The sequence below is a fragment of the Strigops habroptila genome, chromosome 1 (genome assembly GCF_004027225.2).
Source record: "Strigops habroptila isolate Jane chromosome 1, bStrHab1.2.pri, whole genome shotgun sequence".
Classification (NCBI taxonomy): Eukaryota; Metazoa; Chordata; class Aves; order Psittaciformes; family Psittacidae; genus Strigops; species Strigops habroptila.
In genome coordinates, this window is record NC_044277.2 from 96,562,313 (window position 1) to 96,818,720 (window position 256,408).

The 256,408-nt window shown below is 43.1% G+C and overlaps 9 protein-coding genes and 1 long non-coding RNA gene across 17 annotated transcripts; 7 read left to right on the forward strand and 3 right to left on the reverse strand.

Annotated features, from left to right (window-relative positions):
• Window positions 1-18,495: 18,495 nt before the first annotated feature.
• On the forward strand, window positions 18,496-63,535 carry SLC9A3 (solute carrier family 9 member A3). The gene is made up of 16 exons (XM_030507843.1): window positions 18,496-18,691; window positions 40,846-41,148; window positions 45,624-45,784; window positions 47,549-47,627; window positions 48,417-48,594; window positions 49,436-49,656; window positions 50,777-50,979; window positions 51,779-51,868; window positions 53,756-53,826; window positions 56,076-56,205; window positions 58,536-58,651; window positions 59,271-59,400; window positions 59,908-60,084; window positions 60,616-60,691; window positions 61,905-62,015; window positions 63,288-63,535. The coding sequence occupies exons 1-16, from the start codon at window positions 18,496-18,498 to the stop codon at window positions 63,533-63,535; spliced, it is 2,490 nt and encodes an 829-aa protein (XP_030363703.1).
• A 21,947-nt stretch (window positions 63,536-85,482) lies between these two features.
• Window positions 85,483-90,783, reverse strand: LOC115617821. Its single transcript, XR_003994684.1, has 2 exons — window positions 89,160-90,783; window positions 85,483-87,386 (listed from the first exon to the last, which is right to left on the reverse strand). It is a non-coding gene; the product is annotated as an uncharacterized LOC115617821 (long non-coding RNA).
• On the forward strand, window positions 86,426-89,393 carry LRRC14B (leucine rich repeat containing 14B). The gene is made up of 2 exons (XM_030508774.1): window positions 86,426-87,330; window positions 88,751-89,393. Exons 1-2 carry the CDS (start codon window positions 86,426-86,428, stop codon window positions 89,391-89,393), a joined length of 1,548 nt encoding a protein of 515 aa, XP_030364634.1.
• A 3,122-nt stretch (window positions 90,784-93,905) lies between the features above and the next one.
• On the reverse strand, window positions 93,906-183,864 carry SMARCD3 (SWI/SNF related, matrix associated, actin dependent regulator of chromatin, subfamily d, member 3). Of its 6 annotated transcripts, none has more exons than XM_030491406.1 (14): window positions 183,821-183,864; window positions 180,105-180,298; window positions 141,991-142,208; window positions 138,870-138,912; window positions 122,618-122,740; window positions 110,636-110,758; window positions 108,710-108,805; window positions 108,096-108,197; window positions 105,941-106,102; window positions 105,315-105,412; window positions 103,805-103,940; window positions 101,514-101,636; window positions 99,032-99,133; window positions 93,906-98,933 (listed from the first exon to the last, which is right to left on the reverse strand). In XM_030491406.1, exons 3-14 carry the CDS (start codon window positions 142,197-142,199, stop codon window positions 98,880-98,882), a joined length of 1,371 nt encoding a protein of 456 aa, XP_030347266.1. In that variant the 5' UTR covers window positions 142,200-142,208; window positions 180,105-180,298; window positions 183,821-183,864; the 3' UTR covers window positions 93,906-98,879. The 6 variants fall into 6 exon arrangements, with proteins under 6 accessions (XP_030347266.1, XP_030347245.1, XP_032776257.1 ...); XM_030491385.1 differs by lacking the exon at window positions 183,821-183,864 and adding an exon at window positions 183,583-183,701; XM_032920366.1 differs by lacking the exon at window positions 183,821-183,864 and adding an exon at window positions 183,510-183,599.
• Window positions 182,525-183,652, forward strand: LOC115605743 (nascent polypeptide-associated complex subunit alpha, muscle-specific form-like). The gene has a single exon (XM_030480649.1). The coding sequence runs from the start codon at window positions 182,525-182,527 to the stop codon at window positions 183,650-183,652; it is 1,128 nt and encodes a 375-aa protein (XP_030336509.1).
• Window positions 183,865-192,060: 8,196 nt separating the features above from the next.
• CHPF2 (chondroitin polymerizing factor 2) lies at window positions 192,061-197,123 on the reverse strand. The gene is made up of 4 exons (XM_030490604.1): window positions 196,488-197,123; window positions 194,504-195,068; window positions 193,874-194,056; window positions 192,061-193,588 (listed from the first exon to the last, which is right to left on the reverse strand). Exons 1-4 carry the CDS (start codon window positions 196,760-196,762, stop codon window positions 192,326-192,328), a joined length of 2,286 nt encoding a protein of 761 aa, XP_030346464.1. The 5' UTR covers window positions 196,763-197,123; the 3' UTR covers window positions 192,061-192,325.
• Window positions 197,124-197,209: 86 nt separating this feature from the next.
• On the forward strand, window positions 197,210-207,501 carry ABCF2 (ATP binding cassette subfamily F member 2). Of its 3 annotated transcripts, none has more exons than XM_030490808.1 (15): window positions 197,210-197,290; window positions 197,645-197,813; window positions 199,920-200,132; window positions 201,055-201,237; window positions 201,563-201,734; window positions 201,882-201,977; window positions 202,593-202,695; window positions 202,780-202,875; window positions 202,983-203,102; window positions 203,768-203,857; window positions 204,097-204,207; window positions 204,456-204,518; window positions 204,951-205,079; window positions 205,902-206,105; window positions 206,878-207,501. In XM_030490808.1, exons 2-15 carry the CDS (start codon window positions 197,660-197,662, stop codon window positions 207,013-207,015), a joined length of 1,872 nt encoding a protein of 623 aa, XP_030346668.1. In that variant the 5' UTR covers window positions 197,210-197,290; window positions 197,645-197,659; the 3' UTR covers window positions 207,016-207,501. The 3 variants fall into 3 exon arrangements, with proteins under 3 accessions (XP_030346668.1, XP_030346588.1, XP_030346750.1); XM_030490728.1 differs by lacking the exon at window positions 197,210-197,290 and adding an exon at window positions 197,324-197,394; XM_030490890.1 differs by lacking the exons at window positions 197,210-197,290; window positions 204,456-204,518 and adding an exon at window positions 197,325-197,394.
• A 2,384-nt stretch (window positions 207,502-209,885) lies between these two features.
• Window positions 209,886-212,763, forward strand: LOC115610034 (late histone H2B.L4). Its single transcript, XM_030491024.1, has 2 exons — window positions 209,886-211,674; window positions 212,340-212,763. Exons 1-2 carry the CDS (start codon window positions 211,555-211,557, stop codon window positions 212,574-212,576), a joined length of 357 nt encoding a protein of 118 aa, XP_030346884.1. The 5' UTR covers window positions 209,886-211,554; the 3' UTR covers window positions 212,577-212,763.
• Window positions 212,764-223,735: 10,972 nt separating this feature from the next.
• Window positions 223,736-232,708, forward strand: ASB10 (ankyrin repeat and SOCS box containing 10). Its single transcript, XM_030491151.1, has 5 exons — window positions 223,736-224,450; window positions 228,641-228,908; window positions 229,459-229,963; window positions 231,301-231,414; window positions 232,246-232,708. The coding sequence occupies exons 1-5, from the start codon at window positions 224,141-224,143 to the stop codon at window positions 232,429-232,431; spliced, it is 1,383 nt and encodes a 460-aa protein (XP_030347011.1). The 5' UTR covers window positions 223,736-224,140; the 3' UTR covers window positions 232,432-232,708.
• Window positions 232,709-243,434: 10,726 nt separating this feature from the next.
• GBX1 (gastrulation brain homeobox 1) lies at window positions 243,435-250,660 on the forward strand. The gene is made up of 2 exons (XM_030491260.1): window positions 243,435-244,082; window positions 249,843-250,660. The coding sequence occupies exons 1-2, from the start codon at window positions 243,623-243,625 to the stop codon at window positions 250,361-250,363; spliced, it is 981 nt and encodes a 326-aa protein (XP_030347120.1). The 5' UTR covers window positions 243,435-243,622; the 3' UTR covers window positions 250,364-250,660.
• The last annotated feature ends 5,748 nt before the right edge of the window (window positions 250,661-256,408 follow it).

Sequence of the window (256,408 nt, forward strand, 5' to 3'; positions counted from 1 at the left end):
GACCTCATAGCAGCCTCCCAGTACCTAAAGAGGGCCTACAAGAATGCTTGAGAGCGACTTTTTACAAGGGCATGTAGTGATGGGACAAGAGCGAATGGCTTTAAACTGAAAGAGGGTGGATTTAGAATAGATATAAGGATGAAGTTCTTCCCTGTGAGGGTGGTGAGGCCCTGGCACAGGTTGCCCAGAGAAGCTGTGGCTGCTCCACCCCTGGCAGTGTTCAAGGCCAGGTTGGATGGGGCTTTGACCAACCTGGTCTAGTGGAATGTATCCTTGCCCTTGGCTGAGGTGGTTGGAACTGGATGATCTTTAAGGTCCCTTACAACACTAACCATTCTATGATTCTGTACTGCACATGAATAACAATGGTAATGTATTACGTACATTTTGCATTCAGAAAAGGATGACGTCCCTGAGTTTTACTTTAGAAATTCAGAAGTTTCAGAACTGGTTTGACTGAAGGTACATTTGAATGGTCCCACCCAGGAATGCCCAAGCTTATAAATTCTCCTACTTCAGCTGAGTTGGTAAATTCTTGAAAATAAGTAACAAAAGGTGTTATTCCTCAGTTTTTGTTAATGGAGATCAATAGTCTACAGAAAAATATAACAATATTTGAATGTTCTAAATTACCTGATTACAAAGCCTGGCCACACCTTTGGCTGTTCACTTTCTTAATTATCTCAAAGCCATAATAATACTAGTTATCCAGTTGCCATGAAGGCTGTATAATAGATAAGACAGCAGTTTCAATCAGTCTAAAATATATTTTGTATTGGTACAATATATACATATGTACATATATAAAACAAAACACTGTCTGCTTTTATTCATACCAGTTAGTTTCTTTTGCTATTCCTTTTACAGATTTGGAAGGAAATTAAAATATCAGGCCACGTATTTTTCTATGTATTGTTAGGTTAAAACTTTAACACATCCTGCCACATTGTACTACATATTTCATGCCCACACTTCGTAATTCAGCTCATCAGCTATTTTCAAGTATCAAAGGACAGTGTAAGGTAAAAAGAAGAACAAAAAGGATCAGTAAAAAGAACAAGGAGGACCTAAAGCTGTATGTACAACTGTAATAATGAATCAACATCTTGCATCTTGAAAGGAACTACACCTGGATGGGACAAGATTAGTATTCAAAGATTTCAGAAACTAGTTGTGATTTAAACTTGTTCCTTACATATAATCAGTGCTGGGGCAAATCCTAATAACAATGAGAATTTTGGATCCCATTTTATTTGGATCAAATTTTTCTCAGGAACACATTCTGCAAGTCCATGAAGGAATTGAGATCAGAATTAGTATAGATTGAATTAGTATAGATATAGATTAGTATATGATTGACCCTGTCAATCAGCAATAATGTGATAGAGAGGGAGCTTAAAGTCAGATTTTTCTTCAAAGAAATAGGAAATAGTTGTTTACCTGTAAGGCTTATGGCCCTAAAACTTTACCCTGTTTGATCCTAAAGCACAGTATAGAAATCACAGTTCTGTTTTCACTCCTTCAAATGAGTTTAATCCTTTACCTTGAAGATAGCAGTGCATGTGGACTATTGCAAATTAAAAAATACAATGAAGGCAAAGTACTTTAAGTTTGATAGAAAAAGAAAGTGAACCCCATATACTGTCTTGGTAAAACTGAAGCAATTTTTTCTTCATTGCATTCTTTGTTCAGGAGAACTTTTACTTGTTGGTTGCTTTCGAAGTGGAAACCAAGCAAGGAAGGGAACAAACATAAAATATAGGGAAAGCAAATTTCTAGATGCTATGTCTGCCTAAGCTTGGAAAAAAAAATAAACCTCAATTAAAGCAAGACTTCTAGTGGAACCTGCAACCTTTTATACTATTTGTTTGTTATTTTTCAATAATTACATTTTCCTAGGATTTTACAAACTATTTAAACTATTTTTATCTATAATTAAATCAAAGTCCAGCATATAAAATCTTGCTTTTAAGGTTATTTGTACGAAATAATTGAAATGAGCAGAAAAAATGAATATGTATGCTTTTCTTCCCTCCAGACCTTATTTACTCACCCTTTTCCATCAGTAAATACTGCCTTCAATTCATTTGCCTACAACTGCATAAAAAAATACTTAGCAAGAAGCAATAAATCTAATTCATATACAAAATATGAACCAAGCACAAAAAGGAAAGTGGCAGATCTTGCAGAGGCCAGAATTTCTACATAAATTCAACCTAAGATTCAGTTCTCCAGTGACTTATCTGGACTAGGCGCTTACAAGAGGAATTGTGGAAGAAAGACCCTCTCATAGACACTTTCTTCCCTTTCTCTGTGCAGGCTACCTACCATGTCAACATCCACAACCATCTCAGGGCATGGATGCAGACAGAAACATGGAGGAGAAGCAGTCTAAGCCTTGCATCAGATATGCCCCAAGATGATGGCCAACACTGCTGATTGAGTAGTAAATTATTACCCCCTTGAAGCAATGAGGAAATTATGTATATATTTTGCCCCTGAGGTGTGTCTCTGCAACATAGTGCTTCCCACTCCCATATTGAAGGTTAAATGCCAACCTTTGCTTAGGGCTGTGTCCAAAGGTATATTCTACCTTTCAGAAGCAGATTCAGGCTTTTATTTCTGGCTTTAACTGTACACAGTCAGCCAAGATATTGAGTGGGGAAGAGTGTATCAACAGATGCTTTGTTCTCTGTTGTGTTCGTATTAGGGAACGGCTGACCAGTATTCAGATACAAAATAAGTTTTTCATTATTGTACTCAGTTGTGAGTGAAATGTTGAGGCTTCTGGGGCTCTAGTTTCATGAAGATGCAGAAGACATTTAGTTTCACTGCATATTTTTGTTGCTGCTTTTGATTTCACAGAGGTGGGCTGAGCTTTGAATCTCAGTGAGGTACATAACCAATGCAAAATGATAGTGAGAAAAATGGGCTGCTGAAAACTTCCAGTTTGTATGACTTATTCTCTAAGGGATTGTATATTCATTAAAGCATTCATGATTTGGGCAATGGTCTTTCTATCCTGCTCTGCTTCCTGCAGGTATGTGGTTGTGGAGGCTAAATGTATTTTTTTATCTAGACTTTTCCTATATTCTCTCATATCTAGACTTTTCCAATATTCTCTCAGTTTTCAACTTGGCTGCTAATGTGCATGTAGTATGTGCATGTAATAGTATATCTCAGGGCCATTATAAAGTGCTGTTACTACATCAGTATGTGAGGAATGCTTCTAGGAGTGTTTGATTAACTCTATATGTGGCCAAATGAAGCTGTAAAATAATGTGAATACATTCTACCAGTACTATTTGTTTCTTAGGGTATTCAGTGATTATTACTTGTTTGACATAATTTTCTACAATACTTCTGTGCTGTATTTCTACACTATATGTATTTTACAGTGCAAAATATGTTTGCCTTACACTAGGAAGCATGTATAGGCTTCTCACTTGCTTCAGCACTCATTTCATCCTGATAATTCTGTATTTCAAAGCTGCTGCATGGCTTGGGGCAATCATTTGAAAGTCCTGCATCTGATTATCTGCAGTATCACTAGCAATTTGCTGGATGTCTTGAGTTGGCGGTCTCCGAGGCCAACACCTGATGGAATACCTTGTATTTTCAGTTTGCATATCTCCAGCAGGCTAAGTTGTTAAACTCTGGGACACGTTGTAAATCTTTTTCTTAAGGAAGTAGGATGGAGAGGATTTCAGATAACATCATAGTTTCCTGTATTAATAGTTAAGGAACTTACGGGATACAAATAGATGTGATTAACACTGAAATGAACAGCACAGAGCTTCCTGAAAACGGTTATTAAGTTATAAATGGTTATTAGTGCTCTTCAATTTCTGTTGCAGCAGACTACGTATGCACCCCTCTTTCTTCAGTGGCAGTAATTTCTTTATCTACTTTTATGGTTCAAAATTCTGGCTTAATTATGCCCTGAGATGAGTAGGAGGATATCAGTTTCAGGAGCAACAAAGCTTGCCTCGAGAAAAGCAAAAACATAGTACAAGCTTTGCCTCAGGAAATTTAAGCTAGTTTTAAATTGAAAAGCCACTAGACTGAAATGTACTAAAGTGACTAACATGTATCTGTACTCAGTATTGTTTATTCTGTGAGACCCCTTTTTATTTGATCAACGAGTAATATAAGGAATGATAATAATAATTGTATAATGTTATTGTTTTCATTGCAATTTTCAGTTTTAAAATTTTAACGATCATGTAAAATTCTTCCTTTTGTTGCCTTGATCCTTTTATTATTGATGGTGTCCTTTTCAAGAAAACAGGAACGTTCTTGTCTAGAAATGCCGTACTCATGTTATTTTTTTTTTTTTTCCCAAAAATGTCTACCTGACAAGATGAGGTTGTTGGACTGCTCAGGTATGCAATTCGAAATATTCTGGGAGTGGCAGCTAAAGAAGTTTGAACAACGAAGTATATTAAAGACTTCATGGCTATGACTAAAGACCTCATGGCTATGACTAAACCAGCTGAGAAATCCAAAATAAAAGTAAACTCTTCATAAAATTCAAGAAGTGTGCTAATGGGACAGCTGATTTATATTGTTTCATTAATGGCTGCTTTTAACGGATGCCTGAGCCACTCTATATGTGAACAACAGCTGTAGAAGACTTAGTCAGCAGAGCCTAATTGCCTAATACAAACAAAAGCAATTCAATTCCAGTTTCTGACACAGATGCAAATTCCTTTTCAGTGTATATCAGGGGGGAAGTAGAAGTTTTGCAGTGTCACTCCAGAACTTTGGGAGAATGTAAAATAGAGGAGAAAGGCACAATAGCAATGGTATAATAGCTGATAAGAAATCAAGGGTTGGAAAATTCAGAAAGAAGCCATTTTCCTATGCTTCCACTCACACTGTTTACACTGTGGCTTCCCTTACTACCTAAGAAGTATCTGATTTTCCCTCATTTATATCTTCTCTCATTATTAGAAGACCCGTAAATTAACATCCTGTGGTTACAGCTCGACAGAGAAAGCTGGGGCCATTCATTCTAAGAACTTACCCTAAAACTTGGGGAGTGAGAAAGTAAGAATAATTATATTCAGCCAGTCACATATATGCAGGCCGACAAAACCTGAAATGCCAGCAGGACTTTAGGATGGCTCACCAGCTCTTATTATACATACTGCGTAATTATTTTGTTGTTAAATAATGATATTATGATCATTTCTGCATCCATATCTCAGAGAGACGGACCGTTCATAGGTGATGCCCTATGGTTGTTCAGTGTTTGAGGAAATGCAAACAAATAAGCTTATCCCCACTATCCTTAGTAGAGAGGACCGTGCAGTGTTCTCTTTTCCGTAGCAGCAGAGAAGCACGCTCTCATAGCATGCATTTGCTGGGATCTCTCGTGGAAATTTCACAGGCATTTCTCACTTCCTGGTACACCCTCTTCACACTATGGTTAGTAAAAAACCTTTCAGCAAAACAAAAATTTGACAGAAAATATTGATTTCTTGATCCAGAACATCAATACATTTTTGTTTCTCTGCCACTGAAAGTCCTTGGAGTCTAATCTCCCTCTCCACACTGGGGATCCCGAAGCATTAGTGTAGCTTCCATGAGCCTGTGGCTTCTGGGCAGCCTGGGTCTATCCCAGGACAGGAGTTGATTCCCACTCAGATTGCTGCAGTTGCCCTGAGAAATTGTCATTCCTGTCAATTTTGATTGATAATTTCTTAGAAGAATACTGATAGCCACACGAACTTTAAATTCCCCGAGCAGCTGCAAGGCACCTGGGGCACTTTCCTTGGAATTTCAGGTTCTGAAAATACAACTAACTAAATAAAATGTCAGACCTTTCCAGGCCAAATGTAAACAAGAGTAAGCAAACCCTGCTTTTCACCAAATTTGACAACTCCTTATACTTCACACCTCCTTCAGCACAGACTACATTTTGATAGACACAGTCTAGACACCACTATTTTGAAATTAAGTCAGTCTTTGATATTCTAAACCTTTGGTCACTTCTTTCTTCATATGTTACCGTACCAGAACAACAAGTTGTACTTGAACAGAGATGTATTGTGAATTGGAAGAATTACTGGATGTGTGATAGGGGATTAACAGTCTGAATTAATACAGTGTAAGTTTGTTCTCCAAATATTTCTGTTCCTATTGATCAGTGTTATTTCATTTATTGTCCTGTGTATTACAATTAATAATCGGAAAACACTGTTTTCTACTATACCTAGTGGAACAATGCTGCAACATTTCAATATTAAATCAATTATGATTGACAAACATGAATGCAGTACAGAGCAACCAGCATCAGACCAATTTATCCCACTCACTCAGTGTTTACAAAAAATTTAGTGAAAACAGAAAAGGAATCTGGGTCCCATTCAGGTATTACTTTGTATCAGAACCACCTTTTAATAGATCAGTACTGAAAAGCCAACACTCACAACAAGAAAAAGAAAAAATTAAGAAAACAATTAGTTGTGCTTTCAAATTCTTTTTGGGGGGCAAATTATTTCATCTTAAATAATACATAAACTCAGTAAAGACTGATTACTTTGCATATTATGAGCAAATTCTTATTTTGCTCATAATATTTCTTTCTTATTCACAGTTAAATACAACATGAATAATTTTTAAAGCAAATTCAATTATAACCATAATTCCAAGAGGACTTGACTGCTTACTAGAAAATGTTTTGTTTGAAAAAAATTGGTGAGTGATAAAATATTAAAATGACTGAACTACTGATTTTAAACAATTCAGAACTAAATTATTTGTTCTGAACAGTAATTTTCATTTTACGACTGTATGCTAAAAGGTGAGGCTAAGTAACTTGGAAAATAAATTTTTAAGGTAATTTTTTTTTTCCTAGATTGAAGGATTTCAGGTTAATAGGAAATTACTGTGGTTTTCTTTTTAAAAATTTCATATGATCTTTTATTTTATTTTACCCAAACCAATATTTTTTCTTTTTTCTTTTTTCTTTTTTTCTTCAATTCTGGTGATGTAGCCACTGAATAAAAATAAATAATTTCACTGGCCTCCTTATACTTGAGATCTTGTATACAAATTATTTGCCATGAACAAGCCAAAGTGCAGATACATAAACAACTATAAAACACTGCTCAATTATGTGTATCCTATGCTAATAATGGCATTTTGTTTCATCAAATGACACAATATTTTTACCGTAATGTCTAGTTCATATTTATAAAATAGGGTATCTTTCCTTAAAAACTCTCATTTTGGCTAAGCTTTCAAGGTTATTTCCTTAACTATGCTGAATCAACAGATTTCACGTAGCCCACTTGGTGATTTCAAAGAATTCCTGTAACTTACACTCATTCCTTCATGTATGAACTAAAAATTTTGGATATTTCCCTTTTTTGTTGTTCTGTATGGGTTTTTTATTTGGGGTTTTTTGGTTTTGTTTTCTTTAGTTTGGTTTTGTGTTTTTTTTGTTTGTTTGGTTGGTTGTTTATTTAGCTATTGGAGCTAAATAACTGAAAGCAAAAGTAAACATTTCTTAAGAGATGGATTAAAAAAATTCTTTTTTTCCAGTTTTCTATTTCTTGTATGTCAGTATTTCATTTGTTCTGTAGTCCTTATAGAATCTTTCCATTTAAAGCTATACTTGATGTTAAAGAAATAGAAGCACAGAAAAGCCCTCTCAAGTGTATTCAATGTCAACTGAAAAAAAGAAAAAAAGCCCTAATTTCTAGATACCTTTATGATCCCAGGCAAAATATTACCTAATTCCACAAGCAAAAATACTGCTGTCTGTCTTTCCAGAATCCCAGGTGTAGAATAACTATTTGCTTTTCTGCCATGAGCTATCAATCTGCTTTAAAAACATATTTTCTATAGAAAGTATTTTAATGGTCATGTTGGAATGTACATATATTTTTAATACAAAATCACGTGCAATACAGCAAGTTTTCTGGCGGAGAAGATGTAACAGTAAAGTCAAGGTTTGTAGTAGTTTTTTCTTTTGAATGGAATCTTGTGGTTTCTGCTAAAATATTTCAAATATGCCAGGTAACAATATGACTTCTAAATGATAACATGCAGGAGGGAAAAAAAAAAAAAAAAGAAAAGGGAAAAAAAAAAAGAAAAAATCTACAAGGAAACAGATCTTTTTGCTAAGTCTAACATCTTCAGTGGGGCATTCAGTGTATTCGATTTCCTAAAGCAATACACTTTACAAAGACCCCCAAGAGGGGGAAGAATGACCAAGATTATATTAAGCTCTGTGTTTGATATATAGGAAGTTACTCATAGCTGTGAGGAAGAACAACATGTAGAAGTGGCTTTGTTGTTGTTTCATTTGTTACATTGCCAAGATTAGACTTTACTGAGGATTATAGTTCGGTTTGAAAACTAAAGCAATGTCTTATTTGATCTAAAATAAGATCATACTCTAATCAGTTCAAAAGAAAATACAAGTCATTTTTATGTAACTGTGAAATTGCAAAGAGATTTTAGCCTTTGCAAAGAGTGCTTCTGAAAATAAGTTTTCTGCTGATACTGTTTTCTTGGTAGCAATTGAATGAAAGCTTTTGAATCAGTAGAAATGAAGCCTTAATCTCTCTCCTTAAGAAAAGTAAGTTTGTATACTACTCCCTGGTTAAAGATGCTTGAATTTCAACTGTACTTAAATTGTAATAACTTCCAAATTAATACACCTAAAATATGCAAATGGTACTATGTTACAGAAACTAGTCATTGAAAGATAAAACTGCAAAGAACTTCAGAGGAACTGACTTAGCAATGATGAAAGTAGTGTTGATTGAAGTAAAGTATTTGACTGGGGAGAGATACGAACTGCCACTCATAAAATTCTAAAAGTAAGTCCTATCATCTTCAGGACTGGTTGTTTGTAAATAATTTTTATTAACTCGTAACCAATCAACCAACAAACGAAACAACTCTGGCAAGTACGTAGAAGTAATAAGAATGTTAGATTTTTAAAAAATATAAATAAATAAATAAGAAAAGTAAAAAGATATGATGTACGGAAAAGAATGAGAAAATTACACAAGTTGAAATTACAGTCTTATTTAGAATATTTTACTCACTGTAACTTCAATCCATACTCTTCTCGCTTAGTTGTAAAAGTATCATTGAGACGGCTAAATTATGAAAGTAGGCCCCCTTGACTCTACAAAGCATAAACAGGCACCTGCAGAAGGCAATTGATTTTTATTTTGAAATATTCTGAGTTTCCCTATGGGCAGCCCGTGTCTTTCCATTGAATACAGAATGCTAAAGTGAATATGGTCCTAAGGTTAGTGAGGTACATAATGTAAAGTTATATTAACCTGTATCAAAATCTGAAATACCAAAGTGGTAGCTCAGAATGAGCCAACTTCATGAGGAAGCTGGGAAGCATGGGGAAAAATCTTGCATCTAAAGAACAAGTGAAAATAATTATATGGTTAAAGAGGAAAGTGAGTAAGAGGGTATATAGGAGGTATAAGAGGGTAGCTGTACAAGGTAAAATAACACAGGAAATAAGGCAGAACCTTTTGTTCTTCCTATCGCATAACAGGAACAGGGAAATATTCTGTGTAATTGTAGGATAATAAATTCAAAACTCATTAACAGAAAAAAAAAAAATCACTAAATCCATAATTACAGTCCTAGAAATTAGAGGTGGGAACAAAAAAGAGCTTATACTCAATGCTCCTGGATGCCACATTGTTTTGAGTAAATATTAATAGCACTGAATGTTCTGTTCTGTAAATCTAAATCCTGTCTTTTTACATTTTAAGAACTCTCCAGGCTTAAATGCTTACTTAATTTAAGAAAATATCTATTGCTCATATAGAGCCTAATCATTCCAAATATATGTAACTCAACCCCTGCTGATTATTTCAGATTTTTTTTTTTAAACTGTATTGTTCACACACTACTGCATTCTACTTCAGAAATTTTCTGACCTTTCAGAAACTTCCCCTACAATGACAAACTGACACTGTCTAGCTTCTGGATCATGAATTTTCACATTAAATGTTACTGATGGGCACCACTGCTAGAGCTAAATATGGTATGATCATAAGAATATAAGAAAGGCCACTTTGATTCAAACCAATCAGCTAGTTCCATGACGGTGATGCCTAGTAAGGAGTTCAAGAACAGGATAAGTATGCCTCTGGTATTTTTTCCTGGAGACAAACTGTGTATTTATTTCTGGAATTTTATTTGAATTTTGGTTTCCAATTCCCATTACAATTTTGAGCAGCCTGCAGATTTTGAAGGTGCCCTAGAAGTAGCTAACTGGGATTGATAATTTCTCCCTAGGTTATAGTCTAGAGAATATCAAAACCATTTCAGTACTTACTTCCACTGAAATACATTTGGGTCTCTTCTTCTTTCTTCTCTCTCACAGCCTACAAACCATTATAAACACACTCCCACTGATATAACTGAAAATCAAATACGATTTTATGAATATCTCATATTAATAACATCAGCTAAATTATTATACATCTGTTTACATGTAAAGAATAAATCTAATCTGCCGTAATTTATTATGGGAGAGAAAGAATTATCCAGCAGCTCCCAAAGATGTGGTGCACCCCTGTGCCATTGTGTTGAAGAGTAGCTACAGCAGTTAAAACTTAGAAAGGTTTTCCAAATTACTTGTTTACTGTGTGGATTCTTATTCTCATGTAGCAGATAAAATTAATAAACCTTTTCTGCAACTGTGTAGCTCATTTTTCTGTGTTTCCAAAAGTATGACTTTATAAGAAACAGGAGTTTAAAATAATTAGTCTGACAAAACCTGGATCCACTTCATAATTTTATTTGTACAGCTTCATGACAGTAATATTCTAACCAGTTTCTTTCTTGCTTTCACTTTAAAGTTCTCATGAAGTTACTTTTTTCAATATATAATTTGATTCTAAAAAAAAATCTTGAAAATTCAGTAATAACTCTGAGAAATTCGTCAAACTCAGTTGATGCAGTTAATTCTTATATATGATAGTGTCAAATTATTTTGCATGTTTAGAAAATATCACTCTTGCTGTTTACACATTCATTTACCAATCTTAGTTTATGGCTGCAGTTTTGTGCAATGTGGAAGTGCATGCCAGGTATATGCTGCACCTCATGGCCTTTGAAACTTCACTAAGGTAAGAAGCAATTCAGTTCAGATTCTCTCAATACAAAGTAGAACCCTTCTATTTCGAAGAATCTCTAACTATTTCAAAGAATCTTTACGCTAGGAGCAAAGGACCATCTTTTCCCATTCCACTAGATTCCCATTCCCATTTTACTACTGTCCAATGGACTACAAAACATGTATTGCATTCCTTTTAAATTGACATTTGAAATACCACATGCAGGCTTCTTAAATTCATTGTGACATCTAGCACAGTTAGTGCAAAGATTTGTTTACTAATCTAATAGATATTTTTTAAACCAGTTTTCAATTTTTTTCTCAAGAATAGAAGTTTCAACAATCGTTTTTGCTTCAAGTGCAGAACAAAACTAAATCAAGACCATCTTCATTTCTTCTGAGTCATGATCAGGGCATTCATCTGAAATATATGAGATTAAAGATTATGTCTTTGCACTGAATTAGGCAGATTATTGATATTATCATCAGCTCTGAAGTTTTTCTTTTCTCTGTGGCTTTGACCACGAATATCATTTTGATCATGTGAAAATTTTCTAAAGAAAGATTCACAAAATATGTATGTTTTGGTTAAAAGTTTTGTTTTTAATAAACTGGAATTATCCAATAAAACTCCCCTTTAATGCACCATTCTTAAACATGTGCAGGTTTTAAAGTGTGCATCAACAAAAAATAAACACTGACTGTTATTTATGTCTTTTTTGTTGATCAAATTGCCATAATCAATACCTTAAGCCATAAATTGTGTTGGCAGATTTTGTTTGTATCATAATTTAATTACCCGACTCTTTGGTTTATCTGCTTTAAGTTCAAAGCAATTCCTAATTAGTACATGATTATTGTTGTACATCAACCAAGGTTCACTGTTTTCTTTATCACAATCTAAATTTATTAAAAAAAAAAAAAGGTAAAATTTTGCTCTCACAAAATCTCACTGCCTTCGAAAAATATTTCAGAGGAAAGCTTCTTTATGTGCAATGACAGAGGAGAGGCTTAGATTGGGCATTTTGACATTAGGAGACATCCTGAAGGTGGGAGCTGCTTTAGACAAATATCAGATTGAAGAAGCTCTCGGAAGCTTAGTCCCCAGAGATTACTGGGTGCTCTCAAACCCGGGCAGACTGAAGGGTTACACCCTCTGCTGGAAGAAATTTCGGATTGCAACAGGTAAGTAAATGTAGTCGCATGGCTGAATTTTCACATAAAGGTTAAAGCATCCACGTCCACCCCATGGCCTACCAACAGAAACAAGTGTTGAATCAATTCATGACAGTGGCTGCTGCCATCTATGAGAACAGGAGCCACTCTTGTTCAGTTTGTTTTGCTTTCCCTCTCAGGTTAAGCTACAGAAAGTTGAAATACATGGAAAAAAATGAAAGTGATATACTTCTCTTTCCTTTTTTTTTTTTTCTTTCTTGATCTCTGAAATCTGTAGTTGTGGTTTCTAGCACAGTCTTCCCCAAACTTCTTTGACACAGAACAAAATGACAATTTTTTTTTTTCCTAAATATCAGCAAATACCATTTCCCTTGTCACCAGGAAAACTAATAATGACTTGTGTCTTGAGTCACACAATTTGTGTTGGTCAGGCTGGTGTGAATACCTGGGAGAAGGATATGTGGTTAAAAATGAAATAGCTGAATTTGAAGGGATAGAGAGTCATGTGGGAGCTTAAGTACTGGGATGAAACATCATACACAAATCTCATTTTGAGTGTTCTTTGTGTCTCAGCATTTGTGATATTTGGTGCATATTGACAGAAGACACACATGAAAAAGAAGGAAGGCAGAGACCAGGAGAACAGAGAAATAGAGTAGGAGTGGGATGCCAAAGCATGGAAATGTGAACACTAGGAGAGGAAAAGTGTGAAAGATGCAGGCTGTCACAGATTAAAATCTCTGAGGTCATCTTTGTCCAGTAGCAAGCCCGGAAGAGTCCTAATACACAGTAGAAAAGTTTTCCTTGAAATTGAAACTTAAAGAAGGAGGACTTTTCATACACATGGCATTTTATAAAAGTACATTGTTTTCTGAACATAATATGAAAAAACGTACTAGGTATCTGGTGTTACCTAAGAACTTTCCCTGGCCCATTCCCTTTTCACTGCTCATTACACTGAAAGTTCACACTGATATAATCCCTTATGGAAGGAGTCATCCTTAACTGAAGTCATTGGTAGGGCTAATGTTTGTCACTTGTACCCTCCCACTCCTACTAGATCAGCTGCTAATCTAATATAAATGGAGGGAGCCACTAAAAATGACAGTAGCAACAACAACGAAACAGAAAAATCTCACAATCTGAAATGTCTGCAATTTTCAAAAAGATGTGAGCCAAAAATGAGAAAAAAAAACCTCCACTTACTGTCCTTAAATTCAGACACGTATTGAAATGAGTAATGAAAAATACAGCTGATTTCCTCTGCCACCTTACTTCCCAGCCAAACCCATTTTCACCTACCTCTCTGGTTCATTTATCTTCACCCTAGTCTTCATTTTGTTCACTTAAACTGGTAGTAATGTGTGTGAGCTGAATAATAGAATCACAGAATCAACTAGGTTGGAAAAGACCATCAAGCCCAACCATTACCCCAGGACTGCCAAGACCACCACTAAACCATGTGACTGAGGGCCTCACCTGCATGGTTTTTGAATGCTTCCAGGGATGGTGATTCCACCACTTCCCTGGGCAGCCTGTTCCAATACCTGATTACCCTTTCTGTGAAGAAATTTTTCCTAATATCCACTTAAACCTCCCCTGGCACAGCTTGAGGCCATTACTTCTTGTCCTATTGCTTGTTACTTGGGAGAAGAGACCAACTCCCACCTCACTACAACCTCCTTTCAGTAGTACAGAGCAATAAGGTCCCCCCTGAGAGTTCTCTTCTCTAGCCTAAACAACCCTAGTTACCTCAGCTACTCCTCCTAAGACTCACTCTCCAGACCCTTCACCAGCTTTGTTGCCCTTTTCTGGACCCGCTCCAGCACTTTGATGTCTTTCTTGTCATGAGGGGCCTAGAACTGAACACAGTATTTGAGGTGCGGACTCACCTGTGCAAAGTACAGGGGATGATCACTTCCCTGGCCCTACTGGCCACATTATTTCTGATACAGGCTAGGATGCCGTTGGCTGCCTTGGCACAAACTGGCTCATGTTCAGTGGTCAACCAGCACCCCCAGGTCCTTTTCTGCTGAGCAAAATTCCAGCCACTCTTTCTCAAAGCCTGTAGCTTTGCCTGGGGTTTTTGTGGCCCAAATGCAGGACCCGGCACTTTGCCTTGTTTAACCTAAATTAATTAATTACATTGAATTAATACATTGTCAACACTCTCAGAGGTTCATATTCATCAAGCTGTAACATAATGCTCTGCCACATTACTCAGTCCAGCAATACTTGTCCAACTCGTTGCAGCATAAACTTTAAAAGCTGCACTGATTTCACCTGTAGAAAAGTTGGCAAAAGGCCAGCTGTTGAATCAATTAACTGTAAATTCATGTGTTTCTGCATTCATCTGCATATAAAACACACTAATTTTCACCAAATCATAGTTATATTGGTACAATGCTATTCACAACAATTACTGTTCTATGTAATTATGCATAGACTTGGAATTATGGCATGAAAATGAAAATAAATGCTGAAAGTATATTCCTTTCAAAATCTTATCTTAACCTGCTTATGCATTTAATAGACATGAATATAAAAAGAGTGCACTTCCCTGAGGACAGACAGGAATGGTAATAAGTGATTCACTATGGCTTATTTTACATCAGGAGATTTTTCACAGTACATTTGCCATTTCTTCACTTTTTTTTTATTATTATTTATTTTCTTTATGAAAGTTCTGGGCTCCACAGGAATGCGCTTCTTACTTTCACCTCAGCTTAAGCACATTTGTTGTAAATGCAAATATTGAAAGGTAATTGTAACTTCTGCCTCTAAGTTAGTACAACTGAACTACTGTGTGTGCTTTCCAGAGAACACTAATATAATTTTGAAGACGTCAGTTTATCTATCAGGGGTTTTTTTAAACTGAAATTGTCTTTTACCTCAGATTTCAAAAAATCCCCAAGAAGTAATCTTTACAGGAAACAGATAATGATGTGAAGGGTGTGTTAGATACTACTAATTCTCTTCTCTAAGCAATTATTTACACAACATTTCCAGAAATGACAATGTTTGAGTTTTTTCAGTTAAGGAAAAAAAAAAAAAACAAACAAAACACTCAGGGCACTTATTTTACAATAAGTAGAAATCTTCCTTGTGTGATCTTTTTGAAGAGTCAGGAAATATCAGCTGTTGTGTGATATGATATCTTTATTGCAAACATAGAACTCAAGCTAATGCTTTTGTTACTCACAGAGAATGAGGTCATAGGAAACTACATAAGGGCTTCCATAAAGAACCTTGAAGAAAATAGAATCTGCTAATAAACACATAAATGCAAATGTATTCTTACAACTAAATACTCTCTACATGAGCTCTCGCATATTTAGTGGGCTGCTGGTTTAGCATGTATTCATGTACCTACAGGAGATTTATGAGCGCCAGTTCCTTCCTCAGTCCTCTCTGTGTCATGCTAACATGTTAAAGAATTGCACAAGAATTCCCGGATATGTACTGTCATTTGATATCCAGCCTACTTCAAAAAATTCATAAGCAGTCAGAAGATAGGACAAATGCCACAGATACAGCTTGAACCATTAACTTGTTACTGTTAAACAAAAACACAGTGTTGGCATTGTAAGAGTGTTGTAAACCTTACTTTGAGAAGATTTTTTTGACAAGCAAAATTATGTACTTTTGTAGCAGTTTGGACCAAGGCCTTAAAAAAATCCTTACAAATTCTAAAATTCTCACATCCCTTTCAGATAGGTTGTGGTCATTATACCTTCAACTGAGGACCATATTAACATTATCTTTTCTGCGCTAAGATGTTACTTTCAACATTTTTAGTTTGCTAATACTGGTTTATCTCTACCACCAAACTCAGAATTGTCATGCAACTTGGTTGCTGATGTCACTATTGTCATGAGTAGAACACTACCTAAAGGTAATCAGAGGCATGATCTTGGCTGCAGCTCCTCCAAGTGAAGCGTAAGCCTTTGCTTATCTGAGAAAAGATCCACTGGAGAAGGCTTTCTCATTTTTCTAGCACAGTTGCTGGTATTCTTGATCTAGGATATATTTGTCCTAACAACATGGTTACCTTCAACACTTTCAATAGTAAGGTTTATTTGTAACCCAGTTATCATTTTGTGGAATTAGTTTTGAGAAGAATCACATATATAAGATGAGACGCTATGGCACTTGTGGAGCCCTTTTATCAGCTGCACCTGAAATATTTAATTGTGATGTGATGGTACTTGGAATAAGTTGTGAAAAAGGGTTGTGATAAGTTGTGATAAAACTAGTGCTGACAGTTTGTCTCTCTAAAAGTTAATTGTTCTCCTAATATCAGCAAATGGAACATTAGCAGCTAGAAGCTACTACTATCCAAAGAGCTTAGCAACAGATTACACAGATAATCAGCAGGTACTTCATTCCAAAAAAAGATAAAAATAATATAGATAGGATTTCTCGTTCTTAGACACTGAAATATTCTTCAGGTCTTTGTCCACAACATTTACCATATGTAATTATACCAAAGAAAATATTTCACTGAGTTGCCAATTCCATCTTCAAATTAGCTTCAAGTTTAAAAATTCCTGTATAATTTCTTTGCCCTTAAGTAATGAGGAAGTGGAGGGGGGGAGCGGGGGAATTAAAAAACCTGTTTGATTGTTTGTGTCCAACACAAGGCCTGAACTTGCTTTGAGGTGATGATAACTGAGTCTTTAGTGCATTAACTCCAGAGAACTTTGCTCCTTGAGTTCCTTAGCTAAATAAGATTATTATGTGATAATGACAGCCACCCTTTGTAACAATGATATTTCCTGCAAATTCATTGCTTTAATTAACCAGTTAATTGATTTATAGAGTGTCCGTGCAGGTCACTTAAACTTTGAAAAACTATTTAGCTTTTCTCCTAAGTGATTGAAATAATCAAAATAATTTCATAATCTTCCAAACCTTTGAAAGGAGAGCTGTATCATTTTTGACCTCTTCATAGAACTATCGTGTTAGTAGAACAAAAAGGTGGGATTTTTCCCCAGAAAGTCACAGAAACAGTGGACTGCACATGTGGCCAGCTGGATTGCTTCAGAGCACACAACAGAGGATAGAAGTTGCTACTAACTGTGGTGTGTGTAAAGGTGCACTCAGGTCGGTTTGCCGGGAACATGCTGCTTTCCTGCCTTTTTACTGCACGGTGTTGATTACCCTGGGTCCACCTGCCTACAACACACAACATGGACCATCCAGGATATCAGGCAAATGTTATTAGCACGAAGGAAGGCTTTACGGGGAAAGTGAGAATCTTCTAAAAGATTTCACCTTGTAACAGTAAAAAGAAGGCAGGGAGCGTTTTTAACATAGCACGTCTTAACAAACAGCTGCAAGAAAACCTAAGTGGAAAGCTAAACCTTGCCTTGTGGTGTCATTTCCCCGAGCAGCGTGGGAAGAGGTGCTCTCTGGTGGACGGAAGAAAAAGCTGGCTTGCGAAATCTGCTGTTTCTTCGGTGTGCTAGATCCTAAAGTGATTTGAAGTTGAAAAGCAGAAAAGAGTGCATTTCCTCCGTGCTAATCGGCTAGGATAGTGGGTCTGAGAGAAAGAGGCTGACCCACTGGGCTGCGCATCCAAAGCGCCCAAACGGAAACTCGTGGATCTGCTCATCTGGCTCTGATCTAAGCACATACCGCGGGCGTATGTGCTTGGACGTGCCCGCTGGAGCACCCCAGCTTTGGCCCCGAGCATCAAAAGCTCAAAGCCACTTCTTTCCAACCCCCATGTGCGCACAGCCGAGCCGGGACGATAGACACAACCCACAGCCTGCTGTCATGCCCTCGGCAGAACGGAGCTCCCCTGCTGATCCCGAAAGGTGCTCTGTTAGGGCATCGCTGTCTCCGCACTGCAGGCTCCGAGGGAGCGGCGGAAAGCTCCGCCTCCGGCCGTTCGGGAACAGCCTGATAAAGGCAGGTGCGGGCAAGCAGCAGGACCCTAGCTAGAAGCATCTGCCTATGCCGAGATCCCCTGACCCGTCCTTGGCCACCCCATGCAAAGCAGCACCTGAGCCAGCCGGTGCGGCCGTGTCGACGGTGGCGGGATAGGACCCTCTCTGCCTCCTGCACCCGTGTCCCGCGGTCCATAGTCTTCGGTCGCGTCTCTGCGAAGGGACAAGGACCTCGCCCCCAAGGACCTCCGAAGAGGCGGGATTTCTCCGGGAAGGGGAAGCAGGATTTTGTTGTGTGTCTTGGAGATGAGGCAGCTATCTGGAGTGGGGTTCCTCCTGGGGCTGATGGCTCTCCCAGTGGCGCTGGGACAGAGAAGCTCGGAAAGCCCTATAAATAGCAATCAGTCTCAAAGCTTTGCCATTGTCTCTTTCGAATGGGATCACGTCAAGGACCCTTATGTCATTACACTCTGGATACTTGTGGCCAGCTTGGCCAAAATCGGTGAGTCCAGAGATTATAATATATGTCCTCTCCCTTACCCTTCCCTCTTTCCCCTTCCCCTTCTCCCACTCAACGTAAATGAAGAAAGCTTATCATAAGTCCACTGACGCTTTTTCAGGGGGTTTACTGTACTCTGTTCTGATTTCATAATACTGCCCTACACAGTACTCAGCAGTGTGATCATCTTCTGCCCCGATGGGTTATTTAGCTCACTTTCAGTGCCTACGACTGTGGTTGTGGCTTCCACACCTGACTCCTTGAAACCTTGCATTACTGTTGCTCCTAGAAAAAACTTCTTACAGCAGCGAAACAGAAATTATTGCTTATACACTGCCTATTCCAATTTATGATATACTAGTGTCTTGATTCTGACTGGTTGCTATATTAGCTAGCACCATCAAAAATGGACCCTGTAAACTACACATATGAACTTAGCCTTCTCTCCTTTGCAGTGCATTGCTGAATTAGTGAAAGAGCATAGTTTATAGAGAAAGGTGATGTGTATTATTAGACCACCTGATGCAGCTGAAAAAATGCAAGCGTTAGAGCACATAGAATTTTCTTCAAGAAATTAGAATCGGTGAAAAACAGGGACTTTGTCCAATTTCAGTGTAGTGTAAGTGCATTTATATGAATGCTCTAACTCTTTTGTTCTGACCTTTGTGGTTTTTCTAAAATCAGTCTTGTATTAATAACGCTGCTGAACTAGAAGAGTCACTGTTTAATATGAATGTATTTATTAGTTTGATGCTATAGTTTTTAGTCCTTTTACATTTGGATCTAAAAACAGACCTCCAGTTTGGCTGACACTCAAAATGTCATTTTCAATTTTCAATAAATCATGTCTAAAATCAATCTCAACTCAGAAAGTATGATCACCTGAAAATCCTAACAATACTTTTCTGTACTTGTACCATTAACACTCCTTTAGGAGGCCGGAATCACATTTCATGGATTTTTCATGTCACAGGAAGATGTAAAAAGGTGTGTTTAGGTATATTCTGCCTAACATATAAACATGGTAAAGCTTAGGTGGAAAAATGCTGTCTCCAAATAAAATATTTTAAAAATAAGGAATAGTTATGTAGAGGTGATACTGTAAAGCATTTTTCAGAGATACTTGCATCTTGGGTTTCACTTGCTTAACCATAAATATATAAATAAGTATCTGAATCACTGTTGGACTACACCTTTCAAATAGTTTGTGTTCAGATGGTTGCTGCATTACCTAGATTACATAAAAACATAGTTTTGTTTCAATTGACTTTTATTGGGGGGCTATATCAAGTAGAAAGCTGGGGAAACCACATACAGGAAAAAACAGTGACAACACTGAGTCTCTATAAAATTGTGCTAACTAAACTAATACACAGGTGGCTCATTTGAATCTCCTTCTTGAAATACTCTTCTAAATAAGTATTTGCCCTTTGTGTTATTATAAGGCTTTGCTGCTTTATACATGTGCCACAGTTGTACAGAGTAATATTATTGCTACACAACCATATCAGCGCTGTTTTAGAAACCCTGTGAAGCTATCAGGACAGTTAGATTGTCCAATACTTAAATTTCAATGGCCTGGATTAAGATTAGCTTGCATAAAGATGAGCCAATCTACCGTGAAGTCCTCATCATAAACTCTTGATAAAACACTTATTGCCCCTGGAGTTCAGGAGCTGAATGTTGCTGGTTCTGCACTTCTTCCACAGCTCCACAGAACATGTCACTTACTAGTAGATATTCTCTATCAACTCCCTAATTTTTCTTCCTCAAAGCTGTCAAGCTTTGTTTTTTTCTCTCTTCACATTTGTAATTGCAATCCTATACTACTCTGGACATTGTCTCTGAAGAAGCAACGGACAACTGCTTTATTCCACTTAGAGACAATGAATGCTCCTGCTTTCCCCACCAGTCAGAAATAAAGTACAGAAAAGCAGAAATGTATACCCACTGTTCATCAGCCTATTAATGAAGAAAACGTGAAGGTGTTCATATAAGTCAATGAAAGGGGCTGGGAGGGGGGGAGAAGCCCAGCTTGTCAGCCTTCTATCTGTCTTGGTATGTCAATGGTTATGGAAAGTAGATCAGAAATCTATCAGATTTGGAATGGCAAAAATCCTATGCTGGTTCAAAGGTGTTTTATACAGTAAAAAAGTGGTCAGAAGAGAACGGAGGAAGAAAATCTAGGACATCTGCCATTATGTCTCTTGCTTTACTACCTGAAGGAGGCCAAAGGTAGCAGAGTCAAAATACTGGTGTGTTTTTTTGCTGGGGGAGCAGTGTTCTCAGACGTGAAAGCTTACTTCACCATGGCTACAGAGGTGGAGAGAGCTATTTTACTGGTGGATGATAGGCAATGGGTTAGCAAAGAGTGTTCTGGGAATTACAATTGGTAACTGGGGGTGAAAGGTGTATGAGAATACTTTGCCTTCTCTTGCATTAGAATAACTTTAGGGTTTTGTGGGGTTTTTGTTTTGGTTGGTTGGCTTTTGTTGTTTGTTTCTGTTTTGGTTTGAGGTTGTTTTGTCTGTTTGTTGTTGTTGCTGTTACCTGTTTTTTTAAGAAAAGTTTCAGTTTATGATGTATATGGCTTGTGGAAACTATATATAATAGGAGATTCTCGTGGATTTTTTGGGACTTGGTGTTCATGTTGCGTACATTCAGAATGGAAGTTGGTGATGACAAGGCATTCTGCAACATGAACTATTGTATGTGAAATTTCATAAGCATCCCAAATACATGAAAAAGTGCCTAATGTTTTGGGGTTTGTGGGTAAAAAAAGCTGCTTTTTTATTGTGTGTGTGAAGATACTCGCATTTCTGGGGCAAGTCTAGGTATTGCTGCAAATGAAACTGGAAGAAGAGTCTGTACAGTTTGCTTTCATACGCTATAGGAAATAAATCAACATGTCTGTCTACTACGAAACTTCAATGCATGCCAGGGTACTGTTTTACACACTATAGTTGATTTGACCCTCTTCATTTGAAATGTTCCAACTCTTCGTTCTAAGGTACGCAGTGTTCCACTTCGGCTAATGATCATTATTTCCTCTATTGATAGGCTCTCTTATCACTACAAATGAGTATCCTTATGGGATAAGGCCAATAAACTACTTACATGTGTAAAGCTAAGCCACAAAAACATCTTATCTACATGAAAAAGGTACATGAGGTACAGCTGAGAACCCTCCTTGTGGGCTTCAGGTGTCCACTTTCTGGCACCTCAGTTCTCCAGATGAAGAGAGTAATACCAATGAAGAAAAAAACCCTAAAGAAAGATACACGTGTGTATATATATATAGTTACAGACTAGGGTATTGGTAAAGAATGTAACATTTTTAAACAACGTACTTGCAGAATAGAGTTCTGATTTAAGATTAAAGACACATGCACATTCTCCAGCCCTGCACATGCTTTCTAAGTTCATTTCATCAAGTGTTCTCCTCCTTTCTACATCTTTAAAAGATCACATCTTGATAATAACCTTTTAATAAACAGACATGTAGAAGACACAAACAGTAGCAGGAAAGTCTGATAAAGGAAAAAAAAAAGCACAAGAAAAACCAAACAAGTAGGAGGGAGATCAGAAAACAACTTCAGAAACAAGTAGAAAGAAGGGAATAATCAGCTCAGGAGCTAAAAATGGGCAAGAGAAGAAATAGTTTAAACTGAATATTGTATGCAATTTTTTTTTTCTGAGGATATTTCTGAGGCCATGTCAATTTAAAAAAAAAACAAAAACCAAAACCAAAACACAACAAGTATGCTTTTTACTTAGGCTATATGCACTGCATGCATCTATACTTGTTCATAATCCTAGGAATTGGAGAAAGATTGTATTTCTATTTTCATTGGAGGTTATGTTATGGAACTTGTAAAATTCCTGCTTGTGGTTTAAATCCTTTTGTGGATTTCTTCATTCTTCAGAAGGATAGTTAATTTTTGTCCCAAAATAAAAAACAAAACAAAAAACCTTCAAAGCAGTCTTTCTGTCTGTTTAACCCCCTGAACTTGCTCAGTGTGGAACAGATAAGCAACTGTAAGAAACAGTGGGAGAGTGAGTGACTAGGAACAGGAATGAGGAACAGTACACAACCTTTTCATTATCTGTGATAAAACCTCATGCCAACTGTTTTGGTATAGTTTATCTGAGTCTCCTAATGCCACAAAAGCTCTTTTTTTTTTTTTTTTTTTTTTAATCTAAAGGCTTTTATATAAGAAATTTGAAAGTGGGAGTGAAATTTTAATCCAGGGCAGCTGGTAAATCTCTCTTCAGGAATGCCACAATACTTTGCAGGAGGGGGAATAAGTGATTCAATAAGAACGAACAAACACTTGGGAGAACGCTGGCCTAGTGATACCTCAAAAAGATACTGTGTCAGATGGACTTGTTGAATCCTTCAGCTCTTGAGACCCCAGGAGGACGTGAGCACTCTGTAACTCTGTAACACTGGGGTGTAAACCACTCTGTATCTCTAAGCTTACAGAGATATAGGTTCCTGCAAATGCTCTACTTTGTGTATGTTCAGGCCCCTTCATATTGTCCCAAAGCACTCTGAGAAAGGACCTCTTCAGAGAAATTTGTTAACATGAACAATTGATGTGGAGAATTTTAAGCATGTTAGGGATGGGCTAGGGAAGGAACTGTGAAATGCAGGTCTAGCAACCCATCCAATTTAGACTCCTGGGGCAATATTTTCTTTGAAGAAATCAATACCCCACCCTCCAAAGCAAACTGTCAAAACAAAAGCCCATTTGACTTCCAAGTTTCTCCTGCTGGCATTTTAGCACTAGTGAAAAGTGTCAATTACTTAGCGGATTGTTTTAACAAAAAGGGGGGAAAAAGTGAGAATAGCTCTTCGGTAAATAACATCTTTAGGAAGAAATGTTGAAGGATGCTTAGCAGAACTTTATTGGAAGTATTTAACTGAAAATGGAGCCAGAGACTCAAATGGTGAGGACACCACCAGACCCTGCAAAGCTTAAACTATCAGCTTTGTCATGATTGTAGTGCTTGTTAAAAGCTGCTTTCATTAGCAGGTGATAATATGAAAAAGGACTTTGTATTGTGACTAGGAAGTCTGGACTTGGTTATCTTCCCCCCATATCCTCCTAAACAAGATAACAAGGAAAAAAGAATGTACATATTTTACTTTTATTGTGAACTTAGTAGAAGCTGAGACAGTTTGACATAGTTACAATAGAGGCATACGAATTTCCTTCATGAATATAGCGTTTTATTATCTATCTTAAAAAAATATCACAGAAATGCTATAAATCTGTGCTGGCAACCATGTTGTGTAACTGGGGTGTCTTCATTTTAGTAAGATGCTGTATTTCCTCTTGCAAAGTCCTGTTTATAATACCTGTGAGCTAGGAATGTTTAGTACTGTAAAATCTCTGTCTTCCTAGGAATTACCATTTGTATGCCACATTTTAGGGAGCTGAAAAGAACATTTCCAACATGGAATAATAGCTTTGCATTTACAGTCCCAGGAACAACTGTGTAACCCATGTCTTTCTGAAATGGATCCCTATTTCCACGTTTTATTGCCATTTTACTCTTGTACCTTACTCATCCTTTTCCTGTCCTTCCTGCCCCCCCTGAAACATACATTTCTTTCCTTCCCCCTCCCCCTCCAAGTCTTGCAAGTCTCAAGTCTTAATTATTTAGAGTAGGGAAGAAGATACCAGGACAGTATAATTTGACAAGATTCAGATTACATCCCCTGACGAATAGCAAATGTACAATGGTAACTTGTGTGAATTACATAAGAAAACAATGGCATGTTGAGAATGGCCCTGAATTGAATACAGTTCAGGCATGCATACCTAAGAAAGGATCTCTGCCATCAATTACTTTCAGGCACCTGTGTGCAAAGTGCTTGGTGTTCTCTGTAGAACAATGGAATCCTTTTAATACCGCAGTCTTAGGATTGTTGAAACCATTGATTTACTGTCTTCAGAGCTAAAGCCACTTATTACTAAGAGTGATCTACAAACCCTCCAAGTGACTGTAAATCTCTCGTCGTAAAGCAGCAGACCACAGGTCTGCAAGTAATGACTGCAGCAGCAAACCCTTTCAGGTGTACACAGGTTCTTCAAGTGAAAGGCTTTGTGAGGTCCTCTTTCTTTGTTTTTGTGAAGCTTTGTGTGTTAGAGATGCTTAGCAGGGACGCTGGTATGAGAAATACTGAATTATTACTTTGACCTGGCAGTAAGAAAATTGCTTTTCCAGTTGTTTTGACTCATACCACTAGAAGTTTATCAAAAGTCAGTGAGTTTCACCACCAGTTTGCTTAAATAAATGTTTTGAATTCTAATACAAACCTTCTTTTCCCCCTACTTACCATTTCTAATTGCTCTGAAGTAATGGGGTAATGGATTACTGAGGTTTTCTGTACCTTCTGTGTTGCTCATTCTATTCAAAGATAAAGTGTTGAGTCCAAAGTCATAGAAGAGTATTTCTTATCTTTTTGCTCTTTGAGGAATTTGTCTCTGATTTTTCTCATCTCTCTGCAGTAGTGCAGTTAAACTAATGTCTTGAACAACTAGGGGCTCTAATTAATCTTCAACTTGCTAATAAGTGGCACCCATCTAAAATTACATACAATTAAAACAATCTTGATCAGCTGCAGAGCATGGCCTGTTGACTGTGTTGTAATATTTTGATTCCTTTTGTAAAACAGCTTACAGAGTATTCACCCCTATGGAAGGAGATACTTGATACCCAATTGGCTGCTAAATAAAGCACTGTAAAGTCATAAATACTGAAACTACTGGCTGACAAGGAAGAGCCAACCGAGATGGAATACAAGACCTCAAGTGGAAACACTTTTAATTAAGGCACAAATATTTAATGTTTATTCATGGAAGAAGAAAATTGAAAGATATTCTTAAAGGCCTTTGCAAAAACAGGGTTTTGAAGTAGATAGATATGGAGAATTTTCTCCTTCCTCAATAGCTGATAGTAGAAATAAGTCTGGATTCACTAATGTGTGCCTAGGTGAGTTCTTCTGCATTTATTTTTTGAAAGAAAAGATGCCTCAGCCTTTTGTCAATCCCAAATGTTAAAGTAGCAGTAGTTAGACACCAAGAAGGAAAATCTCGAAGTAGATTGTATACCAGTTTTCAAAAATATTTGGTTATTATTTTCTCTGCCTCAATTACAGTTTCTTGAAAGTGGAAAAAATGTGGAAAGTGGAAGCTTTATGGATTCATTCACTTCCAAAAGTTGGGCTTTGAAGAAAATGCTAAATATTCAAAAACTGGCTCAATATAAGTCTTGAGCCAGTAAGAATTCATAATGAAAATCTCTCAGGTACAAACAGATTGTAAACTGATGGAGGGACTTGTCTAAATACAAAACTGATTTTCTATTAACTATTTTGTCATAGTTAAAACATTCTAACTCATTTACTAAAATGAATATTTTTACATTGGTTTGGTGGTATAATAGTATTTCAGGGAATAGATGACATAGATTGATATAAGATGGCTTTATGTTACTGTATCAGTAGTAATAGTTGTACTGGAGGTAGAGTTGTTACGTGATTATACATAAAACTAAATATAGTTGTAGTATGGAGTTATTACAATGCTCCTACTCCAGAAGAATAGCAGTACTGATAACTATAAGGATGTAGATTTTTCAGGCCTTGACAGTTTAGACATATGTTTAACAAATTCATTTGATAAATGTTATTTAGTGGTTTAAATGCAGTATTCATGCCACAGTGAATAAACAGTGTTTGAATACTTGCTGTTCTGTTCTAATGCATAGTTTAGAGTTTGAACTGCTATAGGATTTGGGTTGAATTAAGTTGCTAGATTTTCCACTGAAATAGCTCTAGTCCTTGGCTATTCCACCCTACTTAATTCTGGGGATGTCTTTGGGATGGTAGTGAACTGGGAAAAGTAATCTTTCAGATTGGGTAAGTCAGTGATAAGTAGCTGCGTTTAAGGCTTAAGTCAGTGATACACTGTTCCTGTGATGTAACTGTCTCTGAAGCTGATGGCTGGGGAGAAAGAACACAGGAATACATGCATAGTGTCCTGTAACACAGGCATCATTTTGGTATTTTGCTGGACACGAGGCCTCCTATAGAGTTGACGGAATCATAGAATCACAGAATGGTTGAGGTTGCAAGGTACCTCTGAAGATAATCTGGTATAACTCAATCAGGGCAACCTACAGCTGGTTGCCCAGGATCACGTCCTGACACTTTTGAGTATCTCCAAGGATAGAGACTCCACAACCCTTCTGGGCAACCTGTGCCAATGCTTGGCACCCTCAAAGTGAGAAAATGTTACCTGATGTTCAGAGGAAACCTCATGTGTTTCAGTTCGTGGCCTGTTACTGTGCACCACAGAAAAGAACCTGGCTCTGTCACCTTTGCGTCTTCCCTTCAGGTATTTACATATGTGGATGAAATCCCCTCTTGGGCCTTCTCTTCTACAGGTTAAACAGCCTCAGCTCTTTCAGCCTTTTTTTGTATGTGAGGTGCTCCAGTCTCTCATTTGTCTTCCTGGCCCTTCACTAGATACTGTCCAGTATGTCCATGTCTCTCTGGTTCTGAGGAGCCCATAACTCAACACAGACCTCACCAGTGCTGAGCAGAGGGGAAGGAGCACCTTCTTTAGGCTGCTGGGCAATACTTTGCCTAATGCAGCCCAGGATACCAGCAGCCACCTTTGCTGCAAGTGCACATCACTGGTTCTGTCTACTTGGTGGGTACCGGGACACTCAAGACCTTTTCTGCCAACCAGCTTTCCAGCTGGGTGTCCCCCAGCATATCTCTGGTGCATGGGCTTGTTCCTTGTTGGGTGTGGGACTTTGCACTTCTCATTGCTGAACTCCCCAAGGTTCCTGTCAGCTCATTTCTCTAACCTGTTTGGGTTCCTCTGGTTAGCAGCACAACCCTCTGGCCTATCAGCCACTCATCCCAACCTTGCACCATCATCAAATTTGCTGAGGGTACACTCTGCCTCAACATCCAGATCATTAATGAAGATGCTGAACAGGACTGGACCCAGTCCTGGCCTCTGGGGTAGATCACTAGTTACAAGCCTCCAATTAGACTTTTGATCGCTACCCTCAGGGACCAGCCATTCAGATAGTTTTCAATCCACCTCACTGTCTTCTCATCCAGCCCCTACAGAAACAGCCTGGGGGACTATGAGGCCCCTATGGGAGACACTGTCAAAGGCCTTACTGAAGGCCCAGTAGACACTAGCCATTTCTCTGTCCTCATCTACCAGGCCTGTCATTTAATCATGCAAGTTAACCAGGTGGGTCAAGCATGACTTCCTTTTTGTGGAGCCATGCTGTCTACTTCTGAGGAATTTCTTGTCCTTGATGTGCCTGGAAATTTTTTACAGAATTAGTTGTTCTATCAGCTAGACAGGCAGATCCTGGTGTTTGGATTAGCAGTGTTCACATGTGGATGGACCTTTATCCACATCCTACCTGGTCAAAGAAAGCAACACTTCTGCATGCTGTTTTGATGGAATTGATTAACTGCAGCATAACTGCATGCTAATACAGAAAAGAGGGGAATATATGGTGGCCATATGAATCATAGAATGGTTTGGGTTTCAAGAGGTCTTAAAGCTCATCTAGTTCCAACCCCACTGCCATGGACAGGGACACCTTACGCTACACCAGGTTGCTCAAAGCCCCGTCAACCCGGCCTTGAACAGTTCTAGGAATGGGGCAGCCACAGCTTCTCTGGGCAACCTGTACCAGGGCACAAGAAGTTTCTTGTAGATCAGTGACTGATCACTAAGAAAAAAAAGTCAGATAGAAAGTACTATCAGAAAGGGCAGGATAGAAGCTACAGATGAGAATACTATTATGCAGAGTGCATAAAATGTTGTGATTAGATTGTGAAGGAAAAATAAAAAGAGCACAAAATATGTACATATTTTTCATTGTGTCTAACAACTAGGTTATTAACTCCTTAAATTCTGTTGTTTTGTTATAAAGAAGATGAACATTTGACCAGCATCCGAGGTTTTCTGTTAACATACCTTCCATTCATTGAAAGCATTTTGCCATAAACTATTGCCTGACAGATTCTATCACTGTGTCCATTAGTCATAATCTCTTATCATGAATTAGCAAGATAAGATTTTTTAGACTTTGCGCTATAGAGCTTCAAGAGGATACTAATTTCTTTTGGGCAATCTGTCCTCAGGGAGACTCATCCAGTGGTTCTATATCTTGCCCTGTGGAGTACAGTGTATCCTAGAGGATGCTATCTTTTAGAGGTGTAAAAAGAACATGCATAGCAATGCTTAGTTTTCTTCCCACTAAGGTGGCATTTCCTAGGCAAGATTAATAGTCAGCATCACTTTGTTCTCTTCAATGTTACGCTAAATATTCCTTCAAATCAGGGAGCCATCTGCTCCAAATAATCCTATAAATCTTCATTTTACCTGTACAGGATTATACCTAACAGGTTTTTAAAAGAACAGGATGGTGTAGCTATCCACAGTTGCAGAGTTTTCTGGTTTAGTATTTGCTTTTTTTTTTTTTTACTTCTGTGTTCCACAATCTCATGCAGCAGTCTTATGATTCAAGATAAGAATGAAAGATAGGTTGTAAAACAAGGAAGGTGATAGTTCCATCAGGCCAGTTATATAAGTTGTTCTGTAGCATCCATAACAAAGCCTGAAACATGTTTCCTGTAGTGGTGAAAACTTACACTGCTTTTACAGTAAGTGGCTGGAAAGAGAAGACTAGTTTTATTACTTTCTTATTACTATTTAGAAAAAATGTGTGTACTCTTTCAAAAGTTTTGTTAGAAATAAAGAACAGAGCAAGCTGGGAAACTACACACTTTTACTTCACAATGTGATAGATATGGGATTGAAGTTGGTGGAAGAGAAATGCTTTGTAATTTGCCTTCCCCCTCTCCCCTGCTCAAGTTAATTCAATTGATTTTCAGACATTCTCTGATCTGAGGATGAGGTTATTACACTTCATATGAGTCTATAAAAAGGGCTGCCACATTTATCACAGAGTTAAGGGGAGCAGCAATTCATTAGTACATAACATATTAATTTCATTTGCAACCTTATGTTCCCTAGCATTTCGGTAAATGGAAGTACGTCTTGTTTTCATGTCTTGAATACTTGTACTGAAGAAAATGGTAGTAAGTGAAAAGCTACAGCTGTTTACTTTTAGACAAAACTATTCGTTTTGAGCACTCGATAAAGCATCTTAATTCTTCAGCCTTTCCTAATGTATAGAACATAGTTTTCAAGGCATGTTCACTTGAATAATGCTGTTTGGTGTTTGAAAGTATGAGGATGTAAGAACAGCAGGAGGAAGTATGAAGTTTCCTGCTGTTTATTGTGATTTAGAAGTAAAGATTAAAACTAGTCCAAGATAAATCTGCTACTGTAGGTGGAAACTCAGCTCGTGTATAAATACGGAAGCTCTTATATCAGGAAAGACCTACCCAAAAGTAAGGATGACTAGTCTATATCTGTATTTCCTCTTACTGCCTGGTATCATCTGTGATCTTTATCACATGATGGAGGATCCCAATGTGTTAATAGTCAGTAAAATCTTGTCCGTATGCCCTCATCTGATAAAGGTTTTATGATCATAGTCAAGTGAAATACTACTACAGCCAACAGTAGTGTTTGTGCTGTTGTGCCTAAAACACAGTATCTGTACCTGGTGTTGAAAGAAGCCTGTTAAAGAGTCCATACTTTGGGAACAGTTTATCAGTTAAGAATATGATGGAAGTATAGATAACTCATCAAGCAGATTCAGATGCTGACAAACTAAACAGTCATAACTGAAATGAAAATAGAAAAATACATCCTGCATTTTATCCTAATATCCTAAGTATACTACTTAGATGCTAGTGAGCATGGCAGGTAGTGGAGAATCCATAAACTTAAGGAAAATATAGCTGAAACTTGGCTGCTGTCTTGACATTTGTTCATCTCTTTTTAACTTCCTATCAAGAGTAGAAGTCTATTTTGGTAGAGGAGTTCAAGAGATTAATGAAAAAAACCAGTATTAGCAGAAAACTATTAAGTTTGGCTGTTCACAACACTTTCTGTTTTCCAATAAAAGTGGGATTAACCTACCTGTATTTTTTATTTTCTAACTGGTATAAAGCAGTGTCAGTTCAGGTAGGTGTTCTGTCTGGTTGATGCTTTTCCACACCAGCAGTCTTTTTCCAGAACCTATCCTGGCATTTACATGTATTTGAAGATGTTACATTAATCCTTTTAGAACTAAGTACACACACACACACGTATATATATTTCACTTACAAGCTTTCTCTCTCTTATGATTTATCTGTATGTAAGTGATTCAAGTCCCTTTACTGGATATTAGCTGGCAATGTGTGCTCACAGCCCAGAAAGCCAACCATCTCCTGGGCTACATCAAAAGCTTGACCAGCAGGTCGAGGTAGGTGATTCTGCCCCTCTGCTCTGCTCTCATGAGACCCCGCACAGAGAACTGCATTCAGATCTGGGGCCCCCAACTAAGAAAGGCTGAGAGAGTTGGGATTGTTCAGCCTGAAGAAAAGAGGGCTCTGGGAAGACCTTATTGTGGCCTTTCAGTAATTAAAGGGGAATTATAAGAAAGATGGTGACAGACTTTTTAGTAGGACTTGTTGCAATAGGAAAAAGGGTAATGGTTTTAAACTAAAAGAGGGTAGATCTAGACTAGATATAAGGAAGACATTTTTTACAATGAGGGTGGGGAGGCACTGGCACAGGTTGCCCAGATAGGTGGTAGATGCCTTATCTCTGGAAATATTCAAGGTCAGGTTGGACAGGGCTCTGAGCAACCTGATCTGGTTCAATGTCCCTACTTGCAGGGGCATGGACTAGATGACCAACATAAGGCTTTGGCAAAATTTTGAAGCCTTACAGGGGCAACAGTAGAAACTAGCCAGGTATGTTTTCTCAACTTCTCTGAAATTAAGTTTGGTTTCAGTTTTAAGCAAGAGCTACTTGACATTTGTGATTTTACTTCTTTTGTTTGTGGGCATCACTGCTAAATTTGAATACCTTAATGCTAATTTAATTTACTGCTGTAATCAGGAATATTTCCACTGTAATACCATGCTATTCCAATTGTACTAATTAAAATCTTGCCAGGGTGGAATACAGGGTGCAGGAGGAAGCAAGGCAGTCTACCAAGGAAAAAAAAAATGCTTTCCTACCCCATGACTTGGAGTAGCCTGCATAGCTATTCCCCCCAGCCCTTAGGCATTATGTCCTTCATGCCCTTCCTAACAGGCAGCAATCCTTACCATGCCCTGCAAGAAGCAGTACTAAGGAAGAAATGGAAGTCCCTATAGAATTTTTCAGAGTTTCAATCTACTATTGGGATTCATAAAATTATTTCTTACTCATCTTCTTTTTCTTCTCTGTACAGTGAACCTGAACCAAGGAGGAGAACTGGTTCTTGTTTGTGTTCAGGCTTTGGTAATCCTTTATATATATATCCTTTATACCAAAGGATATATAATCCTTTGGTAATCCTGTATTCTTTATCTGTATGAGCAGAAGCCAAAACATTCCCAAAGGGAGACCTTTATTTTAACGCATTTATCATATTAAAATGAAGGTCAAAAGGAAAAAAAAATTCTAAAATTCATAGTGTGAAATGAGTTAACTCAGCATTTTTTGACATTTCTTTATTTAACTCAGTTCTCCCCGTGTTTAAAAATAAAAAAAATGCTTTCACTATCTGTCAATAAACTTCAGCGAATTTTTGAAGATAACTTAGAAGCTGGAGCAGTTGCAATGTATACCACTAGCAGAAAGTAAATCCTTGTGTTCATGCCCAAAAATGCCTTTTTATTTATACTGTAAAATCAGCTGGACTTTAGACCTCTGGCAATTATTTTAGTCAAAACTACCTTAGTGATCAGAAAATTACTGCTAATTCTGCTTACAGTTATCGCTGACCCTTTAACATTTAATTGGAAGAGGTTATGACAGAAATATAGCGGTTTTATTCTTCTGCATACCGAGTAGGTCTAGAATGTAATAACCTTCAGCTGTGATTCTTTATATTCCTATTCAGTATGTAATATCATGCACTGACAGCATCTAAATGCAGAAAACTCATAGTAACCTTTGATTCAAGAATTAAGGAATATTAACTTGAGCAAGAAGATTGTTTTTCAAACTTAAATCTAATACCTTTGCAAAGGAAATTAAACAGTTTTATGAGACTTTTGCTGTCCTGTTTTATACCCTCTACTATACTTCAAGGTGTTTCTAATGTGTACTTTGCTCTCATTTTGAAATATTATTTTTGACTGTTCCCATTTTTGTTTCAGTGCCATTCAGTTCCATAAGGGCCAAATGCTACCACACTTGCACTGCAGTGGGACTGCTCCTTCAAAAAAGAACTATTTGGCATAATTATGACAAACTGTACCTGATTGTTTATACTTCATTATGTTCTAAGTGCTTATAGAAGTAATAGTTGCTTACTCACACACTTCTTTGAACTTGACTTGGGGCTATCTTGTTATGTTATGACCTATCAACTGGGAACCTTGACCTGTATGTTGGTTGCATTTTTAATTGCTAACATATTTTGTTAATTGTTCACCTACAAAGAACAGCGACCTAACATCTCCTGTTTAATGAGCTCATTGCAATGCTGTACACTTCGTAAATTGTGATCATTACATATGTGACAAAGTAAGCTTGCTTGAGCTGGATAAAACCAAACTCAAACCAGTTCATCTAAACAAGTTAAATATGAAGGACTTTGTGCTTTGCTTAGGAAAAATATGTCCAAGATTAACTATGAATAGTATTAATAGTCATGTTCATACATTATATTTTAAGACAGTACCCAAGGACCTATAAAAAAGGTTTTTACTGCTTGTTACACAATACACCTATATTATTTCTCTGAGTTTCTTCAGATGTAAAATAACTCCGAGACATAAAATATTTCTGAGTTTGATTTTTTTTTTAATAAATCTTTAACTTTTTGCTATATTTGGTAAAAGCATAAGGTACTGATCAACAAAATAAGATTTGTCTAAGTAATATTGTTTAGAATAAATCAGTAAAAACCTTTTCTTTAAGGGTTTTGTACCACTTGTACATAAGCAATTCAAAATGGCAAAACCAATTCGTAAGACTTGCAGAATACCATTGTCGCAAGGTCCACAGAACAGTATCTAGAGTACTATAAAATATGCTATCCGTCTCTTGACCAGGAAAAAAACCAGAGCACACTTTGTTGATAAAGATTAGAAAGGCAATAACGATCAGCTTCAGCCATGTTCTGTCTGCTCAAACACTTCCTGTACAGACTAGAAAGGCAGCTCCCTTATGATTTGAATCCTTGCTTCAACCAAACCACTTTTAGAACATAACGGACCTTTTCTTTTTTTCCTTCTTGATTTAGGCCTAAATTCATCTATTAGTATCTAACTATGTCATGAGGGCTGCTGGTGTGTCTTCGCATAGGCTTAGCTGGAGCAAAAATCTTCCCAAAAGAGGATCATTAAATGTGGTGACGTGATAATGGAGGGCCTGGCTACACAACTAAATAGGTCTTCTAGTTCTTATGGTGATAATTAAAATTCCTAGAGCCCCTGTGCAGGCTACATAAGCAACTGTAATTAGTTGGAAGGTATGCCTACGGCTATGCAGGCAAAAAATGCTGTGTTTGGTAATGTGGCAGGGGTAGAAAACTAATGTAGTCAAGTCATGAAGGAGATCTTATAAAAGAGATCCAGTACAACTGAGGTCAGTGCACAGGGATGCGAAACTGGTATGTCATGTGAAAATAATAAGTTACAAGGATTGAATGGAAAATGAAAGACACATGAGTACAGAGAAAAGAAGTATAGCAAGTACAGGAACTTTATTAGAGAACTAGTAGGTGGGCAGGACTAATGAGAAGTAAAGGGAGACATAACAGAAGATTAAAAAAATATACATATGGGAAACTTCATTACATAAGAAATTTTTTTCAAAACTCTTCTCTTAGTAGAAAAGTAAGTAGAAAGTAGACCTATGAGAAGAACGTGGTCTTGAACAAATATATGAAATAGATGGCAATTAATACCAAATACTTGAAAACAAGTAACAAAACCTCTGGAGAAATTTGAGATTAAAGCTTTAGAAGTATAGAATCCTGGAATGGTTTGGGTTGGAAGTGACCTTCAACCCTATCTATTGCCAATCCCCCTGCCATGGGCAAGGACACCTTCCCCTGTCCAACCTGGCCTTGAACACTTCCAGGAATGGGGCAGCCACAGCTTCTCTGGGAAACTCATGCCAGCACCTCACCACCCTCACAGGGATGATTTTTTTCCTAATATCTAATCTAAACCTCCCCTCTGCCAACTTAAAGCCATTCCCCTTTATCCTGTCACTACAAGCTCTTGTAAAAAGTCCCTCTCCCGATTTCTTGTACGAGTGCCCCCTTTAGGTACTGGAAGACTGTTGTAAGGCTCTCCAGAGCCTTCTCTTCTCCAGGCTGAACAAGCCTGGTATAAGTATATAGAAAGTTGCCCAGCAAATGGAAGACAAGGTGACTGAAGAGTGGAAGAGAGCTACCCTTCCTAAAAAAGTGAAAAATAAGATAAACACTAATGGTCATTACTGTTAACTAATCTTCCAATCAAATGCAACAGTGAAGTTTCCTAAGGAGTTTGTACTGTCAGTTGTTTAAGAAACATTCACTATTAGTCTTGAATAGGTGATGTGCAGAATGAAACTTACATACGTTGTCTTCATACCATGAGAGCAAACGCTAAGGACAGCCAATAAAGATGAGTGAGAGATTAGGAGACTGCTAGTAAACCAAGAGTTAGAAGTTATTTTGAAACAGTTCAGCTTCATTTTAGATGTTGGGAGGTCAGGGTATCTGGATCTCCTACAAACACGGCTTACTGAGAAAAAAAATCTAAAATAACTTCTTAAACGAGTTTTAAAGATTAAAAAAAAGGGGCGGGGGGGGGGGGGGAAGGATAGAAAATACACAGTTCTCTCTGCCCCAGCATCTAAACACAGTTCCTAACCATGAATACTGCAACCCAGGGGCTTGTATAGGCTATATCAAGCATTTCTACAGCACTGCTGCTTCTTTCTTGGTATGGCAGATGCAGCTGATTAGTCTGAGCTATATTCCACTAACTGGCTGCAACTAATGCATGGAGATACGGAGGAAGAGTGTGGCCAGTGATGCATACCTTTTAGGGATGGTGGAAGGAAAATGATCTAGTTTTGAAAATCTATGCTTCATATTACAGACAGTGGGGCCATTCCTTGGTCAGGCAGACCAACATAATAGGAATAGACTGGGACTTCCCAGAGGCTTTCGGTCTGTATTACTGCCCAGCTACTGCTGAAAATAACTGCAGAAATGATAGAAATAAACAGTTTTTGAATAGAATTAGCCTTCTAAATGCTAAGGAGAACATAAACAGGTAGATAACATAAGAAACACAAATTTCATGTCTGCCAGTCAGAGTCCAACTGCTGGAAGATGTTTAGAAGAAAGATTTCCCTTTGGGCAGAGTATTTTTGGAAATAAATTCCACAGAATACTCTGTGGAATTTATTCATGCCTTTTCTTAAGTAGATTCTATGTTGTGCCATTACAGGAACCTGATTATATGCTGCCTTGGAGATACTATTATTTACATCTATGTATAATAAATGTAAAAACCATGAAGAAATTTGTAGCATTTTGCTCTCGCTTTAGTCAATGGCAAGAGTTCTCACCAGTTACAGAGAATCAAGTCTTAGATCTCAAATTAGAAGCATTCATGGTTTGATTTAATATAACTTCATCTTTATAAGTGAAAATACAAAGTCAAACCTGAAAGACTAATAGCATACTATCAGTGCATATTTGACCCACTAGCAAAAATGTATATGGTAGACAGAATCAAAGAATCACAGAATCATTACGGTTGGAAGGGACCTTTGGAGATCATCTAGTCCAATCTCCACTGCCAAGGCAGAGCCACCTAGAGCAGGTTACACAGGAATGCGTCCAGGCAGGTTTTGAATGTCTCCAGAGAGGGAGACTCCATGACCTCCCTGGGCAGCCTGTTCCAGTGTTTTGTCACCCTCAATGTACAGAAGTACTTCCTCATGTTGAGGCGAAACTTCTTGTGTTTCAGTTTATGGCCATTGCTCCTTGTGCTGTCACTGGGTACCACTGAAAAGCGTCTGGAACCATCCTCCTGGGCCCACACCTGTGGGGGAGCAGTGGTAGACGGAGCTGAGAAATGTTTGCAAATTCATATCTATGCTTTCAGGGGAACTGTGGAAATTCTAAGTCTGAAAAAAGAGGTTGAAAATCTTAATAATCTAAATTATTTTGTGATTCTTTGGCATTAGAAAGCAGCTAAGTTCACTGAATGCTATAAATTCCACTGAAAGATTTCATCTAAGTTACTGCGCTTTTAAAAAGTGATAAAAAATAACTTACCTCTTAAAGTATATTTCTTTCTCGGAGTCAAAAAAAGCTGGTTCCACTCCTTAAATCAAAGATTGCTAATTTGTTTTGTCTTTCTCATCAGATACATTAACTGTCACAGTCCTTTTTCTTGGATCTCAAAGGAAGTGTCAAAAAAATTTAACAGGAATTTTATACCCTTGTTTCTTAACTTTGTAGAAAGCTTCTAATTCAGGGATGCTCAGCTTGAATTTAAACACAGTTTACCCAGTAGCCAGTTCACTGTTAAGCCAGGTTTCCATGTGCTGGATGGAAGACATGCGTTTAACCTTTTTTGCTAATACTGCGCCTAGACTTATGTAGATGAATTCTAAATGATAAATGTTAAAATTTATAGATTAAAAGATTGCCCTTTGTGCTGTTATTTCTTTTATGCAATCTACTGGCAAAAATTTTTCTTTTTTTTGCTCTTTCCTTCTCCTCATTAAAATACATTCATGTACCTTTCATTATTAACAGCAGTGAAAATAGGCTTGATTTCATCTCCAGGTCCCTCACAGAGTGATTTATCTGAGCAGCACTGCACATTATCCTTCCTGATAGTTGTAATTTTTTTCATAACAGAATCAAACTAAACTCCTTGACCGTTATTTCTGCATTGTATTTTACTCCTTACTTAGGTGAAATAACTAGTCATTCTAGATATATAGATGTAATTAAAGCTTTTATTTTGTCATGGAAACATAATTCATTTTGTGGGACTATTTCTCCCAGGCAAGTAAAATCAGACTTTATGAAATGAATGTACTATCATTATATCAGTGTGTAACACACTCAGGGAGTATTAGGGACATAACTTCAGGACAACAAAGTGTTAAAAAAACCATCAAGGAATGAATTTGAAGTTAATATCTATCAATTTCTATAAATGTAATAACTACTCATAATGCACAGTCTTGATTGAATATATGTTATGCACATAGCCAGGAAGAAATATCACTCACTGTAAGTACAAATATAAACTCAAATATTGATCTAAGTTCTAAATTAGTCTCAAGCTATTTTATTGAGTTTCATCAGTCGCGGTATTTTTCTGTTACACATTTCTATGTTTATATACGCTGGGATTCCACCAATCATATTGCATGCTATCTGCCTGCAAAACTAGCTAAGCAGTTCCCTTAAAACAAATACGGTTCAGTGTTCAGATTTTGCTTAGGCCAAATGCAAAAAATTAAAAATAGAAGAGACTTCTCTAGAGCCTTGTTCATGCAATAACTTTCCTGTTCACAGCCTGCATTTGTAACCTACCAGAGTAGAAGAATTTATTGCTGATAGTATTAAAATCCTACACAGATAATCAGTTGATTGGAGTTAAAGAGAGATATGATGTGGCTGAATCACTTGGAACATAGGACTTCTGGAAGTAGACAGTAATAAAACCAAAAGCAGGTTGGCTTCCTAGCACTCATTGGGAGAAACTGGTTTTGGTTGGAAAGTTGAGAATTCTACAGAACATGAATTTTTAGCTGGACATCTGTTTTTTTTCCCAAATGTTTATTTCTGAAAAGTCTTCACAGGTTTATTTTAAATTCTGAACTTTAACTTCTTGTAGTCATGGCTTATCTACAAAGAGTAGGTAAAACAGACTTGGGTTAGTAAGGCTAGCTCAGCAACACTCATTTCCATGGATAAGGAGATAATCCCTACTCTGTGAGGTGATAAATTAGTTGATAATTCACTGACTGGAAATTCTAGGAATCAAGATGACCAGTAGGAAAGACTTTTGAGAAATTAAATGCTACAATTTATACACATGGAATAGTAGCTAGTTTGTTTTTCTTTCTTTAATTTCTTTCAATTTTTTTTTTTTATTTTTTAAATGCAAGGCCAAGGGAAGAGAAGGAAATTAACTGGGAAAAACATATGATATAGAAAATTGGCATGGTTTATCCAACTTCACTGAAAGCAGTTTGCTTTCATGTGTGATTGCTGTTGTATTAATCCCACTCTGAAGCTATGTTCTAACATAGCTTAGTTTTGAAGGTTTGCCTACAAACACTTAGGAACATCTACATTCATGCTCATTGTTGGTGTAGGGCAGGCAATCATAATTTTTCCTTTTGTGTTTTCTATTCTGATGAGGCCATGGAGGTTATACAACTAGTAGGACCTATCTTACTGTGCATCTACTATAACGACAGTGATGCTTCTAAGGTTGCTTGTGTAGATACAGCCAAGACGAAGACAGAGAGTTAAGGAATGGGGCCCTTTAAACACTCTAAAAGGTAACTAGTAAATATTTGACTAGGGCAAATACTTGTCTGGGAGGAGAAATAATGGTCTTTGAGTAAAGTAACCTGGTGTAAGATTGCTACGTAGTCATAGGAAAGATTCTTCCACTATACCTTAAAAAGCTAGAATTCTTAATGATGTCTTCTTGTCCAAACTAGTTTTGAGCTAACTTGCATCAACATTGTAAAAGCTTCAACACAGTTCTAGGCTGATGCTCAAACCAGAAACTCCGTGGCTTTTACTAGAATTTTCTTCCTAAAGTGAAACTCGCATTTTCAACACAAAGCTATATAAGTAAAATCCCAATTATTGGGTCAATATCACAAAGTTCCAGGGCTCAGATCATCTGGGACACATCAATACTTCAGATAAACTGAAGGAAAAGCTTGCAAAAATCCCAAGAAAGTCAATTAGCAGTCCTGTACTTCCTTATTATCAAACATTTTTGCCACTTCCTTTTTCATGTTCCATCTTTCTTTGTAGACCGAACTTCTCTGTTCTTCTCTCTGCTGTCCATTTTTTTTTTTTTTTTTAATCTGATCTGTAATTTTCTCACCTTCTAATTATTGGCTAATAGTTTAATAGTCTTACCACACCATACAATTACATATTTTTGTATAATAGGTTTCATATATTGTTCATCTTTATTAACAAATTTGACATACTACTGTAAGATACAGATTTTATGACACTTTATACAAAAGACAGTAGTCTGTTGCAGAACTGTTTCTCACAGATATACCTATATATGAAGAAGGCACCACTAAAGCCCCCATTCCTCTAGAAAGCCTCTGAATTAACTGAAATCCTTACTAGAAAAATTTTGATGAAAAGGCCCAAAAGGGATCTGCCATGATATCAGCTCCATTCTGCTCCTTCTGCAGGCTACATTATCATATTCTTCCTAAATTTCAGAAGAGACATCTTGAAACTAGTTCTTCTTTCAGCATTCTTCTCCCATCCTCCAATAAACCTGTTAATACACCGATCATTTTTAAAGAAAAATGTTGGGAGTTAGATGTGTATTTTTTTTTACATACAGAAATAAACCATAAAATCATACATTTCCAGTACTTCCACCATTTCTTTTCAGTTTTGCACTTACTGCATTGCACAGAACACCATCTTTCCCTAAACAGATCTTGAATGGGGAAGTTAATTCAATAAAGGAAATAAACATAATGGAATACTGGTTTCATATAAGTTGAAATATGCTGGATAAAATCTGAAAACCAACCTTTATATTTTATTTCATAAGCGGCTAGGTTCTCACACTGTCTGTATCCTATGCATTCTGTGCATGCTTTTGGGTCTAATAGCAATGAAAGAGGGATATTTCTGTGAAGTCAGAATTGACAGTTAACAACAGTTGTTGCTCAAATTGTTTCTCCATTCCAATACTGACAAACTGTTTTCTTCTTTCCTTACAGTTTTCCAGTTGTCCCACAAAGTCACTCGGGTGGTTCCAGAGAGCGCTCTTCTGATTGTTCTTGGTCTCTTCCTTGGTGGCATTGTATGGGCAGCAGATCACATTGCCTCCTTTGCCCTTACACCAACTGTATTTTTCTTCTATCTGCTGCCCCCCATTGTTTTGGATGCTGGATATTTTATGCCAAATAGACTGTTTTTTGGAAATCTTGGTTCCATCCTTCTGTATGCTGTCATTGGGACAGTCTGGAATGCTGCCACAACCGGTTTATCTCTCTATGGCGTCTATCAGACAGGAATAATGGGTAAGTTTGATCTGCAAAGGCACAATTGTGAATGCTACTGTATGCCAGATGTTAGATGGGTGATACTTTACAACTTAACAACTCTTTTTAGCAGAAACCCCCCCCCCAAACAATTGTAATGGGAGCAATCTGTAATATTTTTTACCAGATTTAAGAATGATCTGAGAAATCTTCTCTGAAGCAAGCACAAAAGGGGCTCAAACCTGTGTCTCTTATATTTCCCTGCTCTAAATGTGTGCATACACTATCAGGATAAAGATCAGGATTCATCCCGCTAATGGATATCTGGACAAAAATACCCTCTGAAGGGCTTATTTGTTTCTGCTGTGATAGAAACCTTCAAAGTTACTGTGAAATGGAACTGTCATCCTTCAGTCAGCTTTAATATTAAGTAAGCAATAGTTGTTGAGTGAGTATGTATGCATGACATCTCTATTTTGTCTTCTGAGGCTGAAAATTGTAACTGAAGACTTACAGAGCCAAATAGCACATGTAAGACACACTGTCTTAATTATACTAAAATATAAGGGTATGGGGCTGCTAAAAGAGGCATAGAACAGTAATTCTTCATCTCCTCAGCAGTTGTGGCATGCACATCAGCTATGTACTACCACCTGAAGAACAATGATTCACATTGTATGTGGATTGCATGTATTTTGAAACAGACATCCTATCTATGCTTTTTACTGTCTGTAGTGAAGAGCCCTTCTAGGACAAAATTCTGTTAGGTTATAGAGTTTGAGAAAGTACTTACAGGGCACATCTGAGTGCTGCTGAGAGCAGTACAGATTTAGTGTGCTGCTGTGCCTGTGCACTCTGCCCATCTGTTCTTGGCAATCAGTGCGGAGATCCTGGACTGAGTGCATGGCTCCAAGACCGTGAGGGGTATATTGCGTTGTATAAAAAGCTCAACAGCGAGTCATGGGGCTGTTCTTTAACCACAGTGGTTCAAAATCAACTCAGAGCAATTCACCACAGACTTCCTTTTCAGTCCAGATAATAATGTCAGAATGCTGCAGAGACATTCTTGTGATGAAGAATTAAGCTATTAGCCAATTATCACAGAAGATAACATAATAGAGATTTTTGGCCTCAAAACCAGATCTCATTATTCAACATGGGGAAGTAGCAAAATTTAGTTCTGGAAGAACTAGACCACAGATGTGTTCATATGAGACTCATTTTATACAATGGCAGATGTTTGAAATACAGACATCTATGACAGATTTAGCTTACATTTTAGATATTTACCTATAACACACAACTATAATACATTTTGTAAGCAAGAATTTTTCTTTAGAAGATACAAAGATGACAGCCCAGCTGCAGACACTATTGACTTTAATAGGTAGGTAAGACATTTTATGTGCTTGCAGCCTGTAAACACAGTATATTGCATCCGCAATTCCACAGTTAAATACAGGTTTTCAGGAACAAAAAAGATGGCAAAGGGATACTACTACTGCAACAGATTGGACAAGGATTTATTTCTTCAAATATCCAAGCTGTTTGGAACAATTTAAAAAATACAACCAAAAATATTTTATTAACATCTGGTTCTGGGAAATATAATGAATGACACTTTTAAAATATGTTGATAAAAATCATTAAAGGAAAAGCATGGACCTCTTTATGATGTGTGAAATGGGAAAGTCAAGTATTTTCAAAAAAAAAAAAAATTATTTTAAATGAAAAATCCATTTACCTCTTGCTCTCATTCCAATCCATAAACAATTCTCAACTGACTGTAAAAGCTGGATTCAATCGCTACATATTCAGCTTCATCATTACGCAAATCTTTCAGTGTCAGTATATACTAGAACTCTGAACTTGCAGTTAAATGGGAGAAGCAGCCCTTACCACAGGTAACAGCTATAGCTCTACAAGCTAAAAATAGGGATGTTAACAAAAGCAAACAATAAACTGACATGCCTGGTGAATTTAAATGTTTAGAATGAGCATTAATTGATATACTGTGGCGACCTGTCTTTACCACCAAGGCATATTATAACCTGCTGGAGTTCTAATTTCAGATATGGAAAAGGCCAGACAAGCCTGTCCCTGATTCAAACTATGTCATTCTCCAGCAAAGCTAAGTAGGACTTTAAAATACTTTCTTGACACATACTTACTAATCCACTAAATACATTGTGTTGACCCTTAAGATGTTAGCAAGATCCGAGTACCACACTTAGTGAAAAGCCTTCCTGTTGTTACTTACTTGCTGGAGATAGGAGAATGCTGAGTTAATTTATAGAAGAGTTCATAGCAGCCTCTGGCTAAAGTTCTATGGCATATTTTTGTTTTGTTTTTTCTAAGATCGGATTGAATGCTAACAGTAATATCACTAAAATATAGGAATGTATATCCACTACAAAAATTAACTAAAACCAGATTACTTCCATTGAAGTAATAGTCCATTATCCATTGAATGGGCCTGTAGTATTGTCCATCAATATGCGATTGAATGATCCACATTGGATTACATAGTTTTACTACATAAACATAAAAGTAGCTTTGTTCACATTCAATATCCTTACAGATATTATACTTTGCAGAAGAAAAAGAGAGAAGCTGATAATAACAAAGAAATCCTTCTTCAGAAGTGAACTTAAAAATCAGCACCTTAACTATACTCCTACTACAGCCGTACCAGTCTCTTTTCACAGAATAGATAGAAGTATCTAATCCTAAATCTTCCTGGCTGATTGCACCTGACTGTTCACCATCTGCTGAAGAACACATGCAGTACTTATCTGTGGAATAACTGTGGTTGTGACTAATACTTAGAAAAGTTTTCTTCCCATACAATCTAGGTCATAGCAACAACACGCTGAGTATGTGCAGAAGTCTTAAAATGGGCCCAGTGAATTTAGCTTGCTCAGGTGTCACCGCTGGCAGCTAGTCACTCCAGACTCCAGACTCTTGAGCTGGAGGAAGCAGCACTCATGTATCACTTGGAAATAACTTGCATTATTAGTCTAAATAGAAGCCTGATTTAGAAACCTCATGCCTCTCAACACTGCTTTGTAGGAACTATAGTTGTGTCCTAACCTTTCCATAAATATTTGCTCACTAGCTTTGCAAGTCTTCAAAGAATGTGCCAATGACTATAATTGGTAACATATAAAAAGATAAGCAATCTCAGTGAGCCAATTTATTTTAAAAGCTTACATTCTATTGTACCCTGATATCTGACAGTTATTGTCAATGGGTTTGTTACTTCCTTAAGCATGGTAGAGAACAACGGGTGATGGAACCATTACTTTGATTCAGGTTCAAGGCTGTTCTCAGAATTTTTGGCACAGATTTCAGCTCACTGCTTCAACCCCTCTCTCACACTAAAATGGATAGATTCAGTCCTCATTCACAGCCCAACACGTCCAAGAATGAACAATATTATTACTCTTTTTGAAAATATAAAGCAGTTACGTGTCTGTGCAAACTATGATTTTTTGATTTCAGGGCCTTACCAAGGTCCCTATAAACTATATGGAAAACTATAGATGTTCTCATCGGCAGACAGAATACGTACTGCAGCTCCCCTGGGGTTTTGGCCATTGTTGTCTACTCCTGGCTCTGGCTGCCCATATAAGTGTCCTTCTCTAGAGTAAATATGCCCATGCCATTTGTATCAAAGCTATTTGGAATCTTCAATTACCTTCTAAGCACTAAACATTCTGAATTTGAAAAATTATCTAGTAAGAGTTCTTGCTAGAGGAGTGGCCATGTTGTTCTGGAAGTACCTTACAGGCAACATTGATCCTTTTGCTATGGCTACTGACTGTCATTGTAAATCATTAAATCAGATGGATTTCTCTCTCACGTGTAGAAATCACGCCTGATAGAATTGTCTATTAATTTTGGGCGTGGGCCTCTGCACTGTGTTCTAATGAATGAATTCTCAACATATTCCTTCTTTGAACCTCAAATAATTTTGGGCTTCATCATCTCTTCATAACCCTCCATCCATTACATTAATGAACACAAAAGGAATTTTCCTGTTCTCTATGCTTTAAAAAATCAGTTCCCTAGAAAAAATTATTGGGATACCACTCTTGATTGCATAAAGAGGGTAAATTTAGCAAGATATCTAGAAAGGTAAGCAAAGCAATCTTTGTGGCTCTTCCTTTTCTGTCACTTTTAAAAGAAAGTTGATGCTTCTCTTAGTCTTTGCATAACTAACCAAAATAAGCTTAATAAATAAAAGAAGATTTTAAAAAAATTAAATAAATTACTGAGTTACTTTATCACCAGAGTTTTGTAGTTCCAAAATTTTTGAAATCATTGCCAAAATTTCTAAGGGGCTACAACAAACATTGCAGAACTTGTTAAGTAGTTTCTGTGCAATGCTTTCCAGTCGATGCCTTAGGATCCCTATTTTCAAGGATTTTGCATTATCTGTAGTATCACAGTATGTCATTACTATCGATAACACAGAAGTAACTCTGCTTATACTTGGCTTTGTTTTGAAGGCCACCTGAATTCCGGACTGCTGGACTTCCTCCTGTTTGGCAGCTTAATTGCCGCTGTGGATCCTGTAGCTGTTCTGGCAGTGTTTGAAGAAGTCCATGTCAATGAAGTTCTATTCATCATTGTTTTTGGAGAATCACTTCTGAATGATGCTGTAACTGTGGTAAATAAATTACATATCCCAAATTCCTTGGATTACATATCCAAAATATCAGCCAAATTCTAGATGGTTTCTTCTGAAGTGTATTTTCCCCTTAAATGAAACACACTATCACTTTTGTGATCACCTCAGATATATAAACAGAAAGAGAACACTCACCAAAGTGCTTATGTCTGTTCTCTCTCTTCTACTTCAATCAGATGTTTATCAAACCGATATATAACAAAGAGCCAATTCAAGAAAAATTACGGGACATTTTAGAAAGTTTCTGGTTTGGTTTGTGGGGTTTTTCTGGGTAATGTTAATTTCTGAGTTTGTTGGGGGGGGGGCGGATGTTTTTTGTTTGACTTTTTTCATTTAAAAGGAAAGGAAAAAAGCTTAATAGACTTTAATGGACTTAATTGCAATTTTCTATTGATGTTTTTATTTTGATTGAAACACCTTTTTTTTTAACCCCACACAAAATTTTTATCAGAATAAAATAGTCATCAGTTTCATTGTCCAGTGTGAGCGGGCAGGGACTAGGAAGGCCTATGGCACAAAGATGCTACACAACTGAGTTGCTATACAGCTTCAATTGGCTTCTTGGATCATCTCCTATTCTCCTACCTCCAAAGGAGGGTAAGACATGTCCACCAGTCTCAGTAACAACTTTTTTGCAACCAAGGCAGCAAGGCACTGCAAGGTTACTGGCAGCAGCCTAACTGTTCACATGAATTTGAAAATGCCATTTTTCAAATTGAGAAATCTAATTGCTTTTAGATATCAGTCTCATTAGTATTTTGGGGGTATTGTCAGAAACAAATATTAAAATAAACTCTCGATGAACTCAAGTAACACCATCACTGGCTTTCAGAAAGGTGTTTTTGTTACTGTGAAATGAATACATTCACTCTACAAACGAAAGAAAGTTTGATCATTTGTTGAAGAAAGCCAGAAGAGAAGAATAAGTAAGATCTAAAGTCAGAAAGTTTGAAATAAATGGAGTTCTTACTTTGAAAAAGGAAAGGCTGGATGAGAGAAGAAAGTGGATGATGTAGCATGCTTTAAATGTAAATACGTAAAAGACTACTGTTACAGAACAAAGTCGCCTATGGGCCATGATTGGTGTTAAATATGATAGGAATTAACAAGCTTAGCTGGAACAACGATAGTTGAGAAAGCCATAGTAAAGTTCTCCTCCAACACTGGAGGAATTAGGTATAGATTAGACAGGAGGGTGTCAAGAATCAGGTTTATACACACTTCCTTAGGCAGGAGTATGGATAAGATGAATTCTTTACTTTCAGCACTATCATTGTTAGTCAATTATTTTAAAAGTTTTAGTACAATTATTATAGTTTATTCTCTTTTATGTTCAATTTATTTTACATATATTTAACCTATTTCAATCCAGTATCTTATTATTAGCATTGTACTATTATCTTATTTATTTTATACAGGTGATCGATTAAATCTGCCAAATAACTGGATTTTAGAATGAGAAGTGCTTTAGAAAGCACATCTAGATGTAACAATGCTTCTTACAGATAGAAATTATATTGAAATTAGAAATGGGAAGTTGTGGGGATTTTAAATTTTGTTTCTTCTTGTTCCCTGCATTTTTTCTATTTTGAAAAACTAAAAAAATCTGCGAAATCTTTGCTCTCCACACAGAATTTCCCCGTCATACATAATTTCAGCTTTCAAAATGTTGGAATCTATAATGACATTATTTAAATACAGTTAATTCAGGAGCAAATAATGTTAGTCTACTTTTCTTTTCAGGTGCTGTACAATGTGTTTGAATCTTTTGTTACAATAGGTCCAGAGAATGTGACAGGGACTGAATGTGTCAAAGGCATAGGTGCGTAGAATTGAATTCCGTATCAAGTCATTGATGTACATATGCACACTTTTAAACAAAACATTGTTATTATACTATCAGTAACTGTTATTTTTCAGCCTTTTCCCTTGTCACTCATATTCCCACGTTACTGTGGCATAGATGAATGCCCTAAGAAAATAAATAAGTGAATATTCCTGAATATTTGGGAAACGTAATCAGATTTATGTTCTTCTGAGGAGGCTCAACAGATGTGGAGTTCAGTTGTTAAGACCACAAAACTTGACAGCTGTGCATGTTTTCTTTCCATTTTATAACATCTTTAGTTTCAACCTATGCTCCCATTGCATTCCAGGAAAATTGAGATTGCATAGGGGCATTCTCACTCCTTATCACTGATTGCCATCAAGTAATGTTTGCCAGTGACTATAAAAATTTACTCACTATTTCTCATTTCAAGCATGACATGATACTACGTTATCTTGTGAATCAATGTTTTAACAATGGCTATGGCATATTCTATAACATGTTTTTGGAAAAGCATTTGTTTACAGAACATGGGGAAAAAATGGTTCAAAGGAATGTAGTGGGTTTTGAATAAACCTGAAATGGTGAGGCTTAACACCAAGCAACCTTGTTTTTTCTCCAGAATGCTGCATTCACATATAAAGTGCTAAAAGGCAATTCCTTTCAGAAATAATTGATGTGTCCTCCAAAATTTTCTCTGATGTGCTAGCCATAAAATAGAAGAGAGTTAGTTTAAACCATTATATTTCTACTGTTTAAGCTGCGTTTGATTTTGTTTTTCAGTGTCGTTCTTTGTGGTGAGCCTGGGTGGGACACTGGTTGGCATTTTCTTTGCATTCCTGCTCTCATTTGTCAGTCGTTTCACCAAGCATGTGAGAATCATTGAACCTGGATTTGTGTTTATCATTTCCTACCTGTCCTACCTCACAGCAGAGATGCTTTCTCTTTCCGCTATCCTCGCGTAAGTCTCTTTAATTACTGCTTGTGAAGGGGTTGGGAAAAGAATATAATTTTTAAAAGCACTAAAAAGGAAGACCTAAATTACATAGGACAGCTACAGAATATGACACTCATGAAGCTTATGCTGAATATCTTCACACTGCAGTAGATTATAGTTTGCAAATATTGTCATTCAGGCTTGAAAAGGAATGCAAGTTTTCGAGTGCAACATGAGAACTTCCTTTGCAAAACACAGACTAGACTCTTTCCTCTTTGTGTTTAATAATACTTCAATAACTACAAGTTGTTCATTTGGATTGACATCTTTCCCTATAATTTGTAATTAAAACAATATTTTTCTAAGGCATGATGTGAATGTCCATTATTTGCTGCTCTCACTGTCATGACTGGCTTGTTAAGGTTTGCTTAAATCTTGCCTGGTTTAGCTTGAATACCTCTGTGGACTTTCGTCTTTTAGTATCCATTGATTCCTGGCACCTTCTCAGTTTTGCTTGTCATATTTGTAGATGCTACAGTGAGTATATTCAAGATCTGAAAATCTTACTGAAAAAACCCAGATCATTAGTTTATGTCTAATGTAAACAAGATTTAAAATTATCCATGTAAAGCAGTGTGGTACTCTGAAGAGAAGTAAGGTCTGTTATGATGTAATGAAATGCTGTCTTCAGACCTCTTGGGGTCACCTTAGGGTGATTGTTCGAGATACACGTTTTACCTAAACTCAACAGTGTCTCCTTAGGAATTAATAGTGGGGTTTTGTCACTACGTGACAGACAGATAGAAATACTATTAAATGTTACAACAAATATTTTCTGAACATTTGTTTCTTTTTTTTTCCCTAGGATAACTTTCTGTGGCATCTGCTGTCAGAAGTATGTCAAGGCTAACATATCCGAACAGTCTTCTACAACTGTAAGATATACCATGAAAATGATGGCCAGTGGAGCAGAAACTATTATCTTCATGTTCCTGGGAATTTCAGCTGTAAATCCAGACATCTGGACTTGGAATACAGCTTTTATTCTGTTGACTCTGGTCTTCATCTCAGTATATAGAGTTATTGGTAAGGGGTTGATCTTCCTGTCCTTGCATGGTACTGTTGATGCAATCACATATTCTTCTGCCAAGAAAAAAAAAAAAAAAAGAGTTCTAGATGTGTTCCTTTTAAAATATTCCATTTATTTTAGTTGAATTTATGGTTGGGTTTGGGTTAGGAGGATAGATCTCTACAGTAAGCTTCATCATATGCTGAAAAATTAGTAGGATTTCACTTTTGATGACTTGTGAGGATATGACTAGCCCAGCAGTTAACATCAATCAAGCTGTGGCTGACCTTTGTTGACCCAGCACATTGTCTTGGCAAAATCTTGCAGTGAAATGGACTTTGTTCTTTATTTTGCAGCTTAACAAAAGATGTGAGTCTGTCAGCCATCTCTTTCCTTCAGCTCTTTCAATTTCATAATAAAGAGATTGTTTTCAGCTAATTTTATGGTTAACTTCAGGTTTGAGATACACAGTGATATCAGGTCATACATAATTACACCGCAGAGTTTTTGGCTTAAGAAATAATTAAGAAACAAGAAGCTGTCTTCCTTGTGTATGGTGGGAACTCTGGGAAACATGAATTCTAGAGCTTTAGGTCTCCTATAGCAGGCAGCATCTCACCTGTAGGCCTGAAGACAGTATTAGCATAACTACACACCCCTCCATATTACAATGCCATCAATACTATTTTTAGTGATTTGTAAAGACACTGGCACATGTTTTTACACATTTGTAAAAACACTGACTCTCTAAATAAACACTGTTTCAACTCAATTCTCCTTCTGTTAAAAGACCCTGTGCATATCACTGACTATGACACTAGAAATTCTATTCTTTCTCAGCTGTGAATTTCAAAGGTTAGCACATAACAGAACCTCACCTGTAGTGCCTATACCAGACAGCAGCACTCTCAGAAGTGCTGCTGGCTCACAGAACAAGCTTCATCTAACTCCTTTGGCCGAGTGTTGGTAGCAGGCAGGCCTGCCCTCCTTGGCAATGTAGCAATATGGGTGACAAGTAGATGGTGTAGAGAATTTGTTATGAAAGCAGACTGGTGATACCGTTTCTTTTACACACAGTTGGGATATTACCATTTCATAAGGGTATTTGTAGACATGCTGGCATTTTTCTTTTTATAGGTGTAGTTTTACAGACATGGATTCTTAACCACTACAGAATGGTCCAGTTGGAAATAATAGACCAGGTGGTGATGTCATATGGTGGACTACGTGGAGCGGTTGCTTTTGCTCTGGTTGTACTTCTGGATGGGGACAAAGTGAAAGACAAAAACCTGTTTGTCAGCACAACTATCATTGTTGTGTTTTTTACTGTTATTTTCCAGGTAATTCAACTTCCTAAGTATGCTTCTTGCAAGGAGAAGGAGTGCCCCAAAAGTACTGAATGCTTAAAGCAGTTATCAGCTGAAGGTTGCATATTGTTTCACTGAACTGAAAGCATAATTGAATTTGTAATTTTAGTAACAAAGATCCTATTTTATGTTTTCATATGGCACCACAAGGGACAAAACACAATTTCCTCTGTGCTAAAAAATGTTCAGTCTTAGCTGCTTGGTATTAATAGTGCTCAAGTTAATATCTGATTAAACATCCTTCACCTCATGTGAATAACTACAGGGAACAGTCCTTTTTATGGGCAAATACAGTCATTAAGCTGATACACCTGAGCCTAAGTCCTTGTTTTAAAATATAACAGTAAGTGGTGGGACAAGAAAGTATCAAAACAAAATAGCACTTTCTGGATGAAAAAGCCAACATTAATTTAAATGGAAATATGTCAGTATAACCAGTTTAGAATTTTTTCTCAAGTTTATTATAGCCACAAACTCCTGATACGTGTAGAAAATAACACAGTCAATGGTATAGGAAACACTTTAACCCTTCCACTACCACATTTTTCTTATAGAAGATAAGATAGATTTTTCCACTGGTTGGTGTCCTTTCAAACTTTTGTAACAGGAGCTGAGGGTATTGCATTATTTTATCTTCTAAAGAGGACAGAGATCAACTGAAGAAGTACCACCATATAACATACAAAAATTATCTATCTCTCTTTAACAACAACCAGCTGGAGGAAAATCTAAGATAATTCCAAAGTATTCATTATAATTTTTTGATCCTTAGGGACTGACTATCAAGCCTTTGGTACAGTGGCTGAAAGTGAAGAAAACTGAACACAGAGAACCAAAACTGAATGAGAAACTTCATGGCAGAGTAAGATTTTTAAACAAAACTGTGGTATCTTTTGGATTTTATGGAGTGCCCTAAGAGAATTAAAAAAAAAAAATTAGAAAAGATTTCTTTTTGGAAGGGAGGGAAGAATCAAATTTCAAGCGCAAAATCGTTCAAACATTTCAAAAGTTATCTGTAGGTTGTAATTTGGCTTTGGGCTGGGTCTTGTGAGGGCATACACAACTGAAGGTTCTGGTCTTTCACTTCACAATTCAGTGGGGCTGACAGTACTGGGGAAACAGCATGGCTGGAATATGCTTCATCTAAAAGAGGGGGATGTTCAATTGAAGATCTCTAAGGCAAAGCATGTGGAATAAGTTTACATTTTCTTCTTAAATACTGGTTTCTTATGGAAAAGATATGAAAGCAGGCTTTGTAGCTTACCTAATACATAGAAAGGTAGTCTGCTGCCCAGTGCAGATGTTAATTATGTAGTGAAATTCCAGATTAATGGTAATAGTTCAGTGTGAAAGCTGTGTGCCTCCATTTCTTTAACCTTTTGAAACATTTTGAAACATCATCTCTTCCAATTCACTTTTACACCATACTGCAAAGATTTTATTCAGTAAAAGAAAAACATACATTTTCAATACAAATATAGGTTAAAAGATGGAAGACTATAAGACATCTTTCATGGCCTTCTTTAATTAATAAACTTTTCAGATTTACACAGCTATCCTGCATTAAGAATTTTAACACATTCTTGTATGATCTTCTAATCTTGTCTATTTTCATGTTGGACGTTACCTGAAGTGAATTAACAACTTAGTGATGGACAGGGTTTGTTTCTGATTAATTCTCTTACAGACTACTGAATAAATACATTCTGCTTTTGTTATCCAGCAATTCAAATTTCCATTTCTGTTCAAATATTTTACTATTTGAAAATCAGGATTCTTCCCCAGGTGAAGATCTACAGTCTCTCCACATTCATGGGATATACCTGTACATGACACTTAGTAGTGCAGGCTGAGTAGCAATGTTAATCCTAACACTTTGCAAAGTTGTATGTACTGATTCACCACTTCCTAGAATATTCTAGCAGACACTGTGTCAGGAGGCACAGTGGTCCTAGAACTGTATAAACTGCAGTCTTCAGAGAGAAGGGAGCACTCTCTGTTTCAGGAAGGAGGAGGGAGATGACTTATTATAATATCGTTTTCTCCATTTCCATGTCAGGTATCTCCTGAGGCAATGGTTGGTATTATTTTCAGGAAAAATCCATATCACCCACGTTGTTCTAAACCTAGCATGCTGTATATTCTGCAGTGAGCGCTCCAATGTTGAGAGTGAAATGTAAACAACATATGTAGAAAAAGACTAAATTCTACTGGCAGCTGCCTTGGTTTGAATCAAGAGTTATAAACTCAGGATTTCTGTCAGCCATCTAATATACCCAGTATGGAATTTTGCCCTAGATATCAGAAGAATGGTGCCTACTTCTATTCCAAGGGATGTATGGATTCCTCAAACATCTAAAAAGAAACACTAGGGAGTATTTTCAACTGATTTAATCACCAACACAAACAGTGGCTGATGTACTTCGTAGGGCAGAAAAGGAGATAGCAAAATGAGTCAATAAAGAGAGTTTTAAAATTTAATGTTAAGATGGGGGCTTACGTAGCTTCTTGCTGAGACCCTTGTAATTAAAAAAATTGTGAATTTCTAAAGAACTGGTTAGAAAGTTCAGGACATTTGAAGACAAGCATATAGTAGTTGGTATTTCAGTAAATGGGAAAAAAAAAATCTGCTTAGCAGCAATAAAATTATTTTGCATAGTCACCTGGTCTAACCTGACATAAATTGAGCTGTTTTCTAATTATGCCTTTTATTTCTGTAAAGATATTAATGCCATTTTCACTGTCCTAGGCCTTTGATCACATTCTTTCTGCGATAGAAGACATTTCTGGACAAATAGGACATAATTATCTGAGAGACAAGTAAGTAGTAACTAACTTGGAATGCTGAAATATTGCTAAGAAATCTTATCTGTAAATTATGACTTTTTAAGTCTCTAAGTTTAGAGACAGCAAGGATATCAAATGTAGTTGAAAAGGTTATATATTGAAAATACTGGAAATATAGCAAATGTGAAAATAGGGGGGGGAGTGTTCCCTACAATTGGAATCTTTTCCTTTTTTCCCACAGTTAAGATTAGGCCTTTGCTAATGCCTCAGTTCACATCCAGGGATCAGTTACTCTCAAGATTTGAGAACTGGTCATTTGCACAAGATTTAAACTAAAATGTTAATGTTGGTCCTTCTCTGTAGTACTCCATTTCATGAACATTATTTGTGTGGAGACACTAAAAAACATCAGCTACAACTGTCCTGGTTGTTTGTCCTATTCCTACAAAGAATGTGTTCAATGCTTCTGAAAGTGATGGCCGTGAGTGCTTGAAAATTACTCTAATAGTTTAAGCCTATTAGTTTGAAACCAATAATAAAAATTACAGATCATTTCCATCCCCCTGTTTATAGCTGATTCATCTTGAGAGAAGCAAAATTACTCAGCTGAAAGATACAGACACCATTTTCTTTAAATTACACATAAAGAGTTACCATTGTGATGGGCAGACTTCCACAATCTGGATGAACAAGTGTGAAAGAAGGACATTAGAGCTGGACATCTTTAAGAATGTTATTTAAGATTAGGCAGTTCTCCCCTTGGAGTTAGGTCATTTCATAGGTACAGACAGTCACAGTTCTGACCTGCCAATGTCCTGCTGACTCAACATGTCCGTTCCAATCCAAAAGCCATGTGGTTGTGCTAGCTTTCTGCAGAGCATTCCTCTAACCCTTGCTGAGAAGCCTGAATATATTAGCTTAGGTTTAGCATTATGTTCACACAACTATAAAACTCCTAGGCTGGAGCTAGATTGTACCACAGCTCAAGCAGAATTGCTCACCAGTTATAGGAACAATCTCCTTCATTTTCTTTTGCTCTTTGTTCATTTATGCGTCGAAGAATTTTCATGAGATATCCCAAATAGAACATCCCCTTTCTTTTGCTCTAAATTTTTAGTTTACTTTTTGGGAATGTATTTCAGCAGGCTATAATGCAGGAAAATACATCCCCAGATTTAAAATACTGTCTTGAAGATGGAGCTAAATATTTTTTAAATGGCAGATTAGAGTTTGACTTCTTAGATGTCAGAAAGTAATCTCCCTGAGTAACAAGGGAAGGAGTAGCTTAATGTGGATCCATGGTTGAGTGTGTTCTTTGATGACTAATGTATTCTGAATGAGACCACCTTAAATCTGCTTCTTTTGGACTATATGTACATGAAAGTGATGCTTCCCCAAAGAAACAGCAGCCCCTAGCATCCTTACTGATGTGCTTAGGTGCAGCAACTTGAATTAGAGACTGCTTGTCAGATATTCTTCCTAGAGAAGGGGAATAGTTATCGATTCTATGAATAATATTTAGCAACAAAAAGGTTTCAACAATCTGAATAAGAAGTCATAAACTCAAAATAGGCATTGGGCAAGATGGGCAGAATCACTTTGAATAGTAGTCTCAAAAGTTGCCTCATTGCCCTTTAGAGAAAATCTTGAGGAAGGTCGATGAGGTCAATCTTCTGGAGCCTAAATATGAAATGGCAGATATGCTGCTATCAGACAAGCTTGGAAGTGTAAATCACAGAAAACAACCACCACTTCTATCCCCCAGAGTACATAAATGGCATGAATAAGGCCCTCTGTAAATCCTTCTGGAAGGACAATGTTGTTGTCAACTGATTTTCTGCACTGGCTGTCCTACAATACAGCTGGGGAAAAGCAGATTCCCTTCCAAAGGAGGAAAGAAAATTAAACTTTTAGAATGAAGCTATTAGATATAACTGCATAATCAGAAGTAGAAAACAAGCTAGCATAATCTCCCAGAGTATAAAATGTCCCAGTGACTCTGAAATAGGATACTGTAATCATAGTACTCTTGCTGTTGTAGTAGTGTTTAGTAAGTGAACCTATTAAATGCTTTGTGACAGCCGCATAACTCTGTAGCAGGCTTTTCCTCAACTTTCTTTAAATGTTAATGGAAAAGATTCAAAACACAAATCTCTCACATTGCTAAGTTTACCATTTTTTAAAAAGTGCTTAGCTCACAGAAATACCATTTATGCTAAACTGAAAATGATGTAAAACTAAAATTGCTTGTTGCCATTAACACAGTTTGTTTAAATCATTAGGTGGTCCAATTTTGATAGGAAATTCCTCAGTAAAGTACTGATGAGAAGGTCTGTTCAAAAATCAAGAGACCAGATCCTAAATGTTTTCCACGAACTCAACTTGAAGGATGCAATTAGCTATGTGGCTGAGGTACTCATGAATACTTGCTGACATGTTATAGCATCATTTGAGTTCTTTGTGGTTTGTGGGGGTTTTTTTTGTTTGGTTGGTTTGGTTTGGTTTTGAGTATTTTTGTGGTTTTTTTTTTTTTATTTATAATATAAAGTTGCTATATTGCAGGAGACATCTAAAAAAAATAATTTTTATTTCTGCTCTGCTTTCTTTCCCTATATGTGTTATGAGTCTCAATATCACCCGGCTTCAGTGGTGTAGTTCTCAGTATTATGCCTGATCCTCAAGAATGAGTATATTGTAATTACGATTGTACTTACGTCAGTGTACATTTCTGTTGGATTTTACTGATTAACTTTGTTTCTATATTCATTGCATGAAAAAAATACTGTAATTCCAAAGGGATCAGGCAAGCTACTGTCTGTTTAAATGTGTCAGCAGCCTGACTCCTGCCAAACAGTGGTTCTATGTTGACGACAAATCAGAATTGAAGAAGCTTACTTCCAAATGGTGTGGATACATGACTAAAGTAGTAGACTGCTATAGTACCTTTCTGCCAGATCACAGTAACACCCACAAAAAAAGAAAATTGGGAAGGGTAATTTTAATTCAATGAAATCATAACACCCACAGTTCAAAAATTAGGGTTAAAGTTATATACTACAGATAGCAAACATGATCACAGAATTGTGGAGTTAGAGAAACTTAAGACTTGCAACAGGAGACATTTTTAAAGTTACAGAACAGAAGAAAATTACTGGCCTTCTGCAGGAGTACTATTCTCAGACTGGAGCAATGTTAACAGATTGTGTAAGAATTCCTAATCTTCCTCAGTATGAAACTGGCCATTTACTTCAAATCACCACAAATATGCAGTGTTCATACAGTGTAGAGGATAGTTTTAAACAGAGTATTTTAGACAGTAATCTTTGAAGTGATCATCTACTTCTGCCCAATAATCTCCAACTGAACTCATTATCACAGCTAGGTGAAATATCAGTTAATTTCTTCAATTAAAATAAACACTATTATTGTGACTGAATCTGCTACTAATAATAATCTCTTTTTTTAAAAAATAAGCTACAGCCAGGGCAGACTTCTTCCATGAAACATGGAATTTCAAAAATCAAATTCAGAAAATAAGATTAAATTCAGAAATTATGTTAGTGTGAAAAATGGGGAGTAGTTCACAAAATAAGTAAATACTTCTTTTTGAGATTTTGCAAATTGCCCCTCCAGTTTTCATACCATTTGAGCTCAAAAACTAATTTTCTTTCTCATGGTGCTTTCTGGGTCACACCTTAGAAGAAGAAAGTTACATAATGACTTTGATGTTGATGACCATGAGACCTATGTTCTGATTCACTGCTGAATCTGTTCAGAGCCTACTTCTTCATGTCACTGACCTGATCCAACACATAATACTGTAACATGTATGTGGGCTATCACAGTAAAAGGAAACATTTGTTTGATCTACTCTATGAATGTAAACATGTAAAGGGAACACAATACAGTTAAAGTTGGAGAAATGTAGATAAAATCTCTTCCAATATTCTGCAAGGGAATTGTTTTTTCTTGGTGTATTCTTCATTACAGTTTAAAATATAGAGACCTGCTATGTGATATCTCTCTGTGATGCAAAACCCTAGATGGGTTCAACCTATGTAACCATAATGTCACTCAACAGCTTTCACACCTAAACAAAAAATTGTGCAAGCAGTAGGGAAAACTGGGAAAACATTAATCTGAGCTTTTCCAGCAATTCAATTCTGACGTGTTTCAGAACTGAAAGCAAATCTCATCTCTTCAGCATCTCATCTCCTCATGCCATAACCTCTTTCAAATAGTCTCGTAGACTTCCACCTACACTTAAACATTGCTGCTTCCAGCCTGGTAGAGAACAGAAAGCTTAGTATTGTATCTTCAAAAATGGTACTGTTGATGCAGTGATGTGTTGAGTCATAAAAATCTGCATAGATATCCCTATATATTTAGTCTGCAATGTGGTACAAAGTAAAAGGGCCATCCCTGAAAGGGTCTGTGAAGAGGAAAGAGACTGCAAAAGTGCAAGGGTATAATTTGTAAACAGATTGAAGCCTAAGAAATCATTCACATCCTCAGAATCAATTTACAATAGTGGAATAGCTTTCTCTTTGCTTTGTTCACTAGCATAACATCACTTAGTGTAAAGAAACCTTACCACCAAAAAATGGTTTGTGTTCATTAACCAAACACAATTTCTCTCCTGCTTCTTGTGCTATTTGCGTACAGCAGCCTCACAAATTATCTACATTTTCTGATATGCATTTTGCCCTAAGTGTTTACAGCTTCTTTCTTTCTGTGGCCAGGGAGAACGTAGAGGTTCCTTGGCATTTATACGCTCTCCAAGTACTGACAACATGGTGAATGTGGATTTCAGCACCCCACGCCCAAGTACTGTGGAAAGCTCTGTCTCTTATTTGCTGTACGTAATACAGAATGATTCCGGTGAGGTGGGGGGTACGTTATATATGAGGAAATGGAAACTGTTACAAATTTTGAAAAACGCATATTACAGAGGCTTCATTCACTACTTTTTTGAACTTCTATTCATCTTTTCTCCCACATAAAATGGATATTCATACAGTTATATTGTATACAGCATTTCACACAAAATTTTTTGCAGTAAAGGCTGGTAAGATGAAGCAGACATCCACATTAGAGTTGTTTCATTTTGTTCACCAACTGCTAATGGCAGGCCTAGATGACATTTCTGTGTCTCCTACAGAAAAAGTCAGGAGAGAGGCAAGAAAAAACCTTGCTCTTTCCTTAACTCTTTCATGATTCTTTCACCAAACAGACTATGTGTCATGTAAACTGAGAAATTAATGCTACACCCATCTGAAAGACAAAAAAATACAATCTTTTCACATTTCCCTTCATTTGCTCACTCATTTTCATTTAGCTGATTTTGACCTTCCCTTTATTTTCTTTTCCCTTTCATCTTCATTTCTCCCTCTCATTCCACATTCTCCTGTTTTTATTTCCTCTCCAGCAATTACAGATTTTTAAAACTGCTGTCTGTGTATTGTATTCTTCTTCAGGAGAGAAAAAGCTGGACCAGTGTGCCTTGACATGCAAGCTTTAGAGCAGAGGAGGAAAAGTATCCGGGACACAGAAGACACAGTTGCTCATCACACCCTACAACAGTACCTGTATAAACCCAGGCAGGAGGTGAGAGCAGATTGGACTGTTTTCCAGTCTAAAAGTAGGAGACATTAGGAACCAAAACTTGTGAGTGAAACTCAAAAGGAAAGAACCTGTCTGCAAAATCTGCACCTTCAAGGAAGATAGGCTCTTTGTCTATATTTCTTCTCATTTATGAATATGCCTCTTGAACAGAACTGTATCCTTGATTTTGCTGAGGCAAATGAAATGTAGAACTGGATCCAACATAGGTTCTGAAGCAGGATTAAATGGAGTGTATCAATTGAAGTGATTCAGATGCTTACGGGGGAGGCTTATTTGAATGACAGTCACTCTTACATATCTAAAATTCTGGGATTTATACCTGTTTCATGGTGAAGAAAGAAAAATAGGAGTTTCATTAATGCCTTCAGACTAGTCTTTGGTTCATCCTTTTTACGGAGTTGTTTATATTTGCATGACACTGATTAAATGCATTGATTCAGGGCTTCCAGCTGTATTTCTAAATAAATTGTCTTCCCTTCCTGGCCACAGCATAAACACCTGTACAGTCGACATGAGATCATGCACAGTGAAGATGAGAAACAAGACAAGGAAATTTTCCATAGGACAATGAGGAAGCGCTTAGAATCTTTCAAGAGTACCAAACTAGGAATAAACCATTCCAAGAAGCTCAATAAAATTCACAAGCGAGACCGAGGACAAAAAAGGGTAAAATACCTTCATAAGGACCCAGATGTAGGCATGGGATGGAAAGGGAGGACTCTGAAGGGTCCTATGTTCTGCATTTATCTCTGTCCTATATAACTTCATGAACTTGAGGGGCCTAAGCAAGAAGAGATTAAACCATGAGATAACTCAAGGGACATCTTCTCACATGCTGCTTTTCTCTGTGCTTTAGGACACTTCTGGGTGAGAGATTTTTGATCACTTGAAAAACAACAGACTTTGAGCCACGCTACAACACTGTGGGGAGATGTTGCAGGGTAGATGTAGCAGGGTAGCACTATAGTATAGAGCATTCCACATAATTTGCATGAAAGAGGTAACATACAGCATACATTCTTTTCCTGTAGTGAGTACAAGTGTTGGGGGAAACTAATGACATCCCTATTGAATCTCAAGCAAATATTACAACAGATTTCAGGGTTATGATGCTGAACTCATGATTTCAAAGGATGTCACCACCATTGCTGTCTGATGATGGTAACATTTTTGGTAACTTTTTTTGTTTTCTTTCAGCGAAACAGCGGTGTCATACCAAATGGAAAAATACCTTCAGAAAATCCAGTACAAGATTTTACTTTGAAGGAAAAAGGTAAAAAGACTCTTAGACCAGTTTCATTAACTGCATTTCACCAGCTACATTGTCAATGAAATATCGCTGAAAAAAACTGTGATATGCAACAGTGAAGCTGGCACTAAGCAGGGGCTCCTAACCATAATTCAGAACTAAGAGTGGGGATCTGCCCCATGCTGAAGTGCTGTGTCTTGACAATATAGAAGTTATTTTTCTAGGCAGCTGGATGACAAACCAAATTTTAATTGGCCTTTTAACTCATATTAAAAATAACACATTTAAATTTTGAAAACAAAACATTGCAGTAATTATAATGTGTCACTTTAAAATGTGGTTTAAAAGCCACCAAACTCTTACTGTGTTCTTTCCTCTGTTTGTGCATGCAACTCCTTTATCTCAAAGAGAATTGAAATAGAGAGGGATTCATCTTTTCTTAATGCTTCAAGCAAAGATGTTTTTCTTTATTATGTACTTTGAATCATTTTCTGAGCATTATCTTTCTTTGACTGACAGAGGCAATACAGGCTGACTGAATAAGTGTAATATCCTAGAACCTTTTTGAATGGGAAAAGCTTTCCAAATACTTTTAAGTAGGTCATTCAATGCTGTCTTGTTAAAGACACTGTATATAGATGTTACCCCCTACTTAAAAAAAAAAAGCTTCATCGGAAGACAGTCTTAAGCTGTTTAGTAGCTGTTGTAAAACGATTCTACTGCAGTAGAAGTAGTAATGATCTCACCAGGTTTGAAATCAGTCAGGATACTAATGCTGGCCTCTTTCAAACGATGAAAATGCAGTGAATGGTCATTGTAACAGAATGACATTTGTCAAAAAATGAGCATTTAAGACACAAAGTGCAGTAGCAGTGGTGCCACATCATAGATTGATTTGTTTCAGTCCTAGGAAAGCAGACAATTCCGTAGGCCAAAAGCTTACCCAGCATGTGAGATCTCTTTATCATAGCACCAGATAATAACACAAGCCAGAAACCTGTGTTGATTTTCATGATGTAATTGGTATCTAAGTTGCAAACTCTACATATATGCACATTCTCATTTCAGTGCTACAACTGGTGATTAATCTTTGCCCTTATCTAGATCCTTGTTAAGATAAATCTTTGATAACTATGGCAGCAACAAAACAGCATGAAGTAGATTTTCTATGATAACTGATACAGATCTCTAATCTGTATCTCTAATCTAATCAAACTGGACTTTATTCTTTTTCCAGATTTGGAGTTTTCTGAATCAGAAGAAAATGATTATGAAACTTTGCATCTAGGCAAAGGAGTTGACTTCCTGGCTAATGTGACAAAGCAAAATTTCACAGATACTCCTACTGGTAAAAATATTAATTACCTACAAAGTTGGTTTTTTTCCTCTCAAATGTTAAAAAAAATTAAAAAAATACAAAAATACTAGAAATGCTGCTGATTTAGCTGTAAATTTTGTTTTGATGTGTTCTATTAGAAAATATATTTGCTTAATACTAATATTAACAGATAAAAAGTTTTGGATATCCAGAGGCATGGAGCACATCAAATTTGGTAGTGACAGAAGTTGTGAGCATGACTACCTAGACCAGTCCTAAAACCACTAATTATTTCTAGCAACAGAAATGTTAGTTTAGAGTTGTCCTACCTCACAAGACCAGTCAATACTAGTCCTTTGGAATTGCTTTCTACTTGCATTTGAAGCACTTTGTTGTGACAAATTTCATGCTGTTTCTTTCAGGCCAGATCTCTTCTCTTAAATTCACAACTCACTTCCTTACAGGCTCATAGAAGTCACTGAAAAGGGCAGATTTGCAGCATTCCTGGAGAATTCATTGGACTTGATTTCCAGCCCAGAAAAGCTCCAAAATATCGGATAGCGTATCACTATATATAATAGAAATTATGTGATTTATAAAGTTTTAATATTTATTATTTCTCTTTAGCACTTTGCTATTTGAATTTTCAGCATGCCACTATATGCTTCATTTGTAACATGGTGCATATGGTGAAGAAAAATACTTGTGTCTGTACTTTTTTGGTAGATACAGCCTTTTCACTGTTCCATGACAAATTTCATGTTTGAGAATGTACAAAGACATCCAGAAATCAATCCAGAAATAAGTGGGTGACAAGATGCAGACCTAGACTAATTTTTTAAATTTCTGTTTCTTTTCAAACACTACAAACTCAATATCTATATTACAAGGCCCCTGTAACTTACTTTTGATTGTTATGCGGCCTGCTCGAGCTCTCACACACGTCTGAGTCCTTTATGGAGTTGTACAGTTTATGTTTTTCCATTTTTTTTTTATCCGACCTTTTGTTTCTTTTTTTATGGCTTCGATTTGAATTTTCTGCAGTTATTTTATATTGCGCTTTATTTTGCATATTGGATATAATATCCAGATTTTCTCTTTAACAGAAATCCAAAATTAATAGCAATAATTGAGGTAGAAAGAGCAACCTATGCGTGTATAATGATCTGTCACACATATACTGGCATGTATCGGCCTATTTTTTCCCCATTACAGCTATTCTCCTTTTACAAAGCATCTTGCTGTATTACCAAGAAATCATTTTAATTAATTGTATTTGTCATTTGTGAACTTTTTTTTTAGGAATTGATAACCCAGTATTTTCAGCTGATGATGATCAAAGCATCTACATGAAGTTCTCACCATGGTTATCTAGTGAAGATACGGTGGTACCATCACAAAGAGCTCGAGTGCAGATCCCATATTCTCCAAACAACTTCAGACGGCTCACACCATTTCGGCTCAGCAATAAATCAATAGATTCCTTCCTGCTAGCAGATGGACCAGAGGACCGACCCAGATCTTTTCTCCCAGAATCAACACATATGTAATATTGTAAAAGATACTATCACTTTTGTTTTTAATCAATCAGCCTTCTTATCAGTAGTGATTACTGATACGTGAACTTACTTACTTTTCTAATTTTTCTTCTCACAGAGCACCTCTTTCCTTTCTGATTTCTTCATACAACTAAATATCTTCTATTTTCCTCCAGCTCGAATAACAAAACATCTTTCTATTTTCTTTCTGCAGAAGATCTGTCAGACTATTTGGGGTCCAATGTCTTGCTGTTTTTATAAGGGTCCTGTTCTTTGTTTTGGCTTGAATGCCAAGAAAATAGCATTCCAAATACCAGAATATTGTGCAATCATTTTCAAGAGGTTCCAGGTTTCTTCATTAGTGAGTTCTAGATGATAAAATTTGTACCTGAATTCCCTCACAGGAATCAGGTACCGTTTAAACGGTGTTCAGTCTTTTTGAGTAACACTATCACTACTGTCTGCAAATGTAAGCAAAGTAGTCTGAAGCCCCAGAAAGGCAATACAGTTGCTGATGCCAAAGGATATGGTTTGCCCATAAGAGGTCAGATGAGTCATTTAACCATTGGACTCTATTGCATTTGGATGTACAATAGGAGCAGCAGGGCTCGACCAGCAATGGGCTGGGCTAAGTTTCTCATTCTTAGCACGATTAGAATATGATTTTTGACTCTATTGCTAAGAAGCCTTGAGGCAGTTCTGAACATTTGTCCTGGTTATTTATCCAGTGCCCAGGAAGGGAAAATGGTCTCACTGCTACAATGCAAGTATTTAATGACAGTGCTGATGTCATCATTAAATTACATAAAAAAGAGTTTAAAAATTAAGCCTGTTTACTAGAATGCATCAGAGTTCCCTTGCACAGGTAGAGATAATTACACAACAGCCAGACTGTGGAGAAGCAGAATTCCATTTTTTGTTAGAGCTTTACCTTTAAACTGTGAGTTTATCTTAATCCATATCCTATTTTGAAACCAGACAAATGCTTAGCTTTCTGATGCAGTAAATAACTTATTGCTTCTAGTATGTTGGAGGCTTAAAATTAAATTGACTCTGAGTTTAAATGAATATCCTAGGTGCCCTTGAATTCTTGCTCTATGGCAATTTTTCACACCATAAAAAGAGCCTCTGCTTCTATAATCAACACAGTCAGTGCTGTAAATTAGGTGGGTCAGGTCGCAGTTCAGACATCATAACTGAATAGAACATAGGGCACTGAGGGGATTATGCAATGAAATGCTACAGTTAGTTTCATCATTAATTTGCTTTTGTGGAATCCATGACCACAAATGTGTGATCTAGTGTCCTTTATGCATCAACAAATAAAGGAATGTGGTAAGTTGAAAGTACTTCTGTAGTTAATTGATGAAAGTTTGTTCAGACAAAGACCTCAGGATTAAGAGTGAATGCTGGTAATTTTTATTTGAGAAGAGCTTCATAACCTTTTGAAAAGAAATAGAAAAGGAAGTTACATTTTTCTTCTATTCTGGCTTCTGTCCCTACAAGAAGATGTGCTAGTTCAAGTGTAATTACAAAAAGCACATCACTTTCTTTACTGGAGCAACCTGTAGGTCTGTGGTTGCTTCTAGTACTCAGTTCCTTATTAATGTATATTTGCTTATTTTTTAAATGATGTTTAAAAATGAACATTGGATTAATTAAAGAACTGTGAATTAAATTCCAACATCCTGATTAAAAACTTGAACAATGACCAGCATTCCAAAAGGAAAATTTCTCCTTGACACTTATCCACATTGAAATTCTCTTCACTCTTTTTCCCCCTGCGAACATTGTCATAAAACATTGTTATATGACTTGCTGAACATTTTCTTGCTAACCTTTGTTCTTTTCCTCTACTCTACTGCCTTATTTATAATTGACTTTATTATTAGGAACCAGTATATGTAAGGTCTTGAGCAGGTATCTTTGATACATCAAAATCACTTGGTTTTGACTGCTGTGTTTCCTAAGAAGTATTTTGGGAAGTTAGATTTCCCAAGCTAATAAGCTTAGACCTTGAATACTCTCTGAAACAGTCCTCTGAATTATCTCCTTAATAAAAATCTCCAGGAAACAGGAGAATGATACTGAAACTTCAATTAAAAGGTTTTGAAAAACAATGTAAGCTGGAAGCCAAGGGTGGAAATCTGAAGTTTCTCTACATAGCCTAAAGTATACAGAAAAATGATCATAGGTTCTGGTCAGTAAGAAATTGACTCCCTGGTGATATACTCTGCTACTTGATTGAAAGAGCACTTTTCTTTTTGGGGTTTTTTTTTTTTTTTTTTACCAAAAAGTTTCTGAAAGATTTCCTTGCTGAGCATCAGGACTAAATGTTTCAAGATATACACCTTAATGACCAAATGATGGCTCCATGTCCCAAATGTCTGAAACAGGCAGTTGTTCATCACAAACACTGAAGTTTCACCTGATACTTAGCAAGGATAAGAAGTTTAATAAACTTATTTTAAGTTGTCAAAGGTAGAAATCGGGACAGGGTACAGTTCCCCAGAAAAAAAAGAAAAAAAAAGGGGGGGGGGGAAATAAAATTAAACCACTCACTTTCATAAGAATTTCATAAAAATAGCAAAAAGCAAAGCAAAAATAGTCAGCATCCTAGAAACAGAGAGTGTGTATTACAAATGTTTCTATTTAATTGTGCTCTCTAGGTGATATCGACCATGATGTTGAAATGACAGAATACTCCTCTTCAGATGATCAACTAAACCAAACTGAAGGTGTTTCAGTGACTCCCCTCCATTTCTTCCCATCATGTCTTGAGATGCCTTGGACACAAAACTATTCTTCACTGGAAAACCGAGGGAATGTATCTCTTTCTACTGTCTCTGAGTATATAGCTTCTTGTGACCCAAATGTACCTGATCTCTTCTGGGAATCAGGTACAGATACGAATAACAAAGAGACAGTAAACTCAGGTTATTGTTCTGAAGTTAACTACAAATCAGAGAATTCACAAGAAGATAATTCCTTACTTATGTTTGAAGGGCTGGAAGACTCTTATATGAAGGAGCCCCAAGAGAAGAAAATGTTGCTTGACATACAAGGAAACTACAGATCTGCTGCCAGACGTGTACAAAGCCGACGTTCTTTTCACAGGCCAAAACCTCTGCAACACCCTAAGCTTCAGAAGCTAGCATCTCTTCCAGCATCTTGCCATGTCCCTCCACATTCTTTGGAACAAGAGGAAACACAGTTGTGAGCCAACTTTCTCCTTGAAAGGAGAAGATGAGAAAGAACAACATAAACAAGGGGCTTCTGTAAAAATAGAAAGCAACCTATTGGTTCATGAGGTCTGCTCTAGAATGGTTTCAGATGGAAAGGGAGTCTTATGATGTCAGAAACATTGGAGCTTTTCTGCTGCACTTACATTTTTAAGTTCTCATTCATAATGAAAGGGAAATATGCCTCCTTGTTATTTTTTTCATGTAGACTGTTACAAAAGATCAATATTATTTTTGGAAGCCTAAATCAAGAATCTTTTCAAATGGTAAATCCTTAGGTTTTTATATGGAAATGGTTTCTTATGCCATTATGCCATAAATACATTTAAAGAAATGGGCTGCACTTGATGCTTCAGTAATGGAATTAGTTATGATGTATGAAATCAGTGTAGGAGAAGCCAACGGTTAGCCTCTTGCCTGCTTTTAAATGATGTTTTAAAGTCTACTGTGATTGAAATGGATCAGTGCCTTTTATAAGTGCAAGCTAAAGAAAAATATTTCCTTGCTCTTGAATATTTGTGTCACTGAGTAATTGTGGGATATTGACTCTGGTGGAAAATTTTCCAGGGAGAGGAAAGTCCTGGTGTCTTGAAAAGACTCCAGGAAGGCTATTTCCTTCCTTCACCTTCATTTCCTCTACTCAGTAGCACTGGAATGAAAGAACATCCAAAATTAGCTCAGAATTTTAGTTTGTGTGGTCACAAGCAACTCATTTCATATTCTTAATTATGCTGCTGTATTTTAAATAGCCTTACTCAGACAGAAGTGTAAATATTTGTCATTTTTACTGCTGCTTTGGAAGACACCTTCCAAATACTCTTTTGGATTTTATTGTTAATTTATGTATCACTTTCAATAGCTGACCAGGATACCGGTCTCTCAGATCCTATCCTGCGTTTTGCCACATGGTTTAAGTGCCACAGTGACTCAGGATGTTGATGGTACAGAGGTAGTTTGGCTACTGTGTATATATATCTCTGTTTGTTAGGAAATTGCTTTATTTTTTTGTCCCAAATTTTCTATTAAATGGTAGTAGTTAAAATTGCACTAGACATCTACTGCATATGGATCTGAATATACACCGCCTTGAAGACAGCGGAGACGTCAGTGAAAGCCAACTCAGATGAAGACTAAATAAAAGTGAAAACTGAGCCCTCTCGTGGGTGTACACCACTACATGACAGTGTATAGTCCTTGGGCATATCTGTATTTTGCCTTGTATGATTCCAGTCCTGAATTTTTGGCTTGAAGTCTTCCATGGTATTAAGTTGCAAAGATTCAGTGAAATGAATAGAAGATGAGTGCTTAGCTGCTTCTGTGATCCTAATGTGCACCTTATTTCTATCTGACATCAGTGTAAACCACTGGTAAATGAGCTGAGTCACCTTCAGGGAATCTGAATTGCTTAAGACTGAATTGCTAAAGCCTCTGGATCCAACAGAGGCTTTATTTGGTAAATTTTACTTTATCATAGGAATTAGTGGTTGTTTACCTACCCAGATTTTGAACGTGTTTTAAGCGATTCTGTGTCAGATGTCAAATTGAAGATTTACCCAGGCACCCAAAAAGAGTGAAGCAATGTGTGAAAATTCATGCCCACGTATTTTTCCTATCTTTGTCCTCTTTGCTAAAACTGCCTGTTAGGCTATTGCAAATTGCAGATATGTGATGGAAAATGTCATGTACAAACCTATATAGATACATAACGTATGCCTTTAGGGACTAGATTCAGAGTCCTGGTTCTTTTGATATCAACACGCAAGCAGCTGCCTGTTTGCAGGCAAATCAGTGTCAAATCAGTGTCCCTAATTGGAAAGTTTCATCACACAGTTCTAGTCTTGTTAATGAGGGTCATAAGACATAAGGCTGTCACTGGTAGGGATGCTAATTTTGTAAATAAATACTGTAAATACAATTTTTGTGAACTGAGTACATATGAACAAACTATTTTGGTGAAGTAGACCATATTAATGCTGTTCCAGACATTACAATTGGAACAAGTATTTCAGTCATTTGCATAGATATATAACAGAACCATGACTGATCCCACTTATTAGCATAGGTGAAGTGCAGTGCGCCAAAATCTAACCTCCAGTCTCATAGCAAAATGCTGAAGTACCAACACCAAAGTTGGCAAGATGGTCATCAGGTATAGGCTTTGAAATAAAAGTTTAATCTCTTATTGCTGCTATACAGAGGTCATTGCTGTGTTGCAGCTAGAAGAAGAACCGCATTGTGGACTGCGTTTTCTGCGTGATTGTTAAAGCATTCCTGATCTATTTGTGTACAGGCTACCTCAAGAAAACATTTGTAAATCATCATCATCACCATACAGGAATTTTTACCAGACAAGTGTTGAACACACACACGAGAGTAAGCAATTTTGAAAATCACAGATTTTAATGTTCTTGTATGCTTTTATGCTAAACAAGAGAGGACCAATTGACACGACAGTGTTTACAAATACAGCAGTCTCTGTGAAAAGTCAGCAGGATTTTGTATGGTTTTGAGAGGGCTTTGGACTGCAGGAGTTTTACAAAACAGAGGAACATTATGCCATTTTTAGCAACAGAGGAAATGGAAAGACACTATATACAAAGGGCTTAACTCTCCATTTACTTTCAAAGGCCTTAGACACTGTATGTTATGTCACCATAGTTGAACAGATGAAGGATAAAATGAACAATTCTGATAGCAAAGAGACGTCTCCCTGGAATAGCCTGCATCATTTCTGAGGCTCGTACGCCCCAGGAAGATGTTTCTAGTATAATTGTCTCTACAGCAGGGGTTTGTTTGGCATAGTTTCTCAAATTGAAATGTGATGGGAAAAAAAAAAAAGCCTCATGTCCCCAATTTCTATATTGAGAACATATTCTTAGCTAGAATACAGTGAATTATAATTCCTTATTTTTTCCAAGGCAATTGCTCCCAATGTCTACCAGGTACATACAAAAAGCAGGTTATAAGAGTTCATCATGTCTCTCACCTTTTTTTTTTTTTCCTATACTCTTTCTATACGCTTTCACGTTTCAATACGCGTCCTGTGGGTGCAAATGTTTAGTTGCTTCTTCACACTTTAATCAGTCAAGCACCACTTATTTCCATTAAAGCAACATAAATTTAGAGCTGCTGAGGATCTGGCTATATGTTTCAGCTTCCTTTTTACCATGTGAATTGGACTGGAATGACCAGTTGGGAAATTAGTTCACCTCTGCTGAGGCCAGTTTAGTTCTTCCCTCCCTCGCCAAAAACTCTATCTCTAAATTATTTTGTCAGATGCTTTGTCAAAGAAAGACAAGTTGAGAATTCCACAGTAGCTATTTATTGAATAAGTAACTATGGTCTACCTTCTTGTAAAAAGATGAGATGCAGAAATATTTTATATCTCTTCTATACGTTTTAGTCCATGGATAAGATTCATTTTGACAATGTTTATTATGCTGCACTATGACCTAGCAATGTTAAAAGAAAGAAGTGTTACCTGCATTCAGATGAATTCTGAAATGTCTGAGCTGTGAAGCTAGTTATTGAACTATATGAAATTATGTTTTATAAATGTATGGTCTAGCCAGAGATTTATGTAACAAATGTTGCAAAATAATCACGTGCCTTAAATTGTTACTCTTTGGAGTGCTGTCGTTTAGAGATTTTTGTGTGTACTTTCCAAAATTTGTCAACTTATTCCATACATTTTTTAACAAGTCAGGTTGTTCTGCTAATGTGTCTTTATAGAAATGTTTTAATAGTATATCATACTGAGAAGTTTGGCAATAAATTGTATCACTTTGGTGGAATCACACTGCTTTGGCAAGTGATTTAGAGAATAATTTATTTTGTACATTTAGAGAAGACTCTCCATTCAGGCCTTCTAAGAAGTTTGTATTTCTGCTCCCAAATCAAAGTTAAAGAGACAATAGTGTACTGCTGATAACTCATGTCATTTATAAAATGCCAATCATTAAAAGCAGCAACAGAAGTTGTAGAAGATCTCCTGAGTCTCTCTCTGAAAACTACAGTTCTAGCTGCATTCGAGTCAGTGACAGAATTCCTACTGACTTCATAAGCCAATAGTTCCATTCTTAAAACAGAAGGGTTCATATTTTGTCAAGATATATAATTTAAACTTTACGTATATAATGATATATAGCATCTAATTCTAATATCATTCTTTCCATGTGAAAAATCAAGAGATTATAAAATCATAGAATGGTTAGGGTTGGAAAGGACCTGAAGACCACCTAGGTCCAACCCCCCTGTCATGGGCAGGGACACCTTCCACTAGACCAGGTTGCTCAAAGCCCCGTCCAACCCGGCCTTGAACACTTCCAGGGATGGAGCAGCCACAACTTCCTTGGGCAGCCTGTTCCACTGCCTCACCACTCTCACAGTAAAGAATTTCTTCCTTATATCTAACCTAAATCTCCTCTGCTTAAGTTTGAATCCATTGCCCCTTGTCCTATTGCTACAACCCCTGATGAAGAGTTTCTCTCTGGTATCCTTGTAGGTCCTCTTCAGATACTGGAATGCTGCTATGAGGTCTCCACGCAGCCTTCTCCAGGCTGAACAGCCCCAGTTTTCTCAGCCTGTCTTTGTACTGGTTTTGTTTTACTGTGCCATGCTTTTTGAAGACATGGTAGTCACTAATGCCAGCCAGCCTGATTTCCTACACAGAAACCAAGGAAACTTAATCCAAGCTATTTCGTATTGGATTAATCAATTTTCCCTGAAAGTTCCGTGATCCCAGTGAAAATTACCATTTCTCCTGAAATCCTGCTGCTGCCATCCTGTTTCCATACCTGATATTGCTTTCTACAGTAGATAGGAGACATGGGGTGAAAAAATAACTTCTAAATTTATTTCTACAGTAATGGAGTTAAATACTTATTGGAGTTAAATAAACATTAGTTTCTAAGTATGACCAAACCACATGCTAGCAAATAAGGTGCTGCAATGGCAAAACTGGATAGAACCGGCTTTGTGGTATGTCCATGCAATAACTAATTAGCTAATAGATCATTAAATCAATCAGGGGGAAGTGTCATCCCTTGCGACCTTTGTTGATACACAAAACATACAAAAGCCATAATTTTTCCAGTGGAAAAATTAAACTCTGAAATGAGCATTGAAAGCTATTGGCAAGGATTCTGATAGGTCAGATTTAATGTTTCTCAGTTTAGTGAGCCAAAAGGTTCATCACACTGAAACAGATCGCAGCCTTTTGCAAAATGATGTGCAAACACAGCTGGCACGCAGAAGATGAGAGAATTCAGTGCTGTTCATTACTTAGAAACACAAACAAATACAAAGTTGTGGTCAGCACAGTAGACCCATACAACGTAACGAGCGAACAATCCAAGAGATTTTAGGTTATACTCCAGATAAACTCTAATCTCTGATAAAAACAGTGAGATTATAACTATATCTCAAATCCGAACTGTGTTTTCAATTTTCTGAAACAGTGTCTGTGGACTGAACACACCAAAAAAAACTTTATATCCTTTCCCTTTCACATCTGCTTCAGGATCTCTTCACATTCTCAGGGGCATCCCAAAGCTTTGTATCTCATGGATCTGGAGGTAGAGAAAGGCTCAATGCTAGTTATTAGCAATTTCAGCAAAACAAAGATGTATGCCTATGGAGTTTTCAACATTCTAACTCACTCTGAAATGCTAACCACACCTGAGGTTCAAGTTTCCTTACCAATATTACACCCCACTATGCCCAACAGTTATGGAAAGGGAAGACTGGAAGAGAGCATGCTTTCAGTGAATTTCATTCGATACTATTATGGATCTGAGTGATCACCTCTGCCTCACAAAAAAAGGTCCTTCTGATTGGTTAGCTAGGTGATGTGCCACACAGGACCTGTACTTCCATCCACTAGAGATCAGTTGGTTGGCATGCAATGCCTCTGTCAAGAACAGTCTGGAACACATAACTATCCAACATTGCTCTTGTTAGAGCTACTGCATTCTGTTATTTGCAAAACCTGATCCTTCTCATTTGTGTGCAGTTAACATTTAATTACTTGCTGTTCTGAAACATTGATGCATTCATCTTGAATCCTGAAAGTGTCAGTATTACACCCAACACGTAATTCAAAGAAAACAAATTTGACTCTGTGTAACTGGGCTGTGAACTGTGGGGCTATGGGTGAGTGAACATTTCACTGATACTGCATCAGACAGAGAATCAGAGAAACACTGAAGAAGTTAAGTTGAAAGGGACTTCTGGAGGTCATCTAATCCAATCTCTAAGGAGCCAGCTGAGTTCTAACTAACTTGGAGTTAACTGACCAAACTCAAATCAGGCTAGAACCTGGAATGATAGTGGAATGGCAGGATTCACTTCTTTTCATGTACACACTTTCAGCTCTCAAGGCTACTTTCTCAACTCACCAAAAGCAAACCTACCTTCCTGGCAGAAGGCCACCAGGGTATCCCCAAGAAAACATTCCAAGTGCCTGTCACCGCTGGTATCTAGAGGTTTGTACAGGAGCCAAGAGTCGAGACTGCAGAGGACATGGTATGTTATGCTCAGGAAAGAGTGGGTTAGGACCAGCCAAATAAAGCCTTCTGCATATGCTGATCTTCCTAACATGTGCTAGAGGGGTGTTTATTATGCTGATGTGTGTGGTGCCCTTTTCCTTATAAGTGTTGACTTAATTTTGCTATATGAAAGACACTGCTCCTCTGCTTCCCCGAGGTGGTTACTACAAGTATGACCCTGATCACAGGATTAAAAACGGGGAGTCTTCATTTTCCTTAGCTTTTTAACCAGCACTGCAGGATGCTGTGTTGGCAGTGCTCTGCAACAATCTTGTATGTGGCCAAGATTCTGCATGTGGTAGTGAAATCTGCTTTCCAGTAGTTTTCACCACATAAAAACAACTATCATTTAAACTTTGCAATTCCTCTGGAGCCTTCTTCATTCTTTAAACATAAAAAGACCCCACTAACATATGTGCCCCTTTTTTTTCTAGTCATCTTCCTGTGAGAGACTCCCATCTGGGGGAGAATGGATTGACAGCATCCCTGAGGAGGTCTTGGTGGTGCTGGTTGACGAGAAGCTCAACACGACCCGAGAGTGTGCACTTGCAGCCCCGAAAGCCAACCTCAGATTTTAGCCTATATTTTTATCTCCTGACAAAATTTTAGTAGATGTTAAAACCTCTTGTGCTGGATTTGCAGTACATGTGCTTTTGCTGCTTTCTGACTTATGTAAGCTACCAAAAAGAATAATTGCCTTGAAAGACTTCTAAGTGGTACCAATGCTTTTTGGTCTTTAGGTGTAAGTAAAGCTTCTCCTGTACTTGTACATTGTGGTACTAAAAGCAGAAAAAGACTAAAAATGAAGAAAAGCTCTCAGTTTTGAGTGTTTGTGCAATTTTTGTTCCTCCTGTATCCTTGTCCCCCTTATTTTTCCTTTATCTTTTCCTGACACAAATCACATCAGGAACCAATATTCTTAAGACTTCCTACCCTTCCCAAACCCCCCTCCCCCCTGCAAGATTTAGATTTAGATTAACCTAAATGTTTTGAAGAAGCCGAGGAATTGCCGAGGTGAGTATCTCCAGAGAGGACGCCTTCAACACCGGAGCGAGGAGAAGCACAGAGCCCAGGAGCCTCAGTTCTGAGCAGCAAGTGCCACCGAGAAAGCCTCAAGCCCTCGACAGGACTTGCGCAGGAGTCGGCAGCTCAGGTGACGCGAGCAGCTGACTCACAGGGGGCGGCGCCAGGAGCGAAGGCACCAGCCCTCAGTGGCTAAAAAACCCATCGCTGGGAGTGCGGGCGACCAGTAGCGCCGCGAACAGGGCGTGGCGCGGCAGTTGGCGCAGGCAGGGCGAGCGGGGTGGTGAGCACTCGCCTCAGGACCAGGGACTGCTCTGGGAGCGCTGCTCCGGCGGTGGCCAGCGTAGGCACCCAGACAGAGCCGATGAGAGGGGAGGCTGCAGCGCAGACCTCGGAGTGTAGAAAGTGCCTCGACTGGTCGCTTGAGGCGAGGGTGCACAATGGACAGGACTGCACTTGGTGCGCCCTGGTGGAGGTCCTCCTGCAGGAGGGGCTGAGCTGCGGGAGGCTGTTTTTAAGCTAAAAGATGCCAGGGAAGCTGAGAGGAAGCTGGGCTGCTTGCTCCAGGCCCAAACCGTGCAGGCGCCACGAGCGTCTATCATTGCTCATACAGGAAAGAAGGAGGGCATTAACCAAGGAAGCTGGGAACTAGCAACAACAACAACAACAAAAAAAAAAAAAAAAACCCAACAAAAAAAGGAGGAAGAGGACAAATAGCAGCAAGGGGCTTCCTCCTAAATCCGATGTCCCCACCCAGAACCACTTTGCAGTTCTGCAGGGGGCTAATGAGGAAACACCCACAACACCAAAAGAACAACCAGCTGATGCACCAGTAAAGAGGATCACTACTGGTGCCTCCAGGAAAAAGCAGCGGGTCATAGCAGTAGGGGACTCTGCTTTGAAAGGCGCAGAGGCACCCATCTGTTGGCCTCACCCAGTCACGAGGGAGGTGTGTTGCCTGCCAGGGGCTCGGATCAGGGATGTTGCTGAGAGGCTGCGTGCTCTAGTAAGTCCTGCCGACTATTACCGCCTTCTAGTGGTCCTTGTGAGTGCTAGTGATATGTATAGCAGTAGCCTGAAGAATAAGAAGGACTACAGAGCCCTGGGAGAGGTGGTTAGGGGCTCTGGAGCTCAGATAGTTTTTTAATCGATTCTCCAGGATAAAGGGGAGGACCTTAAAAAGGCCAGGTGCATTTGACAGGTTAATAAATGGTTAGAACAGTGGTGCCATAGTCAGGGGTTTGGCTATTTAGAACATGGAACTCAATTTGGGAGGCCAGGTCTACGGGAGTCTGATGGAGCTGGTCTGACAAGGGGAAGAGCTGCTTTGATAGGAGACTTTGACGGAGCTGGTCAAGAAAGCTTTAAACTAGATGTGTTGGGAGAGGGGAGCGTCGATCCATCCCAACACTCTCAGTCAGTTGCCAGCACCTATAATAAGTGCTTGGAGCGATGCAGAGAGATTTCAGCTGCTCCAGCCATTGAGTCGGCTTCATTTGGAGCTCAGCTCAGATGCCTCTATACAAATGTCCGTAGTATGGGGACCAAACAAGAGGAATTAGAGATGTGTGCAAGGCTACAGGGATATGATGTCATCACAGAAACATGGTGGAATGGCTCCTATGACTGGAGTGTTGGAATGGAAGGTTATAGGCTCTTCACAAAAGACAGGACCGGCAAATGGGGAGGGAGAGTTGCTATTTATGTCAGTGATAGACTGGAGAGTATGGAACTCTGTCTGGGGACAGGTGGTGAATCAACAGAGAGTTTGTGGGTCAGGGTCAAAGGGACAACAGCGATAGGGGACATTACTGTGGGGATCTGTTACAGGCCGCCTGATCAAGAGGACTCTGTGGATGAAGCACTCGATAGACAGATAGGAGCAGCCTCACGCTCACAGTCCCTTGTCCTCATGGGGGACTTCAACCATCCTGACATCTGTTGGAGGGATGGTACAGCCCGGAACAAGCAATCCAGGAGGTTCCTTGATTGTGTGGAAGACAACTTCCTCTTTCAAGTAATAGAGGAGCCGACAAGGAGAGGTGCCATGCTGGACCTCGTGCTCACCAACAAGGGGGACTGGTTGGAAATGTGATGCTTCAGGGCAGCCTTGGCTGTAGCGTGGTTGAGTTCGAGATCCTCATGACAGTGAGAAGAGCATGCAGCAAGCTCACTGCCCTGGACTTCAAGAAAGCAGACTTTGGCCTCTTCAGGAACCTGCTCAGTAAGGTTCCATGAGATATAGTCCTAGAGGGCAGGAGGGCCCAAGACTGCTGGTCGATACTCAAGGATCACCTGCTACATGCTCAGGAGTGTTGCTTCCCGACTAGAAGGAAGTGTGGCAGGAGGGGCAGGAGACCTCCATGGATGGATAAGGAGCTGCTGAGGAAACTTAGAGGGGAAAAAAGAAGTTTATAGAAGGTGGAAGCAAGGACAGGTGGCCTGGGAAGAATACAGGAGCATTGTCTGGGAAGCTTGGGACCAGATTAGGAAAGCTAAGGCCCAGTTAGAATTAAATCTGGCAAGGGATGTGAAAGATAACAAGAAAGGCTTCTATAGGTATGTAGCAAATAAAAGACAGACTAGGGACAATGAGGGTCCTCTCCGGAAGCTATCGGGAGAACTGGCTACCCTGGATTTGGAGAATGCTGAAGTTCTTAATGACTTCTTTGCCTCAGTCTTCACCAGCAAATGCTCTGACCATACCACCCAAGTCTTGGAAGGCAGATGCAGGGACTGTGAGAATGAAGACCTTAGGCCCACTGTAGGAGAGGATCAGGTTCGAGACCATCTTAAGAACCTGAACGTGCATATAACCCCCATTTTCAAGAAGGGGAAGGTGGAAGACCCGGGGAACTACAGACCAGTCAGTCTCACTTCTGTGCCTGGCAAAATCTTGGAGCAGATTCTCCTGGAAAGCATGCTAAGGCACATGAAAAACAATGACGTGGCTGGTGACAGCCAACATGGTTTTACTAAGGGGAAATCCTGCCTGACCAATTTGGTGGCCTTCTATGATGGAGCCACAGAACTGATGGACAGGGGCAGAGCAGTTGACGTCATCTACCTGGACTTGTGCAAAGCGTTTGACGCTGTCCCGCATGACATCCTTGTCTCTAAATTGGAGAGACAGCAATTTGATAGATGGACCACTCAGTGGATAAAGAACTGGCTGGATGGCTGCACGCAAAAAGTTGTGGTAAACGGCTCCATGTCCAGTTGGAAAACAGTAATGAGTGGTGTCCCTCAGGGATCGGTGTTTGGACCTGTCTTGTTCAACATCTTTGTCAGCGACATGGACAGTGGGATTGAGTGCACCCTCAGCAAATTTGCCGACGACACCAAGCTGTGTGGTTCAGTTGATACGCTGGAGGGAAGGGATGCCATCCAGAGGGACCTTGACACGCTTGTGAGGTGGGCCGATGCCAGCCTCATGAAGTTTAACCAAGCCAAGTGCAAGGTCCTACACTTGGGTCGGGGCAATCCCAGGCACAGCTACAGCTTGGGCAGAGAAGAGATTCACAGCAGCCCTGCAGAGAAGGACTTGGGGGTGTTGGTTGATGAGAAGCTTAAGATGAGCCGGCTTCAGTGTGCGCTCGCAGCCCAGAAAGCCAACCGTATCCTGGACTGCATCAAAAGAAGCATGACCAGGAGGTCGAAGGAGGTGATCGTGCCCCTCTACTCTACTCTGTGTGTGAGACCACACTTGGAGTATTGTGTACAGTTCTGGTGTCCTCAACATAAAAAGGACATGGATCTGTTGCAGCAAGTCCAGAGGGGGGCCACGAGGACGATCAGAGGGCTGGAGCACCTCCTGTATGAAGACAGGCTGAGAAAGCTGGGGCTGTTCAGCCTGGAGAAGAGAAGCTGCGTGGAGACCTCATATCAGCCTTCCACTATCTGAAGGGGGCCCATAAGGATGCTGAGGAGGGACTCTTCATTAGGGACTGTAGTGGTAGGACGAGGGGTAATGGCTTCAAACTCAAACAGGGGAAGTTTAGATTAGATATAAGGAAGAAGTTCTTTACTGTGAGGGTGGTGAGGCACTGGAACAGACTGCCCAAGGAAGTTGTGAATGCTCCATCCCTGACGGTGTTAAAGGCCAGGTTGGACAGAGCCTAGAGCGACATGCTTTAGTGCAAGGTGTCCCTGCCCATGGCAGGGGGGTTAGAACTAGATGATCTTCAGGTCCTTTCCAACCCTAACTATTCTATGATTTTATGATTAAGCCTATGGAAGGAGTGGAGATAGGGTTGTCTGCCATTTCAGAATACGCAAATATGGGAGGTCTACTTACTTTATTAACCTCCAAGGACAAAAATTGCTTGTATGGAGGCTTCTGGTTTATTCTACAGTTCGTTTCTGTGATTGTATGTTGTTCCTATCTAGTCTCAAGACCTGCATTGAATAACCAAACAAGAATAGTTGAGGGACTATACAAAAAAAAGACAATGCTGATTTATGTCGGCCTTATGCAAATCAATTCAACCAGACTATAATCATACCAATGGATATTTTTGCAGTATGTTACTGTTTCATATGTTATTTTTTTAGGATAAAAAGAAAACTTTTGGGGGGCAGCAGATACATCTTGTTTATCTATTTCTGTGCGTCATCTCTATGATGTTGGAGTATTTTGATTCTTTCTTGTTTCATTTCTTAAACAAATTAAGTATGCAGACTTCAAATATGTGTGAATTGTTTTAAAATTTCCTCTCCCTTTTCTTTCCTGTGTTGCTATCAGCTTTTCTGCAGTGGTGCTGCAGAACACTGTATGATGCCATACAGATTACAGGTTGAGGAACACTGGCCTAGACTGGAGCGATGGTACATAAAAACAGTTTCTTAGAGTACCATCTTTCTCCCAAATTGCAGAAAAAAATCTGGTGCTCTTTTGCAACTCGCATTCAGACCATTTGATCCAAAATTATATGTTTAAAAATGCAAACTCATATTTCAGGGTCTGTCTGTAAGTTTTATCTTCTGTTGAGATACATTTCAGAACCTTAGCATTTTTTTCCAGCAAGGTAGAATCAAATGGATAATTCTTGTAGGGTTTTTTCCTTCCTTTCTTCTTAATCCAAGTTAGGATTTGTGACCATTAACAAGCCTAAGGTATTGGAAAAGAGATTTGTAGTATGCTTGGCTCCTTCTGGAGCCTACATCAGTCTCAGTGGGACCAAAACTTACAATCTGTCACCAGAATGCAGAGATACACTATGCCATGACACAATATGGTATGATGTTGTTCTCAGTCTATGCTGTATTATCTACTCTGTTTCTTAGCAGTCTCAAAAAAGATTGTTTGTGGACATCCAACACCATGGACTCAGAATGCTGGATGTGCTTGAAAAAACATTTGTATCACCTTCTGTATGTTTTGGAGAACTTCATGATTTTCTTTTTGAGGACTAATTAAAAAGAAAAAAATTGTTGTCTTAATAGAATACTTACCTCCACAATATGTCCTTCGGAATGGGCCCAGAGCTTCAGAAACTGATTTACAATCCTTCCACATTAAAGATGTATTTAAAGACCCATCTCACTTCAATGTAAAGAGCATTAGGAGGTATAAACTTGCAGTGTGTCAAACAAACTTTTAAACTATCTTGATAGTGTATAATGTCAATTGGATTTACTTAAGATTAATTTTCCAGTAGGATGAAGCAATGAAGTCCTTGCAAATAGTTGTTAAAATCACACATATCTCAAATGAGAGGGAAAATAATAGATATGTTAATAAATTAAGGAGGAGAAGCTTTGAGCAAACCAGTCTAGTGGAATGTGTCCCTACCCATATGTGTCTGGAGACACAATAGTTAATGGTCCATGATGGCCCATCCCAAGCCCTTCTGACTTGTAAGTGTAACTTTGTAGCTAAGAAGAAGGAACGACCTGTGCTGACTTCATCATTTTCATCAGAAGGGGCTGTTGTAACCAGTTGCCTTAGCCAAATGCTGCCCATAAAAGGCAGCCAAGGACACTTAGAGGTGACGAAGACGCTGGAATGGGATGAAGATAGCGATGAAGAAGAGGGAAGGGGAGAAAGTAAACGGAAATTACTGACCCCTAAAAGACCCTCTGCGCTCTAGAACGCAGGCTCAAACTAGTGCCAAATAGGCCACTCCTCTTGGCGCAGGCTTGTCCCCTGAGCCAAGCCAAGTCAGCACTTTTTGACTAATAAAAAGCCCAGGGGTCGGAAGAGGAGGGAGGCAGATCTCACTACCACCGACGTCCACGTTGCCTCCACGGGGACGCCCGCCAAGGTAGTACCTGCCACCTCTCCTGCTACAATGCATCTCGGAGCTGGTCTCTTGATCATTGGGTCCTTGACGGGGTCGGTAAGCATATAACCTAATAAGTAACCTAAACACTCTTTAACCATTCTCCTAATTTAACCATTGCAATAAAATCAGGAAAAGCTCATTCTTGTTGGTTCCATTATTTCCTCACCGGAATCCTTCGATTCCCCGAAACACCATGGCAGGGGGGTTGGAACTGGATGAGCTTTAAGGTCCCTTCCAACCCAAACTATTCTATGATTCTATGATAAATGGTATCAGGAAAGTTGTGTGCAACTGTTCAAAGTGTATATTGTTTATCATGCAGAACAAAGCCATGTCCAGGTGTTTCCTTTAAAAGCAGAATCTGGTTGAAGTGAACTTTTTTAACTTGACATCTCATTGGACTACTTCTTTGCTGACAGTGTAACATAACTGCAACCATGTCTTTCATTCCCTTTTTGAGTGGGAATATAGCTTTTTTAGGAAATTGGTGGCAAGAGCTGGTGCCCATAAACATAAACAGTGCTTTTGAACAAACCTCAAAACATGGATGATAATCTGAACGTTTTAAAGTTGTCTTTTTCTCTTGCAAAAGTTTTCAGCATTTGTTTTTGGACTTGCCACCAGCTCTGAACCTGGGAAACTCATGAGTTTGCACAACCCATCTGCTGATTCTCTCTTTGATCACTGAAACATGAAATGAACTAAGTTTTCCTGACCAAATCAGTACAAGGGAATCATCTAATATAGCAGATTGTTCAATATCTGTCTCACTGCCTAGATCAGAATACACAGTTCATTCTGCAGGTTCCCAAACAAAAAAACAGAGGTGGAAAACTCTGAAATCAGGAAAACACTGTGTTGTATGTTGTCAGTGCAGGCTGAAGTATTTATTGCCTTACACTGAGATACTGACCTTAGAACTGCAGAGCTGCAGGCAGCTTTCATTTTCTTCCTTCTTCTGTAAAATAATGGGCTAACTTTGTATCCTTGTGTTCAGAGATCAAAAAAAGCCTTCTCCTGGTGGTGGAAGGTAACTTTTTTTACAGAATTTCTGCTCACCCTTATTCAAGGATTTGTAAACTTATTTTAGTTTACAAACATCTTTGTGTCATCAAAGCTTGCTTGGAGTAGCCAGTATTATCTACAATTATGCTACATGTAGCTGTCACCCTCTAGCGTTCGTATGTGTTGCAACAGGACCACTGAGACAGGATTTTTTGTGTTTTTAGGAAGAGAGTGAGTATTCTTTCCTTACCTCAAACGGAATTTGCCTGGTTTAGTGCCATTCCATAAGCATAGGTTATATTTTAATATTCTAATGCATAAATTAGCTCTAAAAGAACAAATAAGAGTTATTGAATATGTAACTATATATTAGATGAAGAGGTAAATAAGATCCTTAAGATACCCATCAAATTCTCAGTATAAAAATCTTGATTTTAAATTTTGCATTTTAGTAACATACTTATTTTTGAAACTCTAGACTGGGTTTCTAAAGAAGCTTGTGAATACTGGTGATTGCAAATATTCAGTATAGCTTTTCATATCACAGTATAAGAGTATATGACATACAAAAAAACCAGACAGCATATACCCAAAGAGGAACTGGTGCATATTTTGTTGATTAATATTTTTAATATCCCTTGTGTTATTAATTGCATTACATTGCATCCCTACGTTATGAAATGCATGTAGTGAAAGTGTTGGTTATGGGTATGTTATTTCAAGAAAGGGAAAGTATTACAAAGGTGTCATTAAAAGTAGTATTAGTAATGATAAATAAGATTAATCTTCAAAAGTATCTGCAGTTCTTAATATGACATTTTTTTTCTTGATGTTAACTGGTATTGAAATTCAGCTAAAAAGTGCATGAAGACAAGTAATTATTCTTCTTTTGCTCCAGCAATAGCTAAGTGTGTGAATATTACATTAATTATTTTCAGGTGATATTCTAATGTTCAAGTTCTACGGTTTGTCAGTTTCCTGGTTTTAATTAATTGAGTTGATTAATTCAGTTTCATGGGATAAAAATCCTGGTTAAAAAGAATGGGTGTTTATTAGCTTAGTAACACAATAAATAATCTGAAAAATAACATACCCCTACTCGGTAAACTAGGTGTTTTACTTAGCAACAGGATGTAGGGCAGTTTGTGCCCCTTCTCCCTGAGATAGACGAGTTGAAAGCATTCAGATATTCTTCAGTATTTATTGGGAGGGGAACGTTGTTTGTTTTGTGGCTTTTTGTGTGTGCTTGGGTTTTTTTCTCTGTGAAAGGTGGAAAAATAACAATTAGTATTTGCATATGTGAATGACCTGCAAGGGTAAAGGGAGTAACTAAATGACTTAGTGGTAGATGAGCTAAGCAATTCTACATTAAACAAGATTGACGGCCTTTAAGTTAAGAAGCCTTAAGATCTGCAGTTAGCTGGCTAGTTTATTGGAACATAAACCTTCCTGCCTTCTTCTAGCTTCTCCCTGGTAATTTCCAATGAGGAAATTTTTAAGTAGCAGTAATTTGTTAAACAAGAAAATAAAATGCGTAATGTTGTGAGCCAAATCATCCTCCTTATTGTGGCAGTAGTTACCAGCTGTGACTGTTGCATTACCACCTTCCTGATGCTTTAAGCCTTGACAGCAAGGCCTCCTTTACTGACTGGAAGCTTCAGGAACCCTAAAGAATCCAGACATCATGTCATTAATGCTATCCATATATCTTTGTTTTCTGAGAATAACCATGTGAAGTTGTTTGTCCACCATGAGCCATATTAAGAAGTAGGGAATTCAGTTGTACAGATTTGTAGGACAAGACTGTTATTCCCTAACCCAGCGAATGTGCAATATGAATAATTTCCGTTTCCTCAAATAAGAGGCTGTACTTAGCTATCTTGATACTGTACCCTTGTAAAATTCAAGGGTATGACTTGGTGAGTGGTAGTGAGCTCATTTAACAGCTCACTGCTGCTGAAAGGAAGCTCCTGCTCTTGTATGCTCTTGTCATTTACTGTGTCTAGTCCCTTACTCAATTTAACTCTCAAAGGCAGTGGAAAAGAACCCAGCAAGAAAACAAACTCTTCCTTTCCCAAACTTTGGAATTTTACAGTGAGAATTAAACCAGCGCAAGATAGGATGCTGAGCCTCGTGGCAGGGAAGAGAGGATAAAGGGACAGGGTACAACCCCTCTCCCTTTGAATGGCACCAAGCCATTAGAGGTGGCTGTGAAATCACAGGCTGGTTCCATTCCATGGACATGGAAACTTATAGGTAAAATGGCCTCTCCATCAAGCCAAATGTGGCACTGGAAATGGCAGCCACCTCTCTACATTTCCCTCCCAGTGTTTATCTATTCTGTAAATGTGCTACTATGAATAACACATTCTAAGGGGACATTACCTGGACAACTGGTATTTTTATCAGTCTTCTTCTAGAATTAAATGCTCTTTTTTAAAAAAGCCTTTTTTCTTAATTTTGTTCAAATCTTCAATCAAGAAAAAAGATTTTCTGTTACCCTTGAACTAACTTGAATTGGTTAAATGTGATATTTTTTATGGCACTAAATGAGCATACTAAATACATCTATCTACTGTGACAGATGGTATAACATGTTTTATCTAGTCATAGGTTAATAAATGATGCGCCAGCCCATCACAAGGCTGCCTGACCTTCCTTCTCATTACTTCTACACTCTCTTTTCTCTGTCTCATAAATTGGAAAATTAAATGAATTGGCAGTATGCCAGAGTAAATTGTCTTCCCTTTTATTTCTCAGCAGTGGAAAAATTTAATGATTATTTCTTTAGCAGTCTAGTCAGTTGAAATGCAGCATTATTTGAACCTTCGTATAAACAATTATCCTCTTGCTTGTGGATTTTTTTAGGGCTCTAATATGTTAGCTTGTCTTCATGCTTTGAAATTTCCTCTAAGGCTGTAAGATTGTGTTATAGGGAATATCTGAAGTTCTGTAAACATGTTTTCCTGTAGGGCAGCACAAACTTGTATTATTAAAATGGTTTTTAATATTTTTTAGCAACACAGAAGGAAAACTTCTGCTGAACACAGTGTGTACTGTGGTTTTGATATCTGAGCATGGAGGGAGCCAGATGCAGATATGGCGATCCTAATGTTCAAGAAGAGTGATAACAGAACACAAATATCATGTTGTAGCCAATTATGGTGTTTACTGATTCCGTCTTTTTTAATCTCCCAGCATCATTTGCCAGCTAACCACCAATCCCAAAAGACTTTACGTTGTAACTGATTCAAGGTCTCAGGTTCACCATTTCCTCCATCTTAAATCTAACTGATGTTGAAAACATTTTAGTATTCTAAATATTTTAGAAATATTTAATATTTAAAAATATTTTTACATAAAGGATAAATAAATTCACTGTTTTCGAGGTGCTGTTGGGTGACCAAAAGAAATCTCACAAATTATCAATGGGGAGAAGGGGCGGGGGGAACAGCTTCTGATCTCCCCTTTCTTAACTCTTATGCCTGCAGGTAGAAAAGCATCTTCAGGTGGAAGTATAACTTCCTGCAGTTGTGTATTCTTAAGGATAGAACTGTTGAGAGAGCAGCTTACACCAGAATGGCAGTGTAAGCTCCAAAACTCTAGGGAACAAGGACTTTGGTTTCTCTCTAGCTCTAGTACAGTCCTGACAATGTGGAGAACAGGGCTTCCAGCTTGCTGGGAATGGGGACAGTTTACGAGATTCTTCAGTAGGTCCATAGGAGACAAAACTCTCTGTCCTGGTTTCAGCAGAGAAATTTGTTTACCATCCTCTCATTCTTGAAAGACTTCTCTGTTGCCCAAGGCTTCCCCAACTTTTTCTTGTACAAATGCCACAGGATGATCACAGCTTGTCAAGTTTCATCACAGTTTATTTATCAACAAAATGACCTTGGAATCATCTGTAATATTGTTATCAGACATTTTATCTTAACCATTGTTTTGTCTTAATTCCTCCTGCATGTAGATACTTAGACCTTCTGCAAGCAGACAGCAGCATTCTGGAGTTAATCCAGGGGTGTTACCTCCTAGTAGCAGATGCTAACTGATGTACTACTTTCATTTAGATAGTTGCCTATGCAATGCAAAATGGAACCCTTAAGCAAAAACATCAGAGGAGTAAGACTAGCCCCGTAAATATTTCTGCTGCCTGCTTCAGTAAATCAGCATTTTATGATCTTTGCCAGGGTTTGAGTAAAAATAAAATAATTACCACTCATGTTATAGCAATTATTTTATTCAGATAATTTTAGTGTTTTATGAGATACTTTATTATACCTTGGCATATCCGCCTTAAGGAAAGGCATTGAATTAAGACAGACTGTTTTGACTTGTTTCTAAATTTAGTTATAACCTATCCCTAGAAATCTATCCAATAGAAAAATCACCATGTGAATCTGTGGAATACAGATTGTGTTGTGTTTAAGTTGGAACCATGTCTTTCTGTATGGCATAGAAAAGAGAAAGAAATACTCTCATGTATATGTGCTGCCTTCATCTTACTGTTCCTGCTAGCGGTGTTCCGTACTTAGCTGAGTTAGCTTTGCTATATGTGAGGTTTGAAATGAAATAAATGCTCTCTGACTAAAGATCTCACAGTTAATTACTGCAGAATCACAGTGTAGCTCCAAAATAGAAAGCTGAGGATCAGCATGTGACTGTTCATTCTGCCTTCCCAGCAAGGCTTCCGTTAGCAGCAAACAGCAGCTGCAGATAAAAATAGAAGGTGATAAGCAACTAGAATCTTTAGTTAAATGCAAAGTCACTCTCCATGACAGCAAGGAGCCCAGAGGAACAATGAAGTCTCTCCGATTCATTAGTGCTGAAGCATTCGTGTCAAATGCAGAGTTTGCCAGGAAGAGTCTTGGTGGTGTAGCCCATAATCTTTTTCCTCTTCTTTTTAAAGCCAGCTATTTACTGGAGCAAGGGGAAGTTATTCATGACTTGGTAAAGAACTGGCCACTTGTTGACTTTAACATTGGAAAACTTTTGGGAACTACTGTGGACTACCAGGAAGATCTGAGCCATAGAACATGCTCAGTGTGCTTGGAGAGCTGTCTGACAGGCCTGAGAGACTACGTGCTGAATCATTCTTCTCCCTACACGAAAAAGTTGAAAGTGGTGGACCTCACGGGCATAAAAGATGTTGAAGTTCAGTTTTGTGAGTGCAAGAAGAGAATGGGAAGGTGGACCAGGACACAGCTGCTCTCTAAGCTTTGTTTGGAACTGCTGGTTTACCTGCAACAAACACAGTGCAATCCAGGTACCTCTGAAATAAGTATTGACGTGCTAATTGACTTGTATGTTACAGAGCGGAACTATGAGCTGGCAGTGCAGGCCCTGCTGAAGAAATGCTACTGTCCACTGAAGATCTGCTGTGTGGCATTCAGATCTGACAACCTGGCTTTGCAGAAATTCTTCTACATCATAAAGCTCACTGATCCCTCTTTGTTGCGCAAACTGGAAATAGTTCACAATGTTCGCTTGGAAATGGAACACCTGGAAATACTCTTCAACAGTATTCACTTCCCTCTATTGATGTCCTTGACCTTGCCAGCACGAACATTTAATGTGCGGAGGTTCACAGATGCAGATGAAGGGATACTTACCAATATTGGAGAAAAGATGGGTGAAATGACGCAGCTGACTGAGCTGAGTATATCCTTTTCTATACTCACAGGAAGAATACGGAAACTGCTCAGGTAATTTGGTCATCCTGCTTTTAGTCAAAGTGTAAAGAACAGCTCTTCATGCGTTGCTGGGGAGAATTGGAAGCCAGTGTTATTTAATACATTTAGAAGAACTGACTATTCTTATTAGTCTTCCAGAGCCCATATGACTAGTATGATGAGAATATACTTTCAGCTACCACATAAGAGAGGGGCATACCCAGACATTTTTTATTTGTCATGTTCGTGAGCTTCTATCTCAGTCAGCTTGGCTGGCCTTTGGTGCAAGACCCCAGTCTAATTCCAGGTATTTTTCAGGGTCTCTACTGAATTCTTGTCCTCTAAAAACCAGGTGGTAAATCTACGAAGATTCCATAGATACTGTATTTTAAAGTGGGCAGGGGGATAGCAGACTTTGATTTGAGACTTTCATTTTAGCTGTGTCTGTTATCTCAAAGCAAGAGAGATCTGATGCTTTTCTGTACTGCATATTAAGCTAATATATGAATATTCATGGTGAATTCCTAGGAGAAAATGGCAATTCTCAAAAAGATAACAAGTTGCCAGTGAACAGTGTTCATATTTGAACAGAAAATAAGTTAACTCTATTTTTTTAGATGTTCTGAAAAGCAAAGGCAGTCAAAAGTTTCATCCAGACAAATCACCTTGGTATAAAATTCCTCCTGTACAAAGTAATTTCATTTAAAAGTTGTGAATGGCACACTGCTTATATTGATAGAAATAAATTACAAGTTTCTAACCTTGATCCAGCTGAGGTCTGTGGCAGAAGTCTCACTAAGATTTAGTATGTATGGAACAGATCTCTTGATTTTCATCTGTCAGAAATATTTTATATTCAACTAGAATATTTGCACATAATCTCAGGTACACTTCTTCCACCCTTCATCATCTCAAGGTCTTTTTGCAACTCCAGAAAAAATCAATGTGTAAACCTCTTGGGCATTTAAAAACATAGTAGAAACAAAATGAGAAACAAAACCAGATGTCTTGTTAGAATACTGGTTAGTGTTCATCTTGGCATGAATCCTTCCTTAATGGAAATTATCTAAATCTCTGGGATTATAACAGCTTTCTACAAAAAGCATCCACCAATACTTTCATGGTAGTAATGATATGCCATTAATTCAGAAAGTAATAGACACTTGCCAACATATAACTGGTTACAAAATAGGCACATAGAATGTTACCAAATTAATCCCCATTAAAACTACACAGTAAGAAACACATGAAGTAGTAGTTAATTAATGGAACCGATTGCAGGAGGAAAATTACTTGTCATTGTTGGCACATGCTTCGGTTTTTCAAGAGGTTAGAAAAAATAACGAATGTGGCAGACGGCTACATTCATAATGTGAATAGTTGCATGTAATTTTGTAAATGTAGCATTTCAATGTTTTATGTCATAAAACTTCTTCTGTCTTTAATTCTGCAGCCCACTAAAAACTCCACTGAAGATGCTGGATGTTTCTAACTGCTCATTGAACCATGCTGATATGGCCTATTTAGCCAACAGCTTCCATGCTAATCACTTAGAAGCCCTGGACCTGAGTGGTCACAATATACATGACCTTTACCCATCAACATTCTTTAAGCTTCTCAGCCATTCCTCTTCAGTGCTCAAGAGTCTTACCTTGGAGGACTGTAATATCCAAGACACTCATGTCAATATGTTGATTTTAAGTTTAAGTCCTTGTCAGAAACTACAGGAGTTTAAGTTTATTGGAAACCCACTGTCATCCCAAGCACTTAAACAGCTTTTCACATTTCTCTGTGAGTTGCCAATGCTGAAAACTGTGGAGTTCCCAGTTCCAAGGGACTGCTACCCTACTGGCGTCACCTACCCCATTGATGATGCCAGTCTCTGCAGATATGATCGCCGAAAATACGAAAGTGTAGCAGAGGAGCTTAACCTCATTTTACTCCAAGCAAACAGGGAGGATGTGAAGGCTTCAACTCCACTCTTTGGCAGTTATGATGCAGCTGTTGAGGAGACGAACAATGAACTGGGAGCTTACCTGATCAAGTCCTTCAAAGAGACTTTAGAAAAGTTCACTACTTCTTTTAAAATGAGTTAAAGATGCAACATAATGGTGATGAGCTGCTGTCAAATCAGAAGTTAGTCTTTTCTAGAACTATGCCTTCATTGACCAGTCTTGAGTTTTCATTTCTTGGCTGAATTTACTTCTGATTGAATAGCTTCTGATCATCTGAGGTATTTTAACTATGCTGTATCTATTGCATACACCTTACATAAGCACTACTTGCTCAAAAATGAGGAGAGGACCCTTAAGAGCTTCTTATTTTTCACAAAAGCACTTTGTTTCTCAATAAAACAATAGGTGTCTAAGCTTGGTTGACTTCCTCTGGATTTGGCAATAAGGCTTGTTACTCCTGCAGAAAAGACAGGAAAGTCCTTTCCCAAGCCCAACAGGTTGTCCAAAAGATCGTGCACCAATCCTCACCTATGGCTCCCTAAATCAATTTTTGTTTTGCCATTAGCCATCCAAACTCAGCAGTCTGTGTTTTATCCAGTACATTCCCAGTAGTGGGGGGAGGTACAAAAGCCTCCATGTCTCTGCGCCTCTTTGTTCCACAGAGGCAAGCACGATAAAACCTCCTTTTGCATGGGGAATTACAGAGGTTGTCAAACACATTGTGCTGGTGAGGAGTAAAATTCCATACTGACGAGTCAGCAAACCAAATGGCAGGCTGACAGCAGGTGATTTCCACCTACTTCCCCCAGTAATATAAAGCAGCCTATGGGGATTCTGCTGAAGCTCTTGCAAAACATTTTACAAAGGCATACCAGGACAGCGCTGCACAGCCATGCTTCTGATGTCAGCAGGTAAGTGCCTCAAACCGCTCCCTTTGTTGAATCAGTTTCTTAGATAACAGAATGTACCCTGCTGTTTTCGGCTCTTTTAAAGAAAAGTTGGGACAGTGGTAATAATGTAAAAAAGACTAGTTTCAAAAATACATATAGAAAAATGTATCCAATGCCAATTTCAAAAATGTGGAAAAGGGACAAGGCAGGTTGCCAAGTAACTACTTCATCTGCATAAAACTCTGCCCTCTTCTGCCAGGACTGTGCATTGTTCTGCTGCAGAATTCACCACCACTATCTAGGAAAACAAAAAAAAACCCAAAAAACAAACAACCCCACACCACATTTACTTGGCAAGCTCCAGTGCAAGAAATGTATTTGAGTGACAGAGTAAACAGAATCGCAGACCTCCACACACACTGTGTTGGAATGTGGGTAAAGGGGCCAACAGGGGGTCAGGGTGCAGCCATAGGGCCCCACAAATCTGCACAAAGTACTAAAAGGCTGGCAGAGAACTGGGAGGGGGAGTGTACCATTTCCTACATTTAGAATCACAGATCAAGCAGGTTGGCAAAGACCTTTAAAATCATCAAGTCCAACCATTACCCCAGGACTGCCAAGACCGCCACTAACACATGTCACTGAGGGCCTCATCTACACGGTTTCTGAACACTTGCAGGGATGGTGATTCCACCACTTCCCTGGGCAGCCTGTTCCAACGCCTGACTACCCATTCAGTTAAGAAATTTTTCCAAATATCCAGTCTAAACCTCCCCTGGCATAGCTTAAGGCCATTTCCTCTTGTCCTATCGCTTGTTACTTGGGAGAAGAGACTGACCCCACCCCACTACAGCCTCCTTTCAGGTAGTTGGAGAGAGCATAAAGTCCTCCCTAAGCCTTCTCTTCTCCAGACTAAACACCTCCAGGGCCCTCAGCCGCTCCTCATCAGACTTGTGCTCCAAACCCTTCACCAGCTTTGCTGCCCTTCTCTGGACCCGCTCCAGCACCTCAATGTCTCTCTTGTAGCGAAGGGCCCAGAACTGAACATAGGATTCCAGGTAACGGGAATTCCCGCGGCTGCCGGGTAACGCCCTGGGGCTGACCTGACCCGGCTCGCCTGCAGCTGACCGGGAGCTACCGCACCGGGCGCTTTGAAGCTTCCCGTCCCACCACTCCTGGGAGCCAACAGGCAGAAGACACCCCTGCACCCGCCGAAGGGGCTCACTCGCCTCATCGGTGTCCTCAGCCTTCGTCCCCCGCCGGGACCGCAGCCAGCCGCCATTGCTACTGTGGGGAACCGGGCATGCGCCGACCGCCGACGCAGAGCGAACGCCCGGGTGCAACGCCGCGCTTCGGCCACGAGGCGGCAGCACCCGCAAGCACCCGGAGGTTGTTTTCCTTACCCTGAGGCACCGCCCCGCAGCACCGCAATGCCCGTCACCGGCGGGCGGCAGCGTGGAGCATCCGTAGCACCGACACCGTTTGGTTGCTGAGGGGCAACAGCGAGCGCGGCGGGCGCGCCGCTTCCGTGGGTCGGGCAGTCCCAGGCGCAGCTACAGGTTGGGCGGAGAAGTGATTCAGAGCAGCCCTGCGAAGAAGGACTTGGGGGTGTTGGGTGACAAGCAGCTCACCATGAGCCGACAGTGTGCGCTTGCAGCCCAGAAACCAACCGTGTGCTGGGCTGTATCACAAGCAGTGTGACCAGCAGGTCGAAGGAGGTGATCCTGTCCCTCTACTCTGCTCTTGTGAGACCTCACTTGGAGTACTGCATACAGTTCTGGTGTCCTCAACATAAAAAGGACATGGAGCTGTCGGAGCAAGTCCAGAGAAGGGCCACGAAGATTGTAAGGGGGCTGGAGCACCTGCTGTATGAAGGCAGGCTGAGAAAGTTGGGGCTGTTCCGCCTGGAGAAGGCTCTGGGGAGACCTCACAGCAGCCTTCCAGTATCTTCTGAAGGGGGCCTACAAGGATGCTGGGGAGGGACTCTTCATCAAAGACTGTAGTGACAGGACAAGGGGGAATGGCTTTAAACTGACAGAGGGGAGATTTACATTAGATATTAGGAAGAAGTTCTTCCCTGTGAGGGTGGTGAGGCCCTGGCACAGGTTGCCCAGAGAAGCTGTGGCTGCCCCATCCCTCGCACTGTTCAAGGCCGGGTTGGATGAGGCTTGGAGCAACCTGGTCTAGTGGAAGGTGTCCCTGCCTGTGGCAGGTAGTTGGAACTGGATGATCTTGTGGTCCTTTCCAACCCAAACCATTCTATGACTCTGTAATCGCCGAGCTGCAGCAGCGACATTTGGCGTCCCATACTCCCGCGCGCACGCGCTGCACGCGAGGTGCGCCACCGACGTTTGGCCGTTGGGCGCCAGTAGCGAGCGCGGTGCAACGCTGCCCGGCGCATTGCGCGCTGCTCCACGTGCTGTACCGAATGTTGGTCGCCGGGCGGCAGCGGCGACCCTGGCGTCGCCCCGTGTCCCAGGACTACAGCTCCCGGCATGCTCGGGAGGCAGCCGTCCATCCTGTCTGACCCTCCGGGGACACCGTCCCCTCCGCCCCGTCCCCCGCCGACGCACCCGGTACCCGCAGCGACCGCAACCCAGCGTGGCTTCGGGCACACCCGTCCTCTCCCCCCGCGTCGATCTGAGCCTCCGTCACAAACCCCGCCGGCATCGGCACCCGCCTCTCTCGGCGACAGCTCCGCTCCTCCCCTGGCTCAACACCGGCGCACATAACAAGTCGCGGGAGCGAGTCTGCTGCAGAGCTCGGCCCCTCCGACACTCCCCCTGCCCCGGAGACACCTCGGCAGTCGGTCGGCTCCCGGACCGATGGGCTGAAGGGCGGAGGCCACTAAAAGACGAGAAGCGGGGTGCAGGACGCTAGGAGAAACAAGTGGCAGCCAGCCGGACAGTAGCGAGAAGGCGTGAGGCAGGGAGCGGGACATCAAGAGAAATAAAACTGGGACAAGAGAAATGACAGGCACAGCAAGAGCGGGGGGTGAAGGAATCAGGACGGGGTGGAGAAACAGGAGCGTCAGAGGAGGAGAGGCAGAAAGAGGGAGTAGGAGCAGAACAGATAATGAAAAAGACTTCAGATGGCCAGCACAACAGAGAGGGGTTAAAAAAAGAACAGGGGCAGCGAGCGAGAGAGAGGTCTTCCTTTCATCTTTTACCCATCTGTCTTTCTACTCTTCACCCACCCCACTTCTTTATGTCATTCTTTCTTGACAGTGTTGGGCTAAGAAACCTTAACCCAGAAACAAAACCTTCACTGAGCTGAACTGTAGCTTGCTTATCCTGACAACGGTTTCTAATGTTACTGGCTCTGTAGTACCTCTGTTGGGAGGGTGCTCACTGTTCACACAGCTTACTCCAGGCTCCTCTGTAGTGAGAGATTAATTTGTGCCAGAGCTTAGCACTAGTGACCAAAGTAAATGAAACCTTAGGCCACTTGAATTGTACTTTAAGCTTTGTTTTTATCTATGGAAATGTAACTGGTAGGTAAGTATAAATAAAACTTTTAACTACAGGATATTATGTAACAAAAGATAAGGAAATGTCTCAAGACACAACAAAAAGCATGCCTGGAGGCTGTGGGAGCAAATCAGAAGAGAAGAAAAACCCAGTCTGTGCAAACAAGTTTGGATGAGCCTTAAGTGCCATCAGGACATCAAGCAACCTGTAGATATTATGAAATCCCGTAACAATTGATGGGCAGGTCCCTCTTGAGAGGCACCCAGCTTGAGTTGTAACTACTGTATTAAATATAGTGGAAGAAGGAACTCTGATTCTTTTATTAAAGTAGAATCCAGGGACGAGCACTGTTGAGGGGACATCTGCGTAATTCCTACCACAGTCTATGTGGTGCCTGTGTTATTTTCTACAACACCGCTGAGCATTCAAGCTGCAGCCCCAGCTGCAACTTGTTTGTTGACAATAACAGTGATAATGATAAATGTACTCCAAATGACCAAGCAAGTGACCTGGAGAGGAGCTAGACTTCTCCAATGGTAAGGATTTCTCACTGATTCAGTATGGAAATGGTTGAAGATGGAATCCAGTGAAGAAACTAATTCACATAAGAAAGATCCAAAGAGCAACAGTTCTCACCTTTGTAAAGTCCTATGAAAACCTGTATATGTGTAACCCTGTGTATGGGTATGTGCAGGTGCATGCAAAGCTGAACACAAATCCAAAAACTTGAGAATATTGGGAGCAGAAAGAAACCAACTATAGGTGTCTTTGTTAAGACACGTAAGGTTAGTGCAAGAGATACAAAGAAACAAGGTATTTATTGTTAAAAGCTTTTCTACGAATCACTCAGCATCATACAATGAAGATATGGTGGCTACAGAGTAGAGGGAGTCTCTCTTTTCTCCCTCCCCCCCCCTTTATACACATATTTGCTCACTCTCACAAACCCACAGTTTTGTTTTTTTTTTTTTTAATGGAGTTCCTTTCTTCAGTGAGATTGGAAAAGGTGTTTATCATACAGGATCTGGCAGAACAGATACATCCTATTAAACAACAGAGCAGTTACAGAAAGGAGACCTCTTTCTTCAGGAAAAAAAGAGCTTTCTTTTCCCCCTCATCTCTTTGCCATAAAAGGGTTCTCAAGACACCAAAACCAAAAATAAAACACGCCAAAAAAACCCAGTACCAAATTAGCGTTTTGGCAAAATTAGGAACCCAAGGATATGCCCCAATATTGACATATGCACTAATATTTTCACCTGGCTTCCACAAAATAAATTCTAAACAATGTGGTTTAAAAAACCTGCCAGCTGAAACAATGTCTGCACTACAACTACTAACCCTGCTAAGTTGAACAACTGAATCCCTGTTAATAACAGTGGAAAATGTTTTGACAATATGTCTCAAAGTTACTTGCAGAACATTTGGGTTTGTCCTGCCTGCCCATTTCCCAGGCTACATACAAGTTGAGACTGGCTCTCTCCCACATGCTCTCTACAGGTAAACATACACACATGCACACAACATATACAGACTCACATGGACTGTGCTATTTCCAAAGTACTTTGCGCATTATCCTGTGCTAAGTCTTAATGACACTTCAGTGGTGCTCTGCTCCATCTTTTCTTTTCTACTGCTGTATTCTTCTCTCTATTCCATAATCAAACATTTGTTTTCCCTTTAATTTCTAAGAAACGCTTGGTCTGAATCCTGACTCATGGCCAACAGCACAAAGGACTAAAAAATGTGTTTCGAACCTGCTGTTTCAACACTTCAGCTCCCAGATAGCTTTATCTTATATTGGTATTCCAGAATTCTGTTTTAACCCTCTCACAGTTTGATGCTATATTTCCTAACAGTCTATATTATCATCTATGCATTGAATACATCTATGCACAGAACGTTTTCTTGCAATATGCACAGATTTGTATTGTACTGTGGCAGCAACTGAAGACGCCAAAACATAGAATCACAGAGTGGTTTGGGTTGAAGGGATGTTAAAGATCATCTAGTTCCAATCCCCCTGCCACGGGCATGGACTCCTTCCACTAGACCAGGTTGCTCCAAGCCTCATCCAACCCAGCCTTGAACACTTCCAGGGATAGAGCAGCCACAGCTTCTCTGGGCAACCTGTGCCAGGGCCTCACCACCCTCACAGGGAAGAACTTCTTCCTAATATCTAATGTAAATCTCCCCTCTGTCAGTTTAAAGCCATTCCCCCTTGTCCTGTCACTACATGTCCTTGTAAAAAGCCCCTCTCCAGATTTCTTGCAGGCCCTCTTTAGGTATTAGAAGGTTGCTCTAAGGTCTCCCTGGAGCCTTCTCTTCTCCAGGCTGAACAAGCCAAACATCTTTTAATTCTTCAGACACACAAAAGAACAACCATTTTGAACTTAAAATGAATTTATCATTCACAATCTGCCACAATTACATGCCTGTTCAGTACCACTGCCTTTCATTTTCGTATGCCCAAGCGTATGCCCAGTATTCCTCCATTACTTCTCTTCAAATATAACTTCTCTTTTTGCAAACAAGCAAGCTCCTGGCTTCACTCCTGGAACAGAGAACAGAATTTTTCTGTGTCTCTTCAGTAAAAGACCTGAACACAGGAAAAAAGCATCAAAATCTCAAATCCCAGTTTAACCAAAGGAAACACACGACAGCTATTCCTAAGACTCACTGTTGGTGACCAGTATTTTCACGTACAGTAGGAATATGGATAGTGGGATATAAGAATTTAGATTTTGGATTGCCATCCTCAGTGTCATTTATGGTGGCCGACTCCTGCATGTGCATGCATGGACACACACACACATGCACACTTCAGTACAGCATTGGTGCTTTACATAGATCCACGTTCCAGTGATGCTGTTGTGAACACTGGGCAGCAATACCACATTAGTTTCATTAATTTGCTCTGAAACAGACTTGGAAACAGATCCAACCAATTAATTCTACAGAGAGATTCTAAAAGCAGGCTGGACTCCATTATGTTGCCAGCTGTGGCACATGACTGAAATTTCTCTGTACAAATATTTGCCACTTCAATGGGAAAGTTCTCAAAACACAAATTTCCTTGGCAGACATCCTGCAGGCGTCTATCCCAGTCCCATGCTCTTCTCACATCCTTGCATATCATTCTCCGCATTTCTTACTCCTGGAGACTGAATGCATCCCCTGAATGTAGCTGCTCTGTTTATCACATACAGAAAAGAGTTTTATACACTGGACAGCATGCACACAACTGACACAGCAGCATAAATATGGAAGCACAGTAGCAAACGATCCCCACTGTTTTCCCTCATAATGCTTGCTTGTATTCCAATTAGTGGAGTCCTAACAAAAGTAAGATTTCAAGTCATTCACTGTCTGGCAGCCTCACAGCCCCTTACCATACCCCATTTAAGACTGCAAGATTTCACGTTTTACTGCAAAAAGAGGTTTTAACACACAAAAAAGTTCCAAACAAAGCCATTCCTGGTAAAAGGCCTCGGGCAAAGAGGTACAGCTATGCTTTTTCTTACACCAATGGTTTTGCATGATGGTACTACCATCATATGACTGCAATCAAATGTAAATTTTCCACAATATCTCTGAACACAATGGACAGAATAAAGGCTATGGCACTATTAATGTGAAAGCACAGGTATTAAATGAAGGGGTGGAAGAGAAGACTATGTCTTCTGTGACTGAACAGAAGAAACTTTTAAGTTTGACACAGAAAGAAATTGGCAAAGATAGCAGAAGAGAAAAGGACGATATTACAGCAAAGTGCATTATTCAGAAGAGCTGTCTCCTGTACCACATGTGAATTTGATTATCTTCTCTAGAAAGTGAAAGAAAGGAGATGCAAAGGAGTAGCCTAAGAGGATTTTGAGTGCCACATCATCTGGACAGTTACAATATGGCAGCTGCTTTTTGCACTAGAAATCATGTTGAGCCATTAATTACAGACTAATCTGTGCACTACAAAAAATGAGGGGTGAGAGGAGGATTTAATGAAGATGTCCCTGCTTCCAATTAAATATGGTTTAAATTCCCACACTCTGAATTTTTTGTACATTTACAATGAAGATGTTTTCAAAGTGATATGTTCTCTGTGCTATTTAAGGCTGATAGTGCTTTATAACTCAACAGCATCCTATATAACCAGTATGTATCATGTAAGGGGGAACTAAATCATTCATAGTAAGAGGCAGTTCACCTATGACCAAAATGTGAGACCTGTTAACATCTTGAAGTAGAGAGAAAACTGCCACGTTATAAGAAGTTAAGCTTCTTGGATTCTGCACCAACTTAACAATTAGGGAACTTCTTTTCAGTGCAGATCCCTACTGGCACACAGAGAAACATTTAAGAAGTCCTGTATTTTACATATATGCTTATTGTTAGTATCTGCTGTGTTCAAGGCAGGTATCAGCAAAGCACCATTAAGTTATTTTCATTTTCTCAGAATGCCTCATTTCTTGCTTCAACCTCAGCTTTGCTAATACTACTGACATTAAGGATGCCTAAGAAGCTCTTATCCCGGGGATAATTCTCTTTCTCTCAGTACAGCACATTGATCATACTCATCTACAGATAGTGTAAATCAGTCTACCTTTCACTGCAGGGGCAAGGGAAAAAAGAAGTATTAGAATTTGCAAAAGAGATGTCCTGACTATGCTTCTTTCTTCCAGAGGGGCTCTTCATTCCAGGAATGAAAATCCTCCTAGTTTGTTCTTTCCCGTGGTGAGATGGCTTCTTGTACTGTTCCACCTGGAGTGAAAAATCTATTCAGGAATGTGAAGCATTCCACAGCTATAAGAAGGACTATCTTGTCTAATTCCAGAGAAGTTACTATTTGAGACTCTTAGGTAACATAGGACGAGAACTGCATTTATTTCTCTAAATCTGTAGTCTCCTATAACACCTATCTCAACCTCCCCCTTCAGTGCCACCCACGATACTATGCATAGCCCATTAGGATTTGCTGTGTAGTGTCTGAACTTTCCACTAAAACTTAATGATGTGCGTTGATGAATGAACCTTTAATCTTCTTTAACACTGACACTTGTATGGCGCTGTCTGTGGCCTGGAATTGTTTGAGACACCCGCCATGGGCAAGATTTTCAAGGGTCACTCTAAAGCTGGTGTTCTGACTGGTATGTTGATGGTACATTCTCATCCAGTCAGGAAGCAGGTCCATGTGTAACAGTGAGCTAAGTAACACTGGGAAGTCCACTGGTTTGGTGGTCATGATGCCAATGGGATCTTGTGAACAGTACTTATGTGTTGCGCACTCCCAGAGATTGTTCCAGTTCCTGCCGGCGCTGCTGGATCTGAAAGAAAAAGAGAAACTGTACAGTTTAGCAGATTCAATTGTTTGGTGGCAGGAAGATTCATTTATAAGCCAGCAGTGTGGATAATTCCTCCATACCTTGCAGTAGAAATATCTGCTCACAGCCTCTTGAGACCATGGCTCGTGATAAAATTCAGCTCTGCGTTCTTCCTCTGGGTTTCCAACTACATCAGTCATCACCTGTGACAAAAATAAAAATGGTTTTCACTACAGCTCTTCTACCACATAGAGAACATTCAGATTTACCTAAAGTCAAATTTTATCTGTACTACTTCATTAAAAATGTTCAGGACCATTCTTTAAGCCCCAGGCAGATGAACAATGAATGGCATTTGTGCTTAACTACCAAAACAATATGGTCACATACAAACTGTCAGCTGTAAACAGCTCCTAACCTCCGCTTCCTCTGTGCCAAGGAATCATTCTAAACACTAGTAGTTGCCCTGGCCAAATGCCACAATCTCTAACAGTTTAACAGCATGGATAGCTTAGTTCCAGCACCCAGGAAAAGTTCCCCATCACCATATATTTTATTAGCCTATGTACCCAAACAACCTCACTAGTTACCTGTACACAGGGTAACAGTTTGAAATTATTAAGGTATTCACATCAGATTGAAACACAACTCTATACTAGTTTTGCCCTTATCTCAAAGCATATTTTACCTTGATTTCAAGGAAAGTTCTGATGTGGAAAGCATTAGGGGAAAATAATTCTAAAGTGCGAGGAACAGAAAACCCTAGTAATTCCACAATGGCCAAAGTCTTGAGCTGATTTTCCAGTCTCTATACAACTACCAAGAAAGCAAGATTTGAACAAACAGTAAGTTGTTTAAGGAATTAGTGGATAGGACCAGCTGGAAAACTGCCCTTAAGGACAAAGTAGCTGAACAGAGCTGTCAGCTCTTTAAGGACATTTTTCTTAGAGTGAAAGAGCTCTAAATTCCCATGTGTAAGAAACAGGGCAAGGAAGGCGGAGACGAGCATAACTCAGTAAGATTTGACCTCCTGGTCAAATCAAAGTGTAAGAAGGAAATGAACAGACAGTGGAACCAGGGAAGAATATAGGGATGCTGCCCAGATGTGTAGGACGGGCTCAGGAAAGCTAAGGCCAGCTGGAGCTGGGTTTGTCCCTCTACTCTGCTCTTGTGAGACCCCACTGCAGTACTGTGTCCAGCTCTGGAATCCACAGTACAAGAAAGACATGGACATGTTGGAGTGGGTCCAGAGGAGGCCATGAAAATAGTGAGAGGGATGAAACACTTCTCCTATGAAGAAAAGATGAGAGAGCTGGAGTTCACCCTGGACAACAGAAGGCTCTGGAGAGACCTCACTGTGCCTTTCAATACTTAAAGGAGGCTTTTAAGAAAGGTGGGGACAGACTTTTTACCAAGGCCTGTAGTGACAGGACACAGGGCACCAGTTTTAAACTGAAAGAGGGTAGGTTTAAATCAGATACAAGAAAATTTTTTATGATGTGATTGATGAGGCCCTGGCACAGGTTTCCCAGAGAAGCTGTGGCTGCCCCATCCCTGGCAGTGTTCAAGGCCAGGTTGGACGGGGCTTGGAGCAACCTGCTCTAGTGGAAGGTGTCCCTACCCATGGGCAGGGGGTTGGAACTCAATAAGCTTTAATGTCCCTTGCAACCCAAACCATTCTATGATTCTATAAAAAAATAACATTCAGATGACTAAGTCTCCAGCATCAGAGAATTAAGGGTAAATATAAAAATATTCGCATGTTTTGCATAGTAGTATTGTGCAATTATAATTCTGATGCGAGCAGGACAGACCATTATAGAGAAGGCCCTCATGGGACTGGTTCTCAGGGAGAGCACTGAACAACTGTTCTATGTATGCAGTCAGAGAAGCTCGACAGCAACTTAGTTTTTAAGCTCTTCAAGCTTAAAGGGTGCTTTATTTAAACATTCTTTCGGATGCCTGTCCCCTTTTGAATATAGTATAAATAATAATAATTATAATCTTAATAATAGATTTTTTGGAAGACTATTGACTAACAAACTGACATTTCTGTTTGAAAGACACGATTTTATTAAAATAATTTCATGGATGCATTAATACATCTGGTTTTGAGTTGTCTTTATGAGGAACTTTATGTGGAACAAATTGTTAATTTTTGTTGGCAAACAACGGAACTTCTTTAAATTCCATTTCTTGAGTACGTCAAAGCTAAGCTCAAAGGCAGCTCATATTTAATGTGCTATTTATTAAATAAGATTAAATTATGAACAAAATACTCAAACTGTGTTATTGTACACAATATAGCTTTAATTTTACAGAATACACCAACACAGCCCTGCACTTTGTTCTTGCTGACCACAAATTCACCTACCATTAAGCACAGCTGTTCCACTGGAAGTGGAATACAGCCTAAACTGTCTTTCCTGCATACTGGCTGCTCTGGGATTGCAGTATTCCACTCACTGTCTGTCTTCCACCAATTTTCCATCCTAGATGTTTTAGCTATACACTGTGTATGCACTAAGATAATATTCTTACATTCTGGTTCCACTATTCATTCTTCTTCAAACCTTAGCTTACCTTAAGATCCCTACTTTGGGACCGGAGAAGGTCTTGGATGTATCCTTTGGGATCTTTGGAGAAACTCAGCATGAAATCACGTTGTATTTTTAGCTGATTTATGGATTCAATTGTCTCATGAATCTGACAGAAAAAACAAAGCAGATGTACTTAATTCTTCCCATGCTCCAGTAACCCTGAGGTGGGCCTTATTAGCATTTCTTGTGAGGCACAAAGGTGACAGTTACACACCCCAGACTTGTGCAGGTCCCCATGGCTTTTTCCCTTCAAAGAGAGAGTTAACCGCAATCCTGCAATTACATTTTGGTTTCACCTGTACTTCTGCTATACAAGCATGTACAGGATTCTTCTTCAAATCCTACGCTGGATGGCATGCTATATACAATACTGAAGAGCTAAGTCATGTCACTGTACAGTGTAATAATTTCCTGTGTATAATTAGTCTTTCTGATGACTCTGAGATTTTTCAGGAAAGATGCTATATAAATATGTCTTTAAACAGTGCTCAATGCCAGAAAGCAGTTATTGCCCAGGTTAATCATTATCATATCTTCAATACCCTGCTGTGATCCTTAAAATTTCTAGTGATTGCCTGATCAAGTCCATGTTAAATGAACTCATGAAACAGCCATGACTTCTAGATTTTTTTCTTATGAGAAAGCCCATTAAAGTCACAGTGGCTACCAAAAGGAGTGTGAATAATGGAAAATCAGGAGTATGGAAGGTTTATAGAAAATGAGTCATATCTTCAGAAATATTATGAAAAAATTGAGCATTAACCAGCAAGGAAGAATGAAGACTCCAAAGAGAAGTCAAGGTCCTATAATCATGGTGGATGACAAAATCGAATATGATCAATGGGAGGACAGTTAATGAATCATTTGCACATATACACACAGAAAAGCAAACTTTTGCTATTCTATTCCCCTCAAATTCCAGTTTGACATTTTAGACCTATCTTGTTTAGTTTCATGTATACATCTATTTTGCCATAACAGCTAATGTGGCCAGGCACATGGGCAAAAATAACCTTTCCCTGATCTCGCTGTGCCATCAAGGCCACTCATGTATGCACGACTAAATGGTATGTTAACAGAAGAGAGCTGCTGTCAACTTAAAATCATTCCTTATTTGGGAAAATGATGTAGCCATGCTGGAGAGAAATCTGTTGGCATGCACCGAGTTTCCACTAGAGGACTCTGTGGCAGCACAGCAATAAAGGGTCCAGATGGTAACAATGCAGCAGCCTATGCCAGTTTACCTAGAAGTTACTTCAGAAACTTCACTATCATAGCTTTCCCTCTGCTGCAGGAAGTGCTCAAAAGAAGGAGTGATGCAGACATGGGAAATGGTGAGCTGAACTGGAAATGGAATAACGCTATGCATGCTGCATGCAAGCCTATATAGGCTGGGAATCAACTGGCTGAGCAGCTGCCCTGCGGCAAAGGACCTTTCTCAAGAGCCATAAAAGAAAAGATGCTGCAATAGTTACCAGTATCCATAGGATTGCTAGTGTCCAACCCCCCTTTAAAATCATATGAAGACCAGGGTTTAACATACTTGTTTGTATTAGAGGTAAAAAACAGAAAATGTCACATAAGTCATCTCTGGTCCACAAAGTCACACCTCTTCTTCCCTTGCTCTGAGAAGCCACTTTTGTTCACCCCTTACCAAGCTAAGTCAGCCATTTATACATGTGCCAAAAGCTGGCTAACGGTCCCCACTACATGAACTCCTAATACAAGCCTGCAGAGCTCACCACTGCTGTAAGACAGATACTATTATTTGAAGTGCACATGATCCTTTTTGAATAACCCTGAAACAATTCTGCCAACTGCTCCAACTGATTTTTCTGCCACGCATTTTCCATATTTGCACCTACAGCAGAGAGCTGTTCTGCAACCGAGCATGCACAAGACACATCTAGAGTATGACATTCTCTTAGCTTTGCTTTATAGCAATTTAGCAAGATACCATGACCTCTCAATAAAAAGTTATAGTCAAACAGTTCAGATGATTATTGAATGCCAGGGGACTCATTATACTACTGTGAAATTGTTTCTATCACCTCGACAACTGTGTTAAGCCCTGGATCAAATCTTAACCAGGAATGCCCCTCACTCCTCTGTATTCCCATTGCTTATGGCTGATTCATCCCTTGAAAGCACATGAGAAGCCCCTGTCTTACAACAGTACTGTCTTTGACACGTGACACCAAACCCACACGAAGGTGCACAATGCCATGTGATATGCAATATATGCCATGTGATACTTTACTCCTGGGATAGTACCTTGTTGTCCAATGCTGTAATCTCCTGTTGGTTAGCTGTTGAGAGAAGAAAACTACTCATCTGTCCCTTTAATGGGTCTTCAACTTCTACATCTATGTCATAACAAGCTGTCTTCTTCTGATCATTTGGGTCAACACTACAGAGAGTATAACAGAAGACCATTAGAACTGCCATAATGAATCAGAATTAATATCCATCCTGCAAAGAGTACACTCTTTAATAAAGCCTGTTGCAGATGCTGTGGAAGAGTTTAAGAACGGAGTATCTTTATATATTTGTATATCCAAGTATATTGTCTCATCTTTCATCAATCAGAATTCAGAGGTTCTTTGCGATCTCTCTCCCTCTGGAAATGCAACCATCATTTCCTTGTCATTTTTCTTCAAGACTATCTCTGAGGACCTCAGCTTTTTTTGGTCCACCAAATAGGTCACTGAGTTGTCTTCAATTACAGGATATACATAGCTATCAATCTACATGGTAGTCAAGCTGCTTTTTGATTACTCTGTTTTATACACTCAAAGGAATCAAAAAGCAAATTTGTTTTGATAGCCTATGTAATATTTAAACTTCTTATCATGTATATTATAAATTTAAAATAAAGAACCTGATTTTAAGTATATTCAGAAATGTTTGTTGTCAATATTCTGTACGAAATAAAGTCACTATGCTCAATTAACAATAATATTTAAACACCCAGAATCAGAGTTTTGACCAAGACCACAAAGGAACTTGGGAAAGGCTGAAGTATCTTAACAGCAAGATTGCAATCCCCAAGAATCTCTTTATCTGTCCGTGTCCCTCTCCCCCCCAAAGTTGTCACTTATATATGGAATGTGCTGGAAGTGCCCTAGATAGCTGAGAGTTGTATTTCATCTACTGTGCCAGAAATACATCTGTTTTGACAAGGATGCCAGAAGCTCAGTATCTTGATCGCAATGACCTTCTCTGAATCTAGGCATTCTTTATTGCAAATCTATCTCTTCAGATCTCTGACTAGTTGGCATTCTTAGAATAAGATCAACACCCAAACAACAGCTGACCTAATCCCAACAAAGCATGCATGGACTGGCCACTGCATTTGAAATTGTAATACTGTTGTACATTTTACATAATAACTCAGTGATTGGAACGATTGCCCATGATGTACAATATCTTACTTCATTTCCTTTTTTTCCCCTCTAAGTGGATTCAAACTCTCATTCCTCTCCCCTCAGGAAAGAAACCTGACCAACTCTCTCAATGGTATTCTAGTAGGGATAAAAATAAGAAATTGTTTTGCATACTCCTAGAAAAGCGGTGCCATTCTATTGAAAATCATTCAGAATTATATAGACCAGAATGACATAGAGAATAAACACAAAAGAAAGTCCTCACACAAACACACAAGAAAGTACTCACCTGGAAGTTATAAAAACTAGATTCTGGTCCCTGTCACTGTAGCCGTTTCTGTATTTTACGTAGTGAGTGTTTTGCACGTTGACAGTGCTGAGCTGACTCACCAGCTTACCTGATTATATGGTTTATCACTATAGGGTCTGGTGGCAGCAGCAGGTTAGTGAGTCTCTGAGGAATTTCAGAAAACTTTAGCCGTGGACAGTCAAAGATCTGGAATACAATAAAGCATGTTATCCTTGTTCAAAACCTAAACTGCAACTAAATGAGAAAGTAAGAATTCAACAGTTCAAAAGGAAGGTGATTTTGAAAGCTATAATTCTGGCTTTTATTCTTCTGTACTTACAATTTGGGCTAGCTGACAGATGCATCAGATTACAACAATTTTAGGTATCCCACTTTTGGTTTAGTTGCCAAAGGGCACAGGCCTCTCTCACTAAGGGTTTGAAACAGCATATCGTAAAGAAAAAACATTTTTTTTTACCAGAGGAAATATAAAAGCAGTTTGCTTTATTTTTCCCAAGGTATGTTTCCTGCAATATTTTATGCTAAAGAAAAATACAAGAAAACACTTTTGAATTTTAAAAACATTTGGTGTTTGGGGTTTTTTTTCCAAGATTAGGGGCAGGGGGGGAAAGGCAACATGGTTTTACTTATTTTCAACCAAAACCTAAACAGCCTCTTGGAAGGGATTCACTCCAGTTTGCCTCTAAAGAGCTACTGTGTCCAAAAAGGAGTTACCTGCTGGAAGTACTTGTCACAGTTAATGTATTCTTTATCATGGGAGTCTTGCAGCTTGTTTGTTTTGATGTACTGCCAGAGAGCCTGGATGATGGCTGACCGGGTCTGCGTGTGTATCCCCAGCAAACGGGCTAGTCGTGGGTCCAGTTTAAACTGTGGAGGCTGTAACAGAAAGAGATGGAAATGGCAATAGAGAGAAAAGCAGCCAGATACACAGGTATGAAGTTTCAGCTATGATTCTTGGAGGGCTCTGTTCCTGAGGCGAAGCACCCCATTGAATGGCAGAGATTGCAAAAATACAAAATGCTCAGATGTTTGTCACTATCGGTGCTCTGGAAGAACTATGTCTAGGGTTTGAAAAGAAAAAGAGGGACACTCTACATGTGCTATGTACACAGACTATCTGTATCACATGCATTAGTTAGATAATAACAACTTGCATGCAGACTCAGAAAGGAATTTTCCTTTTCAACACTGATGCATATCTTGACTTTAGGAAGTGGGAGAAGAAAAAGAATGGACCTTCCTCTGAACTACTGGACATTAACCACAGATAGCGAGAATAAAGTCAAAATGATGCTTCTACTCTTGGTAATAACTGCTCAACTGCCTCACAGCAACAAAGTACCCTGGAACTCTGTTTTTCAGGCATGTTCCCACCCTTCTGCTGTGTACCAGAAAATTTAACAAACCACAACTAGCTGATAGAATATGTTTCTTCTCTTGACCTCTGTGATACAACTCTTGAACTACCCTGTTCTGCATTTCTAGTAACATATATTCCTTGGATACTTTTGGATTTGGTGCCCCTTCTAGTGTGTTCCCATACTCAAGTATAATAATTGCCACATTATTAAGCAAGGATTAGTCTGTTGTGTGTCAGGTCACCCAATGCTAGCTTTATAACAAATCAAGACTTAAGCATAAGAGAACATTTTTTTAAAGCATAAATTTATAATAATGGTGAGCATAACAAACACCATTATACTGTCTTAACAATAAAGATTTTTACTGGTTATATCAGCATTGCAGTTAGCTCCCTAAAATTCCTATAATTTTCTCTATGTTAACATAAAATGGAGTGTCTTTTCCCTGGATAGATGCTATCTGCATGGATGGGAAAGAGAATGGCACAGAATAAGATCTTATACAATCAAAATGTATCTGAGACTGAACTACCATTGAGAAGGGGGATCCCATGTCCTCTCAGCAGTGCATTTCTATTAATTTCCTTAAGACAGCAACTTTTCTTTCAGGGGTGGTTTCAGTCAGATTAGTGAGCTCCACAACTGCAATCTCCACTGTTTAGGCCAAGAGGAGGGAGACTGTGGCAGTGCACAGCCACAACTGAAACAAAAGTGGGGTTTTTTTAGCAGCTTATCCTTATGACAGCTTAAAATAGTTTGAAATTGTGCCCAGGAACCTCTTTCACATTCTATCCCAAGGCAGAATAACCTAATTTTGCCTAATTTTTGTTGTTGTTGTTTCCTGTGACTGGGATCAGGGAACCAATTTCAAAGTAAGTTTTGTTAGTTTTCAAATGGATCAGTTTCCTGACTTGTTTGTGTTCAGCCCACAAATACTACTAGTACAATAGAACTAATACTGACAAAAGAAAGGAAGCAGGAATGCCTAACAAGGCCTAAGAGTAATGGCAACTCTAACCGTTGCAGGGCAATGTGGTCTTATGACAGATTAGGGCACAATGTAACCAAAACTGAAGAACCCAGGAAACCTGTGTAGTCTGCTCTGAAAAAAAAGGCTGCCATGGCTGCACAGTTCAGGTATCACTAGCAAAAGCCACTCCTCTGAATTTCTGTACAGAACCACACACATAACTCATGTGCAGTGTATCTGGCTATTCCTTAAGAATCCTGAGGTGAAAATGCATACTCTTTCTGCAGATGGGCAATAAAAATACTAATTATGATAGTGCTAACAACAGTATTTTGCTAGGCTGTAATAGCAATTTACTTGATATGTCCCCTTCAATTTTAAATAATCTGTCAGTTTGGTGTCATTCTATAACCTCGATGGACTATGTGACATTCTGAGTCCAAGTATACTGGGTTTTGATGTATGTGACAGGATAAATTTGCTCTGTTGTGCTATGTCCCAGTGGCTGTATTTTCCATGCCAAAAGCAGTGTGCTGACCTGGTAGTCCAACATGAGGAGTAATGTGCACCGCACACTGACATCACCGGGTCTTTTCACCTGGAAGCCATCCGTTTCCTGGGTTGTAGGCGTTCTGTGCCACTGCCAAAGGAAAAAGCAAGTAAGATGGTCAGTCTTTTTTTCAGTGATAGCCGTGGAGGTGCACAGTATGCCACATAAGAATAAGACAAGTACAAGCCTTCTGGAGATCTTGCAATTAATTAAAAAATAAAAAAGAAAAGAAAAAAACCCCCACAAAACACCCTCCTTCCCCCAATTAATGTCTTGCTCTGCCCTTACAATTGAGCTTAAGTGCACAATCTGTTCTGCTGTTAACAAGCTTTACTTGTTAGGAAAAATGTGTGCAATATTTTCATCATTTTATACATTCTGTCCAAAGATGTGCACTACATCACTAGCACACCTATGGTTTTAGACTATATAGATTCTGTAAGTCAACATTCTTAAAAAGAATGGAATTTTTAAAACTTTAAATGAGATACCCTAATGAGATAATGAATGCAAGTGAATTTAAACAAGGTAGACAACAAGCACATAGCTGTTTACCTGTGCTAGTATCAAGTTTATATGCAAAGGGTGCACGACCTTCTTACCTCCACAAGATGGTTGTCAGGTCCATAAAGATCTTTGTCCAGCTCAATAACCAAACTCTTAAAAAAAGATGAAAACTTCCGTTTTTGTTTGCTGAGCTGTACAAGCAGAAGAAACAGAAATGTTTCAGGCTGCATATATTAGTTTGTGTTCTATGCTTCCCTCTCGGGCTTTCTCTTTCTCTTGAACATTAATTCCCATATAGACCACAAGTGTGATCAATTTAATTGAGTTTTCCCTCTGACAAATTCAGGGTAAGAGGCAAAAGTCTCAACAGCGGTGGAACAGTGCGCACTTGAGGGAAGTTTTCCCTTACTCTCTTAATGTTATTGGAAAGGACTGGCTTGTAATGTGAACAAAGCAGCTGTTGGAGCGGGTCCAGAAGAGACCACAAAACTGATCTGAGGGCTGGAACACCTCTCCTGTGAGGACAGGCTGAGAGAGCTGGGCTTGTTCAGCCTGCAGAAGAGAAGGCTCCAGGGGCACCTTATTATAGCCTCTCAATACTTAAAGGGGGCTTTTAAGAAAGATGGGGACAAGGCCTGTAGTGACAGGACAAGGGACAATGCTTTTAAACTGAAAAACAATAGGTTTAGATTGGACATAAGAAAGACATTTTTTACAATGAGGGTGGTGAGGCCCTGGCACAGGTTGCCCAGAGAAGCTGTGGCTGCCCCATCTCTGGCACTGTTCAAGACCAGGTTGTTCAGGGCTTGGAGCAACCTGATCTAGTGGAAGGTGTCCCTGCCCATGGTAGAAAGTTTGACTAGATGATCTTTGGAAGTCCCTTCCAACCCAACCATTTTGTGATTCTGTGGCCACTGTATACCTTTTATTTAAGAGTTTGGTTTTTTGATGAGTGTTAATTTCTTGCTCTGATTTGTCAGATAAAAGTAAATTTTACAGATTAATCATACACTAAGTATTTTCTTTTACATTTTGCCTTTTAATTATCAGTAATTCACTGTTTACTAGGCAGCTCATACTGTCTAAATAAAAAACTGTGACGTTTATATACATACCTATGTTTTTTATATATATAATCATACTTTATATATATATAATCTAACTTTTCACAGAATACAGTCCACAGGATTTCAATTATTTTCTTTTTATTTAATGCAGATAATATTTTAGAAATACATCCTCCTTCAATTTAAAATTGCCAGTAATTGAGAAGTTATTTTGTTCCAATACTCTCGTTGTTGAAATATATGTTCTAATTTCTAAACTGAGTCTGTCTAACTTCCATTTCCAGACATTGCACTTTGTCACGCCTTCATCCTCCAGCAAGATTATGATTTTGATTCATGTATCATTATCTCCAGACAGACAGATGAGCCTTGAAAGCCTTGTCCTCTCCATACATACATGTTCTCCATCTGTTTATCCTATCGAATACTTAGCTTGTCCAGTCTATTCAAACAAGTGACACCTTTATTAGGAAAGTCCAGCCTTCCCCAGGAAAGCTAAATCCATTACTGAGGTTTCTGAGGACTTCAGAATGATAAAACTTTTCTTCCATCCTTGCTCTGACCATCCATACATCCTCTTGTCCTTCCTAGGAATATAAACTACTCACTTCTCTTTGTCTTCGTACTCTTCACAAGATGCAATGCCTGCTGCAGGCACACCTCTCATGACCTGAACCCTGCCATATCTTTTAAGGGAATTGTCTCAGCCCTATTCTCTCCACGTCCTCATAGCTGTCCTGCCCTTAAGTCTGCTGCCCTCCCTGCCCCTTCCCAACATTTACATTATGGTCTTATCCCTCACTCCGACTGGACGTGGCACCTTCCCAGATGCAATAAGCCAATGCTGCCATTCAGGGATGTCTTGTCTCAGTTGATGTCCCCAGTAAAGTCCACCACCCCACAGGACAAACTCTAGATCCTTGCCAGCCCCAGTGAAGCACAGGTAAGTCATACGTCATCCAGGAGCTTCCCCTCCACTCGCAGCTCCCATGAAGCAATGCTGCCATCAGAGTCATCAGCATCAGACTTTGCAGGATTAAATGTGTTGGAGATGTAAAGTCTCAGTTTCCGCTTTTGCTGTTTGAGACAAGAAAAGTACACATCCAGTTTAAGTCCAAGATCTGAGGAAGCCACAGGAAAGGTGACAGTTATACATTTAGTAGAGAATCTGCAAGTTTAGTACAGTTGTACCAGGTTATATTAGAATTTAAGATTTGGTTATGTATAGGAAAATACACTGAAGATCTGAATCTGAAACTTCCTTTCAAAAACTATTGGCTATACAAACATACTAAGATCCACTGTAAGTGGAGAAAGACAGGAAGTTGCAGGGCCAAGCCTCTGAGGCTACACATCCTCTACTTCTGGATTAGATATTTGAGAAATCATTGTAAGAAAAGCATGATACGATGCCCTTCCCATCTAGATCCTAGCTAGACTGCTAAAACTCAGCTTCAAACCTCTTGCCACATGAATGTCTTCCATAGTTGCACCAGTTCAGATTTGTAAATGGCAGTTACAAATACAGCTAATGCTGCAAATTACATGCTGGACACATCTTTGTCCATCTTCATTCTAACATCATGCAGAGCCTGGTAATAATCTTCCCATACCTCATACACAGGCTGCCTAACCTTAGAATCATAGAATGGTTTGGGTTGGAAAGGACCGTAAGATCATCTAATTCCAACCCCCTGCCATGGGCAGGGACACCTCACACTAGAACATGTCACCCAAGGCCCTGTCCAACCTTCCTCTTTAACTGCCTTTCACCCACATCAAACATGTTGCAGCTCCAACTTGCTGTGAGACCTGAGCGGAGGAAGGAATCGTGCTTCACCCCTAACCCAGGCGCTCAAGTCTGTGAGACATACAATCATGCCTACCTGCTGTAATTTTTACAGGGTATCTAAGGTTTCCCAGTCACTGTACTGACTTAGGGCTACATTATTTCTCAGTGCCCTTCTCTCTTGTGCACCATATGGAAAACCTGGTGATTAACTCTGATGCGTGGATTCAAGAAAAGATGTTGCCAAAAATTTCTCTGGGACTCAAATATCTGTTTATAATACAATGACAAAAAGGCTACAGCTGTCAAGTTAAACAGTGAAAACAACCTTCATAGAACTTAAGAAAGGAGTAGTCTTGTAAAGCTTTCACACTCCCACATACACACATATAGGAGAGAAGGAAGTCATATACACCAGGTCAGAAAACTAAAAATCTAATATAGCACAGAGGAATGTGGGAGGCAGAGATGTACGGCTGAAGAGGAAAAAGAAAATGACTACATTTTGCCAAATCTGGAGAAGACAGTGACAGAAAGGTTTGATGGAAATGGAGTGTCAATAGTATGCACTGATAGGAAACAGGTTTTTCAAAAGTGCCAAGAATCCAGAAAATGACAGGTCGACACAGATAAGAACAGGCAGACAGGTAGAAAAATATTCATGAAAATGCATATTCTTTCTCCATCCTTTCCTACAGGATTTCTGTTGCTAAAGTACTCTTTCATTATATAGATTTGGGAGTTTTTATTTTAATGACCCAGAATCTTTATTTGGTGTGGAGGACTTGTGAAGGACTTCACAGTTCTAAATTCACAACTCTTCAAATTAACTTGCACATTTTATGTTCTTGAACTTTATTCCCACCTGATTAGTTGCAAAACTGTATCTATATACATAAGCAGCTTTTCTCTTACTAGTTCCTCTTAGATACTCTACTGACATTTCAGGTTTATATCACTGATTTCATTTCCTCTTCTTTTGATTTCCAAAGACATTATCACCATTCTCCCTTTCACCCTGGAAACTCCTTCTCTCCTTACATCTCCTCATATCCAGACACGAACTATATCTGTTTCCTCTGAAATCTGACATTTCATCACTAAGATTATCCTCTGCAATAACATCCTTATTCAAATCTGAGCATTTTAGATGTCTTTCTTTCTCCTAGCTTTCAGGCCCTAGCTGCCTTGTACAGTCCACCTGAAACCAAGTTAGTAAAAATGCCTAACTCCACTCTGAAATACAAAATACCTCCCCTTGATGCTTTCCACTGTTTGCCTTCACTAACGCCTTATCATTTTTCTTTCAAGTCATGCACAAGCCAGATGCAGCTTGCATTTCAGAACTGGTCTCCTGCTGGGTTCCCTATACCTTCCCTGCTCTGCCAAAGTCAGAGTCTGCATATCTTTTCATTTCTCTCTTCAATGTACAGTATTTTTTTCTAAACAATGAACCCTCTTTCTCAAGTTTAATAATTTCCTCACTGTAACCCCTATTACTCAGCTCACTTCTCTACATTGTCATCAGAAAGAAACTCAGAATAATTATGAATAAAAATCCTAAGTAAAGGCTATCTCTAAAGTTATCTTTTCTCCTACTTTCTATGTACCTCGATTTTAGATTGAAACCCATTTAACCTTTGACTCCAGCATGTTACAGACACTACTGACAACCTGTAAGTACTGTGGAATGCTGAGCCTTTAGTCTCTGCTAAGCAAAGACATTCTATCCAACAAGCAAAATGTGCAACCTGTAACCTGGGAGTTGTCTTCAGATTTTGGCCCAAAAGGTACTGCAAATTTGCAACACTATTAAGGCAGTGATTATGTCCTAAATGCAACCAGAGAAAGATCCTTGCTTCTGACTTATCAGGAAATCAAACAGGGCAATTGCACAGCTGCAAGAGGACTCCAACACCAAATGAGCTTTAAATCTATTAAAAATCTTTATTAGAATACCAAGCAGAGTAAGGTTACATAAAGACGGGAAACTCACTTTTGCCAGGTAAAATGGAATTTAAAAAAAAAAAAAAAAAAAAAGTTTTGTAAACCATATTTTCTCTGCTCACATGTCCTTGAAAATGGTTCATTTCTTCAGGCTTGCTCTTATTCCAGCAACTCTATGATTTCCGGGGTTGCAGGAAACTCTGTAGCATCATTTCTGGGGAGACAGAGAGAATCCTCTCTTTTTATTCCTTAAGATCCAACTGTGATTGTGCTATTGCCTTCTCTCAGGAGACTCCAAATTTCTGCTTTTTCTTCTGGCGTTTTACTTTAAGGAGGTAGTCCCTCATCCTTTTTGCCTCGCTGGCTGCACTACCCTGCACTCCAGCTGCCACCATCTCCCTTCCCTCTGAGGGATTTACCAGGCCAAGTACACCTCAGGACATGACAAACACTAGCTCTCCTTTCTACAGCTGAGCTACCATCCTTTAAAAGGAACCTACATAGCAATGCAACTGCAAACAGGTGTCAGCCATCACAACTGTCATAACTGGTAACTCTAGACCTGACCTGCAGAGTGCAGCCAGATCTGCCAAAGACTTTCTGGTAAGCAGTCTGAAAAATTGTGAAAAAGGCATTTGGCCCTGAACACTGCTTGAACAGCCAAACATATCCTCCTCTGTAGCACACCATACTGACCCAGAAAGAGCCAAGCTTCCACAACTACCTTTCTGAAGCTGCTGTCAACGTGTCCACCTCCTGTTTGTTCCCTTATGAGTTGCTGCTCCATTTTTCCTTCTTTCTGCCTTTCCCAGAAGCCCCACTACCACTTCTTCCTTACACATGTCTAAGTGTTGCCAGCACCACTGCCTCTTCATAAAAGCTACCAGGGATCAGCTCTGCTCCAGACAATCTGGGAGGCTGACTATCTTCTTCCAGTTCCACGAACTAGACAATGGCACTTGAACTTGCCCTACATATACCTATCACCAACAGTGGTAATATATACTTCAAGCAGTGGCATTTAAAGAAAATACATCTCCAGCAAAACATCAGAACCATAGCTCTACAAATGAATATTTTCTTTGGACCAGTAGGCTCCTTCTCCTCTAGCATGACTCTTCTCCTGTAAGCTGAGACACTACAATCTCACCTGATGAAGCAAGATTCTGGCAGACATCGAAGAGTATAGTCTGAATTCCTCCTGAAGAGATCTACCCAGTGAGTAACAACTTCAGCACTCTCAGCTATACTGCTGTCATAAGGATGACCAGCCTTGGAAGATGTCAGCTCAGAGATGGTACAGATAGTCAAGACTCAAGTTTGCTCAAGAAGAACACCTAAATGGCACTGGCTGGGGTTTTATAGCCACTATACAGACCATAAAGTCCCTTGGCTGAAGATACACACCCAAAATCACTGCACTCAGTTCACTTATCAGTACTCCTGGCTTCCACAATAATGTCAAGCTCATATCCAGAAGGCTCTGAGAGTGAAGTATTCTTCCATCTCCATTTCACCCAGGCAGGAAACGATACAACATCAGTTATGTTCAACTTGGTTATTTTGCAGCTTAAATATAGCAATGTGATGTAGTCGAGGAAGAAGCCACTGCCCTTCAACAAATTCTGCAAATTTCTTAGCAATGCACATTATAGCACAGATCGAAAATCAATTCTCCGCTCTGTATGGTTGGTTCTCAGAGAACAGAAAAGCAACCAACCAAAACCTGTGGCCTTGATTTTTACTGGTAGGATTCTCAGCAGTTTGGAGCAAAAACTAAAGAGAGAACTTACAGCTCTAGGGCAAGAAGAAAGCATCACATTTCATCTCTCCAGACACACTGAAACTTTATCACCCACAAAGAAAAGATTAACAGCGGGGAACTTCACAGACACTTGATCAACATTGCGAATCAAATAACATCTTGTCCAAAAATCAATAAATGCTTGATGTGCTTATTCCCTAAGTGTAAGATACACATGTTTAAGATGTATCTTTGACTTGTCTTAAGCAAAATTAACCTGAAATAGCAGTCATATTAAAAAGAGGAGCCTTCCCCAAAAAGCACTGTATTTCACTTACAATTTCTCCTTGAAAAAAAGGAAAAAAAAAAAAAAAGCAGCATATGTGACAGAAGATTGGGCATGTCAGCGATGAACTATTGCAAAGGTCTCAGCTACGATAGCAGCACAATTGGCAGGAGAGCTCATGTGGAATGAAACAGATCTAAAAAGAAGGCTGACAGGAATGCTGGAGCAGCAGTACAGCTTTTTCTCTCTACATTCTTAAATGTCATCTTCACACAAATCAGCACAGTTTAAGTTGAAGTAAATAGGTGTAATGCTGGGAATCCATCAGATTCTTCAGAAAACTACCTCTTGTTTATAGTGCCTCTTTTTTTTTTTTCAGTTTCCATTAGCCTTATCTCCTTAAAATTCAAATCAGAATCTAATCATCTGAAGATACCATCATCTGTGTGATACCCCCAAGACAAATCTCCATCAAATATTGAAGTTAAAGTTTCCTTCAGTGACCTCTCAGGCAGGACACAGTACCTACAGGACACTTCCAGGGAAGCTGTACTTGGGATTTCAAACAAAGTTATCAGAAGATAGTCTACTACTGACTGAATCAAGCAAATCTGGCTGTTGATCTTACGAATAGTACTGTATTAACAGCTTTCTATGCACATCTTAAGGATAGATTCTGTGTACCTCAACACTGCATAAAAACCTCACGCATAAACCACAGGAAAGATTAAAATCTGTGTTTCTGCATTTGCACATCGAGTAACTGTTTCTTTTTCTCACAAATAAACTTTTTAGGAAACAAAAAGAACAGGGGAAGATAAAGTAGCATGGAGAGTAGAAATCAGGAGACAAAAAGAACAATATCCACAAACAACAAGTGTTTAAGTCTGACCATTATAAAGGAATCAAATTAAATGGAGTGTCCACATCAGAACTGGAATATAGAGGTATCGCTCACCCAGAGTAGCAACAATCACATATGTCAAAATTTGCAGAAGAAATAAAATGAGTTAGGTAACTTGTGGCAACAAAAGACGGACAAGAACTTAAAAATGGCCAACTTGAAGCAGGAAAATCAGTGACTCCGTAGAATAAACAAGTATCATGAATACTAAAAGGAACTACCCAGTATTTACTGAGTTCAAAATTGCACTAACACATGAAGAACACCTGTAGACAGTTCTACAAAAACTTCAACAAAAAAAACCCCCACAAACCTCCAAAGAGTCAAACAAATGTTATAGAGGAATAAAATGGAGAATAGTATGCACAACAGTCTAAAAAAGTCAGTTAGAGCAGCTTATATACTTATATATATATACTTATATACTTATATACTGCTTATGGCAGTTGTATACTGTACTCTTTCAGGAAGAAAATCAGGAGGGGGATGCGGACGCGTGGTAAGAATAGCTAGGTGCACTGAAAAATTCCTTCCCTACAGTGATTGGGAGCACTGCATTTTTTACCTAAGAAAAGAGAACATTAAAGAACATGAAAGATGTATTTAAAATATGGGCTGATCTAAAGGAGATATGGTGTTTGCGTCTTCCTTATCTCACAATGCAAAAAGCAAAACACATAAAATTATGCCACAAGACCATAAATTCAAACCTGATCAATGGAAGTATGTCATGTATGCTATAGAAAGCATAATGAACCATTGTTAACCCATAGAACTCATTGTCACAGAACATAGATTTAGAACTTGCAGGTTTTTAAGGCAGAAGATACTTTATTGTCCAGTTTAATTTCCTGTGCAACACAGGCCCTAATCATTCATCAAACAGGGCAGCTCATTTTAAAGGATATCCAGTCTTGACTTAAAGACTTGACATAATGAAAAATCTATTACGTCTCTGATATCTTGCTCTAGTGGTCATAAACATGCACATTAATCAGTCGCAATTGGTCTATTTTTGAACTACCAATGGGTTGGACTAAAACCAAAAGCTCTTAAAAAAGAAACAAACCCTCCCAACAATAACAAAAAACCACAAACAAACAAAACGAACAATAACAAAAAAAAATCCTTCACCAAAACAAACTCCTCCTAAATGTGTGCCCCCCTCCCTCTGGATAACACATTACCCAGGGAAGCTGTGGAACATCCTACCTTGGGGATGTTCAAAAGCCATCTGGACAAGGTTCTGGATAACCAGCTCTAGGTAGCCCTGCTTGAGCAGGGGGATTGGACAAGATGACCTCCAGAGGTCCCTTTTAACCTCAACCAATCTGTGATCCTGTTACCGGTCACTATTAGTAAGGATTATAAGGATATACTATAAGTATTATCCACACCAGCCTCGTAATTCTTGTTGCCACTGCATGTGGGAGAGGGAAGGCGATCATGCAAGATTTAATCATGTTCCCATCAAATACTTCAGCTAGTTTGTGATGGGTTAAGAATGCACATGTTCTTTGCCTGTTTGTGTCAAGGCTGGGGAACTTTTTACCTAGTGGCTTGATTCAGTCCTAACTAGTTAAACACAGCATAGAATGGTAAGGCTGTGGGCACAGGCTCTGCCAATAAGTAACTATCCAGGCAATAAGCCAGCCAGTAATGCAGTAACACACGTTAATGTGGTGTCATTGGCAACCCAGCCCTCTCAATAATAACGTGTAAGAAGCCCCAGATCAGACCAGAGAAGACAACCTGGGAACTCCTAGGGCCAAGTTCAGGGTACCCAAAAGGAGGTGGACTCACCTAAAGCCCACTGACTCTGAGGTGACCTTCAAAATTCAGGTGACTGCAGATCAAGATACATGTTGAGACTAAGGACAACCACAAGCCATGACCCAACTCTTCCTACATATAAACACATACTAATTAGAGGATGTATCTGTTGCGGACTGATCTCCTCACACTTAGAGAAACTATAAACTATTTGGCTTTTTCTTTTATTTTGTAAATTTTATGGTTGATGATAAAAATGAGAAAATTCCTAATAAAATTCCCTCAATAGATTGTTTTGTTTAAATTTAAATTGCCATAAATTCTGCTTTACCTTCAACATATTTCTACTTTAAATGGCTTGTGCAGACATTTACCCTGAAGAGCTTTAAAATATCTTATGAAAACCATGTAGTGCTTGATGGGGTCTAGGGTCACGGAGCTGGCAGCAACAGTAAGTCCAGGTTACAGGCCTGTATCATGTAATGCTTTTCAGAACCAATGAAGATACAACTTCAAAAATGAAATCTTTTTTTCCCCAGAGTCTTCTCTGACAATTACATTTATTCAGGCACCTTTTCCCCATTTGTTCTTGTGCTAACATTGTCATTCAGCCTGTCAATACTTTTCCTCCCCTCCACCTAAAAGGCAGCCACTACCAGTCCCTTTTTTTTTTCTGTATTCACATATAAAAGCCAAGTGACATACACAAGGTGAATCTTCCTTTCTCTAGGTTGTTCCAGAAGCACTTTTTTGCATTACCATTCTAGTTTGAACCATTCATTTTGACACTGCATTCAAGTTTTAACAAGTCAGATGTCACTAGGGTCTTCTGCAGCAACACTAGGGACTTCTCTGTTGCTCATCACTTTTAATGATGTTTCAAATCAGTTGGCAAGTGTTTTATAGCAGAAATTCCTCCACTTAATCCCAGCCAGCGCCAAGTCCAAGATGACAATCACAGAAAAGGAAGTACACTGCCCATGTGCCACAGACCTCAAAGTACAGAGGGGAATCTACAACAGCTAAAAAGTGACAGAGCTGCCACTGCTCTCAGTTACCTTAAATTTTCCTTAGTAATCCCCAGCTTTTTCTCCGTAACATTCCATGAAGAATGAATAACATGCTTTGCTCAAGTTGGAGTAAATGATACTGACTGCATTTGCTGATTGAAGTGAGTACAGGTTTGATTCCAGGAGCTCAATGACAGTAGGGTTCAGAGTATGACACAAAAATCCCCAGACATTATTCATTCTTCTGTCCCTAAGAATATCCCTTGGAGGTACAGAACTCAGTACATGGCAAAGATGAGAGTCTCTTAGAACAACAGAACTCTGGAGCTCAGATATGAGGTGCTGCATACTGCATGCTGCATGAGGTGCTGAGACACAAGGCATACTGAGTAAAAAAAACCAACGAGTTTGCCTGGAGGGTAGAGGATCATGCAGAAACCTTTGTGTTTCAGGAAAAAAATGCAAATTTCCTTCTGCCAGCAATCCAATAGCAATTCCTCAGTTATTTTAAAACCTCAAAGCGGGGAAAGCACATTTAGTTTGAGGAACTCCAACTACACATAGGTCTTGTCACTGTCCCACACCAGTTCAGTGTGAAAGAGTGACAGCCCCTGGTTTGGGTAAGACCAAAATATCGTCTGTGGTGCCAGGGCGTGGAGCAGGAGCCTTGCTTGTGGGATGGGTCACTAGATGCTCTCCTTTCAGCCAGGTGACCTTGGCATGAAAATCATCTCAGTCTTAAAATTATGTTTATGTCCACAACTGACGACAATAGAGAGAAACAGGCACTTCTTAGGGCATGATTTATCTATATTCTTTTAAACACCTACTGCTGTATGAGAACTGTGCCCTGAACTCTGCTGCCCGCACTGACTAAATCTCTTGACTATGAAGGGAGACCAGAGTGACTAGCTTACATATAAATAAATACAATGTAGATGTCTATACTTAGCCAAATAAATCCCACTCCCAAAGTCCACCATGGCCTTAGCTGTCCAGATTGTCAGTAATGCATTCTTCTTTAATGACATATACTCGTCTGGAGTTGAGCCATGCGGTTTCTGTTTCCTTCAGGCCATGGAGCTTGCTATATCTGTACCTCTAGCCACACTGCAGTCAAACAGCCCTGTCTGCCTGACTCCCTCTTAAAAAGTCCTTTATGGAATTCTGAGTGCATGAGTCTTCCATAAAGTCAGTGCAAGGACTCTTGCGACAAGTGGCATGCAGCAAATACTGCTCTGCAGATGAGAATGTAGCCCAAGAACATAGGACTGACAGAAGAGAACATGCTAGTACCCAAAGGCAGCGGAAAGAAAAGGCAGGATCTGGAGCGAATAAGCTGGGATCTGAGAAGGGTTGCTGACTGTGGTAAAGTGAACTGGCAGGTAGTGAAAGCCACTTCCCCCCCGCTTCAACCAACCTCACAAGCCCTAAGTCTCCTTGCTTTCTGAGCAACCCCACAGCTGTCATCTGTTTCAAGAGAGCAACTGTTCACAGAATATCCAAGTAGGATCAACAGGCCCAGCATATTGTATACACTGTCCTCAATCAAAAGTGTTTGAAACATTTTCCCTAAAATTTCTCCAGAATAATCAGTCTTCAGAGAAAAAAAGTCAGCAACACTAGACCATAAACTTGTGGTTCCCAAAGACTGTTTCTAGCTACAACTCAATCACTGTGACCAATACGGTAAGTGCAATTACAACTGATAATTCTGAGCAGTCCTGCATATTCCCTACATATTATCACATACCTTAGACAAATTTAAATTTTTACCAGGATTACAATCTCAGTTTGGGAACCACTGTTTTAACGCAAATATTTCAAAATTACGAAAACTTTGATAGGAGATGGAAATGCAGAGATAACTTTTATTGCTGTTACTAATGCTCCAACTATAATAAAATGAATATACTTATATCAGAACAACCCCAAAATTATCTAGGCTTAGCTCTCTTTTGACAGGTCTTGAATTTCACAGCTGCTACACACTAAGTCTAGACATGAATTTGAAAAACATCTGATTGATCATTCTTTAGATGTTAACTAGCTGAGTAACTGATATTTAAAATGTCTGCTGAGCCCTAGATGGAAATGGAATTTTCTGTCTATAGCTTCTGTGGAGTGCTGTGCCTCCTAGACTCTTCCCCATTACAGGCCCTGAATATCTCTGGATATTCAGAGCTGAAACCTCATGTACTGGTCAATTCTCTAGTTAAAGAGTTTGCCACAGAACAAACATCTCCCTTCAGATTTATGAAAGCAAATCTAAGTCTTCAATTACTTTTAAACATGGCCAAGCTCCTAGCTAGTTTAAAATAATTGTGTTCTGCAGACATTAAGAAGCTAAGGCAAATTACTCAAAGAGACAGTCCAATCTACTATATACAATACTTTTTGACTACAAACTTGTGATTTAAACAATCCACACTTTGGTTCCTACCTATAAATAGATATGTTAATGGAACTTAATTCCTTCCAATTTTTTTTCTGTTTCATATATATCAACTGGAAAAACAGCAGAGGTAAAAGCCTTTCACATCTTATCACATACCTGTACAGTGACAAACAGAATGGAATCTTGATCTTAGTTGGGCTGATACCCATTACTCTGGTACAGACAAAAATGACAGCTTTACTTCACAATAGACATACAGCTACAAAACTATTCATACTACAGGATTTACTATATAAGTGAGTATGAGCTTTCAATACAAAGAAATGAAAAGAAATTCTTCACAATGAAAGTGGCCAAACATTGGAACAGATTGCCTGAAGAGGCTGTGAAACCTCCATCCGTAGAGATTTTCAAAATTCCACAAGGCCTTGACAACCCTGTTTTGAGCAGCAGGTTGAATTAGATGACTTCCAGTTTCCTCCTACCTAAACTTTTCCATGATTCAGTTGAATACACTCAGAAAACTCAGGAAAAGACCATTTCAGTAGGGTATTATGTATGGTGAAGTGCTGAACTCGATCTAATAGAAATTGCAGAAAACGTCATCTATTCTTTTCTTACATAAATCATCCTTTTACAGGCTATGTGAATGTGCACATTTTTGCAGGATCTTTAACAATTTTTCTGAAAGTCATTCTTCCCGTTATATGTTTTGTTATTTCACAAGTTTAGCTTACGACTGAATTCTAGTAGGAAATTTAATACATCTCTTCAGCATACCCCTCTAATCTCTTATTTTCTTTTTAATCATTCTAATAGAAAGTTCCAAAGCCAGTGTTTATTTATCCAGAAGCTATTATTCTCCTTATTAAAGCCTTTCATAAGATAGAGTTGGTAATATCCACAGAATTTTCCCCATCACTTTTCTATGCATGCTGCTCCCCAGCTGCTTATTCTTAGGAGCTTTGTCTGACCTATTTCAAAAAAACTCTGTTAACAGGACTTTAACTGGAAAGATCATTCCACCATTTAATACAAGGATTATTTTTTCCCCTAACTCAATGTATAAATTTTTCATTACATACCTTCATTGGCCTCTTCAGCGCTTCCTGAATATCCACACGCTTCCGCATAATGGTCTGGTCTAGTTTGCGTTCAAAGGCCAACAGATCCATGTAGGCTTGGGACTCAGGAACCAGCTCCCGGATCTGAGAAGAAAGCAAGGAATATCCAGCACTGGAAGCAAGAATCTACTATGTTCCAGAGCACTAATACTAACACCTTCCCGGACCTTAGACAGATGTGCTCAGAAGGAGTTACCCCTAAAGTACATCCCAATTAGCAAGGAGGTCTCAGTAGCATGGTACAAGCATATGACTGAAAAGCTGGAGCACAGAACTAAAACTAATGAATTCTGAAAGACCCAGCTGGATCCACAAGGCCTGAACCATGGATCTTTTTTTCCTTTTCAAGTGAGGCTTAGCTAGAGGCAGCCTGCGAGCCACTGCTCTTAGCAAAGCAAAGCACAGTAAATTTGTCCTGTTTAAACTAAACAAGTATTGGGTCTCTCTAGGCGAAAAATAAAAGGGTGCGTGTTCATGCTGACTTTTTAAAAACAAGTGTTTTTAAAGTCGTAAGTAAAAACTGCCCTTTAGTCAACACATCTTCTTGGCTGAGGTGAAATTGAACTTCACATCAAAGTTTCAACATGACCAGCTATAAGTTGGATCTTGCCAACTTTTACTGATATTTCAATACACTAGTTAAACTACATTAGTTCGATTAACAAACCCCTTTTCTATTTCCCCTTTTCCAAAGAAGTTAGCAGAGAAGGTGACACAAAGTAAGTTACTAGGAAGACCTAATGATCTGAGCTTGGAAATGGGCAAGTACACCCTTACATGAAAGAGTCTGTCCTTAACTGGGAGTAAGTCATGCAGGCAAACAATAAAAGAAAGGAACTGTAATTATAATAAATAATAATAAACTGTAATTATAATAAATCTACTGGATGGCCTTGTCTATTTCTACAATATTCACTCTAGCTTTCACCTATATAACTAAAATATTTAACTTTAAGAATACTTCTGTTTATAGGAATTAAAAGGTAGTTCGTATTCCTGTTTTGCTTTAGAATCTACAAGTCTACAGTTTTAATTTGATGTAAGACACAAACACCTATGAGAGACACACCAGGCATACACCTGTTCACCCTGTTCTGCAAGGACACAAGAACTATTGCACGGGGTCATCCCAACCATCATCTATCCTAGCATTGTGTCTCTGACAGCATTTGAAAGTTGTTGCTCTTTGGTACCTACAATAGCCTGAGGCATGGCGTTCCAGAACCTCAATACGCAGTGTGTGAAGAAGTACCTCCTTTTGCTCATTTTGAACCTCCCATTTGCTAGCTTCACTTGATGCCATTTTCTTGCATAGGTGCAGCAGCAGTGGGCAGGCATTCTCTATGCACCTTCTCCATCCTACTCATATATTTCCCCTTCTTAATATTTTTCTTTTCCATCCTGAAGAGGAACAATTCTTCCCTTCTGTATTTAGACTGATCAAGACTATCAAACAAATGTCTCTTTCAACCTCATTTGTTTGTTTGTTTGTCTGAGATACTCTTTTTACAGCAGGACTGACACTTTGGAGAAGCAGAAACCATGGAGCCAAAAACTCTGTTCAGCTGTAGCTGAACCTCTGTATTTTTAACTGCTTGTATTCTTTCACAAAGTCTTAGTATCAGCAGAATAATAAAAGAGCATGAACATTTTTAAGAGCGAAGCATAAAGAACAAGCATTGCCCTGGAAACATCATGGAGTTGCCAGACAGCTTGCAGAATAAAGACAGCTAAGCAATACCTCCTCCCCACACGGAATACAAATCTTTGGACGCAACAAAATATCCCAATGCTTTTATCCTGTCCCACACAGAAGAAAAGATTCCTCAGTTCCTTCCACATAGAGGAAATTAATCATGCTGTACTGCAGTCAATTAAAAATTCTGAACCTAAAAAAATAGCTTCAGTTCATGAACTCCTAGGCATACAACGCAGCAGAGTGCTGGCCGACACAGCCCTCAAGATAAAGCATATACTACAGCTGTGATACCTTTCCAGATAGTTTGCAGGGTACTGGACTCAGGATCTAATGAAATTTCTAAGAAGTTTGTAGAAACAGCAGTAATCGTCAATAAATACTTCTATTTCATACTTTTACATCTTACCACATGAAAGTGAAAGGGTATTCAAAACTATAACAAAACTGGATATTAAAAATTTTAAGATGTTAAGAAAGCATAAACACAACAAAGATAATACTGCATATAATTCCTTGAACTGCAAATGACTGCAGTTTGGAAGAATATTTGGGAGAAGAATTGTACTTGCCTATGTTTGTACTCTTGTCTAGGTATGTGTTATGATCACAGTGAAGATGGGATACTGGGCTAGATCAAAGGTCCATCCAGGCTAGTTTGGGCTGCTCTTACAGTCTTTTGCTCCCTCACACTACAATTGGAAAAATCTTTTGGAGGCATGATAATGTTACTATTTCACACTCTTTCCCAATTTCCCCTCAAGAGTGAGAGGAAAATAAAAGAGGAGCCCTAGCAATATTGCATCACAGTGAAGAATTTTCTTTGTTTCTGGTACATCCTAGCTCAAAAGATAAAGGTACTCTTGCACTCCAGCCAGTAGTACATAATTATTTTTTTCAGTCTTCTTCATAAGTAAGCAAACCCCCAATTATCTTGGTGTTTATGTGATAAGAATCTGCCTAATTCCTTCTTGCTGCATGGTTTGCCCTAACTGAAAAGTTCATAGCTCCATGCAAGTCACCGCTCTTCTACAAAAGTTCGAACTATGAATGTGTAAAGAGTATTTCAAGACCTGAATTCTCTATTCTGGCCTATATCTATTTCAAGAAACTACAATAAGCACCTAGCAGCAGTATCCATCATCTCAGTTTTGAAGCATGTATGTTAAACCTTAGATTAGAATTATATGGATAACTGGAATAGATTATTATTAACATCAGTAAGATAATGTCTTTCTAGAGTCTGGGGTCCTTTTTTTCCAGTTGTGAAAATTCAAAAGTTTAAAAAATTTAAAAATTAAGAAGAACATACTATTATTAAATTATGCACCTTTATCCTTGATTTCCATGGATTATTTATTGACGGTGACAGAAGAATGGAAAATTATAAGTGGGGGCAGTGAGGATAGCGTGCAGGGAATAGCAGGATGGGAGACGCTCTCACCATTTCCTTGTAAAAGCAGCACAATGCAGAGGCCCCACCACATGTGTCTGCAAACAAATGTGCAAGGCTTATCAAACAGAAACAGAAACCAGGGAACAGCTGCAACACTACCATTTCTGGAATATGAACAGTATCACGGGATAAGGTCTATGAATGGCACAGTATGACAGCTTGGAAGGCAATTACAAGAGGCTGCACACTAGGTAAGGCTTCATCCAAATGCTGAGTTGCACTGGAGCAGGTGACACTGCAAGGGGTATCTCCTACAAACCACTCGACCAAGAAGAAGACAAAGCCCTTCTGAGACATTTGGAAGAAGCCCTAGGGTTGCAGGCCCTCATTCTCATGGGAAAACTTCAACCACGCTGACATCCACTTTGAGAGCAGCAGCACCGGAAATGACCCACTCACTGATGTGTTGCCAAATTGACAGTGAGGGACTTTTTAATTTAAGGTAACTGATAAGCTTACTTATGGTGTAAAATTTTTAATTAAGATGTCATTGACAACAGATCAAATGGCTTGAAGAAATCCAATAGTATCAACACAATTTCTTTTATCAAAGAATCCTATGATCTCCTCAGAAGAAGGTAGGCTTGCTGAACAAGATTTATTCTTTACAAAGCTGCACATGGCATCAAAATGCTCAGATGTCTTCACTCAGGTAGAGGTACAAGGATCTCCTCAAACAATGTAAAACTTAACAGAGAGATCAAGAGAAGCCCAGGCAGGAAACGAAAAGATCTTTTCTCATCTAGAGAGCAGGAAATCTTCCAGAGGGGAAGAGAGATTCCCCAGCTCTGAATTTGTATTTTGCTGTCTGCCTGTCACCAAGGAGAGGAAGGGCTGTGAGTGAATCCTAACTGGACTTGGCAGCTGTCAAGCGGAGAAGAGAACGTAAGAAAAATATTGTTTAAACAACAGAACTGCATTCTCCCCTCCTCCTCTGCACCTGCAGCAGAGAGCCACCTTCTGCAGCAATCCTTAGCACAGAGGCAGAATGCCCAGTCTTCATTTCCCAACCTTAAAAAAACCTGCATTCTAATTGAAAAACTTATTCCCTCTCCTTTTACTTTGACATCCCATTAACTCCTAGTCCTATCCCTTACTTATCCCCAACTCCATCAAACCCATCATCATCCTAATAATGCAATTGTATTGGGGAATGGTGCATTTGTAAATTTATTTAGAATGTTACCTTCATTCTGGCTATCTCATTATCAAATAAATATTAGCAAAGGACAGAGTTTCATGAGATAAAATATTTATCTGTTTATAGTCATGGAGTTATGGGAAGGAAAACAGCAAGTTAAGTTGTATTTTGATTTAAAGCAAAGAAGAAATGTGGAACCAGGACAAATAAGCCTGTTATGTGCAGCTAAAAGATACAAGCAGGATTTACAAAGCTTCACTTTGATTTTCCTACAATGTTTTAAGCAGAATGTCATGAATATTTCCTAGTTATGAAATACAGAGTCATGGACATTTAAATCTAGACTAAACTCTCTCAAGTACACCAAAGAAACAACTCTGCTTCAGTCTCCAAGGCTATAGAGAAAGATACACATTATGTCAAAACTGATCTTGTGTGTCCATTCCAAGCTAATTACTGCTGTGGCTGGAAGAGTACTAAAAAGCATCATGTGAATTCCAAATTTAGTCTTCTAAATATCGAGAGACCTAGCTGTATCACTCCTGCAAGAAAATTATGTCCCATCCATTCCTTAAAGATGCCAGAAATAATGGAAAAAATAAACCAGATATTTTAGACTTTCAAGTGGTCCTTAGCGATACAATCCTTCACAAGAAATTTTTGAGGAATTCCCAGTGACGCACAGATAAAAACCAAATACTGGCTATGTGTTGCCCAAGAAAGCTGAAAAAAGGGCATTAAGACAAAGATTCCATTTTCTTTGTGGCCAAGTGATACACAAAACCTTATATCTTTCATCTACTTTGACCTGGCATTTTTATTAAAATGATCCAGAAGTGGACAAAAGAGACATAAATGCATTAAAAGCCGTAAAATTTTTAGTTAATTGTGACCTCAAAAGACTGTAGGACACTTCAGAAAAGGCTTTTTCCGAGTTTGCTGATGGAGCTGCGTGGTGGCAGCTGAGCTGCAATACTGAACAAACACAACAGAATGCACAATAAAGCAAGTCATTTTTCTATACTGTTGGTACTAATGAGGCCATGGCTATTGATCAAAGTGACTGCAACTCACTGTGGATAAGTTAATGAAGTCATCTGCATGAGCAGCAGCAAACAGGCAAAGGTGCAAGGTATAAAGAAGAGGAATGGTTCTGGGACTGAATGTAACAAACAAAATCTACATGTCACACAGGATGGGGAAATCAGAAATAAAGGACAGGGATATGGATCCATACCATGGTGATCTGGGAGAAAGAAAACAATATAAATTACTAAATACAAACAAAATACAAAAAAAACCCCAACCCAACAACCTAGAAGCAAAGGATGTAGGACATAGCTACAGCATAGGGACTCTCAATGCTTCCAGAGAAATCTTATAAGGACTTACGAAATGGTAGGGTAGGAAACAATAGCCCAGAACAATAGGAAATGGTAGAGGTGGAAACAATAGCCCAGAACAATAGGAAACAGTAGGAGAGGAAACAATAGCCCAGAACACCACTGTAGCCTAAACTGGCCAGTGTAGTTCTTAAATACATAAGCAGGAAGACATGGAGCAAGAGTAAGGATTTTATAATTACTGCCATACTTGGCAATAGCATAATCACTAAAAAAACACCAGAGTCACAAATGAGGAAATCTACTGACAAACTCAATAAAATTCTGGGAAAAGCTATTAAGATGATTAGCAGACAGGAAAACACCATTTATAATACAAGGTGTCATAAAGCCAGTTAATTTAGCTCAGATTAGAAATAAAGTGAAAGTTCTTAGGAATGAGTGTAGCCAAACATTGAAAAAATGTAACAATGACTGCAGGGAGTATTTCATTACTAGTGATTTTAAATACATACGCTCTTACTTCCAAGAAAATCCTCATGCCTGCCATGTAGAAGTTCAACAAAAACAAAACAAAGTAGCAGTAAGTTCTCATGATAGCATCAGACTAGTTGTATGACACTGAGAACGAATTAGCACTTTTAGTCTTCTCCGAGAAGATCAAATATGTGTTCTTCCTTATCAAAGTATCCCATAAGAAGGCTTGACACTCTAGCAAAATTAAATAGACCTCTCCATACAACCATTAGAAGCTGATATACAAGTATGCAGACCATAAAGAACAGACAGAATACTGATAGGAAATGACAGAAAAAAAATCTGTCAGTGATGGAAAACCTGAGCTTAAGCTGGAGGCATAGGTTTTCTTGAGCTTCTCTCATTGTCACTGACACAACCAAGAGCAGAGACATAAAGAGAAATAGATGTGAGATTTCCCATTTCTGGAAAGAACAAAGCCATCTCCCATGCTCTTAACACTACAGAAACAGACTACAAAACATAGACCTCCAATATTCTCATATGGCAAACAGGTTAGTTCTTGATTCCTCTGTTTTGAAAAATAAATAATCACTTCTGTGACTTCTGCCATCAGAAAACATAGGAGCTAGGAAATACATTTTCGGCATAGAAAGTTTTCTAAAGCGGGTTGTTTGGGTTTTCATTAGCATCCCCAGGTGAAGTGTGGTCACCAGCAAACCTAAGAAATAGATCTCTGTTGGCCTCATTGATATCCAGCATGACTGTATGTGTAATCTTTCCTTCCGACAAGAGTATAACCCATTCCACTATAAACTTAACATTGTAGGATACTGATTCTGAAAGAATTTGAGTCTCTTCAGGTGGAGCCCTGATAGAAATACTGCTGTACAGTACAAAAAAGTCTATATGCAGCTCACCCTTCCTTGATCTCCACAAACCCTCAGTGTCAAGGCAATCAGTACCTCTTTGCTAGTCAAGGCACATCAGAAGCACATACCACAGCTCCCTCCAACAAAAGACGAACACCAAAGTCACCCACGCTGTAGCAACAATCCGTTTGAACTTCTGGAGTTACATTGATGAAGAGTCCTCAAATACACAAAGGATTCACAGAATATCTGGCAAAGCCATGATGTGGTGGACAACTGTTTAAGCCTTAGGAATCCCAAAATAATTTGGATCAGAAAGACCTTTGGAAGTCCTGCAGACCAGCTGTTGCATAAAACAACTGTTGTTGATGTTCAAATTACATCAGGTTACTCAGGGCCTTGTCCAGTCGGGTTCTGAATGTCTCTAACCAAGGATGGACATCCCTTAGCATCTTTTGGCAGCCTGTTCCAATGTTTTGTTGTGCAGCCTACTGTTGTGGACCTCCAAGAGGAGGCTGGCTCTGTCTTTTCTCCACTATCCCACATGGCAGTGACACCAGTAGGATCTCCCTCTCCCTTCTCTTATCAAGGCTGGACAAACCCAGCTCTTGCAGCTTCTCTTGGTAGGCATGTGCTTCAGCCCACAGACATCCTGGCGGTCCTCTGCGGGCCTCACACCAGGATATCACGTCTCTGTGGTCCTCTGCCCACAAGTCCAGACAGTTTCACAAGTGTGGCATAGCAAGGAATAGCTTCTTTCCTTGACTTGATGACAACACTTGTGCTAATACAGCCAGCCCATTTTGCAGCTGGCTTTTGTCACAGCTGGCTTACCTCACAGACTCGTTCTCTGCTTGTTGTCCATGAGGATCCCCAGGTCTTCTCCTGCAAAACTGCTTTCTACCCAGTTGATGCCCATTTGTACCACTACTTAGTGTATTCTGTTCCAGGAGCAGAACTTTGTATTTGCCTGTGTTGAACTTTACAACGTTGAACTGCCGTCCTGTTTCTGCAGCCTGTCAAGGTCCCTCTGAACAGCCGTGCTCCCCTGACTCTGATGTAGACTCAGGGGCCTGGGAGGCCTGGGGACAGGGCTTACCAGGAGAAACAGAGGCAAAGCCAACACTGAGTGCCTTGGCCTTTTCCACAGCTTTTTGACACAAGCAGCAGAACCAGACCAAGCCACAGGTTTTCCTTAGTCTTCCTTCTGCTGATCCGCTCGCAGAAGGCTTTCTTGTTGCCCATCACATCCATTGCTAGGTTCAATTCTAGCTGAGCTATGACTTTCCTAATTTCAGACTTGCATGCTTGAGCACCATTGTACTGTTCCTGCTGGGTAGGTCAGCCCTGCTCACACCTCCACGCACTCCCTCTTTGCATTTGAGGCCAGTCAGGAATTCCCTGCTTGACTCTACTGGCCTCCTGCCACGTCTGCTCAACTGTCTGCACACTGGTCTGACCATTCCCCTCTGCTTTGAAGAGGTTGTCCTTGGAAGTTCAGCCAGCTTCCCGGAGCCCCTTTGCCCTCCACGACCTTCACATCCCCAACCAGTTCTTCCTTCTTTGTAAGAGGTCCAGCAGAACACCTCCCCTCATTGGCTTGCTGATTGCCTGTGTCAACAAATTGTCCTAAATCCAATCCAGGAACCTCCTGTAGTGCTTGTGCCCGGTGCTGTTGCCCTCAAAGCAGATGTCAGGGTCGTAAAAGTTTCCCCATGAGTATGAGGGCCTGCAACCATGGGACTTCTTGCAGATGTCTAAGAAAGGCTTTGTCTCCTTCTTGATCAGGCAGATTGTATGTAGCAGACAGACACCATGCTGTCACCTGCATAACTTTAGTTTAAACTAAAGATAGTAAAAAACAAACAAAAAAACCCCACCCCAAACAAGAAAACCCCAACCAACCAACAACAACAACAGCAAAACAGATACATTAGAGTATGCCCTTCAGATTGGTGTTTCTTTCCAGGTGAAAGTTGGCTATAATTAAAAGTCCCAGAAAAAAAAAAAAAAAAAATAGATTCATTTCAGGTAGGAACAATTGGAATTGAATTCTTTGCTACCCGAGCAGGACAAACAAAACAGTTTCAGCAAATTTCTTTTTTTTTTTAATTAAAATACCCAAAACCATCAGACGCTGATAGAGATTTGGCCATTTCCTTAGAATTAGGCTAGCCTGTAACTTCCATCTTTGAGAAAGGTAACAGAAAACAAGGCTCTTGCTCCCCAAGCCTGACAAGCCCAATTTTTGGGCCAATTTTTTTGCTACCTACAGCAGATACACACAACCTAGCCATTTCAAAAAATAGTGTTCCAAAAGCAGCATTTTCACAGGTGACAATGACTGAAGTCTGACTTACCAACTACTGGACACTTTCACTGCTAAGAAACTTTAGCCTATAGCTTATTGACAAAATCTACCGTTGAGGCTTCTATGGTAGTCAAAGAAGGATAGGTAAGGGCTGACACTTCTAAGAAATTCTAATTCTGTGCCACCTTGTGAGTCTTGATTCCTAAGAAAGAGTGTTTCAGGGAGGATTTCTGACTGGCTACCACAGAGCCAATGACACAGTCCAGTAACATGGCAAAAGCAATTAAAACCTGTGCCATTCTGAATTTCACGGCCACATGCAGATACCATTCAAAAACACAAAGATCCTGCAACACTACAAGCGACAGTTAAGCAAGTTTTTCACCAGCCACTCTTGTTAATCAGTTATGAACACTGACTAACGTGGGCAGATAGAAGCAATAGATCTAAGCACCTAAGCTCCACACTGTTTATATTTGAATGTTTAATTACATAGAAGAAGGCTATAGGTCACATCTATGAATTAGGATTATGAGGAGTCCTTATGAACTTACTCTCAAAGTTCTAGCAATTCAGTAAAAGCAATTCAGCAGCATCTTTATGTTCAGTGGCTGGGCAGCATCTATGACCCAGCCAAACCTCTTTGGCATGCAGTCCAAAGAAACAACTGGAGATCTGACCACAAAGTACATCATCACGGAAAAGCATCAACTCTAGAGCAGGGAGTCGGATGGCATATGAAAAAAACATTTCTGCAGACTTCTGCTAGAGATGCTCTACAGAACAGCAGCTGGATCACGGATACCAGCTTGAAGGGATGTTGGGAGGTCTCTAGTCCAACTTCCTGCTCAAAGCAGTGTCAATGATGAAGTTGTGTTGGGATTTGAAAGATCCTGCAATCTCTCCGGGTTCCACCGCCCAATTGTCCTCTTGTGAAAAAGTTTCTCCATACATATAGCCAGCTCCTGTCCTGTTTCAACTTATGCTTGCTGCCTGTCATTCTCCTGCCATGCTCCACTGAGAAGCCTGGCTCCATCTTCTTGACCATTCTCTCTTAGGAGCTGGAAAGCTGCTGTTAGGTCCCCTCAGAGACATCCTTCCTCCAGCTGAACAAGGACAGTTTTCTCAGTCTCTCCTCATGTGCTGATCCAGCCATCTGACCAACGTGACAACCCTTCACTGAACTCAGTCCAGTTTGCCAATGTTTTTTAATTGGGGTTCCAAAACTAAACACACTGCTCTAGCTGTGAGCTACCAGGTACTGAGGTAATCAAGTCCTTCAATCTCTTGGCTGTGCTCCTGTTCATATAGCCCAGGATGCTGTTAGTCATCTTTGCTGCCAGGGCACACTTCTTGTGCATGCTCAGCTCGTTGTCCACCAGGGCCTCCAGGGCCTTTCCAGCAGTGCTGCTCCCAGCCAGGCAGCCCCAGCAAATGCTTAGTGCCCCCTACTTTCCCTAGGAAGAACTATGCATTTGACCTCCCTGAATTTCATAAAGTTCCGTCGGTTCATTCCAGCTTCCCCTTTAGGGAGGAAGCAGCCTGTCCCCAAGTATATTGTCTGGTTCCCCCCACCCCATTATTTGATGTCATCTGCAACTTTTATAAGCAAGTACTCCCCTGCTTCCTCCATGTCATTGATAAAGATGCTAAACTGAACAGCTGCCAAGATAGAATCCCACAGTACTCTGCCTGGCACTGTCTTCCCAGTAGAGCACAACATATTAGCCACTACCCTTTAAGTCAAATCATCCAGCCAGATGGCTGACCACCCATCTAGACCAAGTTGGCTTGGATACAGGACTATTATAGGAGACAGTGTCAAAAACTTTGCTAAAGCCAAGGTAAATTATATCCACTGCTACCTCTTGCTCACAGATCCAGTCATTTTATCAGAGGAGGCAATCAGGTTGGTCAAGCATGATTTACCCTCAGTAAATCCATGCTCATTGTTCCGTATTTCCTTCTTTTCCTTCACATGTTCAGAAAGGTGTTTCAAAGAGCAGTTGCTCCGTGATTTTCGCAGAGACCAAAGTGAAGCCGATTGGCTGCAGTTCCTGGGATTCATCTTTTGGCCTTCTGCAAAGATGGGTGCAACAACTGCCTTTTTTCAGTCATTGGGAATCTGCCCCAATTTCCACAACATTTCAAAGGTTATAGAGAGTGGACTTGCAAAGACATTGACCAGTTCCCTCAGCATCCTCAGATGAAGCCTGTTGGGTACCATGGAGTTGTAGAGGTCAAGTTTTCTCAAGTAATCCCTGTCTCAAACCCTGTCCATTGCTGGCTGTTCCTCTTGAACATGTTCAAGGATCATAGAGGTATGGTAGACATCATTGGTGCAGACTGAGACAAAGGCAACTTTGAGTACTTCAGACTTAATCTGTCTCTGTTGTCACTGTATCACCCAGACCACTCAGCATCGGGTACACATTTTCCTTAGTCAGCCTTTTATTAGAAATGTAACAGTAGAAGCTTTTCTTGTTGCCTTTGACGTCCCTTGGAAACCTCAACTCCAGCTGAGCTTTGACTTTCCTAATACTGTATGCCCAGGTAAAATTTCTAAATTCCTTTTTTGTAGCTTATCCCTGCTTCCACCTCTTGTATACTGCCTTTTGATGCTGGGACCTCCACCATGAGCTCCCTGCTCAGTTAAGCTGGGTTCCTAATAAATCTGCTCATTTTCCTGCATATCAAGACAGACTGCTCTTGTGCTTGGAGGGTACATAAAGACCTGCCAGCTTTTTTAAGCCACTGTGCCCTTTGGAGCTGCTTCCCATGGAATCACACCTATCAGTTCCCTGAATAAGCCAAACTCTGCTTGTCTGAAGTCCAGAGTCTGTATTTCACTAGTCTCCTTCCTCATTCCCTTCAAGATCTTGAACTTGTTGCTACATTCAAGGCTGCCACTGATTATCACATCCCTAACTATTTTTTTCGTATGAGTGAATAGCAAATCCAGGTGTTCCTCACCTCTAGTTGGCTCAGATGGAGAAAGGGGTGGGCAACAGCCATGTAGTGACCAAAAAACAGGACAGCTATTATGGTACAGGATCTGTGCAGAGAATCTCATATGGCGGTCTGTGAATGGCAGCAGGAGCTGACTGAATGTTTGTGTAAAGGAGAATGAAGTAGAGAGGATGAAAAGGAGAGGACAGCTGTACAAAAACCTGTCAGCACAGCTAGACAAAAAGTCCTCGTGGGAATTTGGGGCCCACTAAGAAGAATAGTAGCCAATATTAAGAGACAAGCATGCTATTTAAGGAGAAGCAGCTTGCTGCTTCAAAGTTGCACTCCACTCAGCAAGTTAAATGAGGAAAAGCAGAGACACACACAGCTATGAAGTCAGAATGATTTTCAGCTGAGATTCTTGCATCAGAATGGGTGGGCAAGGAAACTGAAGAAACAGAACAGTGGAAAAATGAAATTACTCAGAACTAAAAGAAAATAAGACACTGACCAGAAGTAATGAGGAAACAAAGTCTGGAGAAAGAAGAGGCTAAGCCTAATATGCAGTTGCGATTCTCTACAGACAGTCTGTGGCCTGAGGTCGACTTGAGGCACAATTGCTAGACTTGGGTCACATCAGCGTTAGAGATCTAAGTCCCAGCTATGAATGAAGATGCCTATGAACTTTTCCAAAATTGAATGAGTGTTTCAGTGACCTGAGAACAAGGGAAGGATCCAGAGATAAGGAAAATGGGGTGGGGTATAGCCTGCTGCACAGAACTGGAGTTAATATTAAATATACTATAAAAAAATGCTGCCTTGTTACATTACAGTATGTCAGCCTGGGCCTAACCAAGCCTTTCTTTTCATTAAAATTGCACTTTAGACAAAAGATATGCAGTAGATCAAATCAACTTGCATTTAAGTAAAGCATTTGACATGCAGTCATGAAGGGAACCACTACTTAAGACTGAAAAATACGGAATAGAACAAGAACAATCTGTGATAAAGAACCAGCATAGAAAAAAGTATTAAGCAGGAAGGACTTCATGCACCATTTTTGAAACTAATTTTATTTAGATATATTCATTAATAGCTCCAGCACAAGGAGAAGAAGTATGCTAACAAAAATTAAAATGACAAATTTGGGTGGCACTGTCAGTACAAGACAGAGGATAGTACAGAGAACATAAGGAAACTGAGAACTGTATAATAGAAACAGGATGAAATACAGCATTACAAAGCACAAGATCATGTTCCTCAGAGTCTATACCCATAATTCCTGCTGTAATACAGGAATTCATCAGTTGCAAATAATAGAAAGCAGAAATACTTGTGAGTCTCAGTCAATCACAGAATGACCATATGCTGTATCAATGTGGCAAGGACATAAAAAATAAAAGTGATCCCAATCTGCACCACTAGCTATTTCTAGTAGAAATAAAAATGCATTAGTGGCATTCAAGCACTGGTGATACTGGTAATCTGTAATACTACATATGGTTCTGGCCTCCTGACAGGTAGATTTAAAGAGGCTCCAAAGAGGTGAATTTAACCTGGAATAGATATAACGAAGGACTGTGAGGATTAGAATTGTGGGGAGCTCCTCTTACTTGGTAAACTAAAAGCACTTGTCTTGCTGAGCCTAGCAAAAAAGAAAAAAAAAAAAAATAAAAGCTGACAGATCTGAAGTAACTGAGAAGTAAGAAACCTAAGGAGTCTTGAGGCAGCAACTGTGTCGTGGCTTCCATGAGAGAGGGAACCAGATTGTACGTGCGAGGAGGTCCCATGCAATTCCATAATCCTATCTTCCTACATGCAGTAGTTTGCTACGTTGAACTTTCTCATACGATTATATCCATCAAAATTAAATCCTCAAATAGCTGATCTGTAGCAGCTGAGCGGCCCTACCCAACTAGGAATATGCTCCAGTGCTATAGCACAGGCTTGATCAGAGAGCCTGGAAGTCCAGCAGCAGGTTATCTGTGCCAACTGCCTGACTCACTGTCACAGCAAGTAACTCTGAGAACCCACCTCCTTTTCCACTATTACATAAGATGGTTTTCAAGATTAAAATTTATTTATTATCTCCCCCTCTCCCCTTCAGTGGGAAAAGTCTGTGGGTAACAGATGCTGATTGGCTGGAAAATATGCCAGAAGTAGCTCTGGAAAGTTGGAAGTTTTACCCTGTGTTTCACGCACATTCCACAGCCACCAGTGCAAATCTTCCACTTGACAGGACACTGATGCACACAGCATTTTCCCATCCCAAGAATGGTGAGTGTAAGGAGGTTCTGATACACTGACTTCAGCCTAATGGAGTACCTTAATCCAAACACAACATCACACCATCGATACCAGCACTCCAGCTGCACTGATAAAAACTCCATTGCAGACAGAACTCTAGCAATTTGTGTTGCCTTATCACTCCATCAGTTAAAATTATTGACTGACAGCAACAAAGATACTGAAAGGCAAGAAGACTTGGAAACAGCATGATCCTGGAAGGTGCTATCATCTGTATAGGTTTTTGGCATATTTGAATAAGGCTCTATCTATTAAAGAATTATCATGAATTTGATAAACAGAGGCCCAAGTCTTCTACTGCCAGAAAAGTTTGGTTACCTCTGTTGTAAGCGAGACCTTTTTATCTTAGAAAGGCACCACACAGAGGCGGGGAAAAAAAGAAAAAGAGCCTTGAAACGGACATATATTTAGAGCTACAGCCTCACCACAGAGGACGTATAGTGGTCTGTGAAAACAATATGTGTGGGACACACAGAACTGACAGCACAAGAAATGTAGCTTTCATTCTAAGCAAGTAGAGACTCCAAGAAAGATACAGAAATGCAGGAATGAGGCTTTAATACAAATACCATGGAGGCTGCAAGTAGTTCAAAGTTCTGGATTTAATTGTAACTTAGTCCTTTCAAGCCAGTAGCATGAGAGAACTAATGGCTAACCTACGAGAGGCTGTGCTTTCAGAGAGTGGCTGGAATTACAAGAAATTAAGTGACGATATGACATGAGGAGTACCAAAGTGGGCTCACCTCCTCAGGAAGCTGGCAGTAGGTACCTGTGGAATGTCACAGAAGAGAATGTGGAGGCTGCTGGCAATTTGGGTTTACACTAGTGGAGAGGTAGACTTGAAAAGGACATGGAGATCTACACACCTGTCAAAGTGATTCTGATTCCAGAAAAAGCACCAGAAGCCAGAAAAACTTGGTCTAGGATGTGACAAAGCTGTGTGTTTTGAAGACTAAAGAAGCTTGGATTTTGGGACCAAGTAGGTTTGGGGGGAACTGTTCAGAAGAGGGCACAGGAAGGGAAATATCTGGGAATAATGAAAGAGAAGGGGAGCAGAGAGAAATTCTGATGTTTACAAAGGAAGTAGAAGATTTAAGCACTGAGGATCAAGCATAGGCAGACACTAAAAGCTAGACATATCCCCAGGGATAAGAGAATTAATAACTCTCTGGACAATGCAGGCCCCTTGAACTCTGTTGTTTACATGGGTTCACTGGAGTCCTACTAGGACACAACCACAGAAATTAGAACCTGGCAGCTCTACTGGGCCAGAGAGACCTGAGAACAAGCCCATCTCCTACAGGCACAGCTGTGCCCTGAACTAGCTTTTGGCCAGCCTCAAAATTTGATCAAAAACATCCTTAAGACCCAGAGGGCCCCAGCGTCAAGTCTGTACTTCGCGGCCCAGCACTACTGTCCATCCAGCAAGTGGCAGTGCTGGCTCGGCTAACCCAGGGCACGAGGCCGGCATAGGCCGGCTGCGCTCCACACTCCCAGCCCCCAGCCCCAGCCCCAGCCTTGCTCTCGAGACTTTCACCCACTGCCTACTTACTTTTTAATTAGATTTTTAAACAAAAAGTGAAAGTATTTTCTAAAACCCCTCTAATTACACTAAGATCCTGAACTGATTGTGAAGGGAATAGGAAATGAAAGCGACTCACCCTCTGAGGGAGAATTTTGTCAGCCATCTTCCTCCTCTTGGCACTGTACATTTTTTAAAGAAAAAAACACGTTACCATGGTGACAGATCTAGGAGTAACGAGGCCACCTGCTAAATTATCCTGACATCTCCACATGCTGGTGCACAGCTGTGCATGCATCAGCAAAAGGGTCTCACCCATGCCCAGGACCTAGGACCCCTTCTCTCAGCAGCCTGGGGAGGTAGTTAGCTAAGAACAAATCAGGGCTGTCTGTTATGCATCTTGGAAAGAAGTGTGCAAGTTCTTTGATCACAGCATCTTCTATGGTGCCGGGCGGCAATGTATGCAAGTGCATGTGCACATGCTGTCTGTGGATACAGAAAAAGCATGTAGGAGGACAGCGCGCACGTGTGAAAATGTGCATAGATACACCTATGCATATGCACATGTAAGTGGTTGAGTGCCTGTAAACAGCATGTGAACTTATTCAAACAGATGATGCGCATTCATTCATTCATGCCTAAAACTGAGTGCTGATGAAAACATATATATGTGTATTCCACATGATGTATGAAAACACACATATATACACACCCTTCCCTACATATATACACTTGTTTTATATTTGCATAAGTGATACGCAAAGGTAAGCGGGCTTATGTTTCCACATTGTTCATCTTTACGAACATACAAGTGGGAAGATATACGTGTGCTGCAGTGTATATACATAATGTGTCCATACCCATATGTAAGCACATTTATAAATCTATGCTTTTAAAAACATCCTTGCATTCATGAACATAGACACAAACGTATATGTGCCTAAGAAATGGTACTGTCAGGAAGATTGCCAAATACATTGTCTTTTGAACTCCTCAGATTCTAAAACCTGTTTGTGCCCACCAAACATGTCACCTAGCTCTCTCTAACAGGGCCAAGAGGTAATTCAGGCCTTATTCTTCACCTGTGTCATTTGTGAGGCCTTTACGTGAGGCCTTTATCTTACGCAGGAAATGAATCATTCCATCTGTGACAGACAAATGGGAGAAAACAACTGCCTGCTACCACTCTGCCATGTCACGAGGATGCCCCTCCTTACTGTTTTTATACAGGAAGTCTGTCATCAGCCATGTCCATGTAAAAATTGTTTCCACACACATTGATGTGGCATACTCCCTTCCTACATTTGCTAATAAGAAGCCTGGCCTGAAATACCACATCCTTAGAAGCCAAGCCTGAGGAACTATTTGTGCCCAGAGGTGCAAACTACATCCTTCCTCAGGGGCAGAAAATTCATCCATGCAGTCACACCCAACTTTGTAGGTGAAAAATGTCCCTTTTTAAAAATGTAGGAATGTTATATGGTGTGAACCTCCAACACCTTCCACAGCTCACAAAATCGAATCTGCACTGCAACACTTCACAGAATCTGGAAGTAATGCGTGAACAAACTCCACCTTCCCAAAGGGAAATGGGATATGCAAACACATGCAATAACCCCAAAGGCTTGCAATGAAAAAGCAAATATCGAGCAAACCAGAAGAGCCCCAACAACTTGGGTGTCAATCAGTTCTCCAAGAGTCTATTACAGAAATGAGATTTTGGTCTCCACCAAACCTGCCAAGAAAGGGCGACTACACCTTCTTGGCCTGTTTGTGCCATAAAACATAGGAGTCAATTACTCTCTAGAATTGCACCTAAGGTGCCACGAAAGTTTGCCTGAAACAAAAAATACCAGAAAAATCTCAATGGGAAACAACAGGGAAGCATAAATGAACAAGAGGAAAATAGTCAACACATTATTTGGAGGGAAGACATGGCAGAAGAAACAGAGAAACGTTCTAAACTCAGTACATTAGAGATCACTGCTGAGTTCCAAATGAGAAGCACTGAAGTTGAGAACTGTGGAGGGGGAATGCTTCCTTTTGTTAGTAAGGCCATCAACTTTCAGAAAATACTTTCCTTTAATGATCCCTGGAAACTAGTTAGTTTACTTTAATTAACCAGCAGTGGCAATTTTTCAGGTTAAATATACCCCGTATATTTGAAGGTTAGGCATTATTTTGTGCAGTTTTCAGGAGTACCTCCTGGGAGATGCTGTGGAACATGCATTTTGGCTAGTGCTGGGCAAGGCCTCCAAGATGCACACGAATCTCTTGTGCTCACATGCTGCACTCATACACATTCCTTCTGTAATCAATCTTATCCAATCATAATACATTAATACTCTCAGGATTGGTGTCCTTTCCAGATGCATCCCAGATATAAGCTTTCCCAAGTCTGGCTTGCTGATCCAAGGCATATAACCCAGAGAGAGCAGGGCTCCTAAAGCACTGAGCTTAGAGAATCATGTCTTACCTACAACTGGATATGACAACACCATCAGAGCATTGTCTGAATCTATATGTACACCTGTAATGATTTTGAAAAAGGCAGATCACCTAGAGGTCTGCTGTATTTATCAGGAACTGGCTCATACTTGGAAGTCAAGACTGCTGAGATTAATAAGTTGCAAAAAAAGAAATTAGCTGTTATTTAAGAGAGAATGCATTCAGCGCCATACAAAGTAGGCATATTTTAAAAAAGAAAGCTCCATTAAAAAAACCCCTCTAATTGTATGAAATTATTTCCTATGCATATCTCTTTACTTTATATGCAGGAATGCCTGTGGCAATTGCAAGTTTTATGACCACTCTCCTGAGTAACTATAGTACGAGTATTCACATGACCAATGAAAATTTTTTTCTACTTGTCTTGTTTACAAACCATTTTATTAGCCAGTCAGAAATTAGAGAAACTATACACAACAGGTAACAAATAATGCAGTAATTGTACTATATGAGAAGAGATCTGTTCATTAACTTTAAAGGCTAAATATAACAGCCAGACTTATAGCCTGATAAACCTGCGAGGTAAAAGCATTATAACTGCAAAACCAGACATTAGTAAAGGTCAGTTTGTTCAAGATCATTCACAAAGTACAGAGTAAAATTTACCAATGTTTTTCCTGCTTTAAGAAACAGACGATATCTAAATCTTCTATCCTGTCTTATTTGATCTTAAAGGTCTTACCTATTGCTAAAAAGATACCGTTTTTTCTTCCTCAAATTGTCCTCCCATGTTTTCTTTCCGGAACACTCACCTCCTAGTTCGGTTCTGAGTGGCTTGCTGCTGCTGTTGCACTTGCTGCTGCACCTGCTGTTGCTGGACCTGCTGTGGTGCAGTGCGTTTTCTTGTTGTTTCCATCACAGTCTGGGGCATCCCAGGTCGCACTGAGGGGCTTCCAACGTATGGGGGGCCTGGGGGACCCATGGGAGCCCCCTGATGGGGCATTCGAGCTCCTGATGGCATCCCAGGTCGCTAGAGAGGAAGTGAAACAAGAAGAGCCAGTTTGGTCCCTGTTTCTTCAGCTTCTAAGACATTTGTACTTAATCGAATACTAGCTCCAGCACGTTCCCCATTTTAACCATCCTGTAAACACTAAGCAGCAACACGGAGCACATGAGCTCTGCACTGGTATTTCCTGGATATCATAAAGAGGCATTCAGTGATAAAGTAGACAGGAAAGAGGGATGAAAAATACTAGGTTTGGGAAAACACTCAGTGGTCAGTAACGTATCCAGGCCAGCTTACAGAAGAAAGCTCTACCTTCGGTACGAAGAAAAAGCTCCATGGCAGCTACACGCAGCCCAGACTGGTGCAGTTCACATGCTAATCAAAGCTACAAGCAAGCTCACATCTACAGCGCTTCAGATTCTGCACTGACTAGCAGGCTGCTTTGATCAGAAGGGAGACTGTAACAAGCAAAGGTGAACCTTGAAACACTATGGTAAAACATTTTCCATTAAGAGCACTCTCCTTCACCTATACCGGAGAGCAGTGTAAGTTCATAAAGTGACAAGCATCTTTTAAGAAAAGGTCATGTCTCTGATCAAGCCTCTAAAATAAAAATTAAAAAAAAAAAAAGGAATGTGGTAGTTTGTCAGCAGTCCCTATAGGCATTCTAAGTCCTGACATTTATGTTGACTTCAGTGTGCTCTGGAGAGACACTTGGGGTCAAATCACGAGCTTAATGTGGATCAAGACACACAGTAAACTCAATTCCAAATCCTAAAAGTTTATAGTCATCATGGAAAAACACCAGTAAAATAATTACCACCTGTAAAATACAATTTAAAACAGAAAGAAGAGCTAGTTTCATTCCAAGAATTATCAAGATTTATTACCTATCTACATATATTGGAAAATACAAATACATACATAGTCTACAGGCATTTGAATTGGTATATGAATAAGGATAATTATACACAAAAGTCTTTTGAAAGTGAAGTTCCTCTACAAAGTCTTTTAAGGGAACCAAGAGGCAGTAGCATCCACTATGGATAAATGAGGTAAAGTAATTGTTTCTGAAAATAAAAGGAAGGCACACGCAGTGTTTTGCTGGGACTCATGCTTTTCAGCATATTCATAAGCAACCTGGGGGGGATAAGAAGGAAAAAATAAAAAAAAGGAAAAAACAAGAAAGAAAAAAAAAGCAAGGAAGTGAAAAAGTTTGTTGGTAATGCTAAGTTATTCAAGCTGGCAAGGATGAAGGCCAGCTTCAAAGAACTGCAGAAGGGCTTTTATGAGACAGAATGAACATTAAACAGGCAGATGAAAATGGATTTCAATACATATTGAAGTGAATTACATGGGGGACAAGCAATCCAATCATCACATACAAAACAATGAGTTCTGAGCTGACTGCTGCCCAACAGAAGCATGATCTTAAACAGATATGTCCAGAAAAAAAATACAGCAGTTCACTGCTTACTAGAGGCCAAAAAAAAGCCATTAAACAAAAGAAATGACAAGGAAGGGAACAGAGAACATCACTGTGCCACTGTCCATAGTTTGCCCGCATGACGAATGCTGCATGTAGTTCTGGTTCCTGCAGGTACCAGTAGAGTAGAACTGAAAAAACTTACAAAGAATGGCACAGAAATGATTAAGATATGGAACTGCATCCAAGGAACTGAAAGTAAATACACTATGATTTTCCATCAGGAAAGAGGTAACCTGAGGGGGGCATTTACTAGAGCTCTGCAAAATCATGAGTGGCCTGGAGATGGCAGTTGGGGATTGACTGTTCACTGCCCCTTCCAGAATAATGAAGTTCGGCCATCAGAGTTGGTTAGGAGGAGTCAGGCTCTCAGACAGCCAAAAGAGGGTAGCCTGCCAAACAGCGGGTAGTCAGCCTGTGAAACCCCTTTCCAAAGAGGTGCTAATGACATGGAAAACATATTTAGCTCAGAAACTTCACTAAGTTATCAACAGTTAAAGACAAGAGAAAGTACTGGGGAAAAGTACACTAGTGGTCTCCAAAGGGACATGCTGGCACCACAGAGGGTATGCAGGACAGTCCATTGAGAGATGGTAAGAAAAAGGCCTTTGCACTGCTAATAAATAAATTTTTTTTTAAATAGTTTATTTCATCTTTATATAATCCTTTTATAATTTGTAAATATGCAATTATAATATATAATATTATTCTAAATATAATTTAGACCTGCATCTCCAAATTAACCATGCAAATGCACTGCAGTCCCCAAAGCCCCAGCTCAGTGCCCTCCCTGATCATCACAAGTCTTCAATATTCTTTGCACTTGTATGCATGAATGAAAGAAGAGGAACGATCAACAAAGAACCAATGGCTACAATCGGTATGGACAGAGGAAGAAGGCTGAGTTAAGAGACAGACCAGCACAGGGAACCAAGCAGGTGAATTCAGCAAGTATTCATGTAGGAAACTGGTTGTGGGTCTGGGCACTGAGCAGAGAAGCAGAAGGAGGCAGCAAAAAGGCAAAGCCGAGGCTCTGTGCAGAGCTGGAAACATCTTCTCCCATAAACACAGAGCTACAAAAACTGCTGGAACAGAGCAGCTCTCTCCGTTCCCACGTACTCACACCCACCCTCTGACCCAGGCAGAGTTAGCAGAAACAAATGGCCCAGAAAATGCTTCTCACTTGAGCTTGTATTTAAGATCTCTCTGTTGTCTGTCAATCTACACCTCGTGGCCTTCTTCCAGCAAAGAGCAGACCACTGGGCCTGCTGTTGTCTGTCAATCAGGTGGGGACATTTGACAGTCATTCAGAAGAGACAAGATCCTGAGCACACCCATCTCATGTTCATCCCTCATGGAGACTGTCTGTCTCCATGACAAGGATCAGACTGCAGGCCCGCTTTCCTGCTTCTATGAAGGATACCTTAAGGCCTGGAGAACAAGGTCAGCAAGCTAAGCCTACTCTCAATCTAAGCCTGACGTCTTTGAACTTCCTTCAGTTCCCTTTGTTACACATCAAAATAGAAAAACATAGAGAAATGACAAAACTGAGAAAAATGAGACAGCTCTAGTAAAAGCATATTCAATTCCCATCTCCAATATCACCCATACATAAAATAACTGGTTACTGCACAACTGCCATCTCCCTGCTGCAAGCCCACCAGACTTCCAACATACAAAAATGCTTTGTCTATGTAAATGTGTAAAAGGAGAACACACAAGCAGTACCTTACATATCTAAAAGCTTATTCTGCCCTCAAACACATGTGCAAGACCAAAAGGCTTTGGTCTTGCAGTGACAGGTAATACACTGGATTTTTCACAATATTGACATTTAAAAATAATAATTAAAAAGAAGTCTTCATACTAAAGAGTACTGCACTACCATTATGTCTTTTGAAAGACATCTTGAAGGTACACCTATCTAGGGTTTAAGATCTGTCTCTTCCTTCTTCCTCAGAGGGATGCAATCTGTCCTGAGCAAGTATCATCCACGGTAAAGGCTGCAGTGCAAAACAGCACTGACACATCCTCTTTCCTAGGAAATCATTTACCCTAGACACCTCTACCTGACCCAACTCTGTTCTTACCCACAGACCTAACCACTTTTTTCCTGCATTGACTCCATATACCTAAACTTTGCACTACTTCAGACACTTTACTGGACAGAGGGAAAAACCACTGTGGGCCACAGGAAATGAGGAAGATCACAGTATGTCCCCCACTGAAGGGACCACTCTTGCAGCTCTGAGAAGATGAAGAGTAGAGCAGAGCTGCCTGCAGAGCAAGGACAAAGAGTACAGCACTTAGAGAAAGTGGCAGAGGGTTGGAACTAGATGATCTTTAAGGTCCCTTCCAACCCTAACCATTCTATGATTCTGTGATTCTGTGAAAGGCACACAACCAATATTTAATGCTTGCATACTGGTCCCTAAGAATTCTGCTGACTGCCTGCATTACTGTACACAGTCCACCACCGCCTTGACTACACCCTTCCAAAGCTGAGCACACTGTCAGTGCCACAAGCATACCACTTCCCCAACAACTGCTGCCAAGTCCCTATCACTACCTTTCACTGCCCAGTTTCCCAAGCCACACATCTGGCTTTTCTACTTTCTTCCCTGCCTGAACCTTCTATCACATCACAGGACAGTTTCTTTCTTCTTCGTCATTCTTCAAGTGAACGTCTCCCTGGTGGCAGAAATGAGACAGCACTGGAGTGGTGCTTTTCTATGTATTTCTGCTGCAGAGTCTTTTCTCCAGGGACATTAACATCATAATGGCCAAAATGCTGAAGCAGAAAAAAGAAGGGTTCCTCCAGATAGAGGAAAATAACTGGAGAATTGATAGGTAAACGTGTCAAGAAAAGCAAAGCAAAACCACCTACAAGAGCCTTAGAAAGAGACTGAACAGAGAACAGGAAGTCACTGCAACGCCATATAGCATTGAGCTGCACCTACAGCAATTTCCTCTTCTGAAAGACTCAGGCTCTGTCCATATTTGTACTATACAAGAGGACTCTGATGGCATGCAGTGAACAGCCATGGGCTTCTTGTTAACAGAGCAACTGGCAGATTTTGAGAACAACTACAATAATTACCAAGTATACAAACAGTATATTTTTTTAACTAAAAATAGAAGCTACCTTGGCTAAACAATATATCCTGTCAAGGCATTACAGTAGCTACTGATTTCTATAAGGCATAAGCAAAAGCAAGGGGAGATGCCAGATATTGTCTGGAAGTATGAACAGGTCACTAGAAGTATCTGAAACAGTTAAGAAATTTAGACTAGACTGATACTTTCTGATGGCAACAGGTTTCTGACTGCACAAATGGTTTCTCAGATGGTTTGTCTCCTCTCCTATAACTACAGATGTTACCTCATATGAATTCTCTTTTTAAAATGTCTATGAATCTTATAGAGATTTAGTAAACGGAAACATCAGTATTGCAATTCTTCCTGCTTGTCTGTCATATTCACCTTCCTCCATTTCCCAAAAGCTCTCACATCCAAGAATAAAGGTCCAAATGTTCCAGGTTCCATTCAACTTTAAATAATGTTCACAAAAATCCAAAAATCTTTAACTTAAAAACCATCATATTTACACAAATTGAAACTTGAGAAGAAGTTTCTATTTCATATATGTCCATTCACGGCTCAGAATAATGAGACATCAAACCGCAAACGAAGCACTTGTATGTATCCAAGAAAGAAAAACAAAACTATCTTTGGAACTGAAAGTAACGAACCCTACATACCATCATCGAGTTCCATCAACTTGCTCATTTTAATAAATCTGATCATAACCACTACTGTGATGATACAATGAATGGAATGGATTTTGTGTGAAGAACTATCAGAAAGCACCTTTTCACTCTGTTAAAAAGGAGTGCTTTGACAGGGGAGAAGTAACAACAGAGCTCTCCAACAGTATGAGTAGCATGGAAAGAGAGGAGACTGATCAAGAGCTCGCTGTTTCTTCCCTTACAAGAATTAGCAGTTGGCAGGATCAAGGACTTTCTTATGCAAGATAAGCTACAAAAATTCCTTTTACAAAACCCTGTGAATGCTAAAAGTTTATATGGGTTGAGGAAGACATCAGCGGACTAACCTACATAGATAAAATCCATACAGAGGTACTATGCATAGAGGGCAGCTCTGGGTTAGAAAGCTCCAGAGCTACAGAGTATTTGGATGAAGCATCACTATGTTTTTGCCTTGTTTCTGTACTTCCATGCAGTCTTCTGCTGCTCCCTGCAGCTGGGGATACTGGCCTAAATGATCCAGTGTGACTGTTTTCATACTCCTACAGTATTTCTTAAAAAAACCCCAACTAACCAAACAAACATAGCAGGGGCGGGGGGGGGGGGGGGGGGGGGGGGAACATACACAAAAAAAACCAAAATAGAAGAGCAATTCAAACCTTTCACAGATCGATTAGATCTATGCACCTATATTCATCAGCAAATCCAAGATTTCTCAATGAGCAACTCAAATTTGTTTAACAAGCCCATACTGCATAAAATCACATTGATCTCTATTGAAGCCCTAGCTATAATCAACTCAATTTTCTTTTCTTAATTGTGTGTGAACTCTTCTGTATTTGTTAGCCTGCATTTAGTTCAGGGCTAGGAAACGACAAACCTTCCACTGCTGCTTGCACCTTCCTTGCACGGCTGAACACTGTATAATGTTTTCACCCTACCAGTCTTCTGCAAATACCCTCCAAGTCAAGTTTCTTCACTGCGGTAAGGTCCCTCGATTTCTCCAAGCTCTCCTATACTTACCCCAATCATCTCCTTGTTTAACAAAACAGGGAAATGCATATGCAACAAACCAGTGATTCCACTCCAAGACCTGTGCCGTGACAATGTCCCGGCACAGAGAACCATGCAGATAGCCCTGTGTTAGGGAAGTGGAACAAACTGTCCAGAAGTGACAGTTCATGAGGCTCTTTTCTAGCCTTTCTAGTGTTAGCTGGTTTATGCTCTGACAAGACAGTATTTATATCCATGGTAATACAAAAATGAGTGGGATATTTTTCATTAGGAAAGTTCTACTTTTTTCAAAGCTACTTCTACTAGTGATCTCTGCAAGCTGATGACTGGCTGGAAGGAACAGTCACTTTTATCCACTTAAAACAGATGGCCATTCTAATAAAACAAATATAATTTTTATAATATAGTGAAATATGAGTCCATGAGATCATCCAGTCTTTCTTCATCTCAAATAAGTACCACCAGTACCTCCATCTGTTTACTTCTTTAACCAATGCCTAAGAGCCTCAAGTGACAGAGATTTTACAACTTTCCTAATCAATCTCCACCCTTAGATATTATAAATAGAAAAAAAAATAAAAATTTTCTTATTCATTAAGTCTTCACAGGTCTCCCACTACTACTGTCCTCTGAGTTACCCCTCTTTTTCCTTGTTAAGTCATGCAGATGACCAAAATCAGAAAAATATTCTTGTAAGCATATGCTACAGATTTACAATTGCTTCTGTATTATTCTCTGCCCCATCTCTTAATAAGACTAACAGTTTACATGCTTTCTTAGTAGCAGTGGCTACACACTAGACAGTTCACAGTGACATCTAAGCCTTGCTCCTGAATGGTCATAGTTCGTTTAAAACCCAGCAATGCATGAGGAGATGCAAAACCTGCTTATGAAATCCATTGCTCATCCCCTTTTCCAAATCACTTATAAATCCATTAGATGCTCTGTACATCTTTGGGGCACCACAACTGTCTCTCTGTCTTTTTTAACATTGGCAACAAGCTATTTATCACTCTATTAAATATTTATTTACATGATGGCATGCTTTGAGACCCTTCTTTCACTGTACTTGAAATTATAACACCATTTCTGTACTTGCCATAAAATTCTATTACTGGATTTGAGAGGTAGATAACCAGACAAAAAGGAGACTGAGGATAAGCAAAGGAGTCACGTGATACACAGGTTTGTATAAATTAGCAGTCTTGATGCATAACTAATAGTAAACTGTAGAGATTGGCAGCAACTATCAAAACCCCACATATTAGCAGAAAATAAATATGGATGAGGACTTTTGTTAACAGGAAGAGCTTCCTAAGCAAAGCACAGAGGACAAAGAACAGATCTCTATGGGAAAAAGAAATCTGAACTGACAGCAGGTATATTGTAAATACAGATATGAGTTGATAGTTAAGAAAGGGACATAGACTTTTACAGGTGTATCTTGTGTATAAAGGGCAAGAAGAATAGTTTTGGAAGGAAGCTAAAGTGGGAACAGAAAAAGGACACAAAAGCAGATTTAAAAGTTCAGAACAACAGGACAAGAAAACGAACCTCTCAGCAGCTTCTTGTGTGAAGATGACACAGGCAAGGTCGACAGTACAAGGCACCAAAGTGAGTCACAAAGAACAAATGTCTGGACAAGAGCTTTAGCAAAATCTGCACCACAGACCTTCTCAAGGCTATATGGGAAGATACCTGTTTGAGTAAGAAAAATTAAAAAAAGAAAAAAAAAGGGGGGTGGGGGGGGGGGAAGGGAAAGACAAAGGTTAACATCCATTGAAGGGATCCAGCCAGCAGAGAGGCCTGTGTTAGGGTCCAGAGGGTAGAAGAAACCAAGAAAAGGAATGGCCTGCAGAAAGATTAATAACTTGGTTTGGGTCAACAAAATTTAAGGCAACAGCTGGACACCTAGAGGAAGATGTCAAAAAGACAGCCTGAAATGTACTAGTGGACAGCAGAAAATGCATCAATAAAGAGATAAATCAATGTAAGTGTGGTGATTAAAGCCATATTAATCCACGGAAGTACTAGAAGTAGAGCAGAGAGGAACAACAACAACAACAAAGGACGAAGTGAGGGATGAGGCCTTTGGGAAACGAAAAAAAAATAAAAATTATCTCTTCCCACAAAAACAATGTGTGAGATCCTGATGAAACAGAAGTAAAAGAATTATAAAAACAAACAACTGAAAGAAATTAAACCTTTTTTAAAAGAGGAACTGCTAACCAGAGGTGTAACAAACTATCAAGAACTCAACCAGGATGAGAATGAAGTACTGCACTTGAGATTTTTAACCATTAAGAGATTTCACCTTTCAGAGGTTATCTTATTTGACTGGGACAAACAGGGAAGAAGACATCTTCTAAGCTGCCAATATGGTAAAGAACAAAGGCAGGATCAGGTGCACAAGAGCAAAGGGCAAAGTGACCTTAGAAAAGGAACGTATGTTTCCAGAAAGATCAAGTGAATCCAAAAGCTAACTGCCCTTAGGAAATACCACAAAATTATCCTGTTCATTAAAGTGTTCACATAGCAAAAAATTTTCTCACAACATTCTACCTCGATTTACCCCTCCCCCCTTTTTTTGGGGGGGGGGGGGGGGGGGGGCAGGAGAAGCCTGCAATAACCAACTCAAATAATGTTATCATAGATTAAAAAAAAAAGTAATTTTAAGAGGAGATTTTCCCCTGAAATTAGAGCAGAAACTGACTCCAAGGAATTCCAGTAAAGTGCGCTATGTAACTGGGTTTTTCAAGGAATTAATTCAGATGCTGACACACTGTCGATGGTAATAAAACTCAATAGCCAGCAATATGTAAACTCAAGATAATGGTTGTGATGGTACATTCTCTTATTTGGTAGGATATGGGCCTGAAGACATAAAACAAAGTCCTAACTTTTTTTACCTTTTTTAAGTAATGGAAGACTTACTATCCCCACCTATGTTTTGATCAAAATGAACCTGAGATGAGGAAGAAACTAAAGGAAGAAACAAACAAGCAAGCAAAAAAGGAGATCATCATGGAGGAAAGAAAAGAGTCATATATGAGGTGTTCAGGCAACAGAACAACAGACAAGAAGCTCCAGCCTCACTGACAAGTAGAGGGAAGATGACAAACAAATGCAGATATTCCAGGCAAATGCAGATATTCAAGTTAGATGCCACTAGCGGCAAAACTCCCAGGGCAGAAAAGGCAGACTTTTCAGCATCCAAATAAGCAATGGAAATGAATTCTGCTATATTCATTCTGGTACAAATTAAAAATTCCCATGCTGAAGAGGGAAAGCATGCTGCTTTCACATGAAGTCCATCTAGGCAAATTCACATAACTTTTTGCCACTCTTTTTGATCCTAAAGGAAGACTATTGGTGTGCAAATGCCAACAGAAACCTTGGAAAAGGCAAAAGCATCCCATATGCCCACCCCTCCCAACTTGCCTAAGGTTCTGCCCATCTATAGCCATCCTGAGCCAGGCTACCTTAATGAACCCACATGTCCACAACAAAACCACTGCTACAGACCTGCACACTTGATCCTCAGTCATCCTTGTACATCCGCCAACCTCACATCAGACTGCTCCTGTACACTGGCACCACATCACCTGTTCACTGCTCTCACAAACACAGAATGCCACCTGAAGTCCTTAGCTTTGCAAGTCCCATCATATTCAGGATCTGCAGGACACATGCTAGCTCCTACACATCTGGAATAAACCCAAATTATGGAGACAATCCAGGAGCCTGCTGTGAGCTCCACAGATTTCTATGATATCTGCACAAGAACCCCCACCTGATGTCTTCAAAAAGGTGCCACAGGAGGTGGCAGAATCCTCAAGAGAGAAAGCACTCAGGATACTATCAGTATCCAAACACCTGCATTCCTTGGGGCTCTTTAACAGTCTTATTTTTGTTAAATGTGTATCAGTACAAGAAATCCAAATGTTATAAATGGTGACTGCCCTCAATCACTAGAGTCATTTAAAGAACATCATTTCCAACGGCAGCAAAACAGGGTTAGCATTTCCCCTTAAATGGAGATTGAAGACCTGATTCCTAAACAAAAGCTGGAAAATTTTTAAAGACCTTAAGGATTGCTTTAATTAAGCACGGCACCCTGAAATTCTCTCGTGGGTGAGTTCCCATACTGTTACAGATCTGCAGAGCTAATCTCTCCAAGCCCCTGAAAGTCACCTGTTAAGTAGCCAGAGGATACATAAGAGCCAAGACTGGAGACAAGACCCAGAGGGAGTACCACAAGGCTTCATCAGGCTTTCATCAGAATTGTTTCTCAAAACACAAGTTTGATTACAGAACAAAGTGTCCTACAAGCCCATTTGGGTCAGATCCAGTGCAGATTCTGCACCATGATCAGGCTGAAAAGCACGCTATTCACCATTCATGGAGAATCAAAGCAAAAATCACAGCACACATCCCCCCAGACACAAGCCTATATTATCAATGAATCCGTGCATATTCTGGGGGCTTTACAGACCCCAGTGCTCTCCTGGCAAGGCAGTTACCAGCGCCCCAGGAGCACACTGCAGGAGCCAATCCAGCCCAGCACAGAGCCTCCAGTTTCCACTCATCCCTCTATTCAGAGCCAGCCAGCTCACTAACTTTCCCGACTCACCACCCCATGGACCAGAAACTCAAAAAGTTTGCTTTTCGTAGCTTTGCGAGCCCCTCCTGTAACTTCGTCTGTAGCCATCAGGGTCTGCTCAGCCTCTCTCACTCTCTCTCTTCCTCTTTCTTTCCCTTTTCTGCCTTTTTCTCCAACTCTCCCCTCTGAGTCCTGCTGGGCTCTCACACTTCTAATAGCACGGAGTGGGGAGGGGGCCCCTTCAGGGCCTTCCTGACGGCCCACTCGAGCTAAGCCTCAGCTGCTGCATTCCTCCACTGATAAGCCAGAAATAGTTTGTGCTGCCGGGTTCTGTGTGTTTACTCTGCAGGGACAGAAAATCCAGCTTTTTAAACCTCTCTGTCCAAACAGCAGAGATAAGCAGGAGGCAAACTGAAAACATGCCTCAGCTTTTCCGTAGCAGTGCTGCAGCCTCTCCTCCTCTGCACCAGGGGATGGTAAATTCTGGGGCAAGGGGGAAGGGGGAGGGGGCAACTTCAGCAATGACATAAAACTCAGTACCTCACAGGGAGTGTTTTCCCACTAGAAAATGCAGCAGGCGAGCAGTGAGAAACAATGGTTTTCCCTTGCTCCCACTGCTCCTCCTGCACTGCATTTCCAGGCCTTTTCCCCAGGGACCTGGCAGGCAGCACACAGAAACATTCACTGGCAGCATTTCCAGCATGTGAGGCTGAGAACTAACCCCTTTGGACAAGAGAGAGAAACAGCAGGAGGCTGAAAGCTGGGAACCGGGAGAGAGTGTGTGAGAGCAAGGGGAAAGAAAGAGTGTGAGAACAGCGAGAGGAAGGGGGCGGGGGGCAGCATGGCGACCACAGTGCCTGACTTGCTTCCATGCTCCCGGCCATCCACAGCCTCTCCCAGGGTTGACCACGCTCAGGGTGTGATGCGAGGGGTCCATTAGAGACCCCAGGTGACTGACAGGCACAGACGAATGATTAACACCGCAGCTGCCGTGAGGCATCAGCAGCTTGCTGCTTATCACACAAAGCCCTGCACAACAACGCGTATGTCGTCCCAGGATGCTGCTGGGAATGGGGAGCCCACCTGCCACCCTGGGAAAGGGGACAGAAAGCAGCAGACCGTCCCCTCTGCACTCGCCTGCTGCAGCAACGACTCTGGAAGGACATAGGCCTGCAGCTGCTGGGTGCTGGCAGCACGGCGGCCATTCTGCAGGCAGCAGCACTGACTCCTCCATCATGGTAGAGCAGGCAGTGGTGGCCTGGGGCACCAAGCTGCTTCTCGACAGCTCCTTGTGTGTCTGCGGCATGCGAGGGGCTGATGTTTCTCAGTCTGCCTAACACAGCAATAGCCGAGATGCTGCCAGGTTACGAGAGGGGTTTATTCTATTCCTCTGCTTGAAATTCTTGTCTAGGGGCTGTGAATTTTCTGGCAAGGCTGCCAACAGAAGAGAATCAGATCTGAAATAAGTAAATTTCTGCCCTCAACCAGCAATAAAAACAAGCACAGAGCAGGTACTGCCTCAGCCATGAGGCAGTGAAGAGCAAGTCATGGACATCATATGGTCTTTTACACATGGGGGTGAAGGAGACAACCTCCACTGATTTTTAGGGTGACCCCAATCCAAATGCTACAGTGTGGAAATAGCCGTAGGAATTACAGAGGGGTTTTTTTGGGGGTAGAGTTACCAGTTCCTGTTCCCCCTCCTGTCCCCCCTTCCTCAGAAGGAATATGCCAAGCAAAGTGCCTTATTCAGTGCCTAAACTATTCCTGAGGTTCTAGCTGACTGGAACTAAACATACATGTAATCTGGAACCAAATTGTGACATGTCTGGTGGACTTAGTAGTGTTTACAGTTAAAAAGATTCTGTGTCAGTATGCCTGTCAAGGTGGCAACGGGTCTGTGTCTGAAATATTTTACAGATCCCAGAAGCACTGGCTCCCATGTTGTGAACCCTTTCCCCTGCTCCCAGCAAGACGACATGCCTTTCCTTTAGCGACCATTGCCTCCTGCACTTGTCGGAGACGCTCCAGCTCTCCCTGCAGTAGAGCTGCTGACACAGGCCTGTGCAGGTGTTGCTATTCCCGTTCCTTGAGGGCAGCCACCCGCAGTGCATTAAACGGCATAAACGCGAAGCTGCTGGCATGCTCGAGACCACCGCGCCTCGCTGCAGAAGCGAACAGCCCCACGTCCTCCGCCTGCCAGCGCCGCCCGGCCCGCGGAGCGCCCGCAACTCGGGCCCTACGCGCACGGGAGGGCCGCCCCCCGGCGCCGTGGAGTGGGAAGGGGCCGAAGCGGCGGGGCGCGGCTGCAGGCTGCGGCGCGGCGCGCAGTCCCCCCTCGCGTCCCCCCGTGCTCCTCCGCCAGCACCATCGGCACCGAATGGCAACGGCGCGCCCGGCACGGGCAGGGCGTGCGCCACCGCGGTCCCGGGCGCGCCGCTGGCGGGCGGGCACGCGGGCGGAGGGAAGGCCGAGCCGCACGCCGCGGGCCGGGCCGGGCCGGGCCAAGCCGAACCGAAGCGGGCCGCCCGCAGGTCCCCGCGGGCCCCGATTGCGGCGGCGCGCATGCCCGGCGCGGCTCCCGTGAAGGTCAGCCGTGGCCTAGCGGGGGACGCGCGGGCGGGGACGGCCGGACGCGCGGGAGGGAGCGGCCTTAACCCTTTCCGCGCCGCGCCCGGGAAGAAGGGGGGCGGGGGGACACGCCACCACTGAGCACGCTGAGCCGCCGTCCCGGGGACCGCGGCTGACCCCGCCGGTGTGCAGCGGAAAGTGCGGGCGGCGCGGCTCCTCAGTGTCGCGTTGGGGGCACGGGCGACTCCGCCTTCCGCGCTCCCGCCGGGGCCGGAGCTCGGTGCCGCGGGCACCGGCCGGGCCGGGCTTCGGGGCTTCCCGAGCGGGAGACAAAGAAGAACCGCGCACCCGGCAGGGGTTGTGCGGCTCCAGTGACAGCGGCACCCAGAAAACAGGGGAGGACACCCCGCCGCCGCTGGCCGCCCGCCCGCCCTGCGGCCCATCCGTCGGCACGGTCGGAACCGCCCCGCCGGCACGGTGAGGGCACGGCGGCGGGGCTGAGGCTGGTTCATTGTTCTGAGCGGTTACGGATGAAGTAATAGGCCTCAGTTGCTCCCAGCTCCCATCAACAGCCGCTGTGTTACTACGTTCTTGAGAAGGGAGGACAAAGCACAGAGCATTGCTGAATTTCCATTTAGTGCCATATGATATGTATTGCATTCTGTCTAGATGCTTCTAACAGGCTTAATATAAAGAGATTTCCTCAAAAGATCATCAAATTACAAGGTCAGACACTTGAAAATTAAGGAATGGCAGACACACTGTAGCCATAGATCAAGTAAAAAAAAATAATGTAATTTTAAAAATCAGTTCTTACTTAGTATGATTGTAGGTCTCTAGGTACTTAAGAAATCAGAAGAAGTAGCTCTTTTGTTTTGCAAATGAAAAATAAGGTACAAGTGAATGGAAGTGACTTGCAGCATCACTTAGTTCAGAATGAGACCTGTGTCCTGTAATTCTCCCACTCGCCACAACACTGTCAAGGAGAACATGCAATGCATTTACACAAAAGGGTGAAGGTTACAGTGCAAGAATGTCTTCTCCCAAATTAAGAGAAAAATCATATATTTTATTTTGTTTCTATTTTCTCTATATGTTTTTTCTACATTTAAGACAACGAAGCTAGTGAACAGCCTAAAGCACAAGTCTTGTGAGGAACAGCTGAGGGAACTGGGGTTGCTTAGTTTTGAGAAGAGAAGGTTCAGGGGGACCTTACCGCTCTCTACAGCTACCTGAAAGGAGGATGGAGTGAGGAGGTGGCTGCTCTCTTCTCACAAATAAGAAGTGATATGACAAGAGCAAACAGCCTCAAGCTGTGCCAGGGGAGGTTTAGAATATTTGGAAAAATTTCTTCACTGAACAGGTAGTCAAGCATTGGAACAGGCTGTCCAGGGAAGTGTTGGAGTCACTGCCCCTGGAAGAACCCAAAAAACATGAAGACAAGGCCCTCAGTGACATGGTTTAGTGGTGGACTTGGCAGCCCTGGGGTAACAGTTGCTCTTGATCTTACACATCTTTTCCAACCCAGCTGATTCTATGATTCTATGTTTTTTCATAAAAGCATAGAAAGTAAGTGTCTGTGCCTGGTTCAACCCAAGTATTCCACAATTGCTACAAGTATCCTGGCAGCTCCCAGCCATTCTGGTCAGAGATGTCTGTGCCACAGGGTGCTCAGTAATGCATGTGTTCCTCCACTAGGCCCTGAAGGCTGGGCACGCGCTGGGAGGCTTCCATTCATGCCCCCACAAATCCCTTCATGCTCACTCCAGGTTATTCCTAGCCCATTTGTTTCAGGGGAAGGCTGACGTTATGCCTCCTTACCTCTTCAGGCCACCTTTTCTCACACAAGTTTGTGTGTTTTGTGTTTACTTCTGGGCTGTTTTTTGCACTTTTAAGATGGTTAAACTAAGATGGTCAGGTTAGAGAAGATAAGAACCAAGTTGCTTTGGGGAGATATGTTGGCAGCTGCTTTCAGGTTTTTGAGCTGCAGGTAATTCAAGAAGTACAGGAAGGTGGTGGTTGCCTTAAAGAGGCATGATTTCTCTCATCCAGTTTTCACTGAACTCAGCAGTGCTCTGTTCACTGACACTCAAAATATTCTCAACAGTTTTGGGATTGATCCAATATGGCATAGAAAACATACTGAAAACCAGACAGAAAATATCCCAAGACTGAGGTTCTGCTTATTCTAAAGAAATGCCCACTTATTCCTGAGTTCAGAATTATTGAATATTCTCATTAACTATACTTATAATGAGCTAGAGAACATGCTTATTAAATTTCCTAGCAACATATGGTTTGGAGGGGTTACAGGTATGCTAGGAGAGATGATTAAAATCCTAAGAAGCTGGAGATACGGTTTGAAAAACAGGACATAATTCAATCAGAAATAGTGCAAGCTTCCACATCAAGATAGAAATCAACAACTATATAAATAGAAGATTGAAAACAACTGGCTGAATAGTTGGTGGGGTTTGGGTTGTGTTTTTTGTTTGCTTTCAGAGAAAATATTTGGGTATGCAATAGATCATAAGCTGAATGTGAGTTAACAGTACTACACTGACACAAAACAAGCAGGTAAAAAAGAACCCAAAAGAGCAGTAACTGAATGCTGCCCCACTTCTTTCATCCCCTTGGTGGCAGCATAAGCAGTGGCGATGATACCCTATTATTCATTTTCTCTTCCACATTTTGTTTCTACTTCTTCCCCATCCCTTGTCCTCTCCAGGACACAAGTAGTCCCAGCTCAACGTTTTCCCCAAGGCTGCAAAATGTAATCTTCCAATATTGCGGAGGAACCCTTCCAAAGTAATTCTTCTGTTGTGATATGAATTGTTGATGCCTCAACCAGACTGTCCTTTGCAGTTTGGGGTTCTGTGCATCGGAGAAAGTATGTGTGGGAGAAATCAAGATGGTTGTGGGGAGAACAGTAAGTGTGATAAGAACTGTGAAGTCCCAAAAGAGAAAGAGAAAATAACAGTCCAAATATCCAAAAGGCTGCTGCAAATACAGGGAAGAGCTGCTCCCCATACATACAGTACAAGAAATAATGGATTTAAAATTCTCCCTGGAAGATTTACATTAGATATTAGGGAAGAGTACAGCAGTAGAGATGTTCTGGGATAGTTTGTCCAGCAGGGATGGGAATGTCCATCGCTGAAGGTCTTTTCAAGAACAAGTTAGACAAGTATCTATCCAGAGTGACGTAGGCAGTATAGATTCCAACTTGGGGCAGGACAAGGGACTAGATGATTCCCAGGTGTTCCTTCTGCCTTATTGCATAAGACAAATATAAGGCTTTTTTCTATACAGGGTGGTTTCCCCTGACAGATTCCACAGATCTGATGCAAACAAGTTCAAGCTGATCAAAAAAGGGTCCCTTAATTTTTTTAAATTTTGGAAAAAAAATCCACATCTGATTGTTTCAGCAATGTAAGAATAAGGAATCTGCATATGCAGATTGCTGCCACTTATCCTTTGTGACTTCCAAAGTACATAGTTTTTACACTGTGGCTTTTTGCGCTCTCCTTGACCCAGCATATCTTCAACTACCATCTTGCATCACCGTCTCATAGACCTGCCTTTTTGTTAGGCCTTTCTACTGCAAAGAAGAAATTGAAATCTATCTGCAAAGAAGAATTACCATAAGCAATTCATAGCACGCATAAAGAAAGAAAGAAGACTTGAAATAAAGTCAAAAAAAGAATAAATGAAGGCAAAGAAAAGCATTTGTCTCTGTCTCCAGAGGTTCCAAACATTATTCTGCAGAGGTAGAGATAATTACAAACTTTCCTCCTGGTTATTTTAAAATCAAAGGGAACAGCAGGGATGAAAAAGATAGAGAAAAAGATATGAAATACTACAGGATGCAAAATGAGTCATCACTATTATCATGGTATCAACCATACTTGCATTTTAGAAACTCTGCACAATTCTGTGTGACCTCGTAGTAAGTTGTCTAGCCTTACTTATGATTCCTCCACTTTTCCATCCTCACCAAACCCACTTTCCACACCTTGTGAGCGACATCTGTGCATGGCTTCTCACATCTTCTTAGCAAAGAAGCAGGGTGCTACAGGCAGCAGTCCACAACACTCATTTTCTAGCCAAGGGCCAAAGCAAAGCTGCAAAGTATGGGAAGTTAGTAAGAGGATTTTGGTCCTGGGAGTAGAATAGATAGGATATTGTGTTTGGAGTAGGGACTTCTGTTTTTCAAAAATGAAGGAAATAGAGGAAGTCTTGGTGAGGAATTATGGGGCAACAGAGGAAAAGATAACTACCCTCAAACCTACTGCCCCCTAGTCCAAAAAGTATCTTCATGATGCTTGGTGGTTAGAATGATGGCTTTGGGGTGTGTTTGGTAAAAGCATCATAAAGGATTCACCTGCTATCACTAATTGACAGGCACAGATGGGGAACTGCTGGGTCAGCAAGTCCACTATTGTATAATCAATAGCAACCATATCATATGTAACCCTTTTAGACATAAATTTATTGCATAGCACTTTAAACCTTGGTATTCCTATGGGACAGCTGGTAAAAACCCAAGTTCTTTGACTGAGTATGAACTTTTAGCATATCTGGCTATTCCCATTCATTCTTTTACCAACATTTCCCTTAATGGTTCTTCTTTGTGTCTAAAGTTTATGTTTTGAAGCATTTAGATACAGCAGTCATACCCACACTCACTTGTCCTTTTGTCAGACTAAACAAGTGAAACTTATTTGCTCTCTCAAAACTGAGTGCCCATTTCTCATAATTCATCAGTCTTTTCATATCAGTCCCAGTTAACCTATCTAGAACAAGGGGAAACAGAACTGTAGCAATAGTCTCCAGAAGGCCATGTACCCATGTGACATTAATACATCTCTCACCAGCAGAAATCTCTACCAATCTTTGCTGGGTTCATAACTGCCTACCCCAATATTATGGGAGTGATACTCCCTATTCTCCTGTAAGTTTACTAATGTACTGGGCTGTTTCTCCTTGTTAATCACTACCATTAGATAAACCTCCAGCTTACAGTGCTAATTCCTGTTACAAGCCCCTAAGTGCACGACTATGCACTAAATTGTTCTCACATATCATCCAATTTCTATTTGTGTAGTTTTCAGAATCATCTAGTTCTTTCCATACAACTTGTTCTCTTCTGCTTTAATGATACCTGTTTTGCATCATTAACAAATTTAATTACTACGCTTCCTATTTTTGTGCCATGCTCATGTTCTTTTCTCTTTCAAAAATCATTCTTACACCTTGCATGGACTTAGACTAGTGCAACTGCCTAGACTATTCTTGCCCTTCTGTATTATAAGAAAACCAACAGGATTTCCTATTTCTTTATCAGGAAAAATATTTTTAAGCACATTTTAATTAATATTAATAATGCTAGGAATTATATCCTGTTCACACTGAAAATAATTTGAAAAGTATCTCCAGTTTAAGCAAATCAATAACAAGTAAATACTAACTGAAGGATGTATTAATATGCAAAGCTACATAAGAACTGAGAAACAGTCTTAGAAAGAACCAGGAGACTAGAAAAAGCATGTAAGCAAAGAAGGAAAACTGCAGTCTTGCCACAGACTAGTAAATCCACCTCCCATTTTAACTAAACTAGTAGAACAATTAATAGGTGAATACAATCACATCAGACTTAGAGCACAATGGAACTGAGAGCAGCAAGTAATATTGGTGATCATGAAAAAACTGCATTGCCAGACAAGCCCAAGTGTCTTTTAAAATTGTTTTATTTGGCAGAATACTTACAAAAATTACAGATTACCCCCCCCAAGTAAAAATTAATCTCAAATAGTACATAATTACAGCAAACATCAATGACTTTGGAAGATGGCAGCCAGTGGGAAATGGCAAATGTAACTTATATGCAATGTAGTAAAACATCTTGATATATCTGAAATTCTTAACATGAAGATAATTTTTATGCAATTGCCAGGAAAAATAAAAATTACTTAAAGGTTATAAACAAATGACAAAAACAAGTGAAGGGAAGTGGCTACTAAGGATTCCAGGTATGGTTTTTATATCCAGATTGTTTTACCATCTTCAGAGATCTAAAAGAGGGAAGTAAAAGACATGTAGATCAAAAAATCCTCAAATGAGAGGCTTTTGGAGCAGTTTCCCAGCCAGTCAGGACAGAGGATAAAAAACCAAATAAATCAAATGGGCCATTAGACAGAAGATTTAGGCTGGAAAAACTCAAGCAGGTGGTGGAAGATAAACCCTGAAGTGAAAAGATCTGTGCTATGTCTGTAGCAGCCGGTAAGATAGTTTTCTAATCTCTTCAGTGTTCCATTTACCTAGTACATTATTATACATGTAAAATCACAGGAATATGGAAACGCTAGGCACAGCAGCTAATGACACAGAGACACGATTACAGTACTCAGGCTTCAGCTGGACAATAGGCTTTCAATTGAGGCTCTTTTTGAGCAAGTAAGTGTTGCAAAAGTGGAAGATGTGTGGCTCCAGCACAGTACAGTGGTTTGTCTCAGTTCTCACCAGGGCACAGGCAGAGCAGGCTGGCAGATTACAGCTTAGAGCAACAAACTGCACTTGGCAGTGGAGTCATGAAGTTGTAAAGTGTGCACAGGAACACACTGCATATGCTCCCAGAAAAAAAAACCATGTCCAAATGACAAGGCACATAAAAGGTGGCACAAGTTACTTGTTAAATAGGCTTCAAAACATATGTAGATAAAACATAAGCAGAAGAAACATAAGTGGAATCATTATGGCATACAGGACTTTGCGAAATAAACAGAATTTACAGTGGTAAAACTCAAACAGCAGAAGGGTGTGTTCGTGTGTGGATGTGAACTGTGAGAGGGTGAAGAGTTACATGTTGTAACTTATGTCATATTATCTGTCACATTTCTTCCCATTCTTGGTACTGGGTTGTTTCTAGGGCCTCAGAGTACAAGAGGTACAGATAAAAACATTGTAGGCTCTGGCCTTTACAGTTTACAAATTAAGTTAACAAAAGGAAATAGAAAGAGTGCAATGGAACAGAGAGAGCACTAGTCATCCTGACAGGCAGTGGACTTGGCACACCAGCTGTCTAGCTACACTTATTTTGAATAGCCACCAAATTCCTACTCTGTACACCCCATCCCTGGCACCTGTTTTCTGATCAAGTTATACCCAGACTGCAACTTGAAACCATAGAAACAACGTACTTGTGGAGGATTTTGACTAGTCTGTTCTCTCTTGGGAAATAAGTATGCTTCATTCTTCAAAGAGAGTCCCCAGCGGTCAGATGCTACAACCAAGCCAGTACATGTACATATGATATAATGAAGCATCCTTAAGTTGCTGTAAGTATGATGCCAAATAACAAGACATAAGTCTCTGCTAAGGTTATGGAGAAAAAGGCTAAATTGTTAGTTATAAGGCTGAGATACCAAGAAAATCAGAAAATGATTTCTTTAAATTCCTTAAGATCCTGGATATTAATCTGGAGTATTCGCCTATTCTCAACAAGCATAAACCAAACTTAAATTAGTGAAAAGTTTATGAATTACAGAGAGCAGAATAATTGGAAAAAAATTCCAACACAAACAAAAGCTTGTCATATTTCCGCTCTTTCTTTTGTCTGCAACATAACTGGTTCACCTTCTACTGCATCTGATCTAGAACAGCTCTTCTACTTAGCTGACTTTGTCTTAACAGTTACTGCTGGTTTTTTTTTTCCCCTCCAGTTTTTTCACTTCCTTCTCCTATTCAAGTCAATCCTTCCTTTCCCCAGTCAAACTCCTGCCATTGCGTATCTCACCACTGCATTCTGTCTTTTCTGATCTCGGCAAATACTTTTTTTACTTTTTTGGGTTTTTTTTTTTTTTTTACTTCTTTAAGTCCACTTGGAATGCTGCTGGCAAAAATCTAGAATTCCAAATACAGGAGTAAGAAAATGTCCACTTACTCTGCATCCCTCTGTCTTATCCATTTGCTGATTTTACCCCACCCTATGACAGCTTTAGCCATGCACTTACGTGTCTGTGAGGGTAGTGAGGCCCTGGCACAGGTTGCCCAGAGAAGCTGTGGCTGCCCCATCCCTGGGGCATTCAAGGCCAGGTTGGATGGGGCTTGGAGCAACCTGCTCTAGCGGAAGGTGTCCCTGCCCATGGCAAGGGGTTGGAACTGGATGAGCTCTAAAGTATTTTCCAACCCAAACCATTCTAGGATTCTATGATTCTAGGATTTATCATGCCACTTAACTCCAGGACACCTTGCCTCTTCCACACTGCTGCAAGAAGTCAACAGTCACAATTCCTCATGAGAAATCATTTAATCAAGACTCAGTTGCAAGCATACACCCCTCTCCTAGTTATGGCCTTATTTTAAGGCTTGGCACTGTTCTTCCCTATTTTACCCTTTACATGTTAACTCCATTTATCTATCGAAAAACCGATTTTGTGAACCCTCTTGCACGCTTACAGGACACAGTTCTCTCACATTTCAAACCAGACAAAGCCCTGAAGAATACCTTCAGAAAATAGCTGTTCTGTCTGGCAGCTGGTTAAGAATGGACCACGTATAACTAAAATAGTTAGTAGTCTTTCAGCTACTGATTCTGTTGCAGTATCCCAAAATAAAAATGGGCTTCCTGCAGCAAAGCATCCGAGAGAGCAGGCATCAGTCAAATGCTCTTTAAGTCATTTGCTTTTGGCTGGAGGACAGAAGGCACACTCTTTAAGACTTTACAAAGATGTGACGTATTCTCTTGATTCCTATAGCAACGGTGCAGTATCTGCTTCTAGACTTATAGGTCACCTCTTTCTCCTCACAGAAGGTTGCGCCATCATCTACACATTGCAAGTGCTGCTCTCTCTGTTTCCTTTCCCCATCCTAAACAGGCACTGAATTCTAAGGTAGTTGACAACTTGCACACCTGGAGTGCTGTGATGGATGGATGCAAGCTCTTTAGGAAGGGCAGGTTTGGGAGGCAAGGAGGGGAGCTGCACTTCAGCTGAGAGTGCAGCTGGAATGCAGGGAGCTCCACCTTGAACAGTGAATCAGCTGAGAGCTTATGGGTCAGAATTAGCTGGCAGACCAACATGGGTAGCATTGTGGTGAGTGTCTCCTACAGACCACCTGCTGAGGAAGAGGTAGGTGAGACCTCAGATAGGAGGAAGAAGTCCTCATGTTTGCAAGCTGAGGTCCTCATAGGAGACTTTAACCACCCCAATATCTACTAAAGGGATAACAGAGCAGGGCACAAGCAATTCAAGAGGCTTCTGGGGCATACTAAAGATGAATTCCTAACACAGGCAACTGTGGAGCAGACAAGGAGAAGTGCTCTGCTGGATCTGATTCTTATATATAAGGAAGAAATTATTAGAAACCTGAAGGGCAGGATCACAATATGGAGAATTTCAGGAGCATGAAAAGATGGAACAAGGCAGAAAACAGGATCACAGCCCTAGATTTCAGAAAAGCAGACTTTGGCCTGTTCAGGGATCTGCTTGGAAGAGTCTCACAAGTTATGGCCTTGTAAAGAAGAGGGTTTCAGGAGAGCTAGTTGATTTTCAAAGATCACGTCCTCCAAATTCAAGACTGGTACATCCCAACAGGCAGGAAATCAAGCAAAAGCAACAGGAGGCCCACGTGCATGAACAAGGAGCTCCTGGCTGAGCTCAAGCATTTCGAGGAAGCATACAATAGGCAGAAGCAGGGACAGGTGACCAGGAGGAATATAGAGACAGTGTCCAAGCATGCAGGGATGTGATTAGGATAACAAAAGCCCACCTGGAGTTGAATCTGGCGAGGAACATGAAGGGCAGACAGAAAGGCTTTCACATTATCAGCAAAAGAAAGACATGGGAAAATGTAGGCTTACCGCTGAATGGGGAAGGGGACTTGCTGAGAAAGAACATAGAAAAGGTTGAAGTACTGAATGCCGCCTTTGCCTTCTTTACCAGCAAGATTGGCTGTCAGGAATTCCAGGCTCCTGAGACCAGTAAGGAATTTGGAGCAAGGAAGACTTGACCTTGGTGGAGGAAGACAAGGTCAGGGAGCATTTAAATAAGCTGGACATACAGTAGTCCATGGGGCCTGACAGGATATACCCACCAGTGCTACGGGAGCTAGCCAATGTCACTGTGAGACACCTCTCAGTTATCTTTGAAAACTCGTGGAGACTGGGAGAGTTCTGGAAGACTGCAAGAAAGCAAATGTCACTTCTATCTTCAAAAAGAGGAAGAAGAGGAAACTGGGAAAAACGAGGTTGTTCAACCTGACCTCAATGACAAGGAGGGTAATGAAGCATACCTTCCTGGAAACCATTTCCAACACATGAAGCACAAGAAGGTGACTGAGAGTAGTCAGCATGAATTTGTGAAGGAGAAATTGTACTCATGCATCAGGACAGGCCTGGGGCTGGGTGGAAAACAGCTTTGCAGAAAAAGACCAGGGATCCTGGTGAGCAATAAACTGAAGATCAGCCAGCAATGTTCTGTTGCAGCAAAGAAGGCCAGCAACATCCTGAGCTGCATTAGGGAGAACGTTACCATCAGGTCAAGAGGTCTGATCCTTCTCCTCTACTTGCCACTGGTAAGATCACATCTGCAGTGCTGTGTCTGGGTTCCCCAGTACAAGAAATACATGGACATACTGGAACGAGTGCTCACAAGATGGTTAAGGGATTGAAGCATCTATCATAATGAGACAAGACCAAAAGAGACGAGATTTTTTTTTAGCATGGTGATGAGAAGGCTCAGGAGGTATCTTATCAATGTGCATAAATACCTGACTGCAGGTTTTAAAGACAGAGCCAGACTATTCTCTGTGGCACCCCGTGACAGGACCAGAGGCAAATGGCACAAAATGAAATAGAGGAAATTTCATTTACACACAAGAAAAGCTTTTTTACTGTGAACAGGTGAACAGTTTTTTCATTTAGAACAGGTTGCCCAGAGAGCAACTTAACTCCATCCCTGAAGATATTCAAAATTTCACTGAACTTGGTACTCAGCAAGTTGCTCTAGCTGACCCAACTTTTAGAACGGAGGCTGGCCAACATGATCTCCAGAGGTCCCTTTCAACCTCAATCATTCTATGATTTTATGATTCTACTCAGGAAAGACCTAAGCACTACAAGTAACTCAAATACATGCCCAATCAACATGCAGTAGATTCACATGGAGAATGGAGAATGAAGAATGGAATGGAGACTGACAGCAGAAACAAGGCAATAACAAAACACCTGCAATGCTCTTACCTGCAAACAAAACTGCAAACAATATGCAGACCAAGCTGCTTTCTCTTTGCAAGAACAGCAAAATTACAGGTTACAGAGATGGGGAGAAGAATCAGGGTTTAGTGAGGCCAATTCAGGAGCAGTGATTGAAAATGCTAGGGGTTTTTTTACCTTGGAAAGTAGGTATTAGGAGACAAAACAGTAGAATAATGAAGGTAAATAATGCACTTCTATTTACTATCCCTTAATGCAGGACTAGGAGGAAGCTACTGGAATGAAAGGAAGGCTGTTGATGAAAAAAATGTAAAATGAAAGAATAAGCACACTGCTGAGTAATACCTATACATAATACATACAAATGCATATATAATGCTGCTTCTAAAATCATTTTCCCAGTCCATCACTTTGAAATGATCACTGTTCTGCTAGTGCTTCTGCATCCCACACCTCATATTAAAAAACGCTAAAACAACTAAAAGATCAAACCATGCTTGCATACTACTTCTCGTCCCCAATAAATATATTTGCTCCCTTAGAAGAGCATCACATGGGTTTAGAAGAAGTGATGCCTATTGTATATTACTTATTTACTGTATTAGCAGCTTCTTGGTGGATCTAGTGCAGATAGACCTGTCAGTGCTCCTACATAGTTCTTTTCACCTTTCAGACAGCAGAAAGGACTGCTGAGATGCAGACTCCCTGCATATCCTTTGTTTCCTGTTTTTCAGATTTGTCCGTCCGCTCCTTTGAAAGAATTAGTATCAGAAACTCTCTGATGCTTCACTGGCTAGCAAGAATACCGCTTTTCTTATGAAGAGCTGCAAAGTCATCTTCAATGCTGTCAATTAGTGACTGAGGAAGTAACTCCTAAGATGGGAACAGCAGCACACAATTAATCTGTTTTATACAGGGAGCCAGGAACAGCACCACACTATTTGCAGCTCACTCCTTGTCAGCTGCAGGATCAGAGCACCTGAATGTGCCGGCAGCCTCTGCTTCAGGTAGGAGCAACAAAGAGCTTGGAGCCTGCGCTGTTGAGCTCTGAACAGAATCTTCCCTGTGAAGCTTTCACAGTACATTTCCATGGGAACAGACACATGCCTTTCTTGTTGCCGAGGAGACAGTCACTGCTTTTTGAGATTGGTGAACATTGTGCCCAAAGCATTGCAGCATCTTTAAGATCACAAGGATCTTCATACACACATAATCACCTTCACACACCCCCCCAAGTTGAACATGTCAATCATTCTTCCCATTCCTGTTTTCTAGAACCTGTTTTAAGCGTTTCGATATAATTATGTCAGATTATTCCTCATATCTGGGTTTGATATCAACATTTAAAATTACATTGTCAACCTAAACACCTCTGTATGGCTAGAAATCTTTTCTGCTATTGTTCTGTAACTCTTTTTATTCACTCTCACTGACCTAACTTGCAGTAAAACAAATTCATTCCGTTCCATGAGTCTCCCGTGGTGCAGGTCTGCACTCAAAGAAAAGCTGGTTGGCAAAGCCAGTGTTCATCTCCCCTCCGTCTTCTCCTACTCCCACTATTTTTAAGTAGAAAACGCGTTTGTACAATCAAAGGGCTCAGTACATCCGAGGCCTCAGGGTGGCAGCAGCGTGGCCGGCAGCACACGCACAAAGGAGGAGCCGGATTCCTACCCCGTGTCCGCGCTTCACTGTCAAGCGAGGGAGCAGCTCGGCGAAGCCGCGGCCGGCACTGACACCGCGCCCCAAGCAACTGCTTGCTGCCCTCTGCGGCAGCTGCCACCAGTCCCCTGCGGAGAGGTCCTAAGTTGCGGGCGTCCTCCACGCAGGAGCAGCCCTGCGAGCCTGGCAGAACGTTCCTCAAGCTGCCGCAGAGGAGCAAATGCAGTTCCCTGGGCTGCAGGAAGCGGTGGCCACCGGACTGCTGGTGCCACCGAGTTCTCTTTTCACATTCTCTCCTCCCTCACCTACCTTTTTGCCCATCCCTGCTGAGAAAAAAAAATGCACCATTAGTTGAGATTTACAAATTGGGGAGGGAGTGCCAACTGTATCTGATGTGGGGAAGGAGAGATAGCTAAGAGACTATGTTCAAAGGGGCAATGGATGGTGTCTCCCATAATGGGGAAGGCGGGAAGCCTGGCATTCCTGGCAGCAGAAGGGCCCCTTCTCCACTCATACAATATCAGCATTTACAGAACCACTGCAGCATACATTTAAATATTTGTACTTCAGAAACTCCCAAAGATATTAATTATCTGAAGGAAATGCTTACACAGACTCTGAGGCCAGAGGGCCTATTACAACAATTGGACCTTGTATACAATGGCACCATTTCTATGCTATACCTCTGACTCACTCTAGGAGAGTATTCAGGGCCAAGTACCATCATATTCCTCTCATTATCGTACTCCTCCTTAAAGTTACTCACAGCCACTATCAAAATATTGTGTTATACCCATGACACGATCCAGGATAGCTGCTCCCACACCACCAACCAATCCCTCACTCAACAAACTCTTCACAGAGTTTACTCTAACTTAAAAGCTATAAAGATGCTGTAAAGTCATGCAATCCAGATTTAAACAATCTTAAAAATCTAGGATCTACTGTGTCCTGACATCTGTTCTTTCACTGTTTAACTGTCCTCCTTGTAAAACTACGCCTTACTTCATGTCTGAATTTCATTACTTATAGCTCACAGACATGCCTTTTCTACCCTACCAAGACTTCCTGGGTTGTGTGCGGCCACATACTGTAACTAATGGTAGTAGCAGAAATAATTCCCAAATTCACATAGAGCAAGAGGCAATGCTCGTCTGTCTTATGCATATCAGACTAGAAATCCATGCATTAATATAAAAAGGCCTTGTGAACTATCTTCCCCATTTAGATTCTTTAAGATAAGAAGAAAATCCCTCTGTGAACCTCTCTCGAGTGAACAAAATACAGCGAGTCCTTGTGGTCACTCATTATAAATCAGTAGTAACTGTACCTTTCATCTCTTTATACATCTCTTCTCAGTACTTCTTCACATTCCATCAGTTTTCTTGAAGTACAGATACTTGAAACGGAACCTGTACTACGGTAATATGCAGTAATGTCCCCCGAATGGCATCACCATGTTTTTATTTCTTTACTACCATAATTCCAAAGCCTATTAATTTCTATACAAATTCATCTATGTTTGTTTCTCAATACATGATCCTTGTATATTATTCAAGCAAAACATTGGGGGTGTTAAAAGGAACCTAACATATAAATGAACTATATTAACAGTCCAAATTGGTTGGTATATATAACCTTCCACATTATTCATCACTGCACTAATTTCATCATCTGGTATCTCCTTCCATGTGTTTCTTCCTGCATCCAAGGATTCCGGTTACTCTGTAACCTCAGTGACAGCACAGCTCCACTGCTGGCCAAGTGACGTAGCCTATCACAAGAGCTTGAACTGGTCAAGAAATACATACTGGCAAGCTCTGCATTACATGGCCTCGAGGTCTTTAGTGACTCTACATGAACAGCAGTTTGCCTCAAAGAAAGCTTTGAGTCCCAGAAGAACCTGAGTCTATGATATCTAAGAGATCTTACCACTGCCAAGTTGTATTAGTCAGTACCAATGCTCTGTGATGGGCGAGAGGATATATGGTCAGACTCTCATATGGCCTCTGCCATGTACCACGCAAGAGTTTCCAATAAGCTATTCCCCAGCTGACTGGCAGAATACAATAGAGAAACTGTGGGGCAGCAACAGCCACTCAGGGAAGACATGTCCACACAAGTGTTGTCCACACAGGCTCAGCATTCAAACAAGAAGCCACTAAAGATGTTTGGCTGAACAGGAAAAAGAAGAGAGAGATGGAACCATCTCATACAACCATCACATACAGCTCCACTCCTGAAGCCAGAAAGTTCTTGCCAAACTGAAACCACTTCCCACCATTTCCTTTTCCTACTTTGTTTTTGGGGGTTTTGGGGGGTTTTGGGGTTTTTTTCTCCTCCCCAAACAGGAGCCATGAGTAGGTGGCAGGCAAGCAAAAGAGGCTAAGTTGTCCTGGATGAAGGAAGATCTGCATATTTACAGCTCTTTTCCCCAGCATTCTTTACACGCTCTGCAGCTGGCTGCTTTTCATTTCCTAATCTGCGTTTCAGCTCAAAACAACCCCCAAGACCACCTCCTGAACTGTGGTCATTCACCAGAGCTCCCTACCCCTTCCTTTATCATTTGTGCTTTTCCTAATTTTCCTATCATTTTCAAGGCACTGCTTCCTAGCCCACCAGTGCTCTTCTGCCTTTTGAGGATGCTGAGGGCTTCAACATGCACTCAGATGTCTTTACTGATGCAAAGTAATATTTATGTCTGGCAAGTATTTAGCTCTGGCAAGAAGCAGTGGTGCACAGGAACAACATTCTGTGCAGTAGAAACAGAGTACAGGAGAGTCCAAATGTGATGTGTGAAATAAGCCTCCACAGAACAGTTCAAGGAGGGAAAGCAGAGGAAAGAAAAGATGAGTCCTAGGTAACAATGCAATCTAAACACCAAGGAGGCCAAGAGTAACATTAAGTGCAGATTGATTCTTGCTAAAATATTTGAGAATTTCCCACTCTTTTCATCTGTATTGAGCAATAGATTTCAGAGGGTTTCATTTTCTCTTAAGTAGTGTTTTTGTTTGGTACTTGCTAGGTTTGTTTTTCAAATTAAAAGTGAAGGGACTCTGTTATGCACAACACTCACCACACAGCAGCATAACTCTCCTATTAAAGCTTTTCTCTCAATTCTGTAAATCCAGAATGGAAACTGTCCCATCCCATATCACTAAAGCCTACCGGATGGTATAATCCAAGACATAATGTGTTCTGCTTCTCTCCAAAGCACCTTCATCCTTGCATGAAACTCAGAGAAAACCCTAAACTTACCATCTGCTTCCAGGGACCTATCCACACCATGCAGAACACCCACTACATGACTTACTAAGAAAAGCATGATTTGGCTTGTGAAGTTTTACTGCCTTTCAGTGAAATTGATTTTCAAATAAAAGTCTTCCTATCTTCACTTTTTTTCCCCCATCCAAAGTACAGTCTATAAATAGGAACAAAGTATTTTTATATTCAATTTTAGTCAGTACAAAAGACTTGGATAGGTATGGGAAGCCCATGGTTCAGAGGGCTAATACATGAAGGAAATAAAGTCAAGGATGAGGAAGAGAGTTGCAGCTAAATTATTCAACTTCTCTGTTTTTTTTCCTTTAAAGTTGCTTAACAAGAATGACTGCCATCTGGACTAAAAGAAGCCTTTATCACTTAATATCCTCAGACTTTTAACAAAGACTGTGGCAAAAAAGCAATTTCTGACACCATCAGATCTCAGACCAAAGGTCCACTCAGCCAACTGGACCAGATGCTCAATGAAAGACTACAAGAAATAAAATTTTTAAAATATCCTGCAGTTTGGTTTTCTCCCCCCCCACCCCCCCTTTCTTGTTTGTTTGTATTTTTTGTTTTTCTTTGGGGTTTTTTTACAACTATACTGGGTATTCTAATAAACATACTTCTGTACATCTGTACATTAAATTTTATTTTTTTACTATATGTGTAGAGCATCATAGCTGTAACACTATTGCAAAAACCAAGATATGTAATATTCCCCTTGTATGACCTTCCTGTTTCTTACAGCCATGGTTTACTAACATCCTAAGCCTGGACTGCCATGCAATGAATTTGTCCAATACCTTTGTTTGAACCCATCTATACTGTAGAGAGCTGAAACATCATTTAGTAATAAATGCTACAATCTAATTTGACATGAGCTAAAACAAAACCAAAAACTTTGTGTTTGTTTTAAGCCTGTTGCCTGATAATTTCATCACATGTGCATATGTTCTATAAATTGTGTCCGTATGTTCTATAACTAGTAACTCTGTGATGCCTGATGATCTCTAGCACAGTTATCTTTGTCTATCATTTTTCTAACGAATTCTCACACACCTTCTCTGATAGAAATCTTTCCACCTCTCACTAGCCTCATCACTTTCTCTAGAATTCTTCTAGTTCTACTAGTCACTGTGTCTTAAGGGATATAGAACTGCATTCACTTTCCAGGACACAGGTGAAACATCAATTTATACATTATGATATCATTAACTTCAGTTTTGGTAATTCTTTTCCTGTAATATCCAGTATAGAATTTTCCATTTTAATCGCTACTGTTAAGCTCATATTTGCAAAGAACTGTCTATAAAGATGCCAAGAATTCCTTCCTGAACCAAAAGAGATAATTTTGACAACAATGTGGCTACATTGGTAGGCTTATTTTCTCTACACACTTTACATATGAATTCATGACCTTACATTTATTTTGCTATATTACCGCCCAGTTTTTAAACACTCTTCCCCAATCTTAAGACAGGCTTAGGTTCTACTGCACTGAATAATGTCACGTTATTGCCTAATTTTGTTGCTTTGTTATTTACCTCTTTAGAAATCATTCATCATACACTGAACACCAATGGGGAACCAAAAAGGCATTCTTTCCATTACAGAAACTGAACATTTATTCGTCCTGCTGCAGACACCACCTCCAGTAGCTCCAAGACCCAGGGATTCCACTAGTTCAGATTTGTTCTCTCCAAAGCTATGCCTGTAGTTTCACCAATTAGTGAAAATATACTTTGGTCTTTGCCTCCATTATCCCTTGACTAGCAAGTTTTTGTCTCTGCGCGTCATCCTCCCAAAGCAGAAGACTGTGTCTTGAAAAGTGGAAAATCTGAAAAGGGGGCCACAGTGGGAAAACAAACTGAATTACCTGTGCCACACTGTGGCAAAGAGAGCCAAAGGAACCCTTTAATTTATGAAGAGGAGGAAGCAGGGACAGCAGGATGATTTTCTCCGTATACTTCAATCACTAGAGATGTCCATGTTGGAACACTGAATAAAGTAGTACCAAGCACAATCCAGAAGTCTGGAAAATGTCCATGAAAGATTTAAATAATGCAACATGTTTAATGAACTAAACACAAAGTTGAGAGATGAACATGAAGATGTTTAAGTACATTCTATGTAAGTACAAACATTCACAAAATCCCAAGTGATAAAAAGCTTTTAAATTAAATACAGAAAAAAAAAATAATTTAAAAAGGCAAAACAAGAGCCAATGGACAAAAGCTGCCATGAGACAAACTACACTACAAATCACTACCACACAGCACATGTCAGTTAGGAGCAGGGCAGGGTGGGGGATCACACTCCTGACAGTTACAATGACACTCTCTTCTACTTACACCCAGCTGACACTGGTGTAACCTTCAGCCCTTGCTTCAGAACACTCTAGCTATCAGAAACAAGTTATTTACAGAATCAAAGGGGCTAGCATGGCCGTTAGAAGTTCTTCAAATCCTTCTTTGCCCCAAGTCAGTATTGATCTGCCCAAACCCTTCTTATCAGATATCTGTCTGAGCTCTTAAACCCTACACTGATAGAGGTTCTACAGGTAGTATATTCCATTTTTAATCTTCAGTAGCTAGCCAAACTGCAGCTTGTCTGGAAGGAATAAGCCTCACGGTAAGGACAAACTGAAGTTGAGTAAAATACAGGTGTCAGGTGATCCAAAAATCTCTTTTAGCCATAAGATCCATTAATCTGTAAACAACTATGATCATGCAGATCAACACCCAGCTTTATGGCTGGGGCTGACTGACACCAGGGCTTTGGCTCTTTGATCACAGGATGTTCTTTGATTAATACAGAATACTGGGGAGAGACAGAATTTACCATCAGCCAGTTCCCTCAGGACCCTGGCATGCATTTCATCAGGTCTCATGGACTTGTGTATGTCCAGGTTCCCCAGACAGCCTAGAACCTGGTCTTTTTCTACAATGCACATGCAGCCCAGCAAGTCAACCATATGCTGGGCTGCATCAAAAGGACTGTGACCGGCAGGTCAAGGGAGGGGATTCTCACCCTCTACTCTGCTCTGGTGAGACCCCCACCTGCAGTCCTGCATCCAGCTTTGGGGCCACAACATAAGGAGGACATGGAGCTGTTGGAGTGAATCCAGAGGAGGCTACCAAGATGCTCCAAGGGCTGGAGACAGGCTGAGAGAGCTAGGCTTGTTCAGCCTGGAGAAGAGAAGGCTCCAGGGAGACCTTAGAACAGCTTCCAGTGCCTAAAGGGGCCAAAAAGGAAGCTGGAGAGGGGCATCTAGGGATAGGACAAGGGGTAAACAGCTTTAAACTGACAGAGGGGAGATTTAGATTAGATATGAGGGTGGTGAGGCACTGGCACAAGTTGCCCGGAGAAGCTGTGGCTGCCCCATCCCTGGCAGTGTTCAAGGCCAGGTTGGATGGGGCTTTGAGCAAACTGGTCTAGTGGAAGGTGTGCCTGCCTGTAGCTTTAAGGTTCCTTCCAACCTAAACCATTCTAGGATTCTATGATGGGTGGGACTTCGTTCCTGAGATTCAGGGACTAGAAAGAATTGCCAGTGAAAAGCAAGAGGAGGGGGAAAAGTAGTTGAGTACTTCAGCCTTCTCCATGTCAGTTGTCATCAGATTCCCTGTCTCATTTATTGGGGAGTACAATTTCTTTTATCTCCCTTGTCTCTGACTAGCATACCTGTAGAAGCCTTTATTATTCACGTCCCTTGCCAAATTTAGCTTTAGTTGTGCCTTAGCTTTCCTGATTCCACCCCTACAGACCTAGGCAGTATCCCTGTATTCTTCCCAGGATGTGTCTTCCTGCTTCCGTTGCCTATACATTTCCCTCTTGAGTTTCAGTTTAGCCAGGCTGTCCTTACTCAGCCAAACTGGTTTCCAGCCTTCCCTGCCTAATTTCTTGAACGCGGGAATTGATAGTTCTTGTACTCTAAGAAAAGTGTCTTTAAATAGCTGCCAGCTCAATGTCCAAATAGAGATCAGTATCAAGTGGAGCCCCTCAGGGGTCTATACTGGGACTGATACTAATACCATAGATAGTGGGATTAAGTTCACCCTCAGCATATTTGCAGATGAGATCAAACTGAGTGGTGTAGTTGACAGGGTAGAAGGAAGGGATGCTATTCAGAGGGACTCCGACAGGCTGGAGGAATGAACCCATGTGAACCTCATGAAGTTCAACAAGACCAAATGCAAGGTCCTGCACCTGGATCAGAGCAATCACCAGTACCAATACAGACTGGGGGTGAACTGATTGAGAGCAGCTCTGTGGAGAAAGACTTGGGGATATTGGTAGATGAAAAATTAGACATGAGCTAGCAATGTGTGCTTGCAGCCCAGAAAGCCAGTTGTATTCTGGCCTGCATCAAAAGAAGCATGGCCAGCAGGTAAAGCGAGGAGATTCTTCCTCTCTACTCTGCTCTCCTGAAACCCCACCTGGATCCAGCTCTGTGGCCCACAGTACAAGACAGACATGGACCTGTTAGAGCAGGTCCAGAGGAGAGCCATGAAAATTACCAGTAGGTTGTAACACCTCTCCTATGAAGAATAGATGAGAGAATTGAGGTTGTTCAGCCTGGAGAAGAAAAGGCTCCAGGGAGATCTTATTGCAGCCTTTCTATACTTAAAGGAAGCTATAAGAAAGATGGGGAGAGACTTTTTACCAAGGCCTGTAGTGACAGGACAAGGGGCAACAGTTTTAAACTGAAAGAGGGTAGGTTTAGACTGGACATAGCAAGAGTTTTTTTGTTGGTTTTTTGTTTTGTTGTTGGTGTTTTTTACAATGAGGGTAGTGAGATACTGGAACAGGAATAGATGATCTTTGAACGTCCCTTCCAACCCAAACCATTCTGTCCATAAACCACACACTGAATGAGCTTTGTACTTTCTCCTACAACTAACTCCTATTGGCCACTGTCCACATCGAGTCTGATCAGCATACCAGCCAGCTCAGTTATCCGTGGTTATCCCTATGATCTCAAAGAAGAAAAAAATAAACTAAAATCATAAGTAACCTTTCCATATGTCCTCTCTCTACCATGGAAACAGAAAGCTTTAAGAAATTATCTATAAGTAACATTTAAAAAATCATTCTTCACTGACCTAACAGCTGAAAATACAGCTCTTGCTCTCCATCTAGACATCACCTTTTAACTATAAATTCTGCAGTTACCATAAATCAAACATATTTTGCCAGGGAAAAATGACTGGTTTAAATCTTTAAAAATCATGAATTCATAAATTTTGAATGTTATGCCTTGTTAGGCCTTGCAATTTCACCAAATGAAATCAAATTTCTTTCGCATCATCAAAAGCACATTTGCAAATCAAAGGCCACATGCTTATCAAAAGTTAAGTTTATATGATTTCCCACTTCAGTGCAATAGCTGTGCCCATAAATTTAGAAATATATGATTCTAAATTGTGTTTTCATCTCTGCAGTTTAGGATCTTGAAAGGAGCTGAACTGCCTTTAAACAAATTATTATTAAAATTCTTTCACAGCAGAGAATAAGTGTGCTGAATTTCGGGGTAAAAAGTGAAAGATACAACATTGATTAGACTGAAACTGACATTCCTGGAGCAAGCAAATTCTTCAGTCTTGCTAAGGGCTTTCATTTAAGACATGGTGATAATTATGTTCAAAGAGAAATGCTTCTATCCCTAGCTTTGGACAACTACCATAGCCAAACACAGACCTCATCATTACAGTTAAGACTACAAAATAGAAAAGACCATTGGACTATCAAAGGCCATAAAGGAACGTTTGTCTCTCAAATGCTGGAATCAATGAATACAGATTGGTTTAAAAAATAGAAAGAAAATCAAAACAATTTTCTATAAAAATTCATGGGACTCTTCTGCAGCACTGAGGCCACACTGCTATCAATACATCCAGGTACGAGAATGACCATATCACTGTTACTTTCATATTTACCCAGTGAGTATCAGAAACATTTGACAAGGGCATCTCAGACTGTCAATTCATCAAAATCAGACATACCTCACTTGATGACCTCTGAGTAACATTTCCTGAACAAGACCTACTAGCCACTGTCTGCATTATGAAAGCATCATGGAGAACACAGCAATAAGTGTGTGAGCTAGAAGAAAAATCATGCAAATTGTAGTTATTTGCTCATTTCTAGGCAATTAGGACACTTCTGTATAAACTAAGAACCTGGATAACTCCCATGATATGATACCAGAACTCTTCATCCTTTACATTTTAAATTAAGAACCATTCAATTACTCCAACCACAACTTTCAGAAAAAGCTAAATTCCTAGAATGCTATTCAATTTAACGGGAAACCAGCAAATTCCAGGCATTAGCCCAAGCACTCTGTTCGAAAACCACTTGCGGCGATACCGTACTGGAAGAAGAGTGCACTCCAAGTGATAAGTACTGAAGGTTGAACTTAACACCTTGCCTTTCATCAAAAAGCTAAAGGAGTTTTAATACATAAATTCTTCTGATTCCAGGAGGGGGGGGTGTGGATTCTCTGCAGGAATATACATTAGCGGGTTTATTCTGCGTTAACTTTAACATCAAAGGCTTATTAACAAGTTAGTCAGCATAGAGAACATGCATGGCATGCAGTATTTACAAGAACAGAAAGAAATGGAGTTGGGTGTCAGAACTGAAAAGGAAAGAAACTTTCCTAGACATCGACTAAAAAAACCCTTTTGCCACATTTGCTTCCTGGCATTCAGTGGTCATCTTGAACCCAACACCATCCGTAAGTGCAAACACAAGTAAAAAAATCACAAAAGCACTTCCTGATGAGCAGGTTATTATTCTCCTTCTAATTTCTTTTGCCAAGCATCTTCAGTCATGCCCTTTTTGTCCAGGCTCTCCCTATGCCAAATACCTCTCATTCATACCACAGTCTTCTATCATTTGGAACCTGAATGAGGAGAACTACCAAACTACCTTTCTAAAAGACACACCCTTACTCACCAACAGCTGCGAGCTGGATACAGGTACCCAGTACCATTAAGAACATACCAAAGTCAATGGCCCTATAGTTCTCCCTGGACTGAGCCCAAGAGAACATTCAACTGAACAGAAAAGGACACAATAGTGACAGAAAACATAATCACAGAAAACTGAAACAACTCCTTCCAAGGAAGATAACTTAACATTGAAACAGCAGACCTACAAATGTGGGGAATTTTCTAACATTGTTTATTCCAAACAAATTATGCTGACTCCATAATTAGATGACTACAAAAACTTAAAAGGTATGTGAAAGAAATAAAAGACTATTCAGCATTTGCCTCGTCTTCCTATTCCTTTTTCACATACCCATTATTAGTCAGAGACAGGATACTTGTCTGCCTCAGCATAACACAGTTCTTAAATTCATGTATGTTATGATTGGTTGACTAGTACCACACTTTCCCTAGCTCACAGAATCAAAAAGCCAGAGGTAGCAGCACTGGGCAAAGCTCCCAACTGTACTGCAGCAAGCTAGGCAATATGGTTGTTAAAGGGCCAAATCAGATGACAAAACAAGCCTAATGTGTCTTAAAACAAAAAAATAATAACAATAAAAAAAAAAAAGCTAGGCTGTTTATTCCCAATGCAAAAGAGAACACATTTTTCTACCAGACAATTTGTGCTACCAGTGAAGTGACCTGTGCAGGCTGTAAAAGGTGAAAAGGAACTGATCCAGTTGTGGGAAAAACAAAGCCCCTTACAGGCATACTGTGTACTGACTCAGGAAGAAGATAGATGGATACAGGTGGATATTCACCAGTGGAAGCAACAAGAGGAATTGAGCTAATAGTAGAAAATAAAGATATGAGTGGCAGATTTGAGTACCTTACCATGGAGATGACCAATACATATCGAACAACAGCAGGTACTGCAGAAGTCTGCCAGCTGGGAAGAAGTAACCATGCTAATTTAAACCTGCTGTGAGAAGCATGGTAGCCCTACAAATCAATAACCATCTGACAAAAACTAATCACATTTACTTGTAGCTAATGGAGTAATGAATTACCACAAAGAATATCTGCTACTACCACTACTCTTCATTCTTTCCTCTATTAGGCTCGCTTTTAGCAACTGCATTCTCTAGCATTATTTGCTCTAAGCCAGTCTACTCTGCCTAATCAGCACCCTCCCTGTCAGCACTAGCAGAAACTATCACAGAAGCAGCTGGCCAGTGAAAGGACCAGCTTAGGTCAAGAGCAGCAAGTGGGCAGTTCAGGATTTATTTCACTAAAAAACATTTCCCATATGTCCAAAGGCAAACATTTTCCAGTCCCAACACAAAGCACAGACACATTCTTCCCACCTAGAACAGGTCATTTTTCAAAGGGCTAAAACCTACCTGTACCAGACTAGGTAGCTGATGAACACCCGGAGTCACATGTGTGCAGACCAAGAGGAAGCAGGAAATTTATCCAACAGGATGGGGCAGGAGACCACATATTATGTCATGATGAATTAGCAGCAGATAGTCTCATTGACCTGAAGCAGGAACAGCTCTAAGACAGCAGGCCGAGGATGCATTTGGACCCAGCTCTGAAAAGAGAAAGTACATACTGAGTGAGAGGGAAGTAACATACAGTATAAATAAAATTTCCTAGAACAGCACCAACCCATGTGACACTTCATAAGCAGCACAACTGAAGGAAAAAGAAAGAAGAGGGAAAAAGCAGGCAAGAAAAGATGCGACTATACAGTGACTAGGGACTTCTCTTCAAGCAACTGCACACAGATACATGTCCACATTGCTAGGGCAGTACTTTTGCCCAGGCATTAGGCCATCCTTACAGGCTATTCAACCTACAAATGGGAGCCAGCTTATATTTGGGGAGATTAGAAAAAACATGAAGAAAGTACACTACTTGCCTACAACCTGTCAACATGTTGAGGCATGCTCTAATAACAACCATAGGATAGTTAAGATTGGAAGAGATCCCTGGAATTTGCCTGGCTTAACCAAGACGCAGGGCTATCTTCTTACACAGATGTTCTCAGTTATGTTTTTGCCATCAGACATATCTGGTAACCCCTGGGAAAGCAGACCAGTTCAGGAACTTTAACTGAGTCAGCTTGCTTTCATTCTTCAAAAATCAAATATTTAAAGGCTATCAGAGTACTCCAGCATTTCAGGAGGCATTATCAGCTGCCCTAGTACGATGGTGAGAGCGTTGCAAGCTGGGAGAACTAATGATCCCACAGATTTAGGGTATAGGCAGCCACCTTCAGTGCCTGCATATTCATGACAGGTCCCATAGAAGATGAGAAAGGGTAAGAAGGAAAAGGGAGCTGCTCCTTGGGAACAGCTGAGCCAGCTGCACCTGTATACAAAGCACTGCTGCTTCTGACAGCTCTGTACTGCAGTTGAAGAAGAAAAGAAGCATTACAGCAGAACAGATGTGAACACCAGCACTCATAGCATTCACGGGCGTAAGCTCATACCTACTCATGCAGTCAGAAGCAACTGCTCAAAGAATGGATAGTCAAAAAAACATCACAGTGCTAGCCTAGGCAGTGCCAGTGACCGGCACTTTGAAGAATGAAAGCATGAGAGCAGACAACTCCATTAGGGATAGTAACAAGGCTCTAGGTCCAGCAGGGTCAAAACAAGGGAAGGACAAAGGGCATAAAGAAGATCATGGTGAATTGTGCTAAAATAGAGCTGAAGTCAAGGAAGGATAGATTCCAGGAAAGCAGTGGCTGAGGCAGAACACAGCAGTGGAGGCAGGAGTAAGAAGGGGGGGCCAGGGGAGTGCACAAGGTACAGAAAGGAACACCACTGCAGCACTGCAGAAAAGGAGGCAACCAGAGGCTGACAGTGTTGGGAATCTCACCCTTCTGAAGGGGTAAGGCTAGGCTGCAAGCTTCTTCCTTACAGAGGGCACGGCATTCTGCCAGGAAAGATGGGCTGGCTCTTCATGGTGGTGTTCCCACAGTAAACAGCAGGTAAACAGCAACAAGGAACTAGTTATTTTCAGAAGCTGCACGACTCCCCTGGATGGGCAGTAGTATGAAGCCAGTCTCTCCAAGACGGACAGTGCTGACAGTGCTAGGCAAGGATACTGTACGAACACACCCCCAGATCATGCTGAACTTGCTTTCTTCTCAGTTCCCCGTTTAATTTCTAACTCAGTCTTTCCCAGCAGCAACTTGCACGCAGAGTCCCTCCACAGGCCATGCTGATAGAGGAAACGGAGGAGTTTCAGGCCCCAGGGAACAGCAATCCCCAACAGCAAGCTCCTGCTGCCAAAGTGAGGTGGTTTGCCTGTGGGGGAAGTCAAGATCTTCTGGAAGGCCATGCAGACCATTAATATCCTACAGATAGAGATCAGTTTGCCCTGAGAGAGTACCTGGGACTCTGTATCTGCCTCTGAAAACTGAGCTGAGGGGCAGCTTAGAGGCAGCAAGACAAATGCTCTCAAAAGGTGCTATCTCCCGCATGAAGACTGGTTGTTCTGGAGCACTGGAGACAGCTGTCAGTTGCAGAACAGCACTGGGGTGTGGAGTGTCTCCAGGAGACAGGGTGTTGAGAACCCTTGTCTCCAGAAGCCCATACAAGGGCCAGCTGGGCAATTCCAGACGAGTGGTGGTGCCTCCCCTGGCAAAGTCAGTCCCTGCTGAGGGAAAGCCTCCCGCGGGGGCTTGCAACCCGCATTTGGGAGTGGTAAATGGGTATTAGGCTTCCCCTCTCTGCCTGCCTCTCCAAGCCAGGTGGGTCCCTGCGAGGCAGCGAAGCCACCACAGCTTTGCCGAGGATGCGGGGGCATGCCCTGGGACAACCGGCGGGGCCCAGGTAGGCAGCTGCTCGGCGCAACGCCGAGCCCGAAGGGAAGCACGGAGAAAGCGGCGCGAGTGTTCCAGCCCCCGGCTCCGCGGAGGAGCCGTGCGGCACAGCGGCGGCGCAGGGTCCGCTGCCCGGACTCTGAGTCTTCCGGCCAGGCGTGCCCTGTGAGCAGTGCCGGGGCGGGAGCACCGCCAGTGCCCGGTGTCCGTGCCCGACCCGGGGATGCTGCTGGCGGGGTGCAGTGCCCGGGCGGAGGTGTCCCGCAGCCAGAGCTCCGGCAGGTGCCCAGGGCGGAGCCATGGCAAGTGCTGCCGCGGGGTCGAGCCGGACGGCAGCCCGGGGCGGGGGGCGGCGGGACCAGGGGCAAGGCTCACCGTCCCGTCCATGCTCCTCCCCGCCGCGCCGCTCTCCCGCTCGCACCGCGGCCGCCGTCCCAGCGCCGGGCGCGGGGCGCCTGCGCGGCTCTGCGGAGAGCGGCGCAGGGACCGTCTGCAAAGTGCGCGTCGTTCGCCGCCCGCGCAGCAGCGGTGGCAGCGCGGGATCGGGACGGGCGACGCACAGCGCCCTCACTGCTAGGGGAGAGGGTCCCGGTGCGGGAGCGATCGCTCCTCCGACCCTGCAGCGCTTTACCGCTCCTTCGGCGACAGGTGGACCGTGTACCCGCGGTCCCCGCGCCCGCTTCCCAGCCCTGCGGGGGCGGCGCGGCGCGGAGCTCCTCCCGCGGACGGGCGGGGGCAGCGCCCAGACCCTTCCAGCCCCGCGGGCCGCCCCAGCCCTGCTGCCGCTGGGAAGCTCGCTCCCGCTCGCCCGCGGTTTCCGCGGCAGCCTCGGGAGAGCGTTGGACAGGCTGCGGGTCCGCTGCCACAGCGTCGCCGCCGCAGTCCGTTCCCGCCGCTACGGCCCCCAGCTCCCTGCCGCTACCGAGCCCCAGCGCCAAAGCGCCCCTCACCGCCACAGCCCCCTTACCAGAGCGACCCTCGCCCGCCACAGCCCCTCGCTTGCCAGAGCGCCCCTCACCACCACAGCTCCGCTCACTCACCGCCGCCCCAGCGCTCCGACGCACCGCCAGAGGCCGCCGCGCCGCCCCAGCGCCCCTCACCCGCTGCTAGAGCATCCCTTCGCTACCACAGCTCCCCAAGCCCGCCGCCACAGCCCCCCGCCTCCAGAGCGCCCCTTAACCACTAGCACCCCCCCCCCACTCACCACCGCCCCCTGCCGCCACAGCTCCCCTCACCCGCCGCCACAGCCCCCTTCACTACCACAGCCTCCGCGCGCACCACAGCGCCTCCGTGCGCCGCCATCCGTCCCGGCAGCCGCCCAGGCCCCGCTCTGGCCGGCCCGGCGGGTCGGGCTCCGCCACAGAGCCCACGCCCAGGCCGCCGTTGGGCCGTAGCGACCGCCCGCGGCCCCACCTGGCGGCGGGGTGATGCCGGCGCGGTGGCGGCGGTACCGGGAGGGCCCCGGACAGCGCCCTGGCTCGTAGCACAACTCGAGGGCGTATTCCGGAGCGTGGCCGCCCGGTGCCGCGGGGCGCTGCGGCCGGGATTTACTAACAGACCATGAGAGTTTCGGTGGTGATGTGAACAACAATGCCAGTGTACCGGCAGTGAACGGGGGGCGGGGGGGAGCTCTGAAACGTGTGTGTTATTTCAAATTCAAACCTGGCCTATACCCGGAGTTACTATCCTGTATTTGCATGTTCTTTTGCACGCCCTTCTCTTAAGGAGCTAGAAACTCCTGGGAGGATGAGGATGCAGGGCTCGGCGGATGGTGGGTTTTGCTGTGACAGTTGTAATGAGAAAAGAAAAATATTTCATGAATATCCAGTGGAAGATACTTATGAAGTATACTTTCAAATAATAACTTGAAGAAGCACTGAAGGGAGTCTGACCTAAGTTGAAGGAGCACTGCAAACAATGAGAGATGAGGATGGGGGTTGTACAGGATCAGCACTGGAAGCAAATAACTCTAAGTGATGCTCCAAGGAGCTGTGAGAAAGCAGTTAAAGGAAACAACTCAGCTGAAAAGGAGTATCAGATAAGCACAAGTCTTATGAGGGGCAGCTGGGGTGGTTTAGTCTGGAGAAGACTCAGGGGAACCTTATCGCTCTCTACAACTACCTGAAAGGAGGTTGTATTGAGGAGCTGGCTGATCTCCTAAGTAACAAGTGATAGGACAAGAGGAAACAGCCTCAAGCTGCTCCAAAGGAGGTTTAGACTCGATATTGTGTTCAAAAACTGTGTAGATGAGGCCCTTAGTGACATGGGTTAGTGCTGGACTTGGCAGCCCTGGGGTAATGGTTGGACTTTATGATCTTGAAAGTCTTTTCCAACCTAGTTGATTCTGTGATTCTATGAGCAGAAGCCAAGCAATTTTGCCAATTCCCAAGTGTTCCAAAAGGGTGTAAGTCTAAAAGCTGAAGTAAAATCTGGTAAAGGTTATGAGGTAGATTTATGTCTCACTGGGTATTTTTAAATGGGGGCTATATATTTATGTTATTTCAGTTTTTTCAGCCTGCATTTTTCATGTGTGTTGCATTTTCAAGCTTTTTTTTCCACAACTACTTGCACTAGAAAAACACTGTTGTAAATGGAAAACAAGTTCTTGTGTTACCTGTAATCCAGAAACTGTCACCTTTGAGCATCCTGGAAGAAATGCTTTAGCGTGCATGTTGAGAAGATAACGTGCTAGCAAAGACAATCTGAAAGAGGAAAGGAAGAGAGGGTGACTGTCTTGGTGGCTAAGGTGACTCAGCCACTTACTGCCCCTCACAGTAAGGTGTCCTTACTGTGAGGGGCAAGCCCTGAGATAGTGTTGCCAGAAAGCACCTTCTGTAGCAGCTTAGGCTAGGACTCCTGGCAGGAGATGAAGGTACCAGCCTGCACCCCACCCATTCTGCAGTATTGTAACATATGCTTTGTGATGGATGTGTGAGAAGGAAATGCTTAAGACCAGGTAGATGAGAGCAAGTTTCTCTGAAGTCTTCATGCTGGAGTTAAGAATGAAGGAGTCTGCTGAGCAAGAATCCCTTGCTTTTCCTAGGGAAATGTGAACCTGTTGATGAGATTATATCGTACTCTGTATCTGGTCATCTGATCTGACAAATAGCAACTCCAAAACTTCTCTGTGGAACGGACTAGAGCATCTGCAAGGGATTGTCTTGCACTCTCCAAAGTGCTTATCAATTAGCTGTGAACCACTTTGGAGGGAGAAAATTCAGCTTCCTGTCAGCTGTGGTTGAGATAAGCGCAGCCATCCTAGGGACTGCACAGACACAACTAAGCTGCTTAGCACTGCCAAGGGAGGAGGGGCAAGCCAGCCCGTGCAGGTTGCCCAGATAGGCTGCACACCCCCCTCACACAGGAGAGTCACATCATTTTTATTCCAGTCTTGGAGAAGATTGGTGGATACCATGATCAGATACAATACCTGAGTTTACAACATCTGCATTTTGTTTGGGTTTTTGTGTTTGATTTTTTTTTTTTGAGTATACATTTTAGTTAGGGATAGAGTGGCAGCTCCTTTGTAGGTGAGAAGATTTTGAGTTTTTTTCACTGGTTTCTTGAAGTTAAAAATGCAGCTGGGACAAAAGCTTCCTCTGTTTGTAACACATACTGTACATTTTTCCCTTGGATCTGCAAAGACTATTCCAACACGATAAGTAACCTTGTCTAGGAAATCCAGTGGAGCAAGTTACCCACCCCACATACCCATACCACAACTGAAGACAAAGAAGAAACATATCCAAGGACGTGGAGCTCAAAGAAAGTAAAGCGTACACAAAAGTACATGCACCTGGAGCATGACAGGGTAAGCACAGCTGGAGGCACAACAGACACCTGCTGAGGGTATGCATTTCTTAGTTCTACAAGGTCAAAGATGACAATTGTGGTAATTTATCTTCCTGGCCAATCCATGACCCTACTGTAGTCCATGAACCCCATGGGCCTCACACAGTTTACAACTTCTGGCTGAACTAAAGCATATCCTTGAAAAAGATCTGGTCCTTTTTTGCAGATAATGCCACAATGATGGTGGTACAGAGTAAAATCCTAAGTACACCCGACTCATTTACCTGACAGTGGCCAACAGTGAACACGTAGAAAACATCATACAAAAAGGGTAAACATACAGTGCTACCTCCCCGGATGCTTTCCTAGCTCATAGCGATTTGTGATTCAGACACTGTGACAGAGGTGTTGGCTTTGTATTTAATAGCCTTTGATGGATTTCTCTTTTGCAACTTTCATCCACTATATATTCACACTCATGACATTTAAGGCCATGAAGGACCATTAATTCTGCTCACTTATATATGGCAAGTAATTTCACATGAGCCTCCAATGAAATCTGTTGCACAAGCTGAGTAAATTGTAACATACTGGAAAAGCTACCACTCTGTAATTTCATTTGCTAATAATTTTCATCACTAAAAGCGTATGCCTGTTTTTAGTTGGAATTATCTGTTGCAGTTTAAAGCTGTTAGATTTGGAGGTGGTGTTATTGTGCCTTACCCTTAGACAATCAAAAACCTCTTTAGTAACCAGCATTTTTACTCAGCCAAGGTACTATACCAACGCTCTAATCAGATCACCTCACAACCTTCTTAGTAAGGAGAGTTCATAGAATCCTACAATCATAGCAAGGTTTGGGTTGGAGGGGACCTTTAAAGGTCATCTAGTCCAAGTACCCTGCGATGAGCAGGGGCATCTTCAACTACACCAGGTTGCCCAGAGTCCCATCCAGCCTGACCTTCAAAGTTTCCAGGGATGGGGCATCTACCACCTCTCTGAGCAACCTGTTTAAGAGTTTCACCCACCCTTATTGTAAAAAAATGCCTTCCTTACATCTAGTCTGAATTTACCCGCTTTTAGTTTAAAGCTATTAAAGCCAGTCTAAAGCCATTACCCTTTGTCTTATCGCTACAGAAGTTCTGCATCTCTCATTGCAAAATATTTCTTCCAATCTTCAGAGAAATTTTGTGAAGTTGTTGTGTATTCTTTTTTTTCCCCCCTCTCTGTTCCCTTCAAGCCTTAAAAAAAGGGCTGTGCCACCAGAGGCATTATTACTGTCTCACATCAACAGCATCTGTTACCCCCAGACTGTCTACCTGTATAGATCTGTTTTATCATGTCTTAAACTGCAAACTTTACAGGCTGGGATAGCTGTGTATTTTAGTGTCTAAAATAGTGGTTCCTAAACAAATTAAGCTGCTTGCACATTAATACACTCAATTTCTTTCCAGACTTAACCATTTGGGGTTGGGTTTTTTGTTCAGGTTTTTTTTTTGGTACAGTCCTCTCTGGAGGAGTGACATGCCTTCATTTTCCCCAAGCATGTAAATCTGCCCTTGACTGCTTTAAGACAAAATCTACCCGAACAGCCTTACAGAGTCTTCTCCATTGTTATCCTATCTTTACGACTGGTTTTTGCAGCACTCATTTTTTACATCATCTGCAGATTTTACCAGTAGAGATCTCACATTTGTTTCCAAATCATCAATTAAGTGTCAAACAACACTGGTTGGAGAACTGTCCCCTTAGGACCTAAGTAGAAGTGCCCAAATCCAACAATTGCCTCTTATTTGAGTTCTTAACTCACATGATTTGTTTGCTGCTGTATAACTTCCTATTTAATAGTTAAAGCATTGCATTAAATCAAATGGTTTCTCAGGACTGTAATGGCTGTCTAATCACCTTTAACTCAACATGTAACTTCAAAGGCTTAAGTCTTACTTGCTGTACAATCTTGACAAGTATTAGTTATGCAGTCATGCCAACTACACCAAATTTCTTGTCAGTTACCATTTCTAGTTTCAGTTGTTTATAGTCTAATGTTAGGTATCTGTAAAAAGAGATTAATATTTTTCTTGTTTGGTGTAACACCAGATCAGTTAATCCAACAGCACTTCCCTTACTGCATTTCTAGTTTACTACCCCCAGGCTATTCCAGTTGGAGCGTAACTGTGAAAGGTAACCTGTCTGCCTGTAAGACACAATTGTTCCTATTGTATAGCCTAACCTCACCTTGAAATGCAGAGTTCTTATCAGAACTTAACATGAATCTTTAGTTTATGGACTCAGCAGTTTGCTGGCCTTTCCTTTCCCTCAGAGATGGATTTAAAAAGCAAAATAAATTTAAAAATCAGCTTCCAGCTTCCCTCAGTTTTCCCCCAAGATACTAGTTGCCCTTAAGAGTTTCAGGTTCTGTGTAGTATTGCGTCATTGTCTCATATGTACTGGCATGGGCAGTGACTTAACAAACAACGATACATTCCAATTTTTTGGTTTACATCTTTGTTTTGTTTAAATGACAGTAAATCAAATCTCACTATCCTGTTTCCCATGATTCTCTTTCTTCTCTACTGAGGACTCACTAATAACTCTAGCTTGCCCTATGCAATTTTAAGACTTTCTTTGTAGCAGCTTATTTTACTTTAACAGATATCCCCAACTGCTACATTCCCTACAGCTCTCAGTTTCATCACCAGAAATCTCCTGACAATTAACTTACCGCATCTTTTCCAATTCTTATTCTTTCACGTGAGACCTGTTTTACCCCCATGCATCGTATCAGACTGCTTGCTTTGCTTACATAGTTCCCTACAGCATCCAGTGACTACTGGTAGTCCTTCCAAGTACGTGGACAATAACTCAGGGAATTCTCCTTGGATATTACACCATATTGAAACTTGCATTTACAAGCTATGCATCCTCTCTGACACCATCAGGCATTTCATGAATCAGAATCTCTTTCGTGTGCAGGAAGACAAACATACCATCAGCAAGGCAAGCAGCAGCGGGGTTTCTTACACTGTCCATCTCTGTTATTGTAGTGATCCTGGAAAACAGACACAGTATACCGGGGAGTCGGTGACCCACATCACAGTTAATCTGAGTGTACACAGGCTTGGGGTGTGCTGCTCACACAGTGTGACATTACGGCCTGTGTTTGCCACACAAATCCCTTGCCTACAGGGATCCCTCCGCCAGTTTGTTGTAACAGAAGCACCTACAGGCAGCTCTCAGTCCATACTGGCAATTAGGCCACCTGTGTGGCCTTGCCTTTGCCTAAAAGTGATGCAAGAAATTATTATGCAGACAACCTGATAGTAGAAATGATGAATAGAGTTGTTTTGTAATAACTCTAGTAGCCAAAATGGGAGAATCTGCAGACAGCATCGTGTGCTGTGTGTGGACCAGAAGCCCATTCAGTGCTACACCATTTGGGGTTCCCTGCATCTGAAGGATAAAAGATTATCTATGCTATTCTCTCTTTATAGTGTTAACTCTAATACATCATATTTTAAATGATACCTTACACAATCTGAGTGCCTTTCTTACTGGGATCATAACGGATCAGCACCTCCTCATGCAAAACCACCACTCATAACAAGAAAAAGTGTCTCTTTTTCTCACTCCTTGAAGGTTTGCTTAGCAACAAGCATAAATCTCAGGGAGATGTTCAGCAGAGACCTGACTTCTTCCTATGTAAATGTAACCAAGACAGTATTTTCTAATAAACCAATCTGAGATTTCTACTCATTTTGAAGCAACACTTCAGATTTTGAATACTTCTTTTGCAGCTTTTTTAATCTTGCAGCATCTCTTTTGATCCTGACACCAGACCTCCACCTCATACTCTTCATGAGTATAGCAAATACAATCTCTTTCCTTAAAGAGTGCTTATGCAGCCATGATTGAGGTTAGTCACACTCACTGGCTCATCACACTGAAATTCACAAGTTCACGAGGGCTTTGGCCTTTGATTTCTACAACACTGGCTGTAAAGCAGCAGCTGGAAAACTGAAAGCTTGGCAGTAAAGATATGGATGGGGTCCTGATGGTAACAAGTTAAACATAAGCCAGCAGCATCTTGGGCTGCATTAGAATTGATGCCAGTAGGTCAAGGGCAGCAATCTACCTCCTCTACGCAGCTCTGGGGAGACACACCTGGAGTGCTATGTCCAGTTCTGGGCTCCCCAGTACAAGACAGACACAGACATACTGGAGCAAGTCCAGTGAAGGGGTGTGAAGATGGTTAAGTAATTGGAATGTCTGTCCTAACAGGCAAGGCTGTGAGAGCTGGAATTTTTCAGCCTAGAGAACAGGCCCAGCACGACTCATATCCATATATATAAATTATCAGTGGGAGAGATAAAGAAGACAGAAACAGATGCTTCTCAGTGGTGTCCAGTGACCTGGCAAGGCAATGGGCACAAACTGAAATGCAAGAAATTTCATTTAAACACGAGAAAGAGCTTTTTGGCTCTAGAAGTTACTACACACTGGAACAGATTGCCGGAAGAGCAAGATACTTAAAATGCAACCAGACACAGGCCTGAGCAACCTGCTCTAGCTGACCCTTTGTGCAGGGGTGGGATTGAATTATACAAACTCCCGACGTCCCTTCTCTGTGATACGGAATAGGGAAATCTAAACCATGACCCGTTTGCTTACTTGCTAGATAAATAATTTTGCAGTTACCTGTTTTATGAGTAAGTACATCTTATGTCCAAATCGTTCTGCATAACAGACCCGTCCTCGTTTTCTCCCACCTGGTTAACCTTTGTTATCTACAAACTTTTACCAAGCTTTCCCTCAAATAATCAAATATAACAAGTGACATTTGGCCAAGAACCTGTTTCTGTAGAAGCATACTGAAAACCCATACCTGGTCATTAAAAGAGAGCTTTTTATCCATTTAATAATTACATAAATGAAAACACAGACATCAATTTGAAATAACAGCCCCTGAGAATAAGCAAACAGTTGCCTGCTTCTACTAAGATGCATGTGGCAAGCAGGTGTCTGTACCTGATAGAAACCACCAGATCCCAAGCCTGCCTAGTGAAGTTGTGTAGAGCCATGAACACAATAAAAAAAGATATGGCATCACTGAGGAATTTTCTGTCCCTTAGAACAGTTGCACAGGCTCACCACTTTAATAGGTGCAGGACTTAACAGGTCATCAAACTGAAGCTGAACTGTTAAATCTGCTAGCCATGGCACCTGTGATAGGAAGTAACATATCTGTTATTTTCAGGGATAACACTTTGCTCAATCTGCAGAACTTGAGACAATTCCTGGTTGCTGAACCCAGGTCAAGCACACTGCAACCACAGCGCTCAGTCCAACTGAAGCAAGCTTGGCACATATCAAAGGGAATTTTCTGTTCCTTCACCTTTCCAGATGATGCAACAAAATGAATGTTTCGCAGCTGTGAAAAAGCCAAACAGCAAAGTGAAAGTGCATTGAATACCTCTGTCCAGCAGTAAACTAGACAAGCTGTGTTTACGCCTCCCTGAAAAATGAAAACATGAAGATACAAACACACGAGCATGCAACAACAGCACTGAGAGTAGCATAGCAGAGGTAACTTTGTTCCAGTACGTAGCTCATATTCACTATCTCTGCACTGCTCAGCAGAATTGTGTGGTTTAAAGTAAAGTCAACTCTACAGCTTGTTTTACGCTCTCATCCCAGACACTATAAAGTTTATAAGTAACCACATGAGCCTGCCTGGAAAGAAACTTATTTATTCAAAACCCAGGAAATAAAAACAACAAACCAACAAACCAAAAACAAGTCAAAAAACAACCAACACAAACCCCTCAGAGAAACAGCCTCTCTGCAGCCCATGCCTGTGCCTCAGAGCAGGGCTGGGAAAGTCCTCCTCCTCCTCCCTGGACAGCACATGCCCTTCACCCATGGCAAGGCTGGGAAGGGGATGGAAAGTGCCAAGTGTTAAGGTGCTGAGAAGCTCTTGATGTTTCTAGTCTCTCAAGTGCTGTTGGCCTGCTCCTGCTCAAAGAGGGCCATGGCTAAATGTGAGCGGGATGCAAGTCCTTCCAAGTTACTAAGCACGCAGCGGTGGTATAACTCCTCACTAAGCCGGGGATTGCAGCTCCTCAGTGCATATTTCTGCACTAACCCTGGCTCTACAGCCCTGAATAGGTGCAGACCAGAATAGTGGAGGAAGACATCAAATACCTCCATGCTCTCCAGCACCTCATCTCGGTCTAGGATATCAGCTGCTAGCTTGGTACGTGCTGTCATGTAGTCAGAATTATAAAAGCAAGCCTCAGCAAAGGAATGCCTGTCAAAATGTCCATCCCTCAGGAAGTCAGTGCTGGAGGAAGCAGTCTGCTCACCACGGTACACCAATGCAGGGTTGAACTCTTGGAAGTGCACTGGGAAAAAGACCTGCCAATTGCTGATAGTATTCATGCGGCAGCGATTCAGGAACTCCATGTTGATTTCTGTCCAGACACTGGCCAAGAAGAACAGTGTATCCACAGGGTGCTTCTTTGAGACTATATCCATGAGTTTCACTTGCGATGGCACCGCAGTTTTAACACTAATCCAGGGGATTTTAACTTCTGCATAGCGTTTCTCCAGCTCTCCTACCATGGCTTTGACTCCAGCAAAAACATCCACCTGATTGACACGCTGGGCATCATAGGGATGGTAGATAAAAAGCAAAGTCAGCAAGGCATTATCATGTGTGTCCAGTGTGTTCATAGCAAACATATCCAGGAAGTTTGCCACAAAATCCAGGTCCTGCACTGTCAAGGGAAGCACCAGTTGCACCCGTGTGGCCTCTGTCACATATGGCATGGGAATAATTTCCACCTTACTCAAGGGCCGCACCAAGCTTACTCGTTTGGCTAGAACATGACTGTGGCCCTTTTGGGTCACTGCCTCCAGCAGTAGGTCCAGCATATATTCCATGCCCCGTGTAGGGTCAAAACGCCGATAACCATTCAGCAACTGCCGCTTGCTGAAGCGGAGCAGAGGCTGGTAGCGACTGTTAAGTTGCTCGAGTGCAGACTCAATGATTTCACTGACATCTGCTTTGCTGGCTCCAGAGAGTTCACACTTGGGGGAGCCATCAGGACAGGAGAAGAGGTGCTGCTCGGTGAAGTAGTCCCAGCTGATTACCTCAAAACGTGACTTTGGAAGAAAGGGGGCATTAATGCCCACAGGCCAAGTCAAGCCCACCTCACCTGAAGGGGTCAATGATGTCAGGTTCCTGATCTGCATCTGTGCAAAGAGAGAATGCATACTGATCCCTACCACTCACAAAGAAGTCCAGTCCACCTCCCACCCACCCAGGCCTGCCTCATCACCTAGAACTGTATCTTGGTAGTATCACACCAGCAGTTTTGGATAACATGGTGTCAGAAGTGCTATTTCTGAGACGCAGGACTATATCCTTTGTCTGGCTGACAGTCACCTACAACCAGAAGGGATACTCTTCCTTCACTATGTTGAAAGAAAAGGAGACCTGTTTGGTCAAGGAGTCTGCAGATATCCCTCACCACCTACCTGGAGGTCCTGGATCTCCTGGTAGGCTCTGTCAAGCTGGATCCTGCTGAAGTGCTTGTGCAGCCGGTACATCAAGGTCACGTCAGAAACAGGGTGCACAGCAAGAGCTGCTTGGAACTCCTCTTCTTCCTCCTTCTCTGGCTCAGTATTTTTGGCCAGTTCATAGGTGTGATAATTCTGGCCCTGAAGTGGACAAGAGCCAGAAAAGACTGGCATGGAACTCAAGTTCACAGAGAAGCATTCTCTCATCCCATACATGCATTTGCCCCTCTTTCCATGCTGACTGCAGCACCCAGAGACATAAATGTCAGAGTTGTCTTCTCCCCTCACCCCCCATACTACATGCTCACTTGCTTCTTGGTACCAATTGCCCCTTATCCAACCTCCAAAAAACCTGGGGATTAGCATTTGCTAGGAGGCTGAAAATTAATGTACGCGTTCTCTCTCCCACAACATCTCAGCTTTGATTATGGGTCTCTCTCCAGTGCTGCCATACAACACAGCCCTTTCTTCCTCCAACTCACATTAGAGGCTTACAGAAAGGTCCCTTTGCTATGCAGGAGGGAACTAGTAACAGTATGGGTTCTGTCAGGCTTAGCTAACACAATGCCCCAAGAAGGGAAGTAGTACCTGGAGCTGGGAAACACACGTGATGCCAAGGAAGTCGATGATGCACCGTCCCAGCCACTCATCTGGCCGCACACTAAGGATCTCATTGCGACAGCTGTCCAGGTGTGGATGGAGCTTAAGCAGCAGGCTGCGGGAGATCAGGTAGCCAAAGCCACCATGACAATAGCGGGCCTGCTCATCCCCCCCGATAAACTCCTCTGCTCGTCCCAGATAGACATCTTGGTTAATACTTAGGTGTGTCACCATAGCCTTGACCTGTTCGGCCTGGGCATAGGTGTCATCCTGCATGATGTAGAACCAGTCATAGTCAGAACCAAAATGCTGATGGATATAGTTCATGGTCTCATACATGAGCCAAATGGGACGCTCATCCCCATGGGCTACCAGCACCATGCCATGAGGCACCTTGGCACTGCGCAACCCTGTGAAGTACAGCAGGCGTGAGAAGTGATGGGCAACTGTCTTGTTCACTGCCACTGCCAACGTATTCAGGGTAGCCTTGGAGGTCAGCACAGCCACAAAGAGTCTTTCATGGAATCCCAATTCTGTCTGGATGTAACGAGTTCTGTAATGGAAGGAAACACCTACATGGCAAACAGCTGCATGGCAAAAATCAAAGACTTAAAGAATCAGAGAATGGTTTGGGTTGGAAAGGACCTTAAGATCATCTAGTTCCAATCTAGCAGGAGGCACATCTCCCACTAGACCAGGTTGCCCCAAGCCCCGTCCAACCTGGCCTTGAACACTTCCAGGGATGGAGCATTCACAACTTCCTTGGACATGCTGTTTCGATGCCTCACCACTCTCACAGTAAATAATTTCTTCCTTATATCCAACCTAAAACTCCCCTGCTTCAGTTTGAACCCATCACTCCTTGTGCTATCACTGTACTCCCTGATGAAGAGTCTGTCTCTGGCATCCTTGTAGGCCCCCTTCACATACTCGAAGGCTGCTATGAGCTCTCCACGCAGCCTTCTCTTCTCCAGGCTGAAGAGCCCCAACTTTCTCAGCCTGTCTTCATACGGGAGGTGCTCCAGCCCTCTTGTCATCCTCGTGGCCCTCCTCTGGACTGTTCCAACAGTTCCGTGTCCTTCTTACGTTGAGGATACTAGAAGTGCATATCATACTCCAAGTGAGGTCTCACAAGAGCAGAGCAGAGGGTCAGGATCACCTCCTTTGACCTACTGGTCATGCTTCTTTTGATGTGGCCCTGGATACGGTTGACTTTCTGGGCTGCGAGCGCACACTGAAGCCGGCTCATGGTGAGCTTATCACTGACCAACACCCCCAAGACCTTCTCCGCAGGGCTGCTCTGAATCTCTTCTCCACCCAACTGTAGCTGTGCCTGGGATTGCCCTGACTCAGGTGCAGGACCTTGCTCTTTGTTTGTTGAATCTCATGATGTTTGCATAACTTAGGATAAGTCTTTATCTGCTGGAGTCTATCAGTGGTGAAACAGTTAAGCCTAGAAGTAGAGCTTTAAGAGATGACTCACTAGTAAAAATCATATTTTGTAAAAACACTTGCTTCCTTCAAGGAAACTACATTCGCACATCATTTATCCAAGCTAGGAAACTGCTAGTGTAATTAAAACAAACTAAAAAAAAAGAAAAGTACAGAGCTAACCACTTGCAAGTTACATATTATTAATAGCTCAACATTCTCCTAATTGACTGGTTTAAAAAGTTTTGGAGAATAATTTAATATGCTCTATTAGATATAAGCAATAAAAGAAAAAATATTCTCAATCTTCTTGGGTGTTTTGTTCCTGTATTTTAATAGCTTCTATAAACACTTCTCTTGCACCCCTCAGGAAACCATCTCAACCGTTGCCTTGTTGCATGAAGCTGTTACTACATAAGATACTCAAATAGCATATCCCACCTTGAACGTGTTAAGTCACTGGAAGGTTTAGAACCCTCAATACCACCCATATGTGATTATTCTCTTTGCAGGAAAGCCTGGCCAAAAGAACAGATTTTACCTGAGCACTTTTTTATAAGGCTTGTTGGGGTCTCTGTAGTACGGAACAATCCTAGGCCTGAAGTCCTCATGGCCCGGGCCCAGCCTTCCATCTGCTGCTTCCGGACGGACTCCGCCGGCGAGGGGCCCGGGGCGGCCGATCCCCCCCAGGCACTGGTCCTCACCACCGCTCTGGCTCCAGGAAGCGCGCAGCAGGCTCAGGCTGCAGCCGAGGGAGAGGCCCAGGACGAGCGGCAGCACGGGCCGCAGCGCGGCCAGCAGCGCAGCCAGGCGCATGGCGGCGAGGCGGTGTCCAGCCGCGGGGTGGTCCGAGCGACGGCGGCCGCAGTCCCGCTACGGCCGGGGCGGGCTCACGGGGCCGCTCCAGCGCTCTGGAAGCGGGCGGCCGCACGACATCTCCGGCGCGGGACGTTCGGGCGGCGCGGGTCAGCGGCGCCGGGGCTCCCTCACCCGCAGGCCGGCGGCAGCCGGTGTGTCCGTGCCGGGAGCGCGGGGGGAAGCAGCGGGTCCCGCCCGGCCGCGCTCCAACCGCTGCCACCTCAGCCGCCTCATCGCGACCCGCGCGCGCTTCCGCTTCCCCTTTACGCTCTCCGTAGTGCCCTCGCCTCTATGGTACCGCGAGACCACTCCCCGCGTGATGACGTCAGCCGCCGGCAGGCGCGGGGTGTGCCGGGGGCGGGCCCAGGGGCGGTGCACGTCGGGAGGTGCAGTGCGCGGGAGCCGCCGGCGCGCCGCGTTCTTGCTCGGCGGACAGAGCGAGCGCGGACTCCGCTTCCCAGAGCAGCCGCGGTGCTCCCGGCTTGGGTGACACTTCGCGCTCCGATTGGCCGCTGTTCCGGGGGTGGGCGGGGCGTGCGCACGCGGTAGCAGCTGTCCCGTTGCGACAGAAGGAAAGCGCGGACCAGCCGGTGCGGGCCGGGCCTCGCGGCGCGGCGGTTGGGGTCCGGGGGGTGGGAAGGAGGAGTGGGCCGGGCCGGGCCGGGCGGGCTGGGTTGGGCGGCGCGGCGCGGCGCGGCGAGGGCAGCGCAGCGGCCGGGCCGGCAGACAGCGGCCGGGCCCGGCGGCGCCGCGTGCTCCGAGCCGGGGCGGGGAACGGGGGCGGGGCGACCCGGTGCGGGCCGGCGCGGCCTAACGGCGGCTGTCGCACCTCCGCCGCAGCCCCTCCGCCGCGCCATGCCCTCGGACCTGGCCAAGAAGAAGGCGGCCAAGAAGAAGGAGGCGGCCAAGGCCCGGCAGCGGCCGCGCCGCGCCCCAGAGGAGAACGGCGATGCCGGGACGGAGCCGCAGGAGGTCCGGCCCCCGGAGGCCAACGGAACGTCGCTGCCAGGTGAGAGGCGGCCCCGCCGTAACGGCAGCCCCACTGCTCCGGGTGCGCCCCATGGGAACCCCGACACTGCCCCCGCCGCCGGTGGGGTCAGCCCGGCAGCCGCGGGCGTTCTGGTGCCGGGAGCGTCCCGGCGGACGCATGCGGTTGTGCCCAGGGCTCAGTGAACTGGGGTATCGGCTCCTTTCCATACGAAGTACCCCACGGGCGCGGGCTGCTGCCTGTGCTGGGGCAGCGGCGGCGTCCGCTGTTGGGGCCGCGCTCTCCTTGAGCCGGCGGGACACCTCCGGCAGTTGGTGGTGGCTCTCCATGAACTGCGCAGTGAAGGGTTCCCCAGGCCCTTGCTTGAGGCTTGCAGGGTAGAGGATGTCGATGATGTCTCTTCCCTCTCAAGGAGACACTGTCCTGATCTCTCGTACTTGATGCCCAGACCTGTTTGGCTTTGGTTTTGTGGGGTTTGTAGTTTAGTTTGGAGGGTTGTGGTTTGTTGGGGTTTTTTTTGGGGAGGGGGGAGTGTTTGGCTTTGATGCTTTTTTTTTTCGTTGTTGTTGTTTTTTTTCCTGTGGCAGGAACCATTGTAGTGTCTGAATTTTCACTGTTCTTAGTGATACTGCTGTGACCCTCTATTCATCTTTCTCTGGGACACACCTGGTTTGCAGAAACTAAGAGCCTGGCTACCTTAATGAAAAGGCCTTTGTCAACAAAGAGATGCTGACCTCCGTAAAGGAAACAGCCAAGGGAAAGCTTACAGAGAGAGCTTATTTTCTGGCCGTACTTAGTCCACGCGGTAACCAGCAGGCCATTGGACACACGGGTTTTTCTCGGGCTCAGCTCACGGTGCGTTGTTTCGGGAGGCATGGCATGCGACACAGACCCAGGGCACTCCCGAGGGCTCCTTTCCTTGCCGAGCGCCCCCCTGGTCCCCAGGCAGACTCCAGAGCATTGGTACTGGCGATCCCGAATCAAGGGCTAGACCCAGCCGATGCCTGGCACGACTCCGGCCCGATCCCGGCGCCGCCGGCTGCGGGCGGGGACTCGGGCCCGCCCGGACCGAGCCGGCCAATACCGGCGGTTGCCGCGGCTCATCTGCATACCGCTTTCCTATTGGTGGGGCTGGGGAGCAGCGGCCGGGCTCTCCCGTCCCCCTCCCGGCCGCTGCTCCGGACAGGGCCGCCCCGGTGAAGGGAGACGGCCGGCGGCACCGGTCAGGGCAGGCGGGACAAGAGCTGGTGGGTCAGGCTGCTGAAGAGCAGAGGTTGGCAGTCAAGGATTGTGGTGTGCTCATCTGGTTTGCTTCTTTATGTAAGTGGTCTGCCTGCATTGCCCGTGCTTTCAGAGGGTCCTGTATCAGTGTGGCTGACGGTTCTGCTCCTTGGTTAAGGCACTTGATAATAGTGATTTTGCTGAGTGAGTGGTTCTGCCAGGAGTGCTGGATGCTAACAGCCAAAGTGCTCTTCTTCACTGGCCTCAACACAAACTATCTGGACCCCAGGTCTCATCTCTGGGCAGCTGGAGTATTGCTGAGATCCTCAGTGCCCTTTTCTTCTTCAAATGGCAGTGTCTCACCAAGGCATGAAAATTGGTCTGTAACTCAGGGCAGCAACTGAAGGAAAGGAAAGATTTGTATACTGTAGGAGGAAAGGAAGATGGGGGCATGCATATGGACATTCTAGCTTCTAAAAAAAATTGGTAGGACATGTTCCAATGCTGCTGCTTTTTTCATCCTCTCAGCTTTCCCTTCATTTATTTCCTAGCCAAGTTTTCTTTTGGCCAGCCCTTTCCTTAAGCTTGCAAAGCAATACTTAGTAAGTTCTTCTCCCACCCCAGTCCTTCCAGCAGTGGGGGTTAGTCCCAGCATATTTGGATAACATGCTGGCTGTTCTGGCTGCTCACTTAGTTCTATTGGTCATATTTTATTTAGAGAGCAGGTGGAAGTTCCTGATATACCATCTATATCCGTCTGCTAAGCTGAAAAACTGTAATTACATCTGAACCTCCTCAACATTTCTGTAGAAATGGGGGCATGAGAATTCTTTTTGTGATCCTGGGCCTATTGGCTTCCCTTGTGTTGGTAAATCGGTAACACTTCAGGTCTGTCTCTGCATATAGAGGTGGATGCTCTTACAAAGGAACTGGAGGACTTTGAATTAAAGAAAGCCGCTGCCCGTGCCGTGACAGGAGTGCTGGCCTCCCATCCCAACAGTACTGATGTGCACATCATTAACCTCTCGCTGACCTTCCATGGCCAGGAGCTGCTCAGCGATACAAAACTCGAGCTGAACTCCGGGAGGCGCTACGGCCTCATTGGACTCAATGGGATTGGTAAGCTGTGGGGCACAGTGCCATGGGCTTTTTGGAGCTTGGGGAAGATGCCATACTGCTGAGAAGCTCGTTATAAATGCTGGAAACCAGAAAGCAGGTAGTTAGGCAGTCATGGCTGGGACACAGCAGTTTCCATTCTCCCATCTCCCCACCCAGGAAGAGGAATTGCTAGGATGCTGGTGGAAGTATGAGGTTGCATTCTGGCTTTGGACTGTGTATTTGAACTTGTTTCTGTGGAGAGTTGGGTGAGATGTCTGGGCTTTGTGAATCTGTCTGATTCCTGTGTGCAGGATTTGTTTGGCAGTGTCAGTAAACCCAATGCTGATGCTATTGGTCAAAGAACTTGCACAGTATGAGTGTGTGGTTTGGCCTTAATGGGAAAACAACTGTACTATGCCCTGAAGAAGGCAGTGCTCTGCATGGAGAGATGGAGAATATGGGAGTAATTGAAGAAGAGCTAGTAAGAGTGACCAGCTGGTTTAACTTTCAGAAAAGCCCTTAGGCTCTCCAGTGATGAGTACATTACTTTCCTTTGTGTTAGAAGTCTTTAGATTCTGGGGTCCTGCTAAAAGATGTCAGACCTAGCTAGACAGCAGGGAAAATACAGCAGAGATAAAGTTCCTTAAATCCAGGCAAGGGCTGAACTGCAGTGGTTTCCAAAGAGCTTCTTCATGTCTCAGTCCTGTCCTTGGGGTGGTGAGCCTTTGCTGGGAGGGCAGCCATGACAGGCTGTAAACAGTGAGGCAGTAAGCTCTGCTGTGTCTCCAGTTCTTCTGGCCTCTTGGGCAAGAAATTCCCAAGAGTTTTTTGGAGTTGGAAAGGGAGGCAATCAAGGGGGTCTGACTGCACCTCGTTTGTTTCTCTGTGACATTGTAACTCAATGAATCGAACAATTAATTTTGGAGTGTCTGTTTGCACACAGGGAAATCCATGCTTTTGTCAGCTATTGGGAAACGAGAAGTGCCCATCCCAGAGCATATTGACATCTATCACCTGACCCGAGAGATGCCTCCCAGTGACAAGACCCCTTTACAGTGTGTGATGGAGGTGGATACAGAGAGGGCCATGTTAGAACGAGAAGCAGAACGTCTAGCTCATGAAGATGGTAAAGCTTCTTTGAGTCCTAAGGGACATTTCCTCCATTTCCCTCCCCAGGGAAGAAAATGTTTTATTTGGGATCCTTTACAGAGTTTTTACATGTTACAGTACCTGTTTCCCCCAGCTGCCCTGTACTAGTTGAAAAGTTCTGTAAGATTACACTTATTTGGATGAAATTATTCTATGCAGGTTCTTAAGAAGTGTCTCAGGCTTGGGAATGGAGGGGGCTGAATAGTAGTAAGGCAGATGGACTATGAGCTTTCCTACATGTATAGAGATGCAGCTGAGAGCCCTTTATTGGTAGAAGTGCTGACAGTCAGGCTCTCTTTCAGCGGAGTGTGAGAAACTCTTGGAGTTATATGAACGTCTGGAGGAGCTGGATGCTGACAAGGCAGAAGCACGAGCCTCACGTATCCTTCACGGTTTGGGGTTCACCCCAGCCATGCAGAGGAAGAAGCTGAAGGACTTCAGTGGTGGCTGGCGAATGAGGGTGGCTCTTGCTAGGTGAGTGTTATACTGCCTGCTGCCTCCTGGGAGATTGCCTGCCTGCTCCTGGCTCTGTAGAGCCATATACACAGTTCTCAGAACTTGGAGCTGAGAGGCTTTGGGTTACCTGCATTTACCCTACACACATCTGCCCTCTCTTTTCAGAGCCCTCTTCATTCGGCCTTTCATGCTGCTGCTAGATGAGCCCACAAACCACCTTGACCTGGATGCCTGTGTGTGGTTGGAGGAAGAGCTGAAAACGTAAGCATGGAGGAGTTTGCTGCTTCGTGTCGTGCTTTTCAGCTGGAACATCTTGTCCACACATGAGCAAGCGCTACAGGAATAACTGTCTATAGTTCTCGTGGCTATGTAATTAACTCTATTGCAATACCAGAGACACCTTTTTATGCTTGTTGCTACATTTATCTATGGAAGGGTTCTTGATACAGATTTTACAGATTTGGAGCAGAGCCAGTCATAGTGTGCCTGATAGATGATAATCTGTACCAAGGTGAAAATAAACAGCAGAGGTTTTGTGTGTGATGCCAGTGGGATCAGTTGCATCAGTAGCAGTAGTCATCTACCACATGGGCGGCCAGCTCTTGTCTCTTTGTGAACATGGGCAAGGACTGTCTTATGGTGAGGAGTGTTTTAACACAATGAAAGATGTTTGTAGTATTTGCAAACTGCAGCTGGTTGTAGCTGCTTTACTCCAAATTTCCCAGAGCATCTCCAAAGCTGTTATCATTTTATTCTAAATCCAGTTGTAGGCAAGAGAGATCTGGTGATTGTAAATCCTTTGTCGCCATCAGGACCAACAAGCAAGAATTATTTTCCTACCTTAGTCTAAAATTAATAATTTATGTGGTGCCATAGGTTCAAGCGGATCCTTGTGCTGATATCCCATTCCCAGGACTTCTTGAATGGTGTCTGCACCAACATAATCCACATGCACAACCGCAAACTGAAGTACTACACGGTGAGTAAACAGTTCTCTGTGCAACTGGAAAAAACAGAGGAGCTGTTTTCTGGACGTGTCTTGTGTTCTATGGTCTCCTTCTAGGGAAACTATGATCAGTATGTAAAGACGCGCTTGGAACTAGAAGAAAATCAAATGAAGCGATTCCACTGGGAGCAAGATCAGATTGCCCATATGAAGGTATCTGCCTAGCTGCATGAACATCTTTCTAACCATGCAGGTGGGCATCCCTGCACCTCCTCAACCTTGTTATTGTGGCTTTCAGCTAATTCCATGTTTTGTTGCAGAATTACATTGCACGATTTGGTCATGGTAGTGCGAAGTTGGCCAGGCAAGCTCAGAGCAAAGAGAAGACCCTTCAAAAAATGATGGCTGCTGGCTTGACAGAAAGAGTTGTGAATGATAAGGTAGGATCAGACATGGAATTGCATCTGGAGATCAGTATTGGAAACATGGGCTAGATAAGCCCATAGATCTTTAGGTGAGTCCAAGTTGGATGTGGCTTCGAGCAACCTGGTCTAGTGGAAGGTGTCCCTGCCCGTGGCAGAGGAGTTGGAACTAGATGAACATTAAGGTCCCTTCCAGCCCAAACCATTCTATGATTCTATGAGACCGGGAATGGCTGGCATAACTGGGAGCAAGAGTGATATACCCTTCCCGATGCCAAGGATGACTGTACTGAAGATAGTGTAATGCTGAAGAGGAGGAGTAATTTTCTAGGGGAGAGAAGGGGATTTGTCATATCAATAAAGCTATTTTGCAGACATAGAAATCAGAAATGAATGTCTGAGGGTTGGAGAAGATGGGGGAGGATGCTCAGAGCAACTCCTACTTGTTTGAAGAGAACAAGCCCACATTTGCTTCAAGTGGAAAAAAACAGGGACTCCTATCCAGTAGGTGAGCTTGAAGCAACTAATCAGAATAAATCTGGGTTGCTAGAGGGGCTCATAAAAAGTCACAGTCTGGTGCCTTGGTCTACAGGTGATATTTGTAGTGAGGCATAGTTCTACCAGAATAACTGGGTTGTCTTGTGCTCCAGGGTCTCTAACAAGTGGATTTTCTGTGTTAACAGACTTTGTCATTCTATTTCCCGTCCTGTGGGAAAATCCCTCCTCCTGTCATCATGGTGCAGAATGTCAGCTTCAGATACACTAAGGATGGGGTAAGTATGGGGAGTGTGCATGGGTTGTATGGAGATTTCTTGTATCCCTGCCTTGTTTGGGAGTGTAAGGCTTTTGGCTAAGCTTTCTGATCAGGCTGCAGCATGTATGACTAGTGGATCAAACTTCTTGGCAGCGTTAATGCTTATTCTTCTGAGGACAGAGCATTAGAGGTGGAGCATGGAGGTTCTGGGTAGTAGTGGAAAAGCATAATATGTGTCATTATTTTTGTGTTTTGCAGCCATGGATCTATAATAATCTGGAGTTTGGGATTGACCTGGATACCCGTGTAGCTCTTGTTGGACCCAATGGAGCCGGAAAGTCAACACTGCTGAAACTGCTCACAGGAGAGGTATGCTCCCTACATTGTTTACCCTGTTCTGGACCTTGATTCTTGGGGTAGTCTTCAATGAAGCTGCATTTATTTGCCAGAGCACTCCAGTCAGGCCTTGGAAGTTCTAAGATCTTGCTGCAGTATCTCACATTATCTGTGCGGGCTGCCTCCTCTGTGCCACAGTGGAGATGGCTGGATTCTGTGTTTCTGGCATTACAGCCAAAGGAGGGATTTCCTGGTGAAATGCTTTTATCTTCCTTTTCTAGCTGCTGCCCACAGATGGGATGATTCGCAAGCACTCACATGTGAAGATCGGTAGATACCACCAGGTATTTCCTACAGCAGCCACCAGGGTCATGAATTGCTGAGGAAAAAGCTGTCAGGAATGAGGAATTTTGTCCCTCTATTTCTGAGGCCTCTCCCACTGCTTCCCTTCTGCGCCTGGAGATGGGGAAGGAGCTGTTCCATTGGCTGAATGGGCTCTAGAGGCTTGCTGTGGTCCTTTCTGTTTAGCCTCTAAACTTTTGTGGGAGAGATGGTTGCGTTGTGCTTGGACAAGCCTGCTATTCTGAAGCAGGACTCCTGCTCCTGAAATGGAGATTCCTTTCATAATAGTTTGCACAGTGGCTATGCTGTGAGTGGGTTTATTGGCTCTTGTGTTCTGCTTAGCTGGTACCAGAGGGCTATAAGGGAGGGAAATACTTTTGGCCATGAAGTGGATGGCCTGCGTAGCCTGAAGCTGACTTTTCTTCTTCTGTCAGCACTTGCAAGAGCAGTTGGACTTAGACCTCTCGCCCCTGGAGTACATGCTGAAATGCTACCCAGAGATCAAAGAGAAGGAGGAGATGAGGAAAATCATTGGCAGATATGGTCTGACAGGGAAACAGCAGGTGAGTATGAGCGGTTGAAGTTTGCTTTTTGCTCATGAGGGAAGTAAAGCTGTGGCATTTTCTGTTGCTCTATTGATGTCTGACAGTGTGATGCAGTATGCAGCATAGCACACCACAGCATCAAAATGTTTCTTCTATCTCAGCTTTTGAAACTGGAGTTAAAAATAACTCATGGCTCATACGAACTTCCTTCACATTGCAGCAATATGTGGGTTGGAATGGGTGACCTACTCAGAATCCAGGTGAAGGGAAGACAAGTTGTGACACGGACCTAGACTCAAGCATATTTTAATTGTAACTTGAACTAGTTTGTTTCTTATTGCTGAGATGAATACTAGGCAGAAATGCTAGAACTGGGAGTTTTCAACTGGGAGTGGGGACCACTTTGCTCAGAGAGGGTAAGATCACCAGTGGTGCTCTAAGTCTAAACATGACATGCTCCTGTATGTCATGCATCACATGTATGATGGGAGTTGTCCTCATCACTGCAATTCAGCATCGATTTTTACATTGTTCTCCATTTTTCACTCCACAAGTTGAGAGTAGTTTTATGGTTGTGTCAGTATGCAATGAACACTAGTCAGGCCTCAATTAACTACCCTTTGGAACCTTTACCACAAGCTGGGTCTTGCAATGGACACTTCTCAGAAGTTTCTGGAATTCCATTGTTCTGCTGGTGAGAGAAGCTTAGTCTAGGTGTAAAACTTTGTCCTGTTGTGTCATGTAGCTGCTAGAAACACAGTGAGATCTGAGTATCTTGTGGTCAGGGTGGTAATCTGTAAGCTTTCCTGCAGAGCTGCAAACAGTGTCTGTGTTTGTTAGGTGAGCCCCATTAGGAACCTCTCTGATGGGCAGAAGTGTCGTGTGTGCTTTGCGTGGCTGGCCTGGCAGAATCCTCACATGCTTTTCCTGGATGAGCCCACCAACCACTTGGACATAGAAACAATAGATGCTCTGGCAGATGCTATCAATGACTTTGAAGGAGGAATGATGCTCGTCAGCCATGACTTCAGACTCATCCAACAGGTAAGAAGTAGTGAATTTTGTCAGAGCACCTTTCTAACATTCTAAGTAATTAAACCAGGTGTTTTCAACTGACTGGCTCTTACTCATCCCAGGAAGATGTGTGAGTGAAAAAAATCTCTGGACATGATTCCCTTGCCGTGTTCCTGTAAAATAGTTGCTCAGCTAGCCTAGGAACACGTTAGGTACTGGAAAAACAAAATGAGGCAAAAAAACCCCAACAAAACCCTAGAAGTAAAGAATAAGTTAAACAGCGATAATGACACACTGTGGAGGCCTTACCTAGATGTTCTTAAATGATACTGGAGTAGTTCTAGCACAGTTTTTTGTCACTCAGTCTGCACAGGCAAAGGAAATTGCACATACACACAAATGTCAAGTGCTGATTTATCAGCTATAGCTTTGTCTGTAATTTCAGGTATAATTTTGTTTTTCAGTGTGTTACATCCAGTTCAGGTCAAGAACTACTTTTTTTTTTTTTCTTTATCAATTCCCAATTTAGCGGGAAAGGCTTTTCTCCTCAGTCCATGAACAAAAAAAGAAATGTTGAGGGGTCAAGGATTTTTAGTCCTAGAATCTTGTATAAATTATGCAGAAAACACCAGGTAAGATATTTCACTCCAGGTATTTTTCTTTGGTAGTTGAAGTGTGAAAGTGTTTAAACTCTTTTCTTACCAGGCTTCAGAGAGTAGATTTTGGATAATTTTATAACTTTGCTAAAATTATTAAATGCTGCACTCTAAACCTCTCCTCCTGCTTGTGTGCTTGCTTTCAGGTTGCACAGGAGATCTGGGTCTGTGAGAAGCAGACAATCACAAAGTGGCAAGGCGACATCCTCGCCTACAAGGAACATCTCAAGTCAAAGCTGGTGGGTGAAGATCCTCAGCTCACCAAAAAGACCCACAACATGTGAGCTCTAGAGCAGTCGGTCAGGTGCTCACTGTGGAGACTGACAGTGGCCAATGTGACTCGCCCATCTGCCGACTGGAATGGGACTCTGCTGCTATCTCTGGCTGTGTTCTAGGATTGCTGCAATACTGCTTCCCCTTGACTTGCCTTGCACCTCTGTATCTGGACAGATCTCTTGTCTCCTGATCTGGCTACGTTTGGGCAACCGTTTCCATATTTAGATGATGTCCCATCTGAGCCGGGCCTTGGAATCTAATGGTCTGGGGTCATGGCAGTGGCAGTTAGGGTGTCTGAGCTGCAGTGATACAGAAGTGGAGACCCCAGCCCAGCTTCTCCCGCCTCTTCCTTCGCAATTTCTGCTTCAGTTTAGATACTTCACTTCAAACTCCTCTGGCCTTGGTTTGTTTTTAACTATTATTTAACAGTGTAATTAACAGATCTGCCTGAGAATCCACTGGTCAATAAAGAGGGAAGAACACTCTTTTCTTGTCTTGCTAGCCAAAGTAGTTATTGGGGCATGCTGGGGCAAATCAGCTAGTGCTGAGTTTTAAGTGAGGATGCAGAGCCCTGTCTTCTGGGGTGAAGGTACTACCAAAGTTATGACCAGAACTTGTGGGATATATGAAGTGGTTAGTACTGAGCTCTGGAGGTACAGAGCAGGGACTAGGATCCTTACACCTAGGACACCTCTGCTAATCCAGAGTAAACACTGTATTTTCGAGTTCGTGACAGAAGGGGGAGCAAGCTACACATGCTGTGTTGACCAATACAACTTCAAAAGGTTCTGAAGATTGGATGTTAGAGACGGAATTTAGATCTATAAAATACCAGTGTGTGTTGTCTACAGCAGAATGGCTTAGGTGTGTGCTTTTTCCTTCACCTTGAATTGTATGGGTTGAATAATAAGACTCAATAATTTAGCATTTTTGCACTATGAAGTAGTTATTTGTTCCCTGCAGGTATAACTAAACAAGTCTAATCAACTAAAGTTAGTTTAACATTTATTTTTGTTCTTAACAACAAATTTTTAGAAAAGTTTTAAACCTTACCCTCTGGCATAGAAGCTTGAATAAAATACATTTTTCATGTATTATTAAAACAAACATACTAAAGAAAAAGGTAACAATCCAAATCCTATAAAAATCCTATGATTGTGAGCTATCATTTTAATTACTTCTGAGACATGAGAATGGCTGTGTACTGCTTACGTAAAAGGCTCATGTAGCCCCGTAACCTGTTCCACCAGTACATGCTGACAGGCAAATTGAAGAATAGGACAAATATGGAGTAATTGTACTCACTCTCTTGCAGTACTTTCTCAGATGCCAACCATCCGGGGTCTGACTTTTTGAGTAAAGCATTTCCTTGGGTTTTTTTTCCAAATGAACCATCCAAGTTGTGACTATTGCTATAGAAGCATGCTGCATATCATCCACAGGACAAATGTCACAGTGGGACCTGCTTCCAGTAGGCAATGCAGAACATTCAGGTTTTTCAGTGGTTTTAGCAATGATCTGAGGAGGGGGGGAAGTTTTGTTTTGGTTTTTTTTTTTTTTGAGAAAATAATGCAGATTAGTATAAATGCTGTTCAAGTTCTGCAGAAAAGTCTCGATTGCATTGGAAAGTTTCAACAGTGTAGTACTCGGAAGTTAACAGACAGTGAAGAGTAAAAGCAACCCACACATAAGTAATTACTGTAAAGGCTGATTGGTGTCACAAAAGTTGAAACAAGAATAGATGAATGCATGTCTTTGTTCTGCTCACTAGGTTTTAGAAAGATATTGGTGCCTTGGAAAGGGTTGCAAAGTAGCTATGAGAATGGTGAGGTCAGGAAGTCCTGCCTGAGGCTAGAGCTGTTCATTCTGCTCTTCCTGATTCTGGGCAAACATTTGGCAACAACTCTGATCTCTCCATTTCAGATTTGTGTAATTGAGAGCCATGGTGGCAATAATAAATCTAGGGATAGTAAATCCTGAGAAGGGCATGGGAACATTGGGATGACAGCCAGCATGATGGACAGTAGTTAGAGAATTTTTCTAGCTGTGTTAAGCTGCCTGCTGCTGCAAAATGAGAGGAATTTCTCAGTTGCAGACAGGGCTCTGATTTAGCAAACAAGGACCACAGGAACATGTTCAAAGCAAAAGTAGCTGTAACTGCACTAGAGATCACAATAGGCTAAGACTTATAAAATGGAGTATATATACATACATGCCGTATCACTCTGGTATTTCAGACTTGGTTTAAACCTGTTCTATGGTGATGGTTTGTTAGACTGCACTGAAGCAGCTGTGGCAGGTATATGGCCTGGAGTACTGATCTCTGTGAGAGAGACAGCCACTAGCTGGGCAGTGGCATTTTGAACTGTTTCAGCTAGGGCTTTTCTGTTCGTGTACAAAAGCAAAACTCTATCTAGGTAAATTATGAGAATTGCTCCTTAGCTGCTAGGATGGTCATTTCTGTGAAAGAAGTGGCCTAGAGCCTCTACAACGTTACTCTTGCTTGTAGTCTAAAAGTAACACAGCCACAGCCAGAAGTGGCAGATATTAGATCAAGTGCAAGGTTGTGGGATTCCCTTGTCTTTGTGTTGTGAGTCGATCCGTAAAGTACAAAAATAGCACAAGGATGAGTCAAGACAAGCACACAGCTTCCTGACTGGACAGCCTCTACCACATGCAGTCTAGGGAAGCAGATGGTAATTCCCCAATCTGGGAGTACAGATTTCATAGAATCATAGAACAGCAGGTTGGAAGGAACCTCAAGGATCAGCTGGTCCTTTCTAGGCAGAGCATTACCTAGACTACATGTCCCAGCACCCTGTCCTGCTGAGTCTTAAATGTGTCCAGTGTTGGGGAATCCACCACTTCCCTGGATTTGACCATACTGCTCAGTGGATGAGCCTCTGCCTTTGCTATGCAATGGCTCCTTGTGCTTAATGCTGAGTGACCAGCCACTGCTCCTTGTCCACCAAAGGGCTTTCTTCTAACTAAAGATTTTGTCAAAAAAACAAGCTGTGTGCATTTTGGTGGTGTCAAACGCAGCGGTAGCTGTGGAGAGGTACAAGAGCTAACAGCTCCTTTAGCATAAAAGAGCCTTTGTGTGCTATGACCAGTAGAAAAGGTGAAACAGCTCCAGTGGCAGTGAACAATCTCCACAATACAAAGATCTCAGCTATTTACAGCTCTGAAATTGGTGTGTGAAATGTACATCAGAGGGAGAAGCCCTGTACTGGTCCTTGTCAATGCATGGCCTCTTAGAAAATGCAAGTAGTGATTTTGCCTGCTCCTTGCTCTCACTGAGTCACTGCTGTTCCCGGAAGGATCCTACTACCTCATATCTTCAATGCCCAAACCCATTCTCTGTCATGAATGCACTGATGTGACCATTCCAGCGTGTCCCACCTGGTCACTAATTTTTCAGTTCTTACGTACAAGAAGCCCTTCTGCGATACTTAGACCCTGCTTGTCACTGTGATGTTCATTTGCACCAAGGGTAGGTGACCAGGTGCCTTCCCATGAGAACAGGCCTAGAATAAGACTGAATTCAGTGAAACACTATTGTCTCCACAAGCACTGGCACAGTGACTGATAAGTCTCCCAAACTCAGTCCCTGGAAGATGTGATTTGCTAAGAACATGCCAGTACAATGTATGCCCTGAGCAGGGGACAGTGTGGATGGCAGCACAGAGATACCAGTGTCCCCTCCCTCAAAGGTACATTTTGTATCTCAAAGGTATCTGAGGTAATACCTCAAAGGTATTACCCTTTTATGAAACACCTGATGTGATGCCTGCCCAGAGAAAGGCTTCCTTTTCTATCTGAAGGACAGGAAACTTTCTATTTTGTTCACTTCTCTACTGTGTTTGCTGCACATGGTTTTTTTTCCTGGCTTAATTCCTGCATCATAATTACCAACACTGGTGCGATCACTGATTTCCAAGATCAAATACATATTCAGGATGTTCACCCTCCCACTGTCTGCCTTCCATCCTTCGAGGCCCTGTTATATGTAGCAGGCAGGAATCCCAGGAGCAGGCTAGCTGAGATACTGGGAGGAATACTGGCTATTGGGGTGTTCATAGTTCAGTCACTAGACTGATAATCCCTCCAATTACTGAGTCTCCACTGGTCATATTATCTGTTACATAGCACAGAAGAGGTTCCACCCATTTGATTCTGGAAGCAGTACTCCAGTTTACACCCCCTACCAAAGCAGGAAGGCTCCTTTCACCAAAACGTTGGAATAGCTTTCCTCTGGCACTTCTGCCTCATGTGAACGAGATGCTATCGCTCTTGCCCACCTCTTTGCCCATGTTACCCTCAGGCTTTTTCTCAGGTCTGAAAGTTTGAGTAAGTTGCTTCCAAGATTCTCTCACACTAGCTGCCCTTCATTTAGTGCAAACTGGAATCATCAGTCACAGGTGTGTGTTTGTTCTGCTCCTTGGGAGTGCACTTGAGGCAGGTGAGGTACTGCTGCCTTTAGTATATAACCAGCCCCGTGGCACCTACTGGTTGCTCTGTTAGAGCTTGCTCTGTTAGAGGCTGAGATGAATGCAGAAGGTGAGAAGAAGCGTGGTCATGTTTCTGCCTCTGGGGACAGGAAGTCCAAGAAGAAGCCTAAGAGGAAGGAAACCTATTCAGCCTATATCTACAAAGTACTGAAGCAGGTGAGTGTTTCTTTTCTGCTAGAAACAGCTTCATATGTAAAGTCACTTCTGCCCACTGCATGTTAACTGTATAAAGAGTAAGGAAGGAAAATCTGCTTTTTGGGGAGATGGAAAAAGGAATAAGTGGGTACAAGAGAGCCCCAGCTGAGTCTCAAAAGTGTGTGTGTTGGGGGTTCTGGTCAAAAGGCAAAGCAAGAAATGGGCTTAGATCAGAAAGGGTTTCTCCGTGAGAATAAGCTTTAGTACATAGCTTTGCCTAAAGTAATCATTGAGTAAAAGGCAATAGGGCTGGTGTTGACCCTGTGTGTAAGAATTAAAATCTTTCTGGTAGTTCCTGTTGGGGAGATGAGCAAAAGACTTTTCAGAAGTAGCCATGAGTTGTCTGGGCCTCAGTTGCCTGCATGATCCTGTAGGCAAGACTTGGAGTTCATGTTCCATCTCCACGCCTCACAGGTTGGTTTTCCATAAGGGACTGTGTGGAGGCTTCTGCCATTGTAATCCCAAAGCCTCTCTTCAGCCTAATGCAAGTGGCACATGACTTGAAACCCTCAGGGTGGCAAATGAGGGTCCCTGTAGGGTTTGAGTGCCCTGTCTGAAGGGGGGGAAGTGGGGCCCCCACTTCAGGTGATAGGTGTGTGAGACAGTGCTTTATTACTATCTGGCAGGTGCACCCAGACACTGGCATCTCCTCTAAGGCCATGAGCATCATGAACTCCTTCGTCAACGATCTCTTCGAGCGTCTGGCCTCGGAGGCCTCACGCCTGGCCCAGTACAACCACCGCTCCACCATCACCAGCCGGGAGGTGCAGACGGCTGTGCGGCTCCTGCTGCCTGGCGAGCTGGCCAAGCATGCTGTCTCCGAGGGCACCAAGGCTGTCACCAAGTACACCAGCAGCAAGTGACTGGCCAAGCCCCAATAAAGTCCCACTGCATGATCATGTCCTGCCTGTCATGGTGCTGCTGGGAAGGGAGGAAGGGGGAGGAGAAGGGGGTGGGTGTTCACCATCACCATGGATGGGGCTGGCAGATGCTAGTGGGGGCCCAAGGAGCTGGGCCAGAGCTTTCAGTGGGGTGGGAGGTTGGAAGGGATCCTGCCTATTGCCCTCTCCCGCAGCTGTTCCCTTTGACGTGTGGCAGTGGTTTGGGGGTCCTGGTTGCAACTGCCACTGCAGGCACTGGGAGAAGGAGGGACAGCTCTACTTGCAGGAGTGTCTGCGGTTGTCCAGCCTGGGTAAGGAGTGAGCAGAGCTGGGAGCAACCATTGGTGAGAAGAAGCTTGGCTGCAAGTTCTTCAGGTGCTGGTTGGGTGTTTCCTAAAGTGGGAGTGGGCAGATTGCTAATCCAAATTTAGGAGCAGGAAGGATCCAAGTGTTGGAAAAGGTGAAGTGTGCTCTTGGCATGCTGCTGGCCACTGCAAGGACTTTTAGCCTGGGATCTAGCCCACCTAAAGGTGTGTGGGACCGGTTTAACTAGCGATCCTAGAAAGAGGATTGAGCACAAACCTGTCCTAGTTTATCGCAGGCTAAATCACCTTTCACATGCTCCTCTTTAAGGAAGTTACAGGGGAGACTCAGTGTACGGAGTGCATGTTGGAAGCTTGATACAAACTGCTGAAGTTGCTGTGGCACCTGAATATTCTGTGTTTTCCCAGTACAACCTCTTGCAGCTCAACTGAGTTATCTGTAGTCTTGCCCCTTTACAATGAATAAAGATTATCTAGCCACTGGACTTTGAAGTCAGTTGCCAGTAAGGTCTTGTCCTCATTATAAGCATGGTGAGCAGATGGAAAAATCGCGCTTCAAAGGAGGAAAACTGTAAGTAAAGTTTTCTGTCAAATTAGTTTCAAGAAGGTGGGGCAAAATAAAATGTTAAGTTTTCTAAAACTTTTTCAGATGTTTATAGAATTGGGACCTGGTGATGAAGGAAGCTCGAAGTTGAACTGAGAATCAAACTTGTCTCAGAGAAAGCTGCAAGTGGGATGTTAGAGGGTGGTGTAAAAAAGATGTAGCATAGATAAGTGGAAAATACCTGCTGGCTATAGGCTATATGCCTCCTTTATGGAGGTTAAAAGTATCTGTAGGTAGGAGAGAAATTATTACAAGTTTCTACACATAAAGAACAACAACAACGACAATCTCGGCATGCCAAAGTATGCAGTGAGTACAGAAATACCATCTGTTTCTGATCAAGTTTTTTCTATTTGATTAAAAAAGTATTATTAAATCAAAAAAGCTACTACCTTGTTCATTTGCGGGTAAGAAAAAGTTGTTGAATAGCAGCTAGATGGGACATCTGCTTCAAGGTCAGTATGTCCATAACTTTTACCTGAGTTTTGAAGAAATGCGCTGGAGTTCTCTGGTCTGCTGGCACGAATTTAAAAATTAATTAATTAAATAAATAAACAAACACCCCATGGCCAGACACCCCACCCCCCACCCCCACCCCACCCCCCCCCCCCCCCCCCCCCCCGAAAAAAAAGGAAAAAAAGAAAATCCAAAACCAAACCTGGAGTAGCAGGAAAGGATCAGAAAAGGAATGTATTTCACCCTGGGAGATGAGGATAGCACTGTTAGGTGTGGGCCAGTTAGTCTAGAATTAATTCCAGGTAAAATAAAGGAAAGCCTTCTCTAAGACTTGCTTGATAATAAATTAAGGGGTTGGAGCATAAGAAATGGAAGTGGTTTATGTACAGTTTATTTTACCAAATCACAGACTTGTCAGTTATAATTTTTAGAAAGATTCACTTCAGTTTTAATTGGCTCCATATACCAACTATGGAGCACCCAATAGCAGGTTGATTTCTCTGAGCTATCCAGTTCTCAGCAAGTTGTTAACGGAGATCCTAAATGGAGACTTTCTGTCTTGTGAAGCCCTGTAGGAGTTGGTATTCAGACTTAATGCAACTAAAAAAGCAAAACCTCCTGTTGGCTATTTGCAAATAAATGTATAAAAACACAGATCGTGCCTTTAATCTTTGCATCATAAACTATAAGGCAGTTTGAACTGTGACCATCTGGATTGTTTGGTAGGACTGGATGAACAGTTGCTGTTTGAAAACAACAAAATATAACAAAGAGCAGAGATTACAGGGAATACTTGTGTAAAGCTAGGGTCATTCTGGGAAGCAGGATGGGTTCCTCCACAGTTCTCCAAACTCCTTATTTCAGTTTTCAGGTTCCTGATTGCTAAAGGCTTATGTTGCCTTTGAGTTTCCTGCTGTTCCTCCTCAAGTGCTCCCTTCCTGTGCTGGGCCTCTTTGCACCAGCCCAGGTTATCATCATGCTGTTTACCAGTTTCTACCAGTCAGAGCTGAGACTAACTCACTCTGTGACAGTGGGGCGCAGTTAGCAATGGGTAGAGGGTTTTTCTTCTGTTTATAAAGTGTTTTCAAAGGTGTTTTGGTTCTTCTGATGGGTTCTGAAGGTTTTTCTTGTTTGTTTGCTTGGGTTTTTTACTTCCTGGTGAAAAATTTCTCCCTTTCAGGTAGGGGAAGAAGAAACAGTGCAAAAGGAGCTGAAGTGACAGAAGAAAAAAAAGGGTATTTTCTTTCTAGGACTTGTGGACATCATCTCTTCTTGCTTCCAGTGGCTTTGAAGAGAGAACTTTGTCCTGCAGGGCTACAAACTGGGCTAGGATTGAGCATCCTGTGTTTTGCCTTGGGCCATCATATTAATGACTGGTCCTGTCTGCTTTTCCTCAAGCTGGCTGGGAGCTTTCAGGTGCTTCCTACATGAGTGAGCCAAGGTCCTGAAGGGAGCACTAGCAGGTTCTGTCTGTCCATACATAGCCTCTGCAGCCCACGGAGCTGAACGAGTGCTGTGTCCAGGGTGATGGTGGAGGGCATGATCTTCCTGACTGCCCCATGAGTGCAGCACCTTCTTAGGGTGTGCACGGTTATCCCTGGGTTCCTGCATGGAGGTGCTGCCTTGACATCTGTGTCAAGTGAAGGAAAGATGTGCGCTATGTTCTTGCTGGAGATGTGGCAGAGGTCCTTTGCCAGCTCCAGGCTGGGAGTGGATGCCTAGTTCTAAGGTCTTCCAGTGGAAGCAAAAATTGGGGTTGGAGTGTCAGGAGGAACCAGAGTTGTGGTTGGTGACAGTATGAGGGATAGTGATGGACTTCACAAGGCTTGTGAGGTGATGCTGAGTTTCATGATCTATGGAGCTGTGACAGATGCTTGTTTCTGTCTGATTGGGGTCAGTCTGGCTCAGTAGCATGGGACAGACAAGATGTACATGCTACTCCTAGAGAGAGTGCAGGAGACAGCAGAACCAGGACTGAGCATATCACCTTCAGTCTCAGCCCTGCTGCTGTGGTGTGGTGCTGGCTGGGGGAGGGAGGGAAGAGCTTGTACTAGTGCTTCATTCCTTCTGATTGTAGGACAGCATTGAAGAGTGCTCTTTTCTTCATAGTGCCCTGCCTGCAAGTCAGAACTGGTCCTGAGCAGTGGTGGGAGCAGGATCGCGCCCAACAGGGCTGTATTTCTATTTCCTTTAGCCCTTGTGGCTGGTTGTGCTGTGGGGAGAAGCTGTGCAGCTGGTGCAGGTGGCAGAGTGGCCGTGTCAAGGCTGCCTGTGAGCCAGGTTCATGGGGAGACTCATCCAGATGTGGCATCAGGCCTGAGAAAGTCCAGGAACGGGACTGTGAGCAGGCTGCCGTTTGCATCCAGAAGGTGAGCAGTCCATCTACTTGCCCAGTCTATTCTATTGCTCCCTAGGCCACACTGTCTGAGTTTTCTTCCCCTTTCCAGCAGCACCCACATTTTCCTAGCTGTAAAATGTGCAGTTATGCTTTTTGTGGGACGGAGAATGCTCATGGAATAGCTTGGTACTGCAGTTCTGCTTCTGCCCTGAAGGTGGTTCTCTCTGACTACCTGATGCCCACTATATTTCCGCCGCACAGGCAGGATCCCGGTGCTGTCCAGCCCGAAGCAGGCTGCCTGTGGACCATGCAACTTCACTGCGTGGTACCCTGGCTCTCTTAGCAGGTAACTGGCCGTCTGTGTGGATAAGGTGCTGATTTATGGTGAGATGAGCGGCTGTCTTCTGGAAGTGTCTGGTATTGTATCTAGCACTGGATGAGCCCAGAAGGAGTAAGGCTTTAGTGGTGCAGGTGCTCGATTCTCCAACATTGTAATTTGTGCATCCTGCTTCATGTCCACCCCCCTCGTTTTTATTTTCCTCCCCTAAATGCTGGAAGAATAGAGTTGACGATTGGCCTAGTATTTGTCTTACAAAGTATTCCTCTTACTACATCCCTGCATTTCCTCACAGATCTGGAAGGGCAGCCTGCCGCGCAGATACACCTAGCTTGAGAGGCAGAAGGAGATGGTTGCTCTTGGAATGGTGAGTTCTGCCCTGAACCTGCCCAGATATTGTCTTTTTTTGCATTTCCCATATGAGGGTGGGCTCATCTTTCACTGTGCAGGGGTTGTGCTGCTTGTTTCCCCACAGTACATATCCATAGAGCTGCTCTGATACAGGATGTCGTGCACAGTTTTCCTTTCCTGAGGGATCATTCTGCATGCTTAGCACAGATTAGATGTTTTGAAGACTTCTCCACAGCTCAGCTTCTTCCAGACTGGACTTGTGGCCCTGTTCGTGCCATGATGCCTTCATGGATCAGAAAGTGAGTTCTGGATGAGGTTGCTCTAGCAGGAGGGGTTAGACTCTGCCAACCAGCAGGGATTCACAAGAAATTGGTCACTGCAAAATGACCCAGAAACACTCAGATTATGGTAAAAAGCAGACCTTAACTCAGAGCCCATGCAGGCACTCTTTTAAAGTGTTTTGGGGCTGCCTTGGTCTGTGTGAGTTTGTCTTTTTCCAGGTCTGCCTGTATCCTTGTAAGTCTCCCACTGAGTTCCTAATGCTGCAACACTGCAGCACTGTCATGTTGCGTGTCTCTGACCCCATGTCTACACTAATCTGATTTGTTCTTACCAAGCTATACATGTCCATGGGCTAAAAGTAACCATTATTTTTTTTGCCTTGGTCCATTCTTCAAACCCCTCAAAAGAACATTATAGTGTTCTATTGATTCAAACTGAATCAAAGTGTTCATAAAAATGTCAGTAATGCCTGTGTTCTCTGTTTTCATTTTTGTGAGTGAACAATGAGTTAAGAGTTATATACTCTTTTCTCTCATAGGGTGGGGGACCAAGAGGCAGAGCATCTCTGCGGTCTGTGATGAGTAGGGCAGGTTTGAGGGGCAGGAGCTTTTTGGACAATGGAGGCTGGCACCAGTGTGCAGACCTGCGCGCATTTCTCTTCCCATGTTGTTGCATCCCTTGGCAGCAGCGCTGCCAGGTGGCTGCTCTGGTGCATCATTAGACACTGTTCCAAATAGCACAGGCAGGAATGGTTCAGCACTCAGAAGAAAATGAGCTGGTGATGGATAGCCCTGGTGATGCCAAAGCTGTTAAAATATGAACCTCTGAAGTGCAGCCAGGGTTCCAGCAAGGGACTCATCCTCTCTGTGTTCAGCTGCTGGCGTGTGGGGACAGGGCTGGTCTATGTTCCTTCCCTTTTCTGGTTTCGTCTGAGGTAGGCTGTTGTCACTGAGTAATGGTAACTCTGAGTCTGTAACTCATGGTGGCCCAGAATCCCTGCCTGGAGAATGAGAGGTGAGTGATGATCAAAGGTCAGACAGATGCTTCCCCGTGAGCACACACATTGCTGTTTGAGGCTCTGTTATCCCTGATGCTGCCAGTGCTGTAATGGGACTGAGGGTCTGTGGCATCCTTGGATCTGTGTCTCCATCTATGTTCTCCCCAGCAAGGATTGTTGCAAATAGTTTGTTTCATTGGTTTTTGTTTGTGGGGTTGGTTGGGGTTTTTTTTCCATCTTCTCTCCCTCTCTATATTCTTTTCACTCTGGAGTCTCAGATGTAGCCAACAGTAATGCTGCTTCATTTTCCCTGCTTGGGATTGTGCAGTGGGGGTGGGAGATGTATTCAGAAGTTAATTATGTGAAAAAGTAAGTCTTATTTGATATCCATAATTTCCAGGGCCATGTAACAATGGAGGTCAGAAGGCATCCTTCTTCTAATGTCCTCTCCTTTTATAGCCCTGTATTACCTGCTGCCAAACATGGAGGGGGGGACAGGACTGAAAGACCTGCTGTCTGGTAAGGTGCTTCCTGATCCGGAGCTGCAGCCAGTGACTGTTAGAGCCCGGTGCCTGCCTTGCTGTGCCCCCAGTGCTGAGAAGCTTGGAACAGAGCAGAGTGCTTCTCTGCAGCCTGAGGACAAGAAGTGTGTTCTCACATAAGCAATGTGTATTGGGCTGGGCGCAGGACAGTTACCTAGTGGTACCCCACATGGTCTCCAAGCGGGAGGAGGTTGTTTCCATGTGGCCCCATGCAGGGTGTGGGACTGGAGAATAGGATGACATGGGCAGAGTGGCCCCATGAGGAATGGCTGCTGCAGGCCACACGCGGTTTTCCCATTAGCGAGTGTTTAGTTCAGCGTTTTAAATAATTGTGTCCTCGGAATGATATTTAAAATCCATTTGGGAGGCAATGAGGCGGGAAAGTGCCTATGCCATTGTGATGACGCTGCGCAGGCCGCGCCGTACATGCATATTACAAACTCGTTACAGGCTCGTTTACACGCACACTGCTCACTCCCCACACAACCTCTTTCTGATGCTCCTAATGTTTCTTCCCCACCATGGCTGCTTCTGCTTGGCACTAGAGAGAAATTTACTTGATAAGTCAGGCCTGGTGTCATCTGCAGCAAGAGGAGCAAGGGGCATGGTCATGGCAGTTGGGTGCTGGCCTTTGGAATGGGGATGTGTGGGGCATGCTTGGTGATGGGACTGTCTCTCAAGTGTCCTGTCTTTCACTTGTGCTCCATGCCCAATGAGAGCTATACTTTCTGACAAGCCCTTGAACTTGTGTTATTGCAGGCTCCAGACCCTGCAGCCCTAAGGCTTTCAGCGGCTGTGCTCTGGGTACAGCTGGGAGGAGAGCTGCAGCCCATGCTAGGCTGACTATGAAGCTGAGTACCAGCACGTGCTCTTGAATGTCCATGGGAAGCTATGTGAGCTGGAGGGACTAGGCACAAGGGAGCAGAAGGAGCAGCAGCTTCAGCAGCAGTTTCTTAAGTTCTGGTTAGTGGCTGAATGGGAGTGTGGTGTTACTGCTGTCCCTCTATCCCCAATTCCTCTCTGACTGTTGCATAGGCACCCTCCTCTGTCCTCTCAAGCTCTGCAAAATAGAAATCCTATGTGGCAGTACAAGGCTCCTGGTACCACTTTATCCTGTTGGCCTTGGTGGCATGAGCAGTGTTCAGTCTTCTCTCTTTGTCCTCTCAGTCCTGATTGTGTTCAGGGTCTTTTAGCCAGGGTCTTATCTGTGGTTTTGCATGGTGTGAGGTGAGGATCAAGCCCGTGGGTATACTTAAGAGCATGTTGGGTTCTGACACCTACGTCCCTTGCACAGTGACCCTGCTGGCTGCTTTCCTGAATAGGAAAAGATGCTCCAGCATCATTTGCTCAGAAAAGACTGCTGAGCAGGTATGAGGGCAGAAGCAAAGCTGGAGTAGGGGCAAAGGTTGTCAAATTAGAGGAGGGAGGGCAGGGTATAAAACATGGGCCTATCTGTGGTTGAGGCAGCAAATATTTTCAGGAGGTGCAATTTCTCCCCATCCTGCCCCAGGGCTAGTGTGTCTGAATTTCCAGTGTATTTGGGAAATATATGTGGCGGGATGGTCTCAGGATGAAGGGGTTGGGTCTCACAGCCTTATGCTGAAGGGGTGCTAACTGATATAATCTGCGGCAAGGAAGTGGTGAGCTTGGATGTGCTGCCTTCATCCATGTTTCTGCCAGCAATGAATGGAGTATTCACAACATACTGTCCAAGTAAGGGAGCTGCATGCCATGGTTGGGAGGGGACTGGAGCTGCTGTTAATGCAACACAGATCAAGAAACCAGAAGCTGATACTTAATGGCTGGAACTTTGCACAGTTGACATGCATGAGTTTGTGTATGGTACTGTGTGGTATATTGCCTTGATTGTGCCCTCCCTGTGCATGTGCCTGTGAATAGTAAGGCTCCAGCTGAAACCTTAACCTTGCTTTCAAAGAATCTGTCTGTGGTGGGTTTATTCTTCAGGACACTACATTTCATCTTCTGTGCATACAGCTTTGGGTATCTGCACTCCACTTGCCACTTCTCGCGACCATAGCTGTGGTGCAAGAGGCATGAGCCCAACTTGGGTTTCTAGGTGCTTGCTTATTATCACACCTTGGTGTGGATGGCAGGCAATGCCAAATGCAGGCATTTGGACTTGCACATGCATGGAATGCTTGGCTTCCCTTGCTGAGACCCTGAGTGTTGTCTGGAGGCGGGGAGAACCTGGCTGCTCTGTCTGCCAAGCTTTATTTTTCATGTGCATTGTGGCTCAGCTCATCCAAGCCAGGCTGTGTCACATGCCTCTCAGCTGCCTGTGCAGCTGCCCTTCCAAGGGAAATGGTTCAGAGGTGCTGCAGGGAACAGACCAGGCTCTGCAATGAGGAAGGCAGCAGTTCTTCCCTGATGGTGGCAGTGGGCTGAAACACAAGCGGGAAGGGTGTAACATGACAATGAACTGGATGTGATGAGATGTTCTCCTAACAGATGTGGTGTGGTGATAGGGAAGCCTCAGGTAAAAGGCCCAGTGTCTTTGGGAGGTAGGGGAAAATGGAGTTGAAAGAGTGAGTCTGGTGAAGTTCAGCTGCCCCATCTTTGCAGACAGAGTCCATGGCCTGAAAGTGATCAAGACAGAGAAGAGGTGGGAAAAGAGATCTGCCCACAGATGAGCCCTGTGGACCTTCCTACTTGTCAACTGCTTTGCTTGGAGGTGTTGAAGAGAAATGGAAAGGCTTTTGAGATTCATGGAGTTCAAGAGCAGAGCTCTCAGGATCAGGAAGGTGTTCATGGCTGTTTCTTCCTGGAGAAAGTTCAACTTAATCACTGCTCTGTGCAGCCTACGTCCACGTGCAGGAGTGAGTTAGGCTGGGAATGACTAACATGTGGTGTGGCCTCTAGGGACAGTGTTCCTGGTCCAGTGTTAATGGGGTATTAGAGGTGAACCAGAAATCTGCCAGGTGCTATGTTGAGGTTATCTTATCTCCAGACTGATGATGAGCTACTGGGAGAGGAGCCACAGATACTGAATGTGGCAGAGGACCAGGAAGATAAGAAGCCACACAAGGCAAAGGCAACAGCAGTAAGGTTAGGAAGACAGCCCAGTGTTTCAGGCACCACGGGTAGGAATGCATAGCCAGTGAACCAGTAATTGAGCAAGGCTGTGGGTGGAGTTGTGGCTGGCTCACCTGGAATCGGCTGTTTGTGCTAGGTCTCTGCTGGTGTTCCCCACTCCAGACTCCTGTACTCCTGCTTTGATAAGGCCTCTGTCACCTGCTTCTGACACTACAGTTAGAGAAGTTGCTCCAGCTGTCAGTAATCTGGGTTGGGAATGAAGAACACTAGTTTTGTAAAAGGCCTTCCAGGAGGAAGGAAGTGAGACCTAAAGAGAGAGATAGGTGGGCTGCCAGCTTCTATATTCAAACTTTCTTTCCAGCTGGGTTAGAATTTTTAATAACACAATTCGCAATCCCTGCCATGTGCTATCCTTATCAGGGCCTCTTCCCTGAGAAGCTGGCTGGCTTGTGTCAGAAGTGAGCTTGGAAAGCTCTTCTGAATGACTTATAGCCATAGCAAGTTGCTCCTGAGCAGTAAAGGCGGCTAAAAGTGGCTACCACGCTAACCCATGTGCTTCTGTGCAAGAGCAGTCCTAAGAAATATTTGAAGGACAACCTCCTTTACTCACATGAGGGTGTCTAACCCAGTCCCCATGTCTCATGGCTTCAGTTCAGTAATGTTGTCTTGAGGATTGCACATGTTCTACTTATTCTTTCCTTGGAGCGTGGTTTGAAGCTCCATGAGGTCTCTCTCTGCTACCTTTACTTACAAAAGGGACTGTTTGTGCTTGCTAGAGTAAAGGCTTTCCCAAAACAGCAGCTGCTGGCTACCACTTGCATTAACATCTTGCAGACTAGCAGGATCTAGTTGCTTGTTGCCCCTTATGATCAGGGTGCAAGTTCTTTTGTATCCCTCCTTCCTTTCATCTACTGTATTATAGAAATATGTACTTTGCCTTTGGCTTCAGTGTAGCACAGCAGCTTCTGTATACCCAGCAGGTTTAACAGTAAAGCAAAACCAGGCTTTATTAATGCTTAAGGTAGAAAATGAGGAGCTAATAGTTCAAGACTTGAAAACAAAGTGCACGATATGGGCTCCAGTAGCTTACTATGTGTCATCAGGACCTTTTGCAGGTGGTAGCATTTAATACATCCAGGTTAGTGTATATGACTAGCTAATACCTCCATTAAAACATGGTTTCCTGGGTAGTCTCTGACCTGAGAGGGATGGTCATATGCTACATCTTTAGGCTTGTAGTTTACACAGATGACTTTGCTACTAACAAGGTATGTGAGCTCCTACAGCTGCTGAGCAAGGTGGGTACCATCTACAGGGAGAGGAGCCTGGTGGAGTCTGTAGGTAATTCATCCTGTCTCCTCTGCTTTCTCCTGCTTGACTGTTCCTCTCCATTTGGTTTCAGCCTGATTGTCCCGTTTCTTTTGTGCCCTGGACAAATGGCCAGTTTTTTCTGTCCCAAACCTGTTTCTATGTTCTGTGCTGTGACTCCCCTCTGCAGCCTTTTTATACCCTCTGAATACTTGCTCTCTCTGCAGGACTGGTAAATGAAGAAAGCCCTGGGTAAAAGGTGGCTCTAGGCAGTGTAAGAGATGGCAGAAGTGAAGGAGGTGGAAGGGAGAGATGAGAAAGGGGAAAGAAAAAATAAGTTAACAAATAGTTCTGATGAGCTCTGCACATATTATCTTGGGACAGAAGACCTGTTCGTCAGTTTTGGGCACTGCCTGTGCAGAAGGGGGACAAACCACTGAGTGGGGAGAGGCTTTGAGAGGACTGTGTGTGCCAAAGAAAAAGGCCACGGGGCATGTGTGTACAGATTTACCTGGGGTGGGGTTCTGTGTTGTGGTGAGCATGGTGAAGCTCAGCACGTGTGAGGGAGGCTGGAGAGGTCTTCATAGGCGTGCTTGGACTGTGGCCTTGCTCTGTTTCTTTCCAAGTGGGAGAATAGTGCAGAGCAGAGACTTGCAGAGCAAACAAGCAAGCACATAGTGTTTCAAGGCTGCCTGTTACCCTTCTCCCGTACCTAATGTGTGCTGGTGATTGCATCCAGCAGCTGAAAATAATCTCTTGGAAGGAGGTGATGAACAGGAGTTGCCAAGCAGGACTATTTATAATGGGTGAGTCAGGACATGCCTGAATCCAGCCAGACAGTGGGGAGCTGGAACCCAGGAGTAACCTGCAAAGGACATAGCCTTGGATAAGAGGCTGTTGCCTGCAGTAGCTTGTTTATTGCATAGTTCAGACTCGTCCTGTTTGTCCTCTGTGATGGACTGCACCTTTCCCTTCAGCTCTACCACACGCTTGCTGCAACCGGATGGGGGGCAGCTAGATGAGTGGAAGTACTCTCGGCGTGTAAGGCCCCAGTACTACCACAGCAAGCACAGCCTGAGCCCAGCTAGCCAGGGATGCCAGAACAGCCGTTTGGAGCCACTGGAGTGCCGGGATCTGCTGGTTCAGAATGCACTCTTCACTGGGGACCTGGAGATGGTGCAGAAGTACTTCACCAAGGATGCAGCCATCAATCTCATCATTGAGACCAAGGGTGATGAGCTACGCTGGACTAGCAAGAAATTTGGTGGGTGTGCAGGGCTGGGACATGGGACGATAGAAAGTGCCCAGGATGGGAACCAGAGAAAGAGCACTGATGCCTGAGAAAAGTGTTGAGAGGAATCACCAGTGGTGGAAACAATGGTGAAGAGGGACTGGGGAAGAATGGCTTTTAGTTGAGGAAAGAGGATTCCAGTGCTGTTGAACAAATGGTAGCAGTCTTACTGAAGGTGGCCAGATTGTTGGTGAGAATAGGGCCCTTGGAAGTGCTACTGGAGAGGAACAACATCAATGCTGCCCTGTTAGAGATTACTGGGATAGATGTGAAATATGTGTGAGGTGGAGGCAGTGCTTGAGTGAGAAGGCATCAGGTGGCATAAGGATGCTTTTCTTGCCTTATGTCTTAAGTTGGGTCTGCTACTCCAGCTCATTAGAAACTGGAGGCTGTGGCATACTTTGGGAACAGCGGAGCAGTGGTAGTAGAGGGATTAGTAGCCTGGAAGTGCAGTTGTCCTTGCTGCTGTCTGTTAGTAGTATGGTGCAGGCAAACTTCCAGAATTTAAGACAGGGAGTGTCAGGTGTAGAGGGGCCACAAATGCACCATTCTTTTCCATAGAAGGTTGGTGGCAAAAGCCCCCCTGTGCCAGAATGGAAGAGCTGCTGCTGAAGGCCACTTTCCCAGAGGCGTGGGTTCTTTTTAAGTGTCATGGCACAAAGCTATGGAGCACACTGATAATGCTTGACCACGACCAAGTGTTTTGTGGGGATCCATGATACCAAGAGACAAACATAGGGTGAGCTTGCAGATGCAAGTGCTGCTACTTGTGAGTGGTGAAGATTATTTACTGAGTTCCAAGATTTGTACAACCCAGGTTTTGAATTGTTACAGTCTACTTAGGAATAAAAATACAAAAGGTATTACCCTTTGTGTAACTGAAACCACTTGTCAATAAAATATTAATTGCTCATTTTAACTCCTGTCTTATGCTGGGCTTGCAGACACTTGAACAGCAAGTTAGTCTGCTTGTAAAGATTTGTGTCCCAAAGATAACAGAACAGCTGATGTAAAGCAACTTTAGACAGAAATTGTTCTTACCACCAAAGTTTCAAGATGTAAAAAAATCAACCAAAATTATTCATCAAGACAAACAGACCAAAAATGTACTGCCAAATTTATCAGATAAGGGTATAGAACAAAACCCAAAGCAAACCTTCATGCTTTGGTTCTGTACCTCACTGGCCTGTAGGGACAGTTTCTTAAAACTTAGCCAGCCAGTGACCTTAAAGTAGACACTACTGACCTGGTGCTTCCCAAGTCATCCCTACTGATATTTTAAGAAGCGCAGAGGAAGTGTACATTGTATGGTATTACTGACACTAACTCACATAGCCTTTTGCCTCCCTGGTGATGTGTATGTGATTGAGAACCTTAGCCTCTCGTGGGACACCTGCTTATATCTTTGGGGAAACAGGATACCGTCAGGTGAGAAAGTCTGCCTGGCGTTTCCCTCCTTATCCTTTCATGGGCTACATTTTAGCTAGACAAGGTGGTGAAGTCAGCACAGACAGAGCATGCTGGAGACTGTCAGTACAGAACCTGGTCATTTATTTTCATTACTGAGAAGGGTAAAGTTCCCTATCTTACGCTCTTCTCTGGTCCCCCAGGTAATTGTTGCTTGGTGGTCTATTGGAGTCACTTGGTTTTAGCTGCATGATCTGAATAGTTCTACACCACAGAATTAAACTAAACACTACTGGCCTTCCCTGCAATTTGATGTGTTCTTTAGAACATATGGTCTGAACAAAACACATACATACATGCTGACAAACTGTGATCGAAGTGTGCTGTTCTGTAACCAAAGTAGGGGCAGGATGGGTTTATACAACTCAGTGGGGACAGGAGAAAATGCCATCTCAGGTGAAGGAACAGCAGTGAAGAACCCCGAGTGAGGCGACTGTCAAAGGATGCTAAAGGACTGTCAAAAGGAGTACTAAAACAATGCAGGAGCTCTCTGTAAAGCTGAATTTCAAGGAAAAGTAGGAAGGGGTCTAAAGGATAATTACCTTCTATGTTTTTACTTCTCTTGTAATGCGCTCTTTCCCATCCTTGTACATATTTCCACCTGTCGTTTGTCTTTAAGCTTTGATTAAAATGAACTTTCCTGTAGCTTGTTTAAAAACCTGTCTAGTGACAAGGGCTTGGGTGGAACTAGCAAACTGGTGTGTGTTCAGTGCTGGAGATGTGGAAGGAGCCAAGGGCTGGACAGAGCTGTGCTGCTGGTTTATGGCAGCAGCTGTGCGTTGTGGTCTGGGCAGCATCTGGGTGACAGCAGGCTAGCTGGACGTGAGACTACTTCCCTGTCTTTTCTTAGTGATGTTGTATCTCTGTTTCTACCCTTCAGGCCACCCTGCTGCCCTGCCCTGCCTAAGGGCTTTTCCTTCACAACCAGTAACTGCAGCGATACTGCTGCCTGAGAGGAGTGTCCTTCTCAGCCTCTTGGCCCAAATGTTTGGTCACAAGGTTTCCCAGAATAGAAGAGCTGAGACCTGAGCTGTACCCAACCTGGGCCAAACAGTGCTGTGGCATGTCTGCCCTCCTTGTGGCGTGCCCCAGGGCAGGCAGGCAGCCCATCAGCTGGGGCACGGAGCACTGGTGGGGCTGCACCCACAGGCTCAGAGCCTGGCTGGGGAGGCAGCAGAAGCAGGTCCTGCCCTGGTGTCTGTGGGGGCTCTGGGTGCTGCATCATGGGCAGCATCAGAGAAAGAGGAGACAAGAGTCAGGAGCCCATTTGCACGCAGAAGGTGGATGGCCCTGCCCAGACCTACTGGCAGGCCTTGCTGACTGGAGATCAGGGGGTTGTGGCCGAGATCCTTAGCAACTCTCAGAACAACCTGAGTCCCAATGCTGTGTTTGACACCAGTGACCTGGAAGAGTGGAAGAACTACCGTTTCAACATCCGTTGGCTGAGTATGAGGGGGCAGTGGGCAGGCAGCGTGCCACACCTCAACAGGGGCTCAAAGCCGTTTGCTTATGCTGCAGGCCATTACTGTTGCTGGGATTGTGTGTTATGGGTGCTGTTAGGGTTACGTAGGAGTGAGGGTGGGAGTGAGAGCACTAGGACGTGGTTGGGTTCCCCTGTGCTGCTTGTGGGAGAGTGTTCATGTGTCCAGGATTGTGAGGTGCATCTGGGATACCTGGCCCTTCTAGCAGTGGTTGTGCAAGTGCTTGGAAGCTGCTTGGGTTCCCCCACTTGGCAAAGGAGATTCAAGCTCCAGGTGGTGCTCCTTCTGTGACCGGCCCTGTAACGTGGCTCTGTGCGCCTGTTCTGTCTGTGTGCAGCCTGTGCTGCTGGTTCTCTCTGTGGGTTGTGCTGGCCAAGGAGTTGTCACAGCCCTGCGTTAGGTCCTTGAGATAGTTCAGTTTGAACCTGGCCCTGGGAAACACAGTTGATCGCACGCTGCTGCTGCAAGAAAGAGGTGAGAGTGATGTAGTGTTGAACATACGCAGTCTGGGATTTGGTTCTCCACCCTAGCCTGGTTGGGCAGCAAGAAACATGATTTAAGGAGGCCTTTTCCTGTAACAGCTGCAGCCTGTTTGCCAGCAGACTGTACCAGCTCAGCAATGGTTCCAGCATCTTTGCTGAGTTTGCATGTTTCAGCCCCTTGCTATCTCCTAAGCCCTAGATGCCCATCTCTGCTGAAGCTTGCTTGTCTGCACCATGCTCAAGGTTTGTCTGAATCTTGTGTGTGTGTGTGGCAGCCTGCTTGTTTTACTGTCTGGTTCCTTGTATTTGTGGTGCTTCACACCTGGTGTTCTTCCCAGTCACCTTGCGGCTTTCAGCCCTGCCTGTGCCCCAGGCCCTTCATCTGCTTTACTCCTGTCAACAGAACCCCCATCCTGCATGACTGAGTTGCAGGTGAGAAGCACACTTCCTGGGAACAGCCTCTGCCCCAAGGCTGCGGCTCCTTTGAGCTCCCCGTCAGCATGGCTGTGCAGTGTAAGGAGCTATCCCCAGATCTTTGCCTTTAGCAGGCCAGTCCAAAGGCAGGGCCTTTGCAGAGAAGGGACTGGCATGAAGAGGCAGTCCCTTGAGTGGAAACCCAAGTCTCTCAAGGGGGGGATGTACATCAGGTACCCTGGGGGAAAGGGCAGGTCTGGACCCAGTGCTTTTGTGCACAGTGGCTGGATGCAGCTCCCTGACCATTCTTTCCCTGCAGGACTGTGGTCTCTGAGCTATGAGCAGGAGCTCACCACGCCGCTGCAGATCACAGCCAGCCGGGGCTACACAGACTGCCTGCGGCTCCTGCTGATCAGGGGTGCTGCCGTCAACTTTGCACCAGGGGGTAAGACTGCCCTGCATGAGGCTTGTGCAGCAGCCAGCACAGACTGTGTGCGCCTGCTGCTCAGCTTTGGTGCTGACCCTGAGGCTGTCTCCGAGAATGGCTACAAGCCCCTGCATCTCTGCAAGACCCCAGAGTCCATCGAGTGAGTTCTACTGAAGGGACACAGTGGATCTCCCACGTTGAGTCTTATCCTTTGTAGAAGGGCTCCCTGCTCATCCCTGCAGGTGGGGTGGTGGTTGCAGCAATGGCTGCTAAATGGGGTGGCCTTACTGCCTATTCCTGGACCAGCATCACTTGAAGTCCAACAGATGGCTGCAAGCTGTAGTCCGCAGCTGATGCAGCTGAATTTGGTGCTGCTGTCTTGCTACCCACCAGCAATGCAGAACTGATGGTTCACATTCTGAAGCTCAGGGCATGCACTGTGCATGCAGGCTAATGTGGGTGTGTAGGAGCAGGCTCTGGGTGTGATGACACTGTATTACAGATCTGTGGAGAGTTAACTAGAATTAGGATGATGGTGTCTCCACTCACCAGTTAACCTTGCTTAAAACCACTGCTCCAGGGCATGAGAAGCAGGGATTTTTGGACTTCTGGGAAAAGTAAAAGCCCTGGGATGGTACAGACACAGGGGTGAGGGGAGGTAGTATAGCTGCAGAGGAGAGCCTGTCACTGAGTCATCTTGACCCACATAGGTGTGTGCAGCAGCTGCTGCAGCATGGAGCCAGCGTGAAGAGTCGGACAGAGGAGGAAGACGACACAGCACTGCATATAGCAGCACGGCATGGCCTAACAGACCACGTCCAGCTGCTTCTGCGCCATGGGGCAGAGCTGGAGGCAAGGAATGAAGAGGGGCAGACACCACTGAATGCTGCCTGTGCTCAGCCCCATCAACCCCAGGACATGGACCGCTACTACCAGGTCTGCCAGCTGCTGGTGGAGAGCGGTGCTAGCATCAATGCTGCAGATAGGGACCGTCAGCATCCACTACACCTGGCCTGCAAGAATGCCAATGCTCAAATAGCAGAGTTACTGCTGGCCCGAGGTGCAAACGTAAATGTCATGAACTACAGCGGCAACACAGCACTGCACAATATCCTGCAAGCAGCTGCCTACAAGCTAGACCACCACCCAGAGCTTGTGGTGCAAGCCCTGCTTAACTACGGTGCCATCCGCATCTGGCCTGGCGCTCTCCTCAAGGTGAGGGGCTCACAGCCATGCCAGGAGCATGGTGGGAAAGGGAGAACATGAACATCAGAGCTCCAGGGAGAGCAAGGATATTTCTGTCACAGAAGGGCTTGTTCTGTGCCAGCCTGCTCGCTTGTCTCTTCCCAGGGGCTGTGGGAGGGGGAATTGACATTAATGGTAAGGGGTTCCCTGAAGTTTTCTCCTGGGGCATGTTCTCCTGTAGGACTCTCCTACTTCTGTCTGCTAAGCTGTGTGGACAGTACCTACTAGTTTCCATAATCACTTGCCCAGGAAAGCGTTGGGTCTTTGCCTCTTGCGGATGTTTCCTCTTTGGGGCATACCCTCCAGCTCATGCTGCCTCTGCAAAACACCAGTAAATAGAGGGTTAATTTCCTGTCTTAATTCCTGAGCAGTGCAATAATTACCCAGCCCGGAGATCAGCAGATTGCTCTCCCCTTTGGGAAAATACAGGAAAATCAACAATTAACACTAATTAATCTCCTATTAACGCCAGATAATGAGGATCACTCGTACAGCCAGAATAGACTCTGACAGCTACTGCTGGCCTGGGCCACAGGGAGTGGGAGCCAGGAGCTGGGGGAGATCTGCCTCTGTGCAGCTATGCATGGGTGGGGTGTGCTCCAAAGGCCACATGGGTGGCATAAGATAGACAGCACCAGTGTGTTGCTTGCATTTACACAGACAAAGTACACACTAGAGATGTGTTACACAAGGCATGTGATGTCTTCCTGGGGCTCTGTGTCACAGCTACTGTGCGCAGTACTTCCTAGGACACCCATTGCACACAGCACAGATACCCGATGTCTCGGTAGCTCCATGCTAAATAGGCATAATACATCCCTGAGACCCCTGTGTAGCCCTCAACAGAGGCGTGGTATTAGTCTTGCTTAGTCTTGCTGCCCACAAAATCATTGTCAGTCCTTGCCCCAGAATGGCTCATGCTCTAACTAGAAAAATGTGAGGAAAGAAGCCCGGCGTAAAGCAGAGTGTTGGTTGATTACAAGCGAATTGCAGCAGCGAGGCAGATGAAGTTCTGCATCCCTGCCATGTATGTTAGTCCCTGCATCTGAGAAGAGGCTGTGGGGACCCAGTTGTGCTGAATGCAGCCATGCTGTGCGTGTTGGGTGTTGGCTCAGTCACCCTCTTTGCAGGAATGGTGCTCTGGCATTTCCCACTATTGTGGGTTTGATCTCCTGGGGCAGCACAAGGGAAGGACATTAGTTCTCTACATTTACCCAGGCTATTTTTGAGCAGCTTTTAGAGGGTGAAGGTGGGACTTGCAGGACCTCGCCCAAAGGTGATGTTCATCTGCTCTCTCCCTGGCACAGGTGCTGCGGTACTGCCATACCTGCCCGCGTGCCATTGAGGTCCTGATGAACAGCTATGACCATGTGCGCGTCTCCGAGGACTGGGTGGAGGCAGTTCCGGTGGAGGTTGTACAGGTGAGGGAATGCATCCTCCCAGCTGGAGCTACTGTGGCAGGGTGCCAGAGGAGGCTTGGGACTGAGCGGGGTTTGGGGCAGGGCTGGGGCCAGGTGGAGATTTGCAAGGCACAGGATTGGTGCTGTTGGGGGATAGGGAGGATGCACCACAGAGTCATAGAATCAACTAGGTTGTAAAAGACCTTCAACATCATCAAGTCCAACCGTTACCCCAGGACTGCCAAGACCACCACTAAACCATGTCACTGGGGGCCTCGTCCACATGGTTTTTGAACACTTCCAGGGATGGTGATTCCACCACTTCCCTGGGCAGCCTGTTCCAATGCTTGACTACCCTTTTGGTGAAGAAACATTTCCTAATATCCAGTCTAACCCTCCCCTGGTGAAACGTGAGGGTGTTACCTCTTGTCCTATCACTAGTTACTTTGGAGAAGAGACCAGCCACCTCCTTGCTCCATCCTCTTTTCAAGTAGTTGTAGAGAGCAATAAGGTCCCCCCGAGCCTTCTCTTCTCCAGACTAAACACCCCCAGTTCCCTCAGCCGTTCCTGATAAGCCTTGTGCTCTAGACCCTTCACCAGCTTCCTTGTCCTTCTCTGGACACGCTCCAGCACCTCGATATCTCTCTTGTAAGGAGGAGCCCAGAACTGAACACAGTATTTGAGGTGCGGCCCCACCAGTGCTGAGAACAGGAGGATTATTACTTCCCTAATCCTGCTGGCCACATTATTTCACCATAGTGACTAAGGTAAAGGGATGTCTGGTTCAACCTCTGCTGCCAGGGTGGTATCTTTAGCTTTATCTGCCTGTGGTCCTCTTTTCTTTCTCTGTAGAAATATCCACGTTTCTACCAGTCACTCTTCTCCCTGGAGCAAAGACCTCGCTCCTTGCAGCATCTGGCTCGCTACACGCTCAGGACCTTCCTGGAGGGCCGGTTGCTTCTGGTCCTGTCCCAGCTGCACCTGCCAAGTGCCTTGCACCGTTTCCTGCTGCTCAGCTTCGAGGATGTTCTCTACTGAGGGCTGCAGTTCCAGTCCTACTGTGCCTTTCCGTGCAGATGTTCCATCCCTGCGGTGCAGTCTGTGCCTTCCCTGCTAACCCCTTCCCCTTGCACACCTCCTGCCAGGCCATGTCAGCCCCCCAGGCCAAACTTGTTGCTGTGTTCTTGTCCAGGCAGCCTCGTGTTCTGCCTCATGCACCTATTTTGGAGCACTCTGTTTACCCATACTAATCAGGACAAACTCCAGACTCAGTAAGAAAAGCAAGATATGGGGATTAGGGTGTTTTGAGGGACAAGGAGCAAATACACTGCATTGATCACAGTTTTAGTCATAGGATATTGGTCTCCCTATCTCAAGCCTACAAACCCTACCCTGAATGATGCAGCTCTATGCCCTGGGCATTTATTAAGGTCCTGTCTTTAGTCAAGTTGTTTACAGTTTGTACCCAAAGTTGTTTGGAATAAACCCTAGTCTTGCTCTATACCTACCAGAGTACGACTTCTGCCTTGCCTTGAAGGCTGTCCTGTCAGAGCTTATCCATGTGACATGCCACACGTAGTGGCATGTGCACTCTCAGACCCACACATCCATCTGCTTACCAGAAGACAGAGAGAAATGTGTGGAGAGTGTGGGGCTGAGGCCTCCCAAATAAACACTTCGTATGGAGGTACAACGTCTGTGTTCGCCTGGCTTTAAAGCTCGGGGCAGGACAGCAGTGTTTGTGCCAGCACTGGGGACTTTGATGTGGGGCAAGGAGGAAGCGTGCCCTGACAATGCTGGAACCATGGGCCCAAAGCAGCCAGCATCTGCCAGGGCACAGTGCAAGTCCACACACTGCTGCCTGGGCTGCACCACACTCTAGACAAGGTAAAGGGTAGTGTTTATTCCTATCATTTCAAGAAACAGTTGTAAAGAAATCAAAGCACTAACCATCTTTAAAGATTTGCTGTAAGCTAACTCCATTCCTGCACCTGACTCAAGTTGTGCCTGAATTGTGGCTGGCTGGCAGAAGGTACATGAGGGCAGCGCTGCACGTTGTTCCTCTGTTAATTTTTAGCCAGATCATGTCTGTGAGTGGAGGAGGAGGAGAAAACAGGGGGGTCTGTCCCTTTTGGGTGGCGGCATGGTCTAGGATTGCTTTAGTCTGAATAGATATCCTTGGTTTCAAGGCAGTCTGTGGAGCAGTACATGTGGGGCTGGTTTACCATTCTTCCCTCTTTCCATCACTGTCCATATACCTACAAACACTTATGTTTAGTAAACGAGTACTCAGCCATAAAGATAATATTGCCTTAAGGACAGGGAAGGATTTAATCTAATGGTTTGCTTTATTTTGTAATTGTTTCTTGTAGTTGTTAGACTTAGAGCCACACCTCAGGTCTTGCTGATTCCTTTTGCTAGCTCTGAAGCCTGCTCTGCGTTTGGATGCTGAAGGCAGCTCAGGTTGGAAGAGGTGAACCTACCATGTTTAGTTTCTGCATACACCGGCGCACACGATGCCACTGCACGCATGGGCAGGCCAACTCCTGGCACTGCCAGTGCCTCTTTAGACAAAGGTATCTCGGTACAGATGGGCACCTATTGCAGTGAAGTACCTGTGCTGGGACTGCAGATGAGTTTGCAGGGTTCCTTTCAAGCTACCAGGTTTGCGGGCAGGGGATCCCAGCATCAGTGGGAGGGCTGAGGTCAGGTAGGTGGCTGAGAGGGGCAAGCCATCCCTGGGCACACATTTTCATAGACGAGATTTCATCTGTGTTCCCAGTGAACTTAAAAGGGCGTGATTTCATTGGTGCAAGGATACCACTGAGGAACCATTTTCAAGGAATGTGAGGCTAGTAGGAAAAGGGGAGTACCTTTTACAGTTTGACTGATTTGACTGGGGGACAAAAAACAAAACGAACAAAAAAAACTCATCAGAAAAGCTTTTGGGCGCTTAAGCCCTTTTTCAGAACTGAAACAATCAGAAAAGTTCAAGCTAAGTGCAGGCTGAGAACAAATTCTCTGAGTTTAACTCAGTTATGCTAATCGATTAGCAATTGATTTTAAAAACATCTACAAGAACAGAATTAGAAAGGTTTGATGTTCCAGAGCACATTTTGGCAATATAACAAGCTGTGCTACTTTTTCTCAGGCTCCTAAAAGGGAAATTTCTAATGCAGCATTGAATGTACTTGCTGGGACAGGAGTGTTATGCAAGGGAAATTTAGCTGTCCTGAGTGTGAGGGCTGTGGTCTCGATCAAGGACAGCAAGCATGTGAAGTTAGCACAGGGCCATGTGGTTCTGAAGTATTTTACCACAGGCAGCTGCTGATCGCTGCTGTGTCCCAGGTTCACTGGGGATGTCTCTTGGTCATGTGCTGCTGTTCCTGCTTCAGCATCCACTTGGGGTTTTTGGCACAGCAGTCAGCAAGAGACACCTTCATGACTGGCTGAAGTAAATGCGAGTCCACTGCCACGTTCCCAGTGCAGCTGTCCAAGTGATGTGCTCTGGGAAAAAACGAACTCATCCCATGTCTATATAGAAGTTTCTGATCCGCTCTGTGCAGTCAAAGCGCTGCCTATTCCTAGCATCTCTGCTCTTTGCTTGAAAGATCAACTGCATCAGAGTCTACCTGTAGGCTTCCCAGTCAAATATCTGCTTGACTCTTACTTAATCTTTTAAAGCTCCTCAGTAAAGAGTATGATATGCCATAAGGGGTGGACTAGTAGACCACAATGGTACTTATAGAAGGGTACAAGGACAAAGCAAGTATAGAAAAGCTCTTCCCTAGGATGTCCATCCCCACCCCTGAGCTCTGTAAATTGCAGTTCAGGTAGTTTTGAGTCAAGAGGGCATCTTTGTTATAAAGAGATTTTTTTTTTTCCTTCCATAAATTTGACCAGTCACTTTTTGGACCCACATATGTTTGAGCAGTTCGTTCAAATCTGTTAATACTGATCACACTCACTGTAGCATGCAGCTCATTTTTCTTATTAGAATGTCATATCTAATGACATTACAGGACTCTAAACATGCCATATCTATCTAGTTAGCTCTATCAAACTTGTAGGCTTACAAAAAAAATAAATCAACCCACAACATTATTTGAAAGTACCTCTTTCAAATGACATTATTTGGGTTCTAGCTTTTACTAATTTTCCCAGGACATCCTTTGGCTGTTTTTGTCGGCTTGTCTGTGATTGCTTGGGATGTCTGTTGAACTAACTGCGCTGTAGTTTCTTGGATATCTGTGTGAACACCTGTAGATACTGACAAGACATTGGGGTTTGTTTTTTTCCCCGAATTATCTTAAGTTCCCCAGTGTGCCATGATTTGTTATAAAGAAAAAAAATCAATGGTTCAGTGAACTCATTAGCCAATTAAATACTCTTGGCTGTAAGTTATCCTCCTGCAGATTATAATAATTGTTACTTAAACAGTTTTTCTTTAGCATCTTCCTTAATTACTGATGGAATAGTATTTTGTTAGTACTGTAAAATACGAGTATTATCCATTGTTGCTTCAAATACAGAGCAGAAACATTTATAGAGTTCTTGGGTTTCATTCCGCAGAATGTCTGTTTCCTCACAGAAACCTGGGGCAGGTGCCCAGCAACTGCAGTTCTTTGGATTCTCTGCTGCTGGGGCATCTGTGGTTGGACACAGCACGGTTGATCCTTGGAGTCCTGTGTGCAGTTGTAGGCACCTGTTCTTCAGTCCCGGATTTACAGGGCAGGAAGGATTGACAGCACTCTTCCATTGAAGCACTGTGGGCACGTGAGCTAAACACATGCTCCATGGCCATGCTGACATCCATGGCTGGTCCTCAGCTGTGCCTTCCTAAGGTTTCTGAGGGGCCAGCTGCAGGGTTTGTTCAGTGCTGCCAGTTCTTCTGAGTGGCACTTAGAGGTAAAACTAGATCCAGTGGCTGGAAATTGAAGCTGGGAAAACACATATTAGAAATGAGACACATTTTTAATAGAAAGGGTAATTAATCTACTAGTTAATTGCATCTTAGAATAGCTTATCACGGTGGATGTAGATTTCTCATCTCTGGCTTTTTTAAAAATCACTGGAAGATCTGCCCTATCCCAAACCAGAATTTATCCTGCATGGTGCTCAGCCCAAGTCCCAGGGAAATCAGTCTGCTTAATTACAGATCTATGATCCATAGTCCTGTCACTCTTCCACACTGGTCTAACACTGGCCTCTGTCACCGCTGGGACTGTATTTGGCCCCAGGGTAATGAAACAGTTTCATGTTTCCCTTGATAGCGCTGCTCACTTCACTGATACTTCACTGATGTCTGTAACTTCCCTTATTTCCCTTCATTTTGTAACTACTGGTTTGTACTGGCTCTATTGGCTTCCTTGCTCTGAATTTGCTGCCTGGACTGGTTTCTGAAAAAGACATTCTGAAATAAACAGTGATGCTAGTTTATAATTTTATTTAAATATTTGCTCTTATTCAATTCCTCTCACAAGCTTTAGGTTTGAAATTTCAGCCATTTGGAAGCACTGAGCAATTTCACCCTGCGACTGGGCAGTGTTTGTGGATTGCCAAAGGACATCAGGGCTGGATGTGACACACAAAGGCAAACTCCTTTCGCTAGTTCACCAGCACATGAGGATGATCCACCTGATGAGAGACCCCAAGGGTCTCTGACTCACAGCAGTCAGAGCCTCAGTGTTTGCCCCAGTCTGCAACCCCATACAGCAACACCGCCTCTCTTTGAGTAGCCCCATGCAGAGCTCTGCTGGACCGACTCCAGGGGCTGGTTTGGCCCTACAGCAGTTCTCCTGGTGCCGAGTGCTTCTGGTATCTCACCATTAGAAGCATGACTCCAAATACGTCCTGCACATCTGTTTCCATCTAGATGCTCTGCAGCAGATGCAGATGCTCCTGGGGTACCATGCTCTGCAGGTGAAATGTGGGGGAGCACACCCCTGTTGTATAAAGATGCTCTCTGGGGCCTGTCAGCCCTGCTCTGTTCCTCCAGCTCATCACCAGATGTCAGCAATGCTGCTCACATCCACTCTGTCCCATCCACCTCATTGCTCCTGGCTGCAAGGCTGTCCCTCGGGCTTCTGGGCCACGTGGGCTTGGTCCAAATGCAAGCACATGTTTGATAGTAGCCTGTGACTTCTTAAATTTGCTCCTATGCCTGGCCAGCCTTACTCTGATTCCTGAAAAATACTGCAGGAAATAACTGAACAATTTGTAACTGCCTGGATACATGCAGAGTTGGTAAGACCAATTCTATGTCCTTCTGTCAAAGGGCCTGTGGGAAATGAACAGAAAGAGCAGATGTTATGTGTCTTAAGTATCTTAATTTCATGCTCTTTCACATAAGATTCTCAAAATTAAATTAAGACAATATAGAGTGAACTATTATTAAGTGAGAGCAGGATTAATCAGAAAACCCTACTCGGAGTCAGTTATCAGTAGTCATATTGCAGTGACACATAGAGGGTGTTACCTGGAGGTGTGTCCTGCACTCTTCCAGAGTTGTTAAAGACTTCCATGGAGGAGTAGACATTAGGCTTATTTAATCTGCAACTGTGCTGGTTGAGGTTACAACCCCAGCTGCTGCTAAAGGCAAGCAGCACAAATACCAAGTTCTCTCCTAGAACCAGCAGAGCCCAGCTGCAAAAGCCTTAGTAAGGCCTGACCTGCCAGAGATGGTGCAAGATGAGATGTGCAGGGACAAACATACCACATGGTGCCCATGACCAGCTGCACAGAAAAGGCACAGCTGTCATGGCATGCACAGATTAGAGACTGATCTGTAAAGAAGTGCCACGCTGATCTTCTCTTCCAGAGGTCTGGTGGCCACAGCATAGAGGGCAGGCTGCGGTGGGAACAGAGGACATCAAGAGTGATAAGAAGACAAGGAAATGGCCAACAAAAAGCACCTCAAGCATCTGGAGCTGTATATTTGGAAGAAGAGAAAACTGAGTGGTGACAAAATAACAGTATCTGAACATGGTCCTGGGCAACTGGCTGTAGGTGGCCCTGCTTCAGTGGGGGGCAGGAGTGGACAAAATGACCTCCAGAAGGCCCTTAGATCCTCCACCATCTCTGTGTAGTCCAATAGTAAGGTCTGTGCCTGATATGAGCCTTGCCTCTGTCAAGACAACATCACAGCCAGCCCATTCTCTAGATTTTCTAACTTCGAGTAGATAATTTTGCAACATTACCCTTGCTTTTAATATGTTTAGTAGCTATATTGCAAGAATGCCTAGAGGCCGTGACTAGATTTAGTCCTGTTGTGCCAGATTCTGCATAGAGATCTTAAGTGGAGCAGGTAGAGGCATAAAGTTAAGGTTGCATAGCAGTTTCCATTAGAAAGACCTGCTTTCATTTGCCAGTGAGTTATTAAACTTTAACTGTTGCCGTTGTGGTTTGCCATGCTGTGTGCCTGTCGCAGACTGAACTTTTCCCATTACAGCTACAGCAAAAATTAATTGGCCTCTACTTAGCCAACAGCCTGTGTACCAGGAATATGCTTTAGACTCCCCACCTTGGAAGAGCAGCTTACAGTGCAGGAAGGAAAGCTGGCCCAGATGTTTCTTCTTCTCCCTAGTAGCATGGGATCACCTTTTCCTAAATGACCAGCCTCTGAGGATCCCATTTTGCATGTACCAGGCAAGGACACTTTTAGAGGCTGATACTTTTCTCCCAGGAAGCCTCTGCTGAGCAGTTTGAAGTTATGCTAGATCCTCCATGCTGACCAGACAGGTCATGTACCATCTTCAGCATAGACGCTGTGTCCAAAGTGCCAAGTGTTGAGTACGAAACTTCACAGTCTTGCCTATTGACTTTTCCATGCTCACATCTCCAGCAAGGAACAGAGGAGGAAGAGGATGAAGCTTCAGCAGTTCTAATGCAGAAAACAGGCAAGAAGAGGGCTGGGAAACAAAGGCAGCTGAGGAAGGAGGGCCAGCTCAGGCAGTGATGTGATGGAGGAGATGGGACAGGCTGGCCTGTAATTGCTTAAGGGCACTGCTTGCAGAGACTGGACTCGAATTCAGTGCTTGGGGCCTGGTCTGCAGAGGCTCAGGACCAAGTGCTGAGGCTGATAAACATGGAGCTATGACCTAGCAACCTCAAAACAGAAGGGAGAGAGCAGGTCTCCTCCTGAGACTCTTTTGTACCTCAGTGTCTCATAATGTATCCAGCAAGGTCCTGAGAGGTCCCTCATTGTCAACAGCTGAGAGTGCAATGAGACCAGGGGCTTTACGAATTGCACATGCAATTAATATTTCTCACATACCTGGTGTGTTGGATGGTGTATCTTCAGGCATGTTAAGGGAACATACCAGCTACTTGCAAGTGGGGGATGGAGCCTGATAAAATGGCACAGAGTGGCTCCCACAGAGAAGGCATGTGGAGAAGGAGAAACGCCCAGGGAGCGTACTGAACAGCAGAGGTCTGAGCCTCAAGTGGAAGCCATGGAAACTGCATTTCCACTAGACAGTGAAAAACTGTGGAAGATTAGATACAGGATACAGAAGTTGGGGAAGCCCCCAGAGGCCTAAGGGGTGATAAAGTTATCATGTGCAACCTAGACCCTCACCCTTCCAGTTTGGCTCATCCTGCAAGGATGGTGGATGTGGGAGCTCTCAGTCTGTGTCTTGTTTAATGTACGTACTAGAGTACAGTATTTGCTTTATTTTGCCTAAAACTCTCCTCCTCCCACCCCCATTCCTTCAACCTTTTCTTCTCTGGATCTTTGCTATACAATTTGCAAATGAATTTCTACCTTACTTTACCGAGACAAAGTAAACCAGAGCAGAGTAAGTTGGCACGACCCTGAGCACATTCCCCTTCTCCTGTGGGTTTGGCTCACTGGGGTCAGGGCCAACTTAGATAATGTCTGTCCTTGCGGAACCTCAGCAAGAGCCCTTCTTTGGCTGAGGAGCTGCTTTTAAGCTCAGGCTCTGAACCTTAGTCTCTGCCTGAACTAAGCTGGAAGCACACATGATCTCGTACCTCCCTGATGCTGATAGTGATCCCAACCCACTGATTTGACTTTCTGGCTTAGCCTTGGACCTGCCTCAGCACTTGGAGACCTGTTGGGTGATCACTGGACTATTGGTGACCCTGGTTACTGTCACCAGATCTGTTCTGCTCACCTCCCTTAAGTCCTGTGGGACTGCGCCCTTGTCAGTGAAGACACTGCCCTGCCTGCCTTGCTGCAACTCTTGCTTCCTGGCCCCCCTTCCCTGTCAGAGCAGCCTCCTCTTGCTTCTCCCAGCATTGAACTGACATTCAATGTTTGAAGAGAGATAGGGGCTGTGGGTAATGCAAGTGCATGATCAAGTAAGCAGAACCTTAATCTTGGAGACATACATAGGGACTTGCAGGGTACAAGCTATTGATTGCAGAGGCCAGTATGGAAGCTTGTGTTATTGGCTTTAGAAAGGACCTGCTGCTTTGGGCACAGGCAGTGATCCTTCCCTGTGGGAGCCGTAGTTTATTCCCCAGCTTTCTCAGCTTCCCCAGCAAGGTCACTGAAGATAGCACTTTCTTGTTGCTCTCACATATCTTACTAACATATATGAGGGTGCAAGGTGTGGGTTGAAGGTTACATGTAAAAGGCTCACTGAACAAGTGATCAAATGGCAATTGCTCAGGAGTTCGGAAGTTGCTTGCACAGCCTTGATTTGGACCCTTCTGAGGACAGGTCTTGAGATCCAGTAACTTACACATGACTACGCTTCATTTTCTCCATGGTCTAACATAGCAATGTAATGAACCCAAACTGTGTGCCTGAAGTTGACTCCAACCTGAAGGTTCCTTTCCCACAGAGGCATTTGGTGGATGAGACAGGAGGGCTGGGCCAAGGGCAGACAGAACACGGATGCTGACCTACAGACCTTGAGTGTGTCCCTTATCATGTCAAAACTGATTCTTAAGGTGGGATTCATCCAAATGCTAGTCACTGCCAGCTGCCTTTCCAGCCTGAAATCTGGGTCCTCACCCTAGAACAGGGTCGAAATGGCCTATGCCCTGTAAACATCCACATCTCTTTCTCAGTGATCCAAAGGACATCAGTTTATGGGACACATCTGCATCAGAGTGGTGAGAGGCCTGAGTTTTATGATTCAATATTTGAGACTAGACAATTATTTTAACATTGACTTCACACCTCTGTTTCCCTGGCTGAGGGTAGGGCAGCTTTTGCCACAGAGGGTTATTTCCCTGCAAGGATGTGCCATAGAGAATGCCATAAAAGATGTGAAAGAAAGGGGAGGCTCTGTGCAGGCCCTTTGTACTAATATCACAGCTGGATTCAGATTGTGCCTGTTTGGTGGAGGAAGGCTGAGTACCGCACTGTCAGCCTGGTGGGCCCATTTGGCCTGATTTACATGCTCCACACAGGATTCAAGCATCCAGCCCCATGGCTGGACTGTCATGTACCCCACAAAACACATGATTAAAGGCTGCAGCAAAGTGGTGCCCCAGAGGTCCGTGGAGAAAGAGAAGGTGGTGGTGTTGAAATCTGCGTGTTCAGGGAGCCTAGATAGCTAAGCAACCAGAAGGACTGCATCCCTGGTCAAAGCATGAGTGCAGGCAGGGGTCCTGAGAAGAGGACTACCCCTAGGCGAGAGTTGGAGGTCACTGAAGATACAGCTGGAGTGAGTTAAGACACAAGTTCAGCTTTGGCATTTCTCAGCTTCCAAGTGCTTTACATGCTAATCTAGATGCTGATGCTCTTCCGAGGCAGGGCTTTAGTTTGCTCGATGTTTAGCGTATTACAAACCCGGTAAGCATCTAATTGTGGACAGGAGCATAATGTAAGCTCTCCGTTTCAGCCAGGCCGTGCACCCCAGGATGCGCAGCAGAACAGGGCAGAGCTCTGGAGCTCTCGCCGCAGTTGAGAAGCAGTCGGCTTGCGCTGGTCTCACTCGCTCTGTAGACGGAGTGATGTGCATCGGCAGCCAGTCGGGGTACACGTCTGTCACTCGAGCACCGCACCGGTGGGAGGGCAGAGCCTAGGGGCTTTGTGCAGCTGCAGCGCAGGCAGGTTCGCAAACCCTGGCCCCGGCCGGCCTGGGGCCGCCCCGCTAGTGGGCAGGTCCGGGCAGGCAGAGCCGCCCGGGCGGGGGCTCCCCGGTGCCCCAGGCTGCGGCCCCGCTCAGCCGGGGCTCAGCACCGCCTGCCCGGTCTGCCCCGACGGAGCCGAGCACCGGGAGCCCCCCGCGGTGTGCCGTGCCGGGGGAGCCTCAATCTCCGCTCGGGCTTCAGACACCCGTTCGCGCTCTGGCCCGAGCGCGTCTCCGGCTGGCCCGGCAGCCTCCCCCGGCCCCGCAGCGCCCTCACCCGCCGGCTTCACGGGGACCCCGCTCCGAACCCGTCACGGAGGCTCCGGGGAATGGGCTCCGGGGCCTGGAAACGGACATGCCATACCCTGCCCGACGCACCCTCCCCGCGCCCCGGACGGAGGCGGACGGTATTCCGACACAGCCCGGTAGCCCTGAAGTGGTGGGGCCGCGCCCGACTGCTGGGCCCGGTCACTGCCCGGCGAGGACCGGTCCGTCGGATCGCTCTGTCCCGCCCGGCGGCCCGTCCCCCGGCTGCTCCCTAACGAGCTCGGCTATCAGGAGCGCCGGCCCAGGCCGGCTCACGGGAGCCGGTGTGGCTGCTGCAGAGCGGGCCCGGCTCGTCCCATCCGTTGTCCAGGACCCGCGGACAGCCCGAGCAAGGATGTGCCAACCGATGCGGCCCCGTCCCGTCCCCACAAAAGCGCCCTTGTGCTGGCCCCGTAATTGCTAATCATCAATCACCATTAATAACAGCTGATGAGGCGGGAGGGGGAGGCGCCTTCCCAGGGGCCGGCCGCGCCGGGGGGGAGCGGGGAGCCTTGTCCCGCCGGAGCGGGTGCTGAAGGAGGAACTCGACCGTGATGTGCGGAAGATGGATGAGAGCAGAGGGCGACACCCCCGCCCGCCTTCCCTTCCCTCCCCTCCCCTCCGCGGCCCGGCCCGGCCCCCCCGCGGCGGGGCGGGCGGGCGGGCGGCTCCGAGCGCGCCTCCACTCCGCCGCGCCGAGCCAGCGAGCGGGCGGCAGCTCTCGCCGGGCGCCGGAGCCCACGGGAGGCGGCGGGAGCGGGCCGGGGCCAGGGCCGCGGCAGCGGCGGGGCCCGGCGGCGGCGCGGCGAGTTGGCGGCGGCCCGAGCTCGCCGGAAAGTTGGTGCCGGCTGAGCCGGCGGCGCCCGCTCGCCATGCAGAGACCCAGCGGCCAGGGGACTGCCTTCTCCATCGATTCGCTCATCGGGACGCCGCCGCCGCGGTCCGGGCACCTGCTCTACACCGGGTACCCCATGTTCATGCCGTACCGGCCGCTGGTGCTGCCGCAGGCGCTGTCCCACGCGCCCCTGCAGTCGGGGCTGCCGCCGCTGGCGCCGCTGGCCTCCTTTGCCGGCCGCCTCACCAACACCTTCTGCGCCAGCCTGGGCCAGGCCGTGCCCTCCATGGTGGCTCTCACCACGGCCCTGCCCAGCTTCTCCGAGCCCCCCGACGGCTTCTACCCGCCGCAGGAGCTGCCTCCACCGCGTGCCAACCCCGACGCCGGCTGCCGGCGGGGCGCCGAGGGTCTAGAGGCGGAGGAGCTGCCCCCGGGGCGCGACAAGGGACCGCCCGAGCCGCCGCTGCACTTTCCGGACCCCTTCCCCGGCCTGGCAGGTAAGAGCGGCGCGGGCCAGCCCCGCCCGGCGGAGAACAACTCGTCCGCGGCGAGAGCCGGCCCGCCTCGCCCCGCACTTCCGCAGCCCCGAGGGGCTCCGCGGCGGGCAGCGCCGCCCGCCCGGCCCCTGTCCGGGCTCTCCCCGCCGCCCCAGCGGAGGCTGCCGGCGGGCGGCACCGTGCTCGTCAGGACAACAGCCGTGGAGCCAGCGGCTCGGGGGACCGGTGTACGGCGGGGCCCCGATGGGCCGTGGCGGCGGGACCTGGCCACGGCTGCGTTCCCGGTGTGTCCCGTCGGGCCGAGCCGGGAGCACGGGGCCGATTCCCCTCCGTTCCGGGCCGGCTCAGCAGCGCCCGCAACTTTCGCGGGTGGCAGACAAACTCCGCTCTCCTCGCCCGGGCCCGCGGGGCAGGAGAGCCGCCGGAGCCGCCGATCGGGGCGGCCGCCTCGGCGGGGCACGGACCAGAGCGGCGCGGGGCCCCGGAGCTGGGGACGGCCCCGGCGGCGCGGAGCTCTCCGAGGTCCTGGCACCCGGCCCGGGGCTAACGAGGACTGCGCGCAGCCCTTCCCGCCCGTCCCGGTACCGTTCGCTGCAGCTACGATATGAGGCTGCGTCTTGTCCCCGGCACGATGCCGCGTCCCGGGCGGACCGCGAGGCTGGGGGATCCCTCGCTCGCCAGCAGCCCGCCCCGCCCGGGTGCCGTCGTGCTGCGGCTGCCGGCGCTCCCAGCCTCTCCGCGCCGCCCGGAGCCCCGCTCCCCTTCCTCTTGGTCCGCCGCCCCGCGCTGCTGTGCCTGCTGCCTCCGCACTGGCTTTGCCCGACGGCGCGGGCAGGCGGCAGCTCTGCTCCCGCGACCTCCCTCGGTGCTGGCCCGGAGCGGCTCTCGCTGCTTTAGCGGGGTTGCGGGGTCCTCGCCTTTGTGAGGCAGGCATCAGGCTCGGTTACTTGTTGCTCTGTATTTCTCAGCCAGCTCCAGCTCTTGCTCTCTTACACATCTGCTCCTGCAGCACGGGGCTTGAGGTGTCCTTTCTGCCACGAGACTGAGACAAACCAACATCTGGTTCTCTCTGATGTGGCCTGTCCTGAGAGCTGTCTCCCCTGGTCACCCCCCTGAGATCCACCTTTGTCTCAGAGGCTTCCTGGCATGTGTGCCGAGATGTCTCTGCTGCTTTTTACAGTGCTTGGCTATTTGTTCTCCATCCTCCATTTAGTCTCTCCTGGATAAGCCCGGGTTTTTTCCTTGCCCTGCCTTGTTCTTTTCTCAGAAGACTGTTCCCCTCACTCAGGCACCTCTTGAACCTTTTCCCTTAGCAGGACAGCTGGGGCATTTTGCCTCCCCATTGCCTTTGTGGGTTATCAGGGCTTTTGTGCTCCTCTGGTGTACTAGACCTCTGTCCTGAGTCAAAAGCCCAGTGCAATCTCACTTTCGTTGTGAAAGTGTCCTCAGGGACAGAACTGTCCTGACCAAAACCAGCTGCCTGTATGACCACATCTTCCCAATCTCTGGGGAAATGAACTGCGTTGTGCTTGATCTCCCTCCATGGCTCCTCCATGGCTAAGCCAAACATGGTCTCTTTTCCCGAGGGACTCAGATGAACTGTCCAAGCCATTTCTGGTATCGAGAAATCACCTCTCTAATACTTGCCCTGTTGTGACTGGCTCATGTGATGGAAGGAAGTATGTCTTGCTGCTGCTCTTCATTTGCTGCTGCGTTGCTTGCTCTGCAGCCAGGAAGGATGCTTTTCCTTCTGCACAAGCATGTGCCCATGTGGACCTGACTCTGTGGGCTGCTCTGCCCAGGTCCAAGAGGATTTGTCAGGCCAGGTGTGCCCACCTTCTCCTTTACCTAATGTTTCTCCTGAATGTACCAGCTGAGGCCCTTAGGGATGGACAATAGGGTTTGTTTTACCAATCATCTCTGATGAAAGCCAGGATAGTTGCTGTGGGCTTTCTTCACAAAAGAGAAAGATGATTCACATCAACAGCAGGCATCAAAAACTATAATGCAGTTTGCATTACCACCCTATCTGTGGCCCTGGCCAAAAGCAATTGTTCAGGGAAGAGCAAGAGAGCACAACCTTTGCAATACTTTTTAAAATTACACATAAAATTGCCTACCATCCAACCACCTGCAGTTCAGGAGCTTTCTGAGCCAGGTGTTGTTTCTGTATATTTAGTAACCTTTGGCCAGTTCCTCTTCTGTGACCTTATCTAGTCTCCCCTGGAGTCCACCAGAAAGAAGAGATAAACTTGGCATCAGCCACATCCTGGGGCAAGGTGTTCCACAGATCTCTTATCTGTAGAAGAACCATGTGAAGAAGAAATGCCTCCTTTTGTCTGTTTTGCTGACATCAAGTGAGTTATACCCTAAAGTGACTATTTCTGTCCCTGGGCTCCATTAGTATCTCCATCGTGCAGGTGTCTATGGAGACAAGATCAGTTGCTTGCCGGATCAGCCAAAAGAGTCAATGCTCTATTTTAGGGCCTCTCTCTGCATCTACTATGTCTCAAACTTGCTTCCAGCTGTTGCTACACTTCTTGAGGGGGGAGAAGCATGTGGGGGAAACTGGTGGTAAGAAGCAGCAAAGCTTTGAGTCTGGTTTGTTACTACAGCTGCAACAAAGACTACAACCCTCAGGATAAAGGTACTCAATACCCCCAGCTATCTACACTTCTCCTGAGAGCATGTTTGGTCCTAAGCTGTACAGGTCTCCACTGAGATCCAAGCAGCAGCTTGAGACCCTCTCTTGGGTTGATGTAGTAACAGCACATTCAGTGAGGGACAGGGTGAAGTTTCATGTTGTTCCCTATGATCATGACAAACAGCTTGTGTGTGCTTACCAATGCAGGGCTCCTCTGGCTGTCACAACACACATTCTTGAACCAGGACCCCCTGATCCTGCTTGAATAATTTTGCCGCCTGTGACACCCAGCTCTCCTCACCATGCTTACCAAGTCCATAATCACAGAATCATAGAATAGTTTCAGTTGGAAGGGACCTTTAAGGTCATCTAGTCCAACCACCCTGCAATGAGCAGGGGCATCTTCAACTAGATCAGGTTGCTCAGAGCCCTCTCCAGCCTGACCTTGAATGTTGCTAAGGATGGGGCATCTACCACCTCTCTGTGCAACCTGTGCCAGTGTCTCACCACCCTCACTGTAAAAAATGTCTTCTATCTAGTCTGAATCTGTCCTCTTTTAGTTTAAAAACATTGTGCCTTGTAGTATTGCAACAGGCCCTGCTAAAAAGCTTGTCCCCAGCTTTCTTGTAAGACCCCTTTAGGCACTGGAAGCTGCTCTAAGGATGCTCTGGAGCCTTCTATTCTCCAGGCTGAACAAGCCCAGCTCTCTCAGCCTGTCTCCATAGCAGAGGTGCTCCAGCCCTCAGATCGTTTTTGTGGCCTCCTCTGGACTCCCTCCAACAGGTCTATGTCTTTCCTAAGATCAATGAACTGGGACTTTGTGAAGAACAAAGCAATGGGTCGGTCCTACTCTTCATCTCCTGCCTTCTTGCTGATTTTTTAAAGTCACAATGCTTTGCTTCGTGACAGCTTCACTTCCTGTTCAAAGGCCTTTAAAGTCTCAGTAAACCCTCCCACCAAATGGGTGGGTTCCCCTGCCTCCATTACTTCCTCAATGGGGACATACTAAATGACTAACAGACCAACATACCAATTTTCTTTGTGAAAACCTCTGGTTTAGACACTATCATCCTAGAATTCTGACTTCCTTAGTGCAAACCCAGCCCTTTTATAAGACACAAATGTGAGACATGTTAGTCTGCTAGAGACCATCTAAAATGTGGGGTCTGGTTAAGAAGAATGTATCCAGAGAGAGTACCTGTTTTACAAAGTGCCATGTTGCAGCTGGTAGCTCAGACTTCTTCCAATCTCTTGGAGCACAGTCTGGGCCTACAAAAGCTGACTGCCCCACCAGCACTGTTTCATAGTGTGGCTGCTGGGATGCTGCCCTCCACCACTGGGGAAGGGGAAGGTCAGGACCTATGAGTAACTCCTGGTGAAGACACTGACATCCTCAAAGAGCTCTCTTGTCAGGCCTTATGCTCTAATGGACAGGTGCTACACAGAAATGAAAGCTCTCCTTTGGCAAAGTGCTTGCATGAGACTCTGCACTGGCAGCCAAAATGGCCCATGCCGCCTGCAGCTAATCCTTACCCCCACAAGTACAGATTCTCCGGGTCTTTCCTATACTCCCTACACCTATGGGAGATTTCTTCTCCCGCCTCTGACCCTCGGGAAGAAAGAGGTTACCATCTATTCTTCTGCAGCAGAATAGAGACTAAGGCGTTTCTTTCCCCCTGCATGAAGCAGGAGGAGCAGGGAAATGATTCCAGATCTCCAAAGCCTCCCACTCATTCTCAGGAAGTCACAGACTTGCTGCAGAACCAGCAAAGGATGTGGGAGCTCCACAGCAACCAGACTCCTAAGAATGTCTCCTGGGCTCAAGCAGTTTCTTGCAGTAGCTGCTTGTGCAGCTTCAGGCATCTGAGGGCTATTCTGCCTTTCCCACTGAGGTGAGGTGTTCAGAGACCCAGTGGCCCAAGGTGCACATACCTGGACACTGCTTAGAAGCTTGGAGAGCTGCTGCTTCTCCTTCTGCATGTAGGATTACATTGAGTGGCATTGCTTGAGGACCAACTCATTTCAGCAGCCATTCCTGCTCTTGGGTCAGACTTGGAGCATTTGCTAGTCTCTTCTAGTCTCAGCATGACAAAAAAAGCTTCATCTGCTGGTGCATAGCTGGGGGTCCTCTCCCTGTCCGTGACCCCTGGCTATGTCTGGGAGCATCTTCTTGCTTGATCTTCTGGGAGGCCTTTGTTTGAGCCCTTCTACCAAGGAAGTGACTGGCTTCCAGGCCTCTTTCCTCCCCACTGTCTCCTACCCATGTTCTCCCTTGCTCCATGGCTGTTTAATCATTCAGGCAGCAATCGGGGACACAAGAAGCTTGAAAGAAGGAGATTCATACACCTATACCTGATCAGTATCCTTGCAGGCAATGCAACAGAGGTGCCTGCAGGGTTCAAGCACTGCCTTCCTGAGAGGACCTTCTCCGAGGCCAATCTGTTGAGTAATGTTGGAGGTCTCTATCCTGCCCCTCTGCACAGACTGGTATGGGGAGCTGAGCCCTGAGCATCAGCTGCCTAAGCAGCTTGTTCCCTGGCTGTGCAGCTCTGCTATAGTGTATCTTGGGGTTAGGGAGGGAGTGCTGGTGGCAGGACACCCCATGTCCCGTAGAGCCCTGCAGGAAGGTTTGCTGGGCTGAAACCTGGTCTGGCTGCTGTTTCCAGGACCGTCCTTCAGCTCTTCTCGGCTGGCTTCCTTCCGGCTTAACAGCATCGTTGTAGTGCGACAGGACCGAGGGAGGGCTGAGGTGAGGGGCAAGGTGCAGACTTTCTTTCCAGATGCGGAGGTCTGGACAAGCCCTGGAAGCGGGGCTGAGCTGTGGGATGGGGATGGCGGCAGCGGCTGTGGCGGCTCACACCCCAGGCTGCGGGGGTGCTGCCCCGTAGAGTCGGGCAGGCTGCGAGCAGTGCGGAGCAGCCCGCGATGGGCTCTGGCACGGCAGCAGCCGGCGCTGCCTGCAGCGGGGCCGAGATCGCGGCTGGGGCCGGGGCCGCTGCTCGTCTTGCGGGCGGCCGCGGGGCTGCGGGACCGGGCGGGCGAGGGGGAGCCTCGGTCGGGTCGGGGCGGGGGGCGGCGGGCCGCGCCGGCGGGCGCTGACGCTGTGTGCCCCGCAGACGGGAAAGCGTACAGCTCGGACGAGGAGAAGCTGGAGGTGAAGTCGGCGGCGACACCGTGCAGCGAGCGGGAGGAGGAGAGCTCGGCGGGCGACAGCGAGGAGGAGCCCTTCCTGGACGGGGCAGCCGCCGCCGCGCTGGGCGCCAAGGGCAAAGGCAAGGGCGGCCCCGCGGCCGAGCAGACCCCGCCGGGTTCCGGAGCCGGGAAGAGCCGCCGGCGGCGCACGGCCTTCACCAGCGAGCAGCTGCTGGAGCTGGAGAAGGAGTTCCACTGCAAGAAGTACCTGAGCCTGACAGAGCGCTCGCAGATCGCGCACGCCCTGAAGTTGAGCGAGGTGCAGGTGAAGATCTGGTTCCAGAACCGCCGAGCCAAGTGGAAACGCATCAAGGCGGGCAACGTGAGCAACCGCTCGGGCGAGCCCGTCCGCAACCCCAAGATCGTGGTGCCCATCCCGGTGCACGTCAACCGCTTCGCCGTGCGCAGCCAGCACCAGCAGATCGAGCAGGGCGCCCGGCCCTGAGCGCCGTCGGGGCTCTCGGACCCTGGGGCGGGCGGGCCGCCGGCAGCGGAGAGGGCCGGCGCGGCAGGGGCGCGGCCCGGGCGCCCGCTCGCACTCCTCTGTACATGTCCCTTATTTATTCCGTGTAAACTCTGTACATACGGCAGCGTGTCCGTCTGTCCGTGCCGCGGAGAGCGCAGGCCGCCTGGCCCCCGCGGGTCCCGGCCGCCAGCCGCGCCGGGCCGGGGCCGGGGCCGCGCTGCCCGCGGGCGCCCGCCCATGTATAGCTGTGATTTCAATAAATTATTTTCTATGGAACGAGGCGACCTTCTTCCGCGGTGCTGCCCACGCGGCTGCGCTGCAGGGACGGGCGGCCGTGGCCAGTAGCGCCTCCCGGCCCCCGGCCCCGCAGCCACAGGGACAAGGGAAGGGGCAGAGACTGCGGGCAAGCGGGCGGCCGGGCACGGCTGGGGACGGCGGGAGGCTCCGGGGGTCGCCCGCTCCTCGGCCCGTGCCGGTACCGGCGGCTGTGCGGGGAGCAGCGGTGGCCTTGCGGGCTTCATCGGCCCCGGTCCGGTACTGGTGCTGAGGCACGCGAGGGGACAAAGAAAGGGAGGAGCTGGGAAGCGCCCGGGAGCATCTCCGGGGGTCTGTGGCCGGGGCCGTCTGTCGCTGCATCCCGCAGCCTCTGCCGCTACAGCCTGCCCGAGGCCAGGAGCGCACCCCGGGGTGGGAGGGACGTGTGCGCTGCCCCCGGGCTCCTGACACGGCTGTCTCCTCTGCCCCGCCCCGGGACAGCCGGCATCCCTAGTCCCACAGGCCCTGGGACAGGAGCGACTGCCACCTTCCCCCCCCCCCCGTTCCCCTCGAGGTCTGCTCTGCACAATGGCTGATTGTCACCTCCCTAAAGGCAAAGCCCTGCCCATCTCATGCGTCTCATGCCAGGACCTGGCTTTTGCTGGCCGTGGGCTGAGGCGAGGTCTGTCCCCGCAGCCACCTCGCTCCTGCCCGATGCAGGCAGGATGTTTGCCTGCGGTCCCCGTGCTGCCCTGGCGCGCTGTGCCAGCTCTAAGCACACTCAGCCCCACGTACCAGCAACACTTCTGAGGTCCAGTGATGCAATGCGCTCCAGCTCTTCAGGGCTGGAATTCCTGCTAGAAGAGACCTGCCTCGAAGCCTTTTCCCCCTCCCTTAGCCCCAGGGAGCACACCCCAGACCACAGGGAATGAATGGAGAAATTTTCCTGCAGCTCAGGTGCCTTATTGCCACTGAATCCTGAGGGGAAGGTAAGGGTTTTGCTCTTCCTTGGAAACCTCAGCCTGTCTCACCAGTACCAGTTGCTGCTTCTCTTACCACACTGCCAAGGCGCTGCAGCTGTAAGCAGGGCCAGGATGGATGAGGCACTGCTGGTACCAAGTGTCTCCTTGCCCCAGCCTGGAGCAGCTGCTGGGTCTCACTGCACTGATGCAGGAGAGAGGTTATAGGCTTCCTGAGCAGAGGCTCTCACATCTAGGCCAGCCAGAGCAGAATAGTCTGCTCTTGAGAGCTATTGCATGAGACACTGCTTCTGAAGCCATTCATCTCAGATGGCTGAGCCCAGCCCCTGATGAAGATCCAGTTTTGCACGGTACACAGCTGCACGCACAATGCCGAGTTGACAGTGCAAGGACCATGTGATTTCAATGCTGAGTGTTCAGCCATGAAAGCCTCTGTCCCTGGTTTGACCAACACCAGCCAGCCCAGCCCATGAGGCAAGGGAGCTCATGCATCTGTGCTGTAGTAGCAACACCACCAGAGGTTCTTGGACAAGGAGAATGTGTTCTCCAAGGGTGTGGGACATGGTGCTGCTTGCACACTAATTGCTCCGAGGTTTGATATGGAGTTTGGGTCACACAGGGTCCAGTTAGGTGTTGGCACCCTTCCCTGGGAGACAGGGCAACATCCCTGACAGCCAAAGCTGACTTCACCTTCCTAAGTAAGTGCCCTCCATGATGCCACAGCAAGGGCTGCCTATCTCCATGCTGCCTGGGGTGAAGTGCTCCCTCCCCATGGCCCTTGCCTCTTAGGCAGGTGTAATCTGTTACTCTGGAGTGTGGACCTGTGCTCAGCTGGCAAAAGTGAGTTCTCCTGCAGAGCTCTGTACCCTCAGAGCACTGGTGGGTGGCCCTCCCTGCCCATCGTCTGCTGGCCTCAGTGGGGTCAGCCACAGCTCAGAGCAGAGCAACTGTCAGGACAAAGCTGTGCTCCTGGATGTCCTAGGTGGGTGCTTCTTTCCACAGAGATGTTTGTTGCAGGTCCCAGCACAGTTCCGCAGGACCCTTTCATGACCTGGCTTTCTGAGCACCTGCTGGGGCAGCAGAGCACATCTGGCTTCCTGCAGCCACAGCAGGACAGCTTCTGCCTCTGTCCCCTGCACCACCGGCCTGTAAGGAGAAACTCTCCAGGAACTGCCTGGTTGCTCACAGCATCCTCAGCGTGGGCTTGGCCTGATCAGGTAGCAATATCTACTGGCATTCACTCTGGATATGGGGAGGTAAATGTCCTCTGGCAGATGACCCCAGGTGTCCAGCCCTCAGAGGAGCTGGCAGTTCCCTTCAGCATGCAGGGGTAGAGCTGCCTGCACGTGAGGACTACAGCTCAGGTATTCCCTGCTTCTCCCTCCTTGGGTCTGGGTTGTTCAGAGGCAGAGACTGTCAACTTACCTACACACGGCTGCTAAAGGGGATAACATGCCAGTTGCAGCAATTGCAATAGCTCCTGCACATGAGCTAATGCACATACCTCTGGGCCAGCTCTGGGGAGGGTGTGCGGAGGGCAGGGGAGGCAGGATGAAGCAATTGTGCAGCTATAAGCAGTGCTCTGTCACTATAAATGTGTCCACATGAGGGGTCTGTGCCACTACAACCTAGCACAGCACAGCAGTACAAGATTAAGCACAGCACTCTGAAAGATGTCCACAGCTCCAGGGCTGGGGCAGCGACACTGAGAGGAGTTAGATTTTATTTTAGGGTCGGAGAGCCCCCTTGTTCTCATTTGGCATTTCCAGCTGACACTGTGGTTTGATAATGCCCTGCTCCAGTGCCAGCATCAGTTTATTGTGTTCTTAACGCATCACACCACCACCCCCCAGCCATGCACACCACTGCCAACTTGAACCCTGTGTGCACATTTGTTCATGGACTGCTGGGAGAGTGGATTGGAGAACTAGAGCTTTCAAGCTTCTTTCTTAGGAGTTATTTGGGGTTTAGCTTTTTTTTTGTTGCTGAGTTAGATCAGCCCCAGAGCCAGTGCAACAATGCAACCCTACAGACGGTCATGTTAATGTAACTCCAGATGCTGCAGCTCAGCCTGGTGCTGAGGAGGTGACAGACTCACTGCTGTCACCAGGGTTGCTGGAGAGCACTGCAGAATAGCTCCTTGTGCTGTGCGGAGCAGAGCTCCCCTGTGGACCTTGTGCATTGCAATGAGCCTGATGCCTCCTGCATGGCACAAAGTGCTGCAACACACCAGTGAGTGCAGTGAATGCCCACACTGCAGAAGGGGCTGCAGCACCTCCCCAAATAAAAGAGCTGCTGGGTAGAGAGCAGCATGCCCCATGAGCTAGAGCAATAGGTGCTGCATCATTTAGACTGGGATGGGTGGGAGGAGGAGAACAACAATGAAAAACTGGGCAGTAAAGATAGACCCTGCCATGACAGAGCCATGCACATGGGAAGGGACCTCAGGAGGTCTCTGGTCCAACACCTGCTCAAAGCTGGTCCTGTTAGACTTCAAGGATCTCCAAGGATGGCGATCCCACCTCTTCAGGCCCCTGTTCCAATGTCAGACCACCTTACTTGTATTTTTTTTCCTTGTATCTATTTGGAACTTCCCATGTACCACCTTCTGTCTGAGTCCTGGAGCCTACTCCCAGTCTTGGAGTAGAAACTAGAGTAGGGAAGGAACTCATGTGGAATCCCAAATGCACACACTTCTCAACATACAGAATCACAGCATCACAGACTGGTTTGGGTTGGAAGGAACCTCAAAGCTCATCCAGTTCCAACCCCCTGCCACAGGCAGGGACACCTTCCACTAGAGCAGGTTGCTCCAAGCCCCGTCCAACCTGGCCTTGAACACTGCCAGGGATGGGGCAGCCACAGCTTCTCTGGGCAACCTGTGCGCATGTGTGCACACACACACAAAGTAAAATGTAGATAAAGATATGTACATATATGGACATGCATTTATTTATATGTATGTTTATACATACATCTTTATATATATCTATACACGCATACATATGAACAAGACTTATTTTGCCCTCATGAAGACAGTTTCATCATTTACAAGAGAATTCTCTCTACCCAGACGTGCCCACTCATATACCTGGACAATGGTTCTTAAAGAACTCGGGAAGGAGTAGTGATTGCATCCCATGGGGTATTTATTCACTCAGGGATCCCCTCTCAGGAAAAGGTTTTCAGCGCAACAAAGGTGGCTCATGGTGTTCTCTAACAATGGGCTTGTATGAAGATTTGGTGGGCCACCACATGGTGCTGGTGCTTCTGTTGTTCATGAGTCAGCCTCTCTGGAACTTGCTCACATGTTTAGCTGATCTGCTAGTGACTCAGAGCAGTTCCCCAGGAGGTCACACTGGGCTCTTTTTCCCAAAGCCGGTGTGCAGCGGTGGCCTTCCGGCCCTGGTAGGAGCAGACTCGAGGCAGGGCAGAAGAACACCATATGCTGCAGGGGAATCCATGGTGTTGGGGGTTGCCTTTAGGGAGCAGCTCACCATACGCTTGGCCTTGGTCAGAAGTACCATGCTGGTGTCATCATTGCAGGAATCCTGCAATGCGATGAACCTGTACCCTGGTGGGAAGAAGTTGGCTCTGAGTGCATACGGGCCCAAGAGACACAACCTTTCTTCCCACCTGGGAAGGGTTATGAGCTTCCCCCAACCTCCAATTCCTTTACAGCCAGCTCCACAGCAGCACACAGAATTCAGGGTGAAGGTACAGAGGGGATCCAGTAGCTAGTCTGGTCATGATGGCTTCAGCAGCAGAGTTCAAACTCCTGGTGGGACTATCTTCAGTGTCAAAGGAAAATGACACAAGACCTGAAAGAAGTTATCAAGGGCAGGCTGGATCTGGGGCTTGGGAGGAGAGAGGGATTGTAGCCACACTCTGCTGTGCTGCTGCTTGCTCAGGTGCTGGGTGAGTTATGAAGCACTTCATGAGAATGCAGTGCTTGATGATTCCTTCCTATCCAGGACTTCTGAAGCCCTTCCCAAGCAGTGGGGTCCCACTTGCCTGCCTATGCTGGACCTTGCACAGCATACTAGTTCATGCTAGTGTCCTCAGCTGCGAGGCTAAGGTCTCCTCAGAGGGCTCTGGAGGACCTGTGCTTTGGACTTCTGCAGACCAGATACCGAGACGTGAATGGGCATAGGGTGAAGGTGCTGTAGTGGAGCATATCGGTGCCATATCTTGGTAAGCACAGGCCAAGAGAGCTGAGACATTGCATCACACCTCTGTCCTCTCTTTCAAACAGGCAGGGCTGATTGGAAATGCAAAAGTGCAGACCAATAGTGTTGATCTCTGCTCTGGCCATCTCCTGTAAAAGCACCTCTGCATGTACCCAGCGTGTGGTCCCCACTGCCTCCCAGCTGGCTAGTTCTGCCCCATGCCATGGCTGCTGCCCCCCTGGAGGCTGTGCAAGCTCAGCTAGGGCTGTGAGAGGGTTCATGGGGCTTGTCCTGGCCAGCGTCTGCTGTGCCCAGACTCTCTGGGAAGTGTTGCAGACCTGTGATATGGCTGGTTTCCAGCCTAGGGCTGCACACCATGGATGTGCTCATGACACGAGTCTGCACTCCTTGCTCCTGCCGTGCAGCACCCACACCCTGCTGCAACCACTGCTTCAGCTTGGTGGTGCGAGTGGTGCTGGCTGGCTGTGGCAGGGTCCTTATGGTGCTGCCAAGGAGTTGGTGTGGTCATCGCTGCTGCTAGGGGCTGCGTCATGCAGGGACAACCCCCTGTGCTGCTGCCCTGGCACACTCCTGTGGTGTACAGAGCAGAGCAGAGGGTC

What these genes read in the sequence shown, in the direction of transcription:
- SLC9A3 (XM_030507843.1), top strand. Translation starts at nt 18,496, where the DNA reads ATGAGGCAGCTATCTGGAGTGGGGTTCCTCCTGGGGCTGATGGCTCTC. An exon ending in TGAATGATGCTGTAACTGTG is followed by an intron (nt 45,785 to 47,548) that starts GTAAATAAATTA and finishes TTTTCTTTTCAG; the next exon opens with GTGCTGTACAATGTGTTTGA. An exon ending in TTTCACAGATACTCCTACTG is followed by an intron (nt 62,016 to 63,287) that starts GTAAAAATATTA and finishes CTTTTTTTTTAG; the next exon opens with GAATTGATAACCCAGTATTT.
- ABCF2 (XM_030490808.1), top strand. Translation starts at nt 197,660, where the DNA reads ATGCCCTCGGACCTGGCCAAGAAGAAGGCGGCCAAGAAGAAGGAGGCG. An exon ending in TGAAACTGCTCACAGGAGAG is followed by an intron (nt 204,208 to 204,455) that starts GTATGCTCCCTA and finishes TTCCTTTTCTAG; the next exon opens with CTGCTGCCCACAGATGGGAT. An exon ending in GTCTGACAGGGAAACAGCAG is followed by an intron (nt 205,080 to 205,901) that starts GTGAGTATGAGC and finishes TGTGTTTGTTAG; the next exon opens with GTGAGCCCCATTAGGAACCT.
- GBX1 (XM_030491260.1), top strand. Translation starts at nt 243,623, where the DNA reads ATGCAGAGACCCAGCGGCCAGGGGACTGCCTTCTCCATCGATTCGCTC. An exon ending in CCCCTTCCCCGGCCTGGCAG is followed by an intron (nt 244,083 to 249,842) that starts GTAAGAGCGGCG and finishes TGTGCCCCGCAG; the next exon opens with ACGGGAAAGCGTACAGCTCG.
- LOC115605743 (XM_030480649.1), top strand. Translation starts at nt 182,525, where the DNA reads ATGCCCTGGGACAACCGGCGGGGCCCAGGTAGGCAGCTGCTCGGCGCA.
- ASB10 (XM_030491151.1), top strand. Translation starts at nt 224,141, where the DNA reads ATGGACTGCACCTTTCCCTTCAGCTCTACCACACGCTTGCTGCAACCG. An exon ending in CTGGACTAGCAAGAAATTTG is followed by an intron (nt 224,451 to 228,640) that starts GTGGGTGTGCAG and finishes CTTTCCCTGCAG; the next exon opens with GACTGTGGTCTCTGAGCTAT. An exon ending in AAGACCCCAGAGTCCATCGA is followed by an intron (nt 228,909 to 229,458) that starts GTGAGTTCTACT and finishes TGACCCACATAG; the next exon opens with GTGTGTGCAGCAGCTGCTGC.
- CHPF2 (XM_030490604.1), bottom strand. Translation starts at nt 196,762, where the DNA reads ATGCGCCTGGCTGCGCTGCTGGCCGCGCTGCGGCCCGTGCTGCCGCTC. An exon ending in CCTTATAAAAAAGTGCTCAG is followed by an intron (nt 195,069 to 196,487) that starts GTAAAATCTGTT and finishes CTTCCATTACAG; the next exon opens with AACTCGTTACATCCAGACAG. An exon ending in CGTGTGTTTCCCAGCTCCAG is followed by an intron (nt 194,057 to 194,503) that starts GTACTACTTCCC and finishes TGTCCACTTCAG; the next exon opens with GGCCAGAATTATCACACCTA.
- SMARCD3 (XM_030491368.1), bottom strand. Translation starts at nt 153,162, where the DNA reads ATGGCTACAGACGAAGTTACAGGAGGGGCTCGCAAAGCTACGAAAAGC. An exon ending in ACAAAATTCTCCCTCAGAGG is followed by an intron (nt 122,741 to 138,869) that starts GTGAGTCGCTTT and finishes CTTTCTTCTCAG; the next exon opens with ATCCGGGAGCTGGTTCCTGA. An exon ending in CCCAAAGTAGGGATCTTAAG is followed by an intron (nt 99,134 to 101,513) that starts GTAAGCTAAGGT and finishes TTTTTGTCACAG; the next exon opens with GTGATGACTGATGTAGTTGG.
- LOC115610034 (XM_030491024.1), top strand. Translation starts at nt 211,555, where the DNA reads ATGAATGCAGAAGGTGAGAAGAAGCGTGGTCATGTTTCTGCCTCTGGG. An exon ending in TCTACAAAGTACTGAAGCAG is followed by an intron (nt 211,675 to 212,339) that starts GTGAGTGTTTCT and finishes ACTATCTGGCAG; the next exon opens with GTGCACCCAGACACTGGCAT.
- LRRC14B (XM_030508774.1), top strand. Translation starts at nt 86,426, where the DNA reads ATGAAGTCTCTCCGATTCATTAGTGCTGAAGCATTCGTGTCAAATGCA. An exon ending in AGAATACGGAAACTGCTCAG is followed by an intron (nt 87,331 to 88,750) that starts GTAATTTGGTCA and finishes TTAATTCTGCAG; the next exon opens with CCCACTAAAAACTCCACTGA.